At 43.6% G+C, this 287,963-nt stretch overlaps 2 protein-coding genes across 12 annotated transcripts; both read left to right on the top strand.

Moving 5' to 3' along the window:
- The first annotated feature begins 37,848 nt into the window (after nucleotides 1–37,848).
- LOC143923533 (uncharacterized) lies at nucleotides 37,849–130,276 on the top strand. 11 transcript variants are annotated; one of them, XM_077447276.1, is made up of 21 exons: nucleotides 50,051–50,172; nucleotides 58,962–59,103; nucleotides 61,832–62,123; nucleotides 77,562–78,350; nucleotides 80,656–80,763; nucleotides 80,871–80,906; nucleotides 80,940–80,978; nucleotides 83,582–83,677; nucleotides 84,039–84,146; nucleotides 87,649–87,756; nucleotides 90,684–90,779; nucleotides 91,141–91,248; nucleotides 94,368–94,475; nucleotides 94,856–94,957; nucleotides 100,014–100,121; nucleotides 101,898–102,005; nucleotides 102,377–102,484; nucleotides 102,850–102,957; nucleotides 104,302–104,409; nucleotides 104,779–104,880; nucleotides 130,119–130,276. In XM_077447276.1, exons 3-21 carry the CDS (start codon nucleotides 61,853–61,855, stop codon nucleotides 130,259–130,261), a joined length of 2,754 nt encoding a protein of 917 aa, XP_077303402.1. In that variant the 5' UTR covers nucleotides 50,051–50,172; nucleotides 58,962–59,103; nucleotides 61,832–61,852; the 3' UTR covers nucleotides 130,262–130,276. The 11 variants fall into 11 exon arrangements, with proteins under 11 accessions (XP_077303401.1, XP_077303402.1, XP_077303400.1 ...); XM_077447275.1 differs by lacking the exon at nucleotides 50,051–50,172 and adding an exon at nucleotides 37,849–38,216 and having other exon boundaries at nucleotides 80,871–80,978; XM_077447274.1 differs by having other exon boundaries at nucleotides 80,871–80,978.
- A 6,518-nt stretch (nucleotides 130,277–136,794) lies between these two features.
- On the top strand, nucleotides 136,795–280,850 carry LOC143925644 (uncharacterized). Its single transcript, XM_077450110.1, has 18 exons — nucleotides 136,795–136,819; nucleotides 136,876–136,980; nucleotides 150,676–150,780; nucleotides 155,877–155,981; nucleotides 156,173–156,277; nucleotides 159,946–160,050; nucleotides 166,177–166,490; nucleotides 180,061–180,355; nucleotides 185,925–185,966; nucleotides 233,925–234,203; nucleotides 239,398–239,685; nucleotides 249,603–249,890; nucleotides 254,620–254,922; nucleotides 258,892–259,188; nucleotides 267,809–267,886; nucleotides 271,522–271,602; nucleotides 274,783–274,831; nucleotides 280,481–280,850. The coding sequence occupies exons 1-18, from the start codon at nucleotides 136,795–136,797 to the stop codon at nucleotides 280,848–280,850; spliced, it is 3,234 nt and encodes a 1,077-aa protein (XP_077306236.1).
- The last annotated feature ends 7,113 nt before the right edge of the window (nucleotides 280,851–287,963 follow it).

Here is a 287,963-nt window from a genome sequence, read left to right as displayed (position 1 = left end):
TCCTTCATGATATATATAAATATATATATGTCTTATGTGTACTGGAATGAAACTTTCACTGGAATGTGTGTACTTAATTGTCTGTGTCCACTCCTAAACAAAAAAACAGCCCCCACCTTATTTTCCTTCTTAAGGATCTTCTGAACAGGATAGTGCTACAGAATGAGTATTTTCCCTCCCACCTTTCTAAAACAATGGGTGTTACTCATCCTAAATTCCTAGGGGTTGCTATGAATAACCCTTTGTATAAAACCATTTTAAACATACACAAACCTTTTTACCTTATCAATATATATACAAATTATTTCTTAATCTCTTAATCAAGAAACATTGTAATATAAAAACTTATATTTTTAGTAAAAACAAAGACACTTTTTATCCTGAATTAACTTCCTTTCTCAAACTTAGAAATATGAGGAAGAACCATTTTTGCATACATGTAGCTGCATGTGGCAAGATACTGTTCAAATTATCTTGTAACATCTGCAACCAATTTTGACTCCACGAGGCAACACAAACTCCATTTTCCTTTCTCCATTAAACTCAAAAGGAGAATACTTTGTAGCATCAGAAATTGTGCTTCTTACATCCATTAAAAATAACTGTAACAACATCAACCCAAATATTTTCTTTGTCCAACAACATTTATCAATCCTAGATTTAATTATCCGATACATCCTCACAATAATACCTACAAACTGTGAATGCTATCATACATGAAATCTCTGTTTCCCAAGATATTACACATCCTCTGTCCCTACTGAGGTTTGCTGATATACCCCAAACTAGAAAAACATGATTAAACAACATCTAAACAATAGTTAAAGCATCATCATTAGTGAATCCCACCTGTAGGTGCTGTGAAATATATAAAAAAAACACAAGAATCCTTTTTAGTCATGACACAAACTTATGGTCTAATGACCAAAATGATAATTTTGTGACATCCGATGAAGACAAAAAAGATCGTGACCTTTTTTTCCTCTGAAATTAAAGGAATATGTGTGTCCATTTTCTTCACAGCATTAATTGATACCATTTCAGGTTGAACTACTAACTCTCCATGCAAAAGCTGCTTCCTTTGCCAATAAATCTGCTGTTCTATTACCTACAGATAACTCACTATTTTTTATGTGCTGGAATTTTTACAATAACATATGCAAAAGGATTACTCTCTGCAAGGTCAAAAACTGCTTCTAATGTCTCTTTCTGCACAAGAGTCTTATTGGATGAATCCACAAAACCTCTACATTTCCAAATAGGTAACGTACAACATATGAACTATCACTATAAATCACTAGTGAACCTTTCTTCTCTTCCTTGTCAATACTCAATGCAGTTTTCATCAACAAATACAAGCTCATCAATTTCCTCTGTCTCTCTTTGTTGTCTTATTCATTCAATTGCTAATTGAGTACCATGCTGACTGAATACAAAACTATTCTTTACTCTTCTTTTCAAGTGAACTAAATCTTTCAATGTTCAGCCAGAACAAAACAAAAATAAAAACGTAATACTCATGACAATGAAACATTGATAAAAAATAATAATCCAATAGATTATCCTTGAAAAATATTAAAATTATATCAAAATCCTCAATAATATTCCAAACGTCAAAACCAAATCTTTTAAACTCAAATCAATCCTTTATTCATAGCCAGTAAACATCAACCAGAAAATTCTTACCATATCTGCAGTTAATTTAAGGACTGCTGACTGTTTTCAGAGTGTTATATGCTACATAATTAAACCTTTCCTGTCTTAATGGACTATTTTCAGTTTGCAATCTTTGTCTTTGGGTCTTAGAAGAAAAATACATTTGCTTATTATGACCTCTATACCTCAGATTACTGTGCCAACGTACAGAATAAACCTCTTGACGCCTGGGCAAAATTTTCGGATAATACAACCTCTTTTGTGTATTATTATTATTATTATTGTTATTAGTCAACTTTGTAGAAATTTTTCTCTGAGCATATGGTGATGAAAATTTACATTTCTGCTTACTATCAATATTATTTAAGTCAACTGACTTCCCACTCTCATTGTCTGAGGAAATATTAACATTTGACTCATTACAGGATATGACGTTCATGTTCACCATCCTCCATTTTTGAGCACTGAGCATGTGCAGGAATCTCAGCTTGCAGTAATTGGGTCTTAAGCAAATTTAAAATATTCTCATGCACACAGCTTTCCTGAGTCAAAAAAACTATTTGATTTTCATTTTCTTTAAGAGATTGCAATAATGCATCAATTTTATGTTCCAATTCAATTTTTTCAGTCAATAATTGTTCAGTATATTTCTTCTCCTGCTTTGCTGCAATTTCTATTGCATTCTCTAAATGCTCAATATATGTGCAAAAAGTTTCACAACTTGAACAACTAGGTTCAAAAAGTACATTTTCAGTTACACTCTGACTTTGTTTTCCTGGCATATCAAACACCATAGTATTATAACTTTTAACAAGTTTCATTACATTACGTACTTTTTTCTTTGTCTTAACTAATGAGAATCTATCCTTCTCAATGTCAGCATTTGCCTGAAAGCATTGATCATACATTAATTTCCATAAAACAGCATCAGAGACCTGTTTCGATAAACCTTTAAATTCTAATGTACTTTCATCAGCTAAAACATCTACAAATTCCATATTACTTTTCTACTCACCAAATAAAAAACTCGTCAGTTTTGCCGCTGTCCGTCTTTCAAGACTTCTGTATATCTGAAATTCTCCGGTCTTTCACAATCAATCGATCGATTTTTCTTCTAGGTTCTTTTTCAATCTTTGCGAAGTTTAATCTCTGTTCATCACTTCCCCTCTGATCAAAGGATGGAAGTTGAAAAAAAAAACTTCCGACTTATGATTGACTGTCTGGCTTCGCCAATGAAATAAATATACTTGTAATGAATAAATATTACAAAGTCTTAAGTATATATGTTGAGATCGATTAATCTTATGAGACGAATTTCCTTAATTAGTTCTGAGTCAGCGTAATTCAAAAATGTGTATTTATTTGTACACATTTCAATAGAAAAGAATACTTACAAAAAATAGTACAATAATATCTTTAAAAGTTATCTTATGAAAAAGTAAAGTTATTGCCATGTGGCTAAAATGGCGGAATAACCCTTTTTATGCTGTGTAAAAGAAATGTGTCTGCTAGCCTGCTGGGTCTTCCCTCTAGCTGCTGCATCTTCAAGAGACTAACTCCCAATCTTACCATTATATTAACCAGGCTCTAATCTCCCGCCCGAAAGATAACTCCTCCTTTACAAAAGTGTGGGCTAATGAGTGGTTGCTATAACAATCTAACATATGTTAACACTTAAAACACAGCTCCACAGCCTAAAATGACCGGATGTAAGGGGGAAGGGTGAATTTCAGACTCTATGCAAACTTTCATTTACATTGGCCTTCTCACTTACATAGAAAATGACTTTCTAAAAACATATATATAATGAACTGGAGAATTTAACATAAACAACATTTATCAAAATCCTGACAGGTTTTAAATGTTTACTTCTTCAATTATCGCAAGTCATAACATAGAATTTATTATCTCAAAGTTTCTTTCACACAATATGGAGAATTCATATTCTAAATAAAGTATAATAAAGCCAATTAAAATTTAGATATTAAGAATATAACAGCAAGCCGGGTCACATCTATGCACAAAACATCTCACGGGAATTCCCTGACACTGCCCCCCCTTAGGGGCAGCCTCCGGATGCCCAGAAGAGACAGTTTTTCGGGATGAAGCTGGAGGTAGGCTTGTATCAACCGGGGAGCATGAACATTAGAGGCTGGTTCCCAGGAGTTATCCAGCAAGTTAAGGTTGGATTTTCCTTTTAAAGACAAGATGTCTTTTGCAGTTCTGGCTGCAATTGGAGCAGCTCAGTCCATTGACCCCTTAACGTCTGCTCCACTATTGTGGTGGAGCACATTTTGAGTCATGCTAATGCATTGGAATGTGGACTCCAAGGGGTTAAGGAACAGGTGTGAGATACCTAAAAGTTCAGCCTGATCAGCAGGCCCGGCAAGGGGCTAGTGTATTTGACGCACTGTGTCTCACAGATACTATGAAGGCCTATGGCTTATACTTGGACTAGTGCATTTTTGCAGAGGTCTGTGGCTGAAATATTAATCAGCCAAAGCACCAGGTGAAAACCCTTAGCCAGTCTGTGTCCCTTCCTGGGGTATGGCTATTTAGAGTGGATAAGTACATCCAAAGGGGTTAAAGCTCTCTTTACCAGTAAAAGGAGGTTCAAACTGTTCTCCTTTAATCATGCATCCCCTCCTATGCCTGGGGTATCTGCCTTTAGGCAGTCTCGATGGTCTCAATCGTCAGGTTCAGGAGAAAGTTCCCAGGGGCAACACCAAGATCTTGGGGGCAGAAAGCCCATAAAGCAGAATGCTAAGGCCTTCTCATGAAGGAGCACCCCCACTCGTTTGAGTGAGGGGAAAGGTCCTGCGATTCTCAAAGCCTGGCAGGAACAATGTTAAGAGCAGAGGGATGTCTGCAATTTTCTTCTCTAGGTTACATCTAGAGTTTCAAGAGCCCGGATGGCCCAGTCAGCTTTCGATCTGAGGGTCTGGGGTTCGGGTCCTGTTTGGGTGCTGCCTGTGGGGTCCTTGGGGCTGCTGATGTGGCAGTCTTTATGCAAGAGTGTCCGTCTCCTCAAAGAATGCTCCTAAGCTAAAAAAGAAAAGAGAAGTCTCTCTTTCTGGCCTCTGGATCAGCTGTTATCCCAGTCAGTGATATCAGAGATTCCCTTAGTGGAACAGGTTTTTTTTGGCTCAAACCTTTTAAGATCCCAGAGCCAAACAGAGGTAATACCCATTCTAGATCTCAAAGATCTGAATCGCACTTGAACATCCGATCCTTTCATAATTCGATCGGCTGTGTCCATCCTGCAAGGAAGGGAGTTGTGTATCTCCATGTGCCAAAGTTTTCCGCGTACCAGAAATTTCTGTGGTTTTAAATATATTTTTTCAATCGTGGCACTGCCATTCGGCTTAGCCACAGCACCACGAATGTTCTGAAAGATTCCGGCAGCCTCCTTTAGCCAGGTTAAGGACTCAAGGCATAATGGCCCTAGCCTATTAGAAGATCTACTTTTAATAGATCATTCAGTCTCAGGTCTAAAACCAGAGTCTGATCTCAGCTATAGATATCTGAAATCTCTAGGTTGGATTCTCAGCCTAGGAAGATTCTCATTAAAACCATCAAGGAGGTTACTTGGGGGCTGGTTATAGATACCATGTAAAAGAAGGTATTCTTACCCCAGACGTGAATAAGTTGCATTGTAGGACTAATTCAACTTATCAGGATAAAGAAATATTCCTTCATTCAGCTGTAGGAGATTTTTAGGGGTGGCCTCCTTCAGGGCCGTCCCTTACGCGCAGTTTTATTCAAAGACTGCTTCAAGACACCATCCTGTCGGTCTGGAATAAAGAGGATTCAGGCCTTGTTTGTTTCCAATAGGCTTGGCTCCCGACATAGGTCAGAGCCTAAATTGGTGCTTGCTATCCAGCAGGAGGAAAAATCTTTATCCTGCAAGGTGTTAACAACAGATGCCAGCCTTCTAGGCTGGGGAGCAGCCTTGGAAGATGATTCTATCCAGGGGAGAGGGTACAGGTTAGAGGACCTTGCCTATCAACTTTGTTGGAAGTTTCAGGCAGTACATCTGGCCATAGAATCTTGGCGGTCAGATTACAGGACTGTCCTGACAGGATTCAGTCTGACAGAGCAACGGCAGTGGCTTACATCCAAAAAATAAATAAATAATAAATAATAAATAAAATAAAAAAAGGAGGTGAATAATGTTTTAGCTTTGGCAGAACACAACACCCCTTGCCTATCGGCAATTTTAATATTTCAGGCGTACTACTTGAGACACCAACAATTATTTCTGGGAGAATGATCTCTTCACCCCTACATCTTCCTAGCAATATGTCAGATGGGGTACTCCGGACATGGACCTATTCGCGTCCACATTCATTACGAGGGTTGACAACTTTATGTCGAACAAGGGGTCCGCTAGCAGGCGGAACAGACGCATTAGTCTTCCCAGGGGATCAGTTTTTCACTGATCTATGCATTTCCTCCAGCTCTGCTACTTCCACGCCTTCTCCGCGGGATTAAGCAGGAACAAAAGGAGGTGATTCTGGTGGCCCTAGCCGGGTCCCAGAAGAACTTAATTTATCAAGATCATAACGAGGGCAGTAGAAGTCCTTTGGACTCTGCCATTATAGCCAGACCTTCTTGCACAAGGTCTGGTATTTCATCCTGCTTTAAGGACAAGGAGTTTACCAGGCTTGACTGTTGAATCACACTCTATAAAAGATCATGAGTGATCTCCTTCAGTAGTGTCTACTTTGACTAAGTCCAGGAAGCTGGCTTCCAGAATCACTTACTTTAGAGTCTGGAAGGCATAGGTTTCTTGGTATGGATCCAGGGGTTGGCACCCCAGGAAGTATGTCAATATGCAGGATTCCTGCATATGGGATCTGAAATGAAGCTGGTCTTGACTTTTATCAAGTGCCAGATCCAGGCCATGTCAATGTCTTTTCCTATGGCCTCTTGCTTCCCACTCTTGGTGCATAGCTTATTCAGGGTGTAACACAGTTTATCCCCCTATCAAGGCACCTCTAAATCAGGGATATGCAATTAGCGGACTTCCAGCTGTTGCAGAACTACACGTCCCATGAGGCATAGCAAGACACTGACAGCCACAAGCATGACACCCAGAGGCAGAGCATGATGGGACTTGTAGTTTTGCATCAGCTGGAGGTCCGCTAATTGCATATCCCTGCTCTAAATCCTTAGGATTTAAGATTGGTCTTTTCGGCTTTGCTGAATCAGCCGTTTGAACCGTACGAGAAATTCTCTTGGTTCTTTTGCCATTTCTTCTGCTAGAATAGTATTGGAACTAGCGGCTCTGTCTTGTAGAAGCCATATTTCATCATGCATAAGGATGAGGTGGTTTTATGTCCTCATCCTGAATTCTTACCAAAAGTGGTAACAGGTTTTCATTTTATTCTTCCTTCTTTCTCCCCAGAAGCCTTAATCTGGGGAAGAGAAAGCACTACAGTCTCTTGATGTAGTAAGAGCGATCAGAATCTACTTAGAGGCGACCGCTCAGGTTCGCAAAACACAGGTTTTGTTTGTACTGCCAGAGGGTCCAAGATATGGACAGGCAGCATCAAGATCCACTATTTTCCAGATGGATTTCTTAAGTGATTGATCACGCTTCAGCTTAAAGAAGAAAATTCTATCTTCTCAGATTAAGAGCACACTCATCCAGGGCAATTAGTGCCTCTAGGGTGGTGCATCATCATGGCTCAGAGCTGTAAGACCGCAACTTGGTCTTTGGTTCAGACATTTAGCTGATTTTTTTCAAATCGATATTAAGGGTCATGAGGATATTGACCTTGGGCACAGCATACACTGCAGGCTGCAGTATGAGTCCTCTGACCTCCTGCTTTTTGGTCTGTCTCCCCCCCCCCCCCCTTTAGTTGCCATTGCTATGGGACATCCCACATAGTAAGTACTATGGGTCTGTGTCCCCTGATGTAAGAAAATAAAATAGGATTTTTAAAACAGCTTACCTGTAAAATCCTTTTCTTTGATGTACATCAGGGGACACCGAGGTCCCTCCCTTCTTCTTCTTCTTCTTCTTATACACTTTGATTGCTTGGCTACAAAACTGAGGACTCCCAGTAGTGGGAGGGGTTATATGGGGGAAGTTCATGCCTTAAGGGGTGTGCCAGTGTCCAGCATCTGATACGCAGATATAACCCACATAGTTATTACTATGGCTTTATGTCCCCTGATGTACATCAAAGAAAAGGATTTTACAGGTAAGCTGTTTTAAAAATCCTATTTTTTAAAATGATACGTTATCTTTGTCTATCACTTGCAAACAGGCTATACTCATCAGCATATTACAGTATTTGTGCAGCGGTTTTTCAAATACACATTTTTTTTTTAGAAAGAATACATTTTAATGAATTTTAGTGCACACAAACACAATATAATACCAAATTTTTGGGTAAAATATAAAATGAGGTTATGCTGAGTAAATAGTGAGTAAACAGGTACAAAAACATGTCACGCTTTAACTGCTTCAGCCCCGGAAGATTTTACCCCCTTCTTGACCAGGGCACTTTTTGTGATTCGCCACTGCGCCGCTTTAACTGACAACTGTGTGGTCGTACGACGTGGCTCCCAAAAAAAATTGACTTCCTTTTTTTCCCCACAAATAGAGCTTTCTTTTGGTGGTATTTGATCACCCCTGCGTTTTTAATTTTTTGTGCTATAAACAAAAAAAGAGCGGCAATTTTGAACTTTTTACTATAATAAATATCCCCCAAAAAATATATAAAAAAACATTTTTTTTCCTCAGTTTAGGCCGATACGTATTCTTCTACATAATTTTGGTAAAAAAATAAATAAAAATCAATAAGAGAGTTTATTGATTGGTTTGCGCAAAAGTTATAGAGTCTACAAAATAGGGGATAGGCACCCGCTATCCCCGGCTCTTAAAGGGGACATACAGGTATGCCCATTTGCCCACCGCTGCCATTGTGATGACGTATATCGGCGTGCGGCAGTCGGCAAGTGGTTAAAATTGGGCACACCTGTGGAACAACAACAAACTACAGTACATTAAATTATCCATAGGTGACGTTTAAAAGACTTTACAGGCTACCTTTTTAGATTTACTCATAAGGTTCAGTGCTAGAATTATTTCTCTCAGTCTGACGTTCATAGTGATATCTAAAATGTAAAATAAGTGATAGTGCTGCGCTATAATCAATCATCCACCCCAATATAAAGTGCAATGTGCTACTAGAGCAAAAAATTTGAATAAAGTGCAATAAACATGACCGCCGAGAGGAGAAAATCACTAGGCAATTCAACTCGGCCCTACCAAAACCACACAATTGTACATATCACTGTGCCTCAAACATAATAAACACCACGGGTAATGATTAATAGATGCCTAGTGCAAAGCACACATCATAATAAAGTGCAATAGTGCTATATGTGCTCAATTACATAGGTGGAGCTCTTAATTCAAAAAGATAACCACTAGGGGAGAAGTACCACACCCCTTATTAGTGGACCATACAGGATAGATGGATGCTTGCAGGAAACAAAAGGTGAAGGATATCATTGTGCAATGCTGCAGTATAAAAGAGGCTTAAGGACATCAATCTTAGCCACTCACATGAAGTAAGAAATACCAAGCGCTGTTAGCAAACAAAGGTCAGACACCACCGCTAATCCATCTAGGAGGCTAGTATGTCTGTCACAGGCTCCGCCTACGCGTTACGTGTTTACATACCCACACGTCCCTGTTCTGCCTCTAGTGCCCGCAATCGATCGTGGCCAGCGGTGATCACAACCGTCGGCCTACGACAGCTCGTGGGATTGTGCCGACCTGCTGCATTAAAATGACGGCGGCTGGTTGGCAAGCGGTTAATGGGATAATAATGAAGCTGCTTTGCTGGTGATACTGATGGAGTTATGGAAAACTAATTTTTAAAGGCTTTTTTTTTCCTAGTGATATCAAGAATAATATTATTATACTTGTTTTTTTGTTTTTTTTATTTGGGCAAGTTACCACAACACCATTATCCAGTTTTTAAGATCAAAGATATAACTATGTTGTGTTCCTTGTCAATTTTACATTGTATTTTTTTAAATGTAATTGCCTACTACCAAACTGTCATTTGAAGTAAAACACATAGCCAAGTATTATTCTCCACAATTTTTTTTATTGTGCATTAAAAAGAGAAAACAAATAAAATTAGACATGCTATCTGCCAATAGAACTTAACCAAAAAGTGCATTCTATGCATCCAAAAATATAGAAAATATACCAAATCAAATCATTATTCAACCGAAAAATTAAATAAAAGCCTTATGCTTGTGTACTGCTTCTTAATATAGGGGGTCAACAGTGCCAAGAGTTGGTGAAAGCAGGGGTCTGTCATCAAGAGATAATTCCGAAAATCATCCGGATTATTCTCCTGGAGCTCCAGCAGCAAAGGCATATGACATAATTAGTCACAGTTAATAAAGCAACCAATTTTTTGTCCAAAAAATCCTCCTCCTCCTGTTCCTGGACTGGACTTTTTTTCCCTACTCCTTGACAAAGGGGGGAGATGAACACAAATTTCATGATTGTCTCGGGAAAAAAACGATCAAAGAACCTAGAAGGAGGCGTTTGCGTAAGATGTGGACAACGGTCCAGTAAAAAGGCGAGGGTGAGTTTTTTCATCTCTTTGTTTTCTCACCTCCCTGTACACAGAAAAAAAAAAAAAGATACAGCCAAGAAGTTGATTGACAAGGCCAGTAGGAGCGGTATACTTCAAGTTATTTTTGGAAAATCCAGGACTTTGTGAAGACGTAATTTAGTTACGTACGTGAAGATATCTGCCAAGGTTAGTTCCTAAGAAGGTGAGAGAGTCTCACATAAGAAAATATTGAGTTGAAGTTTTTGTTCAATCTAAAAAATTGTAAAAATAACTATTGTTCTTATAAATTTAGTATTTTTGCTAAATATAAAGATCTCTCTCAGCCATTGTACATTCAATTGTATGTGGATGATGAGACAATTTCATTGGTATTTATAAATAAATGTGTTAGGGGTGCATTGTCCAATGCTACAGATCTGAGACATTGTGGGTTTAGCACCATTTGTTTTGAAAAACATCTTATGTTACACTAAAGGTGTCATTACAAGGAAAACAGGAGGTGTCAATACACACAACTTTGTCTAATGGCAATTGGATGTTAAAAAGATCAGTTGTAGTGAGATTTAAAAACACTGTTTTAAATTGATGCGGTGTGAAGGATAGAGCCAAAGTTGTGTAAATTAATCATGAGAATGTCACCTTTTCAACTTTTAGTGGACATTTATTGGGAAAATTATTTCTTGTGCTTCTATAGATGGATCCAAATATTGGCACAATGGAATGACAATATACATTTTCTGTATGTGTCTACATTAAAAGCTGATCTTAAGACTGCCATGTGTTGGTTTAGCAGTCAATGACAGAGCAGGTGTGGTTCATTCAATCATACTGTATGAGGGGAATGTTTGGTTCTGAAAAGAAACTTCAACATGATCAAATTTCTTTCAGAAATAGAATATTTAGGAAAGCCCAACCTAAATTAATGTTCTTTTACAAAATTAAAATAAATTGTCAGTGTAGAGAAAAAACTGTAATCTGGCAAGATTATTCTTTTAGAAGATTTAATATTAGTCACAGGATAAAGAGGGTGACTATGACATTTTGTCTTAGTTAGAATCATTACAGACTGATAAAGGAGATACATTTATTGTAAAAATAATTGATTCCAGCAATAATGGATAGAGTTATTATGAAATGAAAATTTTTTTTTTGCATATCCAGGTGCCTGATTGATTGATAGATTTTCTTTTTAAGCTAATGAAGGAAATTCTGAACTACTCATTTTAGAACACTTTGTCATCAAACTTCTGAATATTGTTTTATTTGTTTATAGAATTATCTAAAGTGAAAGAGGCCTAACCTGATACTACAAAGTATTGAGGAATTTGGCAAATCTATATAGATTGATTATATTTGTTTTTCACCTGCTAAAAGAGGATGCTAGAATGTTGTTTTTTTAGTTAATGTTTCTTTTTGATAAATGAATTGAGGTAATTCTAGAAAAAATAATATTTTTAAAATAAGCTAAGTTGTTGTGAACTTATATCATATTCCATTGGGGTTGGATTTCAAACCAAGGAATCAGTTAATGATTTAAAATTTTATAGGACAGGTAGTGAAGGACATGTATGCAATTTTAGGTTTTGTAAAGTTTTTGTTTCTTATCATCTGAAGTACTCAGGTATTGTATAACGTATGAATAGTATTGGTTAAGATGATAAAGGTAAATATTGGGTGACTTATTTACCTGCTATAGTTTAAAAACGTTATTATTTTCTAAACATAGGGTTTGTTAACTTTTTGAGTTAATGACAGTCTTTTGAGATTAGCATACTTAGTTTTTTATATAATCTGTTGTATAGAAAGTAGTGTGGTTGCAAATTTTGCAAACAACAAGTATAGGCATTTCAGAAGTTTGTTCACAAAACATGGCTAGGCCTTTGCTCAATTTAAATAGAAATTATGTCTTTAATGAGATTTGTACTTCTAATGAGTATGTTTAGAAATGTATTCCAGTAGCTAAAGTTATGGTTAAGAATTATAGATCTGAAGGTACCAGAGCATGTCAACAGAGATGCCAACTGGGATATCAATTTGGAAGATTATTTTGATATTTTTAAGGTACATTGGGATTATAGTTTTTTTTTCAAAAGTATTGGTAAAAATAAAAATAATTACGAATAAATACGAATAAAATGGGTAAACACAGAAAGGATTATCATTCTAAAATGGTTTAAATTAATGAAAATTATTAAGGAAAACATAATTTTTTCAAATAATTTGATACTTGTTTTCATTTTCTTTTATAGATATGTCTTTTGTTTCTAAATTTAAAGAAAACGATTTTATTTTATTTTTTTATTTTTTTTTTTAAATTCTTCTATGACAATGCAACAAGCACAACTAAATTTCTATTTGTTACTATTTCTTGTTTTTTCAAAAGTTATTATTTTTTTGATTATGTTATCAAGGACTATAATTTTTGGGTGAACTTGCATCAAAAGTGACATATTGATCGGTCGATCATTATGTGAGGGGGAGTTAGGATGTGCTTCTCATAAGAATTTTTTTATGAAGATGAAGAAGTGATAAGATAATAGGAAAGACAAAAAAGGTATAATTAGAGTATATGAAGAAAAGGTTTCAATGTGTCTAAACAAAGTTATTGTTAAATTAAATAATTTTGGAATGTTTAAAAAAAAACTATACCATTATTTTAAGATTTTGAATAGATAGATCTAGAGGAGTTAAAAGTAAAGAGAATAGCATTTAGAATGAAAGTTATTTCTAGCTGCTTCAGTTCTGAGGAATATTGTGTCCGATCATTTGATACAAGGATGAGTAAATGGGACATGTATGATGTTATGAATGTATTAAATCATTTTGATATGATTAATCATAATTCAGAGGGGATTGTTAGAATATTATTCCAAATTCATAATTCGGCACTTATAGGTATTATAATATATTTATGGCAAGCTTGCAAATCATATTTGGTTTTATGATTAATCATAATAAATAGTATGTGTGAATGACCTTGATCAAGTGTTCAGTGAAACATATCCTCATCTAAAGCTGAGTTAGTAATACGTTTCTGATGTAGCCAATTTGAGTATGACATATATGGTATCTTGGTACAGAATGTCATGAGAAGACAAAAATAGACATGTGTCTATGTAGCTAAAGCAATGATACATTGTTGATTATATCTTGTTAAAATAAGTTTAGAGTAGTCTCAGTCATGTTAATACACATTAGTATATAGTTACTTAATGTAAAGTTGCTAATATGTGTTCATATTATGTAAATGTATGGTTATATGACATATAGATGGAGTGTTACATGTGAGCTTGTCAATCAAGCTCCATATGACTCTCTGAGTTAGTATCTACTTTTGGATCGCACATTGCGGAAGTTAGCAGAAATGAATGTGTGCCATACAAGGTTCTAAGTTTGTGAGGTTATGACGTTCACATGTAACATATAAGCCAATGTTTCCAGATTGAAGGAGGACACTCACTGACACTCACACTGACTCACACTCACAGACACACACACCCACTGGAGAGAGGATACTGACATATTCACACAGAGACCGATGACTTGGGACGGCTGAATTCTGCCAGAAGTCTAAGAACGTAATTTCCTGTTTCTTCTTGGAGGTCACACGAGACAAGATGGACAGGAGGCAGTAGCCATTGAAACACACATGCTTTCATAAGCTTATTACAGCTTTATAACTATTCTATTTGATATATTTTTACCCACACTGAACTGAACTATTATACTTTTTACACTGTATTTATGATGCCAACTGTGTGACAAATAAACTCACACTTTCTTTTAAGTCAGTTTGACTACCAATGCTATTCATCCGGAAACGCCTCTGAGATAAAAGAATATAGACTTTAAATACTATTCTTTCACAAAGCAAGAACTCCAAGGCCAATAATAAATAACACGTTATCTCCTCCTATTCTGTAGCATGTCTGGTTGACAAACGGCGAATTAGAAATTCTTAGTCCCGTAGGGTTCAATATTGAGTTGGCCCACCCTTTACAACTATAACACCTTCAACTCTTCTGGGAAGGCCGTCCACAAGATTTAGGAGTGTGTCTATGGGAATGTTTGACCATTCTTCCAGAAGCGCATTTGTGAGTTCTGGCACTGATCCGGTCCTCCAGGCCATTTCATGTGGGCCTCGCACCTCTCCTGCAGCTGCAGGAGAGCTCCAGCCCTCTTTTGGTCCCCCTCCAGACCCCTACTTTCCACTTTCAAGCAATGCATCCAGCTTATTCCCAGCAGCAGCATAAGGAAAGGGGGTGCACTCTTATGTAAGGGAGAGTGGGGCACTCAACTACTGATGGTGGGGTGGCTCTTGGGATGGGCTGGACATCAAATCTTACACATACAACCGGTCCTTTTGAGGACAATCATAATGCTGATGCAGCCCACAATGAAATTGAGATTGACACCCATGCCTTAAGAGTTCCCTTCACTGGAATGAAGGGGCCACTTGGCCTTCTGGTTCCTTCCTCCCCTGCCTCTGGGGGGGTCTCCCCTGACTTAGTATTCAGGGATGGCTTTGGCTGTCCTAGAAGAATGGGGTCTGCCAGGCCTTCTGGCTAGGCAGACCATGTTAACCTATCTTCCCATCAGGAGCCTTGCACCCTGGGAGTCAGGGTACAAGTCGTACCCCTTTGAGGGATGGACAAAAGGACACCCTTAAGTGCACTTTTTTGTGTGTGTTCACATGCACGTTTTTTGGTACACTTTACGCGTTTTTTTTCATTATAGGATTTTTGCACCACAGCAGATCTTTAAAAAAAAAAAGCTAGGCAGGTGAGGAGAGCACATGAGGGCAGGGCTTTGGCATGCAGACAACTCAGATGGCAGGTCGGTTGAATGTACTCTATGAGCTGTTGCCCCCCCCCATACATGAAAACAATGAGCCCCCATCATCCCAACCCTGGAGCTGGCTAACAGCATGTGCATGTGTAGCCAACACCATAGCATCCTAGCAACCAATGACATTGGATTAGTGGATCCAGCTGTCACTACCACAGCTACAGTCTTGTGGCAGCAGGATTGGGGCTTTATCAAAGAAACATTTGTTCTGGAGAAAGCCTCCTGCAATTAGGAGCCGTCCTTAGAAATCAGGGCCATCCAACAATAAGTGGCCGGTTCAACACAGGGGAAGGTGAGTTATTAAAACTGGAGAGTGAAAAATCTGATGCAGCTCTGCATGGTAGCCAATGAGCTGCTAACTTCAGCTTGTTCAATTAAGCTTTGACAATAAAACATGGAAGCTGATTGGTTTCTATGTAGAGCTGCACCAGATTTTGCACTCTCCAGTTTTAGTAAATCAAACCCACAGTCGACAAAGTTTAAAAAAAAAAAAAAAGATGAAAAAGTATTATTTTTTAATGACAATTGTTTATGAAACACGGTGCATTTGCAAATTAAATGCCATTTACATCTGAATGAAGTACTGGTGGTGTGTAGATCACACTTCATTGCACGCTACACGAACTGAGGAACGAGAGACCCCCAGGACCACAGCAGAGACAAGCCAGAGAGCAACACAGTGGCTTACACTGTGAAGGCTGATCCACCCCGGACGGGGTTCTACCTCTGGTGAGAGCAATCACATTAGCAGTCACCGAGCACAGCGAGCAGCAATTGCAGTCACCTTCCTCCTTCTCCTTTTACATAACAGATTTTTTCACAATTTTTTCACAATTTTTTCACTGTTTTTTCTATTATTATTTAAAAAAAAAACGGAAAATTCCTATCAAAATACTTACCGTAATTTTCCTTTCCTGATGGACTCCATGGCAGCAACGTGTGGGTTAAGTCCCGCCTCCACTACCCTATAGGACACCACTCCCATAAATCTTTGCTCCCTGCCCATGGCCGTGTTCGGTAACTAGCCTACTCCAGCCATTTTGGGAGGGAACTCCTGCTGCCATGGAGTCCATCAGGAAAGGAAAATTACGGTAAGTATTTTGATAGGAATTTTCCGTTTTCCTGACAGACTCCATGGCAGCAACGTGTGGGAAATAACTCGCCAAACACACTCGGGAGGGCAAAAATGCTGAACAAAAATGTATGTAACACTGTCAACCGACAGCACCTTTAAACCAAAATCAATGGAAGATAAACTGGTAGGTTCGACACAATAGTGAGCCATGAATGTATGAATGGATGACCAAGAGGCAGCCTTGCAGATAAACTCAGGAGCCACATGACGTGAAGCTGCCCAAGAAGTAGAGAGACTTCTCGTGGAATGTGCCGTAACCGCCTCAGGAGGAGCCAAGCCCTTCTCTTTAAAAGCCCACTGGGTCGCCTGAACCACCCACGTGGCGATGGATCTGACCAAAGCCCAAAGGCCTTTGTTTTTACAGTGAAAAAGAACAAAAAGATAATCCGATTGCCGGAAAGAAGCTGTTGCCTCCAAGTATCGTTTCAGAATAATTCCCATGTCGAGAGGATGAAGATCCTGACTCCCAGCCGAATTAAAGGTAGGAAGAGTAATATCCTGAATTTCGTGGAAAGACTGAGGTAACCTTTGGATTCGACCCCAGTATTGGCACTAGGACCACTCTGTCAGGAAAAAATGTGAGGAAAGGATCCTTTGATCCTAAAGACTGAAACTCAGAGACTCCTTTTGCTGAAGATATGGCTACCAAAAAAGATGTCATTAGGGACAATTCTTTGATTGAAAGTGTTCAGTCCAGTTGTGAAAAGAAGACGAGAACCAGCGGTAAATCCACTTGGGGAATCTAGGTTTCCTCTGTGGTCTAAGTCTAATTGCTCCTTTAAAGAATTGCTGAACCAAGGGATGTTTAGCCCAGGATACTCCAGAGACTTGTACACGAAGAGCGCTGACAGATAGGGGAATGTCTAGTCTGGACTGTAAGAGAGTCAAAACATCCTGAACCGTCAGATTACCATTAGAGCAAGACTTGGAAGACAAGTGACTTGTGAATCTAGACCAAATCCTCTCATACACCTGGTTGGTACTTTTCCTCCTTGCACTCATGAGAGTAGAAAAGGCCTCCTTGGGACAACCCAGAGCCTCTAATCTTCCCCTCTCAAAAACCAGACCCTCAGACATAGATGGGCCGGACAGGGATGGAGCTTCGAGCCCTGGGATAGAAGATCGGGTCTGAGAGGTAAGGGAATCGGATCTCTGACGCTGAGGAGCATTAGAAGCGGAAACCATGGCCTGTTGGGCCAAAGAGGTATTACAGCTATCACCTCTACTGCTTCTGATTTGAGTCTCTGCAGGAACTGTAGAATAATAGGAATCGGAGGAAAGGCGTAAGCTTTGTTGAACCGCCATCGATCCGTCAGTGCATCCACTCCGTAAGCCTGAGGATCCCGAAACCTGGAATAATACCTTGCCAGTTTCTTGTTGCAAGGAGAGGCAAATAGGTCAACCTCTGGGGAGAAACATAACGTTAGAATCCGCCTGAAAACTTCCTCGTGAAGAGACCATTCGTTGTTGTCCAGATTGACTCAAGACAGGAAGTCCGCTTGGACGTTCTGCGTTCCTGGAACATAAGTTGCTGTAATGCTGACCAGGTTCTTCTGAGCCCAAGACATGATTGGCTCTACCCCCTGAAGAAAGGACAGACTCCGAGTACCTCCTTGTCACCTTATATATGCCACTGCTGTTGTGTTGTCTAGTCCGAGAAGAACCGAAGTTCCTGAGATCAGATGACGAAAGGCTAGGAGCGCCCGGAAGGCTGTCTTTAATTCTAGAATATTCGACACCATCCCCCTGGAAGGGAAGTCCTAGGTGCCTTGTGCTACTTCCGTCAAACAGTGGGCGCCCCAGCCCCTGTTGCTGGCATCCAAAGTTATTGATATCCATGAGATGGGGAGAATGGAATGACAACTGAATAGATTCTCCTTCCGAAGCCACCAGGGCAGAGAGATTCTCATTGAAGATGTGATCCGGATAAGTTGAGTCTTGTCGCCTAACCATTGGTGAAGAAACCCTTTTTGGAATGGTCTCATCTTCCATTGGGCCCACTTCGCCATTGGAATGGTGGCCACCATAGTGCCAATAATTCTCAGGCACTGAAGAGCCGGGAGATGGGAGGCTGAGAGGGCCGGACGAATTCTGTCCCGAATTACTGCTACTTTCTCTTCGGGTAATGAGATGGTGCCCTTCACTGTGTTGAAGAGTGCGCCTAGGAATACAAGAGACTGAGAAGGAATTAACTGACTCTTTTCTAGATTCAGGATCCAACCGAATTCTTGAAGAGTGGAAATAACCTGATCCTTGTGCAATAACAGACGGTCTCTGTCCTGGACTAGCAGCAGAAGATCGTCCAAATAGTGGTGAAGACGAATCCCCTTGGATCTCAATAGAGCCACTACGGCCAACAACACCTTTGAAAGACTCGGGGGGATGTTGAAAGCCCGAACTGAAGACATACGAACTGAAGATGTGGTTATCCTACTGAAAATCGCAGAAACTGCTGAAAATCTTCTGCCACAGAGACATGAAAGTAAGCGTCCTAGGTCCTTGAAAAAGGACGGTTTATTGAAAACATCCAGACGCCTGACTGTTGTATTGTTGACAAGGTTTCTATCTTGAACCTTTTCCTTTTTGATAAAATGATTCAGATGTGTAAGGTCTATGACTGGCCTCCAAGAACCGTTTTTCTTTTGGACCATAAAAAGAGGAGAATAAATTCCTCTCCCTCGTTGATCATCTGGCACGGGAACGGCAGCGCCTTGAGCCAGTAAAGATTTCACGTAGGCCAACAGGATCTGCCTTTTTTTCTTCTGAGGTCGGAAGGGAGGTGGGAACATACTTTAGTCCTGGGGACCTGCTGAAGGTCCAAGAATGACCTGAAGAGACCGTTCTGACGGTTCAGAAGTCCTGGACTGAGGCTGCCCAGACATGCCGAAAAAGTAGAAGATGAGCCCCCACCTGGCCTATCTGAGCGGGCCCAATCTCAAAAAGATTTGCTTGGTTCCCTCTCTCCTGTCGCACTGCTCTTGGCGGATTTCTTGAAAGGAGGACTGCCTTGACTTCCATGACCTGGAATATTTTTGACCCGGTCTATAGCTACGGGCCTCCCTGGCCTGCTCTTGATATTGCTTTTTAGGAAAAAATCTCGTCTGGCTTTCTAAACGTCTATCCTGAGGGAGAAACCCCGACTTCCCACCAGAGGCCCGGGTTATGGCATTATCCGACTTATTCCCAAAAAGGGAAGAACCCTCGAAAGGGATATGGCACCACACCTGTTTAGATGCTGGATCAGCCAGCCAGGGACGGAGCCCAAGAGCCCATTTGGCGGTTACAGCTGAAAGCATAACCCGAGACACCAAGCGGATGATATCAATCGAAGCCTGCCCCAGAAAAGCCGATACAAGCCGTAACTCCTGGATAGGAGAGTTTTGCGACTTCATCCGAAATGTTTCTGAGGGTATCATCCACCCTGTCCGTCCAGACTTCCATGGCCTTGGACATTGCCGCTAAAGCCAATGCTGGCTTGCATGCCAAACCAGCAGTGAGGTAGACTCTTTTTAAATCGGAATCAATCCGCCTATCTAAGGCATCCTTAAATGAAACTGTATCTTCCAATGGAAGGGTTACATGTTTTACTAGTCTCATCACCGCTGCATCCACGAGAGGAGCTGAAACCAGATACTTGACCTCATCCTCCTTAAAGGGATATAACCTTAGGACTTTTGAGAGCATACTATTCTTTTTCTCAACTTTTAGTCCATTCATCCGTGCTGACCTCACCAAGTTCAGACAGGAATGGAAAGTTAAGACGCTCCCTTTTAAGATGCTTAAAATACTTCCTTTGTTTGGAAGGATTAGCCAAGATCACAGCCTCTCTGATGGCCTTCACCAAGGGGGAGAGTAAGGCAAAGTCAAACCCCACACAGGTACTATCTTCCTCAGAAGCTCCTGAGCATGCGACTCCCTGACTGGAGACTGAGGTGACTCTGACTGAGGCACAGGAGCCTGACTGGCACCGATCCCCTTGAGGGATTCTTCACCACATTTTCCACAAGGGACCTTAGATGCTGGTCCGTACCCCCTCTCTCACTAGAGGCTTTGGAAAAGCAGAGGTCACACAGGGATTTCCCAGTAGGAACTTGCGATCTGCATCCCCAGCAAGTATTAATAACTGAACGGCTGGATGAGCCTTGGAGGAGCGAGATCGATCCTCGCTACGGCGCCCAGATCTTGAGGGTGAGCCGTGATGTTTAGCCTTAGAATATGAATGCCGGTGGTAAGACTTAGAAGAATCGCTTCCTCTATGCGTTGAGCTGCGTTGCTGTGCTGATCTAGATGGGCTAAGACAGAGATAGAAGAGACACACAGATAAGGAAAGAAAACACACTGACTAATACCGGACCACCCCCCCCCCCTTACTTCCTCCCCAGACAGTACCTATTATGAGAGGGCTGGCCACATACCGGCGGAGGTGAGTCCATATCTCTAGGGGTTTCCATAAATGCTGCAAAGACATATAAGTAAGGCTGAGGGCATAAAACACACACACGCCCACCCCCTTCTCCCAGAAGGCCACCTACCTCCACAGCAGAAAACCTGGACAAGGGGAAGTCACGAAATAACCTGCAAGCATTCCCAAAGCCTGCAGGCTATTTTCTAAGTTTAAATAAAGCGCCTTAATGACGTCATCACCGCGTCCTGTGTACCGCTACAGCGCATGCGCGAATAGCATTATCCCGCCGCCACCGCGCCCGCGCGAACCAAGCCTCGGTCCTGTGCCGTACGCGCGCATGCGCAGAACGAACGTACCGACGAAGACCCGGAAGTGAGCGCCGGTCTGGAACGCAGGCTAATCCGACCGTCATGCCTATACCCACATACACAGACATAGAAAACGAACGGAAAATGAAGGAGAAATGGCAAAAAACAAACACAAACTGCTGCCATGGAAAAGAGGAACAATCTTACCGCTCCCACACGATCGTCTCCAGGCCGAAGGTAAGCACCATACATACCGGACTTCTCAGGGCAAAATAGGTCACCTGCTATTTAGCTGGGCTATCCGACCAAATGCGCAGCCTGCCTGCCAGTGGCTAGGTTTCTGGCTTCCTCCAGCGCTTATATCCAATGCCCACTCCATACCCCGCTAGTAGCTAGGGCTTAGCGGAGTCATGCGACAATTCCATCCAGTCGCAATTCGGCCAAACCAACAATGGAACCGTGTGGGAGCAATCTTCAGGTAGAAAGACCATAACGTCTGGTCCTACGGAGGAGGACAAAAAAAGAACACGGCCATGGGCAGGGAGCAAAGATTTATGGGAGTGGTGTCCTATAGGGTAGTGGAGGCGGGACTTAACCCACACGTTGCTGCCATGGAGTCTGTCAGGAAAAACTATTTTTGTTTGTTTTTCCAATATCTAACTTTTAATTTTCACTTTTATATGGGCTAGTCATTACTATTTTTATAATTTTCTAGGCCACTCACCTCTTCAATCTTAATTTTAATTTTTAATTTTTATTTTTTATCCTTTCACGGGCCATTTGTCACATGGTATTTTATGTGAGCACTAATTGAGATATAATATACAAAATTGTTAATTAATCATACATTTACTTATTTATTCTAGAGTTGTAATTGTGTATTTCAACATTTGCACATGTTCTTTCACTGGCACTTGCACTTTAATACTTAAATAGAGGTATCGCATGTTTATTTATGGTTTATTAATATTTACAAGGAAGCATAAAAACATATATGTATAAATAATTATTGGAGATTACTGTTGGGTATGAACAGATAGTTTTTACTTTGATTTAGGTTTATTTTATTTTATTTTATTTTATTATTTACCAGCAAGCTGGAAAATCTATATAAACCATAATCAATTATTAATTTTTCAAACCAAAACGGTATATCGCCAAGTCTATTTCCCCTCCTCATTTCACTTTATTGTTTTCACCCACACTGGGTGGAAATTGAATAGAGGCCGCTCATACCAAAATTACACTAAACTGCTCCATAGCGCGACCTTACTCCCTCCTCTTTCCTTTTACATTTTTTGAAATTCAGCACTGTGTTGATTTAACTGACAATTGCGCAGTCGTGCGATGCTGTACCCAAATAAAATGCATGTCCTTTTTTCCCCACAAATAGAACTTTCTTTTGGTGGTATTTGATCACCTCTGCCGTTTTTTTTTGTGCTATAAACAAAAAAAGTGCGACAATTTTGAAAAACAAACAATATTTTTTTACTTTCTGCTATAAAACGCATCCAATAAAAAATAAATAAAAAATCTGATCAAATTTCTTCATCAGTTTAGGCCAATACGTATTCTTCTACAAATTGTTGGTAAAAAAAATCCCAATAAGCGTATATTGATTGGTTTGCGCAAAAGTTATAGCATCTACAAACTATGAGATAGATTTTTTGAATTTCTATTTATTTTTTTATTTTTTTACTGGTAATGCGATCACCGACTTATAGTGGGACTGCGATATTGCGCAGACAGAGCGGACACTAAAAGTCCGTACACGCGATCAGACTTTTTGACAACAAACATGCAAATTAGCTATTTTGGAGCAACATCCGACTGTGTGTACGCTCCATCGGACAAACTTTTTCGGTTTTCATCTGACTTTTGTTGGCCGTGCGAACGGACAAACTTTTTGATAACATAAGTCCGATGGAGCAAAGTCCGATCGTGTGTACAGAAAACCATCGGACGTTACAAACACGCATGCTCAGAACCAATGCAAAAGATCAGAAAAACACACATATACATTCTATGTATAGAAACAAACAACTTAACAAGCGTTTCACATGATATATTCCTACGCGTTTCAACCTATATATGTAACGGTCTTCTTCAGGGGAGTTTATTCTACATGAGAAAGAAAAAGTTTGAATTGTATTATCTATAAATATATAATTTAATTAACATAATCATTTTATATCGGTTATAGCAGAGTTAAGTGTGCATATTTACCACTTCTTGACAGGAAGACAACATTTCATAGTCAGATAAATTTCCGCTCTTCTAAAAGCATCTCCAGCCCAGGAGATCCCAGTATGTTCCTGAAAACATTCCCTCGCTCTCGATAGAGGCAGAGACCCCCCCCCCCCCACCTCCACACAACTTGCAAGGAGTCACCCCTTATTGGGCATAGGGGAATGTGGGGTTTTTGAGGGAGGGGGGGAAGAGCGCAATGGCCCCCTCAGTTATCTATATAACAGAAATCAAAAAGATTTTGTTTTAATTGCAATCAAGGTATGTTACAGACAGATCATCTGTGGCCTGGTAATTATCATGCTGTGAATAATAATGTGTGTTCAATTACCCTAAATTATTGGATAGTTATTTGAATAGTTGTTTAGTCATGGAATGCATGTACACGCACCCCTCTGGTCGAACAATAATCTATGTTATTTATGTGCGATCCAGCATAATTGTCTGACCATATGATGTGCACATGCAAACATATGGTTGACCAAGTTAATAATAATGGGTTATATGCAAATGTAAAAAAAAACTAATGAATATACCAAAGTTTTGTGAATTAATAAGTGACTATAAAATTCCTGTCAGACCTTTACCGCTGCCTGTGTCCCTACTGGGAAAATCCCCTTATTTGTCCCGATGACCATTGTAGGTGACATTAAGGTGAGGGGGAAGTACGACATTTTTGAGCTGTCTCCAGAAGAAGAGATGAGGGGAAGTACGAAATTTTTGAGTTGTCTCCAAAAGAAGAGGTGAGGGGAAGTACGAAATTTTTGAGTTGTCTCCAGAAGAAGAGATGAGGGGAAGTACGACATTTTTGAGTTGTCTCCAGAAGAAGAGGTGAGGGGAAGTACAACATTTTTGAGTTGTCTCCAGAAGAAGAGATGAGGGGAAGTACAACATTTTTGAGTTGTCTCCAGAAGCAGAGGTGAGGGGAAGTACGACATTTTTGAGTTGTCTCCAGAAGAAGAAGTGAGGGGAAGTGCGACATTTTTGAGTTGTCTCCAGAAGAAGAGGTGAGGGGAAGTACGACATTTTTGAGTTGTCTCCAGAAGAAGAAGTGAGGGGAAGTACGACATTTTTGAGTTGTCTCCAGAAGAAGAGGTGAGGGGAAGTACGTCATTTTTGAGTTGTCTCTAGAAGAAGAGGTGAAGGGAGGTACGACATTTTTGAGCTGTCTCCAGAAGAAGAGGTGAGGGGAAATCCTCCAAGAAGTAAACATGTTCTGGTGACAACAATCTAATGCCGCGTACACAAGATAGGATATTCCGACGTTCGATGGGAGCTTGTTGTAGGTTCCATCGGACATTTTCCATCGGAACTTCCATCACACAAAATTTGAGATCTGGTTATCAAATTTTCCGACAAAAAAAATCTGTTGTCGTAAATTCCAAACTTGTGTGGACAATTCCAACGCACAAAGTTCTACGCATGCTCGGAATCAAGCAGAAGAGCAGCACTGGCTATTGAACTTAATTTTCCTTTGCTCATTGTATTGTCTTGTACATCACCGCGTTCTTGGCGTTCGAATTTCCAACAACATTTGTGTAACCGTGTGTATGCAAGACAAGTTTGAGCCAAAATCCGTTGAAAAAACAAACAAACATGGATTTTGTTGTCGGAAAATCATATCATGTGTATAGGGCATAAGAGGACTGGAGGCAATAAAAAATGCAGGTAAAGGCACAGAAAACCAAGTAATGAAATGCTAACTTGCAGCGTTTCTTCGTTTCATAAACACATTTATATTCATTTTTTTATGACTCCAGGAATAGTCATTTCCTAGCAAAACCTCCTCTATTACCCTTTTCTGGGTGTATATAATCACTGCCTGTGCTGGACCAGCTGGTCTGCCCTCACCTACCTTTATAACCTTTTATGTATGAGCTGAGGTGAAGGGGAGTATTATAAAGAGAGATTGCGCAAAGCTCCCGAGTCCCAACTGTCCCTGATTTCGAGGGACTGTCCCTGATTTGGAGAAATGTCCCTCTGTCCCTCATTTTGGCCTGATATATATAGATTTCTATAAAACTCACATTTTATCTATCAAAAAAGTGTTTTCCAGCACTAAACCTTTCATCCAAATTCTAAATTGCTGCATTTGTAAATTCCAAAAGCCAGTATAAAGGAATAGTAGTGGTTAAAAAAAAAACACTTGTGGGTTTAACCAATCTTGTTTTTTTGTGCAATTCTCCTTTTAAGGGGGCGTGGCAAGGGGTGTGTCCTATGCCTGCATACTTTTGCTGATAGGTGTCCCTCATTCCCATCTCAAAAAGTTGGGAGGTGTGCTTGAGTGACAGCTCTGAGTTTGCTGACCGCACAGATCGTTAAGCCCCAACAGCAGTCTCAGGGCTTTTGGATGTCTACACAAGAGACTCTTAGACTGCATTCACACCTGAGCATTTTGTAGCTTGTAGCCTGAAGCTACAAAATGCTAGAGGGGAAAACATTCATTATTCTCAATGGAGATGGTTCACATCTCCACTCCATGTCGCCTGAAGCCGAACGCCTGAAGCTCAAACAAGTTCCGGTCCCTTTTTTGTCACTCGAATCGGGCAAATTTGGGCGTTTTTCTTCTTTTTACATTGGTGACCATTTGCCCTGCACAAAATCGTGGCAAAACGGTGTAAAAAACACAGCAAAATTGCGGGGTAAACTTGCATGATTTTCTGTCCGAAAACACTACGTTCAGGTGTGAATGCAGCCTTACAGGTAAATAACATCCAAGGAACAGCTGAGAAAGCTGACAATCATTGTGGTTGTTGGTTCTGCTACAGTGGCATCTGTGATCTTCTGGGTTCTATGCTGAGCATCTTCCCCCTTCTCGCACATTGACCAGAGGAAGCTACTTACATTTTTAATGACTACAAGGCACTCTCTGATTGGACAAAGAGGAGAAAAGGGGCAGTGACATCACAATCTCCACCTCTTCCAATCATAGCGTGCCTTGTAATTACTGTATTTATCGGCATATAACATGCACTTTTCCTTCTGAAAATAGGGGGCAAATCATGGGTGCGTGCTATATGCCAACATAGGGCTGCCTCGGGGGGGGAGCGCCAGCAGATTAGACAGAGCCAGATCTCCTGTTTACTTGGCTCACGGTCACGCCCCGTCCTGCTTCCTGGACAGCTCCTAGCATTGATGTCCCACCCAGCATTGGACTGGTGTCATGACAATCATAGGAGCCGAGCCAGGAAGCGAGACTGGGCATGACTGCGAGCCGAGCACAAAGGAAATTAGGCTATGTCTAATCTGGCAATGGTGAGGCTGCAAATGGGCACTGATCAGGCTGAAATGATGGGCAATGGCGAGGCTGCAGATGGGCACTGATCAGGCTGAAATGATGGGCAATGGTGAGGCTGCAGATGGGCACTGATAAGACTTCATTAATGGGCAATGGTAAAGCTGCAGATGGGCACTGATGAGGCTGCATTGATGGGCACTGACCCTTTTTTTGCTTCAAAGTTCTTCATTTAAAATTAAAGTTTTTCTCCTGAAACTTCCCTCTTAGCATTAAGGTGTGTGTTTTACGACGATAAATACGGTATTAAAAAAAAAATGTATTCTATGATTGAAAGTCAGAATACCCAAACAGTGACTGCATCTGATTGGCTCCAGTCACAATTTAAAGGTCAAGAAAAAAAAAAACTGTATTTTGAATGACAATTACTCAGTCATGCAACACTGTACCAAAACAAAATGTTTATCATTTTTTTCACACAAATAGAACTTTCTTTTGTTGCTATTTAATCACCACAGTTTTTTTATATTTTTTGCTAAAGAAGAAATAAAGAATGAAAAAAAATCATAGTTTTATAAGATTTTTCAAAGGCTGATGAGGCTGCACTGATAGGCACTGATAGGCTGCACCGATAGGTGGCACTGATAGGCACCGATAGGTGGCACTGATGGTCTCTGATAGGTGGCACTGATTGGCAGCACTGATGGGCACTGATTGGCAGCACCAATGGGCACTGATAGGTGGCACTGGTGGGCACTGATAGGTGGCACTGATGAGGCTGCACTGATAGATGGCACTGATGGGCACTGAAGAGGCTGCACTGGTGGGCGACACTGATGGGCTCTGATAGGCGGCACTGATAGGTAACACTGATGATGAGGCACTAATTGGCAGCACTGATGGGCACTGATAGGTGGCGCTGGTGGGCACTGATTAGCAGCACTGATGGGCATTAATAAGCAGCACTGGTGGGCACTAATTAGCAGCACTGGTGGGCACTCATTAGCAGCACTGATGGGCACTCATTAGCAGCACTGGTGGGCACTCATTAGCAGCACTGATGGGCACTCATTAGCAGCACTGGTGGGCACTCATTGGAAGCACTGATGGGCACTCATTAGCAGCACTGTTGGGCACTCATTAGCAGCACTGTTGGGCACTGATGGGTGGCAATGGTGGGCACTGTTGGGACTGCTGTCCCTGTAACAGAAGTTATCGGCTTTCTTCTTTTATCCTCATGCTGTCAGCGTGAGGAGAAAAAAGCCGATAACTGGCTTCTGTTTACTTCTGTGATCTGCTGTCATTGGCTGACAGCTGATCACGTGTTAAAGGGCCAGGCTCTGATCGTCCCTTTACCCTGTTCTTTGATCAGCCGAGTACGAAGGACTCTAAGATCACAGATCATGTCGCCCAAGCCCCGCAGGGGGGACCACAAGCAGCGTGATCATGGGAGGATGTCTATGGACGCCCTCCCGGCACTGGAAGCCCACACTGTAGCTGTCTTTCGGCTATAGCACGGGTGGAAAGTGGTTAAACTAATTGTGCCAATATTCCTGTTGCCGCTGTTCAAAGTATATAAATCTTCGAAAAAAAAACAACCACAGCACATAGCAGTGATTATCAATATTCCTCAATTCACATTTCTAAATTCAATTATCCCATGTGCAAAAATAATTTCATATATATATATATATATATATATTTCTTATAATTAATAAAATAAAAATAAAAAGAAAGTGTGTGCAATATTAAAAGTCCCAAAAAAACGTTTAATCCATAATAATTGCCATTCTTCATCCAAGGTGCTCTGTGTATAAATTATACTAAAGTGCAAAAGTGCTCCAAACAATTACATGCGGAGAAAAGTGTTCCACACACCCCCAGTAAGGGCACAAGATGGGTGTGCGAATTGAGGAATTTTGATAATCGCCGTGGTTGATTGCACTATGCAGTCCCTGTTGGGCTGACAATTTCTCACCCTGCTCCTTTGGCTGAAATACAAGCCATGTATAGTGAAAAAAATCAATAAGTGGTGTTGCACTCCAAAGTATTAAATACTATATATCCACATTGGATCTAATTAATTTGTAAAGTGCCTATGTTAGAAAGTATACAAATATAGGAAACCTCTGTCTGAATAGTAAAGTGACACACTAAGTAGAAACACACTGAGTTCCAATAGTGGAAAACAACTAGATCACATACATATCCTCTTTAAAGTCATATAAATAAAGTGCATCAGTGCAGTGCAAAAGCAACGACAGGGGTGCAAACCCCTCTTAAATAAAATAAGAAAAATCAGTTACTAATGTTCCTCTTCAAAGTGCTATATCCACATAAAATAAAATTCATATCAATAATATATATAGTGCGTACAGTTGCAATAAAAAGTATGTGAACCCCTTTGGAATGATATGGATTTCTGCACAAATTGGTCATAAAATGTGATCTGATCTTCATCTAAGTCACAACAATAGACAATCACAGTCTGCTTAAACTAATAACACACAAAGAATTAAATGTTACCTTGTTTTTATTGAATGCACCATGTAAACATTCACAGTGCAGGTGGAAAAAGTATGCGATTCCCTAGACTAATGAGATCTCCAAGAGCTAATTGGAGTGAGGTGTCAGCCAACTGGAGTCCAATCAATGAGATGAGATTGGAGGTGTTGGTTACAGCTGCCCTGCCCTATAAAAAACACACACCAGTTCTGGATTTGCTTTTCACAAGAAGCATTGCCTGATGTGAATGATGTCTCGCACAAAAGAGCTCTCAGAAGACCTACGATTAAGAATTGTTAACTTGCATAAAGCTGGAAAGGGTTATTAAAGTTTCTCCAAAAGCCTTGCTGTTCATCAGTCCACGGTAAGACAAATTGTCTATAAATGGAGAAAGTTCAGCAAAGATGTAAAGATGAATGCAAGAGCACAGCGCAGACTGCTCAATGAGGTGAAGAAGAATCCTAGAGTGTCAGCTAAAGACTTACAAAAGTCTCTGGCATATGATAACATCCCCGTTAGCGAATCTACGATACGTAAAAAACACTAAACAAGAAGGGATTTCATATGGGGATAGCACAGAGGAAGCCACTGCTGTCCAAAAAAACATTGCTGCAGGTTTACAGTTTGCACAAGAGCACCTGGATGTTCCACAGCAGTACTGGCAAAATATTCTGTGGACAGATGAAACCAAAGTTGAGTTGTTTGGAAGAAACATACAACACTATGTGTGGAGAAAAAGAGGCACAGCACACCAACATCAAAACCTCATCCCAACTGTGAAGTATGGTGGTGGTGCATTATGGTATCATGGTTTGGGGCTGCTTTGCTGCGTCAGGGCCTGGACGGATTGCTGTCATCGAAGGAAAAATGGATTCCCAAGTTTATCAAGACATTTTGCAAGAGAACTTAAGGCCATCTGTCCACCAGCTGAAGCTCAACAGAAGATGGTGCTGCAACAGGACAACGACCCAAAGCATAGAAGTAAATCAACAACAGAATGGCTTAAACAGAAGAAAATAAACCTTCTGGAGTGGCCCATTCAGAGTCTTGAACTCAACCCGATTGAGATGCTGTGGTATGACCTCAAGAAAGCGATTCACACCAGACATCCCAAGAATATTGCTGAACTGAAACAGTTCTGTAAAGAGGAATGGTCAAGAATTACTCCTGACCATTGTGCACGTCTGATCTGCAACTACAGGAAACGTTTGGTTGAAGTTATTGCTGCCAAAAGGAGGTTCAACCAGTTATTAAATCCAAGGGTTCACATACTTTTTCCACCCGCACTGTGAATGTTTACTGAAAAGTGTAAAATCAGGCTCACTTCTGCATAGAAACCAATGAGCTTCCAGGTTTTATCTCAAAAGCTAAATTGAACAAGCTGGGGTTAGAAGCTCACTGGATTCTATGCAGAAGTGAGTCAGATTTTTCACTTTTCAGCTTTAGTAAATAAACCCCATTGTGTACTTAAAAGTGAGGTATACCAGTTGCAGTCTATTGGAGTTGCAGTCTATTGGCCGTAATGGGGAATCTCATAAGTAAGCAGCTCAGGTTGATCTCCTATAAAAGATTCAGTATAAAGTTTTCCTGTTATATGACTTACGTTTGTAATGGAGCGACAATGGGTACACAACCCCTGATTGACTGTGTGCCCACTCACCAAGCCCTACGGGGTGTAGTCACCTGGTGCAGCCCACCTATACCTTTCCTTGGCCTCGTATGGAGGGGCTTGAATCGTTTGAACCTTAAACTGAACTTTTGGTATCCTACACTTGTTCACTTGCTTGTGTATGTTATGTTTATTGTTGTATCTGTACTTTCTTAAAGATGTGAATTTTCAATAAACTCTTTGTACAAAAAAAAGTGGGGTATACCTGTACATGGTGTGTTCAATAAAAACATGGTGACATTTAATTCTTTGTGAGTTATTAGTTTAAGCAGACTGTGATTGTCTATTGTTGTGACTTAGATGAAGATCAGATCACATTTTATGACCAATTTGTGCAGAAATCCATATCGTTCCAAAAGGGTTCACATACTTTTTATTGCATCGGTATATAAAAGATGAGCAAATGTACAAAATTTGCAAATATAGGAAACTGCTAGCTAGGAAATTGTAAATTGTCCCACTAAATAGAGACACACAATAGTGGAAAGCATATTAAATCACATAGATATTATCTAAAGAACCGTATAAATGAATAAAGTGTATCGGTGCCTTACACGTGAATGGACAAAATATTCAAACCAGTACACTGTACTCTGTAGGGGGTTTTATGGCTCTGCAGGCAAATTCTTTCCTCAACGCTCCAGCAATATAATTCAAAGTACCATAGAGAGAACAAAGGGGGTCCAATAGTGAAGTATGTAAAAGCAGTTACTAAAATTTATTAAACATATCAGGGTACTCACATAGGGCAATAAAATGACATGTAAAACAAAACGAGCACCGCGCTCATGCTCTAGACGTCACTTGCGGTTTCCGAATGTTTTTCTTTTTATCCCTGCGCGTATCGTCACAGGTCACGTGACTTCACCAGGGAATAGAAAATGGACTACGGAGGTGTCTTAAGTAGTGTAATGATTGGCGGCCATTTTCAGGATAACATTGCGGCGGCCATTTTCTTATACTGAATACACCCGCGGCCATGTTTTTTGGAGCTCAAACTCAAAACACCACGAAAGGTCAACAGTGGCAGGGAAAGTGAACAGCCGTCATTTTCTTGAGGTCATATATGCAATAATATTGCGGCAATCAAATTCTTAAAACATTCACAATAGACTCCGCTTTACGGCCGTATTTTTAAAAACCCTCCCTATGTTTGGGCATCGCAGCAGCTCATCAACAGCAAGCCAAACTAATACAGGGGCACAAAAAAACAAACTATGAAACTATGAAACTATCAAACTGGAGTCGGAACTCCAGATACAGTAAACCTCAAATAGATCGAAAAATCAACTAGGGATTAAACCATATGCAAGGCATAGCCCAGAAGGCTAGACTCAATGCATAATTCACGTGCATTAAATATAAGATCAATTTCCAATCATATAGATCCAATATTTAAATCCAATTAATATTAAAAATTTAATTTAAATAAGGAAAGAATCTTTCCAAACGAAATCCACAATTGCCGTGTATTAAATGTAAGATACATTTTTATTCATAAAATCAGGTAAAAAAAACAATATAAAAAGGGGGGGGGGATCCAACGTAAATACGCCTCCTGTATGGTGGGGATTGATATATACTATAAATCGGACAGAGAAGATGGAAACCTCAGAAATATCAAAAATATCTAGGTCTCAATATAAGGACACCGGAAATAAGATCCAAAGCTAACAATTAATCAATAGTGAAGAAAAAAATAGATAACTTTCAAAAACACCCCTGTGGCATTTCTGGTCGTGGCCACCTTGAGTAAGGGCAAATGATGCATGTAGCATTCACTTCCTGGGATCCATCCACCCTTAGCTCAAGCATGCATGCAGATGTTTCGTCAGATTAGGCGTCCCGTCAGAATTTGTAGTGGAAGTGACATTCCCTCGCCGCCATCTTGCTACACCCCGCACTCATCCACAGTAAGGATACAGTAAAGCCTGATACACACTATCAGATTTTCTGCTGGTTTTCTTCTTCAGATTTACCAAAACCATGTAGTGGAAGGGCCTGCCTGATTGCATACAAATTGAAACTCCTGAGGTTTGACCTCATATTACATGGTTTTGGTAAACCTGAAGAAAAAAATCAGCAGAAAATCTGATAGCGTGTATGGGGCTTAAGTAGGGGGCAAGCGGACATCTTGTTACAACCACCGGAGTCTTGCATTTCACACCTATTTTTAACCCCTTCGCGCCGAGTGTACACACATATGTGGACTAGGCTTTTCTAGGGTTATACCGGAATGATGCCCGCAGTTGCAGGCATCATCCCTGTACCGTTTTTTTAGAGCGGGCGATTGTCTTTCCAGGGATTACAATCAATGCGGCTAAAAGCCGTTTGATTGTTATCCCGGAGGAGTGGGAGGGGACATCCCCCCCCCTGCCGCTCTGACCGGGCCTCCTGTCCCACCAGGAGACCCAATCCACGATCCGGCACTTTCGGCGTCTAGCCACAGACTGGAACGAAGCCGTAAATGTCTTAGTTCCAGTCTCCTGAATGTAAACACGGAAGCGACGTCACAACGTTGCTCCGGTTTACTCAGCTGCCAATGGCGCCGGATTAAAAAAATATATACAGTATTCAGAATCACCATTTTTCGGCGATCTAAATACTTTGAAGTGCAAAGGAGGGAATTAGAGGTCTTTTAGACCCCCGATCCCTCCATAAAGAGTACCTGTCATCACCTATTACTGTCACAAGGGATGTTTACATTCGTTGTGTCAGCAATAAAAGTGATCAAATTTTATTTATTTTTTTAAAACACAATTTAATAATAAATAAGAAAAACATTTTATTTTAAAGCGCCCCCATCCCCGCGAGCTCACGCAATAAAGAAAAAGTAAACGGAAGTCGCGCCTGCATATATAAACTGTGTTTAAATCCTTTGTACATCCTCGGAGCGAGAGCAATAATTCTAGCATTAGACCTCCTCTGTAACTCTAACCTGGTAACCGTAAAAAAAATTGAAAGCGTCGCCTATGGTAATTTTTAGGTACCATAGTTTGTCACCATTCCACGAGTGTGTGCAATTATAAAGTGTGACATGTTTGGTATCTATTTACTCGGCGTAACATCATCTTTCACATTATACAAAAAATCTGACAGAACACTGCTGCTTTGAAAAGTCAACATCAAAACCATCTGAGGGATTTTTAAATCCTGTATTTCACTATAGTAGCAGCCAAATCTCTATATGCAAGTATTGGTAATTTGGTAACCAATTTAACTGGTGACCTAAACTCAAGGCACCAGAAAAGCATCGGATTCAGCAAATTAAATTCTTCTTTTACATACAAAAAGGATTCACCTTGACCACCAGTTAAAATCTGAGCTAAATGTAGCTTGAGACACTGGGGTAGATTTACTAAAACTGGAGAGTACAAATTCTGGTGCAGCTCTGTATAGAAACCAATCAGTTTCCATTTTTTTTTTGGCAGCTTAATTGAACAAGCTGAAGTTAGAAGCCAATTGGTTACCATGCACGGCTGCACCAGGTTTTGCACTCTCCAGTTTCAGTAAATCAACCCCCACTCAACTCTACCATTACTTTGGAAGACTGTAGGCCTGGGTAACCCTTAAACAATTAAAGAGGAGCTGCACCTTAACCAGTTCCTGACCGGCGCACGACAATGTATGTCGGCAGAATGGGACGGGCAGGCAAACTGGTGTACAGGTACGTCCAGTTTAATTTGCCGCCCTGCCATCGCGTGTGCACCGCCGGCGGCGCACGCACGTGCCGGTCGGGACCCCCCGTGAGTCTGGTCTCGGGTCCCGCGGATTCGATCGCCACAGGGATACCAGCGATTGTCTCACGGGGAAGGAGAACGGGGAGATGCCGTTGTAAACAGCATCTCCCTGTTCTGCCTAGCAACAAGTGACACTGATCTCTGCTTTCTGTGATTGGAGCAGAGATCAGTGTTCACTAACACACAGCCCAGCCCCCCACAGTTATTAACACGCCCCTAGGACACACTTAACTCCTACTCTGCCACCCCCTGGTTAACCCCTTTACTGCCAGTGTCATTTACACAGGAATCACTGCATTTGTATAGCACTGATTGCTGTATAAATGACAGTGGTCCCAAAAATGTGTCAAAAATGTCTGATGTGTCCACCATAATTTCGCAGTCACAATAAAAATCGCTGATCGCCGCCATTACTAGTAAAAAAAAAAAAGATTAATAAAAATGCCATAAAACGACTCCCTATTTTGTAAACGCTATAAATTTTGAGCAAACCAATCAATAATCGCTTGTTGCGATTTTTTTATTACCAAAAATATGTAGAAAGAATACGTATAAGCCTAAACTGAGGAAAAAAAATGTTTTCTATATATTTTTGGGGGATATTTATTACAGCAAAAAGTAAAAAATAATGCGTTTTTTTCAAAATTGTTGCTTTTTTTGTTTATAGAGCAAAAAATAAAAACCGCAAGGGTAATCAAATACTCCCAAAAGAAAACTCTATTTGTGGGGAAAAAAAGGACGTCAACTTTGTTTGGGAGCCACGTTGCAGTCAATTGTCAGTTAAAGTGACGCAGTGCCGAATCGCAAAAAGTGGTCTGGTCACTGGCCTGCAAAATGGTCCGGTCTGAAAGTGGTTAAAAAAAATATTAAAAGTCAGCAGCTACAAATACTGCAACTGCTGACTTTTAATAAATGGACACTTACCTGTCCCAGGGTCCAGCGATGTCGGCAGCAGATGACGAGCAATCGCTCGTCTCTCGGCTGCCCCCGCCGCCATCCTTTGTCAGGGAATCAGGAAGTGAAGCATGTTTCCCAGAAGACAATGGGGGGGGGGCATCTGCGGCTAGCTATTCCCAGAAGTAGCTATCCCCCTCCCCCCTGAAAGGTGGCAATTGTGGCACCGGAGGGGGGGTTCTGATGAGCGGAAGTTCCACTTTAGGGTGGAACTCCGCTTTAATATAGCAAAAGTTCTAGTGGAGGAGTAATACTGTCAGGGCCACAATGTGCATAAACTGGGGGCTTCAGCAGTGCACCAGTGGAAAATATGGGAAGTCTGAGAAGCTTGAGTCAATATTGACCATTTCTGGGTTCTGTAGGTTTTCCCTAAGCCTGGTGGGTTGACTTCTTCAGCCTGTTGCTGGAAGGATGTTCCGGTAAGCAGTGTGGGACTCCCCTTTGCTATTATGATAACATTTTACTCACAAAGACAGAGGGTAAAAAGCAAGGACAATCTCTCAAATGGCACAAATTTGCTTAACCACAGAGCCCAGCGAGTTAGTGATCCAATATGAAACCACTATCCAGCTCCACAGACCCTCAGGACATTTTTGATATAGACCTGGGGGTGACAGGGGTGTCATATTGGACTGTTAACCCAGTGGACTCCATGACTGAGTGTTGGCCTTGGGAGGATTTTTGCCATTTGGGAGATTGTCCTTTAATGCTTCTTACCCTCCATCTTTGTGAGTAACATTTCATCATATTAGTAAAGGTGTTTTTATTGCACAAGAACAAACGTTAGCTCTTAGGGATGATTAGGCCAACACAAGGGCGAAACATGTTAGAGTATGGCGTTCCTAGATGGGGCTGAAGTGTGCTTCGTTTGGTTCAATAAAGTTGGATAAAAGACTTGACATAATTGTAGTGTGGTTGTTTGTTTTTCATGAGCTTTTTATTCAGTTAAGGAGAAGCATGATTTGCTATTAAAAGTTATTAATGTTGTCTTAAAATTGGGCAAAAGAACATTTAGGTGCGAACAGTGTGAGGAAACAAATGCAGAGGATGTGGTCTTGAGCAATGCAGGTTTCAACATCTCTTCTATTTTTTATTTTTTTGTGTGTATCTGGTGGAGTGAGTGACTTCACTGTAGGTATCGTGCATGACTATATAGATACATATAGAGATACACCACACCCAATTCCTATCAAAACGTGTATCACCACTGCGCTAGAAACACTTCCAACCTATAAGCTCAGCTGCTACTTATACAAAAATTACACAACACAGGTTATCCACGTGAAAGTAGTAATCAGTGTCCAAACAAATTAATTGGGATTGCAATCCCATGAAGAAGTCATATTGATGACGAAACATGTCGGGCGTGGCTATCTGGCGAACACAGTGTATTAGTGAGTTAGAGAACTGGGCGGTGTGAGGTGGTTGCTGGACGGAGAGAACGAAGGGAGGTGTCTTAGGCACTGTAATACACCACGGATCCGCTGAAAGATCAAGCGTGGCGTATAAGGAGGAGTGAGAAGGAATCAAATCACTTACCCAATCTGAGGCCTGCCGTTACCACCAATGCCCCAGTATACTTATGCATCTAAGAAGTTCAAGCGTGATGTGGAGTGATTTATGATTTGGCTTTTCTTTTATATTGTTCATGTGAGTGCACTGAGTTTTCATTTTATTAAAGTGTTGAGACTGTATTACGCTATTGGAGGCTTCCTTTATATTTCTTTGCAAGGTATATACACATGTAGATTACCAAGGAGGGACCAATGTGTATGGGCTCCGCAATTTTGATGATTCTACAATTATCGTCTTATCTAGAGGATTTAAAGCTCTATTAGCCAAGCACGTGAGCGTGAGGCTTACTAGCTGGTGAGTGTGCTCACAACAGGGGATTCACGGTCACAGAAGGTGTGGTGAAGGAGCAATTCATTTGTTTTGACACTGATTACTACTTTCACGTGGATTACCTGTGTTGGACTTATTTTTCATACTATATCGTATGCCGCATACACACGAGCGAATTGTCCGGCATACTTAGTCCGGCAAACAATCCGGCGGATAGTCCGGCGGACTTTCTACCGAACGGACTTGGCCACACACGGACACACAGAAAGTCTGGTGTTTGCTAGCGCGATGACGTACAGCACGTACGACGGGACTAGAAAAAGGAAGTTCAATAGCCAGTAGCCAATAGCTTCCTTTTCGTACTTGTTTCTGAGCATGCGTCGTTCTTAGTCCGCCAGACTAGCATACTGACGAATGTATTGTCCGCTGAAACCCAAGTCCCGCGGAAAGATTGGACTGCAAAACTACTTTCTTAGTCCGCCGGACTTTACGCTGGAAAAGTCCACTGAAGCCCACACACAATTTAATTGTCCGGTGAAATGCGTTTCATCGGACTAAGTACGCCGGACAATTCGATCGTGTGTATGCGGCATTACTGAATAATAATAATAATTTTTTTAATAATAATTTTTTATCACTTATATATATTTTTTTTTCACATATATTTTTTTTTCTTATCTGATGCAAATTTAACTGAAAAGTTAAATTTTACAGTATATTGATTGCACATTTAGCACTTTATATTTAGATTCACATGTACATGCGAGTGTATATATTGACCTTTACTGTCATAATTTTTTGTGATTGATTTGATTAAGTAGGTGGTGTAAGTTGAGTTATTTACACATTTAGCGCTACGTGTCACATTTTTTTCTGTTTAAGGAAAAATTATCGCACCAGTTTAATATAGTGCATGAATCACCTTCCAAAAAGTTCATTCATTTTTTGTCTACTTTTTCTTGTTCCTATTAACTGCAGGACAACCAGAATTCCATGATACTGCTGGAAACGTAGGGAAATTTATACCGTCGCTTCCCTCATCTAAATGGCGGTGAGTACAATAAGTAGCAGTTGATCCTGTCAGAAATGTTGTGTCCTTGTCACTTCTTGCACACTGAACTGATGGAGTAAACATTTTCCTTTTCAACTATCTTTTGTTAATCTGTGTTCCTAGGCAGGCGATATTTGCATTTAGACTGCCCTGGACAGCAGCTACACATGATGCTGAAAAAGAAACTGCGCTACGGTATGCAAATATACTAAATATATACGCAAATGCCTGGAAAATGGTCTATATGAGGACCTATTGGGAGCTGCAGCTTAACTGTACCACATAGCTACAGAAAAAATAGAAAGAAAAATAAATAAGCTGCGCTACATCAGTAACATACAAATTGGATAGATAAGTGTTAAAATTCACCTATGTGCTACACCGCACCGGCCAACACCAAATGGCCAGAGCAGTGCAAATGCCACAGTAATCACTCTGTGGTAAACCCATATATGTGTTATGCCGCGTACACACGACCGGACTTTTCGAGTGACTAGGTCCGACGGACTTTCGGCGGAGTTCTGACAGAGTTCTGAAGGACTTTCCGAATGAACGGACTTGACCACACAAAATCACACCAAAGTCCGACTCGGTAGGAACTGGGTCCGGCGGAGTTCCGGCGGAAAAATTTGAAACATGTTCCATTTCTAAAGTCTGTCGGATTTTTGCAAATCAAAAGTCCGCTGCAGCCCACACACGATCGAAATGGTCCACCGGAATCGTTCTGTCGGACCTAGTCACTCGAAAAGTCCGGTCGTGTGTACGCGGCATAACACATATATGGGTTTACCACAGAGTGATTACTGTGGCATTTGCACTGCTCTGGCCATTTGATGTTGGCCGGTGATAGCCCTCTGCTGCGTGTGCAGCCGCTGCAGCATGGCCAATGTTGAGTTCCACCTGGTGGGCATGTCACATATAAGGCGGTTCTTGGGCAGGTTCAACTCCTTTTGGAGCTCAACCAGCCGAGCACTGGCATTATATGATTGGCAGAAATGCACACAGACTTTCCTGGCCTGCCTCAGGACCTCCTGTAATCCCGGGTACCTTCCCAAGAACCGCTGCACCACCAGGTTAAGGACATGAGCCAAACAGGGCACATGGGTCAGTTGTCCCCGTCGGAGGGCGGAGAGGAGGTTGGTGCCATTGTCATAAACCACCAGTCCTGGCTTAAGCTGGCGTGGCGTCAACCACCTCTCAGCCTGCCCCTGCAGAGCTGACAAAATATCTGCCCCAGTGTGGCTCCTGTCCCCCAAACAAACCAGCGCAAGTACGGCATGGGATCTTTTTGCCTGCGTACTTGCATAGCCCCTTGAACGCCTACGGAGCACCGCTGGTTCCGAGGACAAAGCACAGGAAGAGGCCATGGAGGAAGAAGAGGAGGGGGTGGAGGAGAGAGGTGTGTCACAACCAGTAGTAGCATTTTGGAGGCGTGATGGCGGAACAACCTCCAACACTACTGCACCTTGTCCTGCATCCTTCCCAGCTGCCAGAAGAGTGACCCAATGGGCCGTGAAAGATAGGTAATGTCCCTGTCCATGCCTGCTGGACCATGAGTCAGCAGTAATATGAACCTTACCGCTGACCGCCCTGTCCAGCGAGGTAAGGACATTGCCTTCCACATGCCGGTAGAGAGCCGGAATCGCCTTCCGTGAGAAAAAGTGGCGTTTGGGGACCTGCCACTGAGGAACCGCACATTGTACAAACTCACGGAAGGGGGCCGAGTCTACCGACTGAAAAGGTAGGAGTTGAAGTGCTAGCAATTTAGCCAAGCTAGCTAGAAAGAAGTTCACTCCCAGCCATCCACATGCCCAGCGGTTGGCTGGGCATGTGGATGGCTGGGAGTGAACTTCTTTCGATGGTCCAGCAGCTGGGGCAGGGAAATGTTCCTGCTACAATCAGACGTCTGTGTACTACTAGCAGAGTGCCCGCAGGTACTTGGCTGTGACACACCTAATTCTACACCTTCATTCCTCTCAGTGCAGGTTTCAGAGAGGACTGAAGGTCTAGTGGGGTTGGAGATGCCAGCTGATGAGGAGCAAGGAGAGGTCCGCTTTGTTCTTTGGTGTGGGTCTTTAAGGTACGCTTGCCAACGAGCTGCATGGCAGGACAACATATGTCTGGTCAAGCATGTGGTGCCCAAGCGACTGATGTTTTGGCCACGCGCGATATGCTTATATATTGCAAATAACACGGTGCGATCTGATGCACTCATCTCAAAAAAGGCCCACACCAAAGAACTTTTGGAATAACGCGCAGAGGCAGCGCCCTGCACAGGCAGAGCTCTGCGGTGTGATTCAGTCGGTGTGCTGCCCTTAAGCTGGCCCCTGGAGGGCATCCTGCCTCATTGGAGATGTGCCTCCTCCTCCTCCTCTTTCCTTTCAGGCACCCACGTGGAGTCAGTGACCTCATCATCCCCTCCCTCTTCATCACTGGAGCAAACCTGGCAGTATGCTGCAGCTGATGGAACATGACTGCCACATTGCTCTCCTTCTTGAGCATCCCCTCTCCCTGCGCTCACGCTACTGCCTTCCTCTAGCTGGGTATCATCATCAGAGCCTTCAAAATGCTGGGCATCCTCCTGGAGCATGTACCCAACACTGTGCTCAAACAGTTCGGGGGACTCCTCAGGAGGACATGGTGGGTCTAGGGAAGGAGTGACTGATAACATTGTAACGAGGGTTAGAGGACGCGTTGGCAGCTGCTTTGCTAGTACCCTGAGCCTGGGTGAGAGAGTATGAGAAGGATGAGGAGGGCTTGGTCATCCACTCTACCAAGTCTTCGGCATCATGCGGCTCAACACGTCCAGCTGCCGAAAATAAGGACAAGCGTGTCCCATGGCCATGTGCTGATGACGATGCACCGCATCCACGACCAGCACTGTTGTCTCTAGACACAGAACCTGCTTGCCCTCTTTTATTGGCTCGTGACTGTCTGCCTCTCCTTGTTGGCCTTCCAGACATAGTAATGGCCTGCAGGGAGATGGGAAAACCAGCAATTGGGTTGTCACATACCTAGTAGACGAGCCCGGAATGCAGGGAGCGGCCCCTCATATTCCCTGGCTAATGAACCCCTGGAGGTGGTAACAGGAATTCAAAAGTTCAGAGGGCACAAGTGCCTGGCAGATAGAGGCAGGTCCGGATAAGCAGCAGAACACCGACAGCGAGTAGGTTGGGCTGATGGTAATCGGCTGGTGTAGGCAGGCACAAGTGGGTAGACTGGCAGGCAGACGATCGTCAGCGAAGACAGCAGTCACAGGAAATCCAAACGGGTAGGCAGGAACAGCGGAGTCGGGTGCAGGCCGGGTCAGCAGGAAACGGTCAACGCAGTACAAGAGAATGAGGCAGAGACGTGGTCAGACAAGCAAGAAGTCGTAGGCAGGCAGCAACGGATCAAGGTCAAGAACTAGCCGGGTAACAGGGACCAAGGTAACAGGTACAGGAACTGAATAGCAGGATCTCCGAACACGCTGTAGACTGGACAGCAAGAAGGGAACGGAGCAAGGACCTTAAGAAGCCTTTAGGGCGCCAAAACGGTCGCACGACGAGTCAGCGTGCCCCCGCGAGTGGCCGTGCGCCCGTTCGTGACCCCACGTGCACGCGTGCGCTCGTTCATGCCGACGCGAGAGCGTCCGTTCGCTTTAGCGCGCGTCAAAGGGGAACGACGGGTTCTCAACGACAGGCTTCTGCGGGTAAGTCTCCCGTGTGCGACCGGAACGCCAGGACGATCGTGACATTGCCCCCTCCCAAGGGGCAGCCTCTGGATGCCCAACTGAGCCATCTTACTCGGGTGAGAATTCTTAAAGGCACGGATGAGTCTCTTAGCGTGGATGTTAGATTCTGGCTCCCAGGAGTTCTCCTCAGGTCCGTACCCCTTCCACTTGACCAAAAATTGAATCTGGTTCTGTCTCTTCCTGCGGTCCAGTATGGATTCAATCTCGAATTCAATTTCCCCATTGACCATCACGGGTTCTGGAGGACTGGTAATTCTGTCAGTGAAAGGATCCGGGACAGCAGGCTTGAGAAGTGACACATGGAAGACTGGATGGATCCGGAAGGATTCAGGAAGCTTGAGCTCAAAAGCCACGTTGTTTAATTTCCCCTTGATCGGGAAGGGACCCACGAATTTTGGGCCCAACTTCTTGGAGGGGCAAGACAGTCTAAGGTTCAAGGTGGACAACCAGACCTGATCCCCAACCTTGAGATCCAGCTCCCCCCTTCTCTTTCTGTCAAAAACTTCTTTGTTATGCTCCTGTGACTTGGTCAGGGTTTCTTGTAGAAGTTTGTTATTTACTTCAAAGAAGTTAAGACTCTCCTGTACCGCTGGTACCGAACACTTGGGGAAATTGCCAGACAAGAACAATGGATGGAAGCCAAAGTTCGCATAGAAAGGGGACTGCTTGGTGGCAGAGTGGACTGTGTTGTTGTAGACGAACTCAGCCATAGGTAGAAGAGAGACCCAGTCATCTTGGGAGAAGGACGAGAAACAACGAAGGTACTGCTCCAGTGTCTGGTTCGTCCTCTCGGTCTGGCCGTTGGTCTGCGGGTGGTAGGCTGAGGACAGGCAAAGGTCGATTTTCAGAGCTCCGCAGAGTGCTCTCCAGAATCTTGAGGTGAACTGCACCCCCCTATCAGATGTGATGTTGGCGGGGATGCCATGGAGTCTTACAATCTCCTTAACGAAGGTGTTGGCTGTCTCTGTGGCTGAGGGGGTGCCCTTCATGGGCAGGAAGTAGGCCATTTTGGTGAGTCTATCAACTATGACAAAGATCGTTGAATAGTTCTCCGAAGGAGGGAGTTCGACGATGAAATCCATGGAGATCATCCTCCATGGTCTATCAGGAACAGGCAGCGGTTTTAGCAGACCCCAGGCTCTAGACTTGTTGCCCTTACTCCGAATACAGGTGACACAAGCCTCCACATACCTCTTGCAGTCGTCCTTCATTCGTGGCCACCAGAATGTACGTCGGAGTAATTCCAAAGTCTTGAATACCCCAAAGTGGCCGGCCAATGGGTGGTCATGACAGGAGGCCAGAACCAGAGTCCGAACTTCCTGGGGAACAAAAATCTTGCCCTCATGCCACAGAAGGTCATTACTGGAAGATAACGGGATACCGGATGGAGCTGTTGTGCCTATGGAAGCCTGCTTAACTTGAGACACCACATCCCCCTGGAGCAGAAGAAAGTTCCCTGTAGAAAGGATGGTATCAGTAGGTGGCAGGCTCTCCGGTTGACTGTACATCCGGGATAGAGCGTCTGGCTTGGTATTCTTGGATCCGGGACGGTATGTGATGTGAAATGAAAACCTGGAGAAGAAGAGTGCCCACCTGGCCTGACGGGGCTTCAATCTCTTTGCTGTCTTAAGGTACTCCAAGTTTTTGTGGTCGGTATAGACCAGAATCGGATGGATGGCTCCCTCCAGCAGGTAGCGCCACTCCTCGAGTGCAGATTTAATTGCCAGTAACTCACGATCTCCGACGTCATAGTTCTTCTCTGCCTCCGACAATTTGCAGGAAAAGAAGGCAACCGGGTGGAGTAAGGACTTGGGCCCCTGCCTCTGGGAAAGAATCGCTTCCGACTGCTATTTCTGAGACTTCGAGGATATATGGTAGAGCGGGATCGGGGTGTTTCAGGACAGAGGCCGATACAAACAAATCCTTCAGGGTCTTGAAGGCCTCTTGTGCTTCGGGGGTCCAACGAAACTTCTGGCCCTGCTTGGTCAGTCCGGTAATGGGAGAGATAATAGAAGAGAATCCCTTAATAAACTTGCGGTAAAAATTTGCGAATCCCACAAATCGCTGAACTCCCTTTTTATCGGAAGGGACAGGCCAGTCCTGAATTGCAGAGATCTTCTGGGGATCCATCTCAATCCCTCTCACAGAGATGACCAGGCCGAGAAACTGGATGCTCTGCCGTTCGAAGACACATTTCTCGGGTTTGGCGTACAAGCCGTGAAGGCGGAGACGAGTCAGGACCTTCTTCACGTGTTCCCGGTGGTCGGCTAAAGTGGGGGAAAAAATTAGGATGTCATCAAGGTAAATAATTACAAACAGATCAAGGTAATCTCTAAAAATGTCATTGACAAAATGCTGAAATGTGGCTGGGGCGTTACACAACCCGAACGGCATCACCAAGTATTCGAAGTGCCCTAAGCGGGTACGGAAGGCAGTTTTCCACTCGTCACCCCTCCTAATACGGACGAGGTTGTAGGCACCCCGAAGATCCAGCTTGGAGAACAACTTAGCAGAACCTAGTCTCTGAAAAAGTTCGGGTACTAATGGCAGGGGGTAGCGATTTTTAATGGTGATTTTGTTCAACGCCCGATAGTCCACACATGGGCGTAAGGAGTGGTCTTTCTTTTCCACGAAGAAAATCCCAGCGCCAGCCGGGAAGGTAGAGGGTCGGATAAATCCCTTTTCAAGGTTATCATCCAAGTAGGACTTCAGGGTACTCAGTTCAGACTCGGATAGAGGAAAGATTCTTCCGAAGGGGATTTCTGCCCCCGGGAGTAGTTCAATAGGGCAGTCATATGGCCTATGAGGTGGTAGAGTCTTGGCCCCCTTCTTACTGAAAACATCTAGGAAGTCATGATATTCCTTGGGCACAGCTTGTCGGGTTTCTTCGTCTGCTTTCAAGCAGAAGAGGGCCGAAGAGTCCCCGTTAACTGAAGGGCAACAATGCTGGAGACAGTAGACCGAAGGAAACTCAATCATTCCAGTGGCCCAATCGATGCGTGGGTTGTGTGCTTTCCACCAAGGCATACCTAGAATGATGGGGAACAGAGGAGACTTGATGACATCTAGGCATAGGAATTCTTGGTGAGTCCCGGCGATGACAGCAGATAGGGGACTAGTCTCCTGAGTCACTGGTCCTGATTCCAAAGTAGACCCATCGGCCAGGTATACCGAGAGCCCCTTTTCTCTCGGTCTAAGGGGAATCGTGTTCTTCAGGGCGAAGGACGAGTCTACAAAGCCACTGCACGCCCCGGAATCAATAACTGCGTGGGTTGGAATAGTCCTTCCTGGAAGCTGAAAAAGAACAGGGACAGCCAGGTGAGAGGTGTTATCAGACAACACAGGTGAGGGGACAGGTGGAACAAGGAGGCACTTACGCATCTTAGCTGGGCAAGTGCGAACAAAGTGCCCTGGCTCTCCGCAGTACAGGCAGAGGTTGTTGACCCGGCGACGTTGGCGTTCCCCTGGAGTCAGGGATGGACGGAGTAGCCCCAGCTGCATAGGTTCCGGGGGATCCAGTGTGGCTGCGGCTGGAACAGAAGGAGCTGGGTGGGCGGAGCTAGGCACCCGTGGTAACATCCAGACCGGGCGAGTAGCTGCGGTAGAATGCTCTTGGCGGCGCTCTCTCAGGCGCCTATCAATTTGGACTGAAATGTCTATCAGAGCTTCCAGAGTTTCGGGAATGCCCACACGTGCCAACTCGTCCTTCAGAGGCTCGGACAGACCCATGCGGAACTGATATCGCAGGGCCGCGTTGTTCCAGTCCGTGTCAGCGCTCCAACGTCGGAACTCCGACACATAATCGTCCACAGGCCTGCGACCTTGTTGCAGGGCGTGTAAGGCTGCTTCAGCGGTCGCAGCGAGTTGGGGATCCTCATAGAGTCTAGACATCGCCAGGAAGAAAGTGTTCATGGTGTCTAAGGACAGATCCTTTCGTTCCAGCAGACGATGTGCCCAGGCCTGAGGTTCGTTCCTCAGAAGGGAAATAACGAACCCCACCTTAGTCGCCTCAAGGGAGAAGGTCCTCGGTTGCAGGGCGAAATAGAGCTCACAGGAGTTGCGGAAGGCTCTGAACTTGTTCCGGTCTCCCGTGAATCGTTCCGGAGTTGGGACCCTGAGCTCGGGTGGCATCATCACCACTGATGGTGGGGCATGGGCCCCCGGAGCAGCTGGTGAAGAAGCAGATAGCGCCTGGACTTGTTCTTCCAGTCTGCCGTAGCCTTCTTGTAGACTCTTAACTGCCTGGGTAAGGCCAGCCAGGTGGCGGCAAAGCTCGTCCATGGGGGAGGCTCCCTGCGCAGGCTCGGACATGGCTGTCCAGTACGGTCACGTACCTAGTAGATGAGCCCGGAATGCAGGGAGCGGCCCCTCGTATTCCCTGGCTAATGAACCCCTGGAGGTGGTAACAGGAATTCAAAAGTTCAGAGGGCACAAGTGCCTGGCAGATAGAGGCAGGTCCGGATAAGCAGCAGAACACCGACAGCGAGTAGGTTGGGCTGATGGTAATCGGCTGGTGTAGGCAGGCACAAGTGGGTAGACTGGCAGGCAGACGATCATTAGCGAAGACAGCAGTCACAGGAAATCCAAACGGGTAGGCAGGAACAGCGGAGTCGGGTGCAGGCCGGGTCAGCAGGAAACGGTCAACGCAGTAAAAGAGGATGAGGCAGAGACGTGGTCAGACAAGCAAGAAGTCGTAGGTAGGCAGCAACGGATCAAGGTCAAGAACTAGCCGGGTAACAGGGACCAAGGTAACAGGTACAGGAACTGAATAGCAGGATCTCCGAACACGCTGTAGACTGGACAGCAAGAAGGGAACGGAGCAAGGACCTTAAGAAGCCTTTAGGGCGCCAAAACGGTCGCACGACGAGTCAGCGTGCCCCCGCGAGTGGCCGTGCGCCCGTTCGTGACCCCACGTGCACGCGTGCGCTCGTTCATGCCGACGCGAGAGCGTCCGTTCACTTTAGCGCGCGTCAAAGGGGAACGACGGGTTCTCAACGACAGGCTTCTGTGGGTAAGTCTCCCGTGTGCGACCGGAACGCCAGGACGATCGTGACATGGGTAGATTTAGGTGCACACTGAGCAGATGACACAGTACACCGACTGTAATTACTGCAGTTGCCTGCCTGTGTTACAGAAACAGAACAACACCAGCACCAGCAATAAGGGGTAGCTTCAGGTGTATACTGTGCAACAGGCACACAACACCCACTGTAAATGCTGCAGATGCCTGTATTACAGAAACAGAACACCAGCAATAATGGTATCTTCAGGTGTATACTGTGCTGGAGGCACACACCACCCACTCTAACTTCTGCAGATGTCTGTATTACAGAAACAGAGCACCAGTAATAAAGGGTAGCTTCAGGTGTATACTGTGCTGGAGGCACACAACACCCACTTTAACTGCTGCAGATGCCTGTATTACAGAACGCCAGCTATAAGAGGTATTTTCAGGTGTATACTGTGCTGGAGGCACACAACACCCACTTTAACTGCTGCAGATGCCTGTATTACAGAACACCAGCTATAAGGGGTATTTTCACAACACCCACTGAACAAGCATTAGGTTCCCAAGCAACAAAGACACTGTCCCTGCCTATTCTGCTCTTTCCCTAACCGCCGCAACACATTACACAAGGCCTCCGCGCTCGCGGCCTTATATAGTGTGGGCGTGTACTAAACCCCCCTGAGCTATAATTGGCCACAGGCATCCTGCCTGTGGCCAATTATGGCTCTCCTCGCTGCCGGCGCTGTGATTGGCCAAGCATGCGGGGTCACAGTGCATGCTTGGCCAATCATGAGCCAGCAATGCACTGCGATGGCGCAGTGCATTGTGGGTCGTGAGCGCCACACGAATATGGCGTGAACCCTAATGAGAAAAAATGGTAGTATTTGATGGGGCACAGTAGCGGTAATTGATGGGCACACTGGCAGCAATTAATGGGTGCAGTAGCTGCGTTTGAGGGCACAGTGTCTGCGCTTGATGGGCACAGTGGCTGCGTTTGATGGATACAGTGGCTGCGTTTGATGGGCACAGTGGCTGTGTCTGATGGGACGCTGTGACCAATCAGAGGGTACCGGAGGCTTAGCCACACCTCCATCATCAGAGGCTGACAGTTCACATGAGTTTCCCGCAGCTCTCTGTTTCCTCCTGAGATTCAGTGCTAACATCAGCATGGATCGGAGGGGAGAATGGGACAGCGGACTTCACAGACTGATATATAAGCTCTGACATGAAGAGTAAGTGGATTGTTTTTTCAACATTTAATTTATTAAAAACCTCCACACCAACAGCTGCCTGTCGCCTCTCTCTCTCTCCCCTATGTTTTGACTCCTCTGTAATTGCCCCTCTCCTCTTAAATTTCCCCCCTCCTCATTAATTGCCCCCTCCTCTGTAATTGCCCCCCTTCTCTGTAATTGTCACCCTCCTGCCCGCTGCTCCGATCCCCCTGCTGTCCGGGTCCCCCTGTGTGCTGGGGCCCCTGTGGTACACCCTGTCAGCTACCATGGGGGGTATTGGTGGGAGGATGATTTGTGCTGGTAGGGGAAGAAGATTTGTAATAGGAGGGGATGGGGGATAATGGCACCCCAATCACAAAGCAAAACTTCTTTTGGGTGACAGGCATCCCACAATTCCGTTTGCGTTATTTTGCTACGATTTGGCGGGTGACAAGCGTGGCAAAATCACGCCGCGGTTGGGGTGCCATGCCTTACGACGCTAAAGTGTTCGGGTTTGGCTTGAAGAAAAGGTGGCAACCCTAAATAACTTGCATATGAGCCTCTAAAATTAGCACTTTTGATTTTTCACGTTCGTGTCCCATAGACTTTGACGGTGTTCGCACCAATTTTTCGTCTGTTCGCAAGTTCTGGTGCGCACCGAACCCGGGGGTGTTTGGTTCATCCCTAATTAAAAGTCAGCAGACACACTTTTTGTACCTGCTTAGTTTTAATAAACAAACAAAAAACGATTTGAACGCAGCTTAACCAGTTCCTGACCAGCACACGCCGATGTACGTCGGCAGAATGGCACGGGCAGGCAAATGGGCTTACCTGTACGTCCCTTTAAATTTGCCGCCCTGCCATCGGGAGCGTGCCACCGGCGGCGCGCTCCCGTGCTGGTCGGGACCCCCGAGAGTCCGGTCACGGGTCCCGCGGACTCGATCGCCGCATACCCGCGATCGTCTCACAGGGCGGCCGAATGAAGAAATGCAGTTGTAAACAGCATTTCTCCATTCTGCCTAGCAACTAGTGACGCTGATCTCTGCTCCATGTGATTGGAGCAGAGATCAGTGTTCACTAAATGAAAGCCCAGCCCCCCACAGTTAGTAACACACCCCTAGGAACACTTAACCCCTACACTGCCACCCCCCTGGTTAACCCCTTCACTGCCAGTGTCATTTACACAGGAATCACTGCATTTACATAGCAGTGATTGCTGTATAAATGACAATGGTCCTAAAAATGTGTCAAAAATGTCCGATGAGTCCGCCATAATGTCGCAGTCACAATAAAAATCTCTGATCGCCGCCATTACTAGTAAAAAAAAAATTATTAATGAAAATGCCGTAAAACTATCCCCTATTTTGTAAACGCTATAACTTTTGCGCAAACCAATCAATAATCGCTTATTGCGATTTTTTTTACCAAAAATATGTAGAAGAATACGTATCGGCCTAAACTGAGGGAAACATTTTTTTTTATATATATTTTTGGGGGATATTTATTATAACAAAAAGTCAAAAATTATGCATTTTTTTCAAAATTGTCGCTCTATTTTTGTTTATAGCGCAAAAAATAAAAACCGCAGGGGTGATCAAATACCACCAAAAGAAAGCTCTATTTGTGGGAAAAAAAGGACGTCAATTTTGTTTGGGAGCCAAGTTGCACGACCGCGCAATTGTCAGTTAAAGAGACGCAGCGCCGAATCGCGAAAAGTGGTCTGGTCTTTAACCAGCAAAATGGTCCGGTCTGTAAGTGGTTAAATGTTGTTACCAGTGCCAACAGAGTAATATGGAAGCCAAGAACTCGCGTTACCGAATACATGTTATAACACTTCTGGGATTCCTTTGTTTCTTCTGGCTGCATTGTGCAATAGAGTTTTGATTTCCTGTGGGTTGAGTAGGAAATCGAAACTATTAGCAGCATAATATAAAGAGCTCCATGTTTATAACTAAGTCAAAGTGAAAGTAACAGTACAGAAGCCGTGATAACTCTCGGAGGAACGTGAGTACACACTTTGCTTTTCACAGCTATAATTTAAAGTATATTTAAAGTGTAAGCCAAAACTGTTGTTGTTTTGGATGGAGCATAAAAGGACTAAAGTTTTCACTCTCTAAGGCTGGATTCACACCTATGGCAGTTTTAGTGCTTTTTGCATTTTGCAGATTTGCTCTACAGTCCATTTAACATTGTTTCCTATGGAAACACGTTCTGTAGTGCAAATCTGGAAAATGCAAAAAGCACTAAAACTGCCATAGATGTGAATCCAGCCTTATTGTCTTGGTGAGAATTGTAGGCAAGACTAAAGTTTTTGAGTTGTCTTTAAAAAAAGAGGTGAAGGGAAATCTTCCATTAACCACACCTATGCATTTTTAGTGCATTTTTAGTGCATTTTGCATTTTGCATTTAGTGCATTTTTAGTGCATTTTGCATTTTGCATTTAGTGCATTTTGCATTTTGCAGATTTGTGTGAATCCAGCCTTAAGCCCCCGGGCCTCTTTCTGTGATTTGTTGGGTACAAGTTAAAAACATTATTTTTTTTTGCTAGAAAATTACTTACAACCCCCAAACATTATATATATATATATATATATATATATATATATATATATATATATATATATTTATATATTATACATCTAGCCACCCTAGAGAATAAAATGGCGGTCGTTGCAATACTTTCTGTCACACCGTATTTGCGCAGCGGTCTTACAAGCACTTTTTTGGGAAAAAATACACTTTTTGAATAAAAAAAAAAAGACAACAGTAAAATTAGCCCAATTTTTTATTTTATTTTTATATTGTGAAAGATAACGTTATGCCAAGTAGATTCTTACCCAACGTGTCACGCTTCAAAATTGCGCCCGCTCGTGGAATGGCAACAAACTTTTACCCTTAAAAATCTCCATAGGCACCGTTTAAAAAATTCTGCAGGTAACATGTTTTGAGTTACAGAGAAGGTCTAGGGCTAGAATTATTGCTCTCGCTCTACCGATCGCGGTGATACCTCACATGTGTGGTTTGAACACCGTTTTCATATGCGGACGCTACTCACGTATGCGATCGCTTCTGCACATGAGCTCGGCAGAACGGGGTGCGTTTAAAAAAAAAAAAGTGTTATTTATTATACCTTTTATTTTTTATTTTTACACTGTTCTTTAAAAAAAAAATGTCCCTTTTATTCCTATTGAAAGCAATGTAAACATCACTTGTAATAGAAAAAAAGCATGACAGGTCCTCTTAACCACTTAACAACCGCCCATTGCCGATTAACGGCATCAGGGCGGTTGTTTAACTCTAAGAGGCCGTTAATTAACGGCCTCCCAGAATTCTGCTCTCGCGCGCCCCCTGGGGCGCGCACACGAGAGCATCCGTGACCGCTGGGTCCAGTGGACCCGGCGCATCACGAATCACGGTAAACGGCCGCTCATCGCGGCCGTTTACCACGTGATCGCTCCGTCAAATGACGGAGTGATCACTTGTAAACAAGCCGGCGTCATGTTATGACGCCGGTTCCTCCCTCCCCCTCTCTGTACCGATCGGTACAGCGGAGGGGGAAGAGATCGGTGTCAGCAGCGATGTGGGCTGCATCTGCAGTGCCCACATCGCTGCTCACCGAAAATTAACCCCTCAAATCCCTGCAAATACTCTGCAATTCCCTGCAAATACTCTGCATTACTCTGCAATTCCCTGCAAATACTCTGCATTACTCTGCAATTCCCTGCAAATACTCTGCATTACTCTGCAATTCCCTGAAAATACTCTGCATTACTCTGCAATTCCCTGCAAATACTCTGCATTACTCTGCATTACTCTGCAATTCCCTGCAAATACTCTGCATTACTCTGCAATTCCCTGCAAATACTCTGCATTACTCTGCAATTCCCTGAAAATACTCTGCATTACTCTGCATTACTCTGCAATTCCCTGCAAATACTCTGCAATTCCCTGCAAATACTCTGCAATGCCCTGCAACACTCTGCAATGCCCTGCAACACTCCGCAATGCCCTGCAACACTCCGCAATGCCCTGCAACACTCCGCAATGCCCTGCAATACCCTGCAACACTCTGCAACACCCGCCAATACCCTGCAATGCTCTGCAACGCAGTACTCTGCAACACCATGCTCTGAGATACCCAGCCATAGTCGGTGATACCCTGCAATACCCAGCCATAGACATCTCCCGCCGCCCTCCGCCCTCCGGTGCTTCTACCGAATCGCTAATACGATCAAAGCCAGAATCTTTTTTTTTTTCAGGCTTCCCAGCTTAGAGGTGAGATGTGGGTCTTATTGACCCCACATCTCACTGTAAAGAGGACCTGTCATGCCATATTCCTATTACAAGGGATGTTTACATTCCTTGTAATAGGAATAAAAGTGATCAAAAAAATTATTTTTGGGGAAAAAAATGTCAAACTAAAATAAATAAAGTAAAATGAACAATAAAAAAAAATGTTTTTTTTAAAGCGCCCCTGTCCCCATGTGCTCGCATGCAGAAGCGAACGCATGCGTAAGTCCCGCCCACATATGAAAACGGTGTTCAAACCACACATGTGAGGTATCGCTGCGAACGTTAGAGCGAGAGAAATAATTCTAGCCCTAGACCTCCTCTGTAACTCAAAACATATAACCAGTAAAAAAAATGTAAATCGTCGCCTATGGGGATTTTTAAGTAGCGACGTTTGCCGCCATTCCACGAGCGTGTGCAATTTTGAAGAGTGACATATTAGGTATCTATTTACTCAGCGTAACTTCATCTTTCACATTATGCAAAAATTGGGCTAACTTTACTGTGTTTTTTTTTTTTTTAAGCACAAAACAGTTTTTTTTCCAAAAAAAAGCATTCGAAAAATTACTGCGCAAATACCGTGCGAGATAAAAAGTTGCAAAGACCACCATTGTATTCTCCAGGGTGTTTGCTAAAAAAACATATATAATGTTTTGGAGTTCTATGTAATTTTCTAGCAAATAAATTATGATTTTTACATGTAGGAGAGAAATGTCAGAATTGTCCTGGGTGCTCCAGAACACCTGATGGCGCTCCATGCATGTTGGGCCTCTGTATGTGGCCACGCTGTGTAAAAGTCTCACACATGTGGTATCGCCGTACTCGGGAGTAATAGCAGAATGTGTTTTGGGGTGTAATTTGTGGTATGCATATGCTGTGTGTGAGAAATAACCTGATAATATGACAATTTTGTGAAAAAAAAAAAAAAAAAGTAAAAAGAATCTTGATTTTGCAAAGAATTGTGGGAAAAAATGACAACTTCAAAAAACTCATCATGCCTCTTACTAAATACCTTGGAATGTCTTCTTTCCAAAAAGGGGTCATTTGGGGGGTATTTGTACTTTTCTGGCATGTTAGGGTCTCAAGAATTGAAATAGGCCGTCAGTCCTTCAGGTGTGATCAATTTTCAGATATTGGCACCATAGCTTGTGGACTCTATAACTTTCACAAAGACCAAATAATATCCACCAATTTGTACTTATTTTTACCAAAGATATGTAGTAGTATAAATTTTGGCCAAAATTTATGAAGAAAAAATTACTAATCTGCTAAATTTTCTAACAGAAACAAAGAAAAATTCGTTTTTTTACAGAATTTTCGGTATTTTTTCTTTTATAGCACAAAAAAAAAAAAACCCAGCGGTGATTAAATACCACCAAAAGAAAGCTCTATTTGTGTGAAAAAAAGGACAAAAATTTCATATAGGTCCAGTGTTGCATGACTGAGTAATTGTCATTCAAAATGCGAGAGCACCGAAAGCTGAAAATTGGTCTGGTTATTAAGGGTGTTTAAGTGCCCAGTGGTCAAGTGGTTAAAGAGGGATTCCACCAAAAAAAAAATATTAAAAGCCAGCAGCTATAAATACTACAGCTGCTGACTTTTAATAAATGGACACTCACCTGTCCCGGGTTCCAGCGATGCCGGCAGCCGAGGCTGATCGATCGCTCGGCTCTCGGCTGCTGCCGCCACCATTCTGGGTGAGGGAATCGGGAAGTGAAGCGAATCGGCTTCACTTCCCGGTTCCCTACTGCGCATGCGTGAGTTTCCCGCAGCTCTCTGTTTCCTCCTGAGATTCAGTGCTAACATCAGCATGGATCGGAGGGGAGAATGGGACAGCGGACTTCACAGACTGATATATAAGCTCTGACATGAAGAGTAAGTGGATTGTTTTTTCAACATTTAATTTATTAAAAACCTCCACACCAACAGCTGCCTGTCGCCTCTCTCTCTCTCCCCTATGTTTTGACTCCTCTGTAATTGCCCCTCTCCTCTTAAATTTCCCCCCTCCTCATTAATTGCCCCCTCCTCTGTAATTGCCCCCCTTCTCTGTAATTGTCACCCTCCTGCCCGCTGCTCCGATCCCCCTGCTGTCCGGGTCCCCCTGTGTGCTGGGGCCCCTGTGGTACACCCTGTCAGCTACCATGGGGGGTATTGGTGGGAGGATGATTTGTGCTGGTAGGGGAAGAAGATTTGTAATAGGAGGGGATGGGGGATAATGGCACCCCAATCACAAAGCAAAACTTCTTTTGGGTGACAGGCATCCCACAATTCCGTTTGCGTTATTTTGCTACGATTTGGCGGGTGACAAGCGTGGCAAAATCACGCCGCGGTTGGGGTGCCATGCCTTACGCCGCTAAAGTGTTCGGGTTTGGCTTGAAGAAAAGGTGGCAACCCTAAATAACTTGCATATGAGCCTCTAAAATTAGCACTTTTGATTTTTCACGTTCGTGTCCCATAGACTTTGACGGTGTTCGCACCAATTTTTCGTCTGTTCGCAAGTTCTGGTGCGCACCGAACCCGGGGGTGTTTGGTTCATCCCTAATTAAAAGTCGATCGCTCGGCCCTCGGCTGCTGCCGCCACCATTCTAGGTGAGGGAATCGGGAAGTGAAGCGAATCGGCTTCACTTCCCGGTTCCCTACTGCGCATGCGCGAGTCGCGCAGCGCAATAGGAAATCTCCACGCTGTCACTGGGACCGGTGTGTGTCCCAGCAGACAGCGCGGCAGGACAGGAAATGGCGTAGATTCCCACGTAGTCTATGCCCGGAAGTGGGTGTAAATACCTGTCTTTGACAGGTATCTCCACCCCCCTCCCCCCTGAAAGGTGCCAATTGTGACACCGGAGGGGGGGAGGGATCCGATCAGCGGAGGTTCCACTTTAGGGTGGAATCCCGCTTTAAGTATGAGATCTTGGGTCAAAAAGTCCTCAGATCTCATATTTACACTAAAATGCAATAAAATAAAAAAGAAAATGTTGTCATTTGAAAAAATTAGAAAGATAAATAGCCCTTTAAGAGTTATGGGCGGAAGTGGCGTTTTGACATTGCTTCTGCCCTGCAGTGATATGGAGACGGATGGGGGCCATCTTCCCCTCATTCGTCTAAATGTCAAGCCGGGAGAAGGATCTGATCACCTCCGCCGCTGCCGACAGCTCCGGTAAGCAGTGGAGGGCACTGGAGCGTGGCGGGAGGGCCCTCTCCCGCCGCCGATAAAAGTGATCTTGCGGCGAATCCGCCACAGACGCCACTCTTATCTGAAAGCGGACCACTCGCTGAAGAAGAGGATACTGGGGTTATGACAGCTATCTGCTGCCATAACAAGGATATCTCTCTTCAAAGTACCGATGTAAAACTGCGGTAAAGTGGTTAAACATGTTCTAGTGACAACAGCCTAAGCCCCCGTACACACGGTCGGAAATTCTGATGGAAAAGGTCCGATCGGATTATATTGTCGGAAAATCCAATTGTGTGTGGGCTCTATATTATATTATATTATATTATATTATATTATATTATACACGATTTATATAGCACCAACAGTTTACGCAGCGCTTTACAATGTATAGGGGGGACAACACAATTACAGTACAATACAAAAAGGTACAGGAGGGCAGGCCTTGTAGAGCTTACATTCTAAAGGAAGGGGATGAAAACCGAAAAAGTTTGTCCGATGGAGCGTACACACGGTCGGATGTTGCTCCAAAACAGCTAAATTGCATGTTTGTTGTCAAAAAGTCTGATCGTGTGTATGGACTTTTGTTGGCTGTGCGAACTGACAAACTTTCTGGCAACAAAAGTCCGATGGAGCAAAGTCTGATCGTGTGTACAGAAAACCATAGGACTTTTGTACAAAGTACAAACAGGCATGCTCAGAACCAATTCAAAAGATCAGACAACATTACAGAAGTTGACCAAAGGTGGCGGTAAAGAGCAGAAAAACCACGTGATTTTGTGAAAGTTGGCTGAAAAAGTCACTGCTGTGTGTATGCAATACAAGTTCAGGGCCAACGCCCTTTGTACAAAAATCCAAGGGAAAGTTTGTACAAAGTCCTATCGTGTGTATGAGGCTTTACTAATGAGTTTTACCCTTGTGTGGGACTAATTGCCCATTCAAATATATAAAAAAGAGCACCAAATATCAAAAATCTCCCAAATATCAAAAATCCTCTTGAAGCCAACAATTAACCATGGAGCACACCAAGTTATTGGTCCAATATGGCACCACTGTCTAGCTCCCACAGACCATTGAAACACTTTGAGGAATAGTTCTGTGGGAGCTTGACAGTGGTGTCATATTGGACCATTAACTCAGTGTGCTCCATGTTTGAGTGTTGGCCTCAAGTGGATTTTTGCCATTTGGAAGATTATCCTTTAACCAATATTATCTTCCATCTTCGTGAGTAATAGTCCATCCTAATAATAAAGGCATTTTTTGAAAAAGAAAAAAAGATTCTCTTTTATATTTTTGAAGTGATGATTAGGCCCACTCAAGTGTAAAAGGTGTTAAGTATGGTGGGAAAGGTTACAATGCACTTTATCTGGTTCATCTAAGTTGGATGAAAGATCCAATATTATCAGAGTGTGGTTGTCCATTTTTCATGAAAGTGGTTGTAAAGTCAGAAGGTTTTTCATCCTAATACATTCTATGTTTTAAGATAAAAAGCCTTCTATGTGCAGCAGCTCCCCTAACACTTAACTGGGCCCCATCTCGATGCAGTCATGTCGCAGCAGAGTCTCAGCTGCCCGAGACTCTCCCTCCTCATTGCCTGAGACGGCAGCGCGGTGCCATTGGTTCCCACTGCTGTCAATCAAAGTCAGTGAGCCAATGAGGAGAGAGAGGGGCGAGACTGAACCACGGCTCCATGTCTAAATGGACACACAGAGCGGTGACTCGGCTCGGGCGCCCCCATAGCAAGCTGCTTGCTGTGGGGATCACTCGGCAGGGGGGAGGGACCAGGAGCACTGGCGAGAGAACCCGAGAAGAGGAGGATCTTGGCTGCTCTGTGCAAAACCATTACACAGAGCAGGTACAGTATGTATAACATGTTTATTCTTTTTAAATGAAAAAACTGAGACTTTAGTATCACTTTAACTTTTTGTTGAGTTAAGGGACTGGAAAAAAAAAACTTGGTTTGAAATGGAAAGTTATTATGGTTGTTGTTGTAAAAATTGTTCAAAAGAACATTTAGTGTAAACAGATGGAGGGGATGTGGTTTTGAGCAATGTGGGTTTAGAAACGACATAGATACATAGTAGGGGAGGTTTAAAAAAGACACAAGTCCATCAAGTCCAACCTATGTGTGTGATTATATGTCAGTATTACATTGTATATGGCCCTGTATGTTGCAGTCGTTCAGGTGCTTATCTAATAGTTTTTTGAAACGATTGATGCTCCCCACTGAGACCACCGCCTGTGGAAGGGAATTCCACATCCTCACCGCTCTTACAGTAAAGAACCCTCTACGTAGTTTAAGGTTAAACCTCTTTTCTTCTAATTTTAATGAGTGGCCACGTGTCTTGTTAAACTCCCTGCCACAAAAAAGTTTTCTCCCTATTGTGAGGTCACCAGTACGGTATTTATAAATTTAAATCATATCCCCTCTCAAGCGTCTCTTCTCCAGAGAGAATAAGCTCGCAACCTTTCCTCAAAACTAATATCCTCCAGACCCTTTAATAGCTCTTTTGCCCTTCTTTGTACTCGCTCCATTTCCAGTACATCCTTCCTGAGGACTGGTGCCCAGAACTGGACAGTATACTCCAGGTGCGGCCGGACCAGAGTCTTGTAGAGCAGGAGAATTATCGTTTTTTCTCTGGAGTTGATCCCCTTTTTAATGTATAACAATATTCTGTTGGCTTTGTAAGCAGCAGCTTGGCAAACTGTTCCCTTTTTCTATAAACCCGTATTTATCTGAGTATAACACGCGCCGACGTATAACACGCACACCCAAAGTTTAGGAGGAAATTTTAAGGAAAAAAACTTTTAGGAGGGAAGTTTACATTTAAATGCCCATCAATGCAGCCTTACCAAGTGTCATTTGCAGCCTTGCCCATTCTCATTGCAGCATGATCGTTTAAAATTAGCACTGCCGAGATACACAGAGCCGGATGTCCTGTGTATTCGGCTCCTCTCGGCTCCTCTTGCAATCCCCGTCCAGTCCCGACCCCTTGGCCCGGCTCCTATGATGGACATAACACAGGTCCAATGGCGGGACTGGGTGTGACTGCGAGCGGACCCGAGAGGAGCTGAGCCTAACCAAGTACACAGTACACTGGGCTATATGTATTTCGGTGGTTTTCGCTCCTCTCCCTCCAACACAGACGGTGGGGATCGGCGTATAACACGCACATATGATTTTCCCCTGAATACGGTATATTGTACATTAGGGGGAGTGAGCGAGCAGATTGAGGTATAGTACATGAATCACCTTCCAAACTTTTAATTCATTTAATATCATTTTCTTCATCTTTATATCTACTCTTCCTTGTTCCTATTGGTTGCATGACAGCAAGGCGTCCATGATACTGCTGGGAAAAAAAGGGAAGTTGAAACCATCAATGGAACAGCAAACAAAATCTTTGTGTTATTAGCTGCAGGACAAGTGAAACTACCTGTACAGCAGACAAGTGACTTCCTCCATCTCAGATGAGGTAAGTACTCAGCCTGATTATTACAACTGCAATTTGAAACCCCCAAGAACAGGAAATGTAATATATTGTATCTTACCAGCCCCTAGATGTGGTGACTGCATTATTTTATTTTTTGCAGAAATTACCTGTTGATCCTGCCAGAAATGTTTTGTCCTTGTCACTTCCTGTGCATTGAACTGAAATATATAAAACAATGTTATCTTCCTTCCCAACTATATTATGTAATCTCCAATGCCCCCTACAACTTTATATAACAGAAATAAGGAGAGAAGGTTTTTTTTTGTGGTCCAAGCAGGGTTCCCATGAATTGAAATCAATGGGAAACAAATCTGTGAAATCAAAATGCCCATTTTCTGGGCTAATAGGCATTTGTAAAAAAAAATAAACAGCATAGGGGCGTGGGAGGGGGGCTACTGCCCCGGGGAACATGTACCAGTGCAACAAAAATTGCTTTTGCACCTGTCAGGGAATAACAGCTACAATCAGCTACATAATGTAAGAGGCGGGGTGGTGGTGACATAATTGCCAAAATGTGTCCATGTCCATATTAGTGATGTGACTGCTATCCCTGCCCCTTTGCTTATGTTGCCAGGTATTTCCAACCATGTAAGCCAATGTGCCAGTGATGGTGGTGGTTGCTAGGGATTCAGCATGTGCCGGCACCCACTGCTTCCTTAGGAACTACTGACAGCGGGGTTGATTTACTAAAGGCAAATCCACTTTGCACTACACTTGGAGGAGCAGTTGCTTTAGATCCGAGGGGAAGATCTAAAATGAGGGTGAGCTCTGCTGATTTCTATCATCCAATCATGTACAAACAAAAATGCTGTTTTTTATTTCCCTTGCATGTCCCCCTCGGATCTACAGCGACTGCACTTGCAGTGCACTTGTAGTGCAAAGTGGATTTGCCTTTAGTAAATAAACCCCACTGTGAAACCGTCATTTATTGAAGTGGTAGAAAAACAGGGGGCTTAACGGGCACAAGTTCAGACTGAACCATTGACTCATCCATAATTATAAGCGGATCCTAGGTTGACTGACCATGCTTCTTCACCATGAATACAGTACAGTGAAGGAGCGTTGTGGCATTAGAACAGAAAATGTGTTACTGGCAGGATCAGCAGGTAAACAAAATGGGAAAGCAGCCTGAAAAAAATGATATGTAATGTGTAAATTTATAATGTGTAGAAATATGGCACATTTACTTTACTTTGGAGGGTACATTCACACTGAATGTGGGTTTAAAATCTCGCGAGTTCAGCTGAACTCGCACAATTTCAAACCCGCAATTCAGTGGGAGTTTGGGAGCGATTTGGAAGATACCTGTGCGGGTTCATGCACAGATGTCTATTGAAATCGCCCCCCAAATTGCCAAAAGTAGTGCAGGAACTGCTTTCGGAAATCGGTTTAGCGTCCCAAAGTTGGCATCGCACCAATTGGGACAGTGCCGTTGCCAGCAATAGGCTGCGATTTAACATGTCAAATTGCATGTCAAATAGCGCCATTGTGAACTGGAGCTAAAAGGCATTTTTTCCTGAAAACATCATAGCACCCAACTTAGTACTCCTCCCGTGAGCCCTCAACCCTAATGCAAGTAGTGGACTGGTTTTCGACAAGAGTTATGCAACTATCCAAAGCCTTGATGGCTGGGTGTCAGTCTCAAGGATGGGCGCTCCCAGGCAGGCTTTATTTGCATGCAGATCACCCTGGGTGACACCCACATGTGATAATGAGCCTCTATAATTGAAAGAACTGAAATACAATTAATGACAGGGACAGTCTAGCTGCGGAGGAAAAAGCTAGTTGATAATATATGTCCTCCAGCCATGAAATGGGGTAGGCTTTATCCGATTTGCAGCAACTTCTAATGCACATTTTGAGAAGTTCAGTGTGCAGTGAAATCAGAGTAAGCTATTTCAGTCCAGGAGAGGAGCTTGTACAGCTGAGGTCTACCTAGCACCTTTGTTAAACTACTTTGCAGGGATATCCTTTCCAGTCTCACTCCCTCCAGTTATACACTGTAGATTCTGCTTGCTTCTTGAGCCTTCAGAACATGCCCTAGACCAGTGATGGTGAACCTTGGCACCCCAGATGTTTTGGAACTACATTTCCCATGATGCTCAACTACACTGCAGAGTGCATGAGCATCATCGGAAATGTAGTTCCAAAACATCTGGGGTGCCAAGGTTCACCATCACTGGTCTAGACTAAGGCAAGGCCCAAGCAGCAATGCCTTCATACAGGCATCCTGCCAGAAGGGGGATCCTCAAAGTAAAGAGCTCTGGAAAGGTGCTCCCACACATTTATTGTCTCCCCAGATATACCTCTGAATAAAGCTTTAGAGATTGTCTGGGTCAGATAAATACTCATAACTACAGAGGTCAACCCTTCCACAGTATGTGCTGAAACCTTCTTCCAGCAACAGGCCAAAGCAATCAACCCACCACACCACCAAGCTTGGGGAAGATCTGCAGAGCCCTGAAAATGGATAATAGCTTAGGCCATATACATCCTAGCACCCTAAGCGCTCAATTTTAATTAGGGACTCAAATGAATAGGACGGGGCCCCTGCAAAGGAATAAGAATACATATTGAGATTACATCTAACACGCAAAATAAAAGACGTGCAGTGATGTCATGTTGATACATACCAAATAAGAAAGATTTCATTTATGTCTCAGCACAGAAAAATGGCATATTAATTTCTTATTATTTTTGTAAATGGCAGATTTCAAAACTTAGCCCAAACATGATAAAGGAACTAATAATATCAAAGCATCTTGCAAAAATGGACGAGAAGCGTTTAAACATTTTTAAGATGGCTCTTTGCCAGACGAAGCCTCCCCCTGGAGCTGGATGCATTAAGATGGAAAATCTTGAAGACCAATCCATTGAGGAAATTGTTGGCTTTATCTTCAGATGTCACACTGAAATTCATGCTGCAAAAACCATCAAAAAGACCCTTAAACAAATCTGTGAGAATCAGATAAGGATGTTGATAGAGAAAGACATCAGGGAAGGTGGGTACACTATAATGTCATACAGTATATTCTTTATAAGGGTGGCCATGAATGTCTCCATCCCATCCCTGATTTTACAGCCAGGTGCAACCCTTGGGCAAAGATGGAGACATTTGTGCTGGTAAAGGAATAACAAGAGCTTTCCTAGAGTTGGAATCGCCCCTTATCTCAATCAGTTTTTCAATCTTCCAGCTTAAAGCCTAATCTGTGATGATGTTATTGCTTCCTCCCTCTTATTAATGAAAGGGAAGTACAGAACCCTTTATCAGTCACCTCCTCTTGAGAAATACACAGTGGAGGACACCCAGGCATTTGGAGATGGACAATTGTCTCCCTGATCATTACTATTGAAAAAATTTCTGTCTGCCTTCGGCCAGCTTAAGCATATAATACAGACTCTCATTTAGGTTGCTAGGGGTTCATTGACTACCAAAAATGTAATCACTACGGTACATTCTTCTTCTCTTGTCCCACCGAGGGACTTTTCTACTGACAACCAATGTAAAGACGGCCTTATTCACTGATCACCAGTATATGGGGTCCTTCTTCTCCTGACCACCAGTGTTAGCCCTTGTACACACGGTCGGAGATTCCGACGGAATGTGTCCTATCGGACCGTTTTGTCGGATAATCCGACTGTGTGTGGTATGCATTGGACTAATTCCGTCGGACCCAATTTTCCAACTTGTTGGAAATATTTTCCGACCAACTGGTTCGATCGGACATACTCCGATCATATGTAGAGAATTTTGATCGTACCAAGTGCCACGCATGCTCAGATCAAATTTCTACATCAAAGCTATTGGCTACTAGCCTGAACGTAGTCACGTCGTAACGAAATAACGTCATCACGTTCTGAACAATCGGATTTTCCGACAACTTCGTCCGACCGCGTGTATGCAACAGTTTGGGACACATTCCGTCGGACAAAATCCGTCGGATTTGGTTGGCAGAATGTCCGACCGTGTGTACAAGGGCCAAGAGGGAGGGGTTTTTCCCACTTACCATCAGTGAAGGGGACTACTGATTACCAATGTAATGGGAATTTTCTACTGACCACCAACCAATATGAGGGGGCTCTTTTCACTGACCACCAATGTAAGAGGGGCCTTCTTTACAGACCATCGATTTTCGGGGGGATCCTTAAATCACTGACCACCAATGTAAGGGACCCTTCTTTCACTGATTACCATTGTAAATTGGGGCATTGTACACTGACCATCAGTACAGTATAGGGGGCACTTTTCTAGTGACCACCAATGTAAGGGGGGGGGGGGTCTACATCCAATGACTACCAATATAAGTGGGACACTTCTTCCACTGATCACCAATATAAGGAGGCCTTTCTTTCACTGACCAACAATGTAAAGGAGTTCCTTCCTCACTGACCACAAATTTAAAGAGGCCTTTCTTCCATTGACCTAATGTAAAGGGGTGCTTCCACACCAACCCATCAATATAAGGGGGTGCTTTTTCAAATAACCATCAATGTGGGTGGGGACTCCAAAGATCATCAATATAGGCAGAGCTTTTCTACTGACCATCAAGGCAAAGAACATTTTTTTGCTGACCATCAATGTAAAGAAAGCCTTATAGTTTCATAGTTAGTAAGGTTGAATAAAGACACCAGTCCATTCAGTTCAACCTGAGTGAGTGTCTACAATTGTCCCTATCCCTGTACATTGTACATTCACATCGGTCCCTACCCTCAAGGAGCTCACAATCCAAGGTCCCCATTCATATACTTACTACCAATATAAGGGGGGCTTCTTCACTGACCACCAATATAAGGGGGCCCTGTTTCCATTGACCTTTATGAGAGTGCCCTCCTTCCACTGATCACCAATATAAGGGGGACCTTCTCCACTTACCACCAAAAAAGTGGACACATTTCTACTAACCACCAATGTAAAGGATGCCTTCTTCACTGACCACCAATATAAGGGAGTCTTCCCTCCACTGACCATCAATTTAATGGGGCCCTTCTTCCACTGATCAGCAATGTAGGGGACATCTCCTCTGACCACTAATATAAAGGACCATAAATATAGGGGGAACTTTTCTACTAATCACTACTGTAAGGGACACTTTTACACTGACAACCAATATACTGTAAAGGGGCCTTCTTCACTGATCACCAATTCAAGAGGGTCCTACCTTCACCAATGAAAGGGGGGGGGGGGGTTAACAAACCATCACTATAAGGTACACATTACTTTTGACTACCAATGCAGGGGGGGGGGGGCTTGTTCACTTACTGCACATGTAAGGGGACATACCAGCTTTCACTGTCTGCTTTTCTTGGCATTATTATTGTTTGTATCATTTTAGGTGAAAGATTACATAGCGCAGGGATCTCCAAACTATGGCTCTCCAACTGTTGTGGAACTACACGTCCCATGAGGCATTGTAAAACTTTGACATTCACAGACATGACTAGGCATGATGGGAATTGTAGTTCCTGAACACCTGGAGGGCCGTAGTTTGGAGACCCCTGAGTATGGGAATGCTAGAAGTTATCTGTCTGGGTTGTCTAATATGCCAGGTACACCAAATGCTTTGTTCATTCTTTTTATCATTATAGCTTCAACTTACTCGTCAAGCTGGTATTTTGTAACCAGTAGCTATAATAATGTTTATGTAAACACAGGTACTAGTGTGCTCCACCCAACTAATAACCCTAATAAATACCTATTATTCAAATAACTAAAGGGAAGGTGCCAACATAAATAGTGATCTCTACACCAACAAAAAAATGTACAAAAGGGTATGTGGCGCTACTACAAACTGCAAATAATTAAATAAAATAAAAACAAATTAATAATAAATATGTGCAAAATGGGCAAAAATATAAACCATGTGAAAAATAGCTGAAGTACAAACAGCGTGTAAAGTGCAATAATAACCACACTTAAAATTACAAATAAAATTGTGCAATATACACATAAGTGCAATAGACAATAAAAGTGCAAAACAAGTGCAAATGATGCATGAAATCCAATATATCAGAATTGTGAAATCTTGTTCCAAAGTGCAGTGCAAACTTCAATATAAAACAGCGACAGTCCAAAAAGTCCATGCAGTGAAATAAAAATTGCAGCAACTCCTGGTTGTGTCAGTCCACCGATATTTCAGTGCTCAGCTTGTGCACCCAATGTTTTCCCCAGCCTCTCACCTCAATGTAAGACCATCAAAGGCCGTACAGCACTGTGTAAACCCTGATGACACTCTCACTTCTCTTTTCCTTCTCGTAAGTTCAGCTCGTCAGTAATATCAATTCACCAGCCATATATAAGATGAGAAAGAGACAGAGGGGGGGGGGGGGCTCCCATGTGTAGCATGTATAGCAAAAACTTTATTCAAAATAAATCCACACTTACAGTTCTGTAGTATGTAAACAAACAGACTTCCGATCTCGGCCGCGACCGGAAGTGACGATAGTAACACCTGGCTCCTCCCTAACGTGTTGCGTCACATCAACGTGACTTTTGATAAAGGTTTATATTTTTGCCCATTTTTGCACATATTTATTAATTAATTTGTCTTTATTTTATTTGATTATTTGCAGTTTGTAGTAAGGGAGGTAGCGCCACATACCCTTTTGTACATATAATAATCTTTAGCAGGGGTTTCCTGAATCCTGAAAACTAATTTAAGGGTCCCTCTGGGATGCAAAGTGTTTGAAAAGCTGCTATTAAAAGCAACAAACGCAAATTAGAATGAATGCTTAAACACACCCACTGGCTTTTTGCATCTTCAGGATGTACCGTAAATTATGATGGGAGTTCCTTCATCTGCCTAATCTATTCTAAATTATTACACAGTCATGTTGGACAATTTCATTATTTTTGCTATATTCTCTATAATAAAATTAAATCGAAAAATCTGTCAGGAAGAGTACTTTATAATGACTGCATTAGGTTGAACCTATGAGATATATCACAATTGATTTATCGCTACACCAACCAATCAAAGCTGATATTTTGATTAGTTTAAAAGGATTTATGGACAATGATATAGCGCTCTATTCAAAACAAACATAATATATAAAAAAGTTAATAAACAAAAATATAGTGAATGGCTTCAAAATACGATATCCTCAGATATGGTGATCACATCCAAAGGCAGAAGAAGGAATAGTCATAATCCATTTCATACGCAGAGGAGGAGGGGAACCGTCACCAACACCCAAAAACACTGACTCTTACCATAGATGTACAGATAAAAACGCATGTAGTAAATCACCAAGGGGGAGGCAGTTTTCTATGCTGATTTCCCTTCGTCTACAGAAGCGCAATCATCTCAATGGGAGTCGTCCAATGGGAAAAGAGGATTCCTATTTCTGTTTAGTAGGCACTTCACTTCCCAGGAACTGCTTAAATCTCCAGACCAACAATCCTCCCAAAAACCATAGAAAACATAAAACAAAGTGGCCTCATTGCGCAGGTATACTGATAAACCAATAATCTTTTTATTCTCTAAAACCGTAGTTGAACTCACATTTAAGATGAGATATACAGGCATCAAATAAAAATCGGCTACAGATCAAAAGAACGAATGAAAACCACTCCTGTGCTCCTTCTGATGTCACCAGGTCCCAAAAAACGCCCGACGTTTCGCCACCAACGTGCGTCCTCAGGGGCATTTGCCACTGAAACCCTTACAACCCTTGTCTGGGCTGTGTATTCCCATCTTGTATCTATATCTCAGTCTTAGCCCTTGTACACACGGTCGGACATTCCGACAACCAAATCCGTCGGATTTTGTCCGTCGGATTTTGTCCGTCGGATTTTGTCCGAAACTGTTGCATACACACGGTCGGACAAAGTTGTCGGAAAATCTGATCGTTCAGAATGTGATGACGTTATTTTCGTTACGACGGGACTAAGTTCACGCTAGTAGCCAATAGCTTTGGTCTAGGAATTTGATCTGAGCATGCGTGGCACTTTGTCCGATCGGAATTCTCTACACATGATCGAAGCCTCCTTGGCTGGGTTCATACTAGCTGTGGCCGCAGCTCACCACAGGGAGTCCGATGCATCCTTGTTGTCTGTTTCAGGTGTACAAGGAAACATAATTTCCGGGATAGGGATAGGGGAGCATTCTGAGGTTTCACAGGAAAAGAACCAGCTGCTGTACCCTTCCAATGTTGAGGACATGTAGCCTAGTATGGTTCAAAAGCAGGGGCTGCGCACTCTCTGCCCTTCTGTTTTCTTAGCCAGCCAGGTTGCATGCTCAGATAAGAGTCTGATGTATCTTTTGGGGGGAGGACATTTGCAGGATTTCATTTCTCATCCTGCACATACACACAAGCTGGAACTTTAGTAGAGATTCTTAGCTGCTAGCAAATTTGAGTCCACTGACAATCGGTACAATTCAGCAGTCGTAGCTGAGATACTTTCTCATGGCAGTTGATTTCCTTCAGCAGTTGGTTACTTCTGTTAAGATGAAAATGTATTCATTATGATTGACTCTAAAGATTCAAAGCATTCATATCAGAAATTTCTTGGGGCTGCTGTGGAAAAAGAGACATCCAATAGGTTAAGCACAGAAAGAAGAGAAGCAGTTTGGCTGGGGAAGGGTTACCCAACGGAGGGAGGAGAAGCCTTGCAAAGGAAGAGATTCCCAGGAGCACTGTAAGGATATAGGTGGGGGAGGATTGTTTTGAGGTTGGTGCGGCAATGGGGTAAGTAATGCCTAGTACACACAATGAGGATATTGGACGAATGATCATCCTTTTTTTTTGGATGCTAGTCTAATATCAAAAACCAATAGGTTACTAAAGTTATGAAAATTATCGTATAACAGACAGAGTACATCTTTGAAAGTGATGCAATGTGTTCTATTATACTGTAATGTATTTTTTTCATTTCCGAGCATGTGTGGTCTTGGTCACATGATTTTTTTATGCACAAGTATTATACTAATTAGTACATGAAAATAGTTTGTTCTGTTATCGTACAAGAAAAAATCCCTGCTTGTCCCTTTAGATATTTTCACATGAACTGTTGTGATTGGCTCTCGAAAGTTGTGTACTAATGGTCAGATTATTGGACAACCGCTCCGAAAGCGGTATATTTTGTCCAATTTTGGCATTGTGTAAACTAGGCATTGTGTTTGCTTGCAGGGTTTACCCATATATAAGCAAATCCTGATCTGTCAGCATTCCTAAACTAAGGACCCATTGACTTTGTTTATAATTCTGAAGGAATTATAAGAAATGAGCAAAAAAGATCTAATGAATAGTCCTTTGAGCTTAAGCAGCGCTAAATCATTTAAAAAACAATTAATTGGTTAAAAATAATAGTTTGAATCCAGGTGAGAGAAGCTAGTCCAGGATGTTTGTGTGACAGTTCATATAGGAAACATCAGCTGTTTGAAAGTTCAGCCATCACCACACCACATGATTCCGTTCCCTTAGGAACTGCACTCACCGGATTCCAAATAAACGAAATGCCTTTGTATATGACTTTACGATCGCTGCTTGCAGGGCATCTGCCCAGATCTCTAGTAACGATCAGCCAAAGGATCTCAGACGTTCAGGTCCTATTGTTCGCTCAGGTTAAGCATGACTACAACCCTTTGAATGAATTTCAGCAAAGTCCAGCGATTCTGGGAGTCCAACTCAGCTGCTCACAAGGAGGTGGGTGACAACTCGGGTTCTCTGGTATGAAACACCAGGCAGAGATAAAGACACCTGAGAGAGGACCGCAGAAAGTAAACAGAAAGTTAGAAAGAGAGTAGAAATACGGATGGAAGAACTAGAGAAAAAATGTATAGAGCAATCGCAGAGAATGACTACTATGCAGCTACATTTGGAGGAATTTGAGAATAAAAACAGAAGGAATAATCTGCGGATAAAAGGTATTACAGAAACGGTGTCAGCTACAGAGCTAAGAGGAGTATTACTGAATATTTTTAATGAACTGCTGGGTAATCCCCCTGATACGCAGATTGAGCTTGATCGTGTGCATAGGATTCCGGTGTCTCAGAAAATAGCCATGAAAGCTCCCAGGGACGTTCTCTGCAGAGTACACTTTTATAAAACGAAAGAGGAGATAATAAGAGCGGCTTGGAGAAAGAGCCCAGTCGAGTTTGATAAACATGAGATACAAATCTATTCAGATCTTTGCCGACAGACGAGAGACAGACGCCGAGTGTTGAAGCCATTATTAGATCATGTGCTACTTAAGGGGGCAACATATCGATGGGGGTACCCAATTTCATTGATAATTAAAAAAGAAGGACTAATGTTTTCTCTATACGACCATAAGCAGTTACCCGATTTGTTTCAATTTCTGGGATCAGAGATGATTGAGATACCTAACTGGAAAGACCCCTTGATAATAGGAGAAGAGAAAGATTTCCCGAATAAAAGGAAGAACAGAATGGTAGAAAGGAGGGACCAATCAGAGGGACCAAGCTGTGGATCACCAAAGTGAAGCTGAAGTAGAAGAAGTAGAAGAAAAGATAGACCCTGTATTAAGAGGCAAAGGACCTCCTCCCCCAATTAATTTTTTGATTTTGGGACTCCCCCTTTCTTTATTTTTCTATTTATTTATTTATTTATTTTTTCTCCCCGAGAAATATTATCTCTGGGATTTGTGTGTTTATTTTTTGTATTTTTTATCTCTTTTTTTTTTTTTTTTTTTTTTTCTCCTCCCTCCCTGCATCTCAGAGGGGTAGATGGAGGCATGTTTTGCTGTGCGGTGGAAAGAGGCAATGTGGATTTTTTTTTTTTTTTTTTTTTGCACGAATAAGGAATATGAAACGTAGATGAAGGGCGATAATAGAGTATATTATATAATTATTATTTTTTTTTTTCTTAGTTATTTATTTATTTATTTACTTATTTTTTGTATGATACACATATAAAAAGTAGAGTGATCTAAATAGGATTTTTTACAAATGGAGAATGTGGGTATGGTAGGTTAAAGGGACTGGGAGGAGGGTGGGATGGTAAAATTGGAAGCGTGAGATAATGTGTGCACTCTGATATACACGGTTTTGGATTTATGTTAAGGGATGTGGTAGGGGGAGGGGATGGGAAAGGAAACTATAAGTATTTTTTTGGTTTATGTATGTATATATATATGTATGTATGCATATATGTATGTGTGTATATATATATATATGTGTATATATTTTTTTTTTTTTTTTTTTTTGTGATTGCACGGATATGACACAAATGACACAAAATGTGGATTGATTTAATAGGACTCCCTTGGAGGGGAGAAGTAGGATGGGGAAGTAGAGTGAATAGAGAGGGGGGTGAAGGTTTATTCGGTTTTGGAGGGTGAAGGGGAGGGGATGGGATGGGGGAGGGGAGGGGGAGATTGTGTTTTTTTTTTTTTTTTTTTTTTTTTTTTTTTGTAGAGTGATCTAATAGGACTTCTTATAAATGGAGAAGTGGGTATGGTAGGTTAAAGGGATTGGGAGGAGGGTGGGATGGTAAAATGGAAGTGTGAGATAATGTGTGCACTCTGATATACACGGTTTTGGATTTAAGATAGGGGATGTGGTAGGGGGAGGAGATGGGAAAGGAAATTATAAGTATCCTTATGGTTTATATATGTATGTATATATATATATATATGTATATATGTATGTATGTATATATATATATATATATGTATATATTTTTTTTTTTTTTTGATTGCATGGATATGACACAAATGACACAAAATGTGGATTGATTTAATAGGACTCCCTTAGGGGAGAGAGGTGGGGTGGGGAAGTAGAGTGAATAGAGAGGGGGGGTGAAGGTTTACTCGGTTTTGGAGGGGGAAGGGGAGGGGAGGGGGAGATTGTTTTTGTTTTTTGTTTTTTTGTGTCCCCCGCACATCTTCCCCTCCTGCCCTCCCTTTCCTGTTGATAGCGGGGGGGGGGGGGGGGGTTGAGGGGAGAGTAATTTACTTAAGGAAAAGAAGAGAGGGGTAGCAGTAGAAATGATGAGGGGGAGGAGGGAGAGAAGGGAGAGAAGATGGGAAAGAGAAAGAGAAAGGGAAAAGAAATAAAGGGGAAGAATAGAGATAATATGTGAAAAGTAAAGGATTAAGTAAAGATAATGATAAAGATCATGTCTATGTTAACAAGAAAAAGATGAACGTGGTAGAAAAATAATTATTGTTAGTGTGGAGAACGCTGGTTGTGGGCGCGGTTCACTTGCTCCTCTTTTGCTCACTAACACCCCCATATTAAACGCCTCTCCTCCAGGTGGAGGAAAAGTCGGAGGCGTTGGGTTTTTTTTTTTTTTTTTTTTTTTTTTTTTTTTTATTCGTGGGGGACAGCTCCGGATATAGTATCTGTCTCTCATTTATCTGAAAGAAGGGGTTGTTTTGGGGCGTGGATTGGGTTTTATTTTTATATATTTATTTATTTTTCGTCTCCTCTCTTTTTCCCTCCCCCCCCCCCCCCCGAACTGACAATAAAAATGACTAAAATAAGTTTCACATCATACAATGTTAAGGGACTAAACACCCCAGAGAAACGTACACGATTAATAATGGAGTTGAAAAGATTTAAATCTCAAATAGTTTTCTTACAGGAAACTCATTTTAAAAAGGATAGGATCCCTTGGAGTAAAGATCACTATTTCCCCTGGGTATATCATAGCACCTCACAGAACTCGAAATCTTGTGGGGTATCTATTTTAATAGCAAGACAGACACCATGGAAGGAACAAGGGGTATACATGGATGAGGAAGGTCGCCTCCTGATAGTAAAAGGTACATTGGGCTGCCAAAAAGTGACATTGGTAAATATATATCTGCCAAATGAAAACCAAGTAACCTCTCTAGAAATCTATTTACAGATTATTCAACAACATAAAGAGGGAATACTAGTGTTAGGAGGCGACCTAAATATGGCTTTGGATCCAATAATAGACACATCAAAAGGCTCGTCTCATCTATCTTATGTCAAATTAAGGAAAGTAAAGAGAATGATGCAAGAACTGCAGCTGATCGACAGCTGGAGGGCTGTTCACACACAGAGCAGAGATTATACTTTTTTCTCGGCAAAATATAAATCTTACTCTAGAATTGACTATATTTTAATCTCCCAGAATGTGATTACATCCCTAGTGGAAGCCTCAATTGGCCTATTTACACTATCAGACCACGCCCCGACGAGTTGTGTGATTGAATTAGGGGAAGCTGAACCAAGGGAATGGCAATGGAAGTTAAATGAAACATTACTAAAGGATAGTGAATATAAGGTAAAATTAGAACAAGAACTGGATGTTTTTTTTGCAACAAATAAAGTAGGAGAAACAACACCTTTTTGTATATGGGAAGCACATAAATGTGTCATGAGAGGAATATTTATATCCATGGGAGCACATAGAAAACGCAGAATGAATGAAACGATTGATAACTTGCTTAAAGAGATTAGGGAACTAGAAACAGTACATAAAAAATCACAAGCACAATTAGTAGAACAGAAATTAGAGGGTCTGCGTGAAAAATTAAATCTCCAATTAATAGATAAAGCGAAAGCAAAGCTAACTCGAGGGAAACGGAGATTCTATGAATTTGGGAATAAACCAGGGAGACTGTTGGCAAACGCCCTCAGAGAAAGCACAACTAGGAACTCAATTACACAAATTAAGACACAGAGAGATGAAATGGTTAATACATCGGAGAAAATCGCTCAGGTATTCAAAGAATACTATGAGAAGCTATATCAGTTGGAAAAGAAGTCTACGTTGGCAGAGGAGTTAAAAAAAGGAGAGATCGCTAGAGAATATATTGAAAGGACAGAAATGCCAAAAATAACAGAGGAAATGGCCAGAGAAATAGATGTACCAATCACTCTAGAGGAAGTTGCAAAAGCATTAAAAATATTGAAATTAGGTAAATCACCAGGTCCAGATGGATTTACTTTGTCATATTATAGAATGTTCGCGGAGAAATTGGCTCCGAGATTCGTGGAAGCTTATAATTCAATACGGGAAGGGAAGCAAATTCCAACAGAAACGTTACTGGCGCATATAACAGTAATACCGAAAGAAGGAAAGGATCCCTCTCAGTGTCCCAGCTACCGACCTATTTCGTTGTTGAATGTGGACCTTAAATTGTTCACAAAAATATTAGCCATGAGATTGATAAATTTGATACCGGAACTAATACACCCAGATCAAGTGGGATTCGTCCCAGGGAGAGAAGGAAGAGAAAATACGCAACGAGTGGTGAACACAATTTACCTGGTACAAAAATTGCATAAGTCAATGGTGATAGTATCTGCGGATGCAGAAAAAGCGTTTGATCGGGTGGATTGGATATTCTTAAAAGCAGTACTACAACATATAGGCCTGGGGGAGGGGATGCTGAGATGGATCCTAAACTTATATTCAAAACCAAGTGCTAGGGTGAAAGTGAATGACAGATTATCAGAGCCATTCTCCATTTTAAATGGAACACGCCAGGGATGTCCCCTCTCACCCCTGATATTCATTTTGACAATAGAACCTTTTTTAAGGAAAATACGTGCCAATGTGGATATCAGGGGGGTAAAAATAAAAAATGAGGATCAGAAGTTGGCAGCTTATGCAGATGATTTGATCTTTTTTGTAACGTCCCCAATTACATCTCTCCCATCTTTACTAATGGAGCTACGAGAATATGGGAAAATATCCAACTTTAGAATAAACTATGGAAAATCGGAGGCAATGGGAGTAGAGATGGATTCGCCTCAGTTGCAAGCAGTGTCCACGCAATTTGATTTTAGATGGACGAATTCATATATAAGTTACTTAGGAACAAAAATGTCAAAAAATCTAAATGAACTGTTTGAACTTAATTATATCCCACTGGTAAGACAGATCAAAAGTGATCTTCAAAAATGGGACAAAGAGATTTTTGCATGGTTCGGGAGAACCAATATTATTAAGATGAATGTGATGCCCAGACTGTTATACATAATTCAAACTATACCAATTAAGATCCCTACAAGTTTGTTTAAGGATCTTAGATCAAGATTTATGAAGTTCATCTGGGCTGGGAAACCAGCAAGAGTACGCCGAGATATTTTAGTACTTCCCAAAGGAAAAGGAGGGATAGGACTTCCAGATCCAATAAAATACCAGGAGGCCTCACACTTAACTAGAGTAGTGGAATGGTGTAGGCTTAAAAACGAAAAACCGTGGATACAGACAGAACAAGCAGCGACAGATATCCCATTGGAAGGATTAGTGTGGATTCCAGATACAGAAATACCAATGGGATTGAGAAAACATCCAATACTAGGGGAGACATTACGAATAACTAAAAGAGTATTCAGGAAAACATCTATTTCAAGAACTCCCAGTCCGCTCCTTCCTATCCTTGGTACCCCAGCATTTCTACCGGGAATGACAGATCCAAAGTTTAAAACAATACAAGATAGAGGTATGAGTAGAATTTGTCATTTCTCGGTAGGCAACCGGTTAATGACTAAAAAAGATATTGAAAAAGGAATGACATTAGGATTAGACCCTTTCAGAATGAGGCAATTAGAAGCCTTTATTAGATCTAAATCAAAGGTATACGTAGAAATAAGGGCATTGACTGAGTTTGAAGAGATCTGTTTGAAAGGAGAGGAACTGAGACATCTGATGTCTTATTTTTATAGTATGTTAATAGAACAGGAGACTTCACAAGATTTGCCCTTTTTACAGGCTTGGGAAAGAGATTTAGGGACTACGTTTTCCCCAGAACAAAAGGATAAGATGCTGTTGTTTAATCAAAAGGCCTCGATGGCAAGCAGATATCAAGAAGGGGGATACAAGATCCTTACTAGGTGGTATAGAACACCAAAAGTGTTACATCAAATTTACCCCCAGATATCAGAGACATGTTGGAGATGTCATGGAGCAGAAGGAACATTATTACATATATTTTGGGAATGTCCAAAAATTAGAGTGTTCTGGGAGATGGTAGCCGATACTATTGTAAGGATTACAGGAATTGACCTGGGAGATAAACCGGCAACTTTTCTGCTGCTGGACATCCCAATGGCAATAGAAAGATTCAAAAATTCTTTGCTGAGACATTTATTGATAGCAGCAAGGGCATGCATCCCGGCTCTGTGGAAAAAAAGCAACCCTCCAGCTAGAGCACAGTGGTTTCAGAGAATTGCAGAAATCCAACAAATGGAAAATTTAACAATGACAATGAGAGATCAAGACGAGAAATATCAGAAGATCTGGGCTCCATATCTAAATTATAGAGAAAGTATGATGTGAAACATTTCGAAATATGATAGAGCAGGCGGGTGGTGGTGGGGGGGGGGGGGAGTGAGGGGGGGGATTATAGTGAAAATTCAAACTTTTTTTTTTTTTTTTTTTTTTTTTCTTGTTTGTATATTTATCTATTTATTTCTCTGGGAGGGAAGGGTGAGGGAGGGGGGAGGATGACATGGAATTGAGGTATGGATTGAAATATTATAAGACTGTTATAGCTGTTAAAGAAGTTGTAGATGTAAAACGAAATGTAATGTGAAATCTATGGAAAGAAAAGATGAAAAAAATAAAGAATTTATAAAAAAGAAAGTAAACAGAAGAGGAGAGAAGGGTGGTCATCTGACTGCGGCTTTAAGTTTTTTGTATTTCATACCAGAGAACCCGAGTTGTCACCCACCTCCTTGTGAGCAGCTGAGTTGGACTCCCAGAATCTCTGCACTTTGCTGAACTTCCTTCAAAGGGTTGTAGTCATGCTTAACCTGAGCGAACTAAAGGACCTAAACGTCCAAAATCCTTTGGCTGATCGTTACTGGAGATCTGGGCAGATGCCCTGCAAGCAGCGATCGTAAAGGCATATACAAAGGCATTTGTTTATTTGGAATCCGGTGAGTGCAATTCCTAAGGGAACGGAATCATGTGGTGTGGTGATGGCTGAACGTTCAAGCCTTAGCCCTTGTACACACGGTTGGAGAATCCGTCGGAATGTGTCCTATCGGACTGTGTTGTCGGATAATCCGACTTTGTGTGGTATGCATCGGACTGATTCCGTCCGAATATCCGTCTGACCCAATTTTCCAACTTGTTGGAAATATTTTCCGACCAACTGGTTCGATCGGACATACTCCGATCATGTGTAGAGAATTTTGATCGGACCAAGTGCCACGCATGCTCAGATCAAATTCCTACATCAAAGCTATTGGCTACTAGTCCCATCGTAACGAAATTACGTCATCACGTTCTGAATGATCGGATTTTTCGACAACTTAGTCCGACCGTGTGTATGCAACAGTTTCGGACAAGATCCAACAGGCAAAATCCGACGGACAAAATCCGACGGATTTGGTTGGCAGAATGTCCGACCGTGTGTACGTGGGCTTAAGGTGATTCAGTTCGCAGTTGCAACGCTATACAAGTTATTCATTCATTCATTCAAACAGCTGATGTTTCCTATATGAACTGTCACACAAATATTCTGGACTAGCATCTCTCACCTGGATTCACACTATTATTTTTAACCAATCAATTGTTTTTTTAAATGATTTAGCACTGCTTAAGCTCAAAGGACTATTCATTAGATCTTTTTTGCTTATTTCTTATAAATGTTTTGTACTTTATAGCAGCTGCTTAGTTTAATTAGGATTATTTATACCTAAGCACTGGAAAAGTGACCCTGTTTACTTCGATTGTGAATTTTACAGGAATGCTGACAGTCAGTGCCAGGTAGGATCATCCAGTGCCCAGGGCAAAGATGACAAATTGTGTCCCCCTTCATTATGTGCAGGCTTATGAGGAGGAGGGGGAGAGAGCACATCCTGCATCTCCTCCCGACTCTCTTCTTTTTTCCTTGCTGCTGCCAGTGGTGGGCTGACAGAAGTAGTGGCAGAAGTAGTTCTGTCAATACCCCTGTCAGCCCCCTATAGTAGAGAAACCGGCAGCGCCTCCATCCCTACAATTCTCGATGCGCCCAGGGCAGCCTCCCCTTCTACCTACTTCTTGTCCTGGCCCTGCTGACAGTGTATTCAGTATCAGTGTATGCAACTAAGTTCTGGAGCACAGTTGGCCATGTGCTGAGCAGAGGTGAGGTAAATGTGGCTGTTATCTGCATGTTGTGCACCAGGAAACGAATTCTTCCCAATGCCGTCCAAATCCCCCAAAGTATGTTTTTAATTTTATATACATTTAAGGCTAAGTATCCATATAATTAAATTGTTAAGAGCAAAGATAAAAAAGTGGTAAGGACAATAGCAAGTGAAAAGAGTAAAGGTGCTAAATAAAAATGCATACTCAATAGTCTGGTAAGAAAGGGTTTGCTACAGCCAATCAATATTCCCCATGTGGGCAATGGTATATCATGGCCTCCTCCAGGGCTGAGCAACTCCTTCACTATCAGGACCCTTCCATACTCTATAGCAAGTTTGTCTGATATTTTTAAAGCTAGGTATTGCAGAGAAGTAAATTGCTGTTCTTAATGTTTTTGTGCATTTTTTTTTTTAAAGCTTTTACATCAAAAAGCATAGAAGATGAGCAAAGTGGGAAACAAAAATATAAGGTTTGTCCCACAATTTTCGTACCAGGCATTGTTGCTATACAATACCCTGAACCCGCAGCAAAAAAAATTAAAAGAGAAGAAGAAGAAGATGCCATGATAGGAGTCCCAAGTTACAAAATTAAAAGGGAACAAGTAGAAGATGCCATGATAGGAGTCCCAAGTCACACAATTAATAGAGAACAAGAAGAAGATGCCATGATAGAAGTCCCAAGTTACAAAATTAAAAGGGAACAAGTAGAAGATGCCATGATAGGAGTCCCAAGTCACACAATTAATAGAGAACAAGAAGAAGATGCCATGATAGGAGTCCCAAGTCACAAAACTAAAAGAGAACACGTAGAAGATGCCATGATAGGAGTCCCAAGTCACAAAATTAAAAGAGAACAAGTAGAAGATGCTCTGATAGAAATCCCAAATCTAAATATTAAACGAGAACAAGAAGAAGATGCTCTAACAAGAGCCACAAATCACAAAATTAAAGTGGAAAAAGAAGATGATGCTGTGATAGGAGCCCCAAGTCACAAAATTAAAAGAGAACAAGTAGAAGATGCTCTGATAGAAATCCCAAATCTAAATATTAAACGAGAACAAGAAGAAGATGCTCTAACAAGAGCCACAAATCACAAAATTAAAGTGGAAAAAGAAGATGATGCTGTGATAGGAGTCCCAAGTCACAAAGAAACAACTTCAAGTAAAGATGAAGGACACGGACCAGTACATCGACCACCCAAACAAGGTAACTTAGAAAAAAGGTTCATATTGTATAATATTATATTGATTTGAGTATTTCACTTACACACCAGATACCCATTTATTATTGTAATCTATTTATTTGAGATGGACCCTGCTTGGGTCTCATTTCTTTTGAACCACCAGAGGTGGCAGGCTGCTGTGACCTCCTCTGTTGAAAAACTTGGTTTATAGTTCTTAAATGTAATCTTGGGCTCCAACAATGGCCCTGACATGCAAACCACTGGCCAGTTGGAGGGCTTTTGAATGATAGCCCACTGTGTATACATATATATATATCGCTTATATAGGACCCTATTTTAAGTCAGGGCCTAGGAGGTACAAAGTTTTTCACTTGAGCCAGGTTTTGAGTATCCTGTATGTTTTTAATAATATCTTGTTTGCACAGTGTGTTATTGGCGCAACTGGTAATTTTGGCAAGATTTTGGAGAGGAAGTGAAGCCTCGTACACACGGGCGGACTGTCTGGCCAACTAAGTCCGTCAGAAAATCCGACGGACAGTCCGTCCTACTTTTGAATGAACGGACTTGACCACACACGATGAACAGACAGTCCGTTGAAAGCTTGCGCGATGACGTGTACAGCACGTACGACGGGACTAGAAATAGGACGTCCAATACACAGCAATGCAACCTTTCGCCGTGTAAATCCTTTCTGAGCATGCGCCATACTTAGTCCGTCCAACTTACCTACTCTGTCCGCTGAAACCAAAGTTGGACGGACAATATTACGGAAATTCCGAAAGACTTAGTCCGCCAGACTGTCCGCTGAAAAAGTCCGCTGAAGCCCACACACGAGCGGACTGTCCGCTGAAATGTGTTTCAGCGGACTAAGTTGGACAGACAGTCCGCCCGTGTGTACGCGGCTTGAGGGTTAATCTCTGCAAACTGGACGCAAACAGCAAACAAAAAGCTGACAGGGTTTTAATTCCTCGCTACTCTCTCCAAAACTAAAAAGTTTGGGCTATAAATGCGCTTTAACCATTTTACTACCAGCAAGGTCGATTCTACTTTGGTGGCTTTGGGGGTTTTAAACACATTGGAGTGTGTACAAATCTGACAAGCTGATGGTCTGCTGGCCGTTCAGCCTCTAAATCACTTCCACACACCCCAGTAACTGCAGGTCCCCTTTGCCCTGCATGCCTCTGACATGTTTCCTGAGCTCCACACACCCATTAGTGGGCCAGGGACTGGCATGGCAGGTGCCTCCAAATAGAGGGAGGGAGATCAGTAAAATGTCTGTTGGCTAAGCTTCTCTTTCTGATTCTTTTTTGAACCCCCCCCTTCCAATCCCATACTTTTCCATGGATATGTTGTGTACACTGACCCCTCTTCCTCCAACATGCTAATCACAAGAAGCAGTCATTTGAGGTAGACACACGATGCACAAGGGGCACCCTGCCAGAGACTTCGGCAGCACAAGAGGAGAGGTAAGGAACTATACAGAACCATCTGGATAATACATAAATGGGAACTGGGGGGCCTGCTGTGAAATGAACTTCTGCCAGTTCACAAAAGCACGCAGTCCCATTGAGAGTCCTGAACTTTAACCTCTTCATTCCAAAGGATTTATGGCCCCCCCCCCCTCATAGTTTGTATGCACCAAAAGTGGTCTTATCTTAAAAGAAAAGGGCTTATCATGTGAGGAATTGTTGGAGCCAGGACAGCTTAGCTTGTATAGCCCAAAATGGCAGTCACAATCATTTCCCGGCCACCAGCTTTAATTTAACTATGGCTTAACATCTGCTTTAACGCTCAGTAGAGTAAGCCCCTGTACACACGGTCGGACATTCTGACAACCAAATCCGTTGGATTTTGTCCGACGGATTTTGTCCGAAACTGTTGCATACACACGGTCGGACAAAGTTGTCAGAAAATCCGATTGTACATAACGTGATGACGTTATTTCGTTACGACGGAACTACGTTCAGGCTAGTAGCCAATAGCTTTGGTATAGGAATTTGATCTGAACATGAGTGGCACTTTGTTCGTCGGAGTAGGCTACACATGATCGGAGTATGTCCGATCGGAGCATTTTGTCGGAAAATTTTCCAGACAAGTTGGAAAACTTGGTCCGTCGGATAATCCGATCGAAAAAGTCCAATGGAGACCACACACAGTCGGAATATCCGACAAAACGGTCCAATAGGGCACATTCTGTCGGAATCTCCGACCGTGTGTACAAGGGCTTAGAGAAACGGGAATGGCTTTGGCACCTTTGGCCATGTTCACCTTGGGCAAATGCCCCCCTAGTTCAGTGTAATCACTAAATGTCTTTTATTTACTCTGCAGAACCACAACCACAAGTCAATGCGGAACAAGGCAACATTACAAGCAACTTACTTCATACAGCTCTCGAAAAGCAATTTGCTGGAGCTGCTTCCCATGCATCTTCCACAGGTAAGTTGTGTTCTACACTCCACCACTGTCTATCATATGTGATGTTCTTTATGCATACATAGAAACTACAGTTTGATCAGCACATATGTCTTTTCTGTACCCTGCAGAACCACAACCAACGATCAATCCAGAACAAGGCAACACTAAAAGGAACATATTTCTTAAGACAACCAACAAGCAATTGGGAGTAGCTCCTTCCCAAGCATCTTCCAAAGGTAGGTCATGTTCTACATTCCACCACTACACATCACACCATAAAGGGGCTGTACACACATTGATCTTCACTTTCTATAGTGCTCAGAGTTATGTACAGTAATGTGTATTTGAGTACAAACTCTGTTGCAGCTCAAGACTGTATGACCAGGAGGGTCAAATGGCTTGAAAGTGGTTGTAAACCTCTGACATGAAATATGAACAAAGTATGTCCCTCTATAGTGTGTACTTGCCTCAATTAAGAACACTAAGTATTATTTCGGTCTGCTGCTTCCTTCCTCTGCTATCAACATGAATCACTTCTGACATGTTTTCCTGACAGCAAGAGAAAATGGTGACAGGGAAGGGTCCTCTAGCAAATAGCCTGTGACTGAAAGCCTCAGCTCTGTTTCTGTGATCTGTGTAGAGGGGGTGTGTCCTTTCCCTCCAATCAGCTCTCAGAGCTCTCATCACTGAGCTCTGCAGTGTGTAATTCCAGCTCTCCGTCCCCTTTTTTTCCCTGAACTTTCAGACAAGCTTTATGAATTCAGCACTTTGAATGGATGTAGAAAGACTGCAGATACAGCAGGTATAGCAAGTATAGCTTATGTAGGGAGGGTTTGCTTAATCTCTGTGTATCACCTAAGTCCAGTCACTTCACTGGGTATATGGAAGGGTTTACAAGCACCTAACTACTATTAGAAGTGATTCTTCAGATACACCAGGGTTACATAGACTCTATGTTACACTCCTCAGTAAAATATTATGACACTTTTCCTCTGGCTAAAAGTTCCTTTAATCCAGAGAAACACCGGGGATTTCACACAAAGGAAGCAATACTAAGAGAACAGGATACTTTCTCATACAAGTAGATGGTACAGCAACCACATATCAGGAATATGAAATGTTGAGATTACATATTCTTTAACCTTCCTGGCGGTTTTCCTGAGTGTGGCTCGGATTGAATTTCAGTACCATTAGTGGTAACCCCCGAGCCAGACTTGGGATTGCATTGCAGAATCCTGGTACAGTATACTTACCTTGTCACCAGGATGCTGCGATGTCCCCTGTGACTGCGGGCTCTGTCCTCCACACGATGCTCTGTGAGCCGGGCTCCGTTGCCTGCAAGCGACCCAACGCGTGGGAGCGGAGCCCGATGACAAATTCAAAAAGTACACAAATCATAGCACATGCAGTACACCGTAATCTTACAGATTTCATTACTGTATGAAATCATTTCACATCCCTTTTGCCCCTAGTGCTTTGTCCAGTGCCCTGCATGCCGTTTTATATTATATACACTGTTCTTTCTGCCTGGAAACTGGAGATTGTCCATAGCAACCAAAAAGTGTCCCTTTGGTCCAAAAGTGGTTTTAGACCAGCTTGAAAACAGCGATAGTAAATGAGAACACTTGCAGAATTGAGCGATAGTGATTCATTGGGAAATTAATTTTATTATTATATTATTATTTTTTATAATTATTTATAGTTATTTATTATATTATAATTTATGATTTCGTGTTTCAAGCTTTATCATACCCGGGATATCTACTAGATTTTTGTTTACACAGATTTAAGTGTGTTATTACTAGGAATTACAGGCTTACGATATAAAATGCCAAATTTCTAAGCAAAACATTGTACCGCTTTGAGATGCAAAAATCGGACATAATCATACCGCCAGGGAGGTTAAAGGGGTTGTAAAGTCTCAAGGTTTTTCACCTTTATGTATAGAACGCATTAAGGTGAAAACCCCTGTACTGCAGCACCCCCCCCCCCCGATCCCCCCTTTTACTTACCCAAACCCAGTCTTTCCAGCATCGAGGACGAGCCCAGGAGCTCATTGGATAGATTGATAGTAGCAGGAGCCATTGGCTCCCGTGACGTGGGATGCAGGGGGTGGGGCCAAGTCTTGCTGTCTGTGTTAATGGACGCCGCAGCGGGATTTGGGAGCGTGCCCTCATGGGTGCCCCCATGCAAATCGGCTCTCCGTGGAGGCACCCGGTGAAGAGGAGGAGCTAGGAGCGCAGCCGGGGTACCCCAGAAAAGGAGGATCGGGAGCCACTCTGTGCAAAACCCTTGCACAGAGCAGGTCAGTATAACATGTTTGTTATTTTTATTTTTATTTTTTTAAAGCAAACCTTTCGTATCACTTTAACATTCAGTAAGGTTTGAGAAATGGGAGGGACTTTGGCACCTTTGACAATGCCCTCCTTGGGCAAATACTTTTTATTCTTGTTCTGAAAATAAATGTAACATTAAGGATTTTTTCAGCTCGATGGACACAGTTGATGTTCTTTATAGAAATTACAGTTTAAACACTATGAGGTTGATTTACTAAAGGCAACTAGACTGTTCACATTACAAAGTGCAGTTGTGCTCTGCAAGTGCAATTGCTCCAGAGCTTAGTAAATGAGGTAAACCTTCACCTTGCAAAGAATACCCAATCATGTACAAGTTTTTTTTTTTTTAAAACAGCATTTTTGCTTGCACATGATTGGATGATGGAAGTCAGCAGAGCCTCTGCTCATTTACTAAGTTCTGGAGCATCTACACTCTGTAAAGTGCACAGTCTATTTGTCTTTAGTAAATGCACCCTTATATGTCTCTTTTCTGTACCCTGCAGAACCACAAGTCACTCCAGAACAAGGCAATTTTACAAGCAACTTATCTCACAAGACCCCCAACAAGAGAATAGCTCATTCCCATTCATCTTCCAAAGGTAAGTCATGTTCTCCACCCCACCACTACACATCACACCCAGGGGCTGTACACACATTGGTCTTCACTTCCTATAGTGCTCAGAGTCATATACTGTATATTCCAGTAAAGGAAACAATAATAACTTTGAAACTCTATCAGGGATATGAGAAGAGTCTGGATTAATGTTTATTTGGGTTGGAGAAATAGAAGGGCTTTGGCACCTCTGACAATGTCCCTTTTGGCCTCTATGTTCTTCTTCTGGAAATAACTCTAAAATGTAGAATTATCTCAGATTAATAGAGAGATCTGGTGTGGTGTTCTTTATACAGGTTCTGAAAATACAATATAATCTTTACATCCCTGTATTCTGTACCCTGCAGAACCACAACCACAAGTCAACCCAGAACAAAGCCAAACCACGAGCAGCATATCTCATAGGACTCCCAGCAATCAATGTGGAGAAGCTCCTTCCCATGCATCTTCCAACAGTAAGTTTTGGTTTACACTCCAGCCCTACAATTGAGTGGGGAGAACTCTTCTAGGTACATTCAGAGCCCTCTGGGCACATTTCCATGGGCATGCTGAAATCAGTTGGCACTCGGGACAGGGCAAGAGCAGCTGATTGTATTTTATCCAACACAGTGCATTGCGCTTTCTGCAGCTTTACCAACTGGATTATGATCTGGCATGAAAAAAGGCACAGGAACTAAACACCACACTGCATTTTTTTTTTGCATGGCGTTGGAACATTTATGGACTTGGGGGTGTGGGAAATCGCCCAGTTTACTTTTCCCTCGCCAAACATTGGCTTTTATACCGGTTGACTAAGCCCAGGTAACACAGGTGTGTCTCTATTATTAGTATGGAGGGCACTAATATCCTACATTGAATCACAATGTAAAAAAATCTAAATTTTTGTATTTCTAACTAATTTTAAGGTGGGTACAGACAGATTGAAATTCAGCTGTTTCAGGACGGAGTTTCAATCAGTGTGTGTCCCTCCCTTACATAGTTACATAGTAGGTGAGGTTGAAAAAAGACACAAGTCCATCAAGTCCAATCTATGTGTGTGACTATATGACAGTATTACATTGTATATCCCTGTATGTTGTGGTCGTTCAGGTGCTTATCTAATAGTTTCTTGAAACTATCAATGCCCTGAGACCACCGCTTGTGAGAATTAGGGAATTCCACATCCTTGCCACTCTTAAGCCCTGTACACACTATCAGATTGTCTGCTGAGTTTTTCCTTCAGATTTACCAAAACCATGTAGTAGAAGGGCCTGGCTGATTGCATACACACTGAAACTCCTAAGGTTTGACCTCATATTACATGGTTTTGGTAAATCTGAAGGAAAAACTCAGCAGACAATCCGATATTGTGTATGGGGCTTAACAGTAACGAACCCTCTACGTAGTTAAACCTCTTTTCTTCTAATTTTAATGAGTGGCAATGAGTCTTGTTAAATTCCCTTCTGCGAAAAAGTTTTATCCCTGTCTGACGGAAGGAGATTGTTAGATCAACTTCTGTTGAACAGCAACGTTGGAAAATTTTAATCGATCAACTGTCTGCAACCAATCGTGATCAGTGTATTCTCACAGCAGAAAGTCCTCGCTGTCACAATACAATGTCACAGCGGGAAGGATTCCTCCATCCACATCACTTGTGTGGATGGGGGAATCTGATCTTTTATTTCATTCAGTCCTTCAGCTGAACAAAAAGAAAACAAATTGTACATCCAGCTTTACTGTTGGCTTTTTAACATAAATGGATAATGGAAGACCTCAAAGTGATTTACAGCACCATCCTAAAGCAGATGGAGAGCAATTCCTAATATCATCTCGTACAAGTAGATGGTACAGCAACCACATATCAGGAATATGAAATGTTGAGATTACATATTCTTTAACTTTCCTGTCGGTTTTCCCGAGTGTGGCTCGGATTGAATTTCAGTACCATTAGTGGTAACCCCCGAGCCAGACTTGGGATTGCATTGCAGAATCCTGGTACAGTATACTTACCTTGTCACCAGGATCCTGCGATGTCCCCTGTGACTGCGGGCTCTGTCCCCCACACGATGCTCTGTGACCCGGGCTCCGTTGCCTGCGAGCGTCGCAACGCGTGGGAACGGAGCCCGGCGACAGATTCAAAAAGTACACAAATCATAACACATGCAGTACACCGTAATCTTACAGATTACATTACTGTATGAAATCATTTCACATCCCTTTTGCCCCCAGTGCTTTGTCCAGTGCCCTGCATGCAGTTTTATATTATATACACTGTTCTTTCTGCCTGGAAACTGGAGATTGTCCATAGCAACCAAAAAGTGTCCCTTTACGGCAAAAGTGGTTTTAGACCAGCTTGAAAACAGCGATAATAAATTAGAACACTTGCAGAATTGAGCGATAGTGATCCATGGGGAAATTAATTTTATTATTATATATGTTTTTTTTATAATTATTTATAGTTATTATATTATAATTTTTGATTTCGTGTTTCAAGCTTTATCATACCCGGGATGTCTACTAGATTTTTGTTTGTACAGATTTAAGTGTGTTATTATTAAGAATTACAGGACTACAATATAAAATGCCAAATTTCTATGCAAAACCAGGTAGTGCTTTGAGACGCAAAAATCGGACATAATCATACCGCCAGGGAGGTAAAGGGGTTGTAATGTCTCAAGATTTTTCACCTTTATGTATAGAATGCATTAAGGTGAAAAACTGCCTGTATTGCAGCACCCCCCCCCCCGATCCCCCACTTTTACTTACCTGAGCCCAGTCTTTCCAGCATTGAGGACGAGCCCAGGAGCTCCAGCTGTTGGCTTCGGTCCTCATTGAATAGATTGATAGCAGCAGGAGCCATTGGCTCCAGTGACGTGGGAGGCGGGGGGTAAGGCCAAGTCTTGCTGTCTGTGTTAATGGACGCTGCAGCGGAATTTGGGAGAGTGCCCTCACGGGTGCCCTCATGCAAATCTGCTCTCTGTGGGGGCACCCGGTGAAGAGGAGGAGCTAGGAGCGCAGCCAGGGTACCCCAGAAAAGGAGGATCGGGGCCACTCTGTGCAAAACCCTTGCACAGAGCAGGTAAGTATAACATGTTTGTTATTTTTTTTTTATTAAAGCAAACCTTTCGTATCATTTTAACATTCAGTAAGGTTTGAGAAATGGGAGGGACTTTGGCACCTTTGACAATGCCCTCCTTGGGCAAATACTTTTTATTCTTGTTCTGAAAATAAATGTAAAATTAAAGATTTTTTCAGCTCGATGGACACAGTTGATGTGATGTTCTTTACAGAAACTACAGTTTAAACACTATGGGGTTGATTTACTAAAGGCAACTAGACTCTTCACTTTACAAAGTGCAGTTGTGCTCTGCAAGGTGCAATTGCTCCAGAGCTTAGTAAATGAGGTAAACCTTCACCTCGCAAAGAATATCCAATTACGTGCAAGTTTTTTTTTAAAACAGCATTTTTGCTTGCACATGATTGGATGATGGAAGTCAGCAGAGCGGACTGTTCGCTGAAACAAGGTTTCAGCGGACAGTTTGACGAACAAGGTTTTTCGGAAATTCCGTAAAACTGTCCGCTAAAACCTTGTTTCAGCGAACAGTCCGCCCGTGTGTAGACTTGTTCGTCAAACTAAGTTCCGCGCATGCTCAGAAAGGATTTACATGCCGAAAGTTATAATGCAGTGTATAGGACGTTGTATTTTTCGTCCCGTCGTACGTGCCGTTCACATCATCGCGCACAATTTCAGCAAACTGTTCGTTCGTCGTGTGTGGCCATGTCCGTCCATGCTAATTTTGAGCGGACTGTTTGCCGAAACTGTTGGACGGACAAAGTTGGGCGAACAGTCCGCGCGTGTGTACGCGGCCTTAAATGTCGGATTATCTCAGATTAATAGAGAGATCTGGTGTGGTGTTCTTTATACATGTTCTGAAACTACAATATAATCTTTACATCCCTGTATTCTGTACCCTGCAGAACCACAACCACAAGTAAACCCAGAACAAAGCCAAACCACGAGCAGCATATCTCATAGGACTCCCAGCAATCAATGTGGAGAAGCTCCTTCCCATGCATCTTCCAACAGTAAGTTTTGGTTTACACTCCAGCCCTACAATTGAGTGGGGAGAACTCTTCTAGGTACATTCAGAGCACTCTGGGCACATTTCCATGGGCATGCTGAAATCAGTTGGCACTCGGGACAGCGCAAGAGCAGCTGATTGTATTTTATCCAACACAGTGCATTGCGCTTTCTGCAGCTTTACCAACTGGATTATGACCTGGCATGAAAAAAGACACAGGAACTAAACACCACACTGCATTATTTTTTGCATGGCGTGGGAACATTTATGGACTTGGGGGTGTGGGAAATCGCCCAGTTTACTTTTCCCTCGCCAAACATTGGCTTTTATACCGGTTGACTAAGCCCAGGTAACACAGGTGTGTCTCTATTATTAGTATGGAGGGCACTAATATCCTGCATTGAATCACAATATAAAAAAAAAATCTCCATTTTTGTATTTCTAACTAACTTTAAGGTGGGTACAGACAGATTGAAATTCAGCTGTTTCAGGACGGAGTTTCAATCAGTGTGTGTCCCTCCCTTACATAGTTACATAGTAGGTGAGGTTGAAAAAAGACACAAGTCCATCAAGTCCAACCTATGTGTGTGATTATATGTCAGTATTACATTGTATATCCCTGTATGTTGTGGTCGTTCAGGTGCTTATCTAATAGTTTCTTGAAACTATCAATGCCCTGAGACCACCGCTTGTGGAAGGGAATTCCACATCCTTGCCGCTCTTACAGTAAAGTACCCTCTACATAGTTAAACCTCTTTTCTTCCAATTTTAATGAGTGGCCATGAATCTTGTTAAACTCCCTTCTGCGAAAAAGTTTTATCCCTGTCTGATGGAAGGAGATTGTTAGATCAACTTCCATTGAACAGCAACGTTGGAAAATTGTAATCGATCACTGTCTGCAACCAATCGTGATCAGTGTATTCTCACAGCAGAAAGTCCTCGCTGTCACAAGACAATGTCACAGCGGGAAGGATTCCTCCATCCACATCACTTGTGTGGATGGGGGAATCTGATCTTTTATTTAATTTAGTCCTTCAGCTAAAAAAAAACTAAACAAATTGTACATCCAGCTTTACTGTTGGCTTTTTAACATAAATTGGTATGGGAAGCCCTCAAAGTGATCTACAGAACCATCCTAAAGCAGATGGAGAGCAATTCCTAATATCATCTCATACAAGTAGATGGTACAGCAACCACATATCAGGAATATGAAATGTTGAGATTACATATTCTTTAACTTTCCTGGCGGTTTTCCCGAGTGTGGCTCGGATTGAATTTCAGTACCATTAGCGGTAACCCCCGAGCCAGACTTGGGATTGCATTGCAGAATCCTGGTACAGTATACTTACCTTGTCACCAGGATCCTGCGATGTCCCCTGTGACTGCGGGCTCTGTCCTCCACATGATGCTCTGTGACCTGGGCTCCGTTGCCTGCGAGCGTCGCAAACGCGTGGGAGCGGAGCCCGGCGACAAATTCAAAAAGTACACAAATCATAACACATGCAGTACACCGTAATCTTACAGATTACATTACTGTATGAAATCATTTCACATCCCTTTTGCCCCCAGTGCTTTGTCAAGTGCCCTGCATGCCGTTTTATATTATATACACTGTTCTTTCTGCCTGGAAACTGGAGATTGTCCATAGCAACCAAAAAGCAACTTGAAAACAGCGATTAGTAAATTAGAATCACTTGCAGAATTGAGTGATAGCGATTCATGGGGAAATGAATTTTATTATTATATTATTATTTTTTATAATTATTTATAGTTATTTATTATATTATAATTTATGATTTCGTGTTTCAAGCTTTATCATACCCGGGATGTCTACTAGATTTTTGTTTGCACAGATTTAAGTGTGTTATTCCTAAGAATTACAGGACTACAATATAAAATGCCAAATTTCTATGCAAAACATTGTACCGCTTTGAGACACAAAAATCGGACATAATCATACCGCCAGGGAGGTTAAAGGGGTTGTAAAGTCTCAAGGTTTTTCACCTTAATGCATTCTATGCATTAAGGCGAAATATCCCCTGTCCTGCAGCACCCCCCCCCCCAGAACCCCCCCCCTTTATTTACCTGAACCCAGTCTTTCCAGCACCAAGGACGAGCCCAGGAGCTCCAGCTGCTGGTTTCGGTCCTCATTGGATAGATTAATAGCAGCAGGAGCCATTGGCTCCAGTGACGTGGGAGGCGGGGGGAAAGGCCAAGTCTTGCTATCTGTGTTAATGGACGCTGCAGCGGAATTTGGGAGCGTACCCTCATGGGTGCCCCCATGCAAATCGGCTCTCCGTGGAGGCACCCGGTGAAGAGGAGGAGCTAGGAGCACAGCCGGGGTACCCCAGAAAAGGAGGATTGGGACCACTCTGTGCAAAACCCTTGCAAAGAGCAGGTAAGTATAACATGTTTGTTATTTTATTTTATTTTTTTAAAACAAACCTTTCGTATCACTTTAACATTCAGTAAGGTTTGAGAAATGGGAGGGGCTTTGGCACCTTTGACAATGCCCTCCTTGGGCAAATAGGTTTTATTCTTGTTCTGAAAATAAATGTAAAATTAAGGATTTTTTCAGCTCGATGGACACAGTTGATGTGATGTTCTTTATAGAAACTACAGTTTAAACACTATGAGGTTGATTTACTGAAGGCAACTAGACTCTTCACTTTACAAAGTGCAGTTGTGCTCTGCAAGTGCAATTGCTCCAGAGCTTAGTAAATGAGGTAAACCTTCACCTTGCAAAGAATACCCAATCACGTGCCAGTTTTTTTTAAAAACAGCATTTTTGCTTGCACATGATTGGATGGTGGAAGTCAGCAGAGCCTCTGCTCATTTACTAAGTTCTGGAGCATCTACACTCTGTAAAGTGCACAGTCTATTTGTCTTTAGTAAATGCACCCTTATATGTCTCTATTCTGTACCCTGCAGAACCACAAGTCACTCCAGAACAAGGCAATTTTACAAGCAACTTATCTCACAAGACCCCCAACAAGAGAATAGCTCATTCCCATTCATCCTCCAAAGGTAAGTCATGTTCTCCACCCCACCACTACACATCACACCCAGGGGCTGTACACACATTGGTCTTCACTTCCTATAGTGCTCAGAGTCATATACTGTATATTCCAGTAAAGGAAACAATAATAACTTTGAAACTCTATCAGAGATATGAGAAGAGTCGGGATTAATGTTCATTTGGGTTGGAGAAATAGAAGGGGCTTTGGCACCTCTGACAATGTCCCTTTGGCCCCTATGTTCTTCTTCTGTAAATAACTCTAAAATGTGGAATTATCTCAGGTTAATAGAGAGATCTGGTGTGGTGTTCTTTATACATGTTCTGAAACTACAATATAATCTTTACATCCCTGTATTCTGTACCCTGCAGAACCACAACCACAAGTCAACCCAGAACAAAGCCAAACCACGAGCAGCATATCTCATAGGACTCCCAGCAATCAATGTGGAGAAGCTCCTTCCCATGCATCTTCCAACAGTAAGTTTTGGTTTACACTCCAGCCCTACAATTGAGTGGGGAGAACTCTTCTAGGTACATTCAGAGCCCTCTGGGCACATTTCCATGGGCATGCTGAAATCAGTTGGCACTCGGGGCAGGGAAAGAGCAGCTGATTGTATTTTATCCAACACAGTGCATTGCGCTTTCTGCAGCTTTACCAACTGGATTATGATCTGGCATGAAAAAAGACACAGGAACTAAACACCACACTGCATTTTTTTTTTGCATGGCGTTGGAACATTTATGGACTTGGGGGTGTGGGAAATCGCCCAGTTTACTTTTCCCTCGCCAAACATTGGCTTTTATACCGGTTGACTAAGCCCAGGTAACACAGGTGTGTCTCTATTATTAGTATGGAGGGCACTAATATCCTGCATTGAATCACAATGTAAAAAAATCTAAATTTTTGTATTTCTAACTAATTTTAAGGTGGGTACAGACAGATTGAAATTCAGCTGTTTCAGGACGGAGTTTCAATCAGTGTGTGTCCCTCCCTTACATAGTTACATAGTAGGTGAGGTTGAAAAAAGACACAAGTCTATCAAGTCCAATCTATGTGTGTGATTATATGTCAGTATTACATTGTATATCCCTGTATGTTGTGGTTGTTCAGGTGCTTATCTAATAGTTTCTTGAAACTATCAATGCCCTGAGACCACCGCCTGTGGAAGGGAATTCCACATCCTTGCCACTCTTAGGCCGCGTACACACGGGCGGATTGTCTGCCCAACTTAGTCCGCTGAAACGTGTTTCAGCGGACAATCCGCTCGTGTGTGGGCTTCAGCTGACTTTTTCAGCGGACAGTCTGGCGGACTAAGTCTTTCGGAATTTCCGTAATTTTGTCCGTCCAAACTTGGTTTCAGCGGACAGTCCGCTCGTGAGTAGGCAAGTTGGACGGACTAAGTATGGCGCATGCTCAGAAAGGATTTACACGCCGAAGGTTGCATTGCAGTGTATTGGACGTCGTATTTCGAGTCCCGTCGTACGTGCTGTACACGTCATCGCGCAAGCTTTCAGCGGACTGTCTGTTCATCGTGTGTGGTCAAGTCCGTTCATTCAAAAGTTGGACGGACTGTCTGTCGGATTGTCTGACGAACTTAGTTGGGCAGACAATCCGCCCGTGTGTACGCGGCCTTATAGTAAAGAACCCTCTACGTAGTTTAAGGTTAAACCTCTTTTCTTCTAATTTTAATGAGTGGCCATGAGTCTTGTTAAACTCCCTTCTGCAAAAACGTTTTATCCCTGTCTGATGGAAGGAGATTGTTAGATCAACTTCTGTTGAACAGCAACGTTGGAAAATTTTAATCGATCAACTGTCTGCAACCTATCGTGATCAGTGTATTCTCACAGCAGAAAGTCTTCGCTGTCACAATACAATGTCACAGCGGGAAGGATTCCTCCATCCACATCACTTGTGTGGATGGGGAAATCTGATCTTTTTTTTTTTTGTTTCACAAAGTTTATTAAGTGTATCATAGAACAAGTTACAACATAATACAAGTATGAATATACAAGCTTATTGACAATAACAATTGAGTTGAAGTACATTTTACAGAGGGTTATGGTCATCGTATTTAACTGATTAAAACATTTACTTGTGGATACATTACAGCATATTTCACCGTTATTATTTATTTATTTATTGTTTTAAACAAACTTGCTAGGTTGTTATGGAATATATATTCAGTTTGGACAATGAGGGGGAAAAAAAAAAAGGTGGAGAAAGAGGATATTTGCATATTTGTAAGACTAATACTCATAATGTAATGAATTTTTCCCCGTGACATGCAAGCTATAATATTACTGCTTGATAATTGTTTTATAAGACTAATGCGGCGTACACACGATCAGAATTCTCGTCGGAAAAAGCTCTGATGGTTTTCCCAACGGAATTCCGACGGAATTCGGCTTAAGATGTCTTGCCCACACACGGTCACATCAAATTCCGATCATTTATAACGTGGTGACGTACAACACATATGACGTGACTAGAAAAAGGAAGTTCAATAGCCAGTAGCCAATAGCTTCCATCTCGTAGTTGAATCTAAGCATGCGTAGTTTTTTGCGTGTCGGAATTGCATACACACAATCGGAATTACCGATAGAAAGTTTTTCCTTCGGGAAAATTGAGAACATGCTATACATTTTTGGCTGGCGGAAATTCGGACAGCTAAATTCCGATGGAGCATTTTCCGATGAAAAGCTCTCATTGGTCTTTTTCTGGTCGGAATTCCAATCGTGTGTACGCGGCAGGAGAGTTTTTGAAAACTATCCAATCATGCCAAGTTTCAGAGAACTCCATTATCTTTTCCTGAGAAATGGTTATGAGTTCTTCAATTTGTTCTATATTATTTATTCTTCTAAAACACTCGACTTTTGTTGGAATATCAGTAGAACGCCAATGGTAGGGGATACAATGTCGTGCTGCATTTACCATGAACATAGGTAGTGACTTCAGGTATTTTTTCCTGGGGATGGAGTTGAAATGTAAAAGGTATTGGGCTGGGTTAAAGCTTAAATGTTTTGAAGTAATTGATTTAATGGTTTCATGAACTGACTTCCACCAGAAGGTTTGAATTAGTGGGCAAGACCACCATATCTGATCTTTTATTTAATTCAGTCCTTCAGCTGAAAATAAAGAAAATAAATTGTATAACTAGCTTTACCGTTTTAACATAAAATTGGTATGGGAAGCCCTCAAAGTGATTTACAGCACCATCCTAAAGCAGATGGAGAGCAATTCCTAATATCAACCGATTACCTAACTATTAAAGGGTCTGTCTGCCCAAATGTATTTATGAGTTATGGATAGAAGCTTCTGTTCTTATCTTCTTCCACCCACAGTGTCAGGCACAAGAACTTCCAGCCACCGGCCATATGAGAAAAGTCTGAATTAACACTCATCAGGATTGGAGAAATGGGAGGGGCTTTGGAACCTTTGACCCTGTCCCCCTTGGACAAATGCCCCTCTACTCTTGTTCTGGAAAGAGCTCTAAAAAAATTTTTTTTTCTCATCTTGATAGAGTTGATGTAATTTTTTTTATGCATGTCCCGAAACTGCAGTATAATCTCTAGATGCCTTTTTTTTAATCCTGCAGAACCACGACCACAAGTCAGTCCAAAACAAAGCAAAATTACAAGCAACAGTTCTCATTGGGCTCCCAACAAGCAATTTGGATTAGCTCCATCCTATGAACCTTCCAAAGGTAAGTCATTCTCTATACTACACCACTACACATCACACCCAGGGGCTGTGGGCCCATTGATCTTCACTTTCTATAGTGCTCGAGTCGGGTCTATATATATTTCACATATCTCCTTCCACTCACAGTGTCAGGAAACAAGCACTTCCACCCACCAGCTATATGAGAAGAGTCTGGCTTATTGTTTATTGGGGTTGGGGAAATGGGAGGGGCTTTGACACCTTTGACAATGTCCCTCTTGGGCAAATGCCCTATGTTGTTAATGTAGCAATATTTATAAAATTTCAGATGATCTCAGCTTGATAGTGAGAGTTGGTGTGATGTTCTTTATGCATGATTGGAAACAGTTTAATCGCTATATGCCTCTTTTCTGTAACATGCAGAACCACAAGTCAGTCGTATACAAGGCAACATTACAAGAAACATACCTAATAGGACTCCCAGCAAGCAATATGGAGGAGCTCTTTCCCGTACACCTTACAAAAGTAAGTCATGTTCTACATTCCATCTCTACAAATCACACCCAGGGGCTTTGCACACATTAATCTTCACTTTCTATAGTGTTTAGGGCAACCGGAAACAATTGTAACTTTGAAACGAACATGTTTGCACAACTAAGAACTCTAAACATGTACTAAGAGAAATGAGGGGACATGTTGAGCACAAGTATCACACTCTGCTGAGGATCTATAGATAGGATATCCTGAGCTCAAATAGCCCTTTACCTGGCACATATTAACCGTATGGAACACTTTATCAGGAAAAAGATAAACACGTTTAGCACTAACCCCTGAAGGAGCTTCTGGCCATCTTTGGGCTTACCGTTACCTTCCGTTCTCCTTATGACACGTCTAGGGGATGTCCCGTGGTAGACGGCCCAGTACCTTGAGAATGACAATAGATCCACTTGAATGGATTTTATTTGCAAAACTCTAACCATTGAACAGTGTTTCAACTTGGGATCAGAGGGTTGGGAAGGAGGTTCAGGTACTCTCAATGTCAAAGTCTATAAACGTTAAAGAACTTGCTTACTTTGACTGCATCCAGAGAATAGCCATTTGCAGCTGGATGAACACTCAGATTGGACAGTCTCTCTCTCACAAGGCCTAGCAGCCAACAAGGTGCTTACTCAGGAACAAAGTCTTTGCCACAGACGTTGTTGCAGAACACTTAGGAAACTAAGCCGTAGAACACTTGTAGGATACCTGGATCTTTCAGCCCGCTTGGCGATATCCACAAGACTGGATTCTCTCGGTTACTTCAGCCCTTCCAGGCTCTTGTTAAGAAAACCAAACTCACACATGGTGCTCTTCTAAAGAGTCCTCCCCTGGAATGCTTGAAGTACAATGGGTCTCTCCCGAACCGGAGACGGCACCCAACCACCTCAGAATCCTCCTTTAGTTTCCCTGCCTCGGGCTAGCCAGCCCCAAGACATCAAAGTTGGGTTGATCCGCACCCCAGGCCATAGCCTTCCTGGGGGCTGGTCAGGAGGACCAGGACCAAGTAGTCAGCACATCATACTAGACGGGAACCCCCGAACCACGTGACGTCCGTCTCTTAAATACCCTCTCCCAGAGGGCACAGCGAGAGGGCCACTCCCACTGAACTGGCTCCAAAAGAGAGTAACTTAAGCACCTGACCAGACCATAGTTCCACGCCTGCCATAAGAGACAGTGCCCCCTGTGGCCAGGCCGAACATCTCACAACCCAGTCAGACTGACACAGAAGTCAAATTTAGACAAATAGACCCAAACCAAACTGTAGCTTGGGTAACGTTTTTTAACTTTGAAAAACATAGCGTGCTCTTCGGGAGCCCAGCGCTACCCAGTTAGATATATTCCTAACCCCCCTAGCAGTAATCCCGAGTCTGGCTCAGGTTAGGATTTTACTGATAGAAGCGGTAACCCCGAGCCAGACTCGGGATTGCTTCGCTGGATGCAGGGGAGCACACAAGGAGACTTACTTACCTTGTCCCCTGGATCCAGCGATGTCCTCCGCTCAATTCACAGTGCCGAATGCCGCGACCTCCGTTCCCTGTGGCATTACTGCGCACGGGAGCGGAGAACGGCGGCAAATTCAAAAAAGTAAAAGTACACAAAACACACACAGCACTGTAATCTTACAGATTACAGTGCTGTATTACAAAATTACGCACCCCCTTTGTCCCTAGTGGCCTGTGCAATGCCCTGCATGCACTTTTATATTATAAATACTGTTTTTTATGCCTGGAATTTGAAGATTGTCCATAGCAACCAAAAACTGTCCCTTTTTCAGTATTTTAGGATTTGATTACATTATTGAATGTTTTTTATTATTCTTTATTATATTATAAACTTTATCATACCTGGGATGTCTGCTAGACTCTGGTTTGAACATATTTAAGAGAGTTATTCCTAAGAATTACAGGACTACAATATAAGACGCCAAATTTCCATGCAAAATAATTGTACCGCTTTCAGCACCTAAATCCAGACTGAATCATACCGCCAGGGAGGTTAATATATAAAGAACCTTGCCATGGACATGATGGTTACAGACCATTTTCTGTCAGGAATATCTTTAACAAATCGAAACACTCTACCGTGAATAATGAGAACATAAGAAGAATTCTGCCAAACATATGTTAATTATAAGACGCACTGTGCCAGGGATGTGATGAACACAATGAGAACTCTACCAAGTATATATTGCGCACACTGGCATGCCATTTACACTGGAGATGATAAAACATGAGGAGTAGTTACATAGTTACATAGTAGGTGAGGTTGAAAAAAGACACAATTCCATCAAGTCCAACCTATGTGTGTTTTTATATGTCAGTATTACATTGTATATCCCTGTATGTTGCGGTTGTTCGGGTACTTATTTAATAGTTTTGTAAACTATTGGTGCTCCCCGCTGAGACCACCACCTGTGGAAGGGAATTCCACATCCTTGCCGCTCTTACAGTAAAGAACTCTCTACGTAGTTTAAGGTTAAACCTCTTCTAATTTTAATGAGTGGCCACGTGTCTTGTTAAACTCCCTTCCACAAAAAAGTTTTATCCCTATTGTGGGGTCACCAGTACAGTATTTGTAAATTGAAATCTTATCCCCTCTCAAGCGTCTCTTCTCCAGAGAGAATAAGTTCAGTGCTCGCAACCTTTCTTCATAACTAACATCCTCCAGACCCTTTATTAGCTTTGTTGCCCCTCTTTCTACTCTCTCCATTTCCAGTACATCCTTCCTGAGGACTAGTGCCCAGAACTGGACAGCATACCCCAGGTGCGGCAGGATCAGAGTCTTGTAGAGCGGGGGAATTATCGGTTTATCTCTGGAGTATATACCCTTTTTAATGTCAATATTCTGTTTGCTTTGTGAGCAGCAGATTTGCATTTCATGCCATTGCTGAGCCTATCATCTACTAGGACCCCCATGTCCTTTTCCATCCTAGATTCCCCCAGAGCTTCTCCCCCCAGTGTATAGATTGCATTCAGATTTTTGCCACCCAAATGCATTATTTTACATTTTTCTACATTGAACCTTATTTGCCATGTAGTTGCCCACCCCATTAATTTGTTCAGATCTTTTTGCAAGGTTTCCACATCCTGTGGAGAAGTTATTGCCCTGCTTAGCTTAGTATTGTCCACAAATACAGAGATTGAACTGTTTACCCCATCCTGCAGGTCGTTTATGCACAAATTAAAAAGGATTGGTCCCAGCACAGAACCCTGGGGAACCCCACTACCCACCCCCAACCATTTAGAGTACTCCCCATTTATCACCACCCTCTGAACTTGCCCTTGTAGCCATTTTTCAATCCATGTACTCACCCTATGGTCCATGCCAATGGACCTTATTTTGTACAGTAAACGTTTATGGGGAACTGTGTCAAATGCTTTTGCAAAATCCAGATACACCACGTCTACGGGCCTTCCTTTATATAGAAGGCAACTCACCTCCTCATAGAAGGTTAATAGATTGGTTTGGCAAGAATGATTCTTCATGAATCCATGCTGATTACTGAAAATGATACCGTTCTCATTAATAAAATCTTGTATATGTCCCTTATCATCCCCTCCAAGAGCTTACATACTATTGATGTTAGGCTAACTGGTCTGTAATTGCCAGGGATGTATTTTGGGCAGTTTTTAAATATTGGTGCGAAATTGGCTTTTCTCCAATCAGCTGGTACCATTCCATACTATTATTTTCTACTTAGCTTCATCCCTTTGGAGCTCTACCTATAAGGATTCCACCTCCTCCATAGCTCCTTTAGTGATGTCATCTCTCACATTCACTTGCAAATAATTCTTGATATATAGGCATACCCCTCCCCCTTTTTTACCCTCTCTATCCCTGCGATAAAAAGTATGCCACATTCCTGATATAATACATGTGGTGCACTTCTAGGGTCATATGTGTAGTACTACCCCCATAGGAGTTGCTGATGTCTGGGATCCCCACTGCTGCACAGCCAGCATTTCCTTCATTCATTCAAATGCAGAAAACAGTCCTTGGCTTGTTATTGTGGTTTAATTAGGGGATGGTAACTTGGATGGTGTAGGGAATTATGGGATGCCCAACTTGAAAAAGTCCAAAACACAGAACAAGGGACAACTTCCTCCCTATTTAAAAATTCCTCTTCTTCAATTCCTCCTGCACAAACTTGGTTCACTTATATACAGCAGCTGCCGGTCATTCCACTTAGAACTAACAGTCTCTTTGTTAATTCAGCAACAGCCCATTACAGGCTAGGTGCTTGCCATCCCTTTTTGGTAAAGTATCACATGTGGAGTAAACAGCATTTCTCATTACCTTCTGCTTCCCTGTGGTCCCTGATCCCAGTTCCACTGCTTCCAGAAAATGCTAGCCCACCTGGCTGCCACCAGGCGCACCTGGCTGTATTCCTGTTCCCAGTCCTCCCAACTGAGATTCCCCTAGGGCAAGGTTAGATAAAAACTTGGCACACCGCTGTCTTCAAGAAAGCACTGCTACAGCTGGCAGTTTCTCCCCTTGTCTTTTGCCTGCACCATGCTGATCTACTTACTGTCTCTCCTGGCTCTCTCCTGCTGCTTCTCCAGTTTGAATCCTTCCAACTGCCTCCTGTGGTGGAATCCTTTCAGGCCAGCTTCCCGAGTTCCAGCTTGTAGTACCCCCCCTCCCCCTGGTGGGGGTTCCTTTAAGAGCCACCGCACCGACAGACTCCAACAGCAGCTTCTCCATCTTCACCCGACTCCCTTGATGGCTTGGCTAATGTCTATTTAAGCTTCTTTAGCTCCCTGCCGGCCCCCTTCTTCCACCCATAGTGTCACGCACAAGCACTTCTATCCTCCAGCCATATGAGAAGCGTCTGGCTTTCGCTCACCAGGGTTGGAGAAATGGGAGGAGCTTTGGAACCTTTGAAAATACCCCCCCTTAGACAAATGTCCCTATATTCTTTTCTGATAATAACTCTAAAATGTAGGATTATCTCAGCTTGATTGGGAGAGCTGATGTGATGTTTATACATGTTCAGAAACTACAGTTTAATCTCAACATGTCTCTTTTCTGTACCCTGCAGAACCACAACGACAAGTAAATCCAGAAAGTATAAAAACTACAAGCAACATAAAATATGGAATTCCCTGCAAACGATTTGAAGTATCTCCTTCCCATGCATCTTCCAAAAGTAAATCATGGTCTACAATCCACCATTACAAATCACACCCAGAAGCTGTGCACATATTGCTCTTCACTTTCTATAGTGTTCAAGAGAATATATATTTCACTTATCTCCCCCCACCGACAGTGTCAGAAACAAGCACTTCCACCCACCAGTCATATGAGAAGAGTCTGGCTTAATGTTTATTTGGGTTGGGGAAATAGAAAGGGCTTTGGCATCTCTGACAATGTCCTTTTGGCCCCTATGTTCTTGTTCTGGAAATAACTCTAAAATGTCTACTGACTGGAATGGTATCAGTGTACTAAATACATCCCTGGGAATTACAGACCAGTTAGCCCAACATCAATAGTATGTAAACTCTTGGAGGGGAAGATAAGGGACTATATACAAGATTTTAGTCATGAGAATGGTATCATTAGCAGTAATCAGCATGGATTCATGAAGAATCGTTCTTGCCAAACCAATCTACTAACCTTCTATGAGGAGTTGCCTGCTAGATAAAGGAAGGCCGTAGACATGGTGTATCTGGATTTTGCAAAAGCATTTGACACAGTTCCCCATAAACGTTTACTGTGCAAAATAAGGTCCGTTGGCATGGACCATAGGGTGAGTACATGGATTGAAAACTGGCGACAAGAGCAAGTTCAGAGGGTGATGATAAATGGGGAGTACTAGGAATGGTCAGGGGTGGGTAGTGGGGTCCCCCAGGGTTCTGTGCCGGGATCAATCCTATTTAATTTGTTCATAAACAACCTGGAGAATGGGATAAACAGTTCAATCTCTGCATTTGCAGGCAATACTAAGCTAAGCAGATCAATAACTTCTCCGCAGGATGTGGAAACCTTGCAAAAAGATCTGAACAAATTAATGGGGTGGGCAACTACATGGCAAATGAGGTTCAATGTAGAAAAATGTAAAATAATGCATTTGGGTGGCAAAAATATGAATGCAATCTATACACTGGGGGGAGAACCTTTGGGGGAATTTAGGATGGAAAAGGACCTGGGGGTCCTAGTAGATGATAGGCTCAGCAATGGCATGCAAAGCCAAGCTGCTGCTAACAAGGCAAACAAAACATTGGCATGCATTAAAAAGGGTATAAACTCCAGAGATAAAACAATAATTCTCCCACTTTACAAGACTCTGGTCCGGCCGCACCTGGAGTATGCTGTCCAGTTCTGGGCACCAGTCCTCAGGAAGGATGTACTGGAAATGGAGCGAGTACAGAGAAGGGCAACAAAGCTAATAAAGGGTCTGGAGGATATTAGTTATAAGGAAAGGTTGTGAGCACTGAACTTATTCTCTCTGGAGAAGAGACGCTTGAGAGGGGATATGATTTCAATATATAAATACCGTACTGGTGACCCCACAATACGGATAAAACTTTTTCGCAAAAGGAAGTTTAACAAGACTAGTGGCCACTCATTAAAATTAGAAGAAAAGAGGTTTAACCTTAAACTACATAGAGGGTTCTTTACTGTAGGAGCGGCAAGGATGTGGAATTCCCTTCCACAGGCGGTGGTCTTAGCAGGGGCATCAATAGTTTCAAGAAACTTTTAGATAAGCACCTGAACAACCGCAACATACAGTAATATACAATGTAATACTGACATATAATCACACATATACTGTAGGTTGGACTTGATGGTCTTTTTCAACCTCGCCTACTATGTAACTATGTAGAATTATCTCCGCTTAATAGAGAGAGCTGATGTGGTGTTCTTTATACATGTTCTGAAACTACAATATCATTTTTACATCCCTGTATTCTGTACCCTGCAGAACCACAACCACAAGTCAACCCAGAGCAAAGCCAAACCACGAGCAGCATATCTCATAGGACTCCCAGCAATCAATGTGGAGTACCTCTTTCCCATGCATCTTCCAACAGTAAGTTATGGTTTACACTCCAGCCCTACAATTGAGTGAGGAGAACTCTTCTAGGTACATTCTATCCAAATGTATTCATGAGTTTTGGATAGAAGATTCAGATCTTATCTTCTTCCACCCATAGTGTCAGGCACAAGCACTTCTATCCTCCAGCCATATGAGAAACGTCTGGCTTTCGCTCACCAGGGTTGGAGAAATGGAGGAGCTATGGAATCTTTGACAATACCCCCCTTAGACAAATGTCCCTATATTCTTGTTCTGGTAATAACTCTAAAATGTAGGATTATCTCAGCTTGATTGCTGATGTGATGTTTATACATGTTCAGAAACTACGGTTTAATCTCGACATGTCTCTTTTCTGTACCCTGCAGAACCACAACGACAAGTAAATCCAGAAAAAATAAAAACTACAAACAACATATTTAATAGAATTCCCTACAAACGATTCGAAGTATCTCCTTCACATGCATCTTCCAAAAGTAAATCATGGTCTACAATCCACCGCTACAAATCACACACAGAAGCTGTGCACACATTGATCTTCACTTTCTATAGTGTTCAGGAGAATATGTATTTCACGTATCTCCACCACCCACAGTTTCAGAAATAAGCACTTCCACCCACCAGTCATATGAGAAGAGTCGGGCTTAATGTTTATTTGGGTTGGGGAAATAGAAGGGGCATTGGCACCTCTGACAATGCCCCTTGTTCATGTCCTTGTTCTGGAAATAACTCTAAAATGTGGAATAATCTCAGCTTAATAGAGAGATCTGGTGTGGTGTTCTTTATACAGGTTCTGAAACTACAATATAATCTTCACATGCCTGTATTCTGTACCCTGCAGAACCACAACCACAAGTCAACCCAGAACAAAGCCAAACCACGAGCAGCGTATCTCATAGGACTCCCAGCAATCAATGTGGAGAAGCTCCTTCCCTTGCATCTTCCAACAGTAAGTTTTGGTTTACACTCCAGCCCTACAATTGAGTGGGGAGAACTCTTCTAGGTACATTCAGAGCACTCTGGGCACATTTCCATGGGCATGCTGAAATCAATTGGCACTCGGGACAGCGCAAGAGCAGCTGATTGTATTTTATCCAACACAGTGCATTGCGCTTTCTGCAGCTTTACCAACTGGATTATGACCTGGCATGGAAAAAGGCACAGGAACTAAACACCACACTGCATTATTTTTGCATGGCGTGGGAACATTTATGGACTTGGGGGTGTGGGAAATTGCCCAGTTTACTTTTCCCTCGCCAAACATTGGCTTTTATACCAGTTGACTAAGCCCAGGTAACACAGGTGTGTCTCTGTTAGTATGGAGGGCACTAATATCCTGCATTGCAGCACAAACTACACAAATCTCCATTTTTGTATTTCTAACTAACTTTAAGGTGGATACAGACAGATTGAAATTCAGCTGTTTCAGGACGGCGTTTCAATCTGTCTCTCCCTGTCTGACGGAAGGATTGTTAGATCAACTTCCATTGAACAGCTACGTTGGAAAAATGTCATCGATCACTGTCTGCAACCAATCGTGTATCAGTGTATTCTCACAGCAGAAAGTCCTCCCTGTCACAATACAATGTCACAGCGGGAAGGATTCCTCCATCCACATCACTTGTGTGGATGGGGGAATCTGATCTTTTATTTCATTCAGTCCTTCAGCTGAACAAAAAGAAAACAAATTGTACATCCAGCTTTACAGTGGCCTTTTTAACATAAAATTGGTATGGGAAGCCCTCAAAGTGATTTACAGCACCATCCTAAAGCAGATGGAGAGCAATTCCTAATATCAACCAATTACATTGATCGTTTTTCCCAAAAATAAAAAGTTACTTTTTATAAAAGTCAATACAGGAAAAAGCTTCCCTGCAGAATGCATAAATTAGCCTCAATATGTGTAAAAACTCTTGTAATGCAGATTTGTTTTCTCTTAATTGCAAACTTTATAGTCTAAGACCAAACACTATTAAAGGGTCTGTCCAAATGTAATACTAAATTATGGATAGAAGCTTCTGTTGTTATCTTCTTCCACCCACAGTGTCAGGCACAAGAACTTCCAGCCACCGGCCATATGAGAAAAGTCTGAATTACTCATCAGGATCGGAGAAATGGGAGGGGCTTTGGAACCTTTGACCCTGTCCCCCTTGGACAAATGCCCCTCTACTCTTGTTCTGGAAAGAGCTCTAAAATTTAGTTTTTTCTCATCTTGATAGAGTTGATGTAATGTTTTTTATGCATGTCCCGAAACTGCAGTATAATCTCTAGATGCCTTTTTTTAATCCTGCAGAACCACGACCACAAGTCAGCCCAAAACAAAGCAAAATTACAAGCAACAGTTCTCATTGGGCTCCCAACAAGCAATTTGGATTAGCTCTGTCCTATGCATCTTCCAAAGGTAAGTCATGCTCTACACTACACATCACACCCAGGGGCTCTGGGCACATTGATCTTCACTTTCTATAGTGCTCGGGGCTGTATATATTTCACATATCTCCTTCCACTCATAGTGTCAGGAAACAAGCACTTCCACCCACCAGCTGTATGAGAAGAGTCTGGCTTATTGTTTATTGGGGTTGGGGAAATGGGAGGGGCTTTGACACCTTTGACAATGTCCCTCTTGGGCAAATGCCCTATGTTGTTGATCAGTAGCAATATTTATAAAATTTCAGATGATCTCAGCTTGATAGTGAGAGTTGGTGTGATGTTCTTTATGCATGATTGGAAACAGTTTAATCGCTACATGCCTCTTTTCTGTAACCTGCAGAACCACAAACACAAGTCAGTCGTGTACAAGGCAACATTACAAGACCTAATAGGACTCCCAGCAAGCAATATGGAGGAGCTCTTTCCCGTACACCTTACAAAAGTAAGTCATGTTCTACATTCCATCTCTACCAATCACACCCAGGGGCTTTGGCATATGTATCAGGGAATGCAATAAGGTAAAAAAATAAAATGTTCTGCCTTTACAACCACTTTAAATATTTTTCAAGGAGAAGCAATATTATAAAATTCTTCCCTGCAGTGTTTCCAAATTAGCCTCTATTTTTAATAGCCAAACTTATGGTCTAAACATTTTAAAGGATTTGTCTATCCAAATGTATTCATGAGTTTTGGGTAGAAGCTTCAGATCTTATTTTCTTCCACCCATAGGGGTTGATTTACGAACCTTTTGCGCCATGAGTTGAGGCGCACGCTGAGGCGCAACATACGTTTTGGTATTTACGAAACATTTGCGCCGGTAACACAGCGCTATTCCCCATTTACTATAGTAATCTCGGCGCACAGGAGGAGGCGATCGGTGCACCACTATGGACCTGACGCATGGCATCTTCAATTCAAAATTAAAAGAAGCTGGAAGTGCCAATATTATGGGGTGATGTGAAGAAGTACAGCAATAATTGCCCAAGTAACAAATATGCCCAAAATAGAATGATAAAGTAACTTTTTCTGAACAAGCCTGCTGTGCCTTCAAGTACGTTTAGAACTGCGTGAGCTCAATTTATGCACTGCGCATGCGCAAGCGGCATTTGCGCTTGTTCAAATGCGTTAGTTCACTGCGCTGGCCAGTAAATGTAAAGCAATGTAAATGCATTTGCGTGGGTTGAACGGGCGCACCTCTAAACTTGACATTTTTTTTTTTTTTTTACGCTGGTTCACTTTCATGTTTTTTTTTTAAGGATATTTGCACACAGGTCATGTTAGCGTGTTACGTTGCCAACATGTGACATGCACCTTCTTAAAATTATATAAAAACACTCACACTTCTCTAGCTCCTCCTAAAAGGGCATTTAACCTTCCCCCCTTTAATGCATATGATTTTCTTGGCCTAGCTTTTGATTTTAAAGGGGAACTCTACACTCCACTCCATTCTCAAAAGGCTGTGAGCTGCCTTCACCAATCCAAACCACTTTTGGGGTGCTCGAGCCCCTCCTGCCCCCAAACATCCACCCCCTTTCATTAGCTGGCTTGCTGTGTTTGGCTAGGGGTTTGTTAGTGCGTGGGAGGGGTGGTATTTTTCACAGAGGGTTCTAATTTTAAGCCTTTCCAGACCCAAATGGCCTTGTATGTATTGGGGGAGGCAGGCTATTTTTTTTTATGTTAAAATCTTGCAGCTGCAATGAAGATTTGTAACTTTTCTCTAAAGCCGTACATCTTTGAAGCAGCATTTTGGATACATGGTATAAATGCACCACTTTACAGGCAGAGTAACCCCCCCCCCCCCCCCCCAAGTTAATAGCTTAAGGGCAAGTTCACTCTATAGAAAACCCAGTCCAGATGCTTTTCTGCATGCGCATTTTTGATGCGTTCCTGTGCATTTCTGATGCGTTTTTTTGCGTTTTACAGCGTTCCAATACAGTCCAGTGCAGGAAAAATGCAGCATGTTCTACTTTATTTTATGGAACTGGAACGCACTGGAACTGCAAGCAATGGAATGAGAATGAGAGGAAGCACTGGTGATTTTAACATCCAATCATGTAAAAGCAAAGATGGTGTTTTTTTCTTTTCTTTGCATGTCCCCCTCGGATCTCCAGCAAGCGCACCTGTAGTGGAAAGTGGATTTGCCTTTAGTAAATAAACCCCAAAGTCCAAGATGCCTAACAACTTGGGGTGTATAGAGCAAAATCCTGGAGTGCAATTTACTTGATGGGGAAACTATTTAGATTGACCTGTGTCCCCAAGGAAAGACATTGGTAGGGTTTTACCCTCACTTCCTGTTTGGTTATGTGACAGGAAGTGAATACATTTTCCTGGTGCCTCCATGGCAGCATACCTGTGATAGAGCTCCGCCTCGACTCCTCCCTCAGGACTAGGAAATAGCATAAATTAAAGCCCTAGTCCCTCCCCCAACATTCTCCTTTTTTTCCCTCATACCTCTTGTGCTGGTGTAGAGTAGCAGTACGTCCATACCCCTGCCTTCGGCAGCTTCCACCGGGTTTAGCCTTTCCAGTGTGCAGTCCCTGCTCTTGGGCCGCTCACAGCGCTAATAAGACTGGGAACCCCTTTTGTGGATCTTTTGGGGTCTTCTCGCAGAGTTGCCTCACAGGAATGCAGTCTGCCGTCGCATATTATGATGAATGCAAGTGGAGTCGCAGAAGACTCAACTCATATTTACCAGGTGGTTTTCATTTTAAACATACTGATGATTTATTTTATTTCCTCTCTCTCTTTTCTTTCCCCCTCCCTTCCCTTGATTTTCTACTGTGCATTCCTTTAATAGACTTACTGCCCCAGGCTGGATGTCAGTTGGTGGGGCCATCATTCCCTGACATATTGTCTGTGCTCCCTCTCCCTGCTCTCTCATTCATCCGCTGTTTGTTTGGGGGGGGGGGGAGCAGGCGCATTCCCTCCTCCCTAGCCAGCTTGGTTTGAAGGGGAAGTCTGGGCCGCCCATTGCCAGGACCCCGGGTCCTGTCAAGAATCCAGTGGGGGCACTTTTGGAATTTTTCTCATCCTCCACCTCTCATATCTTTCAAACGAACAGAGATTCCATTCTCTCAGTTGAAGGCTCAAGTTCTAATACATTTCATAACATCTCTCTAGTAAGGATGAGCTTCGAGTTTTAGTCGAACTCATGTTCGACTTGAACATTGCCTGTTCAGCGAACAGTGAACAATTTGGGCTGTTTGCAGCAAATTCGAAAAGCCGGAACACCCTATACAAGTCTATGGGAGAAATCTAAAGTGCTAATTTTAAAGGGTAATATGCAGGTTACTGTCCTAAAAAGTGTTTGGGGACCCGGGTCCTGCCCCAGGGGACATGGATCAATGCAAAAAAAAGTTTTAAAAACGGCCGTTTTTTCAGGAGCAGTGATTTTAATAATGATTAAAGTGAAACAATAAAAGTGTAATATTCCTTTAAATTTCGTAGCTGGGGTGTAACTATAGTATGCCTGTGAAGGGGCGCATGTTTCTGGTGCTTAGAACTGTCCCTGCACAAAGTGCCATTTGTGCAGGAAAAAAAGTCTTTTAAAATCACTTGCGGCTAAATTGTCGGCTCCCCGTAATACAGAGAACACTCAATGAGTGTTCTCTGTATTAGCCGACAATTCATTCATTCATTGATTTAAAAAAAAAAAAAAAAAAAGCGTGGGGGTTCCCCTAAATTCAATTACCAGGCCCTTCAGGTCTGACATGGATATTAAGGGGAACCCCGTGTCAAATTTAAAAAAAATTGACGTGGGGGTCCCCCTAAATATCCATACCAGACCCTTCAGGTCTGATATGGATTTTAAGGGGAACCCTGCATCAAATTTAAAAAAAAATTGATGTGGGGGTCCCCCTAAAAATCCATACCAGACCCTTTATCTGAGCACGCAACCTGGCAGGCCACAGGAAAAGAGGGGGGGACAAGAGAGCGGCCCCCCTCCCTCCTGAACCATACCAGGCCACATACCCTCAACATTGGGAGGATGCTTTGGGGGTCTGTGACCCCTCAAAGCACCTTGTCCCCATGTTGATGAGGACAAGGGCCTCATCCTCACAACCCTGGCCGGTGGTTGTGAGGGTCTGCGGGCGGGGGGCTTATCAGAATCTGGAAGCCCCCTTTAACAAGGGGACCCCCAGATCCCGCCCCCCCCGGGATCATCATCCCCCACCCCCTCTCTGGATCATCATCCAGAGAATGTTCAAGATCATCCAGAGCCCGTATCCGATGGCATCACAATGCTTGAGCCTCATTGGCACAATGTCTTCCTGCATACCCCTGATTCCTTGGGCCCATTGGCACTTGAGATATTTCCAGATGGGTTTCTTGGCACAGTGGACGAAACAGCGACTCTCTCAGACGATCCTGCTGGCGGGAGTAATGCACAGGAGTCTACACTGGTGGACAGTTCCAGAGAACCTCTCCAAGCCTCGTCACCTGGACTCCCTCTCTTGGATCACAATTACGTCCGACACAAGCGGACAAGGCTGGGGAGCCCATTGCGGGGAAACCAGGATACAGGGAAGATGGTCATGTTCCACCCAGGGAGTGGTATCCAACATATTGGACAGGAGGCATTCCTGGCACTGACTTAATTTGCATCTCAAATCAGAGGCCAGAGAATACTCATACACCTGGACAACAGGGCAGCTGTTGCATATCTGCAGAAGCAGGGAGGCACTCGCAGCAGATCACTCCTCAGAGAGGTAGAGCCGATCATGCTCTGGGTGGAGAAGAACCTCCTGGACCTCAGAGCAATGTATCTTCCAGGCAAGTTAAACACGGAAGCAGACTTGCTGTCAAGGAACTTCCGGGACAATGAGTGGGCCCTCATTCCTCAACCCCAATGTCTTCCATCAGATTGCCAGCCTGTGGGATACCCCTCAGGTAGATCTGTTTGCTGCTGTCTGGCGAAACTGGCCAGATTCTTCTCTCACCTGCCACATACACCAGCCGAGGTAGTGGATGCCCTGTCATGCCCCTGGAAGTTCACCACGGCATATGCCTTTCCTCCCTGGCCATTAATATTCAAGTTCCTCCTGAGGCTCCTCAGGGAGTCAGTTCAAGTGGTGGCGGTAGTTCCGTATTGGCCAAAGAGACCCTGGTTTCCTCTAGCCATGCATTTCAGTGTGAGCTCTCCGATCAGGATCCCTCCTTTCCCTCAGCTTCTGTCGCAGGGCAGTCTAGTTCATCCAAACCCGCAGAAGTTGGATCTTGTCTTTCGCGGCTGGTAATGACTTTGATCCAATCCTTCCCTCTACGCCCAATATTTTGGGTTTTCTTCAAACAGGCCTTGACCTGGGGCTTGGTCTAAGTTCCCTCAAAGTGCAAGTAGCAGCAATTTCTGCAGCAAAAAAATAGAAGCTGGGCGGAGGATCCTTTGGTGGTCACTTTCCTCAGGGGAGTATTAAAGATTCGCCCTCCTGGGGGCGTGACCGGATGTCAGGGTGAGAGGTCGAGGCGGGCCCAGACCTCCCGCCCGCTCCAGCAGTTGATGCAGCCGAGGTAGTGAGGAGGAGGAGGAGGAGGGAAGGAGACGCCGAGACGCCGTGACGCCGCAACGTAGTGGAGCGGCCGGTCGACAGGGAGCGTAGCAGCGGAGGAACGGTGGAGGAGTGTGGTGGCCGCCGCAGACAGCTCTCCCACAGGGAACCAGCAAACCCCGCGCAGAAATCCCAGTGAGAGAGGGATTAGAGGCGGGAGGTGGGATAGAGCGATACCCCCCCCCCCCCCCGGTGGAAGAAACATCAGAATTAAGGTATGACGAGGAAAAAGGGGGCGGAGGAGGCGACCACACACAAAATGGGACACAAACGCTGCGTAGCTCCAAGGAAAAGGCAGGCCAGTCATCTGAGCTAACAGGCGCTGCTGCTGCAGCCACAGCTTCCAAGTTAGAGCGATATGCCCATACACCCAATCAGACACCAAATCAAACACCCAAAAAGACTGTGCAAGTGGGAGAGGGGCGGCAGCAGACCACAATGGCAGTACAAGTGGCTGGAAGGAAGAGCCAGGGCTTGGTGACAGAAACATCTGTGACAAGTACAAATAAAAACAGCAAACACAGCAGCCCAATTGTACACCATAGTGGTAGCAAGCGGAATATTGGAAGCACAGGAGCTGGTGATTAATCCCTCCATAGAGAAGGGTAATGGACAGGACATTGATATGGGTGCAGAAGCAGGAATTTCTGTAAAAGGAAAAGAACCATCTTTAATATATGCAAATCATCGTTGGATGAAGTATCAGATCAATTAAAACAGATAAGAGAAGATGTGTTAACCTTAAAAAATGAGGTACAGAAAGCTGCGGTCCGAATTACAAGCCTGGAGAGGAGAGTCAGCCAGGTGGAGGATGACTTGTTTCCGTTGAAACAGGAGATGCAAGTGATGAAGGGGCATTTAAATATGTGTATGGATAAAATGGACAATATGGAAAATATTATACGCAGAAAATACATTAGGGTTTTAGGCCTCCCCGAGAAAAGTGAAGGTAACAGTCTTATCGAATTTATGGAAATATGGATAAAGGATAAAGTGGGGAGTGAGAAGCTATCAAGATTCTTTGCAATTGAAAGGGCGTATAGAATTCCGTTCAGGACTGTGGCGGGTAGAAGCCAGCCCAGACCTATAATTATTCAACTACTGTCTTATAGAGATAAAATAGCTATCCTTCAAAAAGCAAGAGAACTGAGTAATCTTGAATATAAGGGGATGAAGATTTCATTATATCCGGATTTTTCCCCCGAGTTGCAAAAACAGAGAGCTAAATTTATAGAGTGTAAAAGGAAATTGCAAAGTCTTAAAGTGAACTACGCACTACTTTATCCGGCAAGGTTGAGAGTATCAGCATTGGGGGAAACTGTATTTTTTAATAGTCCAGAAGAAGCTAAGTCGTGGTTGGAGAAAAACGAGTGTCAGTTTCAACAGAGGGGAATGACATAATATGAAGAGGATAATAGAAAGAAAATGGAAACTGACTCCGGATTGTGACTTGGACTGATGGGGAATGTTCCTATTTTATTTTTTGCCTTTTCCCCTTTTTCCTCCTTTTTCCTCTTTTTTTTTTTTTTTGGTTTCCTTGCTCGGCTGCAATGGGGAATATTTTGTTTTATAAATGTAGTAATGGGAGTGGGCTGGGTGGATGGGTAGGCGGGAAGGTATATTACCCTGGGAGGAAAGATCGGTCACTTTGGAAGCCCCGTAGAAGGGCCCCAAGTGGGGTATGGGGTGGGTGGGGGATGGAAAGGAAAGAGAAAAGGGATGGGGGGGAATGGAGAGGGGATGGTGTGACTGGATGGATGAATGATAGAGTGAGAAAGGAGGTTGAAAGGTTGAGGATGGGCATAGGAAGGTATGTTGTTTGCACAGAAAATATTAAAGCACAGAGATGACGTGTGGAATAGAAATAAGCACAAATATGGTGATTAAAAAAAAAAAAAAAGGGACACAAGAAAATGAGATTGAATAGGGAACAAAGTAATAAATTGTCAAATTTCACAAAAAGTGTTAAAAATGTGTGTACAGAATGTAGCGAATTTAGGAATGAAATGCGTGGGTGAAATGGCCGGGGAGCACTGGATAATAGCAGGGGGGAGAATACGTGACAAAACACAGAGAAAGTACACAGAATGGAGAATAGAAGTCTGATATTGTGATATTGGGTTTAAATATGGAATTGAGTAGTAAAGCAGGAAATTTCACTAAAAGAGTAAAAATTTGTTCTTGGAACGTGCGTGGGGTGAAGGAGCAGCTGAAGAGGCGAGCGATATTTTCTATGGGTAGTATGGGTAACTATGGGATGCTCTGTCTGCAGGAGACCCACCTGGATCGAGATACAATCAGTGTGTTAAGACACAGGAAGTACAGGACACAATATCATTCCACGTACACTTCTTATTCAAGGGGAGTAAGTGTCCTGATAGATCCTGGGTCGGGTCTATCCTGCAGACAGAGCATCATAGATGATAAAGGGAGATATGTTTTCCTCTTTTGCGGGATAGAAGATAAAGTATGTGTGATTGCTAGTGTGTATATTCCACCGCCATTTAATGCTGAAATATTAAGCGAATTGCTGAAGTTTATAATTGATAAGCCAGGAATCCCGGTTATAATAGCAGGGGACTTTAACCACTTTAAGACCGGTCCATTTTGCTGGTAAATGACCAGAGGTCTTTTTACACTTTGGCACTGCGTTGCTTTAACTGGTAATTGCGCGGTCATGCAATGTTGTACCCAAACGAAATTTGCGTCCTTTTCTTCCCACAAATAGAGCTTTCTTTTAAAGGTATTTGACTGACTCTGCGATTTTTATTTTTTGCGATATAAACGTAAAAAGACCGCAAAAAAATGAAAAAAAATGATATTTTCTACTTTTTGTTATTAGAAAAATCCAATAAACTCAATTTTAGTCATACATTTAGGCCAAAATGCATTCAGCCACATGTCTTTGGTAAAAAAAAAGTCAATAATTGTATATTTATTGGTTTGCGCAAAAGTTGTCACATCTACAAACTAAGGTACATTTTCTGGAATTTACGCAGCTTTTAGTTTATGACTGCCTATCTCATTTCTTGAGGTGCTAAAATGGCAGGGCAGTACAAAACACCCCCAAATGACCCCATTTTGGAAAGTAGACACCCTAAGGAAATTGATAAGTGGCATGTTGAGCCCATTGAATATTTTATTTTTTTGCCGCAAGCGATTGAATAATGACAAAAAAAATTATTTTTTTTTTTTTTACACAAAGTTGTCACTAAATGATATATTGCTCACACATGCCATGGTTATATGTGGAATTGTACCCCAAAATACATTCTGCTGCTTCTCCTGAGTACGGGGATACCACATGTGGTCGACTTTTTGGAAGCCTAGCCGCGTACGGGGCCCCGAAAGCCAAGCACCGCCTTCAGGATTTCTAAGGGCATACATATGTGATTTTACTCCTCACTACCTATCACAGTTTTGAAGGCCATAAAATGCCAAGATGGCACAAAACCCCCACAAATGACCCCATTTTAGAAAGTAGAAACCCCAAGCTATTTGCTGAGAGGCATGTTGAGTCCATGGAATATTTTATATTTTGCCACAAGTTGCGGGAAAATTACAAACTTTATAAATTTTTCACAAAGTTGTCACTAAATGATATATTGCTCACACATGCTATGGGCATATGTGAAATTACACCCCAAAATAAATTCTGCTGCTTCTCCTGAGTACGGGGATACCACATATGTGGGATTTTTTGGGAGCCTAGCCACGTACGGGGCCCCGAAACCAAGCACCGCCTTCAGGCTTTCTAAGGGCGTAAATTTTTAATTTCACGCCTCACTACCTATTACAGTTTTGAAGGCCATAAAATGCCAAGATGGCACAAAACCCCCCCAAATGACCCCATTTTAGAAAGTAGACACCCCAAGCTATTTGCTGAGAGGCATGTTGAGTCCATGGAATATTTTATATTTTGCCGCAAGTTGCGGGAAAATTACAAACTTTTTTTTTTTATTTATTTTTTTCACAAAGTTGTCACTAAATGATATATTGCTCACGCATGCCATGGGCATATGTGAAATGACACCCCAAAATAAATTTTGCTGCTTCTCCTGAGTACGGGGATACCACATATGTGGGACTTTTTGGGAGCCTAGCTGCGTACGGGGCCCCGAAAGCCAAGAACCGCCTTCAGGCTTTCTAAGGGCGTACATTTTTGATTTCACGCCTCACTACCTATTACAGTTTTGAAGGCCATAAAATGCCAAGATGGCACAAAACCCCCACAAATGACCCCATTTTAGAAAGTAGACACCCCAAGCTATTTGCTGAGAGGCATGTTGAGTCCATGGAATATTTTATATTTTGCCACAAGTTGCGGGAAAATTACAAACTTTTATTTTTTTTTATTTTTTTTTCACAAAGTTGTCACTAAATGATATATTGCTCACACATGCCAGGGGCATATGTGAAATGACACCCCAAAATAAATTCTGCTGCTTCTCCTGAGTACGGGGATACCACATGTGTGGGACTTTTTGGGAGCCTAGTCGCGTACGGGGCCCCGAAAACCAAGAACCGCCTTCAGGATTTCTAAGGGTGTAAATTTTTGATTTTACACCTCACTACCTATCACAGTTTTGAAGGCCATAAAATGCCAAAATAGCACAAAACCCCCCAAAATGACCCCATTTTGGAAAGTAGACACCCCAAGCTATTTGCCGAGAGGCATGGTGAGTATTTTGCAGCTCTCATTTGTTTTTGAAAATGAAGAAAAAAAAAAATAATGTATATATTTTTTCTTTTTTTCAATTTTCAAAACTTTGTGACAAAAATGAAGGTCTGCAAAATACTAACCATACCTCTCGGCAAATAGCTTGGGGTGTCTCCTTTCCAAAATGGGGTCACTTGGGGGATTTTGTGCTATCTGGGCATTCCATGGCCTCCGAAACTGTGATAGGCAGTGAGGAATGAAATCTAAAATTTACACCCTTAGAAATCCTGAAGGTGGTGCTTGGATTTTGGGGTACCGTACACGGTTAGGCTCCCAAAAGGTCTCACACTTGTGGTATCCCCGTACTCAGGAGAAGCAACAGAATGTATTTTGGGGTGTAATTTTACATATAACCATGGCATGTTTGAGCAATATATCATTTAATGACAACTTTGTGCAAAAAAAATAAATAAATAAATAATAATGTATTTTTTCCACAACTTTTGTCAAAATATAAAATATTCCATGGACTCGACATGCCTCTCAGCAAATAGCTTGGGGTGTCTACTTTCTAAAATGGGGTCATTTGGGGGGGTTTGAACTGTCCTGGCATTTTATGCACAACATTTAGAAGCTTATGTCACACATCACCCACTCTTCTAACCACTTGAAGAAAAAGCCCTTTCTGACACTTTCTGTTTACATGAAAAAATATTTTTTTTTGCAAGAAAATTACTTTGAACCCCCAAACATGAAGTGTTTTTTTAAAGCAAAAGCCCTACCGTGGTGGGTGTTTCATTTTTTTTTTTCACACGGTATTTGCGCAGCGATTTTTCAAACGCATTTTTTGGGGAAAAAACACACTTTTTTTTATTTTAATGCACTAAAAATCACTATATTGCCCAAATGTTTGATGAAATAAAAAATATGATCTTAGGCCGAGTACATGGATACCAAACATGACATGCTTTAAAATTGCGCAGAAACGTGCAGCGGCGACAAACTACGTACATTTTTAAAAGCCTTTAAATGCCTTTACAGGTGACCACTTTAGATTTACGGAGGAGGTCTACTGCTAAAATTAGTACCCTCGATCTGACCTTCGTGGTGATACCTCACATGCATGGTGCAATTGCTGTTTACATATGCCACCAGACCAACACTTGCGTTCCGCGTTGCGCCTTAGCAGGGGGGGACAGGGGTGTTTTTTTTTATTTATTTATTTTTTTTTTTATTTATTTTGCTTTTTTATTTTATTTTTAAACTATTCCTTTCATTTATATATATTTTTTTATGATTTTTATTGTTATCTCAGGGAATGTAAATATCCCCTATGATTGCAATAGGTAGTGACAGGTACTCTTTTTTTAAAAAATTAGGGTCTATCAGACCCTAGATCTCTCCTCTGTCCTCAAAGCATCTGACCACACCAAGATTGGTGTGATAAAATGCTTTCCCAATTTCCCAATGGCGCTGTTTACATCCCGCAAAATCTAAGTCATGAAATGCTCGTAGCTTCCGGTGTCTTAGGCCATAGAGATGATTGGAGCCATTCTGGTCTCTAAATCAGCTCTATGGTCAGCTGGCGGAACCACCGGCTGCATTCTCAGGTTCCCTGTTGGGACAGGAGAGCCTGAGAAAACCATGGAAGATGGTGCGGGGGGGGGACATTCCCTCCCACTGCTTGTAAAAGTAGTCTAGAGGCTAATTAGCCGCTAGGATTGCTTTTACATAAAAGCCGACCGCTGGCTGAAAAGAATGATACCAAGATGATACCTAAACCTGCAGGCATCATTCTGGTATAAGCACTCAAAGTCCCGCAACATACCAGTATGTTGCTGGAACTGGTTGGGCATATATTGTAATTTTTTTTTCATGCAGCCTGTGGGCTGAACGAAAAAAAAATATTGATCGGTGGGTATGCCCACCATTAGATACCACCCTTCATCCACCCACTTTCTAATGGTGGGCATACATGCACCATTTATATATGCCGAAGCATGGGGGCATCCTCCCGCAAAAGGTAGGAGCAGATCGCTCCTCCACCCCTTATGCCCCCATGCTTCGGCATATATGCTCTTTTTTAACTGTGGTGGTGAAATCACCCCCGACAGTGCTGGAGTCGCAGCTTTACGTATCGTGGGAGCAAACGCTGTTGCTGTCAAGATAAATAAATCCGCTCTGCAGCTGAATGGCGTACCTGCTAAGCAAATGATGGTTAACAATAAAACAAAGTAACATTACAGTATAACAGTAGGACTTACCATACCTGCAAAGCAAATACAAAAAAAATCGCAAAAAATAACACATTTAACACAATCTGTGCCTAAAATATATATATGCCGAAGCATGGGGGCATCCTCCCGCAAAAGGTAGGAGCAGATCGCTCCTCCACCCCGTATGCCCCCATGCTTCGGCATATATGCTCTTTTTTAACTGTGGTGGTGAAATCACCTCCGACAGCGCTGGAGTCGTGGCTTTACGTATCGTGGGAGCAAACGCTGTTGCTGTCAAGATAAATAAATCCACGCTACAGCTGAATGGCGTACCTGAAAACAAAAAATGGTTAACAATAAAACATTGCAGAATAGAATACAGTACAAAGGAGCAGAACAATAGAGAGAGAATAGAGAGAGAGAGAACAATAAAACGACAACTATTTTTGGTTTTTTTATTTTATATTTTTTTTGTTTTTTTTTTTTTTTTTACTTTTTTTTTTTTTTTTAACACTTTTTCTGTTGTAACGTTTCCAGCGGTTTGGGTCTCTCAAAATGCGATGGCATCTTGGGAGACCCTGTGAACGTGTGCCTTGCCTGTGCAATGCTGTACCCTACGCTAATACTCAACTAGTTCATGGTAGCGTTCAAAACACTCACCCTGACAAAGACCAGGCTGGTCAGGACAGCGGGGACAATAAGAACGGGTGTCACGCCTAAATCCGCGCTTTCTGCAGACACGACATTTTCTTTGGGGGGCTCGTTGGGTAGGGGTACTCGGGAGGACATAAGAATAATGCCTCTCATGCAGCCGGCTTACTGCATCTGGTAGGGGAAGGTGAGGTGGAGCACCGCCTGGATACAGAAGGGCTCTGACGATATCCTCCTGGAATTTGAGGAAGGATCCAGTCCGTCCTGAAGCTTTGTGTAGTACATAAGCATTCAGTATAGCCAATTGGAATAAATAAACAGACACTTTTTTGTACCAGCGTCTGGACTTACGGGCAACTAGATACGGCGCCAACAACTGGTCATTGAGGTCCACCCCTCCCATGTTAAGGTTATATTTGTGGACACAGAGGGGTTTCTCCACAATACCAGTCGCCGTAGGAATTTGGACCGTCGTGTCTGCATGAAGGGAGGTAAGAACGAAAACATTCTTATTATCCCTCCACTTCATAGCGAGCAAATTATTACTGCGCAAGCAGGCTCTCTCCCCCAGCCTAAGACGGGACTCTACAAGCCGCTGGGGAAAGCCCCGGCGATTAGGTCGCACGGTGCCACATGCTCCAATCTGCTGATCAAACAAGTGACTAAACAGTGGCACGCTTGTGTAATAATTGTCCACGTACAAGTGGTACCCCTTTCCGAATAAGGGTGACACCATGTCCCACACTATCTTGCCAGCGCTTCCTATGTAGTCAGGGCAGTTCTCCGGCTCTACGTGACTATCTCTACCCTCATAAACCATGAAACTACGTGTATAGCCTGTGGCCCTGTCACAGAGCTTATACATCTTGACCCCGTATCTGGAACGCTTGTTGGGGACGTATTGTTTGAATGACAAGCGACCAGAAAACTTAATCAGGGACTCATCAACGCAGACAACTTGATCGGGAGTAAACAAGGCTGCAAAACGTTGGTTGAAGTGGTTTATGAGGGGCCGAATTTTGTAGAGCCGATCGTACTCAGGGTCCCCACGAGGACGACAGAGTTCATTGTCGCTGAAGTGCATGAACCGCAAAATCATCTTGTATCGTGCCCTGGACATGGAAGCAGAGAACACGCGCATATGGTGAATTGGGTCAATGGACCAATATGACCGCAACTCACTCTTTTTGGTTATGCCCATGTTGAGGGAGAGGCCCAGAAAGATTTTAAATTCGGAAACCGTAACTGGTTTCCATTGTCTGGCAACGGCGGACTGGGGAATAGTGGCGATGTGTTGAGCAGCGTACAAATTGATTTGGTCCACAATAGATCTAAAGAGATCTTCGGTGAAAAACAGTGAGTAAAAGTCAAGTGTCGTAAAATCAACTGTTTCCACGTTAATGCCAGGTTGGCCAGTGAATGGGGGAAGTACGGGTTCTGCAGAAGTGGTGGGCACCCAAATAGGATTGGCGAATTCTGCAGGAAGGGCACTATGGGTACGACGGGCCTGTCTTTGTCTTTGTCTTGGTGGCAGCGGGACACTACTTGTGCTTGCCACCTCGCCAGCTTGAACTGCACTTATGGGACTCGCCACGTCACCACGTGTTACTGCAGTGCTGGATGTAGGTCCAGGGTGTACTAGGCCGCTGGTGCTTGCCAGTTCACCAGAAGGTTGAGCGGCTCTAGTACGTCTCTGCTCCATACGAGTGACCTGCGGTTCCTGCACCTCAACAGCAGAATACATACGGGATTGGGCACACCTGTTCTTAGCAGCGGCCTCATCTCCGTCGTCAGAGCTATCTGTCATGGAGCCGCTGTCCTCTACAGGATCGTATTCTGAGCCTGAATCTGACAGATGAGTGACGTCCTCTTCACTATCTGTCATGCTCAGAAACGTGTAGGCCTGTTCACTAGTGTACCTTCGCTTTGCCATTTTGGGCTCTAAATTTAGGGGTACACTAGTGAGACTCACAGGTAAAAAAGCACCTAGCCTGTCAGCGACTGTTTCAAAACGCTACCAAAAAAACTGTTAGCGATCGCAGGGATCAGGCCTGACTCTGCGAACGCTGCAGTTATGTGTGTTGTGTTTTGTAAGTGACAGTGATCGATCGATACTGCACTTGGGTGGGCTGGGCTGGGCTTGGCGGAGGGGCTAAACGCAGGTGCTAGCAGGTATCTGGGCTGATCCCGCTAACAATGCGTTTTGGGAAACCTAAAATGTAGGCAACGCTAATATAGATCTGATCAGATACTATATTACTAAGGGAGGTGTATGCTTTGCGCGTGGGTGTTAGCGGTACTGGCACTAACCTGACGCTGGGGCGACGCAGGCCTTATCTGACCCTCAAACTTATATCACCCGCCGGGTGATCAGGGGGTTAAACCTTTATTAGGTAATAAATGGCGGGTGCCCTGAAACAAAAAAAAAAATAACTAACCAACCAGCGTCACCTGTAACAGTCATATGGTGATCACTGGTGAAAGGGTTAACTGGGGGGCAATCAGGGGGCTATGCGGTAGTATATGGGGGTCCCTGACGCTATAAAAAGCTGCGGCGAACCCAAATACTTACCTGCCTAACTAGCGTCACCTGTGACACTAATACAGCGATCAGAAAAAAATCGCTTATTAGTGACACTGGCGACGGGGGGTGATCACGGGGTTAAACCTTTATTGGGGGGGTTAGGGGGGCACCCTAGAGCTAAAGGGGGCTAACCCTAACTGCCCTAACAGTTATTACAGTCACAAATGACACCAATGCAAAAAAAAAAAAATGCACTTGGTGTCACTGTGACTGGGGGGGGTAGGGGTGATTGGGGGGTGATTGGGGGGTGATCAGGGGGGTGAAAAGTGTGCCTGGAGTGTTCTACTGTTAGTGTAGTGTTAGGTGCAACTTACCGATCCTCTCTCCTCCGTGCCGGACCGAAAAAGACCGACACGAGGAGAGATTACATCATTTCCTCTCCTGTGTTTACATTACAGGAGAGGAAGTGATGTCACGCTGGCATTTCATTCGTCGGGAGCGATCGCGAGGGGGTGGCCATGAATGAATGGCCGTCCCCTCGTCCGGGATCGCTCCCGCACGAATCCCGACCGCCGCGGGCACCGGGCGGGGGCCCGATCGGGCCCCCGACCCGCGGGAAGGCAGGGACGTACATGTACGCCCATATGCCTGCCCGTGCCATGCTGTCGACGTACATCGTCGTGCAGCGGTCGGGAAGTGGTTAATATGATAATGGACCAAAGAATAGATAGGTTCCCACAGAAGGCAGGCAGTAGGGAGGGACCAAACGGGTTGTTATTCCAATTTTGTGAAGAAACAGGTTTTGTGGACATATGGAGGAGGTGGAATCCCTTAAGGAAGCAGTATTCTTGTCACTCCAGGACGCACTCCACCTTGTCCAGGATCGATATGGTGCTATGTAATGAAGAAGCTCTGGGGATGGTGGAGAAGGTGGAGTACGAACCAAGGGGAATTTCAGACCATTCACCTGTGACGCTCTCAATGATAATAGGGAGAGGATGCAGTAGAAGGGAATGGAAAATAAATCCCTTTTGGTTAGAATTAATGGATAATATGGAGGAGGTAAAAGCTAATTTGAAAGAATTTTTGAGTATAAACGCAGGATCCACGTCCTTGGGAATAATGTGGGACACCTTGAAAGCCTTCCTTAGGGGGGAATTAATAAAAAAAGATATCTCAGATTAAGAAAAAGGCGACAGCCAAGGAAATAGTAGCAAAGGAGAAGGTAAGGAGGGCAGAAGAAAGGTATCTAAGGGTCCCTTCAGAAGAGAGCTATAGGGAGTGGGAGGAGAATCAGGTAGAATATAAAAGACTTATATGGGAGAAAGAGGAGAAGAAAAGGTGGTTTCAGAGGCAGACCTTCTTTGGAGAAGGGGAACAAGTGGGGAGGGTTTTATCATTAATTGCTAAATCAAATAGTTCCTCCCCTATAATACCGGCGATTTTGGACAAGGAGGGTGGTATAAGGAAGTCAACCTCTGAGATAGTGGAAGAGCTTAAAAGATATTACGAGGAACTATATAAAGTCTCTAATCCCAATGTAGAAGGGGAGATGCAGGAATTTTTTTGGAAAATAACATTACCTAGATTATCGGAGGAAGACAGGGTAGGTTTGGAGGCTCCATTGACCCTGGAGGAGTTGCAAAAAGTAACAGCACAAATGATAAACCAGAAAGCCCCAGGTCCGGATGGACTGCCGATAGAGATTTATAAAAAATTTGGGGACATATTACCTGCTCTCCTGCAGGTGTTCAATGGAGCCTTTGAAGAGGGGCAGTTGCCGCTATCGATGACGGAGGCTATAGTGGTGGTGTTGGCAAAAGAAGGGAAAAATCAGTTGGAGACCGCATCATATAGGCCTATATCGTTATTGTGTTCAGACGTGAAGATTCTGGCAAAAGCACTAGCAACAAGAGTAAAAAAAATAATTACTAAATTAGTACATCAGGACCAAACTGGGTTTATCCCAGGGGGGTCCACAAGTATGAAAGTGAGGCGCACCTATTTAAATATGCAGATTCCTTCAGTAAATGAAGGGAATAGAGCAGTTATGTCTCTAGATGCGACTAAAGCATTTGACAGCTTGGAATGGCATTATTTGAGGAAAGTACTAGCGGAATTTCAGTTTGGGCCGAGGTTCATGCAATGGATAAGAGTGTTGTATACAGGACCAAGGGCGAAAGTGAGGATTAATGGGGAATGCTCAGAGGGGTTCCATTTGGAGAGGGGGACAAGGCAGGGGTGCCCATTGTCGCCATAGCCTTGAGAGAGGCACAGGAGATCCAGGGTTTCAAAAGGGGGAATGAAGAGGAAAAGGTAGCTATGTATGCGGACGGTGTGCTGCTGTTTTTGGGGGACACGGGGCCCTCATTGGTAGCGGCAATGACATTAATAAAAGAATTTGGATATTTCTCCGGGCTTGAAATTAATTGGGAAAAATCTGTTCTCCTTCCAGTGGATCCCTTAAATATCTCTTTGCCAGGACAGGTATCCCAAATTAAAATAGTTAAGCAAATTAAATATTTGGGAGTGAATGTGACACCAGATCCGAGGCAGTTTATAGCAGGGAATCTAGTCCCACTAATGACAAAACTGAAGCGGAAAATTAGAGTATGGAAAAACCTCCCCTTGTCGGTAGCTGCTAGGTGCAATTTAATCAAGATGGTGTGGATGCCTCAAATATTATATGTAATGCAAAATTCACCAGTTTGGATTCCAAAACATTGGTTTAAGAAAATGGAGAGTATGTTCAGAGAAGTAATATGGAAGAATGGAGTGGCAAGAATTAGCTTACAAGCATTGCAAAGACCAAGGGAACTGGGAGGGTTGGCATTACCCAATATGAGATATTATTTTTTGGCTGCCCAACTACAGTATATGAAAGTAGGTAATCTAACGGTAGCAGAGGAGAAGGAAGGTCGTCTCCTAGTGAATGATACCCCGCATAATACAGTTGTGGAGGCAGTGGAGGCTGACTTATTTAGAACCAGATGCCCTACAGTTCAACTGGTGGTAAAATGCTGGGAGGGGGTAAAAGTAATGCTGGGATATAGTGGATATATGGAATTTTCCCCAATATGGGAAAATAAAAATTTAGTGGAAATCAAAAAAATGGGGAGATTAGCAGAATGGGATCGGAGGGGCATCCACTTCTTAACACAACTGTACAGGGAAGGGAGGATGAAAACATTTCAGGAGTTAAGGGATAAATATGGGTTACCTGCCCACACCTTCTTTAATTATATACAAATTAAACATGCGTTGGAGGTACAATTTATTGGAAGGATTTTGGAGTGGAGTAAGATGCCTGTACTCAGGAAAATTATAAATAGTAATACATCGAAAGGAGTTATCTCAGATATTTATGGGTACTTAAAGAGAATAGAACAAGAGGGGGAGATAGAGAATATAAAAAGAGTAAAGTGGGAGAGAGATGTGGGCCCATTATCGGTTGAACAGTGGGAGAGGGTTATGGCGCTGGGAGCGAAAGTTTCATTATCTCCATCACATATTATATCTCAATTGTATTTAATACACAGGGTATATTACACTCCCCTCAAGTTGTTTAGGTTTGGGAGAAGGCAAGATGCAGAATGTCCAAGATGTGGAGACCGGAGAGGGGATTTAATACATATGATTTGGCGATGCCCAAGATTATACAGATATTGGAAAGGAGTTATAGGAAAAATAAACCAAGTGTTTGGGCTATCATTAGAAGTAGAAGCTAAAATTTGTATAATGGGATTGATAGAAAGGGAGGATGTCCTGGGGGCCATTTGTACGCGATTAGCTTTCTCCTATGAATAAGGCATCTAATTACAGCTATATGGATATCCCATATAATGGGATTGATAGAAAGGGAGGATGTCCTGGGGGATATCCATATAGCTGTAATTAGATGCCTTTTTCAAGGGAGAAAGCTAATCGCGTACAAATGGCAGAGGAAAGAAGCACCCACAGTAAAGGAATGGATGGAAATAGTTAAAGATACGATAAAGAAAGAGGAATACATATATAGGAAAAGAGGTAATCATGGGAAGTTTGTAAGAATATGGGGAAAGTGGTGTGAGAGGTGAGCAAGAGTGAAAGGGATGTAAGGTTTTTGGATGAAGGAGAGAGTGAACAAGGGGTGGGGAGGTGGGAGGGATAAATGAAAGAGAAGACTGTTCAATTATTTATATTTTTGATAGGATGTTGATATAGGTGTGCACTTAACATTACCGGGTGGGGGAATTGGGGGTGTAGAGGTTCGATGGGGTAAGGGGGGTATGGGTGGGGGAGGGCAGGGATATATGTATGTATGGGAAATTATTGTATACTTTTCTTTATTGGTTGTATCTTTTAACTTGAATACAAATAAAATTAAAAAAAAGATTTCAATTAAAAAAAAAGATTCACCCTCCTGTCAGATGATCATTTCCTAAGTGGGATTTGTCCCTAGTCCTTGAAGTTCTCTCTGACCATACCTTTGCTCCAGTAGAACAAGTAGCAATATGGAACCTAACACTAAAAACAGCTTTCCTGCTAGCCATTACATCTGGCAGAAGAGTTTTGGAACTCCACTCTTTAGGGATAGGTGATAACCATATCTCCTTCTTCCCAGACAGTGGAACTTCGTCCCCTTCGGGGGTTCACACCTAAGGTCGCTACTCCAAATCACCTGTTGGAACACTGGGCACTTCCAGTTTTTACAAATGCAGCTTCAGAGTGTTCTCATGAGCTAGATATCTCCAGAGTGCTCAGAGCTTACCTAGAAGCCACCGGACCCTTCAGAGACTCAGAGAGACTATTCATTGTACCATTCGGTAAATACAGGGGTAGAGATGCTTCCATTAGAACTCTGGCATCTTGGGTTGTAAAGCTGATCTAGAAGGCCTACAGAGTGAAGAATATGGAGCCTCCATCCCGAGTGAATGCTCATTCTACAAGGGCAGTCTCAGCTTCCTGGGCAGCAAGGGCTAATTTTTCATTGGAGACGGTTTCCAGGGCTGCCACCTGGTCTTCTTGCCATACTTTTCTTAGACACTACCATATTGATCCAGGAGCTCTCAGAACTGTTGAGTTCGGAAGGAGGGCAATTCAGGCAGCAATGTCCTTTTCTGATTAAACACTTATTAAGCATGATCCCTCCTGTGTCAGCTAGTTATTTATCACAGGTTTGCTGCTATGGAGGCACCAGGAAAATGGAAAATTGTATCATACTTACGGTAATTTTCCTTTCCTGGTTCCTATCTATGGCAGCATACGCTCTCACCCTTGGTATTCTATATTACAGAGAATGTTGGGGGAGGGACTATGACTTTAATTTATGCTATTCACTAGTCCTGAGGGAGGAGCTCTATCACGGGGTATGCTGCCATGGATAGGCACCAGGAACTGACCAGACTTCTAATCCCTCTGCACTCTATCCCCCAGCAAAAATAAGAGGATTTCATTTAGTTGAACTTTGCAAAGACACATTCCTAAGTACAACTGTGATGCATGGCAATGGCCCATTTAGACCTTGTTTAATAGAAAGCACTAGGGATGAGCCGAACACCCCCCGGTTCGGTTCGCACCAGAACTTGCGAACGACCCCCGCGTTCGGTACGAATGTTAGAACCCCATTGAAGTCTATGGGACTCGAACGTTCGAATTGTAAAGTGCTAATTTTAACGGCTAATATGCAAGATAGTGTCCTAAAAAGGGTTTGGGGACCTGCCTCCTGCCTCAGGGGACATGGGTCACTGCAAAAAAAAGTTTTAAAAACTGCCATTTTGGCGGGAGCACTGATTTTAATGACGATTAAAGTGAAAAAAAAAAAGTGAAATATTCCTTTAAATATGGTGCCTGGGGGGTGTCTGTAGTATGCCTGTGAAGTGCCACGTGTTTCCCGTGTTTAGAACAGTCCCTGCACAAAATGACATTAAACGGAAATAACACCATTTAAAACTGCTTGCGGTTTTAATGTTATATCTGGTTCCTGCAATATGGTTGAAAATCATTGAGAAACGTGGCATGGGTAGCCCTCCCTGCCCATTACCAGCCTATTTGGGTCTTGTACGCATATTAAGGGGAACCCCGTACCCATATTAAAAAAGGGAAATGCGTGTGGCCCCCAGGCCCTATATACTCAGAACAGCAGTATACAGGCGGTGCAAACAAGACAGGGACTGTGTAGGTTTGTTGTGTTAAGTTGAATCTGTTTGTCATTTTCAACCGGTACATTTTTAAAGTGTAGCTCCAGTCAAAAAAAATATCTTTAAGCTTTTTGGAAAACATAGGGAAGGGTTATCACCCCTGTATAATTTGTTTTGTCGTCCATCTTTTTTCATCTCACTTGCTGCTGTCTCCTTGCGTTTGCAAGTAGGAGATGTTTGTAAGTTGGATGTTTGAAAGTAGGGGCCTGCCCTATATTATAGCGGTATGTACTGGGTACAGAGCACGCAGACAGCACGCACTATCTCCTAACACTACTGACTGCAAGCTCTATTATTAACCACTTGTTAGCCCAATGTTTGCATAAAGTGAAAGATGAAGTTATGCTGAGTAAATAGATATCAAACATGTCACTCTTCAAAATTGCACATGCCCGTGGAATGGCGCCAAACGTCGCTACTTAAAAAATCCCCATAGGCGACGCTTTAAATTTTTTTTTACTGGTTACATGTTTTGAGTTGCAGAGGAGGTCTAGGACTAGAATTATTGCTCTCGCTCTAACATTCTCGGCGATACCTCACATGTGTGGCACATGCGAGCACATGGGGACATGGGCGCTTTAATTTTTATTTTATTTTTTTATTGTTCATTTTACTTTATTTATTTTAGTTTGACATTTTTTTCCCCAAAAATATATTTTTGATCACTTTTATTCCTATTACAAGAAATGTAAACATCCCTTGTAATAGGAATATGGGGTGACAGGTCCTCTTTACAGTGAAATCTGGGGGGTCAATATGACCCCACATCTCACCTCTAGGCTGGGAAGCCTGAAATAAAAAATAAAAAAAAGATTCTGGCTTTGATCGTACTGGCGAGTTGGTAGAAGCACCGGAGGGCGGTGAGGGGTGGGGGGCGTCTATGGATGGGTATTTCAGGGTATCACCGAGTATGGCTGGGTATCTCTGAGTATGGCTGGGTATGGCAATTTATGGCAGGGTATTACAGAGTATTGGCGGGGTATTGGCGGGGTACTACAGAGTAATAGCAGGGTACTGCAGAGTATTGGGGGGTACTACAGAGTAATGGCAGGGTACTGCAGAGTATTGGGGGTACTGCAGAGTAATGGCGGGTACTGCAGAGTAATGGCGGGTACTGCAGAGTATTGGGGGGTACTTCAGAGTAATGGGGGTTACTGCAGAGTAATGGGGGGTACTGCAGAGTAATGGCAGGGTACTGCAGAGTAATGGCAGGGTACTGCACTGCAGAGTAATGGCAGGGTACTGCACTGCAGAGTAATGGCGGGGTACTGCAGAATAATGGCGGGGTACTGCAGAGTAATGGCAGGGTACTGCAGAGTAATGGCAGGGTACTGCACTGCAGAGTAATGGCAGGGTACTGCACTGCAGAGTAATGGCGGGGTACTGCAGAATAATGGCGGGGTACTGCAGAGTAATGGCAGGGTACTGCAGAGTATGCACTGGTATTGCAGAGTATTGGCAGGGAATTGAGGGGTTAAATTCGGTGAGCAGCGATGTGGGCACTGCAGATGCAGCCCACATCGCTGCTGACACCGATCTCTTTCCCCTCCGCTGTACCGATCGGTACAGAAAGGGGAGGGAGGAACAGGCGTCATAACATGACGCCGGTTTGTTTCCAAGTGATCACTCCGTCATTTGACGGAGCAATCACGTGGTAAACGGCCGCTATGAGCGGGCGTTTACCGTGATCCGTGGACCCGGCGGTCACGGATGCTCTCGAGTGCGCACACCTCGGGGCACGCGAGAGCAGAATTCTGGGAGGCCGTTAATTAACGGCCTCTCTGAGTTAAACAACCGCCCTGAAGCCGTTAATCGGCAATGGGCGGTTAAGTGGTTAAAGCTAGATCACTAGCTATATAGGTGAGGTGAATATAGTGGTGTATACTGCGGTCAGGGCATAGACAACAACCACTACACAGCAGCAAGATAGGAAATCAGCCAAAAACGATTGGTGTGTACTGTGTTGAAGGTACACAGAACACCCACTGCTTCAGATGCTAAGTAACACACTACAGGAGGCCGCCTCAAAGGCGGCCTTATATAGTGTGGGGCGTGCACTACACAGCCTGAGCTATGATTGGCCACAGGCAGGATGCCTGTGGCCAATCATGGCTCTCCTCGCTGCCGACGCTGCGATTGGCCAAGCATGCGGGGTCACAGTGCATGCTTGGCCAATCATCGGGCAGCAATGCCGAACGGCCAATGTTCGAGTCGAACGTACGTTCGACTCGAACACGAAGCTCATCCCTAGAAAGCACCAGTTGCCTTTCACTATAAAAATTTGTTAGTCCAGTCCTGGAAATCTGTATCTGCTTTACTATTAATTCCCATAAAAATTGTGCTCCTGCAGCTAGATGCGAAAAATGCATCTAGATGCGTGACCGCCGTTTATATGAGATGCGCAACTGCTGTGTGCGCACAGGTATGTGCATATGTGGTTTTTGGAAAGCCAGCACACAGGAATGACATCACGCCCCTACAGAAAGTTGCTTGTACTGCTGCTAAGTTCTCTGAGGAAGAGATGATCCTTATTTGCAAATTAAAGCTATGTTCTGGGGAAAAAAAATTAAAAGCCAGCAGCTGCTGGCTTTTAATAAATGGACACTTACCTTTCCTGTAATCCCTCCATGTCGGCACCCCAGCTGATGTTTCCATCAGCTGTCGGGTGCACGCCGCCCCCATTGCAGGTAAGTTAACCCGGCAGTGTAGCCTTTCGGTTTCACACCGGGAAACCTACTGCGCATGTGCGAGGCCCGCCTCCTCTTTCCTATTAGCCCGGTGGCAGGGGAAGGAGGAGGAGGGAGCCCCGGGGTTACGTCACGGCCTCATCACGGACGCGGCCGGACTCCCGGAAGTGGGAAAGGATACCTGTCAAAGACAAAGGTATCCTGTCCCCCCTCCCCCCGAAAGGTGGCAATTGTGACACCGGCGGAGGGGGGGGGGGGAGGAATCCCATAAGCGGAAGTTCCACTTTAGGGTGGAGCGCCACTTTAAGAAAAAAACATTTTTTAATAGGGGATGGTGTTACCCTGCCACCAGTTGCTGTTTACATAATTATTATTGTGTTGCACATCTGCGTGCTCCAGTTCACACGCACAATCAATTATTTATCCAGCACACCAAATAAGGTATGAACCGGTGCAACGCACTGTTCTTAGTAAATCAGCCCCACAGTGTCACGCAAAAGCACTTCTATCCTCCAGCCATATGAGAAACGTCTGGCTTTCGCTCACCAGGGTTGGAGACATGGGAGGAGCTTTGGAACCTTTGACAATACCCCCTTGGACAAATGTCCCTATATTCTTGTTCTGGTAATAACTCTAAAATGTAGGATTATCTCAGCTTGATTGGGAGAGCTGATGTGATGTTTATACATGTTCAGAAACTACAGTTTAATCTCGACATGTTTCTTTTTTGTATCCTGCAGCACCACAACGACAAGTAAATCCAGAATACATAAAAACTACAAGCAACATAAATTATAGAATTCCCTGCAAACGATTCGAAGTATCTCCTTCCCATGCATCTTCCAAAAGTAAATCATGGTCTACAATCCACCACTACAAATCACACCCAGAAGCTGTGCACACATTGATCTTCACTTTCTATAGTGTTCAGGAGAATATGTATTTCACGTATCTCCTACCACCGACAGTGTCAGAAACAAGCACTTCCACCCACCAGTCATATGAGAAGAGTCGGGCTTAATGTTAATTTGGGTTGGAGAAATAGAAGGGGCTTTGGCACCTCTGATAATGTCCCTTTTGGCCCATGTCCTTGTTCTGGAAATAACTCTAAAATGTAGGATTATCTCAGCTAAATAGAAAGAGCTGGTGTGGTGTTCTTTATTCATGTTCTGAAACTACAATATAATCTTTACATCCCTGTATTCTGTACCCTGCAGAACCACAACCACAAGTCAACCCAGAACAAAGCCAAACCACGAGCAGCATATCTCATAGGACTCCCAGCAATCAATGTGGAGAAGCTCCTTCCCTTGCATCTTCCAACAGTAAGTTTTGGTTTACACTCCAGCCCTACAATTGAGTGGGGAGAACTCTTCTAGGTACATTCAGAGCACTCTGGGCACATTTCCATGGGCATGCTGAAATCAATTGGCACTCGGGACAGCGCACGAGCTGCTGACTGTATTTTATCCAACACAGTGCATTGCATTTTCTGCAGCTTTACCAACTGGATTATGATCTGGCATGAACAAAGGCACAGGAACTAAACACCACACTGCATTTTTTTTTTTGCATGGCGTGGGAACATTTATGGACTTGGGGGTGTGGGAAATCACCCAGTTTACTTTTCCCTCGCCAAACATTGGCTTTTATACCGGTTAACTAAGCCCAGGTAACACAGGTGTGTCTCCATTATTAGTATGGAGGGCACTAATATCTTGCATTGAAGCACAATGTACAAAAATCTCCATTTTTGTATTTCTAACTAACTTTATGGTGGGTAGTGGGTACAGACAGACTGAAGTTCAGCTGTTTCAGGAGGGAGTTTCAATCAGTGTGTGTCCCTCCCTGTCTGACAGAAGGAGATTGTTAGATCAACTTCTGTTGAACAGCTACGTTGGAAAATTTTCATTGATCACTGTCTGCAACCAATCGTGATCAGTGTATTCTCACAGCAGAAAGTCCTCGTTGTCACAATACAATGTCAAAGCGAGGAGGATTCCTCCATCCACATCACTTGTGTGGATGGGGGAATCTGATCTTTTATTTCATTCAGTCCTTCAGCTGAACAAAAAGAAAACAAATTGTACACCCAGTGTGATGAACCCCTGTCCTGAACAGGTCTATGTCCGCCGTAAATGCTTCCTCTGTCCAGAACCAGCACTATCCAAGACCCTTTAGCCCACCAAGTCACCAACTGTAACATAGTGTAGTGTGAGCAACAATATCAAACTGCTTTATTCAAGCACATGTTACAACAGATATATAACTGAGAGACCCCCCCACCCCCCCCCCCCCCCTGGATTCAAGGCGGGGTAAACTGTCCAATCACAAAAGACACAGGTCAGGTGTATTCAAATTTCTCATCAGTAAACAGTCTTATAAGCAGGGAGAGCTGTTGGAGGAATTCACCCTCACCAATCTCACAGCCAATTTACATACACATCCCATAATATCAAAGGCAGACAGACACATTAGAACACTGGAATACAAAACACCCCGAACGATCATAGCAAAGAGTCCACAACAGCATGAGACACAATATATACATATATACAACATTCCAGTGTGGCTGTACAGTGTGTCTAAATAGTGCAGATCATAGTGGGGATCTCAGGCACCCTGAAACCCTAATGGACACAGGGTGATTTACACATAAGAGGGTGCCGGAAGCTGGACAAAGAGTTTCCAGAGCTCTCCAAGGTAAGCTGAGTTCCAGAAACCTCCCACCCAAAGTGACTCCTATCACACCTAGCTTTACAGTGGCCCTTTTAACATAAAATTGGTATGGGAAGCCCTCAAAGTTATTTACAGCAGCATCCTAAAGCAGATAGAGAGCAATTCCTAATATCAACCAATTACATTGATTGTTTTTCCTAACTATTAAAGGGTCTGTCTGCCCAAATGTAATCATGAGTTATGGATAGAAGCTTCTGTTGTTATCTTCTTCCACCCACAGTGTCAGGCACAAGAACTTCCAGTCACCATCCATATGAGAAAAGTCTGAATTAACACTCATCAGGATTGGAGAAAGGGGAGGGGCTTTGGAACCTTTGACCCTGTCCCCCTTGGACAAATGCCCCTCTACTCTTGTTCTGGAAAGAGCTCTAAAATGTAGATTTTTCTCATCTTGATAGAGTTGATGTAATGTTTTTTATGCATGTCCCGAAACTACAGTATAATCTCTAGATGAAATAGGAGAGGGGAATAGATTTGGCGCTATACCATTCCTAATTCAAACTAAATGAGTAGAGGAAAAAAAATATGCATAAATTTTCCAGCGTTGCTAGCAAATATTTTAGAGTAGAAATTTAAAAATTAAAATAAAAATAAAGATAAGAATAGAAATAAAAATAAAAGAGTAAGGATATAATACTATACTAATATAATACTCTAAAATAATACTCCTATGTATATGTTAATCAATCAATCTCAATAGTCCATACAGAAAATATATATAAACAGATATAGTATTCCTTAAATACAAATACTAAAGTGTTAGTGCCAGTGACAAAAACCTTTTGTTTAAATGCAAAAAAACAGAACAAGTGTCCAATCATGAAGTAAGTGTCCAAACATAAAATGGTATGTGATAAAAAGTCCGTGAAGAAAAAGTGAAAAAAATGGTGAAACAAATAAAAACTTGATTATAAAAGTTGATGGAAAAATGTAAAAATTGATATAAAAAATAAAAAATTCAAAAATAAGAAAAAAAGGGTAAGATGATGACAAAAAATATAATAGTAAATAAAGGTGAAAAATAGATGATAAAAGTTGATGATAAAAAGTGAAAAAGTATGATGGTAAAAAACAGTGATAAAAAATATAAATAGAATCAGGTGGTAAAAGAATCTTCTATGTATGGGGGAGGGGTGGAGGGGGTGACTTCAATTTCTGTTCCCAGTGCTCGGTGACCACTTATGAAATTTGCTCTCACCAGAGGTATGACCCCATCCGGGGTGGATCAGCCTTCACAGTATAAGCCACTGTGTCGCTTCCTGGCTTGCCTCTACTGTGGTGCTGGGGGATCCCTCGTTCCTCCGTGGGTATATTGTGCCTCGTTTACATATAACAGGGAAGAGGCATATCCATGGTGTAGTATGTTTAAAGTATAAATTTATTTAGATCAACATAAAACTACTCACAATCAGTAAAGTAAAATCACGTTTGTATTGCTGTATGTTTAAAAGTCCCGCTCGGCTTCCTCGCCGTCTACGCTGAAGGTGTACGCTGTCTGGCCACGCCCTACGCGTTTCGTCATACAGACGTCATCCGTCATACCTTTTGTGCGTACCATAACAGTGGAGGTATTATGAACTGTACTCAATAGGCATACATCTTTCTTGTCACGCCATCGCAGTACCATCATTTTGCCTTTCTGCCAGGCAACCATTTCTCCAGTCTTCAGCTTCTTATTGCCAAACATTCATAGCATGTCACACCGGTTAGCCCTAATGGTTTCATAGGCATCTTTTTTGTTTTTCAGAAGAAACTCATAAAGTTCAGAAGAAATATAAAAGTTGTTGGTTGTTACGCAATAGCCCTGATTTAGCAATGGAAGAATGGAATATGTTGCCATTCCATAATTACTGTATTTTGGATTTAATTTTGTTCCTTTTCCAGCGTGTAGGACTGAATTCCAAATGTAGACAGTTGATTTGCATAGCATGTAGGATTTTTTGCCAAATTGTGCTCTCTTTGATGCAATGTATTGTACCCAGCTGAGCCTTCCCTTGTAGGCCATTAGACTCTGATGTAACACAGGCAGGTTTCTGTTACTTCAGAGGGGGGCGGGGTCAGGTGACGGGTGGCCCCGCCCTCCGTATATAAGAAACATCAGGCCGCCGGAATGCCTGCAGTGTCTCCTCCACGGAGACAGAAGAAGGATGGATTCGCTGCGCTGGATGAGATGAGCCATCGCTGGAGAGATGACCGTCCGTCGCTGGATAGCAAGAGTGGATTACCGCCGTTGGAATCTTTTTTTAATTTTTTTATTTTTAATAAAGGAATTTTTCAAAAGTGTGTTTGTTTTATTTAACCATTTTTTACACTTTCTTTGTGAAATGGTAGGGGTACTTTTGTACCCCCTTACCATTTCAAACAGGGGGGGGCCGGGATCTGGGGGTCCCCTTGTTAAAGGGGGCTTCCAGATTCTGATAAGCCCCCCGCCCGCAGACCTCCACAACCACCGGCCACGGTTGTGGGGATGAGGCCCTTGTCCTCATCAACATGAGGACAAGGTGCTTTGAGGGGTCACAGACCCCCAAAGCATCCTCCCAATATTAAGGGCATGTGGCCTGGTACGGTTCAGGAGGGAGGGGGGCCGCTCTCTCGTCCCCCCCTCTTTTCCTGCGGCCTGCCAGGTTGCGTGCTCGGATAAAGGGTCTGGTATGGATTTTTAGGGGGAACCCCACGTAAATTTTTTTTAAATTTGACGCGGGTTCCCCTTAATATCCATACCAGACCTGAAGGGTCTGGTTATGGATATTTAGGGGGAACCCCACGTCAAATTTTTTCTTAAATTTAAGGCAGGGTTCCCCTTAATATCCATACCAGACCTGAAGGGCCTGGTAATTGAATTTGGGGGACCCCCACGCTTTTTTTTTTTTAATTATTTATTTATTTTTTTATCAATGACTTTCAATGAGTGTTCTCTGTATTACGGGAGCCGACAATTCATAATAGCTGCGAGTGATTTTAAAGGACTTTTTTTCCTGCATAAATGACACTTTGTGCAGGGACAGTTCTAAGCACCAGAAACATGAGCCCCTTCACAGGCATACTATAGACAACCCCCCCCCACCTACGAAATTTAAAGGAATATTACACTTTTATTGTTTCACTTTAATCATTATTAAAATCACTGCTCCCGAAAAAACGGCAGTTTTTAAAACTTTTTTTTGCATTGATACATGTCCCCTGGGGCAGGACCCGGGTCCCCAAACACTTTTTAAGACAGTAACTTGCAAATTAGCCTTTAAAATGAGCACTTTAGATTTTGAACGTTGGAGTCCCATAGACTTTAATAGGGTTCTAAAGTATGCTATATACTAGCTCCGTCGAATCTTCTTTATACATTTGACAGACACCATAAGCCTTCAAAGACAGATTCGACCGTAATTCATGTGGATTTTGGGACGAATGCAATTTTTGAACGAAAAACGAAATAAATAAAAACGAATTTCGGGAGTAACTAAATAAATTAAGTTTTCGGACGAAAACGAAATTCCGAAACAAAATATTTTACTCTGCACATGTCTATCGGGTACCCCGTACTTTTGATCCACTTGTTAGTTGGTGCTTGTAACAGCCACATGGACATAATGATCCCGGATGAGCCCCCACATGCAGAGCAACTCCTAAAGAAGTTGCTTTAGTGTTTCTCTAAGCAGTGCAGAGGCAGCCAGCTACACAGCAACAGTCCATACACTCTGGCTCATTAAAAAATCCAGGGGATGTCTTTTTTTATTTACTGCTGAATAAACTTGGCGGGTGTAGGGTGGTTCGAGATACTCTGGAAACACTGCTAAGCTTCTCTGAACAGTCTTTACACCAGAAACAATGTAAGATAGTCAGAGCTGATACCTTGCAAGGGCTGTCTCAGCCAGATTTACCATTGGGACTCTCACCCAAGGGACACCAGTGCACTGTCAACTGCAAGGGGGAATAGCCACCCCTACCCAGCTGGGTGGAATCCCTTCAACAGGGAGACTCTTCTGTTCTAAAAGACTATTTATATGCCTCTCCAGCCACCTGCTGGGCAGACCTCCCTAGGGATTTGCCAAACCACAATACATTTTCAGGTTGCTCATTTGACATTCCGGCCCACTAAGTTCTAGAAAGATCTAGAGAGCAGTGGGAAACAATCAAACCTGAAGCCTGTGAGATCCAGAACAGCCTAAAGTAGATCAATAGCTGCTCCAATGATTACAGAGAAGCCAAAAAGAACAACATTTACCAAATATCTTAGCAACATATCTAGGAGGGTGCTACACAAATGTGGAGCAGTTCCCAATATTAACCAATTATATTACTTGTTTTTGCTGAAACAAATGTTTTCAAGAAAGACCAATACAGGAGAAATCTCCCCTGTAGTGCTCATAAATTAAAGGGGTTGTAAAGGTAAATGTTTTTTTACCTTAATGCATTCTATGCATTAAGGTGAAAAAACATCTCACAGTGCCGGCAGCCCCAGTCCCCCCGTTTTACATACCTGACCCCTCGAAAGTCCCGCACTCGCACCCGACGTCCTCTTCGCCACTCAGCCTGGCTGCTGATTGGCTGGAGTGGATGGATTGAAAGCAGCGCAGCCATTGGCTCGCGCTGCTGTCAATCACATCCAATGACGAGGCCCGCTGGGGGGCGGGGCTGTGTGATACAGCGAGTGGCTATAGCCACCAGCTGTATCACGGCAGAGCGTCTGCAGGTGCTTCTCACCATGCGAGGGAGCTCACATGAATGTGAGAAGTACCTGCAGGAGGAAGCAGAGACAGCCGCCGAGGGACCTCAGAAGACCAGGTCCGGGGCCACTCTGTGCAAAACAAGCTGCACAGTGGAAGTAAGTATAACATGTTTGTTATTTTAAAAAAATAAAAAAAATAACTTTACAATCCCTTTAACATACATTTGTGAAAAATAAACTATTGTAATGCATATTTTTCTAAATGCAAATACTATTAAAGTATCTGCATTTCCAATTGCATTCATGAGTTATGGATAGGAAATTCAGTTCTTATATCCTCAAACCCACAGTGTGAGAAAATAGCTATTCTAGCCACCAGCCATATGAGAAGAGCCTGGCTTATAGATCAGTAGGGTTTCAGAAATGTGAGGAGCGATGGCACTTTTAGCATTGTCATTTTGGGAAAATGCCCCTCTATTCTTGATCTGGAAATGGCTCTAAAATTTAAGAAAGAGAGTTGGTGTGATATTCTTTTGTCCAATCACTTCATCCCTTTTTTCTGTTCCCTGCAGGACCAGGACCACAAGTAAAACTGATACAAAGCAAAATTGCAAGCAACATATCTCTTACAGCTCCCAGCAAGCAATTGGGAGTAGCTCCTTCCAATGCATTTAAAGGTAAGTCATGTTCTACACTCTGCCATTGCACAAAACACTCAGGGTCTGTGCACACATTGATCTTCACTGTTCTATAGTTTTTAGGGCAATATATATTCCAGGAAATGTAAAAATTTTATTTGGAACCATGCAAATCTGTTCACCCATCACAACTAAGCACTCTTCTAGGTACACACTGAGAGAAATGAGCGGCCTGCCAGGGATATGATGAGCACAAGTATCACACTCTGCTGAGTACATGGGATCTACTGACAGGATATCCTGAGATCAAATAGTCCTCTACCTGACACACATTAAGGTGGATGTAAACCCGATTCATGAAATCCAGAGCAAAGCTCTCTCTTTGCAAAACATATGCTGTATACTGTAGCAATCATCTCTTGCACGGGACAATTCAGACAATCCATTGGGTACCCCATACCCATGATCCTCTTATTAGTTGCTGCTGGCAACAGCCACATGCACATAATAGAGATCCCAGATGAGCCCCCACATGCAGAGCAACCCCTAAAGAAGTTGCTGTAGTGTTTCTTGAAGCAGTGCAGAGGCAGCCAGGTACACAGCAACAGTCCATACAACTGGCTCATTGAAAACTCCATGGGAATGTCTTTTTTGTATTTATTGCTGAATAAACTTGGGGGGGGGGGGGGGGGGGGGTCATCAGGGATATTCTGGAAACACTGTATAGGAAAAGGCAGACCAACTACACTGCTAAGCTTCTCTGAACAATCTTTACACCAGAAGCAAAGTAAGGTATTCATTTAAGAAATGAATAATAATAATAATAATAATAAATTTTATTTATAATGCACTTTCCATCAAAAGACCTCAAAGTGCTACATAATTACAATAAAAACAAACAAACCGCTTAATTTACAAAACATTTGCTAAAAAGAAAAGTCTTCAACCCCTTTTTAAAATTTTCAGTAGACTGAGAAACCCTCAGACTATCAGGCAAAGCATTCCACAGACGTGGGGCAGCAGCACAAAAAGCCCTATCTCCCATGGTTTTCAACCTAGTTTTTGGAACCTCTAAACAATTCAAATTAGTTGAGCGAAGGGAACGCGGTAGATTTTGCAATCTAAGAAGTTCCTTAAGATAAGGTGGAGCTTGTCCATGTATGCATTGATGGACAAGAAGAGAGACCTTATACTCAATCCTTGTAGAGACCGGCAGCCAATGAAGAGATTTTAAAATTGGAGTGATATGCTCATGCTTCCGCACTCTCATTAGGATCCTCGCTGCAGAGTTTTGAACGTATTGCAACCTCTGCATGCTCTTTCTCGGAATCCCAATGAGAAGTGCGTTGCAATAATCCAGCCTGGAGGAGACAAAGGCATGAATCAATCTTTCAGCATCGGAAAAAGAAAGGATAGGACGAAGTTTAGAGATATTACGAAGGTGGTAGAAAGAAGTCTTGCATACTTGATTTATATGAGCTTCAAAAGTGAGTTGGGAATCCATTTTTACACCAAGATTAGTGACAACAGACGAAACTGGAATTTTAGAGCCTGAAAAGGCAATACTTGTTATCAGCGATGATTTAATCTGGTGAGATGTTCCAATCATAATAAACTCAGTTTTGGAGCTATTTAGTTGCAAGAAATGTTGTTCCATCCACTCCTTTATCTCCTCCAGACAGGCGGTAAGGACTGATAGGGGTGACTGTACTGAAGGAGTTTCAGCTGCAGCTTTTACATAAAGCTGTGTATCGTCAGCATAACAATGGAAAGAAATATTATAACGATTTATAATATGGCCCAAGGGAGTAAGATATAGAATAAATAAAATCGGGCCAAGCACTGACCCTTGGGGAACTCCGCAGGTAACCATATGCGGTTTAGATTTAAAATGACCCAATGTAGTTTGTTCAATCCTATCTGTAAGATATGACTCGAACCAACTGAAGGCTAAATTTTTTAGTCCAACATTATCACGAAGACTATCTAAAAGAATGCCATGATCGACAGTGTCGAACGCAGCTGACAAATCCAACATAATAAGTAAAGACGGAGAACCGGCATCAGATGACATAAGAAGATCATTTGTAACCCGAACAAGAGCGGTCTCCGTACTATGAGCAAAACGAAAGCCTGATTGAAATTTTTCAAAAAGGCTGTTATGCTTGAGATGATCCTGAAGATGACTTGCAACTGCTTTCTCAAGTACCTTAGATAAAAAGGGAAGATTAGAAATAGGCCTATAATTAGAAAGGACTTCCGGATCAAAAGTGGATTTTTTAAGCAGTGGTCTAATAACAGCACTTTTTAAAATGGAAGGAACATGGCCAGTTCGAAAAGAGTAATTAACAACAGCAGTAATCAATGGACTTAAAACTAAAACATACGTTTTTACCAGTGGAGTTGGAAAAGGATCCAAGGAACAGGTTGTGGGCTTCATTCGCTTAACAATACCCTGTACCTCTTCCAACGACACCTCTGGTAAATGATCCATTTGTCGTGGCACAAAACAGTTTAAATGGACAGTTTGAGCCAAAGGACCAGACAGAGAGGAACGGATATGATCAATCTTGGATCTAAAAAAATCCATAAATTCATTAGACCGCTCTTCCGAAATAGCAGTAGTCGATGGCGAATTTGGCTTAAGCAATTGATTTATAGTTGAAAAGAGCTGCTTAGAATTTCCTGAACTATTTTGTATAACTTTAGAATAGAACTGCGACCTAGCCTCCTTAAGGGACTGTGCATATAGATGTTGATGCTCCCGGTAAATTTGTTTATGGACAGTGAGGCCAGAGGCTCGAAAACGCCGTTCAAGAACCCGTCCCACTGCCTTCATCTTACGAAGCTCATCTGTATACCACGGGGCTGAGTGAGTAAAAGTAACAGCTCTCGTTTTAAGTGGGGCATAAAAGTCCAACAGACTGCTAAGCTGGCTATTATAATAAGCCACCGCATCATCAACAGAGCAAAATTGTGTAGATAGATGCTGAAAATCCGTTGCCAAAAGTTCAGGATTTATATTTTTTAAGTTTCTAAAACAAATGTCCCGCTTGGGCTTATAACAACTGGATGATGATATCAAATCCATTGAAATAGCCATATGGTCTGACACACCTAGGTCATACACCTGCAAATTAGTCAAAGGAGCAAAATTCGTAATGACCAGATCCAAGGTATGCCCCCTAGTATGTGTGGGGACATCAACGAGTTGTTTTAAATTAAAACAATCCAGCAGCTGAAGAAATTCCGCTGCGGGATGGCACGAAGGGGTATCAACATGAATATTTAAATCTCCTAAAATAATAACATTTACATTTGATATACAAAAGGTTGTTAAAAGATTTGACAACTCAGCAGTAAATGATGAGCTAATTTTCGGTGGCCTATAAACAAGAATGAACAACACAGGGAAAGGAATTTTACATTTAAAAGCAAGACATTCAAATGACACTAAATCTGGTACTAATTGCAAAGATAGCTCCAAATGGCTGCGGTAGATAACTAACAGGCCCCCACCTCGCCCTGTGCTACGGGCTATTTCAAGATAACTATACCCTTTAGGACAGCTCTCGTTTAAAGAAGAAAAAATATTTGGCTGATGCCAAGTCTCTGTAACGAACATAAAATCCAAACATTTATCCAGAATATGATCATGAATAAAACACGATTTGTTTGTGATAGATTGTGCATTTAAAAGTTCAATTTTGCTACTTGAAAACGCAACACATCTTCGCACTGGTCGCAACAGACTAAAATCCACCCCACGTTTCTCCTTCAACTCAGCAAGCGATGTTGCCATTGAAATGTTTAAACCACATAACTGATGATCACCAGCGCGCCGCTGACGCATGCGTGAAGTAACAGTTCGTATTGCTGACCAAAGAGTCGGGATGGTATGATTAGTCTGTGAACAAACAAACTTTCGCCGAGAGCTTCTATGGATATAACGTGGGCGGCGGAGTAGTCCCAGCTGTTTAATCACCGCAATACATGGTGGAGCCAAAAAACTGGTATAATTCATCAGCTGTTTAACTGAATAACTCAGACGTAATAATGGTACCAATGGCAGCATTTTAAAAGCACAAAATAAATATCCGTAGCACTAAAGTGCAATGCACGAAATGTCTATGAAGAAATACAAATAAAATACAATCAGGGTTATATTAATCTATACCCTGGATAGCTACCACATAGTGCAGGAGTTCATTTTAGGCCAAATACACTGTAGTCCTTCCAGAATTGCACTGTTCCCAGTTTATGTGAAAAATTGCAAAATACAGTAAGGAAAATGCAGAATTAAAAAAATATAATCCAAGTCCCCGCACCTGCTTACCAGCTTCCAAGTTCAAACAAGAGCAACAAAACTGTGTAGCCTAAGGGAGAGGACCTGCTCAGCCATTCAAACACTCTGCTACTCAGTTTCTCTGCCAGTGATAGTATTCAGCTGTTCCTCGTCACTCCATTTTCCTTCCACATCTCCAGATAGCTGATTTCAGCCGCTCGGCTGTTTGAATAATCGGCCGCTCGGCTCTTTGAATACTCGGCCGTTCGGCTGCCCACCTGATCAATGGCTCTGGAATCGACTGGCCGGCCGCTCAGCTGGCAACAGATGTTATAGGGCTCCTCCTTCCTCGTCCCCTCCTCGTCTCCAGCCCGACACAGGACACACAAGTGGAACACACAAGCGCTGGCTGGAACCCGCCCACCAAAGCGGAGAAACAACAGGGAGCGGAGAAGCGGCGAACAAGCAACAGGCCACGCCAGCGTCCTCTCCTTCCCTCTTCACCTCCAGACAGGAAGTAGGTGTCAGAATAGACCCCTGTAGATAGGCATGTAAATTGCCATCATCCCTGACTAGATTAAAGATATGAAACCTCTTGATAGGATTTTAAAGGCACATTTTGGAATTATAATAAAGAAAAAAATGTTATAAAAAGATATATAATTTCATCGTTATAACATTAACATGCTAAAAAGATTCCCATAGATGGAACCATAAGGAAAAAACCCCAACTGTACATGCATCATAAATATTGTACAAGAGTTAACAGAAGTGGTATAACCCTACTACATGCTTAAGAAACATCCGTACAAACTGCTGTTGATGGTGGGTAGTGGGAAAGTCCGACGCATTTCAAAAAATGCATACATTTATAATCTTCTTCAGGGACTGATACCACCTCTGAAACTCTGAAATTGTAAGATACAATATAAATGCATTTGAAATACATCATTACAAAAAAACAGCGGTCAGCATAATCATCAAGCTCACATGTCAAACAGATTGATTTGGAGAAAGTATTCCCTCAACACCAAAAACCATCCTGGAAGTCTTTAACAATCTGTCATCACACGAAGGGGCCGCAGAGTAAAAACTCAAAAAGGGCGCCAAAGAAAGAAAAAGGGCATCAACAGTCCCAGGCAAAAAATTGGGAAAACCTACAGAAGGATTTTTGAATTTAATATAGATATAAAAATTTATTAAATTATTATAATAATGTATATCTCTAAAGAGAATGCAAACAGTCCCCCGATATGAAGAGACCTCCCTGAGATTGCATCATGTCCACCAATTGAGAACCCCATCACCACGGGGCCGAGCCATTCCATGACAAGATAGATGCCTACAAAAAACAAAAATCAATAAATATGGGCCAGCTTACTGAATACGATTTTAAAATTCCTTAGCCCAAAGATTGGAACTGCATGTCCCCAAAGGATAGGAAAAAAAGAAATGTCCCCTTCTGGAAGAACCTAGCTTCCCTGGATGTTATCCAAACAACGAATGGTGTGGAGAACGGAATGACACCCATACTGCCCCCAGTGTCTTCCTTTTATATCCTCTGTAGGTCGCTAATTGGGGCGTGAGAGGTGCCAGAGGATTTCACCTCGCAGCGCATAGGCTGCAACATCACACCCTCCTGTGGAAACCAAGCAGATGGCCGGGCGGAAGGAAACAAATCCTCCAATGTGCGACTGCAAAGCAGAGACCGGGCGTAACGTCATGACGTCATCTACGCCACCCCTCGGGGTAGACGAAACGACGTCATACATTGGATGGAAGTGGCACGGTGCGGCACAGCTAATCCGCAATCCAAAGCAGAGTAACAGCCCAAGCACACACGTCATCAAGCCAGGATCACCCATGAGTGCAACTGCATGCCGCCCATAGGGGCATCAGATCGACGACCAACATGCTGCTCTGACATCACTCATATGTAAACATAGAATGACGTCATGTGGATCGCCGGATGGTGCTGGTAAAAAAAAAACACATTAAATGCATGAAACATGGAGGAGGAGGGTCCCCCAATGCCTGAAGCACCCCAAATTGGGAAAGGCTGTCGAAGCCTAAAACCCCCAACACAAAAAACTTCTGATCGTCCATGAGATGGCGCCAAAAGCACCACAACTCATGAGTTGCAGAAGAAAAAGTGGCCCCCGAACATAGTTCTGCAAGGGGGCTCGGGTTTGCTGGGTGTGTGATGATGGCTACAGACAAGGATGGATATATTGATGTGGGGGAAAAAATACCTCATCCGTCAATCAAAAACAATACTACCAAAAAAACAATCAACTATATACAAAACATTATGATAGACCATTGAGACATCAGAAACTGTTCCTGTGCATAACAATGCTATATTTAAGGAAAACCCCCAACTAGATACGACCATCCTACAACCTCAAGAATAGGATACTGGGATAAGAAATAACTCTGCATGGAGGATCAAATTGGAGATTCATATCCAAACATCTGATACATAGGGGAAAAGAAAAAACATTGATGTATAGTCTAGGAAAATATAGATATTATTTTTTGAGGAAACATATTACAAGAATGTATATACTGTATACAACCTGAACCATAATTTATCAAGTTAATAGTGTGAAAAATAATAACTTAACCTATTACAGTTTTAGCCTCAATCAGTTTTCCCTGAACAAGGGCCTGAAACTCTCTGCCTCATTGAGGCCAGGCAGGGTAGTTGGATCCAAATGTCTAATCCAGCACATTTCACTTTGTAGTAGAATTTTGTTCCAATCGATCCAGTACCGTAAAATTGGCTATTGGCATTCTATAGCAATGTCTCTTTGCCACATGTCTGCCAAGAGGAAGATATAGATTGCCAATTCACATACTATGTAGATACTTACTAATTTGTTGTCCAAGTTCCTGTCGTGTCTTCCCAACATAGAAATCTCCACATAGACACTGTACATTGACACTGTAGGAGCTAAACCACTCCTTGTGTCTTACAATTTGTAAAATGTTTGATACGGAATCGTTCCCCATTAGTAAAGTAAAAAAAAAGTTCTCCTACCAATAATCTCACAGAGAGAGCAGGATCCACAGGGGAAGGTGCCCCAAGCTTTGCAGGGATCTTTTCTCTGTTTGCCTCTATAGTATATTCACTGTGGGTGAGCAAACCTATAATGGATCCTGCCTTTCTAAAGGTAATCTGTGGATTAGGGGTGACAAGACCCTTAAGCATGGGATCCTTCATGAGAATCGGCCAATGTTTGGTGAGAATTCTTCTCACCCTTTCATGTTCGTTTGAATATCGCAGTATAATCCTGGTTGTATCATCTTTTTTATTCTTTTTTGTCCTAAAAATCAAATCCTGCCTGTCTTTATCTTTAACACGGTTAAAGGCTTTTTTAAGAGAGGATTTTGTATAACCTCTTAATTAATTAATTGATTAATAATCTTTTGCTCAACTCATCTGCCTCCTGTTGAAAAGCTTTGGAAGTGGTGCAATTACGTTTTAGACGCAGGAATTGGCTAAATTGTATAGACTTTTTTAGAGGCTCAGAATAGAAACTGTCGGCATGCAACAAAGTATTATCGGCAGTTTCCTTCCTATATACTCTACTAGTTAGTCTACCCTCCTGATCTTTTAAGATACAAATATCCAAAAAATGTATCTTATGATGATCATATACCATCGTGAAAAATAGATTGAATTAATTGTGATTCATTTTATTCAAACATTGCTTTAGCATATCTTCTGGACCATCCCAAACACAAAAGATACTGTCAATGTATCTTTGCCACATGACGATATGTTGTATGTGGCCAGCTGGTCATTTAACAAAAATGTATTTTCCCATTCCCCCAGGTACAGGTTGGCGTATGAGGGGGCGTTACACATCCCCATAGCCACACCCTGTACCTGGAGGTAGTGGGAACCTTTGAACAGAAAGACATTGTGTCTCAAAATAAAAACCAACATCTGAAGTATAAATTTGTTGAATTTCCACTTATGTGCTGCCTTTTGCTGTAAAATATGGCCAACTGGGGCGACACCTAAGTCGTGGGGAATGCTATTATTTGGTGACCTAACGTCTATTGTGACAAAAATCGCAGAGTTGGAAATTTCCATTTTCTCCAATATTTGCAATAAATGGATTGTGTCTTTGGTATAAGCTGATTCCAAAACATGTGGTCTTAAATGTTGGTCAATGAACTGACTTATCCCTTCCGAGATACTTCCATTACCAGAGATAATCCCTGGGGGATTAAGGATATCTTTATGCACTTTTGGAAGTGCATACATAGTAGGAGTATGGGGATGTCTGGTACGGATAAGTTCTAACATTTCACTGGTGATGAGACCCAACATGTGTGCCTTATCAACCAGGAGATGAAACTCCTGACTGAACTTATCAACTAAAGAAGCTGAGATTTTGCGATAGCATTTGCGATTATTAAGGATTTTGAGACACATATCTTCATACATTATGTTGTCCATTAGTACAATATTGCCACCTTCATCAGACTCTTTAATTGTTATTTCAATATTATCTTTTAAAAATGTAATTCAGCTTGTTGTTCAAGACTGAGATTTCTCACTGTCTTGCAATTGTTAATAGCTTCTATTTCCTTGGTGGTTTGTTTGATAAACAAAGCTAAGGCAGGGAAAATGAAAATATGGGTAGGGGATAACGACAAACAAAAGGCACCGACATCCCTGTATGTAAATGTAAAGAAGGGGAAATTTTGGCGAAAATGGAGAAAAATTATGGATTGAAATTATTTATTTATTTATCTTTTTCCCCGGCACCCATAAAGTCCCGCTAAAATTTCCCCTTCTTTACAAAGCCAAGGCAGGGCTCTGATTTAACAGAGGAAATGTGTGCGGTTTCCTCTTAAAAATTTTTTGCCCATTATCTTGTTTACCGTCTTCACTATCTTCACTGTCCAAGTCATCTTCCCAGACATTGTTGTATGGCTCACTTTCCTGTAGAAGCAAATTAAGGTCACAAAGGGTCTTAAAATCAGCTGCCGTAAGATTAGAGGCTTCATGTGTTGTCTGCTTTCTGTACGTGCTTTTAAAAAGCAGTTTTCTGGCAAACAGGTAAATATCTTTAACTGTTTCTAAATTAGATTACCCCAAAGAAAGCACTTGACTTTCTGCCTGTGTCAATAAATGTGATGACAGATTAATAATATTTCATTTTCCTTCTGGGTGATTTGTGTTGCAGTGGGTTCTTGTCCCTTCTGCAATATGGGTGACTGGATTGTGGTGGGTTTGTCAAAAAAATCATCTAACTGTGTTTTTGTTTTTGGGATTGCCTCTGAATCCTTGGTGATCTTGGTTGTTTTACCTTTACCTGAATTGGCCCCTTTGGTGCTTTCACTGTTATTCTGAGTTTGTCTAAAAGACCCCCCACCTTTACCTCCACGTGTTGTATACGTATGTTGTGCTTCTGGGGTTCGTTTCTTATTAACCTGTTGGAGTTCCCCTTCCATGTCCTGCTGTTTAGCAAAGGGGCCCTTTCTCTTTCTGAAAGGACGATCTGCGTAAGAAGAGGCTGAGGAAGAAGCGTTAGATGTTGTATCTGAATTATAGTCATTTTTATGGTTACTGCCCTGACCTCTAGTGAACTTTTTGTTCTTATTTTTAAAATTTCTTTCTTAGTGCCATCTATATGCTCAAAAAATAAAATGATGCAAATATTATCAAACATGTGTAACCAAGTGTAAATAAGTGCAGATGTGAATATACAATTTTTTTTTAAATAAAGTCCAAATAAATGTGCGGAATGTTCTGATCCACAATGGGAAAAAACGTTTGAAGTGCAATGGACCACAGACGCTCCAGAACTAAACACGCCACCCCCACATGTGTCCTCACTCACCAAATGGTAATGACCCTCAGCTTTGCAGTCTGGGGGTCACTTCAGGCTTATGTGATGGTATCCAGAGAAGCTTGGAGTGGTACTGTGCACATCAGATCAAAGGATTTCTTGTTGGAATTTATCAGCATAATCAATAGGCACCAAAAAAGGATAAAAAAAATGGAACTGATGTCAGTGCCACCGGAAATATGTTGTCATGTTTCTCCAACCTACAGGGCGTTATCAAAGACCTAATTCCCAGCCCACTCAACTGTCTTAAATAGAGGAAAGGGGGACATATCCCTACAAAAAGGACTAATCACCATCCACATGGGAACCATGCTGATAACGAAATGAAAAAAGGTCACTTCCACAGTCAGACCACAGCCACTGTGAGAGACCAAAACTGTGCAAATAGCAATCTGCAAAAATGATTCCAAGATGGAGCTCACTGGGAATACATTTACATGCAAAATAAAATTGATATACATATAAGCCAAAAACTAAGAAATATAAAAGAAAATAATATTAAAAACGAAAAAAAAAATTAAATGTAAAAATAAATTGACAATAAAAATAAAATAAAAATAATAAAAATGAAAAATAAATAAATAAGTAAAAAAAAAAAAAAAGGTAAATAAAAAAAATCTATATTTATACAGTGGATAAAAGGCGCTATATTGTTCTAAGTGGATAAAAAGTGCTATATTGTTCTAGAAATTCGTCAGGAAAGAGTTCAGATCCAATTCAACGTTTAACCCTCGCGGGCTTATCATTTTTAAATGATGGATCCACTGGGTCTCATTACGAGAAATAGCACGCTTGAGGTTACCGCCTCTACAATGCCCCTCAACTCTGTTAATTCCACAGAAGGTGAGGCTACTGGGGTCCCTATCGTGAACTAGTCTGAAATGATTGGATAAACTTTGGTGTTTGTAACCTTTTTTAATCCTATTAACATGCTCATGTAATCTCACTCCCGATGCTCTGGTGGTCCTACCTACGTATTGAAACCCACATGGGCAGGGCAATAAGTAGGTAACGTGAGTACTGCCACATGTAATATATTTTGTAATTTTATAGGATTGACCAGTGGAGTATGCTGTGAACTCAGTTGTTTTCCTCACCCTGTGTTTAGATGTCCTACATATAACACCTCTCCCACAGCTGAAAAAACCCACCTGATCCAAAAAAGTGCATAGCTTTTTCGGGGGGTCAAAAATATTGGGTGCCAGCTTGAGTCATAGCGTAGACGGCCTTGTGTAAATGAACTGTGGTCTGCTGGGTAAAACACTGGCTAAATCGTCATCTTTCGATAGAAGATGCCAATGCTTATGAACAATATGTTCCACTTGTTTATATTGGCGGGTAAAACCTGACATAAAAGCAATACCAAAATCTCTTTTAACAACTTCCTTCTTTTTAAACAAATCATTCCTATTCATACCCCTTACCAAGGATAGGGTTTTGTTTAACTCCCATGGGGTGTAACCTTTTTCCAAGAACCTCTCATACAGAACTTGCTCTTGTAGGTCAAAATCCTCGATTCTTGCGCAATTGCGTCTGACTCTTAGAAATTGGCTTTTAGGAATGGAACTAAGCCAATGATGGCAGCTTCCAAGAGGGGTGTAACCATTTCTGTCCACTTCCTTAAAATAGGTTTTAGTGGACAGTGTATGGTTATCCTTAAAAATAACTAGATCAAGAAAAATGATGCAATGAGTGCTGGAAGTTGCCAAGAATGATATCCTATACCTATTCTCACCAATTTTCGACAAAAACTGAGAAAAATACTCTTTTGATCCTGCCCAAATAATGATGATATCGTCTATATAGCGCTTGTAAAACTTGAGCTGGGAATGTTGCCACTAAAAATGGCTTTCTTCTCCCAGAAACTCATAAATAGATTTGCCACTGAGGGGCATATTTAGCCCCCATTGCCAGGCCTCTCTTCTCTAAAAAAATTGCTTATCATGCCAGAAGAAGTTGTGGCTCATGGCCAGATCTAGGGCATGAACAAGAAAATCCCTTTGTTTATTTTTCATTTTAGTATTTTGGGATCTATATGCTCGACTTTCACCAAATGCATTTTTATTCCTCCGATATTTTGTTTCCTTTTTTTTGGAAGATGGTTTTACCAAATTACTTTAAATGTTCTTTACATTTTTCTTCAAGACTAGTATAGTCCTCATGTATTTTCAATGGAATCAGTCGAGCATATAGAGCACCAATCTCTATATCTAGAGTGTTTATTTGTTGTCTATACTCATTTTGCAAAATCATCACATTTTTAGAACACTGACTTAATTTATTTTCCTTCTTTGGTGCCCTTTTTGAGTTTTTACTCTGTGGCCCCTTCGTGTGATGAAAGGCTGTTAAAGACTTCCAGGATGGTTTTTGGTGTTGAAGGAATACTTTCTCCAAATCAATCTGTTTGATATGCAAGTTTGAGGACTATGCTGACAGATGTTTTTTGTAATGATGCATTTTAAATGCATTTATACCGTATCTTACAATTTCAGAGGTGGTATCAGTCCCTGAAGAAGAGTATACATTTATCCCCTTTAGGAAATGCGTCGGACTTTCCCACTACCCACCATCTACAGCAGTTTGTATGGATGGTTCTTAAGCATGTAGTAGGCTTATACCACTTCTGTTAACTTTATGATGCATGTATGTGTGTTTTTCATTATGGTTCCATCTCTGGGAATCTTTTTATCATGTTAATGTTGTAACAATAAAATTATATGTCTTTTTACTACATTTTCTTCTTTATTATACTTTTCAAAATTTGCCTTTAAAATCCCATCAAGAGGTTTAATATCTTTAAGTAAGATAGTCATAACTAAAACCTTGCAACCAGAGTCATCACTGACACTCTCACAAAAAGGACACCAGCACACAGTCAGCTGCAAAGGGACAAAGGCTACCCCACTAAAATCCCAGCACAATAAATATTCAGGCTGCTTATTTGACTTTGCAGACCATTATGTTATAGAAAGCAATGTGGGAAACCATCAAACCTGAAGCCCGTGAGACCCAGAACAGCCCAAAGCAATCAATAGCTACTCCAATGATTCCAGAGGAGACAAAAAGAACTACATTTACCAAACACCTTAGCAACCTATCTAGGAGGGTGCTATACAAATGTGGAGCAGTTCCCAATATCAACCAATTATATTACTTGTTTTTCCTGAAACAAACATTTTTTGATAGATACAAGATAGATACAGGAAAATTCTCCCCTGTGGTATTCATAAATTAGCCCAAATTTTTGTATTTTTGTATATTTTTCTAAATTCAAATACTATTAAAGGATCTGCCTTTCCAAATGCATTCATGTTATGGATAGAAGATTGAATTCTTAGATCCTCCAACCGACAGTGTCAGGAAATTGCACTTCTAACCACCCACCATATGAGAAGAGTCTGGCTTATAGCTCAGTAGGGTTGCAGAAATGGGAGGAGCTTTGGCACCTTTGGCATTGCCCCTTTGGGAAAATGCCCCTCTATTCTTGATCTGGACACAGCTCTGAAATGTAAGAAAGAGAGCTGGTGTGATGTTCTTTTGTTCAATCACTTCATCCCCTTTTTCTGTTCCCTGCAGAACCGGAACCACAAGTAAAACCGATACAAAGCAACATTGCAAGCAACATATCTCTTACATCTCCCATCAAGCAAATGGGATTAGGTTCTTTCCGTGCATTTAAAGGTAAGCCTACACTCCATCACTGCACATTACACCCAGGGTCTGAGCACACATTGATCTTCACTTTCTATAGTTTCCAGGGCAATAAATATTTCAAGAAAGGCAACAATTGTAATTTGAAACCATACAAATCCGTTCACTCATCACAACTAAGCACTCTTTTAGGTAAACACTGAGAGAAATGAGCAGCCTGCCAGGGATATGTTGAGCAGTGGCGGCTGGTGCTCAAAAATTTTGGAGGGTGCAAACAAACTGAAAAATTCTGAAAAACATTGAAAGAAAACATCAATGGCAGCCTCACTGTGCCATTGATTGCAGCCACTGTGTCCATAAAATGCAGCCACTGTGCCATTAATTTGCAGCCTCTGTACCCATCATATGCAGCCATTGTGCCCATCATATGCAGCTTCTGTGCCCTTCATATGCAGCTTCTGTGCACTTCATATGCAGCCTCTGTGCCCTTTATATGCAGCTTCTGTGCCCTTCATAGGCAGCCTCTGTGCCCTTTATATGCAGCTTCTGTGCCCACCATATGCAGCTTCTGTGCCCTTCATATGCAGCCTCTGTGCCCACCATATGCAGCTTCCGTGCCCACCATATGCATCTTTTCTGTGCCCAACATATGCAGCCTGTGTCCATAATATGCAGCCACTGTGACCCACCCCTCCACCCACCATCAGACAGGGACTTACCCCATCTGGGTGACGGTGGCAAGCTGTGGGATGGGCAGGCAACGACTCCTGCATCCTCCATGGTTCCCCGTGTCTCCTCCTCCGCTCTATAATAAGAGAGGTATGCCTTTGCCAATCTATAGAATACTAGCTAGTGTACTGCTGCATGCACTAGGGGAAATGTCTGAACCCACAGGAGAATAAACAGTTAAAAGGATAGTGGTCTGCTTTACCGAGAAGATTTTCCAAAGGGGAAATAAATAAATAATACCCAGTGACAATAGTCAAACTGATCCTAAATACAGGGGTCAGGTGACATAGATAAAATAAAAGTTGTAGAGATGATATAATATGCAATAAAAAAACTTATATATAGACAAATAAATTCATTTCCAACATTAAGGTGTAAATCACACAGAATATATATTACTAAAATAAATCTGTGAGTGCGGGTAATAATAGACCCGTGTGCTGAAGGAAAATGGATAAAGTGCTGATCTCCAACGTGCAATCACAAGTGGGAGTAGTGTATACACACAATCACTAATAAAACAAAGCTAAAGTTGTAGATGATACAATTGGTATTACAAAGAACAAAAAAAAAGTTAAAAATAAAGAATTATTCAGTGTCCAAAAAATATTTCCAGATGTATAACTCTAAAGTGCACAGTGTAGCAATATTCTATGTCCGATACATAAAGTGCTGGTGCTTGTAAACATCATTCGGTATAAGGTGCTATAAGAAGTGGATGTCCCATGCAGTCCTACGTGGCAAGTGTATGGGTGTCCCTTTACCTTACTGCTGTAAGGTTACAGCGTAGATATATGTATCTTTAAGGTCCTTGGTGGTCTTTCCCTTTAAGACTCCTACTGTGGTAACCCAGCTCCTGGCTGGTGTTCCTATCCTGCCTATTGCAAGCAGTGTGTGGTCCCTTTAAAAGTAGCCTTAGGATGCTCGGGATGGAGGGCCTCATCAGAATACCACATAAAGGGGTTTAAACAAAGAGGAGGGATGCCTCATGGTGTAGTACTTATAAAGCATTTATTTTCACTTAAAACAAGGTAAAGACAAGTACTCACAAAACATAAATAGATCAATAAGCACTGTATAAACGAACGGCAAGCTCGATCGGCGTCACTTCCGGTAGCAGCAGTCCCAAATGCAACACGTTTTTTATACTGTCTAGGATTGGATTTATATTGGCCTTCGAACATTGCCTCTTTAAACCATATCTTTCATTGAGCACCTTGCACTTTATTACTCAGAGTATTTGGGTTCATAGCACAGCACTACCTTCACTACATACATACATACTACATACACCTATAGATTATCTGCAGATTTTCTATGGTCAGGGGCAAAAAGTGGAACAGATTCCTCTATCTACGCTGAACTGTGTGGATGGAAGAATCTCTCACTGGCCCAAGCTTCCATATCTTTCAAATTGGCCCCGCTGGCTCTCACAATACCTGAACATTCTGATTGGGTGCCGGCATTGTTTAGGTTGAGAGCCAGTGGGGTTGACTAGCAAGATACTGAAGTTTGGCCCAGTGGGAGATTCCTTCATCCACACAGTTTAGCATACATGGAGAAATCTGTTGCACTTTTTCCATCTAACCGTAGAAAATCTGCAGATATTCTATAGGTGCATGGCCAGCTTAATGCTCAATTCCTTCCTCAGATCTAATCACCCCCATGCTCTCACATTCGAGAGATTTGGGTTTTGGCAATGAAGTGACAGTAGAGGCAGCAGTTGACGATATCCAGGGGGCAGGGAAGATCTCCTGCCACCAGCTGTCACTGGCTCTCAGCATCTTCGTACACAACTTATTGAATTGGTACACAGATGTTGGTAGATTATGCTGTAATAACTCAAACTCCGCCAATCTGGCCAGTCAGTTTGGTCTTCCTGTTAAAGTAGCAGGCTCCGGCACAAACATTTCCTGGCACCTAAAGAATCGATAATCCACCATCTTAGCACCCCCTCTCCCTCTCCACTACAAATAGAGTGTGCCCACTCGCTGAAACATACACAATATCTCCACCCTTCTTCCTCCAGTCACTTTGGTGCCAGATGCTCTGTTTGCAAAACGGGATCTTCCCGCCACCCCTGGTAACTTGACTGCCCATCTGAAAATGCCCTTTATCCTGACAGCTATTTTCCAGAGCAAAGCTCTCTTTGCAATAAATATACTGTATACTGTAGCAATCATCTCTTGCACAGGAAGATGCGGACAGACTATCAGGTACCCTTTGATCCACTTGTTAGTTGCTGCTGGTAACAGCCACATGGGCATAATAATGATCCCACATGCAGAGCAACCCCTCAAGAAGCTGCTATAGTTTAACATGGTTTTTTCCTGAAGCATTGCAGAGGCAGCCAGGTACACAGCAACAGTCCATACACTCTAGCTCATTAAAAAGTCCACGGGATGTCTTTTTTGTATTTATTGCTGAATAAACTTGGGGGGGGGGGGGGGGGGGAGTATGGGGTGGTTTAGCATACTCTGGAAATACTGCATAGGAAAAGGAGGACCAACTACACTGCTAAGCTTCTCTGAACAGTAATACCCATTCACCAAAAAAAGTGTCAAAAAAGTAAAAATGACAGGAGACAGTTTTTGACAATTCCTTCATTAACCACTTCCTGACCAGCCACCGCAGTTATATTATGGCAGGTTGGCACAGCTGCGCGAGCCGTCATAGCTGTACGACGTTTTTTTAAGATGCTGTAGCAGGTGTGTGTGCTCAGAGTGTCCCCAGAGCCAATGCCCATGCACCCGCGGTTGCTCGTGACAGAATGAGAACTGGGATCTGTGTGTGTAAATACACAAATCCTGGTTCTGTCAGGGAAGAGGAGAGAGAGATTGTGTGTTCCTACAAAGTAGGAACAACGATCTCTCTCCTCCTCTAGTCAGCCACATTCCCCCACAGTTAGATAGGAACACAGTTAACCCCTTGATCGCCTCCTAGTGTTAACCCCTTCCCTGCCAGTGACATTTATATAGTAATCAGTGGCTATTTTTAGCTCTGATCACTGTATAAACGTCACTGGTCCCAAAAAAGTGTCAAAATTGTCCGATGTGTCCGTCACAATGTTACAGTCCCAATAAAAAAATCATCTTCATATTCACCTTCAATCACAGTGCAGACGGGACCGAAGAATAGAAAAAAAAAGAAGCATCGCCTCGATGGGAGCGTCCCACTGACTGCTGTCTTTTTGCAGTGACAGCTGTTACATAGGCAAGGGCGGGGCCACCCAATGACATAACTGGGTGACCCCGCCCCGTTCTGACATCATATGACGTAATAAAGGATTTGTCTCCTGTCGTTTTTTGACACTCTTTTGGTAAATGGGTAGGGGTACAATGTACCCGATACCCATTCACATAGGGGGGCCCCTTGTTAAAGGGGGCTTCCAGATTCCCATAAGCCCCCTGCCTGCAGACCCCCACAACCACTGGGCAAGGGTTGTGGGGATGAGGTCCTTGTCCCCATCAACATGGGGACAAGGTGCTTTGGGGAGATCCCAAAGCACCTTCCCTATGTTGAGGGCATGTGGCCTCGTACGGTTCAGGAGGGGGGACCCCCCCTTTTCCTGTGGCCTGCCAGGTTGCATGCTTAGATAAGGGTCTGGTATGGATTTTGGGGGGACCCATGCCATTTTTTTTAAAATGCTGGTGTGAGGTTCCCCTTAACATCCATACCAGACCTGAAGAGCCTGGTAGTGGACTGGGAGGGGGAACCCACGCCATTTTTTTTCAATGATTTCTTATGTATATTGCCAGATCCGGCAATACATTACAGCCGCAAGCAATTTTAAATTACATTTTTCCTTTAGAAATGTAATTTTGCTGCGGTACTGTTCAGAACATGGGAAAGATGCGCTACTTTACAGGCAGACTAAGGGGACCCCACATGCATGATATTTAAAGGAATATTTCATTTTTATTGTTTCACTTTAAGCATTATTAAAATCACTGCTCCTGAAAAAACATCAGTTTTAAGAAAAAAAAATTGCTTGATACATGTCCCCTTGGGGGACAACTTGCATATAAGTCTTTACAACTAACACTTCATTTTTCATATTTGTGTCCCATAGACTTTAACGGTGTTCGCATGTTCACACAAATTTTTTGTCTGTTCACATGTTCTGGTGCAAACCGAACCCGGGGGTGTTTGGCTCATCTGCCTCCAACCCACAGTGTCAGCAAATAGCTCTTCCAGCCACCAGCCACATGAGAAGAGTCTGACTTATAGCTCAGTAGGATTGCAGAAATGGGAGGGGCTTTGGCACCTTTGGCAATGCCCCTTTGGGAAAATGCCCCTCTATTCTTCATCTGGACACAGCTCTGAAATGTAAGAAAGAGAGTTGGTGTGATATTCTTTTGTTCAATCACTTCACCCCCTTTTTCTGTTCCCTGCAGAACCGGAACCACAAGTAAAACCGATACAAAGCAACATTGCAAGCAACATATCACTTACATCTCCCATCAAGCAAATGGGATTAGGTCCTTTCCATGCATTTAAAGGTAAGTCTACACTCCACCACTGCACATTACACCCAGGGTCTGAGCACACATTGATCTTCACTTTCTATAGTTTCCAGGGCAATAAATAAAAATATTGTTGATCTGGAAAAAGCTCTGAAATTTAAGAAAGAGAGAACTGGCATGATGTTCTTTAGTTCAATCACTTCATCCCCTTTTTCTGTTCCCTGCAGAACCGGAACCACAAGTAAACCCGATACAAAGCAACATTGCAAGCGACATATCTCTTACAGCTCCTGGCAAGCAATTGGGAGTAACTCCTTCCAATGCATTTAAAGGTAAGTCATGTTTTACACTCCACCACTGCACATTACACCCAGGGTCTGAGCACACATTGATCATCGCTTTCTATAGTTTTCAGGGCAATATATATTCCAGGAAAGGAAACAATTGTAATTTGGAACCACACAAATCCGTTCACTCATCACAACTAAGCACTCTTCTAATTACACAGCATGATAAATGAGCAGCCTACCAGGGACATGTTGAGCACAAGTATCACACACTGCTGAGTACATGGGATCTACTGACAGGATATCCTGAAATCAAATAGTCCTCTACCTGGAGCACAATAACCCTACAAAATACTCTATCAGGGATATGATAAAACAAGTGCCAGATACATTCTTAATATAAGTCATAGACACGATGATTACAGGGCTTTTTTCTGCTAGGAACATCCAGAACAAAGCTGAACACTGTATGCTGCTATGAATAATGTGTATATAACAAGAATTCTGCGAAGCACATGCTTTGTACAAGATGCACTGTGCCAGGGATGTGATGAAAAAAATTAGATCTGTACCAAGGATATAATGCACACATCGGCATAACTTGGGAATGATAAAACATGTGGAGTTGTCTGCCACATTTCTGATGAAACTCTCTGGGGAACACTTCTAGGGACATATGTGGTATCTGAGGATCTCTGTTGGGGTAATGCTGAGCACAATAAGCCAAGGACATGCAAAGCAAAATTAGTAATTTTTCGAAGTCCTACTAACCACATTGAGCTCATGTTGATCACAGCAACACTTTGCCAGGAACAAGCTGAGCACAAGGATTTTTTTTACTGGGGAGTACCAGGACCACTGAAAAGTCTGCAAAGGACTCATTAAGAACACTGATTAGTTGACCAGCGACATTCTGAGCACACTAAGTACAGTTTTAGAGATTTGCTGAGCACTGGAACTACTCTACTAGAGTGCATGGAGGGATAAAGTCCAGTCTGCGCTCTTTATATGTCACATAAACGCACAGTCTCTCTGCACTTTCCATTATTTGGGCTGCATTCTCTCTTTCTTTCTGCAGGTCAGGGTGAAGGTGCTTGCTCAAGCTCTCTACTGTTTTTAGGATCCCCCCAAGGCCACTCAGATTGGGAAGATTCTGCCTCACTCCATTGACCCATCTCTTCTTCCTCAAATAAACTGCTCTTGTCAAACTTGGGTGACCCAGGATCTGTTTCCTCTCCACTGCTCTCCCCATCTGCTTACCTGTTGGGTCATCATGTGACTCTCCTTGCGACTTCTCTGTAACAGCAGTGGCGCTTCTTTCTCTAGCCCAGTGTTTGTAGGTTTGGCATCTAAACCTTGATCCCCGGCGCCAATGGAATATGTGTCACCCTCACTGGCCAGTAGACTAATGCTCAATTCCTTCCTCAGATCTAGTCTCCCCCATGCTCTCACATATAGCCTATAGATTTGGGGTTTGGCACTGAAGTGGCAGTAAAGGCAGCAGTTGGCGATATCTAGGAGGCATAGAAGATCTCCTGCCTCCAGGTGTCACTGGCTCTCAGCTTTTCCATGCACAACCCTGTATTCCATTAGAATTGGTACACAGATGTTGGTAGAGCATGGTGTAAAAACTCAAAAAAAGGTTCACTGCAGTGCCCGCAGCTGCTCCATGCTCTCATCACTGCAGTCAGCCTCTTGCAGCTCCTGTACATGACCCACAAGTGTTCCGCTTCCCTGAATGATGCCAAAAGCAAGTCAGCCCCAATGCACCACCTCACACCTGTGTCAGTGAGATACTCCACCACTCTGGCCAGACAGTTCGGTCTTTCTATTAAAGTAGCAGGCTCCAGCACAAGCATTCCCTGGCACCTAAGGAATTGGTAATCCACCTTCTTAACACTCTCTCTCCACCATGCATAGTGTGTAATCACTCACTAAAACATACACATAAGCTCCCCCCTTCTTCCGCCAGCCACATTTGTGCCAGATGCTCTGGATCCTCCCGCCGTCCCAGTTAACTCTTGACTGCTCAACTGAAAATGCACTTCATCCTGGCAGCCATTTTCCAGGGCGAAGCTCTATCTTTGCAATAAATATACTGTATACTGTAGCATCATCTCTTTCACAAGAAGATTCAGACAGTCCATCAGGTACCCCATACCTTTGATCCACTTGCTAGTTTCTGCTGCTAACAGTCCCATGGGCATAAAAAGCATCCCGGATGAGCCCCCCACATGCAGAGTAACCCCAAACTCCATACGCTTTGGCTCATTAAAAAGTCCAGGGGATGTCTTTTTTGTATTTGTTGCTGAATAAACTTGGCAGGGTGTAGAGTGATTTGGAATACTCTGGAAACACTGCATAGTAAAAAAAGGAGGATTACACTGCTAAGCTTCTCTGAACAGTCTTTACTCCAAATCAATGTAAGATAGTCAGAACTGATATCTTGCAAGGGCTGTCTCAGCCAGATTTACCACTGGCACTCTCACCCAAGGGACACCAGCGCACAGTCAGCTGCAAAGGGGAAAATAGCCACCCCCACCCATCTGGGTGGAATCCCTTCAACAGGAAGGCTCTTCTGTACTAAAACTCAGACTATTTATATGCCTCTCCAGCCACCCACTGGGCACACCTCCCCAAGGATTGGCCAAACCACAATACATTTTCAGGTTGCTCATTTGACATTCCAGTCCACTAAGTTCTAGAAACATCTAGAATGCAATGGGAAACAATCAAACCTGAAGCCTGTGAGATCCAGAACAGTCTAAAGCATATCAATAGGAGCCACAAAGAACAACATTTACCAAATATCCTAGCAACCTATCTAGGAGGGTGCTACACAAACGTGGAGCAGTTCCCAATATCAACTAATTATATTTCTTGTTTTTGCTGAAACAAATGTTTTCAAGGATGACCAATACAGGCAAAATCTTCCCTGTAGTGTTCATGAATTAACCAACATTTTTGAAAAAATAAGCTATTGTAATGCATATTTTTCTAAATTCATACTATTAAAGGATGAGTTATGGATCGAAAATTCAGTTCTTATATCCTCCAACCCACAGTGTGAGGATATAGCTCTTCTAGCCACCAGCCATATAAGAAGAGTCTGGCTTATAGCTCAGTAGGGTTGCAGAAATGGGAGGAGCGATGTCACTTTTGGCATTGGGAAAATGCTCCTCTATTCTTGATCTGGAAATGTCTCTCTAAGCCCACGTACACACGGTCGGAGATTTTGCCAACCAAATCCGTCGGATTTTGTCCGTCGGATTTAGTCCAACGGATTGTGTCCGAAACTGTTGCATACACACGGTCGGGCCAAGTTGTCTGATTTAGCGGTTGCCAAGAACGCGGTGACGTAATTTCGTTACGATGGGACTACATTCAGGCTAGTAGCCAATAGCTTTGATGTAGGAATTTGATCTGAGCATGCGTGGCACTTGGTCCAATCAAAATTCGCTACACATGATCGGATTAGGTCCGACTGGCCCAGTTGGTCGGAAAATATTTCCAACATGTTGGAAAATTGGGTCCGACGGAGATTCGGACGGAACCAGTCCGATGCATACCACACACAGTCGGATTATCTGACGACACGGTCCGATAAGACGCATTCCGACGGATTCTCCGACCGTGTGTACGAGGCATAAGAAAGAGAGCTGGTGTGATATTTTTCTGTTCAATCCCTTCATCCTTTTTTCTGTTCCCTGCAGAACCGGAACCACAAGTAAAAGCAATACAAAGCAACGTTGCAAGCGACATATCTTCTGCAGCTCCCAGCAAGCAATTGGGAGTAACTCCTTCCAATGCATTTAAAGGTAAGTCATGTTCTACAATACACCACTGCACATTACACCCAGGGTCTGAGCACACATTGATCTTCACTTTGCTATAGTTCAGGGCAATATATATTTCAGGAAAGGAAAGAAAGGTAACAATTATAACTTGGAACCACACAAATCTGTTCATTGATCACTGCTAAGCACTCTTCTAGATACTCACTGAGAGAAATGAACGGCCTGCCAGGGATATGATGAGCACAAGTATCACACACTGCTGAGTACATGTGATCTACTGACTGGATATCCTGAGATCAAATAGTCCTCTACCTGACACACATTAAAGTGGATGTAAACCCGATTCATGAAATTTGAACTGGGCACATATATCTGCAGTGCTTTCTTATCTCTCTTCAAAGCCCTGAGTCCTGTAGCTTTCTCCTGCTCCATTCATCTGTTATTATCCTGAGAACTTCTGACAAATTCTCAGACACGGGAGATAAAAGCAGCCTGGGTTTTTTGTTGGGGAGAATGCTATAAATAGATTAGCAGAGTCCTGAACATTCAACAAACAGAGCTGAAAGCCTCTACCTATGAGGAGAGGGGGGTGTGTGCCTTTCCTCCAATCAGCTGTCTTGGCTGAATGTCCAGGCTTCACTGCAGTGCTGAACAGGAAGAGAAAATCTCCTAACACGATCTGCACTTTCTAAACAGTATATAAAGCTGAAGACAGAAGATGAATACATGTAAAACTTATATAGGGAGATTTGTTTCGTCCCTATGTATCATCTGAGGCTGTTCACGTCACTGGGTATATGGAGGGTTTACATCCACTTTAACCCTACAAAACACTCTATCAGGGATATGACAAAACACATGCCTGATACATTTAAAAAAAAAATGAAAGACATAGACATGATGGTCATAAGGTTTTTTTCTGTCAGGAACATCTTGAGACAAAGTTGAACACTCTACTACAAATAATGTTTACATAAGAAGAACTCTGCCAAGCACATGCTGGTCACAATATGCACTGTGCCATGGATCTCATGAACAAAATTCAAACTGTACAAAGAATATAATGCACTCATCGGCATAACATTTACCATGGAAATTATAAAACATGTGGAGCAGTCTGACACATTTCTGGTAAAACTCACTGGGACACTTCTAGGGACATATGTGCTATCTGAGGATCTCTGTTAAGGTTATGTGGAGCACACTGAGCCATGGACACTGGAGTCAAGCCATCAGACAGTTGCAAATCAGTGCTATCAACATGCTATCAATTTTTGGCTGGCGGAAATTCGGACAGCTAAATTTCCGATGGAGCGTACACACACGGTCGCATTTTCTGATGAAAAGCTCTCATCGGTCTTTTTCTGACCAGAATTCCGATCGTGTGTACGCTGCATTAGAGAAATAATCAGCCTGCCAGGGACATGATAAACAGAAGTATCACACTCTGCTGTGTACATGAGATTTACATGGACATGACATCCTGAACTGATATAGCCCTCTACCTGGAGCATGGTACCCTACAGAACACTATCAGGTATATGATAAACCCAGACACAATTCTTAAAGTGGAAGTAAACCCTCCTATCGTTTTCAGTCAAGGAAGCTGCCATCTTGGCCTCTAATAATTCTTCAACTGCCATAATGCTGCACATGTGATCAGTTATTTCACCAGCCATTGGATGGTTTGAAAGTTTGGTTGAGAGCACAACCAATGTGAAATTTAGCATTTCCGGCATGCCGGGAATGTAAGTGTTTTTTGAAACTGGGTTTACTCCCGCTTTAACCACTTAAGCCTCGGACCAATTTGCAGCCAAAGGACCAGGCCCCTTTTGCGATTCGGCACTGCGTCGCTTTAACTGACAATTGCGCGGTAGTGCGACGTGTCTCCCAAACAAAATTGACGTCCTTTTTTCCCCACAAATAGAGCTTTCTTTTGGTGGTATTTGATCACCCCTGCGGTTTTTATTTTTTGCGCTATAAACAAAAATAGAGCGACAATTTTGAATTTGTTTTTATATTTTTTACTTTTTGCTATAATAAATATCCCCCAAAAATTTTTTTTTCCTCAGTTTAGGCGGATACGTATTCTTCTACATATTTTTGGTAAAAAAAAATCGCAATTAGCGATTATTGATTGGTTTGTGCAAAAGTTATAGCGTTTACAAAATAGGGGATAGTTGTATAGCATTTTTATCAATATTTTTTTTTTACTAGTAATGGTGACAATCAGCTATTTTTATTGTGACTGCGACATTATGGCGGACACGTCGGACATTTTTGACACATTTTTGGGACCATTGTCATTCATACAGCAATCAGTGCTATTTAAATGCACTGATTCCTGTGTAAATGACACTGGCAGTGAAGGCGTTAACCACTAGGGGGCAGGGAGGGGTTATGTGTGACGTTATGTGTTTTTTTTTATTGTAGGGGGGTGTGGCCTGGAATGTGACATCACTGATTGTCTTTCCCTATAACAGGGAACAGATGATCAGTGACAGCCACAGTAGGAAGCACGAGGAGAGGTTTGTTTACACAGACCTCTCCTCGTTCCTCAGCTCTGTGACCCGATCGCGGGACACCAGCGATCACGGAGCTCAGGACCGGGTCGGGAGCGTGCCACCAGCGCCCACGGCTGGGCACTTAAAGAGCAACGTACCTGTACATGCTTGTGCCCAGCCGTGCCATTCTGCCGACGTAAATATGTGCAGTTAATATATGAAAAACTTAGACAAGGACATGATGGTCACAGGGCATTCTCTGCCAGGAACATCTAGAACAAAGTTTAACACACTACTGCAAATAAGGTTTATATAAAAACATTCTGCCATGCATATGCCGGTCACAAGATGCACTGTCATCGCTGTATATGTCATCGCACAAGTTTTCAGCGGACTGTCTGTTCGTCGTGTGTGGTCAAGTCCGTTCATTTAAAAGTTGGACGGACTGTCAGTCAGACTGTCTGACGAACTTAGTTGGGCGGACAATCCGCCCATGTGTACGCGGCCTTAGTCGTCTCTCCACAAATCTGCCCTTTATGGAAGAGTGACAAGAAGAAAGACATTGGTGAAATAAAGCCATGAGAAGTCCTGTTTGCAGTTTGTGAGAAGCCATGTGGGGGACACAGCAAACATGTGGAAGAAGGTGATCTGGTCAGATGAGACCAAAATGTTACTTTTTGGTCTAAAAACAAAACGCTATGTGTGGCGGAAAACTAACACTGCACATCACCCTGAACACACCATCCCCACCGTGAAACATGGTGGTGGCAGCATCATGTGGTGGGGATGCTTTTCTTAAGCAGGGACAGGGAAGCTGGTCAGAGTTGATAGGAAGATGGATGGAGCCAAATACAGGGCAATCTTAAGCCCCGTACACACTATCAGATTGTCTGCTGAGTTTTTCCTTCAGATTTACCAAAACCATATAATATGAGGTCAAACCTTAGGAGTTTCAATGTGTATGCAATCAGACAGGCCCTTCTACTACATGGTTTTGGTAAATCTGAAGGAAAAACTCAGCAGACAATCTGATAGTGTGTACGGGGCTTTAGAAGAAAACCTGTTAGAGTCTGCAAAAGACTTGAGACCGGGGTGGAGGTTCACATTCCAGCAGGACAATGACCCAAAACATACAGCCAGAGCTACAATGGAATGGTTTAGATCAAACCCCAGTCAAGGCCCAGCCAAAGCCCAGACCTAAATCCAATTGAGAATCTGTGGCAAGAATTGCTGTTCACAGATGCTCTCCATCCAATCTGACAGAGCTTAAGATATTTTGCAAAGAAGAATGAGCAAACTGTCACTTTCTAGATGTGCGAAGCTGATAGAGACATCCCCGAAAAGACTTGCAGCTCTAATTGCAGTGAAAGGTGGTTCTACAAAGGGGGGGGGGGGGGTGCTGAATACAAATGCACACCACACTTTTCACATAATTATTTGTAAAAAAAAAAATGTAAACCATTTATCATTTTCCTTCCACTTCACAATTACTGTATATATGTATGTACTATATTGTCAAAAGTATTGGGACACTTGCCTTTACATGGACATGAGGTTTAATGGCATCCCAGTCTTAGTCCGTAGGGTTCAATATTGCATCGGCCCGCCCTTTGCAGCTATAACAGCTTCAACTCTTCTAGGAAGACAGGCCACAAGGTTTAGGAGTGTGTCTATGGAAATGTTTGACCATTCTTCCCCTAGAGTATTTGTGAGGTCAGGCACTGATGTTAGACAAGAAAGCCTTGCAGTCCGTGCTCTAATTCATCCCAAAGGTGTTCTATCAGGTTGAGGTCATGCCTCTGTGCAGGCCAGTCAATTTTCTCCAACCCAAATTCACTCATCTATGTCTTTACGGATCTTGCTTTGTGCACTGGTCCAAATCATTTGGTGGAGGGAGGATTATGGTGTGGGGGTTGTTTTCCAGTGGTTGGGCTTGGCCCCTTAGTTCCAGTAAAGGAAACTCTTAAGGCGTCAGCATACCAAGACATTTTGGACAATTTCATGCTCCCAACTTTGTGGGAACAGTTTGGGGATGGCCCCTTCCTGTTCCAACATGACTGCCCACCAGTGCTCAAAGCACAAAAATCTTGTCCAACATCAGTACCTGACCTCACATATTGCGCTTCTGGAAGAATGGTCAAACATTCCCATAGACACCCTCCTAAACCTCGTGGACGGCTTTCCCAGAAGAGATGAAGCTGTTATAGCTGCAAAGGGTGGGCCAACTCAATATTGAACCCTGCGGGTGAAGACTGGGATGCCATTAAACTTCATGTTCGTGTAAAGGCAGGTGTCCCAATACTTTTGACAATATAGTATATATAAATATATAATTTTAGAAATGGAATTAGATACCCACAGCTTCAGATATAATGGAGTAAGCTGCATATTTCAAAATTTGTACATTTATTTGGTCATTTTAGTATTGATATCTGTTTTTTTTTTTTGGTATGTAATGGAGTATACCGTGTATTATATTAGCATTTTTTGAGCAGGTATAGAGGTTAGATTTCCAATAATATTGGTATGGTAAGTAAGCCTTTTAATGTTATTTATTTTTTTATTTTATTTTTTCTAAAACATATGATTTTCAAGGTGGACTGATACGGTAAGAAGCTCTCCTATAGTGTTCATAAATTAGTCTCAATTTTTGTAAGAGCTCTTGTAATTCAGATTTTACAGTTAATGGCCAGATTTATTGTCTTTTATTGAATACTTTTAAAGTATCTGTCTACCCAATCATATTCATGGGTTATGGATAGCAGATTCAGCGCTAATCTCCTCACACCTGCTGTGGTTTTCAGTGCAGTAAATGTTTATTTCATACTACATTATAGAGAATGCAACTCTTCTCGCGGTAGTAGTGAAAATCCACATAGGTGAGTTTCATAGAAGTCAATTTGGGGCACAGGAGACAGAGGAGGTTCAATCTACCACATTAAAATAATAGTTTAGGTTGGGTGACCCTTGCATGTAGGGCCGTTTTTAAGGCAGGGCAAAAGGGGCAGCTGCCCTGGGCCCTGTCATTGTTGTGGGGCCCAAAGCAGCTGCCTAATACTTGCCAACTATCCTGGTTTAAATTGTATTAATCCCTTGAGGTTTTAGTCCTGTGCTGTGTCCCTATATCTCAGTGTGAAGTGCTGCTACTAATGCTGCCCAGCTCTGCCCTATTGTTGTGTACAGATGACTCACCTGCAGACCCTGTGTTTACATGTAAATTGGCTGCATTCATATTTAAATAGCGGTGTCCGGCAGCATTGATATGTATATCATGCCGCACTGAGGTCATATCCACAGTAATCTCTAGCAACCAATAAACAAGCAGAAATCATGTGCTGTAACCTCTAGCAACTAATCAGTGAGCCATAATGTGTGCTGTAACATCTAGCAACCAGTCAGTGAGCGGTAATGATACACTGTAACCTCTAGCGACCAATCGCAATAGCTGCCTGATCTAATTCAGTTAACTGATTTTGAGTCTCGCTGCTATATTGTATGTCTCAGAGCAGGTGGAGAGCAAAACTGCATGGGGGGGGGGGGGGGGGCAAGAAAAGTTTTGCCCAGGGTCCAATCAATATTAAAGACGGCCCTGCTTGCATGTGCTGTATATGTTGAGATTCTTACATCTATGTGTCTATTCCAGAACATTCACGGACAGAAAAATCTCTGCCCAACACCAGTGTGGAAAAGGAAACAAGAGACATCTTAGTAACACATTTGAAAACACTGGGAGAGGACGGCATAGCAAGATTTAAGGAATTTCTTTGTTTATTAGAGCCACCTCTTAAAGGAGGCAAAATTCAGACAAGACACGTTAAAGAGAAATCTGTGGAAGATATGGTTGACCTCATCATTCGCTATCATACTATGAGACATGCACGAGCAACGGTCAGAAAAGTTCTTGTACGTATGAAGGAAAACAATATAAAAATGTTGATTGAGAAAGATTTCAGAAAGGTGAGTAAAACAAATGCTAGTAATCAAACAACTGTATTATCACTTCTCTATGCCATAATACAAGTACAGGTCAATTCAACAACATTTGCGCCCACAAGAGAGGTTGTTTCTCATCAATATTTATCAAGATTCTGGAACTGTGGGTGATTGGCCTTGTCCTCCTGCATTGGGCGACACAGCCGTAGGGTCTCCTGTGGTTTCTGCCTAACAACGCCATGACCATGGTATTCATAGATCATCAAGAAGAAACAAAAAGTTAGGCAGCTCAGGAGGAACTGAATCTCATCCTGTCCTGAGTGGAGATTTGTATTCCAACCCTGTCCGCTCTGTCCGTAGTTCACATTCCAAGAGTGGAAAATTAGCAGACCGATTTCCTCAGCTGTCAGCAGTTGTCTCCGGTGGAATGGGCTCTTCAGGAGTTTGAGGAGATCAGTCAACGGTGGGACACAATGGATGTGGACCTTTTGGCATCCAGGTTCAATGCAAAACTGCAATGAAAAATAGGAGCTGCACTCTAATGCTACGTACACACGACCGGACTTTTTGACAGCAAAGGTCCGACGGAACGAGTCCGTCGGACAATTCATAGTTTCATAGTTAGTAGGGTTGAATAAAGACACCGTCCATCCAGTTCAACCTGAGCGAGTGTCTACAATTGTCCCTATCCCTGTATTATTGCACACTCACATCAGTCCCTACCCTCAAGAACTACCCTCATATACTAAGGCCAATTTTGGACAGAAGTCAATTAACCTACCTGCATGTCTTTGGATTGTGGGAGGAAACTGGAGTACCCAGTTTGATTGTGTGTGTGTGGGCTACATCAGACCTTTGCTTGCCAAAAATCTGGCGGACTTTAGAAATAGAACATGTTTTAAATTCTCCCACCGGAACTCCGCCGGACCAAGAAATCCGTTCGTGTGTATGCTAGTCCGACAGACAAAAACCGACGCTAGGGCAGCTATTGGCTACTGGCTATGAACTTCCTTATTCTAGTCCGGTGGTACGTCATCACGTTCAAATCTGTCGGACTTTGGTGTGATTGTGTGTGGCCAAGTCCGTTCATTCAGAAAGTCTGTCGGAACTCCGCCGAAAGTCCGTCGGAAAGACCGTCGGACCTAGTCCCTCGAAAAGTCCGGTCGTGTGTACGCGGCATAATAAATCAAATGTAGTGACAAAATAATGATAATAAGTGAATCAACAAATTGTACAATACACAATTTTGTGACCATATGTCAATCAACAATGTGAATCAGCAAGTCCCAAAAGTTTGATAAGAAACTTGAACAAATTAATCTTTCAAGAGTAAAGATGATGTATAGTGAACAAAACACAGTGTTTCATGTCCTCCTCGTGTGGATAACAAATTCACACCGACAGACAAGTGCAAATCCACCACCACATAAAGTGCACGCTTACCAGCTTGCACAAGCTGACTCGCTTTTGGCTAATACCCAGCCAGGGCCTTTTCCTCCAGTGATGGCAAATGGATGGCAGATTCGACCACAACAACCTCCAAACACCACTATCAGGTGGGTAATCTTTGGTTATCACAAGGGCACAAAGGATCCAAGGTCCTCACTGAACCAGCACTAGATTGAGGGACCAATGGATTGTGGGATAGATAGTTTCTATATTGGAAATGTTAGTTTTCAGACTGCAGACAGGGGTTATGCATCAACCTGTGCAGTGTCATGCCACATGCTTCATGCTGTACTGATTTGTTCAAGCTACAGGACCATTGGCATCTTTTTAATAGGACCGGCAGCTCCTGTCATTTTTCAAAACCGTTAGAAAAAAAAAGATATTTTTCTTGCAAAATGGCAGCTTGGAAGGCCTCTGTACACTGAGCGCCCTCCAAAATCTCACCTTCTGCTTATGCGATTGGCTAGGTGCTTTTCCCTGCACTGAGATAAAGTCAAATTCTAGCCACTCTGAAGGGTTCCTAGCCACTCAGCCTTGGGAGGGATGCTCCGGACCACTCCCACACAGAGACACTCAGCCGGTGTCCCTCAGAGGCATATCGAGGCTTCAGCTGCTCATACCTGGCGCTCGTGGACTCCTCCATAGAGACATCCCGGCGGCTCTCCTGTGTTGTCGCATGTGGAAGCACCTACCCGCTCTAGCATTCTGTAAGTGCACCCTACATTGTTCATGCATTCCTGTGTTTTTTACTGAATAAATTGTATGCTGCTTAAGGATCTGCCTGGTGCTCCTCTGTTTAAAATGATCTTTTCCTCTTGTTTTATAGGTTATTGTTAAATGTTTAAAACCATCAAATGATAAATACACAAAAAACAAAACAAAAATAATCTCTTGCACTGTTCTGTATGGTCCCTTTATCTTTTTTAGTTTCTAGTTTGCACCTTTTTTCCCCAAACCTAAACAAAAAAAAAAAAAACATAAAGAAATACTAGAAAGTACAATTCCAAACATATTGAGAGTATAAATAAAGGAAAAACTTTATTAGTTTTGGATAGAGTGGAGAGGGATTAGAACACCTGTCAATTCTATTTGCTATATGTGTCCCTGTTAAGCCCCATACACACTGTCAGATTGCCTGCAGATATTTGTCTTCAGATTTACAAAAAACATGTAGTAGAAGGGCCTGCCTGATTGCATACAAATTGAAACTCTTAGCCCTTGTACAGACAGTCGGACATTCCGATGGACAATTTCCGATCGGACCGTGTTGTCGGCTCCATCGGACTGTTTCCGTCGGAGTATCCGACGGACCAAGTTTTCCAGCTGGGCTATAAAATTTTCCGACAACATGATCCGATTGGACTTTGTCATTGGAGTTTCCAATGAGCGGAAGCTCCACTTTAGGGTGGACCTCCGCTTTAAGATAACAACGTAATTATTATTGTACAGGATTTATATAGCGCCAACCATTTGTGCAGCACTTTGCAACATAAGGGCAGACAGTACAGTTACAATACAATTCAAAGCAGGAGGAATTAAAATGCCCTGCTTGTAATACATATATATATATATATATATATATATATATTTATGGCTGGAGCCCTATGGCCGATACGTATCTGAACAAAACAAGCTTATCATGAGACACCTTCTATGAAATGGACCTGAAAGTGTGCCCTGGTCTAATGGACGGTATACCAAAATAAGGGGGCATACCCAGTAATTAGCATGAATATGATTGAAGAGAAATGTTTTTGATAAATGCCCTAAAAAGGGGATGGGAGGGAGGGTATTGCGCACCGGAAACCGACAATTACCACAGGCGAACGGGCTGGTTAAATACCCCCCGGGCTCCTCCCATAAATTCAGGCCACCATACTGGCCTTCTTACTTATGGCTGGAGCCCTATGGCCGATACGTATCTGAACAAAACAAGCTTATCATGAGACACCTTCTATGAAATGGACCTGAAAGTGTGCCCTGGTCTAATGGACGGTATACCAAAATAAGGGGGCAAAAACAGTCAGGTAGGGATAAGAGAGTTTTATTGTTTCCTGATTAATTTTTATTGAGCCAGTTGAGTGAATGCTCGAGACATCTCCACCTGTGGGTTAGGGATGTACCGAGTGAAGCAGGCCGACTTCCACCTGCCCAACCTTTTGATGACATGGTCCGGGACCCCATGCCGGGATGCGGATGAAGCTGCTCCAATGCGGAAGGAGTGGCCGGAATACTCACTAGGATTGAGGAGCAGGTTGCGGAGGAGAATCCTGACATGCTTAATAAATTGCTGGTTAGTTAGTGGTTTGACCGGGAAGGGCAAAAGTGGGCTAGAGTCCGGGAGCTCGGGCAGCCGAGCGAGAAACTGTGTGAGCATCGTGACCGGGCACCAGGCATTGTTGGTTTTGTAGAGGTGGATATCTACGCCGGTGCCTGTCTGCTGGGTCTTGGTTACCGGGAGGTGGAGGATGAAATGGTCCTGGTGACGGAGCAGATGACGTCTGCGGAGGACTGGGCCGTGTAGGCTGTTGTGAGTGAACTCACCGGGCCGAAGGAAGCCATAGAAGGCCAGGTAAATGGCTGCCTGTATGACCAGACTGGGGAGAACACCAAAGGGGTAGCCGTTGAGTATGGTGGACATGTCCCTGAAGATGGCACTGGTGATGGGGAGCCGCTTGACTTTTACTGGCGGCTGTTGTTTTTGGATGCCGCGTAGTATGGCTCGGACAGCGTGGGACGAGAAAACAGAGGGTTTGGTAGGATCCTGGATTGAAAGGAAATGCTGAACACCAGCTAAGTATAAGCGAATGGTGTTAAAAGACAAGGCCAGTTGGTTGTGGCAGTACGAGATGAAGGCTAGAATGTGTCTAGCATCTGTGGGGGTGCCTACTGAGGAGGTGACCAGAAATGCGTTGAAGGTTCTCCAGGCTACCTGGTAGGCTTTGAGAGTATTGTCCGATAACGAACGGTTGATAAGCTGCGTGGCTCCTAGTAAATGCGGCTCTAGTCCAGGGTCAACTGCGACCAATGCGGGATAGGCGCTGATGCGGCATCTGCACTGGGAACCTGTAGGAAGAAGGACCGGAAATTAAGGCGGGACAGGGCGTCAGCTGCCCGGTTATATTTCCCTGGGATAAACATGCAGATGACGTTAAATTGGTGCTGTAGTGACAGCTGCACCAGCCTGCGTAGGAAGGACATCACGGAGGGAGATTTAGACCTGCCTTTATTGACAATCTCGGCTGTGGCCTGATTGTCGGTGGTGAAGCCTACCGTTTGTCCGGACCAGGTAGGGCCCCAGAGCTGGGCGGCTGCGACCATGGGGTAGAGCTCGAAGAGTGAAGAGGATTGACTAAAGCCCGGGATGCTAAGTATTTGAGAAGGCCAGGGACCGGCGAACCAATGGTGGCCAAAAATTGCTGCAAACCCTGTAGAGGCTGCGGCATCTGTGACTACCTGTGGTGAGAGAGGTGAAATGCACGGGATGAAGAGGGAGATGCCATTCCAGTTGGACAGGAACTCGTCCCACATTGCCAGGTCTGCTAAGGCTGCGGTATCTAGGCAGAGGATATGATCCGGGTCTTGAGCCTGAGACAGGTAGACCAACAGTCGTGAGACAAAGGAACGGCCTTGTGGGATAATGCGCATGGCATAGTTGAGCATGCCCAACAGTGACTGCAGCTGTCTCCTAGTACATCCCCTGGTTCGAGTGAACTCGTGAAGTGCCGCCCTGATGCGGGTTAGTTTGTCAAGGGGCAGGCTGGCTTTCATGGAGCCGGCGTCTAAAATAACACCAAGGAAGGTGATTGAATGTGCGGGTCCGTCCACCTTATGTTCAGCGATGGGAACATTGAGGTTCCCGAAAACGGTCCTTAACTTGTCGAGATCTCTGGGAGGTGCGCCTGGCCGTTCTATCAACAAAAAGTCATCTAAGTAGTGGATAATTTGCTGACAGCCGACCTTGTGTAAGAGAATCCACTCGAGAGATTGGGCAAATATGTCGAACAGCCACGGGCTGCTTTTGGAGCCGAACGTCAACTTCGTAGCGAAGTAGTATTGATCCTTCCACTTAATCCCGTGCCAGCACCAGAGGGACGGGTGGATAGGCAACAGTTTAAAGGCGTCGGATATGTCCGCTTTAGCCAGCCACGCGCCTGTGCCTACTTTAAGGATGGCCTGGATTGCCATGTCCACTGAGGAATATTTTAAGGAGAATTCTTCAGAAGGGATCAATGAGTTTAAGCTAGGAATGTGAGAAGAACGAGGCGCAGACAGGTCATACACTAAACGACTTTTATTGGAAAACTTGCCCTTGACAAGCCCAATAGGGCTAACTCTCCACATATTGAAGGGGGGCTGAGTGAAGGGGCCTATAACGAAGCCTCGATCCACCTCGTTCTGCAGCAGTAGGTCGATGGCCTGTTCGTCAGAGGCTGCTGAGCGGAGGTTTCTGCACTCGTGGGTTTGGTGAGGTAGGGAGATGAGGCCGGTGTGGAAACCTGCGGTGAAGCCGCCTACGAGGAAGGTGGCTAGTGAAGGAGTGGGGTGCGTGTTGAGGTAGAAGCCCAGGCAAAGTACGTCTATCCGGCTCAGTCATGAACCTTTGTGCGCTTTGACCTCGCACAAATTTCTGGGGTGCGCCCTGTGGCATATAACGCAGATATGCAGTAGACGGCACTGGCTGTAATTACAAGAACCGTAGTTAAAATTATTGCAGATGGCCGCACCCCCAATGGTTCGGACCGTGCGTCCAAACTTGTCCACCTGGTTCTTAGGTGCCGAGCCTGATGGGCCTGGGGCTGCGGTAGAGGTGGAGGGGAACTCTACTGGGCGAGTAGCCGGTATGTTGGCGCACCAGGGAGCGGTATGGGTGGAGGACTGGCAGATGGCACACAGGGGTGAACGAAGGCCGGCAAAATGCCGGCAGAATAGTTCCGTATCCATCAGGCTCCAGTCTGTGAGAGACTGGAACTGTGCCAGTTTGGCGGCTGCTTTCGCTGAAAAGGAACGATGGTAGTCGTAGAATGCAAAGCCACCATATTTGTATCCCAGGTCCACCACCGTGTGGAGATATAAATCTAGTTCAACCCTCCTGGCAGGAGAGGCTGAGCAAACGACATCTCTGAGCATGCCAAAGGCTAGGGTAAACTCGGGGATGGATAGCTTCCGGTTTAGCCTGGGGTCCTTAGCTTTGAGAACTACGGATACATCCCCCCAGGTGTAAGCCTTGTTCTCTGCCAGGTCATGCACCGAAATGAGCAAGGAGGCAAGGTTAACATCCTTGCCGTCCAAGATGTCCTTCCTAATGCTGGCCGGCACAAGATGTGCTGGACAGACCACGGGACATGTGCCTTCGGTACCTGTTGGTAGTGGAGACGGGACTGCGTCCGGAACAGGGGTGGCTGTAGCTAGAGGTGTTTCTAAGAGGGTCACTCTGGTCTGAACATCCGTGACCGAGCTGGACAGAGATGACACCATGGTATGCAGTTGGCCTATAGCCGAAGAGATGGACTGCAGCGTAGCCTGAGGCGGGGTACTAGGCCCGGCGGTAGCTGGGGGGGGTAGAGAGGAGCCTAAACAGCTCTGCCTTCCTAGCTGTGGCTGGGAAGGGAATGCCCCTGCGTCTGAGCTCCGCTGACAGCCTAGGGATAGTCCAGCCCCTGAAAGACTGTATGCTGTCGCCCACTGAAGGCGGGCGAGGAGACAGGGGGGCAGTAAGGTCTTCACTGCTGGTCTGGGACATGGTTCCTGATGGATCGAGCCCCGGGAGTGATGTCCTATCTCTTTTGGGGAAGATAGATGGACGACCGGAACCTATAGAGGATGACAAAGTCAAGACTGTTTCTCTATTTTCCCAAGTGAGCCCACCTGTTGCTTGGGTACTAAGGCGGAAGCGAACGCGAATACACATATATACTGACGTGCCTTCGCCTACATACATATGTGTACCGGTCCGTCTCGCTGTCGCCTTTTCCACTCCTAGCCCTTCATTTTTTTTTTTTTTTTTTTTTACCTGGGAGACGACGTCCAAGCTGGTGCAGGGTGGACCTACTAAGCTTTGACTGACCTGGAGAGAGAAACAACAGATGACAATTGTTTGAGGGAGCCTAACAAGGAAACTGGCATGTGACGTAGGCAGTTGGCTAACACAACTGAAGTGCACCGGTGAGTAGATATTTCTCCGCCATGATTCCTAAACCATCACGCCGCTATTCCCTCATTGTTTCTGTTTTCCTTTTGGGATTTCCGTATTTCTCCCCCCCTTTTTTTTTTTTTTTTTTTTTTTGACCCAGCGCCAGACAACCTGTGAAAAAAACAAATGAAATGTGGCTGTTCCCTCTGGGGCACGCCGAACCGTATCGATGCATCATAGATGCTACTGGATTCGGATCGGAGCGCTATAAGTGACCATGAAATGAAGCACGATTGCCGTGACAGAGGCACAAACTGGTCGTGTCGTAAGTACAACTGACAGCAGAACGGACTCTGGAGCACGTACTGAAATGAGGGCAATAACCTGGGGCGAACCGGAACGAATCGGTGCATCCGATCGTGCGACTGGATTCGAACCGGAGCGCGGAATGTGACAGTGAAATGAATTGAAGGACTACTGTCATGACAGAGGCCTGGGATGGCCGGCCACAAACTGAGGCTGGAACCAACCCGGATTTCTGGAGCATGCACTGAAATGAGGCCGAAAAAGCTACAAAATGTGGGACCGTCCGGGCGAATCGATGCAAACGAAATGCGACCGGATTCGACCTGGGCGAACTAGATGAGGATGAAATGTTTCCCATGGTAGAGCTGCGACTCGGAGAGGACGCGACTCGCAACCGTCAACGAACGGGCTCTAGCGCATGTACTGAAATGAGGCCAACGACAACTGGGACACGTTGACCAAACCTGTGCGTTTTGAAAAAAAACGTCTGGTATTGATTCGAACGTAGTGGTGACGTGAAATGATTCCCATGACAGGGCCCGGGTTGAAATGGTAACGAACGGGCTCTGGAGCATGTACTGAAATGAGGCCAAGCTATTTGGGACACGTTTAATCGAACCTGTGCGTTTTTTTTTTTTTTTTTTTGGCAAACGACTGGTATCGATTCGAACGTAGTAGGTGACGTGAAATGAACCCATGACAGAGACCCGGACGGTAGGAACGAGCGGGCTCTGGAGCATGTACCGAAATGAGGCCGAATACCTAGGGGCACACCGGGACGAATCGGCGCATTTAGGTGATGCAACTGGATTCGAATCGGAGCGTAGTAAGTGACAGGTGAAATGAAGAAATGGCCTACGTGAGCCAGCTTGTGGCAGAGGCATGGGTCGTTGTGCCGTAAGATACGACTGGCAACGATATGACTGCGGAACACGACGAACAAGATTATGCAACCAGCAGCTAACAAGGTATCACAGACAATCTACCGAACGACGCCCGTGAAATGAAGGGCGTGTGCGGGCATGTGCGACATGAGTGATAACAACCCGGTATCATCACGAACGATATGACATTTTTGGGTTTTACGACACTCGAACAAAATAGAAATGAAGGTCAATCGAGACCCCTACCTGCGGCAGTCGAGCCGGCGAGATTTGTACAAAACCGGACGGAACACGAGAACTACGAGACTTCCAAGAAGGGAGACGTTTGTCTGAACGGTAATCGAATGGTGATCAACACGAGCTGTCGGCCTAGTGACGTGGTATTGCGCACCGGAAACCGACAATTACCACAGGCGAACGGGCTGGTTAAATACCCCCCGGGCTCCTCCCATAAATTCAGGCCACCATACTGGCCTTCTTACATATATATATATATATATATATATTTTTTTTTTTTTTTTTTTTAATGGACAAACAAAGCTTTGTCTTTATGATATTGTCTTGCAACACTTTCTTTTATTTTGAGCAGCGTTAGTTTAAAAATAAATAATGTTAGTGAACATTTTATTCCATAATTGGTCCTGTTTAAAATGACATTAAAGATATGATTCTTCTACAAAGCATTGAAAAATGATGAATAAAGTGCTTTTCAGTTTTGTGCTTTTTTATATGGGAAATGTATAAATATATGTTAAATGTGTAAAAAAAATATTAACAAAATTGTTTAAATATCAACAGTTGATAAAATAACAAAAAAAAACCCAGCAGGAAATAATAGACATGTGCACACTGAAATATTTTGTTTCGCAATTTCGTTTTCGTCCGAAAAATACATTTATTTAGTTACTCCCTAAATCCGTTTTTATTTATTTAGTTTTTGGTAAAAAATTGCATTCATCCGAAAATCCAAATGAATTAAGGTGGAATCTGTCATTGAAGGATTATGGTGTCTGACGAATTTTCAAAGAAGATTCGACGAAGCAGCGAAACTGTATGACTCTGTATGACACCATAAGCCAAAGATTCGACGTTTGTATGTTTTTGGCTGCTTTGTCGAATCTTTATCATTCAAGTTTGAATTTATATGGTTCAAACAGAAAATGGACTGGTGATAGAGATCACTGATCAGACAGGTAACAAGATAGGGTATATAGAATCCATATAGAATCTCAATCTATAATATAGAATCTATAATAATAAATCACCCCCCCCCCCCCACAACACGGGCTGCCTCTGAGGCTATGACAACACTAGCAACACTAGTATCACTATCAGGTTCACAACACTAACACAATAGCAGCAGATTATTATGAAAAACTTAAGTTGAACTGTAGTTTGCTTCACTATTGTTCTGCTGCTGTGCTTATGCTTAAAGCGGAAGTCCACCCTAAAGTGGTACAGGTATCTGCACCCACTTCCGGGATAGCTCTCTGCGGAAAGGGGCGTAGATCTACGCCCCTTTCCGAAAGTCCCCCGCTGTCTACTGGGAAACACACAGATCCCAGAAGCAGCGGGTCCATCGTTATTGCGCAGCGCGACTCGCGCATGCGCAGTAGGGAACCGGGAAATGAAGCCGAAAGGCTCCACTTCCTGATTCCCATACCCAAGATGGCGGCAGCAGCACCCAAGAGACGATCGAGAGATCGGCTTCGGGTGCCGACATCGCGGGCGCGCTGGGCGGGTAAGTGTCCTTATTTTAAAAGTTAGCAGCTGCTGCATTTGTAGCTGCTGGCTTTTAAAAAAAAAAAACGGCGGAACTCTCGGCGGACTCCCGCTTTAATTGCTAAATAATTCAGGTTATCTGACAAACGGACCAGATAAAGCCGCGTACACACGGGCGGACTGTCTGTCCAACTTAGTCTGCTGAAAACACATTTCAGCGGACAGTCCGCTCGTGTGTGGGCTTCAGCTGACTTTTTCAGCGTGCAGTCTGGCGGACTAAGTATTTTGGAATTTCCGTAATATTGTCCGTCCAACTTTGGTTTCAGCGGACAGTCCACTCGTGAGTAGGCTAGTTGGACGGACTAAGTATGGCGCATGCTCAGAAAGGATTTACACGGCGGAAGGTTGCATTGCTGAGTATTGGACGTCCTATTTCTAGTCCCGTCGTACGTGCTGTACACGTCATCGCGCAAACTTTCAACGGACTGTCTGTTCATCGTGTGTGGTCAAGTCCGTTCATTCAAAAGTAGGACGGACTGTCTGTCGGATTGTCTGACGGACTTAGTTGGCCAGACAGTCCGCCCGTGTGTACGCGGCTTAAGATTGACTGTCTTCTGAAATGATTCAGTGTGTGTGTCTCTCTCTGCTAGCAATCATAAGTGAAAGTAAGTTGGCTGTACGTGTGTACTTAGTTCTAGCTATTTTACTGCTCCTCCTCTTTGGTTACAATCGGCAAATATCTCCTAAACCGTGTAGGTTTAGGAGATATTTCTTGGACCTAAACGTAAGCCTTAATCTAGGCTTACCTGTAGGTCAAAGTTGGTTGTAAGGGTTTACAACCACTTTAAGGTTAGGCACATTCGACCACAGGTTCGATAGACACAGATTGTTATTGTCAGCGTCATATCGAATCTCCTATTCTATATCGAACTGTTGTCACAACGAAAAATGAAAATAAAGCATTTGTTTGTCGGATCTTTCGTTTTTCGGATTCTGCACTTTCGTTATCGTTTGTTAAAACGATAATGAAAATACCTGAAATTCGGACGAAAATGCATTCGGACGAAAGCGAATGCACATGTCTAGGAAATAATAGTTCAAGAGAAAAGCAGTATATGGAGTTAATTAACTGCACTCTGTGTCCCTTTAAGCCACAGCCAGTACTCAGCGCAATGGAAATCACACCCAACCACTTTTTCTCAGCTGCGGGGGCCACACTTATGATCTTGCACACAGGCCCACTGCTTTCAGAAAATACCTCTGACCAGAACTCATCATTTCGCATGTATTCCATATGCTTGTATGTGATAACACACAATTCCTATACATCCCATCCATCCCTTACATCACATACATCACATAACATCACATACAAGCACATGGGATGGATGCGAGAGGTGGATCAGCAGGGATGAGTGTGCCAGAACAGGTAGATGTGTCTCATCTCTTTCTTTCACCACTCTGCATATCACACATATCATAGATGAGCAGGAGGGTACAGCAGTGGGGAAAATGAGCGGGAGGGGTTCAGAGGTGGGACAGAAGAGCAGGAGGGTACAGGGGTGGGGCAGATGTGCAGAGAGGTACAGTGGTGAAAGAGATGAGAAGGCGGTTCAGTGTTGGGCAGAAAAGCAGGGGGTAGAGCAGTGGGGCAGATGTGAAATATGGTGTTTTGGTGGGGCAGATGAGCAAGGGGTTACAGCGATGGGGCAGGAGAGTTGGGGGAATAGAGGTGGGGCAGAAGAGCAGGGGGTACAGAGGTGAGCCAGATGTGCAGGAGGTACATTGGTGGGGCAGATAAGAAAGCGGGTTACAGTGGTGGGGCAGATGAGCAGATGGGTTCAGTGTTAGGACAGATGAGAAGGTGATTCAGTAGTGAGACAGAAGAGCATGGGGATATGGCAGAGGAGCAGATGTGCAGGGAGGTAAAGAGGTGGGGCAGATGAGAAAAGGGGTACATTGATAGGGCAGATAAGCAGGAGGGTTACAGTGGTGGGACAAGAGCAAGGGGGTACAGTGGTGGGGCTGATGTGCAGGAGGTAAAGTGATGTGAGGGATGAGAGGGGGGTTCAGCAATGGGACAGAAAAGCAGGGGGGTACAGTGATAGGGCAGATGAGAAGGAGCTTACAGTGGTGGGAAAGATGAGCGGGGGGGGTTCATTGTTGAGGCAGAGAAGAAAGGGGTTACAGCAGTGGGGCACAGGAGCAGGGGGGTACAGAGGTGAGGCAGATGTGCAGAGGAGAAAGGAGGTACATTGGTGGAACACATGAGCAGGGGGTTACAGTGGTGGTGCAGAAGAGCAGATAAGTTCAGTGTTAGGACAGATGATAAGATGGTTCAGTGGTGAAGCAGATGTGCATGGAGGTACAGTGGTGGAGCAGATGAGAAAGGTGGAACATTGGTGGGGCAGATGAGCAGGGGTTACAGAGGTGGGATGGAAGAGCAGGGTGGTACAGTTTTGGGGCAGATGTACAGGAGGTTACAGTGGTGGGACAGATGAGCAGGGGGATACAAAGGTGGGGCAGATGTGCAGGGGGTTACAGTGGTGGGACAAATGAGCAGGGGGGTACAGAGGTGGGGCAGATGAGAAAGGGGTACATTGGTGGGGCAGATGAGCAGGGTGGTACAGTGGTGGGGCAGATGAGAAGGGGGTTACAGTGCTGGGACAGATGAGCAGGGGGGTTACAGTGGTGGGGCAGATGTGCAGGGGGTTACAGTGGTGGGGCAGATGTGCAGGGGGTTACAGTGGTGGGGCAGATGTGCAGGGGGTTACAGTGGTGAAAGAAAATTGCACAGGGGACAGTGATCTGAGGTGGGAAGGTGCATGAATTGGGGCTCATCTGAGACGTACGTGAGAGTGCAGGATGTTTATTTCTCACTACTAAAGTAGTTTACAGCATTTACTTTATAAAAAATCCTTTTCGTGATTGAGAGTGTGAAGTTGACATTTTTTTGTTATAAATTGGCTCAGTTTCTTTAAAAACATTTTTCGGCACACTGTGCTCAAAAGGTTGCCTACCCCTGATCTAGTGCTACTGTATCTGTGACTATGATATGCTAATCATTTTTTGTAATTTTATTTTATTTTCTAATTATCAGAGTTCATCACGATCCAACCTCAATATGTTCAAACAAAAAATAATAATCAAGGATCTTAGAAATCTGGATGAAAAGAGCTTGGAAGAGTTTAAGAATGCTCTTTGTTGCATAAAGCCTCCACGTGGATGTGAGCAAATGACCATGAACAATCTTAAAGATAAATCTTTGGAGGGCATAGTTGAGTTTATCTTCAAGTATTACACTCAAAGATATGGACCAGAAATGATCAAAAATGCTCTTAATACAATTGGAAAAGATAAAATATGGAAGATGATCCAAAATGATATCAAGGAAGGTAAGTAACATAAATATCTACAGTATAATATATATACATGAAATTATAAATATAAAGCTCTATGCGTTTCGTGGGTTGTCTCCACTCATCAGGAGCATCTATCTACCTATAATGGGTTGTAAATTAAATTAATAATCAATGGTAATTGATTAGAAAATAGGGAGAGAGGGAACAACAAACTATGGTCCCAGCACTCTTACCTATGGGTATGATTTACAAGGATGTAGATAATGATGACAAAGATGAGAGGCGTTGGGGGGTTGAAGAGACATAACCCCCCTGGGAGCTGGGCAAAGCAGCGCCAAGAGGGCCAAAAAAGATACTTCCAGTAAGAACGAATATTTGGTGGGTGACTAAGGTGAAAGGTGAGGGCCCCTAGGGGCTACTGCAACAATAATAGAGTTAGGCATGGGATTAGTGACCATAAAGAGATCTCCCCAGCTCCCAGGGGTTATGTCTCTTCACCCCCCAACGCCTCTCATCTTTATCATTATTATCTACATCCTTGTAAATCATACCCATAGGTAAGAGTGTGCACACAATTCCAACGCACAAAGTTCCACGCATGCTCGGAATCAAGCAGAAGAGCCACACTGGCTATTGAACTTCATTTTTCTTGGCTCGTTGTATGTGTTGTACGTCACCACATTCTTGACATTCGGAATTTCCGACCAACTTTGTGTGACCATGTGTATGCAAGACAAGTTTGAGCCAACATCCGGATTTTGTTGTCGGAAAATCCTATCGTGTGTACAGGGCATAAAGGACAACAGAGTGAAAATGAAAGTAAGCAAAAAAGAAGAGGCTATAGAATGCATCTTCAGTAGGGTTAGACCGGAGCCTTGGGGAAAAAGCAACCCCCAGGGTCCGTATCCAAAAAAATGAATTGTCTGGTCCACTAGGATCAGACTACCTATCCTGCAGAGTCAATAGCAGACTGAGGAATAGGTGGAGGCACATGCCCTGCACCCAGAACCAAGATGCCCTTTTAACAAAAAATAAAACCGAAAAATTTAACACAGAGATTAGACTTTCTTTCGGTAGGAATTGCTTTGTTCCCACTGGAGACGCCTTGAATCGGATCCCTCTCTCCCCTTCCCCCATAGGGAGCATGGGGAGGGGCCCCAAGATACTAATCAACTTGTCTTGAAGACAAAAAGGAGTCTGCTGTCTGAGTAGACCCATCCGCTTATTGTGGCTCTCATGTCCTAGGGGCCATCTAAGAGAACTTGAACTTAGTATTACAGAGTTATCTGGCCACCTAAGATAAACAAAAACAGGGAGAACATAGCATAACACGAAATCAAAAAGGAAAAAAAAAGAAAAAAAAATTGACAAAAATCACAGAACGTATTGAACGATTGCGCCGATCAGAAGAGCCGGAAGTCCATGGGGCCTCAACCTTGAAAAGGTGACGAAAAAAGTGTAGGTTGCCAAGGAAGGATCATCCTTTGGTCAGGTTGGACCATTTGTCCTTTGTTCTCTTGGTTTTTGGCTTGTTCCACAGGGGGGTCAGCAGGCTCGTAGGGGATGAACATTTTGAGGAGATGAGGTTGGAGTTGGACATGTCCATTTCTGCTTCCTGCAAGATGAGCTTCTGGGACAGAGGAATTTTCTCCCCTTCCTGGAGACTGGATAAGGAGTGATGCTTGCCCTTGAAAAATAATTTAACTGCAAATGGGAAGGACCACCAGTATTTAATGTCCTTTTGGTTGAGGACCAAGAGTAGGGGTTTCAAAGCCAGTCTCCACTGGATCATAGAGGGGGATAAGTCTGCAAAGATGAGGATTGGGTGACCACGACAAGTAATCTGTTTGATCGCTCTGGATTGCTTCATTATCTCCTCCTTGACCGAATAGAAGTGTGGTTTTACAATGATGACCCTAGGAGAATCATCCCTCCTCGGGAGACCCAAGGCTCTGTGGATTCTGTCCAATTCCACACGGTGGTGTGGGATGTTAGGGATTAAGGTTTTAATCTCCTGTGCAGCCTGGCGGACATCCGTGATGGATTCTGGAAGACCTCTGATCCTAAAATTGTATCTTCAGGATCTGTTTTCTAGCTCGTCAATCCTAGACAGGGCTGTGTCTAGCCTGTCTTGTAGTAACTGAATGTGCTCCGAGTTTTGATTAGTGGCTGCTACCGTCATGTCCAATTTGTTCTCAATGGCTTCCATTCTGGATCCCAGGTTTTAAAAGTTGGCCTTGATGTCCCCTGTTATTTTTGCGGCTGTGGAGGCTAAGCCCCTCTCCAGTAATTCAGAAAGATTATGGTATAGATCTCCTGTCTGGAAGTAAGTGTGCAGAGCAGGAGTGGAAGTGACGGAGATCCCCTGGTGTGTTGCAAAAGAAGGCACATCCGGAGAAAAAGCACTGTCCCCGAAGCCACAGCCTACCAGTGATTCAGTGGAGGCCAGGGAGGATGTCAGAAGCTGTTGGTTGCTGTTCTGGCCTTCCAGGGTGTATGTGAGGGAAGCAGGGGCGATCACTTGCCTGGATTTTGCCTATCCCTCTGTGCCTGGCACATGTTGCTGGGCCGCGCCAGCCATCTTAGTACATCCAGTCGGCGCTGCTGTCCCAAATTGCGGCCCGAGGTCCCTGTGAGCCATTCTCCTTGACATACGGGGGGTGTCCCTTGAGGATTAGTGGTATGGATCGCCGGGTTAAGCGTGTCCTGAGTTGCTCTGTGTGCTGCTGTGGGCGTCGTTTGGGATGGGTGGTACAGAGATCCTGGCTCAAGCAGCCATATTGTAAACTCCGCACATAGCCATTTTTGTTCTTTTATTATGATATAAACTGATGGAGATCATTTATATATTTATGTACTATTCTTGGTATATTGATCCTGAGGTTGGGAGTTCAGATGTATGGTATACATTAGTCCCATACATGGCATGGCGGTCACCGCCATGTCTGCTATTTATAAATCGGTCCCTCTATTGGTTATTATATAACCTTAAGACATATGAACAAAATTTAAGTTGGTTGTGTATATGATATTTATGCATATATGATTGTTCATTACATTTTGGAGATCATTCATGACTTTATATGCATTTTTTGGTTATATATATATATAAAGTGTCTGATACTGATTGATATTTTGAGTAAAATTTTTCTTTTTATTATGTAAAAACATGAGACAATGTGTGTCTCTTTCTTTCCCTCCTGTCTTATTCTGAATATGTCACTCTTCATGCAATTGGAACAAGTGGGGTGTCTACTGATACCCAGGGGCGGACTGACCATTCGGCCACTCGGGCATTGCCGAGGGCCTTGGGCCACTAGGGGGCCCCATCAAGGTTCCCAGCCTCAGCAAAACCAGGGACAGTATGTAAAAATCTGTGTTTTATGTACCTCTGTCTCTGAAATGTCCCTTACCGACATCCTTTTGGTCTAAAAATCCTGAGATTATAGCTGCCCCACCTCTCCAGTACCTTCTCAGCCAATAGAAACATGTCTGTGTATACTGTGTGTGTGTGTTTGTGTATACTGTGTGGCCCCATAATCTCTGATTGCCTGGGGGCCCCATAATCTCCTATTGCCCGGGGGCCCCATGAGTTATCAGTCCGCCCCTGCTGATACCCACGCACACCTGTGGACACGGTGGGGTGTGTGGGGGGGGCCTATTTAGGGAATATCAGTAGTACACCTCAAGGTGATGATTACGCACAGTGTAGCTGTGCGAAACTAGTCTACCTCTGTTCCAGCTCTGCAACTGTGGTGTGTGTTATTATTTGTATGTAACTTTCAATAAATGGACTTCAACTACGTCGGTGTGCAGCCAATTTCTTCCTTCAGCCAGTCTTTCACAGCAGGTGAGTCGAGGTTTTGCACCTGTGTGAGGAGTCATATTTAACCACTTCAGCCCTGGAAGAATTTACCCCCTTCCTGATCAGAGCACTTTTTGAGATTCGGCACAGCCTCGCTTTAACTGACAATTGCGCGGTCGTGCGATGCTGTACCTAAACAAAATTGACGTCGTTTTTTTCCCACAAATAGAGCTTTCTTTTGGTGGAATTTGATCGCCTCTGTGGTTTTTATTTTTTGCGCTATATACAAAAAAAGAGAGACAATTTTAAAAAAAACGCATTATTTTTTACTTTTTGCTATAATAATTATCCCCCAAAAATATATATAAAAACAGTTTTTTTTCCCTCAGTGTAGGCTGATATGTATTCTTCTACATATTTTTGGTAAAAAAAATCGCAATAAGTGTATATTGATTGATTTGTGCAAAAGTTATAGAGTCTACAAAATAGGGGATAGATTTATAGCATTTTTATTCTTATTTTTTTTTACTAGTAATGGCGGTGATCTGTGATTTTTATTGTGACTGTGACATTATGGCGGACACATCGGACAATGTTGACACATTTTTGGAACCATTGGCATCAATACCGTGATCAGTGCAATTAAAAATGCATTGATTACTGTAAAAATGTCACTGGTAGTGAAGGGGTTAACTGTGTTTCCTGGGAGGTGATTCTAACTGAAGGGGGAGGGACTAACCACAGGAAGTGACGGATCCTGGTTCCTAGCTACTAGGAACACACGATCTGTCACTCCTGTCAGAACAGAACAGGGAAGTGTGTGTTTAAACACACTCATCCCTGTTCTGTGTCTCCTGCTCACGATCACTCGTGGCCATCGGTCATCGTGACTGTCGGCCACGAGCATCGGCACCTCCGCTGTGCGCCTGCTATCCGGACCCCGCGAGCCAACGTATAGTTATGTGGTTTTGTGTAGGGGAGCCAATCTGCTGCAGTTTTTACTGGTCCAGAAGCGGTTAACCAAATTGCATCTGGAGCCATCATTTTCCTTTGTTTTTCACTTTAAACTGATAACCTGCCACCTATGGAGATTTTTAAGTACCCTAGTTTGTCGATATTCCACAAGTGTGCGCAACTTTAAAGTATTAACATAAGAGGGGGGCTGTGTAATATGCAGGGGGGGCTGGCTTGGGAGGCTGTGTAATGTGTACAGGGGGCTGTGTAATGTAAGGGGTCCTAGAGGTATGGGGGCTGTGTAATGTAAAGGGGTCCAGAGATGCGGGGCTGTGTAATGTAAAGGGGCCCAGAAGTGCGGGGCTGTGTAATGTAAAGGGACCCAGGGGTGCGGGGCTGTGTAATGTAAGGGGTCCTAGAGGTATGGGGGCTCTGTAATGTAAAGGGGTCCAGAGATGCGGGCTGTGTAATGTAAGGGGGCCTAGGGGTGCAGGGCTGTGTAATGTAAAGGGGCCCAGAGGTGCAGGGCTGTGTAATGTAAGGGGTCCTAGAGGTATGGGGGCTCTTTAATGTAAAGGGGCCCAGAGGTGCAGGGCTGTGTAATGTAAGGGGTCCTATTGGTATGGGGGTTCTGTAATGTAAAGGGGTCCAGAGGTACGGGCTGTGTAATGTAAAGGGGTCCAGATTATTATCTTCATTTATTAGCAGGTGAATGCGGCCCTCCATGCATTCACATACATTGAATCCCTTAAGTGGAAAAAGGTTGCTGACTCCTGCTCTATAGCAAAAATATGCATAAAGGTTTATTCTGGGTTGTGAAACCTATTGTGTTTATCTTTCCAGGGGCCAAACGAAAAAGGAAAATGGAAAATGAAAAAAAGAAAGGTAAGAGAGATTTTGAAACTGATGTTGAATCAAACTCTATTGAAGATTTACACAAAATTCACATGACATTACCTTGTGGTGCTCCTGAAACAAAGGCAAAAGTGCTGCTGATGCTAGGGGATCTGTGAGTAGTTGGATGGAGAAGAGCAGAACTATCAAAACAGAAGAGGGGAAAGATGGTGAAGGCACAGGTCAGAGAGGTGACCACCAGCCCTGATCATGGTTGGAACAGTTTCTCACAATGGCACTTTCTGCCATTGTGAAGTAGTGGAGAACTCATGAACACCCGCCAAGTAGGGATGAGCTTCGTGTTCGAGTCGAATATACGTTCGACTCGAACATTGGCTGTTCGTCCGTTCGGCGAAGTCCGAACATTTTGGTCTGTTCACGCCAAATTCGTGTGGCGCTCACGGCCCACAATGCACTGCGATGGCGCAGTGCATTGCTGGCTCATGATTGGCCAAGCATGCACTGTGACCCCGCATGCTTGGCCAATCGCAGCGCCAGCAGCGAGGAGAGCCATGATTGGCCACAGGCAGGATGCCTGTGGCCAATCATAGCTCAGGCTGTGTAGTGCACGCCCCACACTATATAAGGCCGCCAGCACGGCGGCCTTGTGTAGTGTGTTGGCGTCTGAAGCAGTGGGTGTTCTGTGTACCTTCAACACAGTACACACCGATCGTTTTCGGACGATTTTCGATCTTGCTGTTGTGTTGTGGTTATTGTCTGCGTGCCCTGACCGCAGTATACACCGCTATATTCACCTCACCTATATAGCTAGTGATCTATCTTTTATAATAGAGCTTGCAGTCAGTAGTGTTAGGATATAGTGCGTGCTGTCTGCGTGCTCTGTACCCAGTACATACCGCTATATCCACCTACATAGCTGTTCTCTATTTGAGCCCACTTGCCATCTGCAGGAGTTATTGGAAGTTGTGTGTGCCTCCAGCACAGCACAGTATACATCTGTATATACCTCTTTATCTCTGGTGTTCTATAATAAAGGCATGTGCAGGAGTTAGTGGGTGTTCTGTGTACCTTCAACACAGTACACACCAATGGTTTTCGGACGATTTTCGATCTTGCTGTTGTGTAGTGGTTGTTGTCTGCGTGCCCTGACCGCAGTATACACCACTATATTCACCTCACCTATATAGCTAGTGATCTATCTTTTATAATAGAGCTTGCAGTCAGTAGTGTTAGGAGCTAGTGCGTGCTGTCTGCGTGCTCTGTACCCAGTACATACCGCTATATCCACCTACATAGCTCTTCTCTATTTGAGACCACTTGCCATCTGCAGGAGTTATTGGAAGTTGTGTGTGCCTCCAGCACAGCACAGTATACATCTGTATATACCCCTTTATCTCTGGTGTTCTATAATAAAGGCATCTGCAGGAGTTAGTGGGTGTTGTGTGCCTCTAGCACAATATACACTACCCAACTGCTTTTTTACCCAACTCCCTTCAGGCCATTACCATGTCTGGAAGGCCAGCAAGGAGAGGCAGACAGGCGCGAGCCAATAAAAGAGGGCAAGCAGGCTCTGTGTCTAGAGACAACAGTGCTGGTCGTGGACGCGGTGCATTGTCATCAGCACGTGGCCATGGGACACTCTTGTCCTTCTTTTCGGCAGCTGGACATGTTGAACCGCAACATGCCAACGGCTTGGTAGAGTGGATGACCAAGCCCTCTTCATCCTCCTCATCCTCTCTCACCCAGTCTCAGGGTACTAGCAAAGCAGCTGCCAACGCATCGTCTTCCCTCCTCTCAATGTCATCATCAGTGACTCCTTCCCTAGACCCACCACGTCCTCCTGAGGAGTCTCCTGAACTCTTTGAGCACAGTGTTGGGTACATGCTCCAGGAGGATGCCCAGTGTTTTGTGGGCTCTGATGATGACACTCAGCTAGTGGAAGGCAGTAGCGTGAGCGCAGAGAGAGGGGATGCTCAAGAAGGACAGCAATCTGGCAGTCATGTTCCACAAGCTGCAGCATACTGCCAGGTTTGCTACAGCGATGAAGAGGGAGGGGATGATGAGGGCACTGACTCCACGTGGGTGCCTGGAAGGAGAGAGGAGGAGGGGGAGGAGGAGGAGGAGGAGGAGGCACATGTCCAACGAGGCAGGATGCCCTCCGGGGGCCAGCTTAGGGGCAGCACACCGACTGAATCACACCGCAGAGCTCCGCCTGTGCAGAGCGCTGCCTCTGCGCGTTATTCTAAAAGTTCTTTGGTGTGGGCCTTTTTTGAGACGAGTGCATCAGATCGCACCGCTGCTATTTGCAACATATGTCTCAAGCGTATCTCACGTGGCCAAAACATTAGCCGCTTGGGCACCACATGCTTGACCAGACATATGTTGACCTGCCATGCAGCTCGTTGGCAAGTGTGCCTCAAAGACCCACACCAAAGAACAAAGCGGACCTCTCCTTGCTCCTCATTAGCTGGCATCTCCAACCCCACTAGACCTTCAGTCCTCTCTGAAACCTGCTCTGATAGGAATGAAGGTGTAGAATTAGGTGTGTCACAGCCAAGTGCTTCCGGGAACTCTGCTAGCGGTACACCCACATCCGATTATAGCAGGCAAATGTCCCTGCCCCAGCTGCTGGACTGGCGAAAGAAGTTCACTCCCAGCCATCCACATGCCCAGCGGTTGAATGCTAGCTTGGCTAAATTGCTAGCACTTCAACTGCTGCCTTTTCAGTTGGTAGACTCGGCCCCCTTCCGTGAGTTTGTACAATGTGCGGTTCCTCAGTGGCAGGTCCCCAAACACCACTTTTGCTCACGGAAGGCGATTCCGGCTCTCTACCAGCATGTGGAAGGCAATGTCCTTGCCTCGCTGGACAGGGCGGTCAGCGGTAAGGTGCATATTACCGCTGACTCATGGTCCAGCAGGCATGGACAGGGACGTTACCTGTCTTTCACTGCCCATTGGGTCACTCTTCTGGCAGCTGGGAAGAATGCAGGACAAGGTGCAGTAGTGTTGGAGGTTGTTCCGCCACCACGCCTCCAAAATGCTACTATTGGTTGTGACACACCTGTCTCCTCCACCCCCTCCTCTTCTTCTTCCTCCATGGCCTCTTCCAGTGCTCTGTCCTCAGAACCAGCGGTGCTCCGTAGGCGTTTCAGGGGCTACGCAAGTACGCAGGCAAAACTATGCCATGCCGTGCTTGTGCTGGTTTGTTTGGGGGACAGGAGCCACACTGGGGCGGATGTTTTGTCAGCTCTGCAGGGGCAGGCCGAGAGGTGGTTGACGCCACGCCAGCTTAAGCCAGGAATGGTGGTTTGCGAAAATGGCACCAACCTCCTCTCCGCCCTCCGACAGGGACAACTGACCCATGTGCCCTGTGTACCTCACGTCCTTAACCTGGTGGTGCAGCGGTTCTTGGGCAGGTACCCCGGCTTACAGGATGTCCTGAAGCAGGCCAGGAAAGTCTGTGTGCATTTCCGCCGATCATTTAATGGCTGTGCTCGGCTGGCTGAGCTCCAAAAGGAGTTGAACCTGCCCAAGAACCGCCTTATATGTGACATGCCCACCAGATGGAACTCAACATTGGCCATGCTGCAGCGGCTGCACACGCAGCAGAGGGCCATCAATGAGTACCTGTGCGACTACGGCACCAGGACAGGGTCAGGGGAGCTCGGTTTTTTCTCACCACGCCAGTGGGGCATGATCAGGGATGCATGCACTGTCCTGTCACCGTTTGAGGAGGCCACAAGGATGGTAAGCAGTGACAGTGCATGCATCAGTGACACTGTACCTCTTGTCCACCTCTTGGAGCATACGCTGCGTGGAATAATGGACAGGGCACTTGAGGCAGAACAGAGGCAGGAAGAGGAGGACTTCCTTGCATCTCAAGGCCCCCTTTATCCAGACAGTGTTCCTGCTGTGCCACCCATCACACAGGAAGAGGATGAGGAGGAGGAAGAAGAGGAGGAGGATGATTGTGTCCGCATGGAGGTGGAGGCTGGCACTCAGCATCAGCATCAGCAGCAGCAGCAGCAGCAGTCTTGTAGGGATGATTTACAGTCCCAAGAAACACGTGGACTTGTACGTGGCTGGGAGGAGGTAGCTGCGGATCATGTTGTCCTTAGTGATCCAGAGGACTCCGGACCGAATGCCTCAGCTAACCTACGCTACATGGCCTCCCTGATCCTGCAAAGCCTGCAAAAGGATCCTCGTATTCTTCGGATCAAGGAGAGGGACCATTACTGGCTGGCCACTCTCCTTGATCCACGGTACAAGGGTAAGGTTGCCGACCTTATCTTGCCATCGCAGAGGGAGCAGAGGATGAGACATCTCCGGGAGGCCTTGCAGAAAGGTCTGTGCAACGCGTTCCCAGAGACTGGGAGGTTACAAACTCCTGGTCCTGGACAACGTGTTGCTGAGGCATCGGTCAGAAGGAGCGGTGGAGAAGGTGGCCGTCTGACTGATGCTTTCAGACAATTTTTTAGTCCGCAGCCCCAAGGTATGATCGGTTCCAGCACCCATCACCAGCGTCTGATTTACATGGTGCAGGAATACCTAGGGGCAAGGTCAGACTTGGACACCTTTCCCACCTTGAGGATGGATCACTGGCCAGAGCTTGCACAGTATGCAATTGAGCTACTGGCCTGTCCTGCATCCAGCGTTCTTTCGGAACGCACCTTCAGTGCTGCTGGTGGCTTTGTTAACGATCACAGGGTGCGCCTGTCCACCGAATCAGTTGATCGACTGACTTTCATCAAGATGAATCAGTCTTGGATCACCCACAGCTACCAAGCACCTGAAGCTGATGTAACAGAATATTTTTTTTTGAAATATCACATCCCTTCAAGACTGCCTATGCTGATGCTGAGTGACTGTCCTGTTATGTTGATTGTCTATCCTCTTCCTCCTCCACTGATATGTTGGAAGAACATTTCTGGTTCTGGTTGATGCCATCAGCCCAATTTTTCTGCCCCTGTTTAACAGGGGCGTTTAAGTACAATTTTTGATGCAATGCTTTGCAACAGGGCTAATTCCTGCAATCAAACAAGAGTATATGGGAGAGGTTGCAGTGTGATGGCACCAGCACCAGTGCCTAAGGCCCAATTTTTCTGCCCCTGTTTAACAGGGGCGTTTAATTACAATTTTTGATGCAATGCTTTGCAGCAGGGCTAATTCCTGCAATAAAACTAGAGTATATGGCAGAGGTTGCAGTGTGGTGGCACCAGCACCAGTGCCTAAGGCCCAATTTTTCTGTCCCTGTTTAACAGGGGCGTTTAAGTACAATTTTTGATGCAATGCTTTGCAGCAGGGCTAATTCCTGCAATAAAACTAGAGTATATGGAAGAGGTTGCAGTGTGGTGGCACCAGCAGCAGTGCCTAAGGCCAAATTTTTCTGCCCCTGTTTAACAGGGACATGTAATTACAATTCTTGATATAATATTTCACAGGAGGGCCCCTTCCTGTGCCCACCCAGAGTAACGGTGAGGACTTATAGTGTTGTGGCACCAGCACCACAACCACCAAAGGTCAATTTTTCTACCACTGTTCAACAATGGCATGTAATTACAATTCTTGATATAATCGTTCACAGCAGGGCGCTCCAGCGCCCACCAAGAGTCACTTTGAGGGCTTACAATGTTGTGGCAAAACCAACACTTGTTCCGCCATTTCTGCAGAGCATATAGGGCAGGCCCCTACTTTCAAACATCCAATTTACAAACATCTCCTACTTGCAAACGGAAGGAGACAACAGCAAGTGAGATGAAAAAAGATGGACGACAAAACAAATTATACAGGGGTGATAACCCTTCCCTATGTTTTCCAAAAAGCTTAAAAATAGTTTTTTTGACTGGAGCTACACTTTAAAAATGTACCAGTTGAAAATTACAAACAGATTCAACTTAACACAACAAACCTACACAGTCCCTGTCTTGTTTGCACCGCCTGTTTACTGCTGTTCTGAGTATATAGGGCCTGGGGGCCACACGCATTTCCTTTTTTTAATATGGGTACAGGGTTCCTCTTAATATGCGTACAAGACCCAAATAGGCTGGTAATGGCTGGTAATGGGCAGGGAGGGCTACCCATGCCATTTTTCTCAATGATTTTACACCATATTGCAGGAACCAGATATAACATTAAAACCGCAAGCAGTTTTAAATGGTGTTATTTCCGTTTAATGTCATTTTGTGCAGGGACTGTTCTAAACACGGGAAACACGTGGCACTTCACAGGCATACTACAGACACCCCCCAGGCACCATATTTAAAGGAATATTTCACTTTTTTTTTTTTTTCACTTTAATCGTCATTAAAATCAGTGCTCCCGCCAAAACGGCCATTTTTAAAAACATTTTAGGCATTGACCCATGTCCCCTGGGGCAGGAGCCAGGTCCCCAAACCCTTTTTAGGACAGTATCTTGCATATTAGCCGTTAAAATTAGCACTTTTCATTTCGAACGTTCGAGTCCCATAGACTTCAATGGGGTTCTAAAGTTCGTTCGAATTTGGGGTCCGTTCGAAAGTTCTGGTGCGAACCGAACCGGGGGGTGTTCGGCTCATCCCTACCGCCAAGGAATAGGCATCTGCCTAGGTAACCTTGACCAGGCTGAGAGTTACACTAGTATACATGCCTGTTAGTTAGATTTGCAAAGGTTTAATCCGCACAATACTCAGTAAGCTTGCTCTTTTTGTAATTAACCACCTGTAAATATACATTACTGGACTTCTTCTGGGTTTGGGGCAAGCATGTCCCAGCCCTCTGCTGACCCGTGCAGTGATTGGACACAGCATGAGTTTGGCAGCAGATTTCAGCCAATGATTTCAGGTTGAATCCTGCTGACTGACTGTGTCTAATCACACACAGGATTCTGTGACACTATAACTTTCACTTGAACCAATCATTGTACACTTATTGGGATTTTTTTTTACCAAGGGTATGTAGCAGAATACATTTTGGCCTAAACTTATGAAGAAATGTGATTTTATTAGATATGTTTTAAAACAGAAAGTAGACAATATCGTATTTTTTCAGAATGTTTGGTCTTTTTTTGTTTATATAATAGAAAACAGTGAGCTATAACCACTTCAGCTCCGGACCAATAAACACCTTAAGGACCAGAGGTCTTTTTGCAATTTCGCACTGCGCTGCTTTAACTGGTAATTGCGCGGTCATGCAATATTGCACCCAAACGAAATTTGCGTCCTTTTCTTCCCACAAATAGAGCTTTCTTTTGATGGTATTTGATTGCCTCTGCGATTTTTTTTTTTTGCGATATAAATGGAAAAAGAGCGAAAATTTTGAAAAAAAAAGATATTTTCTTCTTTTTGTTATAAGAAAAATCGAATAAACTAAATTTTAGTCATACATTGAGGGCAAAATTTATTTAGCCACATGTCTTTAGTAAAAAAAATGTCAATAAGCGTATATTTTTTGGTTTGCGCAAAAGTTATAGCGTCTACAAACTAGAGTACATTTTCTGGAATTTACACAGCTTTTAATTTATGACTGCCGATCTCATTTCTTGAGGTGCTAAAATGGCAGGGCAGTACAAATCCCCCCCAAATGACCCCATTTTGGAAAGTAGACACCCCAAGGAAATTGCTGATGGGTATGTTGAGCCCATTGAATATTTATTTTTTTTGTCCTAAGGGATTGAATAATGACACAAAAAAACAAAAAGTTGTCACTAAATGATATATTGCTCACACATGCCATGGTTATATGTGGAATTGCACCCCAAAATATATTCCGCTACTTCTCCCGAGTATGGCGATACCACATGTGTGGGACTTTTTGGGAGTCTAGTCGCGCACGGCACCCCGAAAACCAATCACCACCTTCAGGATTTCTAAGGGTGCAAATTTTTGATTTAACTCCTCACTACCTATCACAGTTTCGAAGGCCATAAAATGCCAAAATAGCACAAAACCCCCCCAAATGACCCCATTTTGGAAAGTAGACACCCCAAGCTATTTACTGAGAGGCATGTTGAGTCCATGGAATATTTTATATTTTGCCAAAAGTTGCGGAAATATTACAAACTTTTTTTTTTTTTGCACAAAGTTGTCACTAAATGATATATTGCTCACACATGCTATGTGCAGAAGTCAAATTACACCCCAAAATAAATTCTGCTGCTTCTCCCGAGTACGGGGATACCACATGTGGGGGACTTTTTGGGAGCCTAGCCACGTACGGGACCCCGAAAACCAAGCACTGCCTTCCGGATTTGAATATAAAATGCTATAAAAAACAAACTAACCAGAGTCACCCGTAACACTTATACGGTGATCAGTGGTGAAAGGGTTAACTAGGGGCAATCAGGGGGTTCAAATTTTTATTAGGTAGTATATGGGGGTCCCTGGCGCTATATAAAAACCTGACGGGGAACCTAAATAACTAACTGGCTAACCAGCGTCACCAGTGACACTTATACTGTGATCGCTGGTGAAAGGGGGTGAAAGGGTTAACTAGCAGCAATCAGGGGGTTAAAACCATTATTGGGTAGTATATCGGGGTACCTAGCGCTATAAAAACCTGGCGGTGAACCTAAAAAAATTACTAGCTACCTAGCGACACTAGCGACACTGATGCAGCGTTCAGAAAAATGATCGCTTAGTGACACTGGCAAAAGGGGGTGAAAGGGTTAACTAGCGGCAATCAGGGGGTTAAAAACATTATTGGGTAGTATATCGGGGTACCTAGCGCTATAAAAACCTGGCGGTGAACCTAAAAAAATAACTAGCTACCTAGCGACTGTAGCGACACTAATGCAGCGATCAGAAAAACGATCGCTTAGTGACACTGGCAAAAGGGGGTGAAAGGGTTAACTAGCGGCAATCAGGGGGTTAAAAACATTATTGGGTAGTATATCGGGGTACCTAGCGCTATAAAAACCTGGCGGTGAACCTAAAAAAATAACTAGCTACCTAGCGACACTAGCGACACATGCAGCGATCAGAAAAATGATCGCTTAGTGACACTGGCAAAAGGGGGTGAAAGGGTTAACTCTAGGGGCAATCAGGGGGTTAAATCTTTATTGGGGGGTGATAGGGGGCTACCCTGGACCTAACACTAACTGTCCTGACAGTTTTTACTGTCACAACTGACACTGAATGCATTGATCAGTAAAGAAATGATCAATGCAATCAGTGACACTGTGACTGGGGGGGGAGGGGGGGCGGGGGGGGATCGGGGGGCGATCGGGGGGGGGATCGGGGGGGGTTTGTGTGCCTGTGTGTACCTACATGTCAGTGTAGTGTTGGTGCACACTTACTTTTACTGTTCTCCTCGTAGTCCGGTCAAAAAGACCGCCCCGAGGAGAATGACATCACTTCCTCCTTCCTGTGTAAACAATACACAGGGGAGGAAGCTTCTCATTGGCCAGGAGCGATCCAGAGGGGGTGGCCGAAAACCAACGGCCATCCCCTCATCACGGAGCGCTCCTGGACCGAATCGGACCGCCGTAACCAGCGGGAGGGGGTCCGATCGGACCCCCCACCCGCTGGAAGGCAATCACGTGGATGTACGTGATTATGCCTGCCTGTGCCATTGTGCTGACGTACAATGGCAATACGGCGGTCCTCAAGTGGTTAAGTAAGCACCAGTAGTTACAGTGTGAAACATGTCAGCTGTTGATTTAATCTTTTGCTGTATGGTTTTTAATAGGGATGAGCTTTATGTTCGGGTCGAACATGAGTTAGACTCGAACGTTGGCTGTTCACCTGTTTGCCGAACAGCGAACAAATTGGGGTGTTCGTGGCAAATTCGAAAGCCGCAGAACACCCTTTAAAAGTCTATGGGAGAAATCAAAAGTGCTAATTTTAAAGGCTTATATGCATAGTATTTTCATAAAAAGTGTTTGGGGACCTGGGTCCTGCCCCAGGGGTATCAATGCAAAAAAAAGTTTTAAAAACAGAAGTTTTTTCGGGAGCAGTGATTTTAATAATGCTCAAAGTGAAACAATAAAAGTGTAATATTCCTTAAAATTTTGTACCTGGGGGTGTCTATACTATGCCTGTAAATGGGTGCGTGTTTCCAAGTCTGACAGCAAAATGACATTTCTAAAGGAGAAAAAGTAATTTAAAACTACTCATGGCAATAATGAATTGTCAGTCCGGCAATACACATAAAAGTTCATTAATAAAAACGGCATGGAATTTCCCCACAGGGGAACCTTGAACCAAAATTTTAAAAAAATTGCGTGGGATTCCGCCTAAATTCCATATCAGGCCCTTCAAGTCTGGTATGGATATTAAGGGAAACCCCATGCCAAAATGTAAAAAAAAGGGCGCGGGGGTCCCCTCAAAATCCATACCGAGGGTCTGGTATGGATTTTAAGAGGAACCCCGTGCCAAAATAAAAAAAAATGGCATGGGGTCCACCCAAAAATCCATACCAGACCCTTATCCGAGCACATAACCTGGCGGGTTGCAGGAAAATTGGGGGGACCAGAGAGTGCCCCGCTCCTGAACCATACCAGGCCACATTCCCTCAACATTGGGAGGGTGCTTTTGGGGTAGCTGCCCCCCAAAGCACCCTGTCCCCATGTTGATGGGGAGAAGGGCCTCATCCTCATAACCCTTGTCCGGTGGTTGTGGGGGTATGCAGGCGGGGGGCTTATCGGAATCTGGAAGCCCCCTTTAACAAGGGGACCCCCAGATCCCAGTTCCCCCTCTGTGTGAATTGGTAATGGGGTGCAAATGTACCTCTACCATTTCATAAAAAAAGTGTCAAAAGTGTTAAAAAACACAAGAGATGGTTTTTGACAAGTCCTTTATTAATTTCTTCTTCTTTCCGCATCTTCTTCCATCTTCTTTCTTCTGGTCTTCCTTCGGTGTTCTTCTTCTTCCTCCATCTTCTTCTTCTGCATCTTCTTCTTCATCTTCTTCTTCCTCCGCTCTTCTCGTCCCGCATCTTGCTCCAGCTTCTACTCCGCTCTGTCCATGCATATAAGCCTATTTTTTTGCCTGTTCACATGTACTGGATGCGAATCGAACAGGGGGGTGTTCGGCTCATCCCTAGTTTTTAACCAATAAAGAAATCGTTGTTGGAGTGCGGCCATCCGGATTGAGTTATTTTCTATATGCTACTTTACATACTGAGCCAGCACCATTATTTGAGGAGGAGAAGTTTTTTGTAACCCAGACACATGGAGCGGGTTCTTTTCCTTGTTAGAAAACAAACAGTAGTGATCAAATACCACCAAAAGAAAGATCTATTTGTGTTAAAAAAAGACATAAATGTAATTTGAGTACATTGTTGCATGACTGCGCAATTGCCAGTTTAAGTAGCATAATGCTGAATAGCAAAAATGCTCTGATTATGAAGGTGGTAAAACCTTCCGGAGATCATGTGGTTAATAACTGCAATATTCCCGTTATTCTCATATTGGACATTTATTTTTAAAAACCCCCTGCATTCACTGTGATTTCCTAAGACCCAATAGTTCTTTTAGAACAACTTTTTTTGTGTATGTCAGTGGAATGTTCTGTTGTGTCCTCTTTTTTGTTTATTTGGGGGTGTTTCTTTTTCCTTTTTTTAATAGTAGTTTGTTTTCTTTTCTTTTTTTTCCTTAAAAATAAATAAATACATTAAAAAATGGTTTCAGATTGCTTGTAGTGTTTTCAGGTAGCTATTTGGGTTTATTTTTTTTATTTCTTATATTTGAGCTTTATTTTAGTTTTATTTTGTTATTAATTTACTTCAGCAGCAGCAAAAGCAGCTTGAACCTGTTGGAGTCACCAAAACAAGTACTGTTTATTTGCAGTTTAGCATCACATATATTGAGGTGCTCTTTAGTCCACCCAAGTACCACTGTCTATAGTGCACCCAAGCGCCACCTCAACCCCATGCAACTCTTATAATAGCTGCAAATAAAAGCAGGGAATCAGCCCCAAATTATTATCATATCTGGCAGGCCTACAGGCAAAGGCTGAAGTTCTCATGCAGCTATATGGGGGAGGGGGAGCCTTTTTTTAGTACTGGGTGTGCTATACAGCCACAGTATGTAAAGGAGGGTGTGGAGTTACTATCCAGGCCGTCATCATCATCCCCCTCTATCACCAAGGTGCATACTAGCTTGCAGTCCACCGCAGCTGTCAAAGCACCCTATTCTGCTTCCTCATGCACAGCTACCCCTGCCATTGCCCTGCTAACTGTCTTGGCTGAGTCTGCTGAATTATTTGTGCACAGTGTGAGCCAATTGCTACAAGAAGAGGCCCAGCAATTATTGGGCTCCGAGGTTCAGGAGCAGAGAAATGGGAGGGAACACCAAGCTGGGGGAACCAATTGACAGTCATGTTTTTTGCAATTGAGGCATACAGAGGCTGCCAATTTGGCTCCAATGATGAGGAGGGAGGGGATGATGAGGTCTCTGACTGTACCTAGGTGCCCTAGTGGAGTAAGGAAGAGACGAAGAAGCACAACCCCATCGGCACAGGATGTCACCTGGGGTAGAGAAGTGGAGAGAGAAGCTGACCTTTTCCACTTGATTGCAAAACTCCATGGATGCAGGGCACTCGTGTGCACCCATCTGTTCCCCAGAGCTCACCTCTGTAGGTGCGTTTTTAATTTCAATTTTAATTTTGTTCTTTATTTGTAGCACCCTGGTGTTTAGGCAGGGTTGCTAACAAATTTAGTTTGCCAGGAGGTAATTGTGACGGAACCGATCACAAACTCAGATTGAGTGCTTCCATCAGTATACCGCTTCCTAAGTCTGAATATAGATATCAGATATTCCAACCGCTCACAAGCACAAAACAAGATGACACTTGCCTAGCTGCTCAACATGGACTCCTTTATTAGAACCAAAATGCCAAGTATTTATAATACAGTAGAAGACTAAAACCTAACCTAATTAGCATGAGCTAATTATCTAATCATTGACCCAGACTAGTTGTCTGAGAGATAGGACTTTTCAGGGTAAGACTTTGTCTCCTAGCTCACTGATTGACTATTCAATGCACATTACCATAAACATTAACACAGCGTTAATTAGCACAAACAACAACGTGTGGAATATCCTTACAAGCCAGACTAGACTCATTTACACAACAGACAGGTGGCTGGAGTTGATGACATTAGCATCTAACAGTTTGTGTCTCAACAGTGTGATTCAGTCTATTGCTAATATGGCAAATACATATGCAGAGTCTGTGTGTCTTGGGGGATCTGAATCCAAGTAACACCACCTCAGGGGTCCCCAGGCATACAGCTCACAAAGAGCACCATTCCCCCAAATGCCAGGGCCCATAATCGCAAAGCAAGAGGCTCGCATTCTCTCCCCTCCAACAGCCTCTGTCCCGGCTAGGTCTGTCACAGTAATTGTCCTGGCTAATTGTTAGAAGATCCACTAATTCTTCCCTAAATCTGGATTTGCTGCACCTTTCTCTTCTGTCACTGGGTGGCACTGTGGCTGGTGACATTAGATTGACAAGGGCATAGCAGGGTCAGACTATAAATGGATGGGGTGTCTCAGTTAATTGGCAGGGGTTTCTTTAGTTGCTTATATTATGGGGAAAACACATATATTAGAGGTATGTTCAGGCTACACACCCCAAAATGGATACTGTGGGAAAATTCCCCCAAGGGGTTTTAATGCCGCAAAATATCAGAATCAAAAAGTGAATATATAAAAAATCTTTATTATGACAATTCTGAATGCATGTTACTATTAAAATTTGAGCTCTGGTTGTGGGACACAGTACATATTCCAAGATACAGCAATGCAACCATATGAATATACAGCATTACATTGCATCATTTTACTGCATGAAACACTGACGCGTGGTCTTCTTGTTTGCGCTAAAAAGATACATTTTAACAATTTTCAAAAAAAAAACTTTCATTGTGCACTAACTTCCATGGACCCAATAATGTTATATTTACCGCTGAGAGATGGAATAAAAGACCTCATAACCAGAAATTTTAAAATCAGTTGAATGATCCAGTAGGCTCCATTGTCCTTACCTCTCCAAGAAAGGAATTCAGCCCAAGGGCTTGCAAGAAGCCACACTTTTTGTAAAAGAAATGACGGCACCTGCAGCACATTCCCAAATAATAACAATGTATCAAAGGGAGATAAATATGGTTAAACTCTTGGCACTCTAACAGGAATGTCTGACTTATTGTAGATATTTATTATTAAAGTGTACATACACTGTAAATCTTATTATTGATGTGAGCTCATTGCAGAGATATTTTTGTCCTATGATAAATAGAACTTATTTAATAATGTAATAATAAGATGGAAGGTGGTAATCCCTTGAATAGTGACATTTATGGTATGTGTTGAAGAAAATTCATAATTCAATTTTAATTGATTGAGTGACTAGTGACACACTGCTACCCTGTTTCCCCCGAAAATAAGACCTAGCGTGATTGTCGGCGATGGCTGCAATTTAAGCCCTACCCCCAAATAAGCCCTATTTTAAGCCCTACCCCCAAATAAGCCCTATTTAAAGTCCTTGTAGGTCTTATTTTTACGGTAGGAAACAGGGTAGGGCTTATTTGGGGGGGGGGGGGTGGGCTTATATTGCAGCCGACAATCATGCTAGGTCTTATTTCTTATTTTGGGGGAAACAAGGTATGTGCGGAGATAAAGAAACAACAATTTTAAGTAAATGATGTCAACTCGCTAATTTTTAGCAGGAATATAAACACCTCTGTGCAAACAAAACAAAAGTGTGAAAAAAAAAGCCAGGAGGATGTTGCTTTGAGTCGTCCTTTCCTAGTTTTGTATCAAGATAGACCAAGAGAGCTGCAATTTGTACTCGAAAGGTACTAACCACTAACCCTTTCTCTACACTGTCCTGGAGGAATCCAGGATCACTGAAACAGTGGTGGAAATTCACCTGTCTTTGTTTACCCCAGGAAGAGATGGTTTTCCAAATTTTGGAGTAGATTTTATTAGTAACAGGTTTTCTGCTCAGAAATAGAGTATCTATCACTCTCTCCGAGCAGCCCTTATGCTTCAAAATCTGGTGCTCACTAGCCAAGCCATCAGCTGGAAACATTGCGGCCTTGGTGTAGCTCTGGTCCTTGTCTGAGAAGATCTGGCCTGTTCAGGAGCTTCCACGACTCTGCCACCGCTATGGATCTTAGACTTGCAAGCCAGGCCCTCCTTGGGCACCAGGGCGCTATTAGGAGGAGCTGGCCTGGGGATTGGTTCAGCTTCTGAAGGACTTGTGGTATCAGAGCTAGTGGTGGGAAGGTATATGCTAGCCTGCATTGCCAGGTCTGAGTCAGGGCGTCTAGGCCTTCTGACTTCCTCTCTTGGGAAATTGAGAAATATCTTATCACCTTCCTGTTCTGTCGGTTGGCAAACAAGTTTATTTCTGGATTTCCAAAGCGCTGCACCAGGTCTTGAAATACCTTGAGGTACAGTTCCCATTCCCCCTGCCTTATCGGCTGTTTGCTTGTCCTATTATTTGGACAGCTGATATGGAGAGAACTTTCCCCTCAGCCCAGTCCAGGATCTTCTTGGATAGGTCCAGGAGGGGTCTGGACCTGGTACCTCCCTGGTGACTCAGATAAGCTATGACAGTGGCCTTGTCAGAGCTGACCTGAACCTTCCTGTTTAAGATGTTTTCCTTGAAGGCCTTCAGGCCTCTCCCACTGCTCTGAGCTCCCTGTAATTGGATGACATGAATGAATGAATGAAATACTTGTATAGCGCACAATGCCAACTGAATCGCCTCTAGGCACTGACATCCAACCTTGTTAGCTGTTCCACTGACTTTGGCTTTTTCTAGGGGGGTCACAGGTGCTGGCAACCATGGTGATCTTCACTGAATCCCACTGAGCCTATGGTCTGCCCCCCTTTAGGTTGTCAGGCACTGTATACAACTCTAGAGAAGACAGGACCTGAGGGGTGAGCACTATCTCCTGGTCCAGGGATTCTCTCTTCTTTCCCCAAGAGGACAAGAGGAAGAAATGGAGGACTCTTGAGTGGAGTTGTGCCTAGACGATGGCCGGTATGCTTGCTGACATCAGGCCCAGGGTTTTTACCACTAGTGATGGACGAACTTCCGACGGGACGTTTCGCGAACGCGGACCGCGAACGGGGCTGACCGTTCGCGAAACCGAACGTTCGCCTCCCATTGAAGTCAATGGAGCCCGCGGCCTTTAGGCCTTTAGGTCGAATTTGCAACCACTAGGTAATTATTAGCAGGGAAAACATAGTCCCACCACATGGCCAATGTCATAATACATGTATGAGGTGAATTTGGGATCGATAACTACAAGCATTCTTTTTTTATTTGGGAAATTGTTCTGACAATTCAGGACTGTGGAGCGCATGAAAGCAATGGAGGAGAGGGAAGGTCAGGGACCAGGGTAGGCAAAGAAGAGGGTGCAGGAGATGATCACCAGCAGCGTGACATACAGCAATGACACCTGCACCGTGATAGAGTCATCTGACAACAGCACCGTGATAGAGGCATCTGACAACAGCACCGTGATAGAGGGCACTGACATCAGCAGCGTGACATAAAGCATTAACACCAGCACCGTGACATGCAGCATTGACAGCAACACCGTGATAGAGAGTTCTGACATCAGAAGCGTGACATTAAGTACTGACATCAGCACCGTGATATACAGCACTGACAGCAGCACCGTGACATACAGCACTGACATCAGAAGCGTGACATACAGCACTGACAGCAACACCGTGATAGAGAGTACTGACATCAGAAGCGTGACATTAAGCACTGACATCAGCACCGTGATATACAGCACTGACAGCAGCACCGTGATAGAGGGCACTGACATCAGAAGCGTGACATACAGCACTGACATCAGCACAGTGATATACAGCACTGACAGCAGCACCGTGATAGAAAGTACTGACATCAGAAGCGTGACATTAAGCATTAACACCAGCACCGTGACATACAGCATTGACAGCAACACCGTGATAGAGAGTACTGACATCAGAAGCGTGACATTAAGCACTGACATCAGCACCGTGATATACAGCACTGACAGCAGCACCGTGACATTAAGCACTCACACCAGCACCGTGATATACAGCACTGACAGCAGCACCGTAAGCAGCCCCAGGAGTAAGTCAGCACAGCACAGGGATGGTGTGATCCCCTCATAATAAGAACCCCCAGGAGGAAGTCAGCACAGCACAGGGATATCATAAGCAGCCCCAGTAGAAATATGACACCGCTCAACCTCTTCAAAGAGGAGGGTAGGGGCATATAGTGCAGTGTGCTTTTTTGGGACAAGGAAGTGAGTCAAATGAAGAAAGAAGGTAGTGCACCTCAACCCTATGTATTGTGGACCGATAACAGTCCTTATAGAATAGCAGACTGTACCTCACTCAACCCTATGTACTGTAGCACCCTAGACCAAGTTACCAGTCCTTATAAGAACTCTTGTGGACCAAGCAGGTTGTGTGTTAGTGATTAGCAGACTGTACGTCAGTCCCTATACCAATGAAGGACTGCTGCAGTATAGGGCAGCAGTCAGCAGTGGTGCACCTCAACCCTATCTATTGTGGACCGATAGCGGTCCTTACAGAACAGCAGACTGTACCACACTGGCGCACTCAACCCTATGTACTGTAGCACCCTAGACCAAGTTACCAGTCCTTATAAGAACTTTTGTGGACCAAGCAGGTTGTGTGTTAGTGATTAGCAGACTGTACGTCAGTCCCTATACCAATGAAGGACTGCTGCAGTATAGGGCAGCAGTCAGCAGTGGTGCACCTCAACCCTATCTATTGTGGACCGATAGCGGTCCTTACAGAACAGCAGACTGTACCGCACTGGCGCACTCAACCCTATGTACTGTAGCACCCTAGACCCAGTTACCAGTCCTTATAAGAACTCTTGTGGACCAAGCAGGCTGTGTGTTAGTGATTAGCAGACTGTACGTCAGTCCCTATACCAATGAAGGACTGCTGCAGTATAGGGCAGCAGTCAGCAGTGGTGCACCTCAACCCTATCTATTGTGGACCAATAGCGGTCCTTACAGAGCAGCAGACTGTACCGCACTGGCGCACTCAACCCTATGTACTGTAGCACCCTAGACCAAGTTGCCAGTCCTTATAAGAACTCTTGTGGACCAAGCAGGTTGTGTGTTAGTAATTAGCAGACTGTACGTCAGTCCCTATACCAATGAAGGACTGCTGCAGTATAGGGCAGCAGTCAGCAGTGGTGCACCTCAACCCTATCTATTGTGTACCGATAGCGGTCCTTACAGAACAGCAGACTGTACCGCACTGGCGCACTCAACCCTATGTACTGTAGCACCCTAGACCAAGTTACCAGTCCTTATAAGAACTCTTGTGGACCAAGCAGGTTGTGTGTTAGTGATTAGCAGACTGTACGTCAGTCCCTATACCAATGAAGGACTGCTGCAGTATAGGGCAGCAGTCAACAGTGGTGCACCTCAACCCTATCTATTGTGGACCGATAGCGGTCCTTACAGAACAGCAGACTGTACCGCACTGGCGCACTCAACCCTATGTACTGTAGCACCCTACACAGACCAAGTTACCAGTCCTGATAAAGAGCTTTGTGGAACAAGTGAGTTGTGAATGTTTAGCAGACTGCAGCAGAAGGGCAGCAGTCAAGTATAATATCCTTTCTATATTTGGAAGAAAGAATATTATACGTGTACAAGCCTATTACCGTACCACTGATACCAGTCCTGAAAAGAACCTTTGTGGAACTAATAGTAACAGCAAGTCTTTAATCTGACCCTCACTGCCTGACAACACTGCTTCCTTCCTGTCCCTATACAAAGTGGCAAAAAAGAGTAGACTGGAACGATTAGTGGTTACTGGAACAGCTCTTTTGTGGACCTGATAGTAACAGCTAATGATGATGATGATGATGAAAGACTAATCTGGCTGTCCCTGTAGCACACACCGTCCTTTCCCTTTCTCTAAACTGACAAAAGACACTCAGGCTGCTGCAAGAATCAGTAGCACAGCAAACCTATATACACCTAACACCTATACCAGTCCTGAAAATAACTTTTGTGTACCAAATAGCTAGCGTTTTATCTGTCCCTACTCCACACAGGAACCTTTCCCTATAGTGACAGAAGAAAGAATGTAAAATGACCACCGGATCGGGTGTATTTATAGGTTAGGGGGAATGTCCAAGTGTCCATGTGCTGTCATGTCTCAATTGGCTGGCCTGTACCTCATGACAAACGTGTTATCATAGGTCAAAGTTCTTTTACACATTAAACACGTAAGTCCGCCGGGCGAACGACGGGAAAAGGCGAGCGAACGCGCGGACCGCGAACGACCGAAATTCGCCGCGAAACGACCGCCGGGCGAACCGTTCGGCCATCACTATTTACCACATCCCTTCTGGAGCGTGACAGGGATTTTATCAGGTCCCCCACTGAAGAGGCTAGTTTTACCACCTTGTCTTCTGGCAAGAAGAATTTCTGTTGTCTAGTGTCTACCAGATAGCCTAGGAAGATCTTGACCTGTTCTTGTTTGAGGGAGGATTTTTCCATGCTGATTATCCAGCCCAAGGTTTCCAAGACAGACGTTACCTTGTTTGTATCTGATCTGACTTGGGCTACTGATGGTCCAGAGATTAGCAGGTCGAACAGGTAGGGAATCAGAGTTATACCCCAGAGATGAAGAAAGGCTACTGCTTCTGCTAGGATTTTGGCAAAAATCTTTGAGCAGGCTGTTAACCTGAATCTGAGGGCTCTGAACTGCCAGTGAAAAACCTCCCCTCTGACAACTACTGCAAACCTCAAGAATGCCCGATGATCCATCTTTGAGGTCCAGTGTTAGCATGAAGGCCTCCTTCAGGAGGTTTTTGCATACAGAGTAGATACTCTCCATTGTAAATTTTTTGTATTCCAAGAACCTGTTCAGGTTTCTTAAGTTTATTATAAGCCAATGCTTTCCTGATGGCCTGCAAACAATGAATAAATAGGAGTAGAATCCTTGGTATTGTCGTTCTTTTTGTACAGGTACTACCACCTACTATTCTACCAATAACTGGATTCCCTCCAGAAGGGCTGATCTTTTTAGAGCATCCTTGGGGGGATGTGTGAGGGTGATCATGGAAGGGGGTTTTGCCAAGAATTTCAGACGATAGCCTTTTCGCAGAAATGGGACAGCCGGCCCCCTCACCCTGATCTTGGCATCACCTAATTTCTTTGGCGCCAACTCTGGGGGAGGAAAACAATACATTGCTCCTTTGCCTTCCCCTGCCATTGCCCCGCTTTCTGTTGGGATCTTTTTTGGGCTGTATGCTGCGGTTGTCCCGGGGGGGGCAAACATTTTTTCTTTTTAATTTTCCTTCTTGGGCTTTGCTGGGAACCTCTTCCCCTTTTCCAAGGACCTAGACAGGACCTTGTCTAGGCCCGGGTCAAACAGCAATGAGTCCTGATAGGGAAGACCACAAAGTTTTCCTTTTGAAGTGGCATCTCCTTCCCAGGCCTTAATCCAGATAGCTCTTCTAGATGAATTGATTATTGTGGCCATCTTGGCCAAGGCTCTTGCAGATTCAACTGTAGAGTCCGCAAGGTATGCACGGCTTTTCCTATCAATCACTGATAGAGAGTCAAGGATGTCACCCGAACCGGATTCCTGTGACAGGTCTTTGGTCAGCTTGTCTACCCAGAAGTCTGCATTTCTGGCTACACAGGCTACACAGGCTGCACTAAGCCTGGACCAATGGCTGATGTATTTGCTTTCTAGGCCTTTCTAAGGAAGGATTCTGATCTACGGTCCTTCAGGTCCTTAACTTTTGGTGACCTGAGACAAAGCGGCATTCCAGTTTTGGGAGCTTAAAGAATGTCTCCTCGTCACCATCTTTAAAGGGAAATCTCCTTTTCCAGGTTTTTTGTCTGACAATTCTCCTTTCAGGGTCCTCCATTCCTGTAAGTTCAAATCCTTAAGGGACTGATGGAGTGAGAACCCCCTGTATTGAGCCTTGCTCAGCTCCTTGTAAACCTTGTACTGAGCGGAGATTACTCTGAGGGTCTCTGAAATCTCCAATGTGGCATATATCGCCTGTTGGACCCCTTCCAGATCCTCTAGGCTAAAGAGGTGTCTCCTCAGCCTGACATCATCTTGCGTCTTGCTTAACTGGTCTGGGTCCACTTCCCCATCTAAACTGTGGTCTGATTTGACCTGGCTCTCTATTTCTCCCCCATCCTCCTCTTCCTCCTCTACCTGAGCTAGAGGTGGTGACTGTGTGGGAGAGAAGAGCACTGGGCCCCCCTCCAGAAAAACTTTCTTGGGAGGATGGGCCTTCTCTAGGGGTAAGCTCCCCTGGGTCAGGGTCCCAGGCTGTTGGTTGCCCGGCAGCCTCATGGAAAGATTTGACTGTGGCCAGTCGGCATAGATGAAAGAAACTAGTTTATTTATACATTTATAGCAGAAGGGCTTGGAATGGGACCTTGAAAGCTTATCCTTACAGTACCCACATTTTTTAGAGGAGCTATACCCTGTTGCGGCAGAAGGACCTCCTGGGTTCCGTTGGAGGACTCTCTAAGACAAGAGGTAAAGCATGCTTGTAACTTACTCTGTCTTCCCCTTAACTGCAGGCTTTTACTGAGAGGGGGGGGCAATTAGGGAGACCCACCCAGTCCTGACTGGCCCAGGTATTCTCAGACCCCTTAGTAACCAGGGCTTCTCACCCACTCCCCTTATCCCAAGGGGGTTTTTACTCACTGGGACTCAACTTGGACTTGCCCAGAGTTGCAGTCTCCATCCCTTCCTCCTGTTCCAGGAGGAGGTTGACTCGGTCCTGGGCTGTCGGTACCGCTGAAGGCCTGGTACAGCATGCCGACCACTGTCTGCTGCCTTGCTCTCTGTCTCTCCTCCCCATGCCTTTCTCCCGTCGTTTTAGAGGCACTTCCAGGTTACCCTGCTCCTCCCACTTCCTGTAATGTGGCCGTGACCTTGTTCAGAGCAAGGCTTGGAGTGCAGCACTTCCTCTCCAGTATAGGGGTTTCAGGAGGAAGAGATGATGTCCTAGCAGACAAAATGCGTCGGGAAGACTCCACTACTGCTCAGTTTTCATTGATAAGCGCTTGAATGACTACTTAAACGTGAATTCATTACTTATTTTAAATAAAAAAAATTTTTTAAACGATATTATGCTATTTTGGCTATATTTTTTCATTTCATGCTGACTACGGTTGCTGTCGGAGATTTCTTTTAATTGATTATGACTATATACTGTTATGCCCCGTACACACGAGAGGACTTAATTCCGAAGGAGTTCCCAACGGAGTTCCGCCGGAGTTCCGCCGGAGTTCCGCCGGAGTTCCGACAGAGTTCCGACGCAACGGACTTGCCTACACACGATCACACTAAAGTCCGCCCGTCTGGTCCGCGGTGACGTACACCAGGTCCGACGAGACTATAAAACGGAAGTTCAATACCAAGTGCGCCACCCTTTGGGCTCCTTCTGCTAATTTCGTGTTTATCTCGTGTTAGTAGAAGTTTGGTGAGAGACGATTCGCGTTTTTCAGACTCGTATTTTTCAGAACGTTTTTCACTGCTTTTCAGTTTGTGCTTGTGAGGTTTGTATCTGTTTTTTAGTGCGTGTAGTCAGTTCGTGTCTGTATTTTGCAGTGCGATCTAACTGCGCTCGCTGACTTTCAGCTCGCTCTTCACAGGCCTTGCTGTTCTTCAGTGACGTCTGTTAAGTTCGCTCTGACAATCCGACCGTTTTGAAGCCATGTTGCGTGTACGTACTCGTCGTCGAGTTCGTGCTTTGCTTGCGCTTGGTGTTGTAGTTCATTCTGCAACCCAAGAACAGTCCTTGGACGGGGTGTTGAGGAGTTCATGGACGAAGAATTGGTTGCTCCAGCGTGACCAGTTCTAGCACATGCCTTTGCTTCGTGAGATCCGGGAGAATAATCCTGATGATTTCAGGAATTATCTCCGGATGACGGACCCCGTTTTTCACCGTCTGCTGGCTTTGCTGACCCCTTATATCAGCAGGCAGGATACCTGCATGCGGCAAGCCATCACTCCGGAGCAGAGGCTCGTCACCACGTTGCGCTACTTGGCGACAGGGAGAAGCCTTCAGGACTTGAAGTTCTCGACAGGCATCTCCCCCCAGGCTCTGGGGATCATTATCCCAGAGACCTGTTCTGCCATTATACAGGTCCTGCAGGAGGACTATATTAAGGTAAGATTTTAGCATTTAACATCACATTTTATTGTCTTTAATGTTTGCTAATGCCTTGTATTTCTTTCCTCAATCTCTAATTACCATGATTGCAATATGCTGTGAATGTCCCCTTTGTCCTCATGCATGCTGCAATCTTTTAATGCTCCTTTTTTCTTTTTCATGCATATTTGCCTTCATTAAACCTCACCAACATGCTATGGTAGGCCCATATCCACCTAGTCTAGTCACTTAAAATGTCTTTTGTCAGCTCCATTCTATTGCTTTATCCTAAAACCAAACATTTTAAAGCTTATTCCAAATGGTCTGTGTCCCCTTAACTGAATCCCCCCCCCCCCCCCCCTTAATAGTATCCCAAATGGTCTGTGTGTCCTTTAACTGGATCCCCCCCACACACACTTAATATAATTCCAACGAGTCTGTGTGTCCTTAAATTAATGTTGAATTATATATTGTATTTTTAACACACTTCAACCCTGGAATGATTTTCCCCCCCTTCCTGACCTTCATCACTTTTTTGGGTGATTTGGCAGTGCGTTGTTTGAATTGACAATTGTGCGTCCTTGTAACATGGCTCCTCCTAGTAAATTATCTTCATTTTATTAGCACAAAGCGATTTTGTATTTGGTTGTCTTTGATCACCTCTGCTTTTTTAGTTTTGGTGATTAACCACCAACAAACCCAAAATGCATTTTTCTAAATATGCTTTTTTTTCTCTCTTTTCGCTCTAAAGAAAGATAGGCACAAAAATATATCACCATGATTTTTTGGGACATCATTTGATGCTGATACGTAGTCTTTTAGTAAACAAAAATGTGTTAAAATGAATCACAATTTAAGCGTTTCTTGATTGTTTTTTTTTAAAGTTCTATCGTTTAGTAAATATGGTCTATTTTGCTGGCATTTGTAAAATCTTGCCATTTTTGAAAATAGTAATGGCGTTGCTAACCGTTTTTTTTTATTTTATTATTTTTTTTTTTATGGTGACTGCCACATTATGGCGGACACATTGGCCAATTTCCATACATTTTTGTGACCATTGTCATTAATACAGTGATCAATGCTGTCCAAAATTGTCTTGATTACTGTAAAAATGTCACATGCAGTGAAGGTGTTTTATTAAGCACAAGGGGGCCAAGGAATGGTTTAAAGTGTGTTCTGGGTGAGTGTTTTTCTTAACTGTCTGGGGGATGGGCTAGCAGTGACATGACCCTGATCACTGCTCCCAATGACAGGGAGCAGACGATCGGTGTCATGTGACTAGGCAGAAGCGTGAAATAAAGTTTGTGTTGTAATGTACAATGTTTAATGTGCCAAAGTACTTATTTTGTTTTTTTTCTGCTTTTTGCCTCCCCAGTTTCCTTCATCGCCACAGGAATGGCAGACTGTGGCATCCCATTTTGCCACCCGGTGGGACTTTCCTAACTGCGGTGGTGCCATAGATGGGAAGCACGTCCACATTGTGCCACCACCCCATTCGGGGTCATACTTTTTTAATTACAAGGGGTTTCACAGTATTGTGTTAATGGCGGTGGTGTCGGCACAGTATGAATTTCTCTATGTGGACGTGGGGAAGAATGGCCGCATGTCGGATGGAGGAGTCTTCGCCCAGACGGAGTTCTACCGCCGTCTACAGACAGGTGGCCTGGGCTTGCCACCTGATTCGGAGAATGTGGAGGAACTACCCTTTGTATTCATTGCGGATGAGGCTTTTGCTCTGGACAACCACATAATGCGGCCATTCCCCCAAAGAGCCCTCACCCCGGAGAGGAGGGTTTACAACTACCGGCTGGCCAGAGCGAGAAGAGTGGTGGAAAATGCTTTTGGCATAATGGCCAGCCGGTTCCGTGTATTTCTGACGGATCTCAACCTAGCGGAATACAAACTGAACTATGTCATCCTTACGTGCTGCATTTTGCACAACTTTTTGCACAAATATTCCAATACATATTTCTCAGGAATAATGCCGGAGGCTGGAGTTGGGCCAGAATCCATGACAGGCCTGGATACTGGCCGTACTGGCTTGGCCCCCCAAAGTGCACGGGAAGTGCGTGAAAGATATGTCACTTATTTTAATGGTAGGGGGGCCATTGCAATGCCACCCAATATTTAATTTTAAAAAAGAGGAAAATAATAAAATAACCTCAAATCTGAAATGTGTTTTCTTGCTTGCTTTTGGTTTGTGCTGTCTCCTATGTTATCCTAGTGCACTTGTAGTGCCAAGTGTATTTTCATTAAATTCAATAAGGCCCATTGTCACTGGATACACAAAATCCCTTTTCCCAAACTGGTATTAAGCATTGAAAGAATACGCCACACATTCTTGATTCTTCAAAATTTTAATTTGGCCACATTCACATGTGCCATTGAATATTTAGTGATCTAAAATTTTTTTGGGGTTTATTTAACTTTCTTTGCCAAACATTTTTTTGTTTCCTTTTTTTTCAATTTTTTATAAACTTTTTTTTTTTATTTTTTTTTTGGTGGTTTTTATTTTTCTAGAAAAAATATGAAAAATGTATAAAACAACAATCAGCCACAATCGTAAAAATTGGTGAAGTAAAACAATCTTTGAACTAAAACAAGGGAAATGAAGAACATGATCGATATTATGGAGAAACGGATTATATTCTCCCCAAAATATCGATCATGTTCTTCATTTCCAGCTGCATATTGTCAATCTGAGTCTTCATGAGATCCAGGCTAGTTCGCATGTCATCTAGTTCCCCATTCCAGCCCATTATCTGGCCAATCAGCCTTTGTGCGCTGTCACTGGAAAATGGGGCCCTTTCCACAAACAGAACATCACCTACAATAGATGGGAAAAATTGGGTCAAAAATTAGGCAGTCATACATGGATTTCAACAAGCTGGGGTGTCAGACACTCACCTGGTGGGGTGCCCAGCTCCCCTACTTCCTCCACCTCTCCTTCCTCAACCTCTCCTTCCTCGACATCCTCGGGGGGGGCACTGGTGCTTGGAAATGTGTCGCTTTCCACAACCACAACATCACCTAAAATAGATGTAAAAACATGTGTTTGGAAATATGCAGGTATACATCGATTACCTGAAGCTGTGGTGTCAGACACTCACCTGGTGGGGTGCCCATCTCCTCTCCTTCTTCCACCTCTCCTTCCTCCACATGCACATCCACGGGGGGGATGGGGCTAACCTCACATTCCTGCTGGCAAGGATGGCGGTCCCTGGGATCCTGCTTTGTGAGGCTTTTCTCCCCTATGAGAAATTAACAAACCAAAAGGTATACTTTAGCACACAGATATTTAAGGCCAGAACTAGGAAGATGAAACCTTGATTAGAAGTGTTGTACAATTGTCGGTTTATGAAGAGATGCAAAATGTGAAGACATGAGAAATCAATTCACTTTGCCAAAAAAGCAAATAATTAGCTTTTTGTGCCAAGGTTCACACATGCCCAACCCCCCCCCCCCAAGTATACCAGGGAACCCCGTGTGGCGTGTGGTTTACCCTAATAAATGTTCTCTGGTGTCCCACACCTTTGCTCATGAGTGCAGATGTGTTTTTACCCAGCTGCCAAGTGTCCTCTCCTTCAATTACACTGAATGTTCTTTTCTAGTCATTGTATTTTGAAACACATCTAAACCACAATGTCCTAATCATTTGTTGTGTCCTAAAAATTACACACCCAAAAAATGCTGTTCAAACCCTGTATCATAAACGAGGTTTGCCACGAACAATTTACGAGGGTTTGTTAAAACGATACGATTCTTTTACTGTATACAACATGAAAGCAGCAATTTTTTACATTGTACAAAGGTAAAGCATATGGATCTGTATGCAATAATCATAAAATAGGAACACACGACAAGTACTTACTTTTTTTCAGAACTTTCTTGATCCTTCTGTATTGATCCGGCTCCCTCAATTTCAGGTCGGACCACCGTTTCCTCAATTGGTCTTTTGACCGTCGTACCCCAAAACGATTATGCAGGGTCTTAACTACTTTGGCCATGATTCTGGCCTTGCGCAAGTTCGGATGGGTGTATGGTCCATGCTTGCCATCATAATCCCTACTTCGCAAGATTCCCACCATCTCCACCATCTCTTGAAATGCCATATTTGAGGCCTTAAATCTCCTCTTTCCGGATCGGGACGTTTGTGGCTCCGGGGATTCCTGACTACTGGAGTCGTTCATATCAAGCACCTGTTGTGTTTCCGCCATGTTTCTCCTACTGCGCACCGTAGAGAAAAGGGGGCGGGAAATATTCTTGTAAAAGAACGTCAGGGGCGGGCAACGCAGGCGTAGTTCTACGCGTACGCACTGGATCTTACGCCAAAATCACACGTCGTACGTACGTTAAGTGCGCAGAAAGGGGCGGGAAACCATGAACTTGACTAAAAGAACGTCAGGGGCGGGCAACGCAGGCGTAGTTCTACGCGTACGCACTGGATCTTAAGCCAAAATGCACATGTCGTACGTACGTTAAGTGCGCAGAAAGGGGCGGGAAACCATGAACTTGACTAAAAGAACGTCAGGGGCGGGCAACGCAGGCGTAGTTCTACGCGTACGCACTGGATCTTAAGCCAAAATGCACATGTCGTACGTACGTTAAGTGCGCAGAAAGGGGCGGGAAACCATGAACTTGACTAAAAGAACGTCAGGGGCGGGCAACGCAGGCGTAGTTCTACGCGTACGCACTGGATCTTAAGCCAAAATGCACATGTCGTACGTACGTTAAGTGCGCAGAAAGGGGCGGGAAACCATGAACTTGACTAAAAGAACGCCAGGGGCGGGCAACGCAGGCGTAGTTCTACGCGTACGCACTGGATCTTAAGCCAAAATGCACATGTCGTACGTACGTTAAGTGCGCAGAAAGGGGCGGGAAACCATGAACTTGACTAAAAGAACGTCAGGGGCGGGCAACGCAGGCGTAGTTCTACGCGTACGCACTGTATATAACGACAAAAATCACATGTCGTATGTTCGTTTGCGAAAATAGGAACAGAAGTTGGGAGCAAGAAAAACGAAGGTAAGTTTAAACCATTTCCCCAAATAAGTGGCAGATCCTGGAGTCTATCTTGGGCTAAGATTAGGAGAGTCTGAGCTAACATTATGTTTTTTGGCTTGTGTATTGTCTTGCAGAAAAATGAATAAAAAATTCAGGGATCCAGAATTTTTAAGTCTGTTTATCGACAAGTATAAAGAAATGTCTAATCTGTGGCATACCAAGCACAAGGATTATTTTAATAAACAAGTAAGGAGGGCAACACTGGAGAGATTTGTGACATTTGTGCAGACTTGGATCCCAGAGGCAGACGTGGACTTTGTGGATAAGAAAATTCAAATATTGCAAAATATGTTCCGAAAGGAAAAGAGGAAAATAGAACAATCCCAAACATCAGGAGCAGCACCAGGTGATGTATATGTACCCAGGCTGTGGTACTTTGAAAAGCTACGGTTCCTGGACGACCGGTGTAGACCCAGGGAGTCGCTTTCTACTCTTCCCTCCACCCTTCCCTCCACCCTTCCCTGCAGCATTCCCTCCACCTCAGCAGAGGCTGATGAGCCTTCCATCCTGGAGGAAGCGGATGCACCCAGCTGGAGCCAGGTATTTTTTTACCAAAAATAGTGATATTCAGAATATTAATGATGTTAACTAGATGTTATTCGAATTTGTACGCTATTATTGATGTTAAAAAATAGTTAAAATTTGGACATATCAATTTACAGTAGTGGCCACAAATGTTTGTCACCAGCAGAAACAAGAAATAGTGGTGTCATAATGATACTCTTTTATATGTATTAACAGAATTTTGAAGTCAGGAGCTGAAAAATGTTTAGGATTGATGAACAAAAAACTAAAACAATGTCCCTTTTTTATACACAGGAGGAGCTCAGCCAGGAGGAAGGTGGTGAAAGTGGCAGGCAGGAGGAGGCTATGCCCACTCTCAGCCAGGAGGAGTCCATGCCCTCTGTCAGGCAGGAGGTGGCCGGGCCTAGTAGAAGCATGACGACTTCTCAAGTGCCTCCCCTCCGTCTTCCATCCAAAAGGGCCAAAAAAAATACACAGGCACAGGAGGAATCCCTGCGACTAATTAGAGAGGCGACTAATGTTTTAAACAGCCCCCCTGACGCAGAAGAGGCCTATGGCTGCTACATTGCCAGCCGGCTCCAGCAACTAGAGATGGGCCAACGTCTCCACTGCGAAAGGCTCATTTTCCTGTCCTTACAGAAGGGGCTCAGTGGAGATTTATCGGCCAACAGTACTATTGTGGAGCAAGTTCCTCCTGTTCCTCCTCCTCCTCCTCCTCCTCCTGCCACGAGTCCACCACCGGAGACACAGCCTCCCAGGAAGGCTACAGGGAAGTCTGCAGGGAAGGGTGCAGTGAAGGGTGGAGCGAAGAGAAGAAGGTGATGACCTGGCTTCACTCTGGTCCGACCAACCACAGCCTGGGGACATATATACCATCTGATGCTGCTCTTGATGTCTGGGATTCTGGGACCATATTGGATTTTGTAATATTTGAATTTTCTTGTCCACATAGTTTCACGTTTGCCCTGGGGCCAAAAGGCTACAGAAATGTCACAATTTTCTCCAGTGTTGCCTTCATTTTTTTGTTTGTAGAACCAGAATAAATGGATATTTTTGTTTGAAAATATAATTGCCTATGTGTTTTTTGGTCAAATACCTTTCTATAAAAGACAATGTGAAATTAACAAGGGACACTAACCTCCTTGAGGTTATAAACAAAATAAAAATGTTATTGTGGTAACTTGTCACCAGAATAAAAATAAAAAGGTTATTGTGGTAATGAAAAAAAAATAAAATAAAATAAAGTTTTTGGTTTTAACTTGACGGAACAATTAAATATGGAGATCACAATAAAAAAAAAATGGTAAAGAATTGTACCAAAAATATGTAGGCCAAAAATTAGTCACCAACATTTTTTCTTGTTTTTTTTTATTTTTTTGGAGTAATTTTTTCATCAATATTTTTGGGTGAAATCATGAACATTTTTATTCTTGTGATCTCCATATTTAATTATTCGGTCAAGTTAACAACTTTTTTTTTTTTTTTTGGTTTTAATTGACAGAATAATTAAATATGGAGATCACAAGAAAAACATGGTAAAGAATTGTACCAAAAATATGGAGTAAAAAAAATTATAAAAAAAAAAATAAAAATAAAAAATATTGAGATGGGGCTTTAAAATAAAAACAAGATCATTCATGAGATGAGGAGAAATAAAACAGAAATGTGTTTGGTGAGAACTCTGTGAGTGAATATGAGCAGCAAAGCAACTTCGTTCTTCTAGCATTATAAATAAAAAGGCTTCGTTCTTCTAGCATTATAAAAGAAGATGCGCTATACATTTAAACGAGCACAGAATTTGCAGCATGACGAATGTGCTACTTCCAATACGAACTGGAGTTTTACAAGACCGAGCACTTCCGTCTCGTACTTGCTTCAGAGCATGCGTCGTTTTAGGACTGTCGGAACAGCATACAGACGAGCGGACTTCTACATCGGACCTGGGTCCGGCGGAGTTCCGTCGGGAAAATTTGAAGCATGCTTCATTTCTAAAGTCCGTCAGACTTTTGCGAAGCTAAAGTCCGTTGCAGCCCACACACGAGCGGATAGTCCGCCGGACTCAGTCCGTCGGAGTTTGGATGTCGAAAAGTCCGCTCGTGTGTACGGGGCTTAAGTCTAAGAATTGGAGAAAGGCTATCCTTAAGGTGTGACCTATTGCTCAGCGATTTAAAAGTTTTGTGCCCCAGATTGGAGCGATAAGCATTCGGGACCCCTTGAATATACGTTTGATTGGGTCAACTTCATTTGGTAAGCCTACATCTTTTAAGGTGGTGGTATCAACACTCGGTGAAGCCTCTTGAAGAAGCACTTTTGGATGGTTCTTTATATATCATTTTTTTTTTCTTTTTCATATTTTTTTGACTTCACCTCACACATAATGGACTCTTTATATTGATTTTCACCTAAACTCATTTATTCGACATGTATTATGTAAATTGTGTGCACCTGTTCAGTTGCATATGATGGTATAAGAGAGAACCTATATATTTTTTTCCTTTTTTCTCTCTTTTCTGTTTATTCACATATATTTGATTCACAGATTTATATAGTATGATTTAGCGCTGCACTTTATATATTGCATTTACCATATTTGTGCTAAAAATATCCACGTTTTAGTGTGTTAGCTGCTAATTTGGGACAGAGCAGTGTCACATTGGTTGTATAGGTTCAAGTTCAACCTGTGAGAGGAACAAGCCTGCAGGTTAGTTCAGCCCTCCTCGGCTTCCCTAAGTCCTGCCTCAACAGGGGACCGTCCAACCCTCCCCAGTCTGTTGGTCTCAAACAAAACAAACATGCTTCTGTGTTAGGGAGAAACACAATCAATACCGGGGATCAAGGGGAAGGGTGGGGACTTATAACAAGCTGTCAATTGATTGTGTTTCCTGTAGGGAGGAGGCCTCATCTCTCAGGTGTGCCATCATGTAAGGTGATAGGAGAAATAGTCTAGACAAGAGTATGAGCAATGTCTTATAGAGAAATATAAATAATCCTTTTCACTGGTGTGGTGACAGTGGCAGATGTCAAATAGGTCGTTGTCCAGTAGAAATTTGCATAGTAAAGGGACATGTCTGGAAGTAGTGGAGGTTGAGTCCATTTGGGGGTTAGCTGTAAGATTGAGCTCTCCACACATCAATAGGGAGCCCTTCTGCACCTTCTTAATTTTCCAGAAAAGAGAGTTCATAAATCTTTTTTTGGTTATTGTTATGGCCATTTCCATTTACCAGAGTGAAACGGGTCGAGTTTACATCACAGATCAATGACCCTCTGGGTCTATTTTCTTCTTGTGTAAGGTAAAGGCAACCGTGTCTTTGACAGTGATCATCACTCCCCTCTTTTTAGCCAGTGTGTTAGACTTGTATACATTAGGGAAATTCTTGTGCATGCATTAGAGAGGGCACTGCAGGTGAAAGTGAGTCTCTTGCACACAGAGAATGTCAGCTCTTTTAGCAGGGTGATTTAAGCCCCCAGCATTTATAGATAAGAAAGTAATTCCCATGTTGTAGCTGATTCAGGGTGTAAAAATGAAGATGTGCACACAACCTGTACTTACAACTGGTAGAGGTTAGGTATGGGCTGAACGACCCCCTGTTAGATTCGCACCAGAACTTTTGAACATTGCGAAAATTCTGAACTGAATAACGAGCCCCAAAGTCTATGGGATTCGAACTGGAAAAATCAAAAGTGCCCATTTTAAAGGCTTATATGCAAGTAATTGGGCATACAATGGTTATGAGAGTCTGGATAGTGCCCTGGGGGACATGTATCAATGAAAAAAGTTTGTAAAAAAAACGCCATTTTTAAATGAGCAATAATTTTTTGATGCTTAAAGTGAAAGCATAAAAATTAAAAATGTTTTTCAATGTAGTGCCTGGGGGTTCCCTAATGCCGCGTACACACGATCAAACAAGCTGAAGTCCGCCAAACAATCCCCCCGTGTGTAGCCTCCGGCATACTTTTTTGACCCGAAAGTACGGCGTACTTAGAAAGTAGTTTTACACTCCAATCTTCCCGCCGGACTCGCATTTCGGCGGACAATCCGGCCGTGTGTATGCCAGTCCACCGTACTTTTGAAATGAGCGGACTTTTCCCGCCCGGAGAAAAGTCCGCTCATTTCGAGCGGTTCTCCAGGTAGGCGGGGCCCGCGAAGGATACGTCGCTGGCCCCGCCGCCTGGTATGGACTTAAAGGGGAACCCCAATGCCGAAAAAAATCGGCGTGGGGGTCCCCCCAGGTCCACATCAGACCCTTGTCCGAGCACGCTACCCGGCCGGCCAGGAAAGGGGGGACGAGCGAGCGCCCCCCCCTCCTGAGCCGCACCAGGCCCCCCACCCCAAAGCACATTGACCCCATGTTGATGAGGACAAGGGCCTCTTCCCGACAACCCTGGCCGTTGGTTGTCGGGGTCTGCGGGCGGGGGGCTTATCGGAATCCGGGAGCCCCCTTTAATAAGGGGGCCCCGGATACTGGCCCCCCACCCTATGTGAATGAGTATGGGGTACAATGTACCCCTACCCATTCACCTGTAAAATAAAGTACAAAAAAAAACACAACACACAAGATAAAATAGTTTATTGCACAGCTCCGGGGGTCTTCCGTCTTCGGGGGTCTTCTCGCTGGACTCCTCCGCTATCTTCTTGTAGCTCTTTTACTAGCGGAGGAGCCCGGCTTTCTTCCTCGCCGCCGGCCTCTTCTACCGACTTCGGGTGTCTTGTCCCCCTCTTCGGTTCTTCTGCCGGGCCACCACGCCTTCTTCTAGCTCTTTTACAGGCGGTGGCCCGGTCTTCTGTCGCCGCCGCCGCCTTCCGTTCTTCTGTTCTGTTCTTCTCTTCTTCTTCTTCTTCAGATGTTGCCTCGCCGAGTCCTCCGCTCACAATGACGGGGACCGGGCACGCGGGGTCTTCGGTGGATGTCACATGGGTTGATGTCACATGGTGACCCCGCCCCCTTACGATGTCACAGTCCCGGAGGATGCTGGGACTGTCGCCATGTGACATCAACCCATGTGACATCCACCGAAGACCCCACCCCTTGTCCCTATATAAGTCTCCGCATGCCCGGTCCCCGTCATTGTGAGCGGAGGACTCGGCGAGGCAACATCTGAAGAAGAAGAACAGAAGAACGGAAGGCGGCGGCGGCGCCAGAAGACCGGGCCACCGCCTGTAAAAGAGCTAGAAGAAGGCGCGGTGGCCCGGCAGAAGAACCAAAGAGGGGGACAAGACCCCCGAAGTCGGAAGAAGAGGCCGGCGGCGAGGAAGAAAGCCGGGCTCCTCCGCTAGCAAAAGAGCTACAAGAAGATAGCGGAGGAGTCCGGCGAGAAGACCCCCGAAGACGGAAGACCCCCGGAGCTGTGCAATAAACTATTTTATCTTGTGTGTTGTGTTTTTTTTTGTACTTTATTTTACAGGTGAATAGGTAGGGGTACATTGTACCCCATACTCATTCACATAGGGTGGGGGGCCGGTATCCGGGGCCCCCTTATTAAAGGGGGCTCCCGGATTCCGATAAGCCCCCCGCCCGCAGACCCCGACAACCAACGGCCAGGGTTGTCGGGAAGAGTCCTTGTCCTTGTCCTCCTCAACATGGGGACAAGGTGCTTTGGGGTGGGGGGGCCGTGCGGCCCCCCCTTCCTCAAGGCACCCCCCATGTTGAGGGCACGCGGCCTGGTACAGCTCAGGAGGGGGGCCGCTCGCTCGTCCCCCCTTTCCTGGCCGGCCGGGTAGCGTGATCGGACGATTTTTTTCGGCATTGGGGTTCCCCTTTAAGTCCATACCAGGCGGCGGGGCCAGCGACGTATCCTTCGCGGGCCCCGCCTACCTGGAGACGCCCTCGAAATGAGCGGACTTTCCTCCACGTGTGTGGGCGAGTCCGTTCATTTCAAAAGTAGGGAGGATAGTACGGCGGACTTAGTCCGCCGTATTAGTCCGCTGAAAAAGTGCTGTGTGTGGGCAAGTAGCCCGTTCGGAAAGTCCGACGTAAGTCTGGCGGGAAGTCCGCCAGACTAAGTACGTCGGACAGACGGCTACGTGTGTACGCGGCTTTAGTCTACTTGTAAAGTGGCACACCTGTACTGTGTATAGAAGCTGTTGCAGCAATAATTGCATTTATAAAGCCAGAAAAAAAATCTATTTTCAATGCAAGCTTTTTTTATTTAGTAAACAATGGCTTACGGAACCAGTCTGTATGATGAGGCCACAATGTAGTGCACTGGGAACAAAATTAGAGATTTTTTGGATAAATTCTGGTATCTCTTCCACAGACTTTGCATAGAAGTAACTGGTGCACAAAAATTGGTCTTTGGGTGTCCGTGGCACCTTCATACCGTAAACCTATAGAGGTACTCTTGATGAAAGCAAGAATTGGCCTTGCTGTCAAAAACAGCAATGATATGCACCTGTCAAACAATTGGTCTTTGGGTGTTAATTGTGCCCATGAAACCTACACCAAAAAAATTCTCATTGACAGCCCTTTGCTGTATGTGCAGCCACTGGAGCATTGACAAAGTTGAGTTCCACCTGGTGGGCCTGTCACAAATCAGGCAATTTATTGGCAAGTTGAATTCCCACTGAATTTCAGCCTACGGAGCACTGGCTGTGTATGACTACTCTTCTCGCTTGCTTTACCAAATCTTACAACCCTGGGTACCTATTTGGAAATGCTGCACCACCAAATTGAGGACATGTGCCAGGCAGGGTAGATGTGTAAACTTTCCCTGTCTAAGGGTGGACAGGTGGTTTGTGCCATTATTGCACAACGCCTTTCTCGGCTCCAGCTGGCGTGGCACCTCTGGGCCTGCCTCTGCAGAGCTGCAACAATCTCTGCTCTGGTGTGGTTCCTGTCCCCTAGGCACACCAGCTGAAGCACTGCATAGCACTTTTTAGCATGACTCCTTTAATAGCCCCTTGAACATTTAGGGGGTACTTAGGACCTAGGGTGGTTCAGAGGTCAATTCAGCACAGCAGAGGAGGGGAGTTGACAAATCTTGCATTATCACAACTAGCTGTATGGAGACGTGCCAGCACAGCAAGCTGCACATGGTTCAGAGGTCAATTCAGCACAGCAGAGGAGGGGAGTTGACAAATCTTGCATTATCACAACTAGCTGTATGGAGACGTGCCAGCACAGCAAGCTGCAGCACTGAGGCCTGTCCTGCATTATTTCGAGTGGCAGGCAGAGTTACTCAGCATGCTGTGAATGAAATAAATCATCCCCGACCATGCTTGCTGAACCAGGTGTCAGCAGTAATGTGGACTTTGCGGCCGACTGCCTTGCCCAACGATGCCACAACATTTCCTTCCACATGATGGTACAGAGGTGGATTGGCCTTACATAAAAAGAAATAGTGACTGGGAACCTGCCATTATGGTACAGCACATTCTGCAAATTCACAGAAGGGGCAGAATCCACCAAACGGAAAGGCAGAAGTTGTAGAGCCAGCAGCAGTATATGGGACAGATACATTTTTCTGGCTATAGTCTACAGCTGGTGGTGTGCTACTGGCAGATGTGCTGCAAGTTCCTGGGACACCCTGCACTATACCATCATCCCTGTCAGTGGAGACTGCTGAGAGGTTATGAGGTATTGCGGGGGGCAGACTGAGGTGAGTAAGGAGAAGGAACAGAATTCCACCTCTTTTGTGTGGCTTTCAGGTACTCTTGTCAATGGGCTGAGTGGTGAGATGTTAAACGCCTTGTGAAGCATGTGGCACCCAAATGGCTGGTGTTTTTGCCATGCTTGAGACAAAGTTTGCAAATTGCAACAGTGTGATCGGCTGCACATGTACTAAAAAAGACCCAGACAGCTGAGCTGTGGGAAGTGGGAGATAAGAGCTCCATGTGATGGAATAGGGTGGCTGCGCTCTACTCTTCCATGATGGCTACCTCATTGGGGTTGTGCCTTTCCCTCACTTTCCTCCTCTGCTCTACCCGGCACCCGAGTCATTTCAGTGACCTCCTCATCATCATCTCCTCCATCCTCATTACCACTGGCGACAACTTGGCAATATACGCTGCGGCTGGGGCAACATGACTGCCAATTTGTGTAGCAGGGTTCTCCCCTCTCTGTAGGCTCATGTTCTTGCCTTTCTCAACCTCAGAACCAACATCACAATCAAGTAATGGCTGTGCATCATCAAGGGGCAAGTGGCTGACACTGTGCCTAACAATATGCGGTGTTCAGGGCAAATTCGAAAGCCGCCGTAACACCTTTTAAGTCTATGGGACACTAACATGAAAAATCAAAAGTGTTAATTTTAAGGGCTTATATGCAAGTTATTGTTAGACTTGTGCACAACGGAAAATTTTGTTTAGTTTCGGTTCGTTGTACTTCGTAAAATACATCATTTCGTTCTGTTATATTCGTTATGTTACGTTAATACATTTTCGGATAATTCGTTATTATTCGTAGAGTGTCGAATTCATTCATTCGTATTAGTTGAAATTCGCTATTTATGTATGTATAGACATTCGTGATAAGGATTCGTAGTTTGGAAAGTCGTTTGTTTATTGAATCTTTTAACACACACAATGACAACGTCTCTTCTCCTCGGCTCAAATACAATACAACACCCTTCTCACTCAGTTCTCAGGAATGCACTTTGCCAGTAATCCATCCTCCAGCACAAAATGAATTAGCTGATTGGACTATAAGATTTACTTTGAGCTGACCTTTTGTTTCATTAGATCTTTAAAGAATTACCAAATCATGTCGAATTCATTCGTTATATTTCTTTCATATTCGTTATAATTAGTTATTTTTTTTATTCGGACATTCGGATGCATCCGAATGTCCGAATAAAAAAATAAATAAAATAAATAAATAAAGATGCAAAATTCGGCCGAATTTCGATTCGTTACGAAACGAATTGCACAAGCCTAGTTATTGTCATAAAAAGTGTTTGGGGACCCGGGTCCTGCCCCAGGGGACATGTATCAATGCAACATTTTTTTTTAAAACGTCATTTTTTTTCGGGAGCAGTGATTTCTTTAATGCTTAAAGTGAAACAATAAAAGTGAAATATTCCTTTAAATATCATGCCTGGGGGGTGTCTATAGTATGTAAAGTGGCACATTTTTCCCGTGTTTAGAACAGTACCACAGCAAAATTACATTGGAAAAAAAGAAAAAATTGTAATTGAAAACTGATTGCGGCTGTAATGAATTGTTGGGTCTCAGCAATATAGAGAAAAATCATGGAAAAAAAATGGCATGGGTCCCCCCCCCCAGTCCATTACCAGGCCCTTCGGGTCTGGTATGAATATTAAGGGGAGCCCCGAACCAAAAATTTAAAAAAAATTACGTGGGGGTCCCCCCAAAATCCATACCAGGCCCTTCAGGTCTGGTAAGAAAATTAAGGGGAACCCTGCCCCAAATTTAAAAATAAATGGCGTAGGGGCCCCCCAAAATCAGTACCACACCCTCCAGGTCTGGTATAGATTTTAAGGGGAACCCTGCACCAAAATTTTAAAGAAAATGGAGTAGGGGCCCCCCCAAAGTCCATACCAGAGACTTATCTGAGCACGCAACCTGGCAGGCCGCAGGAAAATAGGGGGGGGTGAGAGAGCGCCCCCTCTCCCAAACCATACCAGGCCACGTGCCCTCAACATAGGGAGGGTGCTTTGGGGTCTGAACCCTTGCCCGGTGGTTGTGGGGGTATGCGGGCGGGGGGCTTATTGGAATCTGGAAGCCCTCTTTAACAAGGGGACTCCCACATCATGCCCCCCCTCATGTGAATTGATAACGGGGTACATTGTACCCCTACCATTTCACAAAAAAGTGTCAAAAATGGTAAAAAAGACAAGAGACAGCTTAGGACAAGTCCTTTATTAAAAAATAAAAATGTCCCGCAGTGTAAATCCCCACTGCCCGAAAGACCAAAAAAAGCTGTGACAGTTCCGCCTCCATGGGAGGTTCCTGCCGAGTGATGCTTCTCACCCTGCCCTCAGCTGTTATATAGCTGTTATATAGCTGAGGGCAGGGTCACCCAGTGACATAAGCGGTGACCCCACCCCCCTCTGACACCACATCGCTCTCTCGTCCCCCTCTCTTTTCCTGTGGTCTGGTATGGATTTTGGGGGGACCCCTACTCCATTTTTTTTTATTTGGCGAAGGGTTCCCCTTAATTTCCATATTAGACCTGAAGGGCCTGGTATGGATTTTGGGGGGACCCCCACGCAATTCTTTTTTAAATTTTGGTTCACAGTTCCCCTTAATATTCATAATGGTAATGGACTGGGGGGGAACCCATGTCATTTTTTTCAATGAGATTTATCTATATTGCCGAGACCCGACAATTCATTGCAGCCATGATCAGTTTTAAATGTAATTTTGCTGTGGTATTGTTCTAAACATGGGAAAACTGCACCACTTTACAGGCATACTATAGACAACCCCAGATACAATATTTAAAGGAATATTTCATTTTTATTGTTTCACTTTAAGCATTATTAAAATCACTTCTCCCGAAAAAAGCTGCCATTTTTAAAACATTTTTTTTTGCATTGATACATGTCCCCTGGGGCAGGACCCAGGTCCCCAAACACTTTTTCTGACAATAACTTGCATATAAGCCTTAAATTAGCACTTTTGATTTTTCATGTTCGTGTCCTGTAGACTTTAACGGTGTTCGTGTGTTCTTCCGAATTTTTTGCCTGTTTGGATGTTCTGGTGCGAACCGATCTGGAGGGGTGTTCAGCTCATCCTTAGTCACTACACTCACACTGACTGAACTATCACTAGATTCACACTAAACTCATATTCTACGGACCAGCGCAGCTTAAGGGTTCGCTACTACTAGGGATGAGCCGAACACCCCCCGGTTCGGTTCGCACCAGAACTTTCGAACGGACCCCGCGTTCGTAACGAACGTTAGAACCCCATTGAAGTCTATGGGACTCGAACGTTCGAAATGGAAAGTGCTAATTTTAACGGCTGATATGCAAGATACTGTCCTAAAAAGGGTTTGGGGACCTGACTCCTGCCTCAGGGGACATGGGTCAATGCAATAAAAAGTTTTAAAAGCGGCCGTTTTGGCGGGAACACTGATTTTAATGATGATTAAAGTGAAAAAAAAATGAAATATTCCTTTAAATATGGTGCCTGGGGGGTGTCTGTAGTATGCCTGTGAAGTGCCACGTGTTTCCCGTGTTTAGAACAGTCCCTGCACAAAATGACATTAAACGGAAATAACACCATTTAAAACTGCTTGCGGTTTTAATGTTATATCTGGTTCCTGCAATATGGTTGAAAATCATTCAGAAAAATGGCATGGGTAGCCCTCCCTGCCCATTACCAGCCTATTTGGGTCTTGTACGCATATTAAGGGGAACCCCGTACCCATATTAAAAAAAGGAAATGTGTGTGGCCCCCAGGCCCTATATACTCAGAACAGCAGTATACAGGTGGTGCAAACAAGACAGGGACTGTGTAGGTTTGTTGTGTTAGGTTGAATCTGTTTGTAATTTTCAACTGGTACATTTTTAAAGTGTAGCTCCAGTCAAAAAAACTATTTTTAAGCTTTTTGGAAAACATAGGGAAGGGTTATCACCCCTGTATAATTTGTTTTGTCGTCCATCTTTTTTCATCTCACTTGCTGTTGTCTCCTTCCGTTTGCAAGTAGGAGATGTTTGTAAATTGGATGTTTGAAAGTAGGGGCCTGCCCTATATGCTCTGCAGAAATGGCGGAACAAGGTGTTGGTTTTGCCACAACATTGTAAGCCCTCAAAGTGACTCTTGGTGGGCGCTGGAGCGCCCTGCTGTGAACGATTATATCAAGAATTGTAATTACATGCCATTGTTGAACAGTGGTAGAAAAATTGACCTTTGGTGGTTGTGGTGCTGGTGCCACAACACTATAAGTCCTCACCGTTACTCTGGGTGGGCACAGGAAGGGGCCCTCCTGTGAAATATTATATCAAGAATTGTAATTACATGTCCCTGTTAAACAGGGGCAGAAAAATTGGGCCTTAGGCACTGGTGCCATCACACTGCAACCTCTGCCATATACTCTAGTTTTATTGCAGGAATTAGCCCTGCTGCAAAGCATTGCATCAAAAATTGTACTTAAACGCCCCTGTTAAACAGGGGCAGAAAAATTGGGCTGCTGGCATCACCCAGAACCAAAAATGTTCTTCCAACATATCAGCGGAGGAGGAAGAGGATAGACAATCAACATAACAGGACAGTCACTCAGCATCAGCATAGGCAGTCTTGAAGGGATGTGGTATTTCAAAAAAAATTATTCGGTTACATCAGCTTCAGGTGCTTGGTAGCTGTGGGTGATCCAAGACTGATTCATCTTGATGAAGGTCAGTCGATCAACTGATTCGGTGGACAGGCGCACCCTGTGATCGTTAACAAAGCCACCAGCAGCACTGAAGGTGCGTTCCGAAAGAACGCTGGATGCAGGACAGGCCAGTAGCTCAATTGCATACTGTGCAAGCTCTGGCCAGTGATCCATCCTCAAGACCCAGTAAGCCAGAGGATTTTCAGTGGGAAAGGTGTCCAAGTCTGACCTTGCCCCTAGGTATTCCTGCACCATGTAAATTAGACGCTGGCGATGGGTGCTGGAACCAATCATACCTTGGGGCTGCGGACTAAAAAATTGTCTGAAAGCATCAGTCAGACGGCCACCTTCTCCACCGCTCCTTCTGACTGATGCCTCAGCAACACGTTGTCCAGGACCAGGAGTTTGTGACCTCCCAGTCTCTGGGAACGCGTTGCACAGAGCTTTCTGCAAAGCCTCCTGGAGATGTCTCATCCTCTGCTCCCTCTGCGATGGCAAGATAAGGTCGGCAACCTTACCCTTGTACCGTGGATCAAGGAGAGTGGCCAGCCAGTAATGGTCCCTCTCCTTGATCCGAAGAATACGAGGATCCTTCCGCAGGCTTTGCAGGATCAGGGAGGCCATGCAGCGTAGGTTAGCTGAGGCATTCGGTCCGGAGTCCTCTGGGTCACTAAGGACAACATGATCCGCAGCTACCTCCTCCCAGCCACATACAAGTCCACGGGTTTCTTGGGACTGTAAATCATCCCTACAAGACTGCTGCTGCTGCTGAGTGCCAGCCTCCACCTCCATGCTGACACAATCATCCTCCTCCTCCTCTTCCTCCTCCTCACCCTCTTCCTGTGTGATGGGTGGCACAGCAGGAACACTGTCTGGATAAAGGGGGCCTTGAGAGGCAAGGAAGTCCTCCTCTTCCTGCCTCTGTTCTGCCTCAAGTGCCCTGTCCATTATTCCACGCAGCGTATGCTCCAAGAGGTAGACAAGAGGTACAGTGTCACTGATGCATGCACTGTCACTGCTCACCATCCTTGTGGCCTCCTCAAACGGTGACAGGACAGTGCATGCATCCCTGATCATGCCCCACTGGCGTGGTGAGAAAAAACCAAGCTCCCCTGACCCTGTCCTGGTGCCGTAGTCGCACAGGTACTCATTGATGGCCCTCTGCTGCGTGTGCAGCCGCTGCAGCATGGCCAATGTTGAGTTCCATCTGGTGGGCATGTCACATATAAGGCGGTTCTTGGGCAGGTTCAACTCCTTTTGGAGCTCAGCCAGCCGAGCACAGGCATTAAATGATCGGCGGAAATGCACACAGACTCTCCTGGCCTGTTTCAGGACATCCTGTAAGCCGGGGTACCTGCCCAAGAACCGCTGCACCACCAGGTTAAGGACGTGAGCTACACAGGGCACATGGGTCAGTTGTCCCTGTCGGAGGGCGGAGAGGAGGTTGGTGCCATTGTCGCAAACCACCATTCCTGGCTTAAGCTGGCGTGGTGTCAACCACCTCTCGGCCTGCCCCTGCAGAGCTGACAAAACATCCGCCCCAGTGTGGCTCCTGTCCCCCAAACAAACCAGCGCAAGCACGGCATGGCATCGTTTTGCCTGCGTACTTGCGTAGCCCCTGCAACGCCTACGGAGCACCGCTGGTTCTGAGGACAGAGCACTGGAAGAGGCCATGGAGGAAGAAGAAGAGGAGGGGGTGGAGGAGAGAGGTGTGTCACAACCAATAGTAGCATTTTGGAGGCGTGGTGGCGGAACAACCTCCAACACTACTGCACCTTGTCCTGCATCCTTCCCAGCAGCCAGAAGAGTGACCCAATGGGCCGTGAAAGACAGGTAACGTCCCTGTCCATGCCTGCTGGACCATGAGTCAGCGGTAATATGCACCTTACCGCTGACCGCCCTGTCCAGCGAGGCAAGGACATTGCCTTCCACATGCCGGTAGAGAGCTGGAATCGCCTTCCGTGAGAAAAAGTGGCGTTTGGGGACCTGCCACTGAGGAACCGCACATTGTACAAACTCACGGAAGTGGGCCGAGTCTACCAACTGAAAAGGCAGCAGTTGAAGTGCTAGCAATTTAGCCAAGCTAGCATTCAACCGCTGGGCATGTGGATGGCTGGGAGTAAATTTCTTCCGCCGGTCCAGCAGCTGGGGCAGGGACATTTGCCTGCTATAATCGGACGTGGATGTACCACTAGCAGAGTTCCCGGAAGCACTTGGTTGTGACACACCTAATTCTACACCTTCATTCCTCTCAAAGCAGGTTTCAGAGAGGACTGAAGGTCTAGTGGGGTTGGAGATGCCAGCTGATGAGGAGCAAGGAGAGGTCCGCTTTGTTCTTTGGTGTGGGTCTTTGAGGTATGCTTGCCAACGAGCTGCATGGCAGGTCAACATATGTCTGGTCAAGCATGTGGTGCCCAAGCGGCTGATGTTTTGGCCACGTGAGATACGCTTGAGACATATGTTGCAAATAGCAGCGGTGCGATCTGATGCACTCGTCTCAAAAAAGGCCCACACCAAAGAACTTTTAGAATAACGCGCAGAGGAAGCGCTCTGCGCAGGCGGAGCTCTGCGGTGTGATTCAGTCGGTGTGCTGCCCCTAAGCTGGCCCCCAGGGGGCATCCTGCCTCGTTGGACATGTGCCTCCTCCTCCTCCTCCTCCTCCTCCCTCCTTCCAGGCACCCACGTGGAGTCAGTGCCCTCATCATCCCCTCCCTCTTCATCGCTGTAGCAAACCTGGCAGTATGCTGCAGCTTGTGGAACATGACTGCCAGATTGCTGTGCTTCTTGAGCATCCTCTCTCTCTGCGCTCACGCTACTGCCTTCCTCTAGCTGAGTGTCATCATCAGAGCCCACCAAACACTGGGCATCCTCCTGGAGCATGTACCCAACACTGTGCTCAAAGAGTTCAGGAGACTCCTCAGGAGGACGTGGTGGGTCTAGGGAAGGAGTCACTGATGATGACATTGAGAGGAGGGACGACGATGTGTTGGCAGCTGCTTTTCTACTACCCTGAGACTGGGTGAGAGAGGATGAGGAGGATGAAGAGGGCTTGGTCATCAACTCTACCAAGTCGTTGGCATGTTGTGGTTCAACATGTCCAGCTGCAGAAAAGAAGGACAAGCATGTCCCATGGCCACGTGCTGATGACAATGCACCGCGTCCACGACCAGCACTGTTGTCTCTAGACACAGAGCCTGCTTGCCCTCTTTTATCGGCTCGCGCCTGTCTGCCTCTCCTTGCTGGCCTTCCAGACATGGTAATGGCCTGAAGGGAGTTGGGTAAAACAGTAGTTGGGTAGTTTATATTGTGCTGGAGGCACACAACACCCACTAACTCCTGCAGATGCCTTTTTTATAGAACAGTAGAGTTAAAGGGGTATATACAGATGTATACTGTGCTGTGCTGGAAGCACACACAACTTCCAATAACTCCTGCAGATGACAATCGGGCCCAAATAGAGAACAGCTATGTAGGTGGATTATAGCGGTATGTACTGGGTACAGAGCACGCACACAGCACGCACTATCTCCTGAGTGACACTACTGACTGCAAGCTCTATTGTTAAAGATGGACCACTAGCTATATAGGTGAGGTGAATATCACGGTGTATACTGCGGTCAGGGCACGCAGACAATAACCAGAAAACAGCAGAGTTAAAGGGGTATATACAGATGTATACTGTGCTGTGCTGGAAGCACACACAACTTCCTATAACTCCTGCAGATGACAATCGGGCCCAAATAGAGAACAGCTATGTAGGTGGATTATAGCGGTATGTACTGGGTACAGAGCACGCACACAGCACGCACTATCTCCTGAGTGACACTACTGACTGCAAGCTCTATTGTTAAAGATGGACCACTAGCTATATAGGTGAGGTGAATATCACGGTGTATACTGCGGTCAGGGCACGCAGACAATAACCAGAAAACAGCAGAGTTAAAGGGGTATATACAGATGTATACTGTGCTGTGCTGGAAGCACACACGACTTCCAATAACTCCTGCAGATGACAATCGGGCTCAAATAGAGAACAGCTATGTAGGTGTATATAGTGGTATGTACTGGGTACAGAGCACGCAGACAGCACGCACTAACACTACTGACTGCAAGCTCTATTATTAAAGCTAGATCACTAGCTATATAGGTGAGGTGAATATAGTGGTGTATACTGCGGTCAGGGCACAGACAGTAACCACTACACAAGAGCAAGATATTAAATCAGCCAAAAACGATTGGTGTGTAACTGTGTTGAAGGTACACAGAACACCCACTGCTTCAGACGCCAACACACTGCACGAGGCTGCCTTAATGGCGGCCTTATATAGTGTGGGGCGTGCACTACACAGCCTGAGCTATGATTGGCTACAGGCAGGATGCACAGGGACCACAATGCACAGTGCATTGTGGTCATTCGGCAAATCGAACAAATGGTCAAACGCCCCAAAAATTTGGGTCTTGGTCAAACAGGACGCCAGCCAATGTTCTGCCTGAACTCCTGCTTGGGCTGAACCCTTCACCCACCCCTAGTAGAGGTCACCAACACAGATGAGCAGATAGATAGGCTCAAAGATGCAATGACCTTATGGCAACTTCTGTCACTGCAGAGACTGTATGTCAGCCTTGGATGTTCTGCTGTAGCTGTAGAGACAATACACCAAAAAGAAAAAGAACACAGCAAACAGTCAAGTAAACAGGTAGTAAAAAGAAGGTTGGTACGACCTGTGTGCAGCAGGACACTGCTCATGAAGTGGGGGCCTTGAGAACTGGGTTGAAAATTCTCAATGCAGCGGAGACAGCGGGACATATGTAAAATATAAGAAAGGAAAGTCAAGAGTACTCAGCCGAGTATTCAGAAGGCACTACTTTGGTTGCGATTCAGCAGGCGCCATTCAGCACCTGCTTTGGTATCTCCCCTGTTTAGACTGGATGGTGGAGATTGAGAGGGGATAATGTCCAATGACTTGAGTGGGCACAGGCCTTTATCCAGGGATGTGACAATGTGGGAATTGGCTTACCAGTGAATCAGGAGTTTCAGAGGATATTTGCATTGATATGGAATATCGTTATTATCGTTATTTCTCAGGGATTTGGTAATGGTATTGCGATATGTTCAGAGTTGCATAGTGTATTGACAAATTGGTGAAGAATTGCAGGCTATCATAAGGTTCAGGCAGTGGTTTCAGCTTGCGAGATGTTTTCATTAACGTTCTTTCACCTGGAATAAATGCATTCTAAAGCCGCGTACACGCGGTCGGAGAATCCGTCGGAATGCATCTTATCGGACCGTGTCGTCAGATAATCCAACTGTGTGTGGTATGCATTGGACTGATTCCGTCGGAATATCCGTCCGACCCAATTTTCCAACATGTTGGAAATATTTCCCAACCAACTGGGCCGGTCGGATGTAATCCGATCATGTGTAGAACATTTTGATCGGACCAAGTGCCACGCATGTTCAGATCAAATTCCTACATCAAACCTATTGGCTACTAGCCTGAATCTAGTCCCATCGTAACGAAATTACGTCATCACGTTCTGAAAGATCGGATTTTTCGACAACTTATGCCGCGTACACACGGGTGGACTGTATGGCCTACTTAGTCCGCCGAAACACATTTCAGCGGACAGTCCGCTCGTGTGTGGGCTTCAGCGGACTTTTTCAGCGTGCAGTACGGCGGACTAAGTATTTCGGAATGTTCGAAATACTGTCCGTCGTACTCGCATTTCGGCGGACAATCCGCCCGTGTGTATGCCAGTCCGCCGTACTTTTGAAATGAGCGGACTTTTTCCGCCCGGAGAAAAGTCCGCTCATTTCGAGCAGGTATCCAGGTAGGCGGGGCCCGCGAAGGAGACGTAAAAAAAATCGGCGTGGGGGTCCCCCCCAAGTCCACAACAGACCCTTGTCCGAGCACGCTACCCGGCCGGCCAGGAAAGGGGGGCGAGCGAGCGCCCCCCCCTCCTAAACCGTACCAGGCCGCGTGCCCTCATCATGGGGGGGTGCCTTGGGGAGGGGGGCCGCGCGGCCCCCCCACCCCAAAGCACCTTGTCCCCATGTTGATGAGGACAAGGGCCTCTTCCCGACAACCCTGGCGGTTGGTTGTCGGGGTCTGCGGGCGGGGGGCTTATCGGAATCCGGGAGCCCCCTTTAATAAGGGGGCCCCCGGATACCGGCCCCCCACCCTATGTGAATGAGTATGGGGTACAATGTACCCCTACCCATTCACCTGTAAAATAAAAGTACCAAAAAAAACACAACACACGAGATAAAATACTTTATTGCACAGCTCCGGGGGTCTTCTGTCTTCGGGGGTCTTCTCGCCGGACTCCTCCGCTATCTTCTTGTAGCTCTTTTGCTAGCGGAGGAGTCCGGCTTTCTTCCTCGCCGCCGGCCTCTTCTCCCGACTTCGGGGGTCTTGTCCCCCTCTTCGGTTCTTCTGCCGGGCCACCGCGCCTTCTTATAGCTCTTTTACAGGCGGTGGCCCGGTCTTCTGTCGCCGCCCCCGCATTCCGTTCTTCTTCTTCTTCTTCTCCAGGAGATGTTGCCTCGACGATCTCTCCGGCCGGAATGCCAGGGACGCACTGCGAGGCCACTTATATGTCAGATTTGAAGCAAATTTAAATTGAATTCCGAAAACAAATTAAATGAATTTAACAGATTTAACTTAACTAAATTGTTTAAATAATGAATCTAAACTAAACACATTTTTTTGTACTGCAGTTTTGTTCTGTGTGTCTAAGGGTTAGCTCAGAAAATGGAGTAGGGGCACGAGAAATAAAGAGGAAGGGAAGGGGAAGAGAAACAGATTGGAGAAGGGAAGAGGGATAGATGGGAAGGAGAGGAGAGTAAAAAGGGAAGGTAAAAGGTACAGATTACAGGTGGAAAGAGGGACACGTGAGGGAGAAAAGCAGGATAGCAAAAATAAACAGAAAAAATACATTAATGATACAATCAAACTTAAAAAAGCTTATAATTGCTCTTTCCTATTATTTTACAGGCATAGTGCAATTTGTTACACATCATGCTTTGGATCTTATAAGAGAAGTGACTTTTGTGAATCCCATCCTATATGATCTTCTGAGTCAGAAACTGCTAACAAAGGATCAACATGACAGGCTGTGTAATAATACAACCTCTCATAAGAAGATGAAAGAGCTCTACAAATTTGTCAGTGGCTGGAGTGATGGCAACAAGGTCACATTTTATGAGTCACTAATGAAACATAACAAGGAGCTCATCAAATACCTGGAACATCAAGACAAACTGCCAACCCCATGTGAGTTGTAGAATATATATTTATTTCTTATGCAGAATGTTTTAAATCAGAATTAATTGTGTGTTCCCCACAAAAATAATTCCAATTGCAACCATTTTTACAGTATAAGCCTGAAGAGGAAAGAAAACATTTAACCCAAACATTTTTATCAATCATGCCATGGTTCTAAGGTTGTTATATATCTGGCACTTGCCCACTGTACCAACTTTGTTGCTTATTACAAGGGCCAGACTAAAGAGCATAATACACAAACTTTGGATACTTTTGATACTTTGGAACATTATTTATACTTATTGTTTTCAGTGCCAAAAGCCCCATGCATTAGACCAGTAATGAAAGCTACAAATTACCATTATAGTAACATGTGTATTGTTGCTAAACATTGTAAAAAAAAAAAAATTTTTTGACAATCAAAGGACAGCCTGCAATCTACAATTCACCCCTAGACGTTAGAAAAGAAAAAAAAAGAAGAAAAAAGACATCGCACACTCAGCAGGCGTGGGTGGGGGCAGGACTTGAGACGGAGCGTCCACCCAAGGGGAGGGGGCTAGCTGGCGCTTACCATGCCGCGCGAGCCGACAGGGGATGGAGAAAGCAGTGCAGTGGCTGGAGGAGTAGGAGGCACCGACCGAAGCCCCATCCGGGATTGACGTGCGATCCCCCCTGAGCCGCAGCGCAATGACACGTGGACCTGGAGCCTCTGGTATTCATGCTGACTGCGGGGAGGAAAAGAATTGAAGGTCCCTTGTCGGCCGAAAAAATGAGTGATGTGGAAGGGAGATATCTGTTTCTAAAAGGGAAATTGGATGATATGGATTGCACATTGGCTAATATCTACGCTCCTAATAGTAACCCCATTAGATATGTAAATACAATACTAAGGATTTTAATGGAATTTAAAAAGGGCCATGTAAATGTGATGGGAGACATACATTTTTGTTTGAATCCGGGAGTGGACAATACGTCTGGGGCTCAGAGGGTCAGAAACGAACAGTTAAAAAAGTTCGAGAAAAACGTATACAGTAACCAACTGGTAGACGGCTGGAGGATTAGGAACCCAAAGGCCCTAGATTACCCATTCTACTCCCCAGTGCACGGAACGTACTCCTGTATCGACTACATTAATATTGATCATGGTATATTAGATTGTGTGGTCACGGCTGATATAGGGGTGATTACCCTCTCGGACCATGCCCCAGTGAAAATGAAATTAAATATCCCTGGGAACAGGGTTAAGCCCGCTTCATGGCGGATTAATGAAGATTTGATACGCAATGAAGAGGGTAAGGCTAAAATAAGTAGAGAAATCGATCAGTATTTTGCAATAAATGAAACGACGGAGGTAGGAGGTCAAATACTATGGGAGGCACATAAAGCATACATCAGGGGAATCTTGATAGCCTTAGGGGCCAAAAGGAAAAAAATGCGGGCTGAAAACATTAAAACTTTAAGAACATAAAAAAGGGCAGTATCAAAAAGAGGTACTATACAAAAAACTAGTGGAGAAGAGGGAAGAACTGAAGGGCCTGTTGGAACAGCAAACCAATAGGGCCTTTAATGAGTTGGCCCGGGAACGATACCTCTGGGGGGATAAACCAAGTAGATTCCTAGCCAAGATGCTCCGCAAAAAAAAATCAAAAAACTTTATTGGAAAAGTGTTAAACAAGGAAGGCACTATGGTGTATACAACAAAAGAAATAGCGGAGACGTTTAGGAAATATTTTGAAGGGATATACTCGAATAGACCCCCAGGGATACAAGATGAAGCTAGAGTAAAGGACATCCAGACTTATTTAAAAAAAGCTTGACTCCCTAAAATAAGTACTCAAGATAGAGAGACCCTTGAGAGGCCAATATCGGAAGAGGAAATAAATAGAGCACTGTTAACATCAGCCCCGGGAAAATCTCCCGGACCAGACTGGTTTTACAATGTTTTATTACAAAAGATTTAAAGAAAGCCTGATCCCAAAAATATGTTGTTATATGAACGGGCTGGGGGAGGAATACAAAATGAGTAAGGAAGCCCTATTAGCTACGATCACCCTAATCCAGAAAGAAGGGAAAGATCCAACACAATTTTCCAGTTCTCGACCAATTTCCTTGCTTAAAGCGGGATTCCACCCTAAAGCGGAACCTCCGCTGATCGGAACCCCCACCCCCTCCGGTGTCACAATTGACACCTTTCAGGGGGGAGGGGGGTGGAGATACCAGTCAAAGACAGGTATTTTCACCCACTTCCGGGCATAGACTCCCACGGGAGTCTACGCCATTTCCTGCCCTGCCGCGCTGTCTGCTGGGACACACACGGGTCCCAGTGACAGCGCGGAGATCTCCTATTGCGCGGCGCGGCTCGCGCATGCGCAGTAGGGAACCGGGAAATGAAGCCGATTCGCTTTACTTCCTGATTCCCTCACCTCGAATGGCGGCGGCAGCAGCCGAGGCCCGAGCGGTCGATCGGCCTCGGCTGCCAGCATCGCTGGAACCCGGGACAGGTGAGTGTCCATTTATTAAAAGTCAGCAGCTGTAGTATTTATAGCTGCTGGCTTTTAATATTTTTTTTTGGGCGGAATCCCTCTTTAATGTGGATACGAAACTCTACGCAAAGGTTCTAGCCGAGCGAATGAGGGGTCGGATGACAACGTTAATTCATCCAGACCAAGTGGGGTTTGTGTCGGGAAGGGAAGGAAGAGATAATGGGATAAGAACCCTTCTACTGCTTCAAAAGATGTGGGGGAGGGAACCCCCAGTCTACTCCTGTCGATGAATGCGGAAAAGGCATTCGACAGAGTAGACTGGGGGTTCATGTTTCAGACGATAGAAAATATGGGAATAGGCCCAAAAATGGTGCAGAAAATGAAAATTCGATACCATCATCCAGGGGCGCGGATAAAAGTTAATGGGTTGGATTCGCCCTATTTCGAAATGCAAAGGGGAACAAGGCAGGGGTGTCAATTGTCACCCCTCCTTTTCGTGTTGTCATTAGAACCCCTTCTTGCATCGATCCGAGAAAATCCAGACATACTAGGGGTAAAAATTGGGATGGAAGAACATAAACTCGCAGCATTTGCAGATGATATTCTAGTGTATATGAGCAACCCTAAGATTAGTATGCCCAATCTAATAAAAATGCTAAAACAGTACAGCGACCTTTCAAATTTTTAAATAAACCGGGCTAAATCGGAAATATTAAACATTAGTACCAGCAAAGTAGAGGAGCAAATGTTCCAGAGGGAATGGAAGTTCCCCTGGTGGAAGGAGCTAAAGTATTTGGGGGTTAAACTGGCCACCTCTGAGAAGAAAATGTATAGGCTTAATTACATAACATTATTACATGAAATTCAAGTGGAATGTAAAAGATGTGGAAATAGGCCATTATCATGGCTAGGGCGTATAAATACAGTAAAGATGATAATATTCCCGAAAATTCTGTATAGGTTTCAGATGATGCTGATCGCACTTCCACAGGTTTATTTTGCAAAACTGAAATCGATACTATCTAAATTCATATGGAAGAATAAGAAACCCAGAGTAGCACTAGCCACTATGCGACAACCGAAAATTAGGGGTGGGATGGCGATGCCTGATGTTCAATTATATTATAACGCGGTCATCCTATCAAGAACGACCGAATGGACCAAAGGGGAGAACACGGGAAAAAGGTGGGTAAATTTAGAGCACACTAGTTGTAAGGCTCACTTAGGAAAGCAAATTTGGAACCCTCCCCATAAAAGGACACAGTCCTTAGATGGAAACAATATAACACGTAATACACTGCGGATATGGGACAAGGTATATAAGCAAATAAACGGGAACTACAATTCACCCCTTATAGCACTAAAGGATAATGAATATTTTTTTTATTAGGATATAAGGAGATAGGAGGTAATTGGGTGAAGGCGGAAGCACAGTTAAAAGACGTAATCATGGCAAGTGGTTTAGCACCCCTGCACGAAATAAAGAATAAAACAGATATGATGGTGATTGATGAATGGAGGTACACCCAACTTTCCCACTTCGTAAGAAAATTACCACAGCCGATTCGAACAGGAGGGGAATTAACCCCCCTGGAACAACTATGTATAACGAAGAACCCTAAGGGAATCATCTCAAGATGGTATAATTTATTGTTGGCGGAGGGGGGATTGGGTGTCCCACCATTCATCAAAAGATGGGAAAGGGAATTGGGCAGAAATAAAGATAATATAACGTTAGGAAAAATATTTAAATTGGTCCATGGGTCGGCTGTAGACTCTAAGATGGCAGAGATGTGTTATAAATGTCTGGCAAGGTGGTATTACACCCCTGACCGCAAGCGTAAATTCCACCCAGACTGTACAGGGGAGTGTTGGCGAGGTTGTAAAGAAGCGGGAACCATGGCCCACTTATGGTGGGGATGTCCAAAAATCAAAAAGTACTGGAATACAATTTTATGTCATATCAAAGAGATAACCAAAACTGAGGTAGTCGCAGATTCGTGGGTGGTATTATTTCATGGTATACAGGGCACGGTTAAGCAGTATAAGGCGTCGTTAGTTCCGCATTTATTAAATGCCGGAAAAAAAATAATCTCTAAAAACTGGCAGGAAAAAGAAGCACCTGCAATGTGGGAATGGGTGAATGCTGTCGAGGAAACTTACAGGATGGAGTGTCTAGGTAACAATCTGAAGGAGAAGAGTAATAAATATATCATTCAGAAATGGAAGAGCTGGCAAGGATTTAAAATGAAATGGTACATATCTGAAAGGCTAAGGGTATAAATCCCATATTGACTTATAGTCTAGATCAAAAAATGTGTTGTCCTCTTTTTTGCAGGGGTGGTCTGCCGGGCCAGCGATGGGGAGGGAGTGGGGGCGGGTAGATGGGGGGGGGGACAGTCTCATTAGGGAAAGAAGAGATGAATGTAACTAATTTAATAAAATACATAAAAAGCGAGTGAATTATAACAATTTAGGATGCAATACGGAAAATATATGTAAGAAAAATGCATCTACTAAGTAGTAAGATTAAAAAAAAAGATAAAATCACCTACAATGATGTGAAGAAAGATGAGAGGGATTCTGAGCGGTAAGCTGATTTGAGTCCTGTGGTAACAACGGAATTCACTGACGTAAAAAAAAATAAAATAAAAAATAAAGAAAAGGGTAAACAATGATACCAAATAAAAAATGTTTATAACTGGTTTTCCCTTTGGTAGATAAGGAGCACTTTGTGGACAGACATCAGCAGGAACTGATAAAAGGAATGACAAGTATGGTAGAGCTAATTTTATCTCATCTTCGGAAAGAACGTCTGCTGAAAAAAGACCAGTTTCACAAAATATCCACCAAGGATACACCTAAAGAGAAGATGGAAATGCTATACTGTTCTATCAAAAAGTGGGATATTACACAAAAAAATATTTTTTATGATATATTAAAGAAATTGAATGGTCAAATAATTAGTCTCCTGGAAGAGAAAGGCAAGAAGAAACCATTAAAACCAAGTAAGTGTCACCATTATTTAACCATCACATCTTTTGTCTTGCAGAGTGCTCCGAGTTCATAATGTTGCCAATAGCAACCAATCTGATTGAAAATGAAAGAGAGTCTAGGACTGGTTATTTTTGTCTTGTGATGCTGTTTTCTTAATGTATTGTTTATTTTTCAAAGTTTTAATTGACAAATAGGAATATTAAAGTAGTTGTAAATCCTTAAAATATATGTGGACCTTTAGCATTTAAAACAACCCATTCAGATTGCACATTAGGTCAGAGCACAATTATTTGTTTTGTCATAGTTCTGCCTGTCTCAACTGGGACCAAAAAGTTAAACAAAGTGAATATAATGAACAGTACTTAGTAAGTTTTGTCTGGTGATTGAAAAAAAAAAACTTCAGGTTACCAAAACAAATTTTTCAATAAATTGTACAATAGTTGTACAATTGAATATCTGCTTGACATTATTTTTCCAAGACTTCTACTTTCAAAGCTAGTTATTACTTAAGTTGTTACTAAAATCAGTAATGATCATGTCAGGTCACCTTGAGGCGAGGTGACAGATGCACACCGTAGGGATCTGGAGTGCACCGCAAGGTTGTGGACCCTACGGCTGACTGCTGCGGACGGGGGATCCCACCGGGATTAGAGCGTTAGATTCCCTGGGACGCGGAGTCTAAGAGCCAGCAGGTGTTCACCAGAGCCTCTAGAGGTGAGGATGGACTGGGCTGCAACTGGCTCCAGGTCGCGACCCCCAGGGTCCCCCAGCTCGCACCCACAGTAGGCAACAGGAGGATAAGGATAGTGAGGGATAAAGCCAAGGTCGGGGCCACAAGCAGACAGGAATAGTCAGGGACACGCCAATAGGTCAGGATCACAGGCAAACAGGGATAGTCAAGGACAGGCCAAAGTTGTTAAAGGAACAACAGAAGTGCACACGGCAGGTAACAGGAAGCTAAGGCCGCGTACACACGCGGGGACTGTTCGCCCAACTTTGTTCGTCAAACAGTTTGAGCGGACAGTCCGCTCAAAATTAGCATGGACGGACTTGGCCACACACGACGAACGAACAGTCCGCTGAAACTTGCGCGATGACGTGAATGGCACGTACGACGGGACTAGAAATACGACGTCCTATACACTGCAATGCAACCTTCGCCGTGTAAATCCTTTCTAAGCATGCGCGGAACTTAGTTTGACGAACAAGCCTACACACGGGCGGACTGTCCGCTCAAACCAAGTTTCAGCGGACAGTTTTACGGAATTTCCGAAAAACTTTGTTCGTCAGACTGTCCGCTGAAACTGTCCGCTGAAGCCCACACACGAGCGGACTGTCCGCCGAAACACTGTTCAGCGGACAAAGTTGGGCGAACAGTCCCCGCGTGTGTACGCGGCCTAACACACAAAGGTTGATCAGCCGGGTTGGCCTGCAGTGCACAGGTTAATATAGAGCTCTCTGAAAGGAGCTAGGGTGGAGTCATGCCAGAGGATGGATTACAAAAGCAGTCAGGTGAGGGTCGGCTGGTCTCTAGAGATGAGCATATGGAAACAGGTAAGCAAACTATTGCAAAACCATGACAGATCACATGCTGAGGCAATTATATAATATGATAAAGAGTAGAAATATTAATACAATCTTACAGATATAACCGGCCCTTTGAGGGCAACCATAATGATGATGCAGCCCGTGATATAATTGAGTTTGACACCCCTGCCCTCAAACATAATCTACTTTGTAGACTGAATCCTGGAAACATTCTTTTGATGCTGGTCCTTATAGAAAGAAAAGGGATATCATCTAATCGAGTTTTAGCTTTTTTTTAGGAAGTGCCTTCTGTGGAGGTAGGAAAAAGAGGAATTTTCATTTACCTGTAAGTTCCATATCTTGGAGTACAATAGAAGACACAGGCATAGTATTCATAGACCTTGGTGATTGGACACTAGCAAAGCTTTCAAGGAAATGCTCCTAAGACATTTTCCCTATAACCCTACCTCCCTCTGAGAGTCCCCAGTTTTGGTGCAAGAAATGCAGAGTAATCAAGGAATGGAAATGAGGGTGCCCTATGTTCTGTACTGTATTCAAAGATATGGAATTTACAGGTAACTCAAAATTCATCTTATCTTAATTGTACAGTACAGAACACAGACAAAACTTTTATGGACCCTGAGATGTCCCCAAACAACGAATAAGAAGGGCAAACTACAACTATACAAACAGAACTGTGATAACAGGCCCAACAACAACAAGGGTCAGAAAGGACCCAACTCCAGAGTGCCACTGCAAGAACCTTGTGTCCTAAAACTGCATTCACAGTAGATTGAACATCCACCTGATAATACCTTGAGAAGGTATGAACAGAGGACCAGCTGGCAGCCTTAAACAAAGTTGGCTACTGTGGCCTGGTGATACTGTAAATGCCCAGGAAATTCCCACCTCCCCATGGTGGGATGGGTACGTAAAAGCGCAGATCTCTAATCCATCTTGTAATGGTGGACTTGAAAGCAGAGTGTCCCTTGCAAAGTACTGAGGACATAACAAATAGAGAATCCATATGTCTGACAGACGATGTAGCTTTGAGGCATACTCTAATGGCTCTGACTACATTTAGGCAATGAAGAGAATTCTCTTTAGAATGATTTGTATGCACATTGCCGTGGGGCGGGGAATATGAAGTTATATACACACTGCCGCGGGCACGACGAGGGGGCAGGGAATGCTAGGACTATATTCTGATTAAGGTGTAAGACTGATAGTACCCGAGAAATAATTTATGGCCCTGGGCATAAGACAATCTTGTCTGTATGAAGTATGAGAAATGGCTCCATACAGGACAAGGCTGCCAAGTCATGGACCGGCATTATAGCAGCCAAAAAGGCTACTTTTGCTGGACATATCTTTTAAGAGAATATCCCTGATGTGATCATAGGTTGGTTTCTGCAGGGAGAGAGAACCAAGTTGAGGTCCCAAGGAAACACAGGGTTCTGTAATGAATAATTAATGTGAGATACACCCAGGTCTTTAAAAGAGAATGGACAAGGCCGAGACCTGTCCTTTCAGGGTGCTTAATGGGGAAGCTCTGCTTGTCTGCCTCCTCCCCCCTCTGCTACCACATTTGGCACCTTTTGGGGAGTTTTAACAGGTACCCACTCCCACTTTCAGCTCAGGTCGTCGTGGCAAACTGAGCCGGAAGTTCACCCCTCCTCCTTCCCCACGCAGCCTTCTGGGACACTTTACAGGTCCCAGAAGACTGTGACCCATTCACAAAGTGCAGCCTGCTTTACAGATGCACAGTAGGAAACTGGCTGTGAAGCCACCAGTTTCCCTTAGTCAAGATGGCAGTACCAGCACCTGATAGCTATTTGAAGAATCGGCGTGGGAGAGGACACCACTGGATGCCTGGACAGGTACGTGTCCTAATATTAAAAGTCAGCAGCTACAGTGTTTGTATTTAGGGGGTGCCTGGAGCTCCTCTTTAAGGCCAAGTTCTGGCCAAAACCTGATTGTAGGAAGACCAGAGCGTGAGGCACAAAGTAATCTCTGGAATAAAAGTGACTGTGTTTAGATCAGGCAAAGAAGGATTTCCAGGTACAACTATAGATGTCCTGAAAGTATGTTTTCTTGCTTTTAACTAGGTAAGAATAATAGAATGAGAGACTCTATTTTTTAAGACCTGGGCATCAACAGCCATGCCAATAAAGCCAGAGGCTCCAAAGCAAGATGGAATAGAGGGTCTTGAGATAGCAGATCTTGCCTGTTGGAAAGAGGCCCTCAGGTTCCAGGTTGCCTCACAACCTGGAATTAACATGGATTGTTTGAGGATTTGCATCATTTAATTTACAGAACATGCCCACAACTTTGAAGATTTTTTTTTTATTGTGAAGCAAACAACAAATAGGAAAAAATAACAGAAAAAGTCAATGTGCATAACTATTCACCCCCCTAAAGGCAATATCTTGTAGAGCCACCTTTTGCGGCTATCACAGCTCCAAGTCACTTTGGGTAAGTTTCTATGAGCTTGCCACATCTTACCACTGGGATTTTTGCCAAGTCCGCCTTGTTCCAGCTCCTTAAAGTTGGATGGTTTGCGCTTGTGAACAGCAATCTTTAATGCTGCGTACACACGACCGGACTTTTCAACGGACTTGGTCCGGCGGACTGGAATTCGATCGGACAATTCGATCATGTGTGGCCTCCAGCAGATTTTTTTCTTTTTTTTCTTCCCAAAAGTACGGCGGACCTAGAAATAAAACTTGCTTCAAACCTTTCCAGCGGACTCGAGTCCGGTCTAAAAATCCGGTCGTCTGTGTGCTAGTCCAACGGACTAAAACTGACGCTAGGGCAGCTATTGGCTACTGGCTATGAACTTCCTTATTCTACGTCATCACGTTCGAATCCGTCAGACTTGTGGAGTGATCGTGTGTGGCCAAGTCCGTTTGTTTGAAAGTCCGGTGGACCTCAGCTGCAAAGTCCGTCGGATTGTCCGCCAGACCAAGTCCATTGAAAAGTCCGGTCGTGTGTACGTGGCATAAGTCTGACCACAGATTTTCTATTGGGTTGAGGTCTGGGCTTTGACTAGGCCATTCCAATGCATTTACATGTTTCCCCTTGAACCACTCAAGTGTTGTTTTAGCAGTGTGTTTGGGGTCATTGTCCTGCTGGAAGGTTTTGCTCAAGAATATCCCTGTATTTAGCACCATCCATTTTTCCCTCAACCCTGACCAGTTTCCCAGTAACAAACTGCTGAAAAACATCCCCACAGCATGACGGTGTTCTTTGGGTGATGTGATGTGTTGGGTTTGAGCCACACATAGCCTTTTCTTTGATGGCCAAAAAGTTCAATTTTAGCCTCATCACACCAGAGCATCTTCCTCCATACATTTTGGGAGTCTCCTGCATGCCTTTTCGCAAACTCAAAACGTGCCATTTTGTTTTTTGCTGAAAGTAATGGCTTTCTTCTGTCCACTCTGCCATAAAGCCCAACTCTATGGAGCGTACGGCTTGTTGTCTTATGTACAGATATTCCAGTCTCTGCTGTGGAACTCTGCAGCTCCTCCAGGGTTACCTTAGGTTTCTGTGCTGCCTCTCTGATTAATGCCCTCCTTGCCCAGTCTGTGAGTTTTGGTGTGCGGCCGTCTCTTGGCAGGTTTGCTGTTGTGCCATGTTCTTTCCATTTGGTTATGATAGATTTGATGGTGCTCCTAGGGATCACCAAAGATTTGGATTTTTTTTTAACCTAACCGTGACTTGTACTTCTCAACAACATTGTCCTTACTTGTTTGGAGAGTTCCTTGGTCTTCATGGCAGTGTTTGCTTAGTGGTGCCTCTTGCTTAGGTGTTGCAGCCTCTGGGGCCTTCTAAAAAGGTGTTTATATGTAATAACAGATTGCACACAGATTGACATCATTTCACTAATTATGTGACTTCTGAAGCTAATTAGTTGCACTAGAGCTTTTTATGGGCTTCATAACAAAGGGGCTAAATACATACGCACATGCCAATTATCATTTTTTTATTTCTGAAAAATAGTTTTACGTATATATTTTTCTACTTTTACTTCACCAACTTAGACTTTTGTGTTCTAAACCATCACATATAATTCAGATAAAAAAAAAAACAGTGAACTAAAGGCTGTAATGTAACAAAATAGTTAGAAAGCCAAGGGGGTGAATACTTTTGCAAGGCACTGTATCAGACTGAAGATGTCTGGATGAAGGGCCCATTCCCTTCAATCGAGGCAGGGGTGGCTGAGGTAGTCCACTTTACAAATTTCTACTCCTGGCATGTGAACCGCAAAGATCACTGGACAGTGAGCTTCCATCCATGAGATTATCTGGCTTGCTTCCTTCAAGGCTGCATGACTCATGGTGTCCTCTTGATGGTTGATAAAGTCCACAGCCATGGCATTGTCTGACTGCACCACAATTGGATGTCCTTGCAGAAGTGGGGGTACTTGTTGTAGAGCCAATCAAACTGCTCTGAGCTCCAGAATGTTAATTGGGAGCTTGGCTTCCACTGGTGACCTTGTGACCATGTTGCTTGGACCATGAGGGACTGGAACACTCCTCCCCAGCCTGAAAGACAGGGGTGTGTTGTGATCACTTTCCAGTGCTAGGAAAGGAAAAACTTCTTTATTGTTAAGGTTGGGCTTGAGATCCACCAAGTTAGAAAATTACTTGCTCGATTGAACAGGAGCATGGTTGGGTTGAGAGAAGAAGCATGCTTGTTCCAGGATGACAAGGTGTTGTGTTCTTGTAATACATTAAGCAAATGGTGGGGGCAGAGTCTGTGCCTGGCATGTAAACAGCAGGGAGAAGGAGCTCCAGCCAAAATGAAACATAATTTACTGATCCTTGGAGGCAGAACACAAGGGAGCTGGTTTCTGCAGCAAAAAACCACCTTAAGAACATCCATGGTGAATATAGGCCAGGGCCCCAGGATATCCTTTGGGGACCAGCTGTAAAAGTTTGCCTGGGTATCTCAAGATGGCAGAGACAGCCAAGAGACGTGGCGTGGGAGCAGCGGCACCAGAGGAACACAGCAGGAGAAACTTCCTCAAAGATGGTAAGCCCTCTGGCTCACAGAAAATGCTTCCAAGTAGGGGGAAATAAATCCACAGACTGGATATCTCAGTAGAGGGTAAAGGTAGACAGAGAGATGGAGACCAGGAGCCTTCAAGGAAACAGATCATGGCAGCCATACAAATGTGTCAATGTACTCTCACAGAATATATTGATGGAGTCAGGGTAGACTCGGTGGAATGATCAGATCTTTTTTCATTGCTTGACAAATTTGGTTTCAGACTGTCAGGGCTAGGCTTTTAGCAGCTTCCTTCTCTGTGCTCAGACTGCTTAGCTGCTGGATAATTGTCAGCAATCATTGATCCTTCAGTGGCTCACCCGGTTATCATCATCTGCTTGTTAGTCCTGCCTACAGCCAGTCCCTTAGGGCTATTTAAACTGCCTTGTTCATTCCTTTCCTGCCTTCACCTTTGTCAACATATCTGGAGATTCTCTGCTATGTTCCTGTGATAGACTTTGCCTGGCTGACGTCCCTTCTGGTTCCTGATCCTGTTCTTCTGCCTCCGACTATGCTGATCTCTGGTTTCTTGATTACAGGCCTGCCTGACTACCCGCTTTGGTTACTGATCCCGGGCTTATGTTTTGACCCCATTTACTGATCTGTACCACTTTTACCATTATATTAAAATGTGTGATTTTTACTACATTTCTCTCACAGTTTGATTCCAAGACCTATTTTTTGTCATGGGTCAAACTGCTATATCATGATCCAACTGCTAGGCTCCATTGTAAAATGAATCATCTTTGATTCCTTTCCAACTTTTAGAGGAATCAGGTAGGGGTTTTTTTTTAGACTAAATTTTTTGCTTCCACTGGTCAAATCAGGTCTATTATCACTATTACCTTTAGCTCCAGGAGGACCTCACCAGGGTTCCTGCTGGCTGACACATTGCTAAGGGTGTCCGTCTTCATCAGAGCCAAAGTTGGGAAGCTGGGAAATTGCTGCCACCTATAGTGGCTTTTATGAGTGATTTTAGTACCTACACTTGTGAGTAGTTATATTTTCTCTTCAATAAATGTGTTGTTGGATAATGCACTATGCCAGTTTTTATCTATTTTCTACAGTCTTCTGAGGACAACCCCAGTCCTAGAGGGCATTAAGGCTTTAAAGTAATATCCCTCTTCTGACTACAGAGTTCTTTTCTGATTTGGACTATCACACCAATGCACAGGAAAATATTGTTGCAGTAGTAAACAACAGCCTTTAAAAATATATATATATATATATCCCTGCAAGACAATGGCATAATGTGTGATTATGAATTATGAAATGCTTACCTTAGAACAAAGCCCTTCAGCGGTACGCTGTCACCACTGACATGGCTTCTATCTTCACCTGGTCTTCGTTCAAGGTCTGCATGCTCTGGCCATCTGACAGGCCATGCAGCGCTGACATCACTCCTGCACCTGCGCATGGGAGTCATGGCCGCGACACACAGCTCTGAAGGGACGACACAGGTATTCCGTCCCTTCAGAGCGCATGCCCCAGTGACGTCACTGGCTACACGCAGTGTGACTATCTCCTAAACAGTGCAAGTTTAGGAGATATTCACTGTATCTATAGGTAAGCCTTATTATAGGCCTAAGTTAAAAAAAATACTTTACTTCTACTTTAACCACTTCCCGACCAGCGCACGACGATGTACGTCGTCAGAATGGCACAGGCAGGCATATTGGCGTACATGTACGTCCAATCTTCAATGCCGCCCTGCCATCGGGAGCGCGTCGCCGGCGGCGCACTCCCGCGCTGGTCGGGACCCCCATGAGTCCAGTTGCGGGGCCCGCGGACTCGATCGCCGCGGGCAAACCAGCGATCGTCTCACGGGACGGCTGAATGGAGGAAATGCCGTGTAAACAGCATTTCTCCATTCTGCCTAGCAACTAATGACGCTGATCTCTGCTCCATGTGATTGGAGCAGAGATCAATGTTCACTAAATGAAAGCCCAACCCCCTCACAGTTAGTAACACACCCCTAGGAACACTTAACCCCTACACTGCCACCCACTGGTTAACCCTTTCACTGCCAGTGTCATTTACACAGGAATCACTGCATTTATATAGCCACATGACAATGGTCCCAAAAATGTGTCAAAAATGTCCGATGGGTCCCCCACAATGTCGCAGTCACAATAAAAATCGCTGATCGCCGCCATTACTAGTAAAAAAATAAATGAAAAATTATTAATAAAAATGCTATAAAACTATCTCTATTTTGTAAACGCTATAACTTTTGTGCAAACCAATCAATAATCGCTTATTGCGATTTTTTTACCAAAAATATGTAGAAGAATACGTATCGGCCTAAACTGAGGGGAAAAAAATGTTTTTTTTTATATATTTTTGGGGGATATTTATTATAACAAAAAGTAAAAAATAATGCGTTTTTTTCAAAATTGTCGCTCTATTTTTGTTTATAGCGCAAAAAATAAAAACCGCAGGGGTGATCAAATACCACCAAAAGAAAGCTCTATTTGTGGGAAAAAAAGGACGTCAATTTTGTTTGGGAGCCACGTCGCACGACCGCGCAATTGTCAGTTAAAGTGACGCAGTGCCGAATCACAAAAAGTGGTCTGGTCTTTGACCAGCAAAATGGTCCGGTCTGAAAGTGGTTTAAAAAAAAAACACACGAGGTTCCAGTTCAACACTGGGTTTCCCTTGCAGGGGGTTTTCAGCCTTTCTCTGCCACAAAACATTTGTTCATCCTTCGTTTATGGGACACACAGTGTGGCTCAGTCCCGCCCCCATGCCCTCCTCACTGGCTGTGATTGACAGTAGCGGGAGCCAATAGTCCCACTCAATCAGGAGAGAGTGTCCTGGGATGGCCTTGGCTTTTGTACACATTGCTGGATTGGGATTGGGCTCAGGTAAGTATTGGGGGGCTATTGGGGGAACTGCAGCCTGAATGTTTTTTTTAACTTCATGCATGAAGGTAAAGAAAACCTTCAGCCTTTAGAACCATTTTAAATGCTCATTTGGTAGAGGTGAGAAGATAATAGGTAAAATTCTTGCCTTATTCCTACCTAGACAGATGGTACTCTCCTCCACAATATAATGATCGTGGGATGTGGATAGGTCCTCAGCATCCTCCCATACACTGCAACACTGTTGGTTCTTTACTGTATGTGATGAGGGAGCTGCTACAGGTTGGTTTGAGGGACTTCTCACATTAGGAGGAAAAAGTCTGTAGGTGCAAGGAGCATGGTTAGTATTTGTATTTATTTCTATTACTCCTAGACAAACAAGCCTTTAACTGATGCTTTGCAGAGGGACCACACTACATGGGTACATTTAACAGCAGCTCAGAATGGGGCATTAAACTATAATATTAATATTTTATTTTTTCCAGATTTTTCAGAGCACTTTGTTGACAGACATCGTCAGGACCTAATAAATTGGGTGTATGCATTGGAACCCACCCTAGACAGTCTTCTAAAGCAAAATCTCCTGTCAAAAGAACAGTATGAATCAATCTGCAGCAAAATTAACTCTCAGGAGAAGATGAGAGATCTGTACAATGTAGTCAGAGGCTGGGGTGATGGTGACAAGGACACATTATATGAAACATTGGGAAAATTTAACAGACTGCTCGTTAGAGACCTGGAATATCAGGACATGGAGTGGCCCCTGCAATCCAGTAAGTATATTGATATTTTTAAGAAAACAATATAATAGTTTAGGGTTAATTTTATTTAATTTTCTAAGTTCATTTTTTAAACTGAATTTATATCTTTTTCCTACTATTTTATTATAAAATAGTAAATGTAGTTAAATCTAACATTTCATACAAAGTACACCCATGACACAAGAATCCCAGTGCATTGTAAAAGAGACTGTTTGCTTTCAGAATTCCTGCACTTTTAGGGGGTGGATTGAACCTTGAGATATAGTTGGGTGATGGTTTTGTGTTTATATAGTTGTCAATGGCATACTAACAGTACAACTGTGGGCATCTAAATGATAGATAAGCGCCAACTGCACATCTAAGCCCTTGTACACACGGTCGGAGAATCCGTCGGAATGTGTCCTATCGGACCGTGTTGTCGGATGATCCGACTGTGTGTGGCATGCATCGGACTGATTCTATCGGAATATCCGTCGGACCCAATTTTCCAACTTGTTGGAAATATTTCCCGACCAACTGGTTTGATCGGACATTCTCCGATCATGTGTAGAGAATTTTGATTGGACCAAGTGCCACGCATGCTCAGATCAAATTCCTACATCAAAGCTATTGGCTACTAGCCTGAATGTAGTCCCATCGTAACAAAATTACATCATCACGTTCTGAATGATCGGATTTTTCAACAACTTAGTCTGACCGTGTGTATGCAACAGTTTCGGACAAGATCCGACGGACAAAATCCGATGGATTTGGTTGTCGAAATCTCAGACCGTGTGTACAGGGGCTTAGAGTTACCACAGAGAGGGAAATATTTGGATTTGAAATTGAAGCACCTCACCAAAATGAGTCCAAAATAAAGTTAATTTTAAAAATTGTAAAAAAATAAAATGTTAACTCCCAGCATAAATTATACATAAAAAAAGCAACATGTATTTTGGGCCAAACATCGCACCTTCATCAGGGCTGAAAAATGACATAAAAAATTAAAAAAAGATAATTTATCATAATATCATTATATGATCATTATAAAAAATGGTCCATGCAAACTATGGAAAAGAAAGGTTGTTACAACAATGTGTTTATATCACACTTAACACAAGTTATTATATAGTTAAAACCTCCTTATACATCCAACTGGAATAAATTTACACATTTACGTGCTTAGATACACAAATTTAGCTAGGCACGAGTCATTTTTATTCTTTATTCTTGCTCGCCATGAACACTGCCCCTAATCTACTAAGCCCCCCACCCCCCTCCCTTTTTTTCCCCTCTCTCCACCTTAATTTCGAACATAAGAGTGGATTCCCCATAGTGCCTGTGCTGGACACTCGCATTGAGATCAACTCCACAAAATAAATACAACTTGTGGAAGCACCTAACTGACATATTCTATACCGGATTGTCTGCATCAGATATAACTTGTCCATTGCAGACTATCACAATCTGTCATCAATAACCTTTCATAATCTATAGTCATGATAACCTTATTTTTTCTCTCAAGATACATTGTTACGGCGACTTCTATCTAAAGCAACAAAGTTCTATAAGTAACAAGTAACTTCTTGCTCTCCCTGTTCTGATTGTCAATTTTTCACGACTCTACTTTTATTTCTTATAGCAAGTCTAAGCCCTTGTACACACGGTCGGACAACAAAATTCGTCGGATTTTGCCCGATGGATTTTGTCCGAAACTTGTGTTGCATACACACGGTCAGACAAAGTTGTCGGAAAATCCGATCGTTCGTAACGTGATGACGTTATTTCGTTACGACGGGACTACGTTCAGGCTAGTAGCCAATAGCTTTGGTCTAGGATTTTGATCTGAGCAGGCGTGGCAGTTTGTCCGATCGGAATTCTCTACAAACAATCGGACAAAGTCCAATCGGATCATGTTGTCTGAAAATTTTATAGCCCAGCTCTAAAACGTTCTCGTCGGATATTCAGACGGAAACAGTCCGATGGAGCCCACACGCGGTCGGATTATCCGACAACACAGTCTTATCGGACATTTTCCGTCAGAATATCCGACCGTGTGTACAAGGGCTAACATGTTAGAAGACGTTATTAACCTTGTAACTGTAAAACAACCATCTTATGTCAACTTGTATTTGTTTCATTAAAACTTGTTTGGAATGAAAAAAATAAATGGTAGCAGAAAATATAAAAACCATACAACATATTTCATTGTACTATTGACTATAAAATGTATCAAAGTTTAGTGGAAAGTAGATCCATGGTCCCAATACAGTATGCTGCATCAATGACGTTAAAAAAAAGAGATAAAGGAAAAAAATATATTTTGGAAAGAATAAATAATGGTTATAACCCCTGTCAGGTTTTTTTGTCATCTGTGTCCTATTGGGGAGATTTCCCTTCACTTCCTGTCCCATAGCCACAACAGAAACTGATAGGAAATCCTTCTAAAAGAAAGGAATTCCTAATTGTCACCAGAACTAGTGCCCCCATTGGAAGGCATCTATGGCTGAATGGCAGGATCGGTGAGAGGGTTGTCAACCCATTCCACACACTGTACAGCAGGAATTGAGACTTTATCTACTTGACACTTTAAGTCTTCTATTAAGCTCTACCACATTATCCTTCCAGGATTTCCCAGTGGACCCAGAACAAAATTTACTGCTTTGTTTTTTATTTAACTTGCTGCATTTTTGCTACTGTTTAAGTTATTTTATAAAGTAAATTCACCAAACATTTCCTCATTTGTTTGTCCTTTTTGAGCGGAAAGCAGACAGAAGCAACCAAGTATCACTATCTGTGCATCACCGTAAGGGCCCCAACAAAGCCGTCAACTGTTCTGAGACTACTCCATTCCGTCTCACAGAAGTTTGCCTAGTTCTCTCCATCCACTTTCCTTTAGGATTGCTTTATTTCTTATATAGTAAAGTCCTGCAGGTGGACTTGGCAGGGTCACTGAAGGGTTCTAGCAACATTGCAGCCTCCAGGTATTTATACCTATGCCAAGCTACCCTTGTTGCATTCTTGGTGACTCTGTTATAGTTTAAGCTGGTTGGGGTGCATGGTGAGACCTGGGCCCAGTTACCCCTGGTGTGGCTCCCTGTATGCAATTTTGGTATAAATATTACAGTGTAGGAACAGGTGTTCTAGTATTTTTCTCACAGTTCTGTGTTACCTTGCTTTTATTTGACCAATCTATACACATAGTATTAATCCATTCTGGAGTTGTTCAGCTTAGTGAATAGAGCAGAGTGGGGAGGAGAAAAACAGCTTCAGAGGGCTTCTCAAACGAATGGCTCCTTCGGGGTGCACTACAGAAAAATACTATTTTAATTGTCAGTAGTTGACATTTCTCTGCCATCTTGTTTTTGTTCTAAAAAGGGACCTGGTATGTATTTTGAGGGGACCCCATGCTTTTTTTTAAGACTTTAAGCAAAAAAACATGACAAGACCCACACAACATATCTTATCTTGTTTCTGCAGCTTGCCAAATGACAGATTTTCAGCTGACAACTGAAATGAAAACAAATGGGCAGGGGATGGTTGCGGAAGTCATTGATAAAATATAGCCAAGGCTGTATTCGATCAGTAATGTCAACTATCCATCCTCAGCCCTTTTGTTTCCATTTAGATATTCCCAGCAGACAGCTGAAGGGAAGAGGGAATGAGTAAGTCATGGCATCCTAACAACCAGGTGCCCTGTGAAAACTGTCCTTTTTACGTAGTAACAGTTGTAATATCAATACTAAATATGATTTTCCTGCTCAGGTGGAGGTTCAGGGCTCAGAAAGCTGCTGAACACCCTATTTTGTTTGTCCGCTTAAACAAGAAAAAAAAATGGTTAACAATTCCCATAACACATTGTGGGATAAAGTGAGAGTGGAAATACAATAAAGCAGTTTAAATCATTGTAAGAACTTTAGAACTGGCTTTTTCAGAGCACCAAAAGCACTCTTTGTTTTGGTCCTAAACCCCCAATAGCTCATGGTGCAGTTGGCAGTTGATTTGAGAGCCACAAGATTAACACTAAGCCCTTGTACACACGGTTGGACATTCCGACAACCAAATCCGTCGGATTTTGTCTGACGGATTTTGTCCGAAACTGTTGCATACACACAGTCGGACAAAGTTGTCAGAAAATCCAAGCGTTCAGAACGTGATGACGTTATTTCTTTACGACGGGACTACGTTCAGGCTAGTAGCCAATAGCTTTGGCCTAGGAATTTGATCTGCGCATGCGTGGCACTTTGTCCGATCGGAATTCTCTACACACAATCGGACAAAGTCCGATCGGATCACGTTGTGGGAAAGTTTTATAGCCCAGCTCTAAAACTTTGTCCGTCGGATATTCAGACCGAAACAGTCCGATGGAGCCCACACACCGTCGGAATATCCGACAACACGGTCCTATCGGACATTTTCCGTCGGAATGTCCGATCGTGTGTACAAGGGCTTAAATTGAAGTATGGAAATTAGGAAGAAGAACCAGGAGAGAGGAAGAGAGAACAAGGGAGGGAGGAAGAGGTGCCTAAGTAGTACGGAGACAGAGGAAACATGTATATGAAAGCTTAGAACTACACTTGCTGGCTAAATGAGAGAATACAAAATAACAATATGCAAAATGTTATATTATCCTGGCAAAAAAAAAAAATGACTCTTTCGTTTTTTTTAGTTCTGCCCAAATTTAAGAAAGCAAATATATCTAAAACTATGAATTCCCTTTGTTGACTTAACAGTTACTAGATGTTGGCCTTCTTTTCTGCAGGATCTTTCTCCATGTCTCTGAATCGGTCAAAATGGACACACAAACATCTCCTACTCTATACTCTAGAATATCTGTTATTGGAGGAATTCAAACATTTTACAAAGGAACTCTCTGATTTTACTTATAAAGACAGACCAACCATCCCTTTTGGAATCCTAGAAAATGAAGACAGTACGTCTTTATGTGACAAACTTATAAACCATTATGGAGAGTTCACTGCTCTGGATGTGACTAACCAAGTACTCATATCAATTGGTTTAAATAGATTTGCAGTGGAGCTACAAGATGGCATACAACTGTGCGGTGAGTTCCGTTCTAAATCAGTTCTGGCAATCGAGTTTTTAGTTTTAGATTTTAGGTTGGAGAATGGATAGAATCTCTGTACTTTTTGTTGTCTCTGCTTCCACTGGGGAGATATGCCATCTATTTCTGTCTTTCTGGGACACAACAGGACCCAATGGGGAATGTAGGCAGGTACCGTACTGCTAGTAAGCGAGAGTTAGCTGCCCAGGCTTGGAAGGGGTTAAGCTTTGGGTCTGCCAGTTTCCCAGGCTTTTCAGACTCTGCCCTCCACCATGGTCTATATATAAAGAGGGGGGAAGGTTGGACTCAAGGAGAGAAAATGGGACTGCGTGGGAAATCTCTTGAACTGTTCAAATGCCTGGCCTGAAATCACTGAAAGGGGTGCATGGCAAAAAATAGCGTATCAGAAGAACAGGGTCTGTAAAGTACGCATTGGGTACAGGAGGAAGACCAACATAAAGTGCTAATTTGGCAGAAGAGTAGTTGCCACAGGTTACCATGAACTGGTATGAATGTTTAGCCGCTGGTCAATAAGTGTGAAACCTGGCATAGGTGACAGGCCCTCCAGTAGCAAGGGGGTCAGGGTCTGCCTCCCTCTCTACCAGTCAGTTTCCCTAATAGCAATCAGAACTGAACTTCCGGTAAGGAGACCCCTTATACCTAGCAGCATGGTACGAGAGGGCTGAAGGAGTAAATAAGTTCATGCATGAGGTCCGCACATGGTAGGGGGACCCCATTCTGTCACTGGGAGAGATGTGGCAGAGTTAGGCTGGACTGGAGGAGAGGGCATAAGCTCAGTGGTTTCCCTCTTTATCCAACATACATTGAGCAAGGGTGTGTAGTGACATGGGATGGTATTTCACAGAGGAACTCTGTATGTTACACAGCTGCACACAGTGTATAGCTCATCTCTAAACGGGGATACTGCCATAATGTTGACTTTGACAGGAATGTGGCCCCCGCCTGGTTTAGGGCATTGATGAGTGTGTACAGGAGAGGGGAAGGAGGTAAATCTTAAGATGTTAAAAATTTGCTGGCATTTCACTTTAGCAGAATGAGCATTTTGTCAAATCAATTTTTTAAAGTAGGTGTAAATCCCAACAGGGATAACATTAACTTTGATAAAATACTGTGTATCATACAGGGCCTTGAAAAAATATTCATACCCCTCGTAATTTTCCACATTTTGTCATGTTACAACCAAAAATATAAATGTATTTTATTGGAATTTTATTTGATAGACCAACTCAAAGTGGCACATAGTTGTGAAGTGGAAGGAAAATTATAAATGTTTTTCAATTTTTTTTTACAAATAAATATGGGAAAGGTGTGAACGTGCATTTGTATGGCGCCCCCCTGAGTCAATACTTTGTAGAACCACCTTTTGCTGCAATTACAGCTGCAAGTCTTTTTGGGGCTGTCTCTACCAGCTCTGCGCATCTAGAGAGTGACATTTTTGACCATTCTTCTTTGCAACATAGCTCAAGCTCTGTCCTGCTGGAAGATGAACCTGCACCACAGTCTCAAGCTTTTTGCAGACACTAGCAGGTTTTCTTCTAAGATTGCCCTGTATTTGGCTTCATTCATCTTTCCATCAACCCTGACCAGCTTCCCTGTCCCCGCTGAAGAAAAGCATCCGCACAATATGATGCTGCCACCTCCATTTTTCACGGTGGGGATGGTGTGTTCAGGGTAATGCACAGTGTTAGTTTTCCATAATGTACATACATAGTGTTTTGCTTTTTAGGCCAAAAGGTTACATTTTGATCTCATCTGACCAGAGCACCTTCTTCCACATGTTTGCTGTGTCCCCCACATGACTTCTTGCAAACAGCAAACCAGACTTCTTATGGCTTTCTTTCAACAATGTCTTTCTTCTTGCCACTCTTCCATAAAGGGCAGATTTGTGGAGAGCACAACTAATAGTTGTCCTGTGGACAGATTCTCCCACCTGAGCTGTGGATCTCTGCAGCTTCTCCAGAGTTAGCATGGGCCTCTTGGCTGCTTCTCTGATTGATGCTCACCTTGCCTGGCCTGTCAGTTTAGGTGGACAGGCATGTCCTGGTAGGTTTGCAGTTGTGTTAAACACTCTCCATTTTTGAATGATGGATTAAACTGTGCTCCATGAGATATTCAAAGTTTGGGATACATGCAGTATAACTGGACGGTTTTGCCATATTTCTGGAGGTCCTGGCTCCAGAAAGAGAATGACTTTACATGGGATAGTCTCTCCTTTCTCCCCCAAGACAAGATAAGGTGAGCTTAACATGGTCCTCATTGGGGGGCAAAAGTACATTCCTACCTCAGCAATTCCCCTAAGCCATCCTTAGGGTAAAACAAATCTTAAAATGGAGTTCCACCAGTTTTTTTAGTTTATTAAAAGTCAGCAGCTACGAAAAGCATAGCTGCTAACTTTTAATAAACCGACGCTTACCTATCCCACGGTCCAGCGATGTGGCCACCCAGAGCCTTGCTCCTCTCCCCTTTCTCTCCTCGGTGCCATCATAGCAACTGTGGACACCCAGCCATGACAGCTTACGGCTTCACGGTTGGGCGCGCACTGCGCATGTGTGAGTCACACTGTGCCCTGCTATTGGCCAGCCAATCTTCTGGGACCTGTGTTGTGTCCGAGAATATCGCTAGGGAGGGGCCACCTAGGGCAAGAGGAGGAGTCGCCTAGGTGGCCAAGAACAGGAAGGAGGAAGTGGAACCGGAAATCCCACTAAAAAGAGGGTACACCCCCCAAAAAACAAATGACATGCCAAATGTGGAATGTCAGGGGTCAAGGAGTGCTTAAAGCGGAAGTTCCACTTTTGGGTGTGTGACAGACCTAGCTGGGACAGAGGCTCTTGGAGGGGACTGAATGCCAGCCTCTTGCCAACCGATTATGGTCCCCATGCATACAGCTCACAAAGAGCACCATTCCCCCAAATGCCAGGGCCCATAATCGGTCTTCAAGAGGCTGGCATTCAGTCCCCTCCAAGAGCCTCTGTGTCACAGGGTGGAACTCCGCTTTAATGCCTAAGCACAATTTTGCAACTTCAACATGTGGTAAACTGTACATATCATCACAACTACTTTGTGCATCCAGGTGGATTAGTGAATCAGAAGTTCCAGGTACCGATCGTTAGCACAGGATCCAGGGCTCTGCATGAGACCCTGGTCTCTGTGCTGGGAGCACGCTGTGCTGAACATTCCCAGCATAAAGGGAGATACGTGTATATGCAGCCCCATGGCAAAAAGTCAGTCCAGTGAGGCCACATATTTGTGTATGTCGGTGTGGAGGGGTTAATGTCCATATTTTCTGTATTGATTTAGAATGTATTATTTGAATAGGTTTTACAATTGTTGTCCTTTCTTTGTTAAATCCAATACATTTATATTGGCTATTTGCTATAAAATAAAAATGAAGTGGCCATAGGCTAAATGGAGTTTAAATGGTCACATTCTACTCTTTCATTTTAAAACATCAGAAATGTAATAACACAACAATATTTTTGGACAATCCAGTATAAGCTGCCTGTCTGCTGGCCGTCTCTTTCCACAATTCCCTGGACCCCCTGCATGCTTTGTAGCTTCTCCTCCATTTCTAAGGACTACATATCCAATGGTACCATGCTGCCTTCAAGCAATGATCCTGTACTGACTCCACCTCCTGAAAATCCTTCTCTCAGCAGCTCTGTAGTTCAGAAGGCATGCCTAGTGAAATATGTGACACAAAAGTTCCTCACAGGAATACAAGTCAGGGAATTCAAGGGAGTAAAAGTGTCAGGATCTTCACAAAGTTTACAAACTTCAAGATCATTCGGATTAATAGGAATAGGCTAGAAATAATCGGAATACAATGTATAAATGAATACAGGATTTTACATTTTAACCATAGTTATGCTTTTCTTTAATAGCGAGTTGTCCATTGCATACATTGTTTTGAAATATATATTTTTTTTCTATTTTTTGATCGGGTAAAAGGTTTGAGAAGACCTGAAGTCATTCTAACATTTATCATGGATGAACTGGAGCAGTTTGATTTTAGACAATTCAAAGACAAATTATCTGAACTCCATAAAGAAGACAAACATCCTATTCCAAGGAGACTAGTAGATTCTGCCGATAGGATTACAACAACTGACCTTCTCATTTGGATCTATGGTGAAAAAGAGGCTATGCGTGTGACCGTCCAAATACTTCGGAAGCTCTATATATTAGAAAGAGCAGAAAAAGTAGAAAGACTAACTTGGGATTTAGAGAACTGGATCGTAACTCAAGGTATGTATATTTCAATGGCAACTGTAGGGCTGCCAGCTTTTCTTCAAGCTAAACCTGAACACTTCAGTGGCGCATTTCAATTTTTTTTTTGTAGTAGACGCTTTACGATTGTAAAAGACCTGGACAAGGAGAGCATCAATACGGTGCGCGTAGTGAAAAGCGGATGTGGACTAATTGTGTTAACAGTGAGAGGGCCTTAAAGGGGCATCAAAAAATCAAAAGCATCTGGCAATTGGCGCCACAAATTTGCCTAGTGTAAATTGGGGGGGGGGTGTCTGTTATGTGCTGCAGGGGCACTTTGGGAGGGGAGAGTACTTGTGCAAGCAGGGTGGTGGAGGGAGGGGGTCCGTTATGTGCTGGGGCACTTTTGGAGGGAAAAGGACTTGTGCTAGTAGGAAATTGGGGGGGTCCGTAATGTGGTGAGGGGGGGCTTTGGGAGGGGAAAGGACTTGTGATAGCAGGGAAGGGGTGGTTAGATATGTGCTGGGGAGACCTTTGGTAGGGAGAGTACTTGTGTTAGTAGGGAGGTTGGATAGGTGTTGGGCAGTGCTTTGGGAAGGGGAGAGGGCTTGTGCTCTTGTGGGGGTCAAATTTAAAATCCAACCACCACTTCTAGCTTAGGTCCTCTCCCCTCCCAAAGTGCCCCCCCCCCCCCCCCCGCCAGAACATATCCATTTAACCCTCACAATCACTCTTCTACAGTGGTGTGAAAAAGTGTTTGCCCCCTTCCTCATTTCCTGTTCCTTTGCATGTTTGTCACACGGAACATCAAACCAATTTAAACAATAGTCAAGGACAACACAAGTAAACACAAAATGCAATTTGTAAATGAAGGTGTTTATTATTAAAGGTGAAAAAAAATCCAAACCATCATGGCCCTGTGTGAAAAAGTGATTGCCCCCTAAACCTAATAACTGGTTGGGCCACCCTTAGCAGCAACAACTGCAACCAAGCGTTTGCGATAACGTGCAATGAGGCTTTTACAGCGTCCTGGAGGAATTTTGGCCCACTCATCTTTGCAGAATTGTCCTAATTCAGTTACATTAGAGGGTTTTCGAGCATGAACGGCCTTTTTAAGGTCATACCACAACATCTCAATAGGATTCAGGTCAGGACTTTGCCTAGGCCACTCCAAAGTTTTCATTTTGTTTTTCTTCAGCCATTCGGTGGTGGACTTGCTGGTGTGTTTAGGATCATTGTCCTGCTGCAGAACCCAATAGACATGTGCATTCGTTTTCGTCCGAATGCATTTTCGTCCGAATTTCAGCTATTTTCGTTTTCGTTTTGACAAACGATAACGAAAACACAAAATCCGAAAAACGAAAGATCCGACATAAATAAATGCTTTATTTTCGTTTTCATTGTTACAACAGTTCGATATAGAATAGGAGATTCGACATGACTCTGACAACAATCTGTGTCTATAGAACCTGTGGTCGAATGTGCCTAACCTTACCTCTATTAGTCCAAGATTATATAGAGAAAATATTCGACAGAGAAAAAAGATTTGACAGAGAGAAAAGATTCTGCAAGTTACTGTCCTAAAAAGTGTTTGGGGACCCGGGTCCTGCCCCAGGGGACATGTATCAATGCAAAAAAAAGTTTTAAAAAAGTTTTTTCGGGAGCAGTGATTTTAATAATGATTAAAGTGAAACAATAAAAGTGTAATATTCCTTTAAATTTAGTAGGGGGGGGGGGTTGTCTATAGTATGCCTGTGAAGGGGCGCATGTTTCCCATGCTTAGAACTGTCCCTGCACAAAGTGTCATTTATGCAGGAAAAAAAGTCCTTTAAAATCACTCGCAGCTATTATGAATTGTCGGCTCCGTAATACAGAGAACACTCATTGAAAGTCATTGATAAAAAAATAAATAAATACATTTAAAAAAAAGCGTGGGGGTCCCCCAAATTCAATTACCAGGCCCTTCAGGTCTGGTATGGATATTAAGGGGAACCCTGCCTCAAATTTAAGAAAAAATTTGACGTGGGGTTCCCCCTAAACATCCATAATCAGACCCTTCAGGTCTGGTATGGATATTAAGGGGAACCCCGCGTCAAATTAAAAAAAAAATTGACGTGGGGTTCCCCCTAAAAATCCATACCAGACCCTTTATCCGAGCACGCAACCTGGCAGGCCGCAGGAAAAGAGGGGGGGACGAGAGAGCGGCCCCCCCTCCCTCCTGAACCGTACCAGGCCACATTCCCTCAACATTGGGAGGATGTTTTGGGGGTCTGTGACCCCTCAAAGCACCTTGTCCCCATGTTGATGAGGACAAGGGCCTCATCCCCACAACCCTGGCCGGTGGTTGTGGAGGTCTGCGGGCGGGGGGCTTATCAGAATCTGGAAGCCCCCTTTAACAAGGGGACCCCCAGATCCCACCCCCCCCCCTGTTTGAAATGGTAAGGGGGTACAAAAGTACCCCTACCATTTCACAAAGAAAGTGTAATAAATGGTTAAATAAAACAAACACACTTTTGAAAAATTCCTTTATTAAAAATAAAAAAATAAAAAAAAGATTCCAGTGGCGGTAATCCACTCTTGCTATCCAGCAACGGACGGTCATCTCTCCAGCGATGGCTCATCTCATCCAGCGCAGCGAATCCTCCCTCCTTCTTCTGTCTCCGTGTAGGAGACACTGCAGGCATTCCGGCGGCTGACGTTTCTTATATACAGAGGGCGGGGCCACCCGTCACCTGACCCTGCCCCCCTCTGACGCAAGGGGAAACCCGGAGTTCCCTGTGACGTATGGGTGACCTCGCCCCCCTCTGATGTAACACAGGCAGGTTTCCGTTACATCAGAGGGGAGCGGGGTCACCCATACGTCATGGGGAACCCCGGGTTTCCCCTTGCGTCAGAGGGGGGCGGGGTCAGGTGACGGGTGGCCCCGCCCTCCGTATATAAGAAACGTCAGCCGCCGGAATCCTTGCAGTGTCTCCTCCACGGAGACAGAAGAAGGATGGATCGCTGCGCTGGATGAGATGAGCCATCGCTGGAGAGATGACCGTCCGTCGTTGGATAGCAAGAGTGGATTACCGCCGCTGGAATCTTTTTTTTATTTTTTTATTTTTAATAAAGGAATTTTTCAAAAGTGTGTTTGTTTTATTTAACCATTTTTTACACTTTCTTTGTGAAATGGTAGGGGTACTTTTGTACCCCCTTACCATTTCAAACAGGGGGGGGCCGGGATCTGGGGGTCCCCTTGTTAAAGGGGGCTTCCAGATTCTGATAAGCCCCCCGCCCGCAGACCTCCACAACCACCGGCCAGGGTTGTGGGGATGAGGCCCTTGTCCTCATCAACATGGGGACAAGGTGCTTTGAGGGGTCACAGACCCCCAAAGCATCCTCCCAATGTTGAGGGCATGTGGCTTGGTACGGTTCAGGAGGGAGGGGGGCCGCTCTCTCGTCCCCCCCTCTTTTCCTGCAGCCTGCCAGGTTGCGTGCTCGGATAAAGGGTCTGGTGTGGATTTTTAGGGGGAACCCCACGTCAATTTTTTTTTAAATTTGACGCGGGGTTTCCCTTAATATCCATACCAGACCTGAAGGGTCTGGTTATGGATATTTAGGGGGAACCCCACGTCAAATTTTTTCTTAAATTTGAGGCAGGGTTCCCCTTAATATCCATACCAGACCTGAAGGGCCTGGTAATTGAATTTGGGGGACCCCCACGTTTTTTTTTTTATTTATTTATTTATTTTTTATCAATGACTTTCAATGAGTGTTCTCTGTATTACGGAGCCGACAATTCATAATAGCTGCAAGTGATTTTAAAGGACTTTTTTTCCTGCATAAATGACACTTTGTGCAGGGACAGTTCTAAGCACGGGAAACATGCGCCCCTTCACAGGCATACTATAGACAACCCCCCCCCCCCCTACGAAATTTAAAGGAATATTACACTTTTATTGTTTCACTTTAATCATTATTAAAATCACTGCTCCCGAAAAAACGGCCGTTTTAAAACTTTTTTTTTGCATTGATACATGTCCCCTGGGGCAGGACCCGGGTCCCCAAACACTTTTTAGGACAGTAACTTGCAAATTAGCCTTTAAAATTAGCACTTTAGATTTTGAACGTTGGAGTCCCATAGACTTTAATAGGGTTCTAAAGTATGCTATATACTAGCTCCGTCGAATCTTCTTTATACATTCGACAGACACCATAAGCCTTCAAAGACAGATTCGACCGTAATTCATGTGGATTTTCGGACGAATGCAATTTTTGAACGAAAAACGAAATAAATAAAAACGAATTTCGGGAGTAACTAAATAAATTAAGTTTTCAGACGAAAACGAAATTCCGAAACGAAATATTTTACTCTGCACATGTCTAGAACCCAAGTTCGTTTCAGCTTGAGTACACGAACAGATGGTCGGACATTCTCCTTCAGGATCTCTTGGTAGACAGCAGAATTCATAGTTCCTTTTATCACGGCAAGTCTTCCAGGTCCTGAAGCAGCAAAACAGCCCCAGACCATCACACTACCACCACCATATTTTACTGTTGGTATAATGTTCTTTTTCTGAAATGCAGTGTTCCTTCTACGCCAGATATACTTGGACACACACCTTCCAAAGAGTTCCACTTTTGTCTCATCGGTCCACAGAATGTTGTCCCAAAAGTCTTGGGGATCATCAAGATGTGTTGTGGAGAAATTGAGACGAGCTTTGATGTTCTTTTTGCTCAGCAGTGGTTTTCTCCTTGGAACTCTGCCATGCAGGCCATTTTTGCCCAGTCTTTTCCTGATGGTGGAGGCATGAACGCTGACCTTAAATGAGGCAAGTGAGGCCTGCAGTTCCTTGGACGTTGTTGTGGGGTCTTTTGTGACCTCTTGGATGAGTCGTCGCTGCGCTCTTGGGGTAATTTTTGGCGGCCGGCCACTCCTGGGAAGGTTCACCACTGTTCCATGTCTTCGCCATTTGTGGATAATGGCTCTCACTGTGGTTCGCTGGATTCCCAAAGCTTTGGAAATGGCTTTATAACCCTTTCCAGACTGATAGATCTCAATTACTTTCTTTCTCAATTGTTCCTGAATTTCTTTGGGTCTCGGCATGATGTGTAGCTTTTAAGGATCTTCTGGTGGACCTTACTGTGTCAAGCAGCTCCTATTTAAGTGATGCCTTGATTGTGAACAGGTGTGGCAATAATCAGGCCTGGGTGTGGCTAGAGAAATTGAACTCAGGTGTGGACAACCACAGTTATAGTATGTTTTAACAAGGGGGGCAATCACTTTTTCACACAGGGCCATGATGGTTTGGATTTTTTTTCACCTTTAATAATAAACACCTTCATTTACAAATTGCATTTTGTGTTTACTTGTGTTGTCCTTGACTATTGTTTAAATTGGTTTGATGTTCCGAAACACTTAAGTGTGACAAACATGCAAAGGAACAGGAAATGAGGAAGGGGGCAAACACTTTTTCACACCACTGTATCTTTTTTTAACTTGCCCTCTTCTTGGTCACTCTACAATATAATAAACTTAGTACAGGGCTCAGACCAGTACAGCTCATGCAGAGCAGTGTCTCTCTTCCCCGCCTCCTCCTCCTATCTGTTTACATGCAAACAGAGCTGAGGAGGGGGAGGCGTCTACGGTCTGCTTTGCTGTGTGAGACTGGCAGCCAGTGGGGACCGAGATGGCTGAGTGGAAACCCAGACAACCAGGAAGAGATGCGGGAGAGACGTGGATCATTATTACTGGTGCAGTGTTAGTGGTGCCCCTGCTTGGCAGTTCTGGATAATGTGCCTTGGTCTCAGGCAGCCTGAACTCCGGGCACATAATTTAAAACCTGGATTGTCTGGGTGAAACCTGGACAGGTGGCAACCCTAAGTAACTGTTATTAGCTACAGTAATTACACAGATATAAGTGTCTTTCTATGACTAAGCTATGTGAAATAGACACAACTTGATTCACATGACCCTCTCTGGTGGAGGCAGATTATCATGGACAGGGCTACAGTAGTGTAACCAGGGTTGTGTAGAGAGGCAGGTGTCTTGGAGGTGCTCAGTGCAAACTAGGGTCAGACAGGGCTGCTGTTAGAAATCATAGGGTCCCGTACAGCCTACCTGACCCGCTCTACATCCTGAGGCGTTCCCCCATTCTCTGCAGCAGCTGGCAGGAGAGAGAGGAGAAAAAGCTGCCATTGTTTCAGGAGGGGCACACAGGGGGGTCCGGCAGCAGGGGGAAGTAAATTATCCACAGGAGGGGTGATCGGTGTGGTGGAGGGAATTTACTAGAACAGACCCCCTATAGTTCCCCACTGCAGCAGCTGAAAGCTGGTTGGAGGCAGAGGAGATAAAGTTAGCTTTTAGTTGGGGCAGTGAAACAATTACAGGGGATTGACTCCTATAATCCCCCCGCCGCACTGGTCACCCCCTTCTGTCTATGATGCAATTCCTCCTGCTACCTGGGCCCCCCCTGCTGAACTGATGGGGCCTGGGCCCCATACAAGAGGGCTGGTGGTACCCCCTTATCAGTGGCCCTTGGGCCCCAGCATGACACAGGATGCTCTGGGGTCACTAGATGACACTGGATACTCTGGGGTCACTGGGTTACACAGGATGCACAAGAGTCACTGGGGACACAGGAACACACAAAGGTCACTGGAGAAACAGCAGCCACTGGAGGCACAGGAAAATAACGTTTTTTACCAGCACACCTGCAGTGAGGCACTAACATGAGGCACAAAGTTTAAATATTTAAGAAATAATTCTCATATTAGTGCATCTCTCTGCCTTGAAAAGGGTTTATGCGGGGCCCCAAAACATCAGCCTGTGACGCTTGTTGCATTATATAAATAACAGACAATATTATCACTATACCAATGTGTGCTGGTAAAGATCTTTATTTTCCAGATTGTATGGTGGCACCTTCCACCAATCCACTACAGCACCCTACACGATCTGTGTATGAGCCTGTAAGGAGTGCAGCAGATACGATACATCTTCTAGTAAGCGTGGGGGCACTGGAGACACGGGGTTCACCAAAGGCCACAGTAGTGTAGGGGCAGTGCAGGCACAGGCACAGGCGCGCAAGGGCTGCTGGAGGGACAAGAGTGAAGAGGTCACTAGAATGTATGGAGGTAAAAGTCATTAGAAGCACAAGGAACACAGAAACAGATGTTGTGGGACATCTTCAGACGTCACTGGTCCCTGGAAAGGTAGATAATACTTAAAAAAAAGTATAATACTACGTTTATTTTTGTGATGTATTTATTATTACTCTTTTACCCGCATGTACAGTAAGCTGGTTAGGGGCTCCCTAAAAACAGTTCACAATTTACTGTAAGCTCCTAACCCTCAAGCAGTACCCCCTCCTGGACACCTTGGAGGAGAATCTTTAAGGAATATACCGCAAAAAGTGGAAAAACATTTTTTTTTGTTATTTTTTCTCCCATTCATTTTTATTGTATGCCACCAGTTTTAGACTCCCAAAACCCAGAGAGTGCAGTGCATATTTATAAAGCTCAGCGCTCTGCTTTAAAATATTGTTGAAAGATACTGCTGCTATTTAAATGGACCCCTGGGTTTACATAAAGTATCATTAACCACTTCTGGACTACCCACCACACATATACTGTGGCAGGGCGGCCCGCCTGTATGTCGGTCCATGGATTAGTTACTATGGTCGCACATCTGTGGGTCTGGTGGACTCTGCCAGCCACTTGTGATCGCGGTAAAGAGGCAGAATAGGGATCTGCCTATGTAAACAAGGCGGATCCCCGTTCTGAAAGGGGAAGAGAGAAATCAGATGTTCCTAGTAATCAGGAGCAGCGATCTCTCTCTACTCTCAGTCAGTCTGTCCCCATGACAGTTAGAAAGCACCTCCCTAGGGAACACTTAAGCCTTTGATCACCACTAGTGTTAACCCTTTCCCTGCCAGTGCCATTTGTACAGTGATCAGTGCATTTTTATAGCACTGATCACTGTATTGGTGTCACTGGTCACCAAAAAGTCTCACTTAGGGCCAGATTTGTCCGCTGCAATGTCGAAGTCCTGCTAAAAATCACTGATCCCCGCCATTACTAGTAAAAACAATAAAACAATAAAAAGTCCCTAAATCTTTCCCATAGTTTGTAGACGCTACTTTTGCCCAAGCCAATCAATAAATGCTTATTACAATTTTTTTTACCAGAAATATTTAGAAGAATACATATGGGCCTAAACAGATGAAGACTTTTTTTTTATTATAATTTTTTTTAATATGTAGTATAGCAGAAAGTAAAAAATATTGTTTTTTTTTTCAAAATTGTAAGTCTTTTTTTGTTTATAGTTGAAAAAACAAAAACAAAAAAATGCAGAGGTGATCAAATCCCACCAAATGAATGCTCTTTTTGTAGAAACAAAAGGACGTCAATTTTGTTTGGATACAACGGCACAATTGTCAGTTAAAGCGACGCAGCGCCATATTGCAAAAATGCTCTGGTCATTAAGGGGGTAAATCCTTCCGGGGCTGAAGTGGTTAATCTTGTCCGAAGGTTTAACCCTTCTTGGAGTCTATGGAATATTTCAGTACATTTATTTTCCCAGATGTTCCTTCTTGATACAGATGTAAAATGTTCCTTTCAGTTTAAGCACTTTCTGAACCAAAAATTTTTTATTTCCATATGTGTTCTTCTTTAGGCATCATCAAACAAGATTTCTGTGAAGGTGAGGCTGCAGCCTCCAAACTGACAGATGAGAGTATTGCCCTACAGCCAGGTGAGTTTATTGCATACAGTGCCCTGCAAAAGTATTAACCCCCCTTGGCATTTTTCGTGTTTTGTTGCCTCACAGCCTGGAATTAACATGGATTGTTTGAGGATTTGCATCATTTAATTTACAGAATATGCCCACAACTTTGAAGATATTTTTTTATTTATTGTGAAGCAAACAAAAAATAGGACAAAATAACAGAAAAAGTCAATGTGCATAACTATTCACCCCCCTAAAGTCAATACTTTGTAGAGACACCTTTTGCCTCCTATCACAGCTCCAAGCCGCTTTGAATAAGTCTCCATGAGCTTGCCACATCTTACCACTGGGATTTTTCCCCATTCCTCCTCCTTGCAAAACTACTCCAGCTCATTCAAGTTGGATGGTTTGCGCTTGTGAACAGCAATCTTTAAGTCTGTAGAAACTGAAGGCTAGAAAAGTGGACTTTAAAGGCACATGGGTAGACCATATAAAAGTAATACATTTTTTATTTTGTAGGAAAATATAAAAAAAGGGGAATTATTACATATAGATATATATAAAATTCATGAAACTAATATTGTATAACCCACACACAGATTCTGACACCACTTTCACAATAAAGAATTACAATTATACATCCAAAGGTGCAATGGTTGAAGTTCCAATAGTAGTAACCAAATAGGGATGTAGACTAGTATGGGTCAGTATGTGAATCCAGGCACAAAATATTTTCTTATTCGCTCTACAGGTTGCGTGAAGGGATACGCTTCTTCAGGAGCACAAAGATAAGTAGGGTACTTTATATAAACATAAATGGTGTCAGACTTATTGGAAGGTAAATAATTAGTTTCATGAATTTTATATATATCTACCGTATTTATCGGCGTATAACACATACTTTTTTCCCCTTAAAAGCAAGTGGGTGCGTGTTATACGCCGACCCCCTGGCTTTCAGCCACCTTTGGCTCTTCTCGGCAGCTTTAAGCTGCCTTCGGCCATTCTCGGTGGCTTTCGCCCACCTTTGGCTCTTCTTGGCGGCTTTCACCCGCCTTCGGCTCTTCTCGGCAGCTTTCCACCGCCTTCGGCCATTCTCGGCGGCTTTCACCTACCGTTCTGCTCTTCTCGGCAGCTTTCCGCCGCCTTCGGCCATTCTCGGCGGCTTTCGCCCACCGTTCTGCTCTTCTTGGCGGCTTTCGGCCGCCTTCGGCCGTTCTCGCCAGCTTTCGGCTGCCTTAGGCCGTTCTCGCCAGCTTCCAGCCGTTCTCGGTAGCGGAAAGCTGCCGAGAACGGCCGAAGGCGGCGGAAAGCTGCAGAGAATGGCCAAAGGCAGCCAAAAGCTGCCAAAAAGAGCCGAAGGGGGCCTGAGGCCGCCGAGAACTACCGCGTGCCGCCGAGATACACAGGACATCCGGGTCTGTATCTCGGCGGCGGTATTTTAAAAAAAAACTGACAAGGCTGCACTGGTGGACAAGGCTACCTGACAAGGCTGCAAATGAAACTGACAAGGCTGCAATGGTGGACAAGGCTGCAGATGGGCATTTAAATGTAAGGTTTTTTTTCCTCCTAAAGCCGCGTACACACGGGTGGACTGTATGGCCAACTTAGTCCGTCAGACAATCCGACGGACAGTCCATCCTACTTTCGAATGAACGGACTTGACCACACACGGATGCAAAACAGTCCGTCGAAAAGTTTGCGCGATGACGTGTACAGCACGTACGACGGGACTAGAAATAGGAAGTCGAATACACAGCAATGCAACCTTTCGCCGTGTAAATCTTTTCTGAGCATGCGCCATACTTAGTCCGTCGAAATAGCCTACTCACGAGCGGATTGTCCGCTGAAACCAAAGTACGACGGACAATATTACGGAAATTCCGAAATACTTAGTCCGCCAGACTGCACGCTGAAAAAGTCCGCTGAAGCCCACACACGAGCGGACTGTCCGCTGAAATGTGTTTCGACGGACTAAGTTGGCCAGACAGTCCGCCCGTGTGTACGCGGCTTAAAAGTTTTTTTCCTTAAAATTCCCTCCTAAACTTGGGGTGCGTGTTATACACCGATAAATACGGTATATGTAATAATTCACCTTTTTTTAATATTTTCTTTAAAAAAAAAAAACTATAATTACTTTTATATGGTCTACTCATGTGCCTTTAAAGTCCACTTTTCTAGCCTTCATTTTCTATATATCTATTGTTGAGACGATGGCACACTGCTACCTGTGTATCCACAGTGTCACCCTGTGAAAATACACGTTAAATTCGTAATCTTTCTCAATCTTTAAGTCTGACCACAGATTTTCTATTGGATTGAGGTCTGGGCTTTGACTAGTCGATATCGCTTCTCTCCTAGTCACTCACATCCCCGCACAGTTAGAACATGCTGAGGGAACACATGGTTAACCCCTTGATCACCCCCTAGTGTTAACTCCTTCCCTGTGAGTGACATTTACACAGTAATCAGTGGAATTTTATAGCACTGATCGCTGCATAAATGGCAATGGTCCCAAAAAAAAGTTAAAATTAAAATTAAATTAAAATGATTGGGTTTTTGTTTTCAACATTTTCAAAAGTTTACAGCACAAAAAATAAAAACCGCACAGGTGATCAGATATCACAAAAAGAAAACTCTATTTGTGGGGAAAAAAAGGACGTAAATTTTGTTTGGTTACAGCGTCGAATGACCGCGCAATTGTCAGTTAAATCGACGCAGTGCCGAATTGTAAAAGTGCTCTGGTCAGGAAGGGCTAAAACCTTCTGGGGTTGAAGTGGTTTAAACTCTGCATATTAATAAATTGCATAAGCAGAGGTGGCCTTCAGTGAATACTGCATGTCAGAACAACCAGCAGACCCAGAGCTATCAGCAGCTGGTCAATGTCCAAATCTCAAGTCTGGCCTCATCCTCTCCCACCTCCTGAGCCCCCCTGTTGGTTAATGAGGGCCATATTGCTTTATTTAACATACACTGAGCAAAATTATGAACACAACACTTTTGTGTTTGCCCCTATTTATCATGAGCTGAACTTAACTGGTTCCCAACCAGTTTTTGAAGTGTTATTTGGCAAAGTTTGTGACAGGGTTAAATTAAAATGTTTCCTCACTTAAAAGCACAGTTACCCCTAGTACACACGGACGGAGATTCCGACGGAATGTTTCCTATCGGACCATTTTGTCGGATATTCCGACTGTGTGTGGTCTCCATCGGACTGTTTCCGTCGGAATATCCGACGGACCAAGTTTTCCAACTTGTTGGTAAAATTTTCAGACAAAATGCTCCGATTGGACATACTCCGATCATGTGTAGAGAATTCCGATCGGACAAAGTGCCACGCATGCTCAGATCAAATTCCTACATCAAAGCTATTGGCTACTAACCTGATGGTAGTCCCGTTGTAACGAAATAACGTCATCACGTTCTGAACGATTGGATTTTCCACCAACTTTGTCCGACCGTGTGTATACAACAGTTTCGGACAAAATCCATCGGACATAATCCAACGGACAAAATCCGACGGATTTGGTTGTCGGAATCTCCGACCGTGTGTACATGGGCTTAGGCTTAACTTTTAATTGCTGCATCCATACAGTCTGAAGTCTGCAGTACAAGCTATCTATACTGTACATTTTGTATCACTAGCTTTTACATTTATTAAACAGGAAGTAGTCAAGATTTTGATTTCCAGGTGGATGAGAAGGCCAACTCTGACCAAAGTGAGCCAACTTCAGCTTTCCAGACAGGTAAATACGTTAAACGCATTATTACTATGGAGCACATTTATATATTTCATCTGCACATTTTCCAGTTGCCACTTCAATTTTTGCCTTCCCTTGTCCTTCATTTATATTCTAATGCCATTTTTCACTTTTAATCATTTTTATTGAGGACAATGAATATTACAAAAGTAAGTAAAATAAAATATGTCAAGTAGAAAATTCCAGAAAAGAAAATAGTAAATGCAAGAATATATGACCCAGAAAACCTTAGCCCTTATGCACACGGTCGGCCATTTCGACAACCAAATCGGACGGATTTTGTCCGAAGGATTTTTTCCGAAACTGTTGCATACACACAGTCAGACAAATTTGTCAGAAAATCCGATCGTCCTTAACGTCATGACCTTATTTCGTTACGACGGGACTAGCCAATAGCTTTGGTCTAGGAATTTGATCTGAGCATGCGTAGCACTTTGTCCGATTGGAATTCTCTACACATGATCGGACAAAGTCCGATCGGAGCATGTTGTCAGAAAGTTTTATAGACAAGTTGGAAAACTTGGTCCGTCAGATACCCCGATGGAAACAGTCCAATGGAGCCCACACACTGTCGGATTATCCGGCAAAACGGTCCTATCGGACATTGTCCATCGGAATATCCGACCGTGTGTACAAGGGCTTAGAGTAGGCCCAAAGACAAGACTACTGCCCTAGTTGTTTGATACAACTGTAAGAAGCATGTCTCAGTGAAAGCAGGAGAACAGCATGCTCCAGTACAATCTATACCCTTTTGCCTCCCTTTGTAGTGATGGCTTACATGACAGCTGAGGAGACAGTGTCAGTGTCATGCCGCATGGAGGTAATTTATAGAAACACATATTTGCTCATGACAGATCAACACAGAGCAGGGTGCTTGTTTTGAAGGACTATTGTCCTCAGAGTTGTGCAAGTTGTAAAATGTCCAGAGGTTGCACACCACCCCCAAGGAAATGTAACGTGAGCATCAGAACCATACCCTGCTACTGATGCCAAGGACCCTGGCGGCAAGAAAAAGGGGAAGATGGGCAGAATAAATCCCTGAGATTGTGTGATGTACAAAAAAACTGTGCATGAAACCACAGGGTTTACCCCTTGCATGTTAATGTTTGGAAGAAGTGGGCGAAGCCCCATAGAGTGAACTGTGCCTTTACCAGAATCACAAGAAGAATGGACTTCACAAACCTATGTGAATGAGCATAAAGGAAAGCACATGAGTTGGTAACCAGATGCTTACAATTTCATGTTCATCAAATCAACAAGAAGCGGATATATGTTTAAGAGAGTCATCTGGAAATTTTCTGCAACCCTTCATTTGGATATATATAGACTGCATATGTGTAGCAACCCTGCCAAAGCTGGAGTACCACTAGTCATGGCCGTTTTTAATATTGATTGGACCCTGGGCAAAATTTTTCTTGGGCCCCCCCCCCATGCAGTTTTCGCTCTCCACCTGCTCTGAGACATACAATAAATAGCAGCTAGACTCAAAATCAGTTTACTGAATCAGATCAGACAGCTATTGCGATTGGTTGCCAGAGCTTACAGTGTATCATTACCGCTCACTGACTGGTTGCTAGAGGTTACAGCACATATTATGGCTCACCGATTAGTTGCTAGAGGTTACAGCACATGATTTCTTCTTGTTGACTGGTTGCTAGAGATTACTGTGAATATGACCTCAGGGGGGCATGGTATACATATCAATGCCGCTGGCCGCTGCTATTAATGTATAAATGCCACCTTTATTTACCTATGAATGTCACTGCTATTTACATATGAATGCCAGTAATTTACATGTAAAAACAGGGTCTGCAGGTGAGTCGTCTGTACACAACAATAGGGCAGAGCTGGGCAGCATTAGTAGCAGAACTTCACACTGAGATATTGGGATACAGCACGGGACTAAAACCTTAAGGGACAAGGGAATTTAAACCAGGATAGTTGGCACGTATGGGGCAGCTGCTTTGGGCCCCACAACAATGACAGGGCCCAGGGCAGCTGCCCCTTTTGCCCTGCCTTAAAAACGGCCCTGCCACTAGTCTAAACTTATTGGACAGCTAGGCTGTAACCAAACTTAATCTCTGATTGCTATTGTTTTCTTCATTTGTTGACTTTCCCTAAGCTCAGAATATTGTTTGCTTCTGTCTCTTGCTGAGTGTCCCCCAGTAGATAGAGCTAGAAGAAACTATATTGTGAGTTATGAATAGTTTAGCCTGGCCAATTACTGGGAGGTTTGAAGCTGGGTTTTCCCCCACATCCAATTTGCATAGCAATGGAATGTGAACAGCTCTCTATGGAGCACAAAAACGTTGTGCGTCGTTGGCTCAGTTTCAGGGCTGAATTCAGGCAAAGATTCAGCCATGATTCGTCCCTGAAATGGAGAACAGGGACGCACAGCATATCTGTGAAGAGTATTTTGCATCTCAGATCTTCCGCCTGGGTGGGGGGACCATCATCTTGAGAATCCCATCCCAGAGAATGGAAAATGGGCCTATGCTAGGGCCTTGAAAATATAAAGGTGGCTAGAAAAGGGGAGCACTTTCAAATAGCTCGCTAAATCAATTGCTAATTTCAGTGTAAAGGCACACTATGAAGAATTGCTAGCTTACCCTCTGAGTTTAAAGGCATCAGATAGACTAAAGTTATTTTATCTTTTGAGCGCCTGAATTTTTGTCCTATAAACCATATCACTACTTTCCCTAGACAGTAATAATACTGCAAGCAAAGACGGATGGCATGGATGATGGCACTGGTAGAGGGACAGTGAATGTTTTTGGGGCAGCAATAAGTCAGCACACCATTAAGATGGCAAGGAGGGCTTAATTATTCTAGTGGCTCTTCTCTGGTAGGAAGTTTTTAGTGTCTGCTATATTATTTTGCACTGCGACAGATAGATATATTGATTGATCGATCGATAGATAATTATGTCCGCAATGGTTTTATGTGTAGCGATTAGTCTTTTTGCATGGCATCTCTTGATTGAGTCGGGGGTGGGGGGTAAGAATTTGTTAGCTGGCAGATTTATTTTGATGCTTAATTGTGACTGTTAGGAAAGATGAAGCTGCAGGAATGAGGGTTTAAAGTAATTAGTGATGTGACACTATAGCAAAGTAGAGCACCATAAAAGCTAAATATTTTGTTAATATTTTTTATTTTAATTTCCAGGACCTAAACATCGAGTGTCTTCTAAGAAAGAGAATACACCGTCGTGCAGGTAAGATCTTACAGATCTATCCAGTCTTTGTGTGGTATCAGGCAGTTATGGTTTTCTTACGCAAGGCAAGGCATATGGAGGCACAGAAGTGCTTTCAACTAGCCAAGTGAATATGACTCACATTGGTTGCATTCCTCCTTTGCTATAAGCTCATGGCTGCTTCAGTGACCATGAACTTATAGCAGAACTGTCCCCCAGACACTGCTGAATAAAAGAACAGGTGTAATTAGTGGCCGATCCTTCCCATAATGCACCTCGTGTTCCCACGGCTGCTCTGTGTGCCTGCTCTTGTCCCCCCTGCTCCCTGTGTCCTCCGAATTCCTCTGCAGGCTTCCCCTTCACCACTCAAATCTCTCCCCACCAGCTTTCAGCAGCTATGGGCACATGAGGGAGGGAGTTTCAGGGAAGAGAGCAGGGGATGGTGAACATGCTCTCATGTTTAGTGACCCCTTTCCTTCCTGAATGTATGAACACAGTAAGTGATCAGTATTGATTACTCTTGTGATCATTTATAACGAAAGCATAGTAAAGCATAGTTTTCTATGTCTTTAGTTTGTGAATGAACAGGGAGCACTTTATGTTCATTCATACAGTGCAGTTGCAGAGGAGAAGGAGATTGAGGGCTCTGTGTCCTCATTCTCTTTTTTTCTATCTCAAAAGTGAAACATAAGCCCCCCTAACAGGGCTGTAAAAAATGTAAAAATAAATGTAAAAGCAAAAAAATAAAAATATTGAAGATTAAAAAAAAATGTTAAATTGTAAAAATAAAAAAAACCCACACACAGAGAAATAAGTGTCATGGACACATGGAGCAGAGTTCTGCTCCAGAGAGTCACGGGTATGTTTGCATATGGCTGTGAGGAGCTCTGTACAAATCAGTGACAGGCTGACAGATGCCTCGTGCTCATGTAACCGCACATTCTGGATGCAAACTGGACCACTTGGATGTAACTACTTGGATGTGTAGTTACATGTGTATAACCATGATGTCCTGTCATTGTGATGGCTACTTGAGGTTTAGGGGTCTGTAAATAATCTAAATAAATATAATTAACGTACATTTATGAAAAATAAAAAAAGTATATAAAAAATATTTTTTTTTTTGTTTCAAATTTATTGCACCCCAACAAATTCAACATGCTGGTGGTGTTCAGGCTGACCAAAAATAGAAGAAAAAAGAAAAAAAAGAAAAAAGAAGCCCCAATTCCATTAGCAATTAACACTTAAGAGTCTACTTCCATTTGTGAATGTCTCAACATGTGTGCAAGCATAACAAATAATATCCATAATATTTTTTAGGGCTGTTACTGATTAAAATTTTCGTGTTCGATTAATCAATTTTTTTTCCGATTAATTATAACACACATACAGATTCAACTACTTTTAGCTGATCTCCTTGCATTGCAACTCTGCATTAGTCAGTGGTAAATGTGGTATACACTATATACAATCACACGACACTAGTTAGTTTCCACAATCTATGACTAAACTTCACAGTTCACACAAATACGTTTTAAACTGTAGCACTGATGTAAGTAATTTTTTTTTTCACAGTAGCGTGACAATCCCTCCACCTCCGGTCTAACTAATCACTCTCACCTTATTGCATGGACCCCTGTGCAAACAGGAGGTCATGCAAGCGGGTATCAAAAGGGTTAACACGGACCATAAACTTCTCTCAGGTCTCCTTAGATCTCAGCAAGGACGCCAGATCATGGGTAGAAAGAAAAGATCTAAGTGCTCACCGCTTAAGTATAAGATTTAATTTTTGTGTTCAAACACAAACTGCTCACATACAGATGATAAAAACACAGCATGTAAAGCCGACAATCATGTTAGTTCTGTAGCACAGCAGCGGGTGACGTCATGCATAGCTCCTCCCCCGTACGCGTTACGCTCAATCAGAACTTCAACATCACCGAACTCCTCCCCCCTTCCCTTCGTAAGCAGACGGAGGCACATGGGGAAGGGGGGAGGAGTCCGGTGACATTAATGTCTTTGACATCACCGGATCTCTGACTCACCGGATCTCCGACGGAAGACGGCGGAGAGGTGAGTACCGATCAAAAGAATTTTGATCAATCAAAAGAATTTTGATTGATCAAAAAAATGAATCGATTAATCGAGGAATTAATCTTTAATTTCCACAGCCCTAATATTTTTAATATGTGTTTAATAGATTCCTTGTTGCCATTCACCGGTTGAATGTAATATTACCTAACATTCAGTTCTAGGAGAAACAGAGCATTTGACCATGAGGGTTAACATTCGCTAATAAAAAAAATATCCTAACACTATACAAACATTCAACCAGCTGAGGAAATAATATGAGGGGGACCTCACCATTCCTAAATGTTTTCTATATGTGATGTATACCAACATTTGCACCACAGTGCATTCTTAAAACTCTGGTGCTCGCACATTACTCTCCACCCACATTCAGAAAAAATATGAAGGACCTTAATGTGTAAGTAAGCTCACTGTTATCTGCTTTACCATACAGTATGTGCAAAATATAACAGCATTACAACCATGGGCCATATATTGAAGCAGTAAAATGGTTGAAAATATCTACCTTCCTCTCCTATAAGTTAGCCACGTCATCAATATGTGACTTAACCACAAGTGCAACATGTGGGCGGAGCTCATTACCAACATGTGATGTGTCCTGCATACGCAACTTCAGTTTTTTTTTTTTTTGCCCCATGGCTGCCCAGAGCTGATTGGTAATGAAAAGCCCGTTGAAAGCATGTTTGGTTTATTAAAATGACAGTCATTGTCATAAAAACATAATTATTTATAATGTTGTCAGCAACATTCCCCCCCCCCCCCACTTGACATGCCTAAGCTTCTTGGGGGATGGCTCCAGCCTCAAGATTGACAGAGGGTCACTTGCTCTTTTACCCCCCTGTGGTCCTCCTCACTTGACACAAGTGATCATGGGACCATAAGTACATTTTTATAAATGATCTAGAAGGATGTAAAATTTTAAAAGAAAATGAAATTAATTCTTGCTTATAAACATTGACAATGTATATGTAAAACCCACAATATTCTAATCATTTCAATGCTTGCGGTGGAGTTTATGTTGATGGATAGCGAGGCAGAGTTTATATGAATTTAATTTTCTAGCATCCATGGGCAGGAAAAATCAGCAAACATCAAATTAGCCAGGTTGGCGCAGGTCCTTCTAACTTAAATACTAGAAAAAAACATTATAAAACCTCCATATACAAAATTCTATACCCACAGTTGATCCAGAGGAAGGGAAAAAAAAACCTTAAAGCATAGTCCAACTTGCTCCAGCAAGATAAATAAAAATGCTTTCTGATCCCCTAAGGCTACCAGATATTCCCTGGATCAACAATCTCTGATGTTATTACTTCTTAAAGTGGAAGTAAACCCTCCTATCGCTTTCAGCCAAGGAAGCTGCCATCTTGGACTTTGTTTGATCTTCAACTGCCATGATGCTGCACATGTGATCAGTTATGACACCAGCCATTGGATGGTTTGACAGTTTGGTTGGGAAGACAACCAATGTGGCAGTTAGCATTTCCGCATGTCGGAAATGTAACTGTTTTTTTAAACTATTAAATCGATGGGTTTACTTCCCCTTTAAGGCCCATACACATGATCTGACTTTTTGACAACAACGGTCCGACAGACAATCCGACCGTGTGTATGCTCCATCGGACAATTGTTTGTGGTTTTTCATAACACAAATGTTCGCTGTGAATGCTCTCAAACTTTCCGGCAACAAATGTCCGATGGAGGGTAATCTGATCGTGTGTACACAAGTCCATCGGACTAAAGTCCAAAGTACAAGCACACATGCTCAGAACCAATGCTAAATATCAGACAATAATAGCAGAAGTTGCCCAAAGGGTGGCGGAAAAGAGCTGAAAAGCCACGTGATTTGGTGAAAGTTGAGGCTGAAAATGTTCTGCTGTGTGTATACATACCAAGTTCAAGGCCAACGCCCATTCGGACCAAAATCCATGGTAAAGTCCGTTGGCAGTCTGATTGGGTGTACGAGGCTTAAGTGTTAGTATCCAGTTATTTTTTATGCATTTAGGAATCTATTGAGCTGGTCAAAACAAGTTCTTGAGTAAGTTTATTCCACATTTTCACAGCTCTTACTGTGAAGAAGCCTTTTCGTATGTGGAGGATAATTATGTTTTTTTTCCAGACGTAAAGAGTTTCCTCTTCACCTTTTATACTGGTAAATACTTATAACCAAGTTCACTATATGCACCACTTATGTATTTATACATAGTGATCATATCCCCCCTTATGTATTTTTACATGGTGATCGTATCCCCCGTATGTATTTATTCATGGAGATCATATCCCCCCTTATGTATTTTTACATGGTGATCGGATCCCCCCTTATGTATTTTTACATGGTGATCGGATCCCCCCTTATGTATTTATACATGGTGATTGTATCCCCCTTATGTATTTATACATGGAGATCATATCTCCCCTTATATATTTATACATGGTGATTGTATCCCCCTTATGTATTTATACATGGAGATCATATCTCCCCTTATATATTTATACATGGTGATCATATCCCCTCTTATGTATTTATTCATGGAGATCATATCCACCCTTATGTATTTTTATATGGTGATCGTATCCCCCCTTATGTATTTATATATGGTGATCATATCCCCCTTATGTATTTATACATGGTGATCATACCCCCCCCTTATGTATTTATACATGGTGATCATACCCCCTCTTATATATCTATACATGCAGATCATATCCCCCCTTATGCATTTATACATGGTGATCATATCCCCCCTTATATATCTATGCATGGTGATCATATCCCCTTATATATTTATACATGGCGATCTCCTCTTTTCAAGAGAGAATAGATTCAGTTCCTCTAATCCTCATATCTGAACTCCTCCATGCCTCTTATCAGTTTGGTTGCCCTTCTCTGCACTTTCTCCAGTTCCCCCGATATCCTTTTTGTGAACTGGTGCCCAAAACTGAACTAAGTACAGTAGGTATAATCATCCAAAATGGGTGTGTTGTCCTTTTAAATACTATACAACGTGCTACGTGCCCAATAGTGATGCCAATATCTCATACTTTATGAATAAAACAATTCTTACAAATCAAATTATAAATATCATCTGCAAAAATGTCATAAAGCAATCGTGCAAAAAAAAAAAAAAAAAAAGTGCCCAAGTATAAATAAATTATTATAAAATACAATGCACAACCAGTCCCAAAACAAGTTTATATAGATTCCTTAAATTCCTAATGATGAATTAATGGTGCAATGTTTTGATGCGTGATGATGTCCCGAACATCCCTGCTCCATGATTAAGCCTATGGGTGGGGTGAAATGAGTTGGGAGAGTGGCTTTGGATGAAGCTGGCTGAGGATGCTTTCACATGTTTACTAATGCCTTTGCTAGGTGTATGTACAGTGTTTGGGATCTTTCTCTATACATATCCACAGTATGTGAGGAGTTGGACAATCTCCTGCCCACCCAGCACTCATTACCGGAATCACCGGATTGACATACAAGAGTTTAAATGGAAACCTTAAGTTTTATGATTTTAAAATAAGATTCAATGTTGTAATAGAGTGAGCTAAATTTAAGATTTTTTTTTTTTTAAGGATGACATTTGATCTGGAAAATGAAATGAAGTGCTCAGTTTGCCTTGAAGTTTTTACTGACCCTACAACCCTGATGTGTGGTCATAATTTCTGCATGAAATGTATTGAGAAATCATGGAACAGTCAACAGCAAGGGAAATATACATGCCCCAACTGTAAGCACAAATTTGAAGATAAACCAAAGCTGAAAGTTAACTGTGCCATGCGAGAGGTGGCGAGGATTATTAAACCGAGATGGTCAAAGCCAAAGAACAGAGAGCTGAACTGTGCTTATTGTACGGAGGCCACTGTAGATGCTGTTAAATCATGTCTGCTGTGTGAAGCTCTCTTATGTAATAATCACCTAAATGTACAAAATAAAGGTGAGTGATAAAACCATGTACACCAACTAAACAAAAGTCGAAATATTAAAATAGAACTATGGGCAAAACTTTTTTTTTTTTCATTTTGGACAGAGCAGATAACCCCTGTCAGTTTATTTTTTGCCATCTGTGTCCCATTGGGGAAATTTGCCTTCGCCTCATGTCCCATAGCCAAACAGGAAGTAAGAAAATCTCTGCAAATTAAGGGAATTCCTTAGGGACCCCCAGGTCACCAGAACTAGTGTCCCGATTTGGAAATTTCCTCTCTATTACTTTTTTGGGCAAAACCCAAAGTTTTGGATTTACTTTCACTTTCAATGATAATGGTGCACAGAACAAATAGAGAGGGCGAATCTCCCTAACGGGGGCACAGACGGCAATAAAAGCCTGACAGGTGTTCTAATTCCTTTTGAACTCTATCCAAAACTAAAAAAAGTTTTTCCTTCAGTTTTACTTTAACAATATATACTGTATATACTATTTTGAAGTGTAATTCCACTTTATAGCAATCCCCTTGTGCCAATGCCTACTTACCACACCTTCCTTATCAAAGAGTAATGTAGAAATATAGGCATCAGATTCATTGGGTAGTATTCTCAGGCTCTGAAATCTATATTCTATCCTCCTGGTGCTCAACAGGTTGCCTACTAGTGATATCATCTAAAAGCCCAATCACACTACGCATTGCATTAGTGTAGATGCGCTAAGGTAGCCAAATTATTTTGAATGGGCTGGCAGCACACCATAACACACTAATGCCCCATACACATGGTCGGACATTCCGACAACAAAAGCCATTGGATTTTTTCCGACGGATGTTGGCTCAAACTTGTCTTGCCTACACTCAGTCGCACAAAGTTGTTGTAAATTCCAATTGTCAAGAACGCAGTGACGTACAACACGTACGACGGGATTATAAAGAGGAAGTTCAATAGCCAGTAGCCATTAGCTTCCGTCTCATAATTTATTCTGAGCATGCGTGGCACTTTGTGCGTCAGACTTGTCTACACACTGTAGGAATTTACGCCATCGGATTCTGTTGTCGGAAAATTTTAGATCCTGTTCTCAAACTTTGCGCGTCGGAAAATCTGACAGAAAAAGTCCGATAGACCCCACACACAGTTGGATTTTCCAACAACATGATCTGATCGCACATATTCCGGCGGAAAATCCGACTGTGTGTATGGGGCATAAAATTAAGATATAATTTCTTTATTGTAGCTCGCCATAGCGCACAGCATGTATATTGTGGTACACTGCAGTGTGGTTGCATTTCCCAATGCTGTAACAGGGCACTGGGGGCGCATTGAAAATAAATGGCACTGATACATACCACAGCACTGCACTCCTTACAATGCAGTGCCATTAGAATTGGGCAAACAGTTCAAGCCGAGCAAAAGTTCGGCCCGAACATCGCCTGTTCGGAAAACACCCCAAGTTGCGTTGCACTCTGCGGGATGTCTGCCCACCAAGCATCCCCACAATGTACTGCGCGCTGCAAAGTTTTGCCCAATCAGGGCACAGTGAAAAGCTGGCTGTTAAAGATCGGTCTGGGAAGCCGGTTGCAGCATCCTTAACAACAGATGAGTCATGAGCTGTCAGCGGGCTTCCCCGCTGACAGCTGAATGCAAAAAAAAATTGCTGGCAACAGAAAAATGTTTAAAAAAACGGTGTAGGGTCCCCCCTAGAATCCATACCAGGCCCTTATCTGAGCATGTAGACCAGCAGATCAGGTCAACCATATCAGGTCACATGCTCTCAACATGGAGGGGTGCTTTGGGGTGGGGGGGCCTCTTACCCACAGCCCTGGGTTGTGGTTGTGGGGGTCTGCAGGCGGGGGGCTTATTGGAATCTGGAAGCCCCTTTTAACAAGGAGGCCCCCAGATTCTGCTCCCCATGTGAATGAATATGGGGTACATTGGACCCCTACTCGTTCACCAAAAAAGAAATAAAAACACACACACACAGTTTTTGACAATTTATTTAAAAAAATGTATTTAAAATAACAATATCCCCCCGATGTAGATCCTTCAATCACGCCTCAATCACTGCAGGACCTGAAAAAAGCGGGAAAAAAAAGCTCTGCTCATGACAAAAGCTAACCACCGTCTATCTGCTATTTGACAACATGCACTGGTCAGTGATGTTACATTGGGCCGGTGCCACCAGGTGACATCACCTGCCCCACTACCTATTTAACCACTTCAATACTGGGCACTTATACACCTTCCTGCCCAGACCAATTTTCAGCTTTCAGCGCTATCAGATTTTGCATGACAATTGTGTGGGCTTACCTGGTGGTCCTGGGTGGGCAATCAGCACAGACCCCTCTGTCAGGAGAGCAGCCGATCGGCTCGCCTCTATTCATGTCTGTCAGTGCGAGTTTACACTGTGATCAACTGTGATTGGACACAGCTGATCACGTGCTAAAGAGCCTACATCAGAGGCTCTTTACCTTGATGCAGTGTGTCAGACTGACACGCCACAGCTGCACGCGCCTGCGGCTTATTCTGCTGGACGTCATATGACACCCGGTCAGGGTGACAGAACAACTTTCCGGCCATCATTTTGCTATATGGCGGGCGGTAAGTGGTTAAGAACTGTCAGATGTCACAGCAGGCAGGCAGCAGTTAACCTTTCTTTGCAGGTGGAGCTTTTTTGGAGATGACACATTTTGTGGGTGTCCTCTCTTTCTCAGAGCTGAATGTCTGCTGCACCATTGAATTCTTATATACTAAAAAGGTAAGAATGTAAGAACCACAAACCCTAATTCCGCGTACACACGATCGAAAATTCGGCCAGACCGATGAGAGATTTTCGTTGGAAGATGCGACCGTGTGTATGTTTCATCGGAATTTTGTTGGCTGAATTCCTGCCAGCAAAAATTTGAGAGCATGTTCTCAATTTTTCAGGCGGAAATTTCCGACGCGCAAATTTCCGACGCATGCTCGGAAACAATTCGACACATGCTCAGAAGCATTGAACTTTATTTTCACAGCTTGTCACGTAGTGTTGTATGTCAGCGTGTTCTTGACGGTCGGAATTTGGTTTGACCGTGTGTAGGCGACACAAGCTTGAGCGGAATTCTGTCAGAATTCCATCTGGAAAACCATCAGAGCTTTTTCCGACCATAATTCTGATCGTGTGTACACGGCATAACTCTACTAAATGATATGGGGGCAAGACATATCATTGTTGCCTACAATGATATGTGTAGGCAATAGACATGTGCAGACTAGAATATTTCGTTTCGTTTTTTCGTTTTCGTCCGTAAATTTTATTTATTTAGTTACTCCCGAAATTCGTTTTTATTTATTTCGTTTTTCGTGCAAAAATTGCATTCGTCCGAAAATCCACATGAATTACGGTCGAATCTGTCTTGGAAGGCTTATGGTATCTGTCGAATGGATAAAGAAGATTCGATGGAGCTGCTAAACTATATAGCCTATAGGCGGAGCATTCGATTGCCGAAATGTACGATTGCAGTGTCGTATAGTTGCGACGATCCCGTCGAATATTATTATAAACGTGCAACGATCCCGTCGAATATTATTTTAAACGTGCAACGATCCCGTCGAATATTATCATTATTTTTTTTTTATTTACTTCCCCCACCCAATTCCAGTATCGTTTCTCTCTGTCGATTCTGTTCTCTCTATGTCGAATATTTACTCTCTGTCGAAGCTTTTCTATATAATAGGACTAATAGAGGTAAACGAAACTTAGGCACATTCGACCACAGGTTCAATAGACATATGGAGTCACGTCGAATCTCCTATTCTATATCGAACGGCCACTTCGAATCTCCTATTCTATATCGAACTGTTGTAACAACGAAAACGAAAAAAAGCATTTATTTATGTCGGATCTTTCGTTTTTCGGGATCTGCACTTTCGTTATCGTTTGTCAAAACGAAAACGAAAATACCTGAAATTCGGACGAAAATGCATTCGGACGAAAACGAATGCACATGTCTAGTAGGCAACACAAGCTTGAGTGAAATTCCATCTGGAAAACCATCAGAGCTTTTTCTGACCATAATTCTGATAGTGTGTATAACTATACTCCTAAATGATATGGGGTCAAGGTTAGCCCATCTTATCAGGGCACTCCAGATTCAGGCTCTCAGGGCTAGTGGACACCAAACAATCCCTTGTGGATGAAGTCATATGGAAAATTAAATCAAACACATATATAAATACATATATTCAGACGATCCCCATAAAAATCCCGCCTTCCTTCTTCAAAACATACAGACGGTTATGCTCCAGGTTCCTATGGGGTGAGCGCAAACACAGAATTTGCTACTATCAACACAACCGTCCTAAAAGCATTGGAGGCATTGGCCTTTCGAACCTCCTAAACTATCACACCTCTACCCACCTCACTAGGATAGTGGACTGGAATGTCCATGCCCCACACAAAGATTGGGTTTCTCTGAAAGACACCTTTACAAATCTACCCCTGAACTCACTACCATGGATCTCCCCATGCCACATCCTGTCAGAAATCCGCCTTCATCCTCTAATAGGACCCACTATACACTGTTTCCACCAGACGTGTAAACATACGGCCATCTTCTCCACCCCTGGCCCACTGACTCCAATAAAACCAAAGCCAGACTTCCCTCCAGGAATGCACAACTTCTACCTCACCGACAACTGGTCATCAGACCAAATTAGGGCCCATCAATTTTTCCACCAAGGTAAACTGCTATCTGCAGCTCAGATTGCCATCCGGCTAGAGAAGACACCTATCCCTCCCTGGGCATACCTATTGATTCTCCACTACATTAAAACCTTGGACAAAAACCTACATTGCTCAAGGCAACTCTCCCCTTTCAAATTTTTTTGCACTAAGACAGCACCTCAATCCCACCTAATCTCTTAAGCCTCATACACACGATCGGACTTTGTACAAACTTTCCCGTGGACTTTTTTACAAAGGTTCGTTGGCCATAAGTTTGTATTGCATACACATGATCTCACTTTTTAGGCAACAAACACGAACGTAGTGACGTTTCAACGTACTGAAGACACTTCAAAAGAGGACGTTCAATTACTCCAGCACCAACTTTGGTCAACTTCTGTATTGTTTGATCTTTCGTATTGGTTCTAAACATGCGTGTTTGTACTTTGTATAAAAGTCTGATGGTTTTGTGTACACACGATCGGACTTTGCTCCATCGGACTTATGTTGTCAAAAAGTCTGTCCGTTCACACAGCCAACAAAAGTCAGATGAAAACTGAAAAAGTTTGTGCGATGGAGCATACAAACGGTCGGATGTTGCTCCAAAACAGCTAATTTGCATGTTTGTTGTCAAAAGTCTGATCGTGTGTATGGGCCTTTATATACACAATCTTATCTTTGCAGACCTCAAGGCCAATGAAAACATAACCTGTAAAAAATGGGAGGCAGATCTCTCCATTTAACTCACTGAAGAGAACTGGGAGCAACTATTTCTGAACATACACAAAGGGTTAACAAATGTTACTACCCAGGAAAATGGATTAAAAATTCAATCCAGGTGGTTCACACTCCAGCACTCCTAAATAAATTTAAACCCAAAATTCCAGAGATCTGTTGGAGGTGCCACCAAGAAAGGGGTACCCTACTACATATTTGGTGGTCATGCTCCCCCCTGCAAAACTTTTGCTCAGAGGTCTGTTGCATAACCGCCCAAGTAACCTCATACAATCTAGACTTCACCCCGGCCCAATTCCTTCTTCATCACTCGCCCTTGCCACACACCTCTTACCACAAATCTCTAACAATGCATATGATCAATGCAGCTAAACAATGCATCCCCATACACTGGAACTCAAAACAGATACCTTCTCTCAAAGAATGGCTTACAAGAATTCAAAAAGTCGCTGAAATGGAAAAACTCATTCACATCTCGCGAGACACCCAGACAAAATTTAGCCAAAAGTGGGCCTGTTGGCTACACTACCAGATGATGCATGAATACTCTGATATTATGAACCTACCAGCATTACAGAATTACTTGAAGAGGGTCTGCAACAGTGATAGAGCCCACTAAGCTCATCTTACAATCCTTTCATCATATATTTTAACCCCCTTTTTAATATCTTTCCCCCAACATGTAGTTACCCTCCAAAAACTATCCAAATCACACCTAGTCTCTCCATATCTGTAGGATAAAAGCCGAGGGAAGCCAGAGATGTCCCACCCCCCTCTCCCTCCCCCATCTACTCCACCTCCTCTCCCCTCAGTCCTCCCATCCCCCCACTCCACCCCCCTCCCTTAAGTATCCCATTTCAATACCCACTTAATTGAGCAACCTCCCCACTTCATACGATCACAAAAAACCCGCCCCGGAGACCAAACACAGGACGATTACAAAGTTACTCTTTTCATCATCAGACCAAACCCAATGTCAACTAGAACTACACCCCTTCAGTCATGTTCTCCCCTCATATTACAAGACCCTCAAACCTGCACTACTAGCATACATATACTAGCCACTCTTCTGAGTTGTTCACCAACTCTGGACCCATTTGGAATTACAGGCTGGATCATCATCCTCCACCACGAATAACTCAATTTTAAAGTGATTGTTTTCTATATTCAACGATATAACATAGCTTCATAACGCATCACTGTTCTACTATTGTTTTCGTTTTCCGTAAATGCTTTCTTCTTTTCAATAAAATAAATATTTGGGAAAAAAAATACATATAAAAGGCGCTGCTGCATTTGTCCTAATAGGGGATAGACTCAATGGTGTCAGAGGGACCTTATCTGAGAGATGGACGTTACTCATTGCTCACAGCACCCCTAGAAACCTCTGAAGGAACCTTGGTTGATAGCTCACAACCTGCACACAGTCATAAAACCTTCTCTAAAACCCTGGTGGCAAAAAAGGAGGTTCTTCGACATCAAACATTTTAGCTTTTAATATAGTTATTCATATTTGGGTAGCTTTATGGTGCTATGGTTCTCAGACGCATAGAGTTTTAGAGTTTGGACTGCATAGCAGAACAACAGCTGAGACCATTACTCTTACTTTTAGATCCATAACTCATAGAATGTTTTAAAGATTTCTATTACCAAAACCTTACCTATGTTAATTAGGTAATATGTAGTGGCCAGCCTCT

This window comes from Lithobates pipiens, unplaced genomic scaffold, assembly GCF_037356315.1.
Source record: "Lithobates pipiens isolate NorthernLeopardFrog02 unplaced genomic scaffold, aLitPip1_a1.2 Scaffold_22, whole genome shotgun sequence".
NCBI classification, from domain to species: Eukaryota; Metazoa; Chordata; class Amphibia; order Anura; family Ranidae; genus Lithobates; species Lithobates pipiens.
The sequence above is the reverse complement of the archived record's forward strand: the minus strand, read 5'-3'. Positions and strand labels throughout refer to the sequence as shown.

Excerpts from the sequence above, each read along its gene's own strand:
- LOC143923533 (XM_077447275.1), top strand. The coding sequence starts at position 61,853 with ATGATAAAGGAACTAATAATATCAAAGCATCTTGCAAAAATGGACGAG. Across the intron at positions 62,124-77,561 it reads AGAGAAAGACATCAGGGAAG|CTTTTACATCAAAAAGCATA; the intron begins GTGGGTACACTA and ends TTTTTTTTAAAG. Across the intron at positions 100,122-101,897 it reads TTCCCATGCATCTTCCAAAA|AACCACAACCACAAGTCAAC; the intron begins GTAAATCATGGT and ends TGTACCCTGCAG.
- LOC143925644 (XM_077450110.1), top strand. The coding sequence starts at position 136,795 with ATGGCTCTAAAATTTAAGAAAGAGA. Across the intron at positions 156,278-159,945 it reads TCCTTCCAATGCATTTAAAG|AACCGGAACCACAAGTAAAA; the intron begins GTAAGTCATGTT and ends TGTTCCCTGCAG. Across the intron at positions 239,686-249,602 it reads GAAGAAACCATTAAAACCAA|ATTTTTCAGAGCACTTTGTT; the intron begins GTAAGTGTCACC and ends TATTTTTTCCAG.